This window comes from Strix aluco, chromosome 4 (assembly GCF_031877795.1).
Source record: "Strix aluco isolate bStrAlu1 chromosome 4, bStrAlu1.hap1, whole genome shotgun sequence".
Taxonomy (NCBI): domain Eukaryota; kingdom Metazoa; phylum Chordata; class Aves; order Strigiformes; family Strigidae; genus Strix; species Strix aluco.
In genome coordinates, this window is record NC_133934.1 from 68,395,436 (window position 1) to 68,683,793 (window position 288,358).

A 288,358-nucleotide genomic window follows, 5' to 3' on the forward strand; every position below is an offset into this window, starting at 1 on the left:
AGTGGGAGCCACAAAGGTGCCGGTGTAGAGTCACCTTCTGTTCCTCTAATGGACTCACTTTTGCACCGTTCCTTGCTCCATGTCCAGGATACCTCTCCCAGCACCAGGGATCCGCTTTGTCTCTCCAGCCTGCTATAACAGACCAAACACTGCATCGTGCTGATTTGTTACCAGCACCCATTCCTGCTACTGGGAACTTTGCACACTGATGAGAACACTTACCAACAGGAAGAGAGGGAGGAGATAGGGGGAAGGCGTAAAACAAAAAGACCATTTTGATGTACAAGATAATGACCCCTTCTGAGAGTCCAACAAGTCTGGAGCACTGCTTCAAGGGGGGAGGTTTAAAGCAGGGTGGTGATATAAAGGAATGTTTAGTTGAGAGGAAAAGCCCTGTTGCTTGGTGCTCTGTATAGGTGAAAATTGCAAGTCTGTCTGGAGTTAGAGGAATAAATGAGTTAAAGTTAGCTTATTTCCTTCTTTCGTGTTTGTGCGGACTCTTCCCCAGCACTAGTTTCTCATTGTTTTGGACCTGTGTTTGTACCATGGTAATTTCTGGAAAATGATTTTTTTCTGCTGGAAGTGAAGTTCTTTGTTCCTGTACTGTTTTCCCACTGAGGCAACAATACCTCTTCCCATGGAAAGCGCTTGAGGAGCACAAACTGTGTACAAGGGAGTTAGCGTACTGAGTTAAGACCACAAGACACTGATTTTCTTGAGCTCTGGTGTGACTTTTCCCTTTGTGCTGCCTTTCCATTTCCATTTCACAAAATGGAAACACAGTACTTTTGTATTCTGCCTGGGCTCAGTGGTGATGGATGTCCTCCAAAGCCTTGGGACTGGGTCTCCTGGCCTGGGGATGCAGCTGGGTGGTGATGGGCACTGCTCACCCTTGCACGCACTCCTGTGCTTCTCTCCAGGGGGTTGTTTTACCCTGAGTTTTGTGGGGGCAGCTTGAATAGCTGTAGAAATGCTGGGTTTAAACAGATTAGTATTAGTATCTAATGTTGTTTCCTCTGTGTTTAGGATGGAATTGCTGCCCTGGATAGTCATGGGGGCCCTGGTCCTGATATTTATTTTGAAACTATCCTCAGCATTTTTTTTGTGAATTTTATAACTCAACATATATTGTCTGGCCCAGAAGAACTGGATTTATCAAGGCCTTTGCTTCATCATCCAGTACATGCTAGTTTGTTGGTTTGCACCTGCTTGCAATTTATCAAAGCCTATTTTAAATGAAGAGGAAAGTGTGAAAGGCAGAAGCTGTTTAGCACCTTTGGGATAATCGGGGGGTGTGTCAGAAACCTAACTATAATGTATGCTTCCCATTGCTCAGTGCGATTTTCAGTGCAAACTAACAGTGCGAGGGCAATTTTCTAGAATGAGTTGAAAATGTGTGAAGTTGCTCAGTATTTTTTTCAGTCAGAGCAGCAAGTGCAATGGCTGGCACGAATCAGGTATGAGGCCTAAGAGCATTGCTGCCCCATGTTCTTGAATTTCCCCAAATCCAGGTCAGTAATGTTTATGCATGCTCATCCCTAGGTCTGTGACTCCACTGGGGAGCTTCCTGCCGGAGGTGGATGGGCCAGCACGGTGGCTGGGAGCATGGCCTGAAGATCGCTGCTGGGCTACAGAATGTTGTGCTATTTATAGTAAGAGGAAAGGGTGGAAATCCAGCAGTCTTCCATAATCTGAAATCTTGTAAGACCAGAAATGCACTTCTGAAGTTCATAGAATCACAGAATACCAGGTTGGAAGGGACCTCAGGGATCATCTGGTTCAACCTTTCTTGGTAGAAGCACGGTCTAGACAAGATGGCCCATCACTCTGTCCAGCTGAATCTTAAAAATGTCCCATGTTGGGTTCCCACCACTTCCCTGGGGAGATTATTCCAATGGCTGATTGTTCTTGTGAAAAATTTCCCCCTTGTGTCCAACTGGAATCTCCCCAGGAGTAACTTATACCCATTAACCCTCTTCTTTTCCATATGACTCCTTGTAAAAAGGGAGTCTCCATCTTCTTTGTAGCCACCTTTTAAATACTGGAACATGGTGATAATGTCTCCCCTAAGCCTTCTTTTCTCAAGGCTGAACAAACCTGATTCTCTTAGGCTTTCCTCATATGGCAGGCTTCCCAGTCCCTGCATCATCTTTGTGATGAAATTCAGAAATTCTACTTATTAGTGTGCTAAACATTTAATTTAAATACTTGTTTATTCTGCATATATGTGCTGTACATTAAAATTAATGGAAGCTACCAAGTCCAACATGAGATATTAATAAATTCAGCATTAAGATTGATTGAGCAATTATAGTTTGGTTTCCTTATTTTTATATATTAGGTTTCAATTATGTAATTAAAGATTTCATTGAGTGTGTTGTACCCTGGCTTACTCAGTGCTCAGAAGGAACAGAGGCCCATAAGTGACTGAGAATTTGCTAGAATTTGTGGCATATGTACTCAAACACATGACATTACCCCGCAGCGACTGAAGCATCACGACAGTATGTGAACTCCCTGTCGAGTGACACTCGCTGTATACACTGACTACTTTTGTTTGACAATGACTATTACTATTCATGATCAATTGATAAGAGTCAAAATGAGTTGATTCATTTTAAGTATTGAATAGGGATTTCATTTTTCAGAGAACTTTGCTTTGTGTAGCTCACAGCCCAAAATGCAGCCACAGATTGTGTGAGCAGGGACATCTACCCTTTTATCTGAATGAAGAATTGCAAAAGCCATGCATAGCTTTGGCATTGGGATGACTACAGCATTTTAGTTCAAACATCCCTCTTCCCCACTGCAAAAGTGTTTTGGAGAAACGTCTGTTGTAGAAAGTTTCTATTCCTAATGCTAAAGCCTGGCAAGATTGCAAGCAATTTTCTAAAGAGAAGTGCTGGGTAACCTCTACCATGTGTCAGGCTGCTGGCCCCAGCTGTAATAAGGAATATAGCTGATACTATTGCAGCTGATACTGACAGGGTAAGGAAGCATATCCTCACAGTAATAATGACTAAGTCAATGGGCGTTTCTGTCTTGATTATACCCATCCTGTAAAGCTGTTATTCACACTGTTGTCGGTGACATTTTGCAAAAATGTTGTATATATTAAAGATTTTAAGAATTCAGTCTTCTCATTAATAGAGTTATACTTCCTTGGGCAATGGAGTCTGTGATCCTGTTACTTTGGCCCCGTAAAACTCATATTGGAGACCACTTCTGTCCCCAGAAACCCTAGACCAATGTGCAATGAAGGGAAAGAGGAGGAAACTACGAAGTGACTTGGAAATCAATGCTGGGGCTGGTTTTCTTGTCTTCTTCACATCACCTGTTCACTAGACCAGACTACTTCTACAGGGTATCATGCTCTGCTTAACCTAATGGCCAGCAAAAAACCCTTTCCAACATCTTGGCTGCCTGTTGGCACTAAATTACATTAAGAATGGCCACAAACAACATTGCCACCAAGGGATGTGGCACTGATATCTGTGAAAAAAAAAAGTCAGGAGTGCCCACACCAGTGATCACACAGGTGTGCAGCCTATAGCATGAAGATCACTCTCTTGAAAAATGAAGCCTGAGTCTGGTATTCATCGGCTGTCCTATCGGTTTGTCCTCAATGTGGGGTGGCTGGGAAATCAACTTTAGAAATTACAGTGAAGGAAAGATTGAAGAAAATCAGGGAAGGATCAGGGGAGGAGCAAAGGGTAGGAAGAGAGAGAGGAAAGCTAGAAGGAGTAACATTATGTAAAAGTCTGTAATAAAACAGACAAAAATAATATGTTTTCCATGGATGCTGGAGAACAGTGAGGATTCATGAGCTTAATTTATTGAGAAATTGGAGAGGGTGGAGTGGAGGGCTAGCAGCCATGTAATCCCTCCTTGGAGGCCTTCAGGACAAGGGTGGGTAAAGCGGCAGCTGTCCCTGACTGCTGCCAGCGCTGGTCCTGCAGGGGCAGCTCCCCTGCAGCCCACTCTCCCATCACCCCACCAGTTTACCAGTGGGATCTCAGGGACAACTTGGTGGGGGTGTGTAATAAGACAGGAAACGGACTGCCTGAGGATGCTGCTAAACATCCTTTGCAGAGGACTTGCAAAAGTGGGGTTGGGCTGACATCTGCTAGTGAAAACCACCATGTAGCTGGTTGTGTCGCTGAGGCTGACTGGTGCTTGGCAAGCTGCGAGACCCCTTTCGGTGCTGGGTTTCTGATTCCTTGATTGCACATGAGGAGGCTTGGTGACATTTTAATATTTTTTTTTTGTTCTGCACTGGATATTGCTTCCACATTAAGCTATTTGTAATATTTGTGTTTTCCTTTGCACCACTATAAATGTGAGTGGTATTGTCTTTTGCATCTCTGTAGTGCCGAAAACCCGTGCTTGGCAATTCTGTATATGTTAATGTGTAAGAGCTGGAATGAAATTGTTACTCGGAGTCCCATATAAAATCAGGAAATTCAATGAATACAGTGAATGCTGCACTCAATAAATCCAGTAAGCTCTGCTGTGCTATTCCTACCCATAAATGCTATACTGAATATGTACTGGGAGCTCTCTTGAACTATACATCACTGATAGCCATGCTGCACGGACCTCTTCTCCGGTGCATCCCCTTGCAGGCACAGCTTTCCACTTCTGCACAAGTTGGACCCAAATCCTGTCTCCTTGTGCAACACATTGGAAAATTTTATTTTTTCTGTATTCTTTACAAGAATGAATAACAAAGCCTGACCAGTGATTACTTCAGTGCCTTGTGTTACTTTGCTGGGTTTTAATGTTAAACTAGTCTGTGCTTCCAGCTTCCCAGATTTGCATACTGATGATCTATAGCTGCATGGCAGTCGCTTTCAGGGAGGATGGCAGAGGAGGTTTTGGAGACTAGAGGGAGGTGAACTCTGTAGTGAAAGTTCATAAACCACCACATTTCATACCTGGAGAACACATGGAGCCTCCCTACAACAAGATTTTAAGTCATAAACTGTGCACATGGCTACTCTCCCCTACTCTCTTATAATATATAATATAAAAAGTATAAAAGTGCCATGTTCAGTAGTTCTCTGACAATCCCCTGGGTACTTTTTGCCCCCTCCTCTCACCTGTTAACACAGCTGACAAAACCTATGTGCTTATAACGGGAGAAAGCTAGCTGATAGCACCACCTGAAAGCTTTTATAATGCTGGAATACTACCCAGATAATTAATTCCCTGGGCTGAAAGGGGAATGTTTGTTGCCCGTACTAGGGCTGCTTGGTGGAAAAGTAAGTGTTGTTTGGGGATTTTTTTGGGGAAGGGGGTTTTGATTTCTTTATATGTATAGTATGGGGAGTAGAGTCCATGTGTAATATACAGCTCTTACTTGAAAGAGACGGCTGTTTCTGAAGGATGTGGTGGCTAGTTTAGGAAGGGCAAATCTCTTTTAGAAGTCAAGAGCCTGGATCTGCACACCCAAGGTGCTTATGGGGAAACTGAGGCAGGTTGCCCAGCAAAAAGTGTGGCAGGGATTTAACAAGAATAATAATAAGAGACTCATTAATAAGAGGGTGGTTTCATGTAAGTCTAGGTGCTTTATTGCTAGAAGTGAGGCTACTACCTGTGTGAACATGGCTCCTGGTGTGCTTGGGTGGTCTTCAGAATTACTGCTGATGGCTTTCCTGTGGTATAACCTGCTGCTGGAGGAAGAAGTAATCATTATCATCTCTAAGCGGGAATGAGAGCAGCAAAATGCATATGTGAATCTTGACCGTATGAATTAATTTAAATCTGAATACTGGTTTTAGGTTAAGCTGTCACTGCCAACAATTCTTCCCTCTTTGTGGTGAAGAGCTATGTGTACCCAGAAGCTATAATCGTACTAAGCTGTAGTCCCAGGGACCTGCCTGCTGTCTAGGGGAGGAAGGCTTCACATTTGTGCTTTGGTTAAACACCAGGATGCTTGATGAGACTGGAGGAAAATGATCCACTTCTCCAGTGCATCTGGCAGCTTCTTTTGCTGCTGCAAAATAAATGGTCAAGGTGGCACTATGGAGTTCTTACCCTGGATGCCTGATAGTGTTAGTGAGAGTAGAAGGTATATGTGGCTTTAGCTTGGCTTTTCTGTTTTACTTACTGTTACCTGTCGTATCTTACATGAAATATACCTAAAATACTCAGTTCATAATAAAAAAAAAAAAAGAAAAAAGAAGGAAATGCATTTGAAATGGAATAAATTCAGTTAGGAAAGAAGGCACAGTTCTTTGCTACTGAGAGTATTTAAGCTCTTAAAGGTGGAGACAGAAGTGTTAAGGCCCTTCTGTATGAGAAGATGTCTACCTCGTTAGCAAGCTAAACTAGCTTTACAAAGATTTAAGCCCAGGACAGGAGCGTGGAAGAAAAGTCTTCTTCTGAGGGTGTTTTTGCCCTCTGTTTTTCCTAGTAGTCATGGGTAAATTCCTGCTGGTTTCTCATTTCTAATGGGAAAGGGCTCTGGCCAACCCTGTTGGAGGAGCAGCATTAAATACCTGAATTCACAGAGGGTCCCTTCCTTTCTGTCCATGTCTGCATGTCTGTGCAGCCACAGGGTTTTCTCCCCATTTATTTTAATGGGGCTGCAGCAGGAGAGACTTCCACACCTCTATTATCCCTGTGGCTTTTCTGATGTATTGCAACAAATCTGTAGCTTCTATGGTTTGCTGTAGGCATCCTCTCTGATGATGAGTGTTTAGCTAACTGAATTGCCATCCTGTAGTTTTGAAAAGGAGCAAAGCTTTTCAATAAGCATTATGTTCAGAGTTGAATCACTTGCACCACGTGGGTAGGTATTTACCATTAGCATAATGATATTGCTCAGTAGAAGCAATACTCTGTGATGCATATATAGTGGATTTTCTTGGACCAGCGCATGCTGCACTGGTGTTGTGGTTGTGTCTTCTGGAGCACAGGAGATGAGTGTACCCATTTCCAAGTGTTTTGGTGTGAGCATAGTCTTGTATATTTTGAGGGGAAAAAGGAAGAAAATCCAGTGTACATCTACAGTTACAGATCAGCCAAGTACTTCAGTGCAAACCTATCAGTATTATTTTCTGTGGAGAAGAGCTTTTCCACAATTGGAGACAGACTATATCTCACGCTCCAAACAAAGCTTGCAAAAGAAAAATCTGTTCGATATTCAGTCAGCTAAAATGAGCCATAGTATTTATTCCCAGAGCTCTGTCTTCCCTAAATATCAGATCTCTGTAAGTATCAAAGGTGCTTCCAACCAAAGTATTGTGCCTTTGTCATCAATAAAAGACAGGCACCTACGGATAACTCTTCCAAAATGGTTTTATAGCTAGTTAATCAATATATCACAACGGACATATTGCCTTTTATTTTCTGTTTATACACCACCCAGGATCCTTCTATATAGTGTTGATGCCAGCACAAGGATACAAGAGCTTAGAGATCAATATGAAACACTTCTTCAGGTATATTGATTACCAGCTGCTAAGAAAGGAGTGACGATAAATTTTTGTATATTACTGTTCTGTCTGTGAACCTGTTAAAAGGAAAGAAATGTCCTGTTTTTCTTTTCTATTTCTCCCTTCTGAGAAGATGAAAAAAAGGTGGCAAGAGCTTGGGGATTTTGGGTCGTCTTTCATTTTTTCAGAGAGTGGGAGAATCTAATATATTTCATATTTGACTTTTTATCCTCTTTTTCTGTCTTGGGAGGAGAGAAAAATAGGATGACAACTAAAAGGGAAAGAATGCCAAAAGAGGGAAGAAAAAACCCCCAAACCTGAAGAGACGACTTCTGAAATTCTTTTATTAATCTAATCAATATTTGTTTTAGTATTGAATTATTGAAAAAATAAATTGAATTTCTTTTCATTGCTATGGAAAGTGGTGCTGTGTACCACAGACTTCTGTTGCTCCAGGATCTAACCTTATTTCTGCAAACACTTGAGACTTTTATTTGGTGCAATTTTTCCCACTCAAAATGCAGAGGCTCTTGGAGCACAGGCTCGCTGGGTGTGCTCAGCATATTGCAGAATTAGGCGAGCAGGAAGGCCACCCGCTCAAGGACACTCGTCTCCAGTTTGTCTCCTGAATTACTCTGCAGAAGCTTGAATTGTTTCCATCAGCAAGTGCCTCTTGTGTTTCAGAGAATCTCTGTGGTAAATGAAGGACACGAATGAATGAAGTGGGATATTCTGAGCTTGGTATCTTTAATAAAACTTAGTTATTAGAGTTAATTTCAGGGGGCGTGTGGCGGTGGGGTTGACACTGAAGCGTTGCATTGCTCTACACAAACACAGCATCCTGAAGTCTCAGTGCTGTTACCTTCTGAGTCAGCCACCAGCCACTTCTCCTTGCTCTTGGGTGAGATGTTCGTAGGGGAAAGCAGCGATCGGAGCAGTGTGCGAGTGTGGCATGAGGTCCTTAATGTCTGCTCTTTTTCAGAGAAGGGAAAGAAAACAAGTGAGCTTACTAAAGGACATCTATAAAACAAAGCTTGTTCTTCAGATATGCCCCTTGCTTGTCAGCAAACTACCATACAATCTTTCATGATTCAGAGCATGCCATAGCATCTTTTTATAAAACCAGATACAGTTGATGTTACCTCCATTTTCTGCTGTTCCAGTGCGTGTGTTGGAAAATAAAAATGATCTAATGATGCATATGTATATGGAGGTCATAATTTTGTAACATTTTCTTAGCTGTTTTGTTAAACTGAGCTTTTTTTGTTTGTTTTTGTTTTAAATAACTGCTTTGAAAGAAGAAAGAAAACCTTGACTTATCCTTTGAACCACCTCTACTGCCTGGGGTGGACAAGCAGCCTGGTCCACTCATCCCCAAATTAACAAACCAAGTTTCAAAAACCAGTCGCTCTTTGGAAAAGAGGCCATCTCTTGGATGTAAGTTTGGTCTTTGCCTATTAAAATGGAGTTCACGTCTGGGGATTGTAGCTCAGCAGCAATTCAAAACGTAAATCAAGTTAGAGAGGAGATGAAGCCTGGAGAAGTGAGTGACTTGCCTAGCTAGGTTTTAGGAAGGAAAGACCTGAAGCTTTATGCCCTGGTTCATGTGCCCATGAAGTATTGCCTGTCACCAAAAAGTTCCCAATGGAAACATGTATGGCTGTGTGGCTGTTCACTGAGTTATATCTGCTAAAGTTTTTGCCCCTATGGAGAAAATTATGCTCAGAAAAAATAGCTGTGTCTATGACAAGTTAGTGGGCTTCATGGCATCATCCCCTGGCAAGGGGAGATATCTGACCCAGCGTGTGTTTCTGGCTGGAGTGAGCCACATTAATCACCTAAGGAAGCAACAGTACATACAACACCTTTCAAGTGTGTTGGGGCAATGTCCTGAAAGTTCACTTTACAGTCCCATGCTTCTGGCTGGACCTGCTGCTGGCACTCAGTCAGAGCATCCCTGCATCCCTGCCCTTGCACCTTGGCCTTGTGTTGAACACCATCAACAGACTGGATGCTGTGGCCATGCTGCATGGCCTTGGACGAGGCTTCTGGGCAATGGAAGCCATCTGCACCCCAGTTTGGGGAGGGCGAGCTGCAGCCAAGTCTTGCCTGGCCACCCCATTCATAACGTAATTCATATTGCTCCTGTTGTTTGCTGATGATTAGTTAGGTACAAAAAAAAATGACCCTTGCTGAGCTGTGAATTCCTGCCAGAAGGGTGGCATGGGGCTAGAGGGTGTGAGTGGAAAGGCATCAGTAAAAGAAAAATCACATCTGCTGGGGAAAAAGAGATTGCTACATTTCCATAGGCTGCGAGTAGATGTTGCCAGCAGTGTTTTCTGTGAGTCTCTAATAACAAACCTGTCTATCAAGTGCGTGGTCTTCTAATACCTGGTGAAATTGCCTCATTTTGTTTTTTACATGCATACACTGAAAACAGTGAAGTGTTAGGAGGTATTTGGAAATCTGGGTGAATGAGAGACTGCTGATGAAGCTGAATGAATCACTTTCTTTGACTGAGTTGAACATTGGGATTAAAAGGAAAAAGCTAGAACCAGTCAGGGTTGAGGGAGTGTACTCCATCTGTCAAAGTCATCACCCTTGCAGAGGATAGTCTGCAATCAACCAAAACCTAAAAAGCCTTCCCCAAATCAGTTTTAACCTTCAAAACAGAGGTACTGATGAATCTGTTGTGTGGCATTTGTGAGCATGTGTACGTCTGTGGGTTATCACTTGGATAAAAACCCTTTCAGCATGTGCTCTGTGCAGTCTGCCTGGAGATTGTGTGTTTTTCTTGTATTCACTTTTAAAATATGCATTACTATCTCCTCTTATAAATATCATGTACTGTAATATTACCTTGAGTGATGCTAGTGACTGTCTCTGAAGTGAGCGGTTATGTGTGTGGCGAGGGAGGCAGAGGGGATGATGTGTTGGGGTACAGGGGGCTCAGCTGGCTTGGGGACCTCCCCTCTTCTGCAAATCCTGGAGAGGTCTGGTTGTGGGAGGAGGTTCGTGTTGCAGATAGGACTTGGGAAAAATCATGGTGCTCTTTTTGGATCCTATGGAAATTTCCTGAGAGGTTTCATGCCCCTGGGATATACCCATCCTCTGCTGGGGTGGCAGATAAGCTCTGAATAATGCTGTGTTCACTTTAATCCCCCCACCCTTCCTTTTTTTCATAGTATAAATACAAAATAAAAAGGATGTCTGCTTTTTCACACTGTAGGTGAGCTAGGATGAATCAGCACAGACTCTCAGGCTGTTTAGCTGGGGACAGTGAGCTCTGTGCCATGTCCCAGGCACTTGGCAATCAGCCCCATCAGCATACCCTGACTCCACGGGCAGGCATCCAATTCATCATAGTCTAATCACACCAGGACAAGGGTCTCACTGCTCAAATAACAGTGAGGCAATGCTGTGCTGGTGGTGTAAATTATGCAGTCCAATCTCAGGAAGGCTGCGGGAAAGACAGTCTATCAAAATGCCATTACACGGCGCGCACAGCTTGCTGCTGCTGGTGGCCAGGCAAGCAGGTAGCTTCAGACTCTGTTTAATGACAAATTTAATGATAGACTCCTGAAGAATTACTGTTGATTACTCTTCTCATATTTGTTTCAACCTTTTTCCTTGTGGACACAGACGGGCACACAGCAACCCTGTTTTAAATCACCCTGCAGCTCTGTATGAAACAACTCAGAGCCAGCTGGAAATAGTCAGGTGTGGCTTTAAAGAGGAAAAAAAAATAGAAAAAGTATGTATATTAAAGAGCCAGATCACCTCTCAGGGGAAGGGGATGCATGTAGGGAGTTAGAAGGCCTTCGGGATGCCTGACATGTGCAGAGGCAACAATGCCTTTGGGGTCTGGGGGGAAGGCGAGATGGTGCTGTGCCCGTGCCTGTCCTGCCTACTGGGAAACTCCTGCTCTCCGGGATGATAGCCTCAGTATGGGAGAGAGGCAGCACGAAGGAGCCAAATAAGTGATTTAAGACCATTCTGCCAAAAAAACCCCCAAAAAGCAAAAGCTCAGGCACAAAATGTATCTTCAAATTCATGAGTTTCCTATTACTTTAGGTCCCAAATTCTTCACTTCCCAGGCAGTCCCTCGTATCATCTTTGCAGAAACAGAACTCTTTGTTACACCGTCCCTGCCTAGGACTTCATCCAAGGCAGGGGAAAAGAAGGAGGGTGGGATCACTGGCTCAGGGGACTCTGGGCTACTTCATATGGTTTTGAAAATTCTTAATGGAAAAGCACATATATACACATATATATGATAATGATGCCCATAGCATTGTGACCGTGAGAGAAAAGGGTATTTGAGCCATTGCATTTTAAGCGACAACATGGCTATTAAAAATTAAAGCTTTGTTTAATCCTGTAGAATGACAAATATTTTTTCCCTCATGGGAGAATCCTCCTCGCGCATCTGAACGAAGTAACTCTCGTTTGCTTTGCACTCTGTGTAATGGACAGCTTTGGGTGGGACATGAACAGCAATCCAGTTTAAGCCTTAACCTCCCCTATTTCCCTTCAAAAAAGGATAAGAAATCTATAGAACTTCATTAAGATGGTTTGATCCCAACAGGACTCTGGTCTATGGAGCAGCCCACTTGAAATTGCACCATCTCCCATCATAGAGTTCCCTTGAAACTTTATCATCGCTGTTCCCAGTGTGAAGTGTTGTTCTTTCATGGCCCCTTTGTATTCTGCAATCTGATCACTTCAGCTACTAAGAATAAATAGTCTGTGTTATCAGGGAATAAAAGCAGCTGCAGTATCCTAGGAGCTGTTTCTACTCAGAAAAGCATAAAGTTAGAAACTACCTTTTTCAAGATATTCGTATCTTTGTTATGATCCATTTTGGACCACGTATTCATTAATTTCAACACCAGCTGCAAATCCTAAAAGCATGTGTATCAAGTCAAAGGCATGCAGGGCTGTAAGTGTTTTCATGGGAATGTCTGACCCTGGGTGCGATAGGGTAGAGTTGGACCAGAAGAGATGTTGAGGTGGGTGTGATCCTGTCTCAGTAAGATCCTACTGACTTGAAGTAAACTTTGGATGAAGTCCAGGAGCATGTATATCACTGAGTCCACCAGACCAATTTCTCAAGGTGACTATTAATTAGACATAGAAGTATTTAAGCAAAGTTATGCTACTTTCCTCTGATATCTAATACTGATACATTGCGATTATTATTAAGACACAATTAGGAACATAGATTTCAAAATAATATCATCATCAGTGCTGTCAGGGTTTTTTTGTGGGTCTTTTTTAATTTCTGGGTTTTTTTTTTTTTTGAGGAGGAGGATTTTGCTGTAATGTTTTATGGATTTTTTTTTCCTCATTTTTCCTTTTTTCTAAATGATTTATGAACATCTCTGTCATTGTTTCATTCCTTCTGAAAAAGCTTTGTGTTTTGAAGAATCTGCAGCATGTCAGATTAAAGTGCAAATACCCACTTCAAGGTTCTAACAAGTTCTGTGCCACTAAGAGCCTTTGATTTTTGCATTTAATTATGTCTCATTGGATTATAATAATCCTATTCCTCCTTGTTTCTCAAACTCAGTTTTGCATACTTGTCTTGCACTTAATTAAAAGTGCCTCCTTTGCTGCTAGGCTGGTAGTGAAATTAAGGCTGACACACAGGGGAACTTTGTATCTGGAGGAATCTTATTTTTAACCTCTAAGACTCAGCACCTACAGGGCTTCTGGCAGGTGAACTTTTATTCTAATATTGTGGAATCTGACAAAAAACCAGCCCCATCTGCATTGCCAAAAGGTTGGATAAAGTTCCCTGGAGACCTGTCCCAGATGGTGCCCACCTTTCAAAGTGATTCAAAATCCGCAGTGCTGTACATCATTCAACTGGGTTTTGATCTTTAGACTTGTAATTGCAGGTGCACCCCAGGGCTCAGAAAATAAGGGGGAGTTGACATCAACCTGTGAGACCCAGAGGCTGTCAGGGTGCTGGGGTAGCAGAGCCTGGAGCACCTGGTTACTGGTGCTGGGGAAGCTGGTGGTGATCTGGCAGTCTTTGCTGGTCACAGTCCTTGTTGTGGGGTGAGTGGCTGAGCCACGGCCAGACCGTGGGACCATAGCCGCTTCCACAGGGCTCTGTGCTGGCTGAGCACTCAAGTTTTCCTCTGGCAAATCCTTTTAAAATATAGCATATAGCCATCGTACTAATCTTAATCAAGTCTCATTTCCTCATTTTCTTTCTGTAAATGTAAATACCATCTATTTCATATTGCTTAGTATAATGGTATCAGCCAGTAATGGTATACAATAATATGACTGCTATCAAAACATCTTGAAAGTTGTCAACTAACAACACATGTCACAAGGAATAGATGATTTTCAGTTTTCTTTTCTCCCCCCCCCCCCCCCCCCCCGACTTGGTCTGCTTCAGACATGCCCCTCTCAAATGACAATGGTTGAAATTCTCAGATTTGACTAGCAAGTTTTTAGGTACCTCAAGGGAAGCCAACTTTTCAAAAGTTTGGCATGCCTGCAGCTGCTCACACACACACAAAAAGGGCCATCTTGTTTTTTGGCTCCACATTTTTGTCTTCTGGGAGCGAAAATATATATATTTTGTCCCAGTTTCCATTCTTCCCTGTGTAAAGAAATACTCATCACAAGTCTAAAAAAAGTGAAAGGTTATTCTGGAAATCTGCTGTTAAACATTTGCAAGGTATTTAGAGGTGCAAAGAAAGAAAAAGTTGAATGCCATGCTAATTTCTAGTTAAATTTGGTGAAATTCTAATGTCTTGGAAGAGCTTTCTGTACCTCCCCTTTTTATTTTAACAGTAGCATTTTATGATTAGTGATGAGTTTTGTTTTGACCTTTTTTTTCACTATGAAAGCAGCTTCCTTAACAGAGATGGAAGAAGCAGCCCCATTTGATCTTTTTCTGACAGCCAGGTGCCTGGGACAGGAGGGTAGATCTGCTGGACTCTACATAAAGTATAAAAATTGGTGTGGAGATAAGAGAAAAAAAAAAATAATCTTTGGTCAATGCAGTGTCCAAACCAATGCCGCATTATGGAGAGGTCTCTGTGCTGGGCTGGGAGGAACAGAAAGTGTTTGGTATTTCTGCTGAATGCAGGATGCCTCAGTGGACAAGAAAATCACAGTTTTGGAAACACTGGGCTAAATCAGTGTATTGTGCAGCTCTGTTACAGTCAAATAAAGTTACAACAAGGAAAAATTTTGCCTCGTGCCTATATTCAGTGCTCTATGGAAAATATTGATTACAACCCATCCTACATAATGCCTGCATGGTACTATGAAATACATGGCATCAAATGCAGACAAAGATGGTAAAGTTATCTGATTTGTGTGTCTTGTAGATGCACCATTTACAGTGGTTTTGTCCAGCCAATATTCAATGTATATGAATGCATGGGAAAGACCCCAAAGATTTGAGAGAGATTTTATTTAGCTATTTCACAAAATCATACTAAAATATTTAGAATGCTCTCTTCAGAAAAATAATAACTAATGCAGCATAATAAGTAGCTCAGGTCAAGTACTTTCAAACAATTTTTGTCAGAGCTATATGCTAGATAGTGTTCTAGTATGTTAATTATATGAATAAAATGTTCTTGCATTACCCACCAACACAAAAAGTTGAGAGGAGACAAAGTAAAGAAAATGTACCTTTGGCATTATATATATCATTATATTTTGAGTTGGCAACTGCTTTGAGGCACAATACCTGACTTTGAGGTCTGTGTTATTTGTATCATCTAACTTATCTGGTAACTTTCAGCTGGGGCAGTTGAGAAAACTCTTTAAAATTTTGCTAGTACATGCAGTTATTTTCAGTTCTAATCATCTTTTTTCAGTTTTATTTCATTCATCTCTATTCAGCAGAGTGGATTTTCCTACATGGTCTATGACTCAAGACTCTTGAGTCACCCTGGCTTCTTGGGATCAGCCAAAGGATTTTAGGGTGTTACGCTGCTTATTCCCAAAGTGGTGATTTGGGATTTTTGAGATTATAATGCGGCTTTTTCCTTTGAGTCCTATTTTTTCTTTCCCGTAGTGCTAGAAGTGCAGATCTAGATGTGGTCCTCCTCTGCCCCAGCTGTACCCGTGGCCGCATGGCTGGGTTTTGAGGCTCCTCCAAGTTTTCAGGAGGCTCCTCCAAAACATTTCCAGCCTGATCTGACTGCTGTGCTGCAGGGATCCGATTATTGTGCTGGCTGTCATCTTTGATCTGGCAGCTAAGGGAAAGCATTTAAACTCTACCACTGTAATAATATTACGCTTTTATACCCCAAATGATTCCATCTTCAGAGAAGCATTTTTGAAATCAGATTTGAATTCCGACAGATTTTGATTATTTTGAGAAGCTGGTGAGTGATGGTGGGATTCATTGAGCTAATTACAGCGAGGCATACATAGTGTAGGTCTCACATTGGAAGGAGTAGAGCTTGATGGTGAAAACCAGCTTTGGCTTTCCTAGGAAGTCTACAACTGAAACACCCCTCTTGCAAGCTATCAGATGGGTCAGGACCTCCAGGGTTCTCCCTTGTCTGCAGCTCTACGTGTGATGCATGTCGTGGATCCCAGGAGCTCCTGTATCAATGGAAATACCTGGTGAAACTGCCCAGCTGATTTTGCTTCTGGCAGGCTGGCTCATGTCTGAAACCAGCTCCCTCCTCCAACACTGCGAAAACATTTAATAATATGGAGTATTTAATCATGGCAGTTGCTCCTCTGATCTAGTCCCTGTAAAAGTACCTCTTAAGATAGGACATCTAATTTGTCTGCCACTAAATTCCCTTTGCTGAGGACTTGTACTTCATGCTGCCAATTTTTTCCTACTCTCACTTGCTAAAATAATACATTGCACTTGCCTCTTAAATTAGACACAAGCTTAACCTTCTAACAAAGTTCACGAAGCCTGTTTGCTGTGAGGATAGATTCAAATATGCTTTTTTATTTGGGAAATGCCACACGTATCAGGTCTGTCAGCTGGCTTTAACGTGACAATTAGGGGGCTTGGTTTTCCTGAGCCTGTTTCCTAGGACTCAAGACTTTTTCTTTACTGTAGACAAAATCGTCTCTCCAAGAAGTGCTTTCTGTTTCAGGATGTGTTAGTCATTTCCTTTTCATTATGGATTTCAAAAATTTCTTGCTGGTTTTATGGTCTCCTCTTCATTAACACATCTCTAACTATGGTACTGATTAATAGCAATGCAGCAAAGGAAGTGACTAGTCCAAACTGGATCTCCTAGCTTTCTGACTCAGGTGTGAGAAGATATTTTCTTGCAGTGCTCAGTCTCTGCAGGTCATGGGAAAGATTTCTGTAACCCAGACACCTGAAACTGTAGCATTTTTCTTTGCCCTTTTATTACACAGAAGAAGGATGGGTATCTGTCCCAGAATTCAACTTGTCTTTTATTGGTAAAACAACAAAGCTGTGAAGGAATACATTATTAATATAATTAATCAACAGGTGGCAAATGAAAATGGCAGCCAAAATGAAATGGAATTATCTGTGGACAAACGAGTCATTTTAAATTGGCTCTAATCTTTATAATTGAAGGTGCAAGAGTGCAAAACTTATTATTGGAAGAAAACCAGAAAATGGATGTACTTAAGGTTGGGCATTTATGAAAGTAGTTTTATTGCACATTACCAAATTTTATAGTGTCTTCATTGTGTCAGTTTTAAGTGTTCAAAATTCTTCTTGTTTAATGAGTAAAATAAAAATGGATTTAATGTGCAAGTATTAAATAGGTCCATGGGAAAGACAAGTCTGCAAAGGATATTTCTACTTTAGTATTCAGTATTTTGTCAAATGATGTCTTATAGAAGACTAGGAAATAGAGAGAAAAGAGTGGGCTTTTGGTAAATGCTTAATTCTCCTCAGAGCTTAATTTACAGAATCGTGGAATGGTTTGGGTTGGAAGGGGCCTTAAAGATCATCTAGTTCCAACCCCCCTGCCATAAGCAGAGACACGTTCCACTAGACCAGGTTGCTCAAAGCCCCGTCCAACCTGGCCTGGAACACTTCCAGGGAGGGGGCAGCTACAACCTCTCTGGCTAACCTGTTTCAGTGCCTTACCACCCTCACAGTAAAGAATCTCTTCCTTGTATCTAATCTAAATCTACCCTTTTTCAGTTTAAAACCATTACCTCTTGTTCTATCCCTGTACCCCCTGATAAAGAGTCCCTTCCCAGCTTTCCTGTAGCCCCCTTTAAGTACTGGAAGTCCACTCTAAAGTCTCCCTGAAGCCTTCTCTTCTCCAGGCTGAACAACCCCAACTCTCTCAGCCTGTCCTCATAAGGGAGGTGCTGCAGCCCCCCAATCATCTTCATGGCCTCCTCTGGACCTGTTCGAGCCGGTCCCCCTTGGGGGCTCCAGACCTGGACACCCCACTGCAGGTGGGGTCTCACAAGAGCAGAGTAGAGGGGGAGAATCCCCTCCCTTGACCTGTTGGCCACACTTCTCTTGGTGCAGCCCAGGATACAGTTGGCTTTCAGGGCTGCAAGTGCACATTGCTGGCTCATAGTCAGTTTTCCATCCACTAATACCCCCAAGTCCTTCTCTGCAGGGCTGCTCTTAATCCACCTGTTGCCCAGCCTGTATTTGTGCTTGGAATTGCCTCAACCCATGTGCAGGACCTTGCACTTGGCCTTGTTGAACTTCATGAGGTTTGTATGGGCCTGCCTCTCAAGCCTGTCAAGGTCCTTCTGGATGGCATCCCTTCCCTCCAGCGTGTCTCTGGAGGTGGTTAATTCTCTGGGGTGGCCTTTCTGAAGGAGGACAAAAATTAATTTCTCATTTACAAAGAAACAGTATAATGACTGCCATGAAAATAGCATCGACAGGTCTGTATGCAGCTGTATCAGCAACTGACTGCAGCGAGAAGGGTGATGAATTTCACAGCATGTAGTTTTCTGACAATTTCTAAAAGCTCTAGTTTTCAGACAAGTCAGAGCAGTAAAGCCAGTGAGGTCTTTGTGTAAATTTTATAAACACAGCTGAAATTTCCAAGAGGACACCCAATTATCTTCCTTAACGATATTCCTTTAAAATAAGCATTTTTTTCTGATTTACATAATCACCTTCAGATTATTTTTCTGGTTTCTTCTTCTGTTCTAAGCTCATTTATTGACTCAACATGCAATAATCTGCTGGAGCAGAGGACCAGCTACAGCAGCTCTGTGCCAGCCCAGGGCATGAGCACATTCATTTTGGGGTTCAAAGAGTGTGAGTAGCTTTCTCTTACTAGTTGCAGCAGGAGGGTGGGTTCAACTTTTTCCTGTGGGATCACTGCTTGGCCGCCACACACCCCTCTCCAACAGGACTGGAGTGGATGTGGTTACTTGTGTATGATTCTGTGATTTTGGATGTTTTGTCTCATTGAACAATTTACCTCACTGCCTGATTAGTGGTTGGCTCCATTACGTGAATGTGTTAAGACTTAAGCAGGAGTACTTGGGGTTTATGAAAATATAGAGCTATTCTAGAAAAAAAAATCTGCAGTACTACAGAAACAATGATTTAGGATCTGCACTAAAACCTTCAGCTGCCAAGCAGGCTCCTGTGGTCGTAAAAATTCTCCATTATACAGATGTTTCCCACGCCAGAGCAAAAACACTGTTGCAAGATGTCACCAATATAAAACATGTCTGTCAAAATTTTGTATCTCAGCTTGTCCCATGTGGGGGGAAAAAAATTTGCTTCCTGTGAAATGGGCTTTAGAAAGACCATGACAACATGGTCTGTGTTATAGCACTTACACTATAGCTTCCTACAGTGATCCAGGCAAGCCTTGAAATATTTCTTCTTCAGCCAGACCTTTTGACATGGAGCGAAAGAAAAGAGGTGTCTTCCTGGCTGTGCATCTGACCTCTGGAAAAATGAGTTTTAGTGTTGTGCTAAGGTGCTTGTCCATTCTGATTGTCCTGGCTTCTTTGGATCATCTCCCTGTATCTTCCTAAGCTGGCAATATTTTTATCTTGAGGTATTGGATTCTATCTTTTAAGAAGATTGAAGGGAATTAAGTCTCCAGGCTCAACTCTCTTCTCTTCCAAGCAACTGACAAATTTTAGTATGTTCTGTGTGGCAGTTACTGGAAATAGCTGAAGTCTTCAGAGGATGAACCGGGATCCATAAAAATGTCCTTCCTACTTAAGATGACAATTTATAATTTAGTGGCAGCTCCCAAATTAATGATGGCAGATTTACACATGGTGTCATCCAACTCTGCCTTGCTTTATAACAGAGTAGCTTCCCTGAATTGGTACTGGACATCTGAACAATGGAAAAAAAGTGGAAATAATGCAGAAAATCTAGCAACATCAAAGAAAACCTCACCACACTCCTAGTACACATTTTCTTAATTAACTAGGATATTTAAAAGTAATTAAAGTGAGTATGGTTTAGGAAATGAAAGATGATGCTTATTTGGGAGTTTTGCGGTTTTTTTCCTCTGTGAAAGCTAGGAGCAGAAGAAATTAATACAGAAAGAAATTCAGTTGGTATTGAAATTTACAGGTGAAATAGTAGGTCTTGATGATGAGAAGTAGCCCTAAGGAGGGTGGGTAGGTAAGAAGAAATGGAGGGGAAACAGTCTACAGTATAGCAAGGAAGAAGACCTTTTAGGAGGAGAGAAAATGACAAATATCTAAGACAGAAAACTTTCTCCTTAAATAAAAAATTCATGAGCCCTGTGTATCTGTATAATAAACAAATATAAGTGAAGACTATTTCAATACATGTTTTTATTTTCTGGTATAAAATGCCCTTGCTTCAGTTCATACTGTTTTTTATTGCCATGTGCAGTACAGAAATCTCATGTAACAGTAGACGTGATAACTCTCAGTGACTTGCTAGGCTTTTGATCTCCTTCCCAACTCTGTGGAGCAGATCAGAGGGCCCCCTCACAGAAAGGGATCCACCTTCAGTCCATGGAATTAGACATGAGCATTAAGTAACCGCTCTGGTGACTTTTACATCTGGATACTGTATGGGGGGGTAATCACTCAATAACAAAGATACAGGCTGCCAAACATAGCCAAGGCACTAAATGTGAGACCTCTTAAATCATGAATTTGTGGTGTGCTGTTTTAAATGTGCCTTGGGCTGCTGGTTCCCTGCCTACCAATGAACCTGAGCAATAGTAAGTTTGGCTTTGGATCTCAATCTGAACGTCTCTCCAGCTACGTAGTGCATGGGGAATTTCATATCAATAAAATCACTGTGTTACTTCATTCCCTAGTCATCATGGGGTACCTGAAAGGTGATTTTTGCCCCATTTTTTTTTTTAAACCCAGATTGCTTATGAAATTTTAAACACTTCATATTGCAGAACAATTTTTCTTTGCTTACTTGGTGTGATTACACAAAGCTCTGCAGGAAGATGTGCTGTAACTACAATGTCGTTAAATAACATTTTCTGTTGGTGGGTTTATTCTCTCCTTCATGAGAATATTTAATTGTCATTGATGCTAATGGGAATTGTGTGTCTTTGGAGGGCATGCAGATTAATACTGAGATGATCTCCTGGCCAAGGCAAACACAGTGAAACAAAAACATAATAAAGAAAAATTCTGTAAATAAGTATCTTCCTCAGAGTAAGTCCTGTAAAAACTCATTTCCTCATATATCCAGCTCTTTCTTGTAGTTCAGATCATACAATGAAGGGAAGTTAAATTACCCAATAGGGAATGTGTCTTACAGATAAGTTCTTGCAAGACGGCAGAGCATACACCAGTTAGAAAAGTAGCAAGTACAAAGTCAGTTGAATGGCATGCAGTTATCTTCCAATTTATAAAGCGCATTTTTCAACCCCCATAGCATTTTATGGAATTGCAAGTTATATTAAGGAATCCCACTCCACCCACTGCTGACCTTCCTCTGGCTGAAAATAACCTCTGAAAAGAATCAGGATGATTCTAGCTACCAGCTCATAAAGCTAGTTGACCTTCTGTGATGAAAACAGATTTATGTATTAACATGTCACATTCCTATTCCGAAAGAAATAGGAGTACTATAAAACTAGTTCATGTTTGCTTAGAGTTAGATGCATCAGGACAAACGGCTTTGTAAACCCGAAGTGGCAGATATGGGTTTATTTGGATATTTTAAATGTTTTTCTCCCCACTCAACAGCTGCAGCTAACTGAAATGCAAATATCAATCTGGTTTCCCTAGGATGTCTTTAACTCTTCATGAATGGAAGTATAAGTCACATGTAGAACTCATTTCTGTAATTCTATAAATCAATTTCTAACTGGAGTTTGGATATTTACGTGCATGAAAAAGTGGTCTTCCTCTAATAAACTGCATATAGAAAATGCCATTTTTACAAATGGATGAGCTCAGAAGTTTATTTAGTGCTTCCAGGTTTCCAGTGGTCTGGGAGGGAAGAGTCTGATTCCAGAAGCTAGAAGGGAAAATACAAACCTTAATGAATTTAATAGAAGTGGTAAATTTTTGGAGAACTCAGCTATATTTTTACTAAATAAGGCTCAGGCAGGAAACTCAACTGAGCCTGGAAAGATTTCTGGTTTAGGCAAATATCATTCAGGTTCACTGGCAGGTTTCAGCCTCAATTTCCACATGGTTTCCTTTCCCACCCAGGGAATACAAAGGAAATACAAGAGGTGGCCAAGAAAGGACAGGGATCTGTGAATGACAGGAAAAAACTGGCTATATAGATTTTTTTTTTTTCAGTAATGTCTTCATTTAGATGTATAAAGGCATTTGGGATCCAAAGCAGCAGACAGGCAAATGTCTGTGAGGGCTTTTAAAAGTGCCTAACTGTCTGACTCAATTGATAACAAATAATGATGATAGAAAGCTGATTGCATTTTAGTTTCAAAGGGCCTACAAATATTTTTTTTTAAAAAACACACTTAAAGTCCTAAAATATTTTGAAAATTTTACCTAATATATCTCCCTTATCTGAAAGCATCAAGCAGATCTGGAAAGAAGCCAAAACTGGTATTAAGATGTCTGTAATGTCATTTCTAATTTGCTTAACGATAAAAGCTCTAGTGAGGCGTAATTTGCTATTCTGTAAGGTTTGTACTAAGAATCCCTGACTTTGATATGATTTAACCTCATTCTGACATAGATCTGTAAGACAAATGAATATTTTATAATAAAAAGTAGAAGCATCATGATATTTTAGGGGGAAAAAAAATCAGTAGCTGGTAATTCTGAGCGCATGGTTTGAGCCATCTTCCAGGCAATTTGCATCAGCTGAAATCAGGTCCTTTTAAGATTCCTCAAACAGACCAGAGGAAAAAACCTGGTGTGATAATTAGAGAAAGAGCTTACATGGGACTGTCCAAATCCCCACACCTCTCATTGAGTGCAGGCAGGTAATGCTTTTGAAAGGCAGGCCCATAAATGCATGTTATGCCACATAACAAACCTATAGGTGTCAGACTTGCCTGAATTAATGTTCCCTGCCCAGGAGGTGGGGGAGAAGGGAGGCAGAGGATGAGGTCAATGGCACTCCCAGCACTGGTGCAGCTGGAGTGGTAGATCCTATGGCATCAGGGCAGTTGTGTCGAGGATGGTGGAAAGCCTCGAGGAGTTGCTGAGGCAGGAGAGGGTGAGTCAGTGCACGACTTGAAATACATGGCAGAGGTTATTGAAGAGCAGATTTTGGCTCCCTTTGGAAGGGGGATTTAAGGAAAGAAGAAAAGCACTCTCTATAATACATCATCAGAAGTGTTTATTCTGTGCAGTGAGAAGAACCAATAATAAGGTGTGTGCACATCAATTTTTTTAAAACAATTCCAGCAAATACAGACTTTGACCTCCCTCACCGCCCTCCCAACAAAATTACTTTGAGTGATCAAAATTTATTTTGATTCCTTTTTCTTCAACACCAAGTATTTGTTCAACTGGATTTGCTGTTGTCATGTAGGAGGGGAAAGAATGAAAAAAAAAAAATAAAATAAAAGAGCTTGGGCAAGACTGTGAAGTTTTTCCTCAGCTCTATAAAGAAGATGTTTTGTTCTGAAATACTACAGAAATGATAATAAGTCTTATAAAAGTTATCCAGTCACTGGAGCACTGAACACTTCAGAATCTGTGTCACTTGCAAATCCTTATTTATTTTTGGTAGCTTTTCTAGATAGGATAGTAGTGAAGGAATCGTATCCATAGACAGGTCCACACCTTTGCAGTCACACTAAAAGGATGAACTGGAAAGAAAAAAGAGAAAAGAAAGACAATGTAAGAAATGTTGTCTGACAGGGAAATTCCTATCCCAAGAACATATGCTTATATAAAAATAGTCTCTGAAGCAACAATTCCTGGCAGATATATGCAGAGATGTATGAACTAATATAGTGATGGACAGACTAACTGTTAAAGCTAAGTTTCATGATCTGATATTGATGAGGATACATACAGTGAGGTGTTCATATGAGATTTCAGCTCTTTAAGAAAGAGAGTATCTACTGGTAAGAGGGAGATGGCACTGCAGTCCGAGAGATAAAAGGGCAAAGTTAAATTGCATGTGCAAAGAGAGCTTCTCCTGACACTAGCGGCGAAATTAATCTTACTTAACTACAATAAAATTAGACAGTCTCTGCTGATTTATGTACCTACGTTGTACCTGTTTTACACAGCCGTCACATGCTCACACAGCTATTACAAACATCAATTTTAAACCTATTATAAGCATAATTTGCTACTGATGGAAACTAAATTACTAGTTTGGACTTGATGTCTAACTTTAAGGTGGTCCATCTTAAGGGAAATATGCACCCTGCACCCAGATTATTCTCGGCCAGTCATTCTGGAGATGAACGATGTTCCCCCATCTCACGGGCTCTGCCCATTGCGTGCTTTTCAGATGCACTATGCTGGCTCAAAATTTAACATGAATGGGAAGGGAAAGGATGAGGGGGAAGGAAGAGGAGGAAACGTTCAGCTTCTGCTTTTCTATTCAGGGCATGTCCCCACTGCCTTATTATCACATCAGAGAGTCTGGACCCATGAGCACTTTCATTACACAACATTTTCTTCCCCCAAGAATTTATAATTCCACCATCTTAATTTGTTTTGGGGACACTCAGCAGTCTGGTTCCCTATCAAAGAGAAAATTTGTTTTATTAGAAAACATCTATGAGCAGTTAATCTGGCAACTTTATTTTAGACCTTGAGACGTCAATGCATAATTTAGAAGGTTTTGGATTCCATTCTGATTGCTTCTCGCTCAAAGACAACCTCAGTTATACAAACTTAGTTTTCTGAGGGCTGAAGTCCTGCCTTAATCATCAAATGTGCTGCCATAGATGCCTATGTCTGGCCCATAGGGTTTTCTGTTTTTTCTAGCCAGTGAGGTGGGAGGTTGGAGCAGAGACCAGAAGCGGTACAGCTCCATGGGATGCTGGAGATGGGGGACAGCTTGTAGCTCCAACCATGGCAGAATACTGACTGAGAGAGGTGGGGGGAAGAAATCACCACTCGGTAACAGAAATCAAACTAGTGATGGATTTCCAGCAGTGATACAGCTATGTGATGCTTGAACCACACAGATTATGCCTTGTGAAACTGGCTCTTGGAGGCCAAATGGGTCTGTTGGAATTAATAGGAAGACTCCCACTGGTCTCCATGGGCAGTAGGTCAGGTCTTCAGTGTGGCAAGGCACCTTCAAACCGCTGCAGAAATCCATAGTTCCAGGGGAATGGGAGCAAACTGCAGCTGCAGCCCTCCAGTATGTAAAACTCCTATTGATTTATAGCCTGCACCATATGGAGGTATTGTGGAGATGTATCCTGTAGCTTATGAATAGCGAAGAAGGGCCAGCATTATCTTTCCCAGCTACAGCCCCCTTGCCATGAATAAATGTTTCATTTTTATTGCATTTGTTTTGCTGGTCTTTAAGAATCCAAACAATTACATGGTCAGCAATATGAAAGGCATAAAGGAAATTGAGATCATTTACAGCTAGTTCACAAAGGCTCCTCTATAATACGGTGGTCCAGAGAAATCCTGTGTTGATGGGTTGTATTACAAGTGGAAGGAATGAAACTTTGAAATACTGTTATTTCATCTTTATATGACACATAATGAAATCAATTCAAATGTCAGTTTTCAATAGAACATGAGATCTCTTGGAAATGCGATGCCCATTCAAACTTAAAAAATAACAAGAAGGTATAAAAATATTCAGTGTGTTTTAAGGACACAATGATATTACACAGCTGAGAGTTGGAAAGACTTAACTCTTTTTTCTTCTAAATGAAAAAATAAGAACAAGAAATAATTTTCCAGATTTTATGGTATTTGTCTCATTTCCTTGAAAAACTTCTGAAACCAAACTAATGTTTATTTAGCTTTTAATCAAGAACTTATGAAATCATCTTTTAATTAATGATGAGCCAATTCTAATGCATCTTAAGAGATAAAATTTTATCAGATATTTGACTTAGGTATTATTCTCTGACCAAGACTCGTTTATCAAAAAATCTCATCAGACTAGTCATCTTTGGCATTATCAGTGCTAAAAATTAAAAGAGTGTGAATTTGCAACAAAGTACATAACTGACTTCCTGCCCGCTCCCCCTCCAAAAAATCCCACATAAAATTCTTTGTCATTTAGTTTGCCCTAGCACATTTTGAAGAGTCCTCCTGGTTGAAATATAAGAACTAGAAAAATTACTTCAGCAAAACAAAACAAAATCAAAACCTTCCCTCAGACCCTTGCAGCTCCCTCTCATCTTCAACAATCTGAGCTGTAAGATAAAATACCATCTCCTTTTCAGCTCACCTAATTTTAGATCTATACAGCTGAGCTCTTCCTCTGAATGTGTTGTCTATTGTCCTTTTACAATCAATAGAGAGGAAGAGGCAAGATTAATCTCACTCATTTAAGAAGTCTGCTTTGTGAGGAGATGAATAGTGTCCTAGAAGCGCTATTTCCCTTCATTGCTATAAAATAAAGTAGATGTCTCACTTATGGGAGATGAATCCCATTTCAATATTTAAAAGCAAGCCTGAGACTGGGCAATACTTGTCTTTTGGGCTTTCCTGTATGTTCATGTACACCCTTGTGTGAATAGGCTGGTGCAGCACTGGTAGGGTTGGGCATGTCATAATACTGCAGCAGCCAGCAGTGTCTGGGCAGGGGGTACCTGCCCTTGTCCTATTCCCACCTTTGCTGTGGGTCGTCTTGAAGAAGGAGCAAGGGCTAACGTGAACAGTAGGAGCACAAGGGGCCATGCAGGGACTTGGTGCTGGTTGTACCTAGGCCTCTCCTCTGTGTAACCCTGTGGGTTGTGTGTGCTGGACCAAGGAGGGCAGTGCTGGATCCTAGCATGGATGACGGACCTGGACCAGAGCACTGCTGGGACTGAGAAAAGGGCTGGAACGGTGTGGAGAGAGGAAGCAGCCAGGCACGTTCAGATTGGCAGTGGTGGAGAAAAGTGATAGAGGCCTGGTGAGGGGAAACACTGTGGAGGGAGGTGGGTCCAGAGGATGCTCACTGGCAAGTGCCACCGTTGCTGAGCTGGGAGTAGGATGGGTGGCACCAGTATAGCTCTGGGAAGCACTGGGCTTGTCAATCCAAAATAAGCTGCTGTCATGGTCCTGGTGGACAGTGTCATGATTTAGGAGTTTCTAAGATAGATATCTACATGTATCAACTAGTTTGAAGCCTAAGATAATTTAAGAGCTCTTGAATACCACAGTCTACGATGTGCACTGATTTGTGCTCCCTGAGGCTAGTCTGTGCTCCCTGAGCTCCACTCTCACTAGTCTGAATTCATGGTGCAACCCCATCATCCAGTTCTGTCTCCTGAGCTAGGAGGTAATGATCAAACTCATGGGGAGGGGAAAGCACAAAGCCTCTGCAGCACCTGATATGGCTTGTGCCTAGGAAGTAACATGAGGAAGTTTGAAAGCTAAAATCTACTCCATTTTATGCTGCATAAAGAACATGTAGAAAATCTTTGCCGGTTATAATTTTCTTGAGAAAGTGTTACAAGGCTAAAATGCTTAAATGGTATTTGTGCCCTCAGCTTAAATTTCCCAGCGAGTTTCTGCCCAGTCTTGTCAACCTTGCCCACACAGACCTGAGAAGAACGCATGGTTCATAATATCATATTTTTGGTAAACCACCCTTTCATTTACCTATGGGCACAAAAAGCAGATATTTAAAACTAAGTGTATGACTGATCTAGATATACAGTAGGTAGATATGCAGGCATAAAAAAATATGCATCATATATGTAATATGTGATATATAGTGGATATGCTTGTCCTTTCAACTCCATTAATGTCTATTCTTCAACAGATTTATTCTTCAACAGATTGTAGGGTTTTTTTAAAAACCTTAACAAATACCTTTGGTCATTAAAGATTTTTTCTGTAATAGCTTGCAGACAGAGACCCTAAATGACTAATTCAATCTCTTACTTTGAAGGCTTCAGAGCAAAAACATTGTTTTCCAGATAGAAACAAAATCATGGATACTAGGTTATTGTCAGTATGCTTCTTGCATGGCCTGCTTAGATTTTAAAAGGTTTTGATAGTATTTTAAGGAGTCCTATGGCATTAAGACAAAATATTTGATATGATTTCACATCTCAGAGTTCTGTCCCAGCTAGTGTAGGAACCCAAGAGATGCAATGAAAAACCTTATCAGGGTAGCAGTGTAGCCATGTCCAAAAGACAGGCAATGGATTTCACTGAGATCTGGAAGGAGGAGGGCCACCTCGCTGCTTGCACCTCAACAGCCCACACAACTCCAGTAAATCAGGATATATCTTGTTGTGAAGGGAAAAAAAAACCACCAACAACAGAAGAAAGAACACAGGCTGTCATCAGTTATTACAAGAATCCCAGGGAAGCAGGTTAGGTGAGAATTTAGTTCACCTCTTTCTATGGAGAAAACAGTGATGGTGCATTAACACTACATATATCTTAACCATTAGGGATCTGACTGCAAAGTGCTGAATATTCCCCTATAAAATATTAGGAAAACTTGCAGAGTTGGGGGAAAAAACAGCAAAAACAAACTTGGAAAAACCCCGGTGGATGACCAACCTCACAGTCCAGCGAGAGATGTTCCCATCCTTGGCTCGTGTCCTGACAGACTGCAACTTGCCATGTACACTGAAGTCAATCCGTCTTACACACAGTTTCTGGTACTTCCTGGTGAACAGAGGAACTAGGCTATGCACAAATCCTGGTCTGGATAAAAAGTAATGCCGTGTAGCTCTGTTTTATTTCCTGGAAGCTGACAAAAGGGGTTGATGCTAAAAACTGTCAGCACGTGCATATAAACAGTTATCGGGATTGTTTTGGGTTTTTTTTATTCTTTTGTGGTTTTGGTTGGTTGGTTTTTTTTTTCAACAGAAAGAGCGTTATTCATGAGGTCCTCTACTGACGATCACAAGTGAGTCGGAGAAGCAAGGGGTTTGAAGGTGAAGGAAATTGTTCTTATTTGGGTCCCCCGCCCTTGCGTGCTACCTGACCTTCTGCAGCTCCTGTCTCAGCCAGGAGGGCAGGGGCTGTCCCAGCCTGTGCAGCAGCTTGGACAACTCCACGTTGTGGTCTCTGTAGTAGCTTGACAGAAACGCTCGAGACTGAGAAAGGGGAAAAAAACCACAACAACAGTCAAAAAAGTAAACCCATGTGACGGCAGATTTCAGCAGATGCTCCCGCCTGAGAGCTATGCACTGCTCCCAGAGAGGGGCTCTTAAGAGGGGGCAATTAATCTCCTGTCATTCAAAGCTCATTAAAAGTTTCTGATTTTTAAAAATATTAACCCAGTGAAAATTAAAAAAAAAAAAAAAAATCAGTGTGTTTATTTTACAAATCAAACACAGGGTCAATATGAAAAAATATTACCTTAAATCTCTACTTTACAAATCAAACACAGGGTCATTATTAAAAAATATGACCTTAAATCTCTGGAAAGTCCTTACCTCTTGGTCCATTGGTGGGTATTTTCGACCTTTGCTTTTTCCTAGGCACTTTGTTTTCCCTCCTTCCAATAACTGGCACCAAAAGCCTTTCTGAGGGTCAAACCTATAGAGGATTATATTTTTTGAAAAATCTCACTGCAGAAGAATCTCTCAGCTACTAAGACATCAGTGTTAGCCAACAATTACTGCTGCATACATTTCTCTAGATGACTGAAATACTGAGAACAGAGTGGGAAACAACTTTCCTCTCTTGTGAAAGCTCTGGGAATTTATTTTTTCCACAAACTTGCCTTGGGAGTGGCCCAAGGCGAGAAATTTTTCACATTGTGCTTTATCTACACTAGCTAATTTTTATTCTACTTGTCCAGCATGTAAGGTCCAAGTTTTAAACACTGATCTATAGGATGCCAGTCAAGGTCCTGAGCCTCAGCCTCAAGAATCTTACACAGCCCCATCCAGACTGTGACTCATATTTTATTGTCTCATATTGGTTTTGGTCAGAGATTTTGTTCATGTCATACTGCTCCATGTATCCCTGTGGGATGCTAAAGTTTTGATCAATTCACACTAGAACAAGGAACATTTTGTGGAAAAAATTACTGATCAACTCTTTTCCTGGAATTAGATGTGCTATATTCTCAAGGACATTATCAGCTGTGCTCAAGGAATGCTCTCCATGTGACCAGTTGGAGCTCTTGCTGTTGTAGGTCAGCACTGTCAAGGTGAGAGGGGATAAAAAAGGCAAGTGGATCTACCTGCTGACTTCAACAGGCATAGACTCAATCCCTAAATCCATTTATACAGACTTATTGCTTGACTATGAAACGATGAGAAATATAATATTGAAATGTTTTATGTTGATTTTTGAGTGAAATAAGTAGCATTCAGCTCTACTGAAAGAACTACTGGTTGGTTGTTGATAATTTAACTGTACCTGAGAAGCTGGTTGTTCCATATCATTAGATCTAAATACCATTTTCATTCCAAAAATGGCATTATAGCATAAACACTGTCTTAGCATTCTTATCTGAAATATGCAATTTGATTTTGATGTCTAAAATTTGAAGATATAGGAATTTTAGATTAAGGCTTTAAAACATGTACTCACTAAGGAATGAACAACATGCAGCGTTAAGTTTTGAATTTATTGCTATGGGACTTGCAGCATGCATAAAACATTGAAAAGGTTCACATTTCTGCTATTCAGCAGATGTTTGAAAAGGATGAAGTATAATTGGCTGGAACACAGAGTTAATTAGTTACAGACTACCTTTTTGCCCTGGGTCTATCTATATGACACAGGTGCACCTGCAATTTGCTTCTGTACATAAGTGAACTAATTTCTGGAGAAGGGTGAAGCTTCTTTGCATTTTTTTTTCCTTGCCCAGTCTTTTATTGCAGGTCTGACCCTTGTTTCCTGAATTGCCTCAGTAGCTGTACCAATTAAAAATAAATAAATCATTGATTAAATGGATATATCGATGATAGATTAATTCCTACTTTGGCCTTTTCCATCTGCTCATTGCATGGTGAAGTACTTCAGCTGGCTTGCACTAATTTCCCAAGAGAAGCAGCAATATAGTGTGCTGGGTAAAAAGAAACCCGAAAACAATATTTCTGCCTCAAAAGGAGCATATTGAACATTATTAAGAGAATGTGCAAATTTGGGTAGGGGAAAAGAGGGTAAGACAGCTCAGGCTGAATTCAACTCGTTGCGTTCAGGTATTACGAAACTCTCAGGACTCCTGAAAACGTAACTGGGCACAATGGAAGTAGCTATTTAAAAATAGTGATAGCCGTAAGGCTAAAGTTACAAGGGAGCTTTTTAAAGCACTCGGAAGAAACCTTTCCTCCAGGATGGGTTATCTTTTCTTCCTTTGCAGAGTAGGCCTGTGGGAGATGCAGGGTTGAACCTGGACACCTGTACACCCACCCCACCTCTCATGAAGTCTGTACCCTCTGCTAGATGTGGGGAGGGTGCCTGCAAGGGCAGGGCTAAACAATGCCACCACGAGGATCTTTCTCTTGCTCTCTGACAAAATGTAGCAGCACTCCAAGAGAAAACATTTACTTAAGCATGCTCCCCTAACCCTGTCTTTTCCTTTCCCTCCTGCTGTTCACATGAGGGAAAATGGGGGAAATCTGCCCTGGGAGGCTGGATGTGGAGCTGCCTCTCTAAGCAGAGCATGGTGTGATGAGCCGGGCTGGAGGTAGCGGCATTTTAGCTGCCCTTTGCCAAAGCCAAGCTCCGTTCTGGCTCTCTCCTTTGCTGTCTGCTGAAAAAACACAAAGGAAGAAATGAACCACTGGCCCACTCTACCCCAGACCTGAGTCATCTGAGGATGTTGGGCATGAAATGCATCTTCCTAGCAGTCAGTAGAGCTTCGGTAGGGCTATCCTGTGATTAAAAGGAAAAGTCTTCTATAACTTTAGTCCCTTGTGTCCTAGGTTTCTGTTCATTAAGTTCAGATACTTAAAAATTTTAGCCTCTCAGTCACTCCTTGTGAAAACTAGTGGGTGGAGGAGAGGTGGGACATATCTTTCCAGTGCCGTAGTGGGAATTCATGAAGACCACTGACTAGTTTCCCTCTCCTAGCACTTTGTGTGGGAATCCCAATGTCTTTCTATTGATGGCACTATGTGTAAAAGCTTTGCAACATTAGTTAATTTTCCCCTTTTGTTTTCACTACTCTAATAAAAAGTGCAGATCATAGAATCATAGAATCACAGAATAGTTTGGAGGAGAAGGGACAGTTAGAGGTCATCTAGTCCAACCCTGCTGCAATGAGCAGGGACATCTGCAACTGCTCAGAGCCCCATCCAACCTGGCCTTGAATGTTTCCAGGGAGGGGCATCTACCACTTCTCTGGGCAGCCTGGGCCAGTGCTTCACCACCCTCATGGTAAAAAAATTCTTCCTTATATCTAGTTTGAATCCAGGTTCTCTTTAGTAGTGTGTGCAAGAAGTGACAACCTAGTTGCCTGTCTCAGCTGTGGCTCTGTACTAACCTGGCATGATGTGCACTTCTCTCCAGATGCCCGAGCCCTGCCTCTGTCCCCCCTCTGCTCTCTTTCCATGGCTCTGATTAGTACCGTCCTGCCTGGGTTGATTTTACTCTCCTATAAGACATTCATGTAATTACTCAGGGTGATGAACCTGTTGCTCACTAGTGTTTGCAGGACTGAGTCCTTAGGCTGCTTTGTGACAACTTTAAAAATGTGTGCTATACAGTTATTAAGCAGTAATGACTAGGATCAATCCTATGCAATCTTTTTTACTTTGACAGTCCTACCATAAAGCAACTACATTGTTTAATGCATTTTTCTCTTCCATCCTAAATTTGTACAGAAGTGTGTACTTATACAGAACATTTGCATTCTTGATGCCTCTAAACAGTGATTGCATAATTTTATAGATCTGTTTACAATCCATTTTTCCTGTCCAAACAAATATGAGAGGCCAAATTTTTTCCTGGTGTATGACTCCACTGACTTTAATTTAGTTACAGAAAGGAAGATATATGTATGTGGGTGTGTATTTTTAAAAACCTAGCAGAAGGCACTGCAGATGTGCGGCAGAAGTTGTTCAAACATCAGTAGTTCAGCTGTGTATTCAAACTCCTCCTCTATTTCATCTGCTTTGGAAACCAATGACTTAAAAAATGACATTCTGAAATCCAAAATTTTTCATCTAGAAAAAGATGTTGGCAGAGCAGCATTCTTAAGATCCAAGGAGCAGCAAGCACTCAACTTTCACTTTATGCCTATTATATAAATAACCATAACCCTCCCAGCGGAGTAAACATAAAATAATAATCATAAGCAGAGAGGAGGCAGCATGGTGTAGATGGAAAGTCTGTGGTCTCATTTTCCCACAGATTTCCTGGTACCAGCCTGCAGGGAAGGTGAGATATGGGCTTTTCTACTTCCCACCCCATGTGCGGGCTTGTGCTCTCTGCTTGCATGTTTTCTTGGAAAAACCTCCGCTGCAGTGCCAGGCTTCTCGGCCCACGGATGTCCCAAGGCTTGCCCAGCCCAGAGCTTCTGGCTGTAATGAGATGGTGCTCCTCATACGGAGAGGCTCAGTGCAAAAGCTTCTTACAATTTTCTGCCGGACTAAGAGAAATTCAGCCCACTCCCGCCCCTGTAGATACTCTGCCTTCCTGCAGGGAATTGAGAAATGTCAAAGGGAGAGTGCCACACAGGCCAGTAATCCCCTTTTGTGGGGAAAGCTTCACCCTCTGGGTAGTGATGATGAGAAATGTGATCTGGGCTCACCACAGCTGCCTTTGCTAGATCCGAAACAAAGGCTGTGGGAAGTCAGTTCAAGGGCTTTCCCTAAGTTCACGGGACCTTGATTTGGGCTCCTGCAGAGCACCTGCAGTTTTGGTACTGAAACCCCAGGCTGCTCAGTCTGAGGATTTTGTGCTTCATATGCAAATATGAGTTTCTCCCCATGCTCCAGGTGCTGTGCTTAAGCCCAGCACTTCCAGGTTAGGAATCTGCTATTAGTAGCTGATGATTTTACCAAACTTTAAGTGTACAGACCAACTTTTTCTGTGCCATGTGTCTGGCTACTACCAGGTAAAAGGTCGGCAGAATTGTCTCAACCATATTTGAAAATGAGATTAGAGAATGATATATTTGGTCCACGTTAAAAGCAATCAAAGAAACCCTGCGACCAGATGAATCTTATCATACTGAGTGCAGTATCTAACCCAATCTCTGTCATTAGACTCCTATATGAAAGTGATAAAAACATTTAAGCCAAACTTTTCACACCTGCCACTAGTGGTCTTCAGCTTCTGGAGACTGTCATAAGGTTCAACAGTCTGATGTGCAAATGTGTGCTGAGCTCTTACATGCACAACTCACATCAACTGAATATACATTTTAAATAGTGCAGCAATGAAAGAAAAACTAGGTACTCCAAGAAAACAATTCCTGGGCATCTCTGATTGAACACTCAAACTTAGCAGACATTTTTTACACGAATCCGGGCCTTTGTTCTGCATCTCATACAAAATACTGAGCAGTCATTTGTTTTGTATGTTGTGCAAAGTAGTCTGCATGCAGAAATGTATGCCATCATGCAATTAAATTCTGCAATGTATTATATGTATGCAAGTTATCATTATCGTTGTATTGTGCTTTTTGTTTGTTTGCTTGTAATTAATGATCAAGTGATCTTGGTAAGAGGGGATGTACACTGTGATCCCATAGGGCACATAAAAAAGGAGAAGACTCACGTTAGAGCTTCGGAGTAATTATAATGAGGAGAGACTCCAAGAAACTTCTGCACTTCATCCATCACAGTAGCTGGGTCACTTCTTAGCTGCTGTCCATCAATAATAAGCAACTGTAGGGGTAAATATGCTAGCTATTTAGAAACAGGACTAAGATTAACGAAAGAATTATATTATTTCCCTTCTGTGACAACATGGATTTAAGTTAGCATGTGACTTTTTACAGTGCTAATAACAATCATATGGATGAATTTATTTTTAGATTTACATTTATTATGTTGAATTTGTATAGGTGAGCACCTTGTAACTTTGCATGTGCACATTGTTCAAATGCAAGAGTTAAATCTTACAAGCCAAACCCGAGCATCAGAACATTCTGAGAAAAAGAAAAGGAAGGAAAATAAAAATATTGTTGAGGTTTACAATGTGTCCATAGAAAATCTCGTATGGAATAAGAAAAATAACAAAAAGATCATATATATCTTAGAATTAAATGTTCAGAAACTAAACAATTACATGTTCAAAAGTGATATTGTGGCAATTTATTTGAAACTTACCACCAGCCTATCAACCGCATAGGCTTGCAAAATTGTCAGCAAAGGGGTTTTTTTGTTTTGTTTTTAATTAAAGATTGATGTGATGTAAAGGTACATTGACCTCCACAAGCAAATGTTAAGACAATGTATCAAAAGTCTACTGGAGTACCAAGCATATTACTAATAACTATTCTGGGCAGACGTGCTTTATATTTATTGTGAAGGCTTATTATGAATTATTAAGTTTTTGAGTGCACAGGCTGAGTGAATGCACATTACTGAGTGCCCATTAGTAAGCACTGTGAGTGCACTCTCTGTGTGCACCTTATTAAGAATGAGTGCATTTTGTTGTGTATCTTGTAAAATTAATCACTGTAACTATGAAACATGAGTGGTTACTGGTTTTACAAGAAATATGTCAATGTGCCCCTGAATGTTTAATAAGAGGGCTGCACTCACTTTCTGCTATGGCAGGAGGAGAGAAATCTCGCTGAGAGGGGGCAGCAGCCCTGGGTGAGGGCAGAGAAGGAGCACAGGTAAAGGGGCATGAAATGTTTGGCACCCTTTGCACGCTCCAAATTTGCCAGGATGGCCCCTTCTCCTTTGGAGAAATAAGTTGGGATGTGGTAGCCAATGAAGAGATGTGCCCTGTTTGCTCCTAGGGCAGTACTGCCTGGGGATGGCCCTTGCTGCAAGCTCAGCTGCTTTGTGCAGTATCCCTTCCCCATTTATGAAAGAGTAGAAAGGCCAGAGATGAAATCAGAAAGTAAATGACTAACTGAGACTTTCTTCTTTCTCCTGGAAATGGGTTTGACCTGCTTCTCCTCTTTGTAGTACAGCTAAGACTGTATAAAAAAGAAAAGTGAGGATTGCAAAAAGACAGAGCTTCTACTTCTTTTTGTTTTTTCAGGTCCCTGACTAAATAGACAACACTCAGTTCTACCTCCTTTCAGCAAAATTCTGTCCCATATAGAACAATCTCTGGAGATACTTGTTCATTATACTTGCTCATTAAATACACTTTTACAACTTTTTCTTACACTAGGTAGACATATGAACTGAGCTATGGACCACTGTGAAGAGTGCCCATGCATATATTTTGTAGTACTAAAAAGTTTACTTGAGGTTTATGTCTGTAAACAATTTTTGGGAATATTCTTTAGATCTATGTGTTTACATATATTTTTCATGGGAAAGATTATAAAAGACAATTCAATAAAACATCTGAAGGAAGATGGGGCAAAAGAAGGAATTTCTGCTCTAGCACTGAGAAAGACTAATTCCATATCAGGATCAAACAAATGTGAAATTTTCTATGAAAGGAAGTGAGTGGGAAGTGGAATGAAATTACTTTTTAGAAAAAGCCCTGGCATTTTCTAAATTAATTTGTCATACCTTCCCACAATGTCTCATGCTGCAGCTGCTTGTTTCTTGGGACCCAGAAGCTGAGTATGGACACAGTTCATAACATTTTCCTGTTGCATCTTTTCCATCAGAAGACAGAAAAATCAACATGCTTCTGCCAGATATCCTGCTCTTTTCAAATCTGCATTTCCTAACAGCTCAGAGTTGCAGTGGGAAATATACCATCACCTCTAATGATGAGGCCATACTCATTTTGAGACTTTCCAAGTTGATGAGCTTAGTGAAACAACAGACTGGAAATTACCTGTGAAGCAGGGTAATGAGATAACCATCTTTCAATATGGACAGCGTACCATCCAGGTGTCAGGCATCTCTTCTGGAGAGTCCTTATCTCCAAGGGCGCCCAATGGCTGGACGTAATGACTTCATAAAAGTTGAATTTCAGGGCAGCGGGGTCCTCATGGGATCGCTGATGCTACCGGGAGATATTTAGACACATATCACAAGGATGTTGAAGATTAAGCTGTAAGCCTCCTGAGGGCTGCCAGGAGGGCTGTGCTGGCACAGCCAGATTGGCTGTAGCCCACAGGAGTCCCTCAGCTCCCCACCAGTGCCACTTCTGCCAGGTAGGAGCAGGGCAGGTGGCAAGGAAGCAGGATGGGGGCACCATTCAGTCAAGGGCCCTCCTGGGACAGCCAAATTCTGCCAAAGTAGGCACAATTTTTTTTTACTGCTTTGCATCTCACATTGGCAGTTGTAAAGGTGCAAATGAGATATCAAAAATGGTGTAAACTGCAGCCCTGGACCATGTTTTATTCCTTGCAGAACTCATAATAACAGTACCAGAAATGCTGTATTTTATGCTTATTGCAACATTATTAATTTGTGTCTGTTTTAACACTGCTTTTAGTATTTCCTTTATCTGTAGGACTACACCATATTTTTACACGTATGCTTAAACATCTCTTTAAAAATAGGTGTTTTTAAATAGTGCAGACATTATGGAAAGGTGTGGGCTCAGTAAAAGGCAAGAAAGAGCATTCTAGTTTCCTCAGAAAAACAGCAGGCTTTCTTTTGTTTCCAAGGAGAGAAAAAAAAAAAACCAGCTCTCCAGACACAGCTTTTTTTAACTCCTTGGAAACTTTAAAAGATGCTGCATACATTTGTACACCACTGCATATTGCTCAGCTTACGTGTTGAAGGATGGGATGAGGTACCAGATTCTCAGCATCAAGAGCTCTGATTTTCTAGCTAGGCCATGCTCATTTTCCCCCGTGTATCTCTCTGGGCGAGGAGCACTGTTTTTCCTCTATGCAGTGTCAGCTGTAATTGAGATTAAACTGTTTGTTTACAGCTGGTGGCAGCTCTGTGCTGAGAAGTTTCATCATTTATGACACTGGTGTCACAGATGCCAACTGCAAAACCTGGCATTCAGCATCCTTCCACTTCTACATGGTGAAAATGCTTTGCAATAAATCCCATTTTTGCTCAAGGACACAAATTCCCACTGATGCTGGCCATCATCCCCTGCCATTGATTTCATTGGCTGTTTCTCAAAGGCAAGGTCCATACCTGGTACCAGGAATACGCCCGATCGGATGGGTCAATAAGGATGGTGATGATCTTGGCCTTGGGGATGAGGGAAGCAGCTCGTTTAGGGGCTTCCTCAGAATGGAAATAGTTGGCACTTTTCTCAAAGAGGAGGTCAGTGGTGATGTTGGAAGGAGTGGGGAAGAAATCCATGTACCTGTGAGGTGAAGAAACTTGTTAGAATTAACAGTATCACAAAAGGGTCATACCTCTGTGCTTCCCATTTCATGGTAGGTGAAAAGGTGACGTTTCAGACATAATTCTCAAGAAGCAAAATTGAATTTCTCAGCTCACTCCAGAACTGGAAAAGGGGAAACACATCTTGGCTCTTACATGGTACTGGTAATAGCTAAAGCCTCCATGAAGTCAGGTAATTAGGTTTTTCCTTTGATGGGTGGTATTTTTGCTAATAAGTTCAATGTCAAAAGGATATCTTTCACCACTTTGGAGTGACTTCAGTTTTAGCTGCAGAAAAAAAATGGGAAAACCTTCAAAATGTCAACTATTTAATTTTAATATTGTTGAAATATTTCATTTTGGAACTGACAAATCTTTTCTTTTAGATGTTTTCACAATGTAAGATTTGAATTTTGGTTTTGAATGGTCTTTTCCGCTTAAAACTGATTGGAAGTAAAAGTAAGTAAAACAGAAGGTTCAGCTGAAAGGGTGAAGAATTCAAATGAAGCAAATGATGAAATTGTTTTGGAGGCATTTTTTGGTCCCTTTAGTTTTGCTGAGTACTCCAGGAACTTTCAGTTTTGGTGGGACTAACTTTTTCTTGTGTTCTTTCTATGGAAAGGAAGTATGCGGGGCCTCATCCTGCACACAGGACCCTACTGACATTTGAACCTGCAGGCCAATTTTAGTGAAACATAGCAGAAATCATCTCTGAGAGGGCAGCCTCTTCCTCTACATGTTGTGCAAAGGGCTGCAGAGGAGAAACCCACCCCCATCACCGCTCCTTCTTCTCTGAGAGTATTACACCACATACTCTACAATAGCCACAGGTGACCTTGTTCTTTATGCAGTATGGAAAAACAAATGCCAATCATTTCTTTCCATTTATTTTTCATGACACCTTGAACTGAGAAGATCACCTCATAGTTGTGGGGACAACCTGCTTTTATCAGGCAGCCTTGTTTGCTCCGCACTCTCTCCATGCTGTACACAAGCAAAGAAAACCGCTAAAGATTAATGTGTTTCTGTGTAGTGTAATGTTTGTCTTATATTTCAGTTTTCACACAAGGATGAGAACTGCTGTTCCCTGTGGAAATTAAAGCCTTACAAAAATGCTTTTCTTAAGCAAAAATAGTAAAAGCAGTATTTAAAATTGTGATAGGAACACCAGCTGAAATGCTCTACAGTGTGTTTTTTTTCTCATGAAGAGACAAATTGAATCCTACTTCTTGAAAAGCTGCTTTTGAAGAAAAAGAGTATAATTCAGTATGGATGCAGTTATGAAAAGACATAGATGCTATTCAGCATGAAGACAGACATCATAAATGAGCTGGCTATTACATTCATTTGTGAAAAAAATAAGAAAATTGTTACTGTAATATCTAAACAAAATTAAGGACTTGATTAAATGTCCCATCATTACAAATTAGTTTCTCTTTCTGTCTGATAATGCCCAGCATAACAAATTTATCCAGTAATTATATCAATGTCATACATGCTTCTGTAATTGTTCCATTGTGATTTACCATGTATTAGTAATGAACACTTCTTTTTTGTTATTCTTCTTACCAGTCAATTCCCTTGTGATAGTTGTTTCCGTTGAAGAACTGAACTTCTTCAAAAGTTTTTGGACTTGGGAGATTACTGATAATGGAAGGATGCATCAGAAGAAATAAATAAAGCGCTGTTGTTCCTACAACAGCGAAAAGAGATGCCATTAGGAAACAGAAAAAAACCCCTTTGACTTCATTCAAGAAAGTACTTTAAATCAATGCACGCTGAGATATACAGGAAAATTAGATTACCTTTTATAAGAAAGTTGCCTATTGATGAAAGGCCTGTGTAAGCACAGGGGGCTTTCAGAGGGAGGGGGGAATACGTGCAGACTTCTCTGTTCATCAAAATTTTTCTCATTTCCAAACTCTGAAATCTGCTCTCTGATGCAAGCATGATATTATTGTCAATGACATTGCTTGCTTGACTCTGTTTTCAAACTATTGATGTTGCACAGAACTTTTCAAAAGCACTAATCGTGGAATTATACTTTTCTTGCTTCCAGAACTGCACTTTTGTCCTCTGTGTATTTTTCCTGGGGGTCTGCTATTGAGGAATAAATCATCTATTTCAATAAGTAACCTGTTTGTGGTAAGTATGCTTTAAAATACCAGTAACAGTATTTTCTTGTTATTTGTTTGGCAAAAACAACTGGAAATGATATACAGTGGTAAACTAAATTTTGGAAAATATATCTTTAAACTTGCTATTCAGTGATTTCATGCTATGCAAGCTATCATTGGATTATGAATCAAGACCTGCTGTCTCTGTCACTGTTGCAGAAATTCTATATGATCTTGGATTACTCATTTATTTCCCTGCCTCAGCATCCACTTTCTGTAATATGTCCACAACAGTAATAGCTATCTTGAGAGTGGGAATATATGGCTTCATTCAAATAATGCCCTGAGATCCTCAGAGGCCTGTAAGGTGGTAAATACATTTATTGTCAATTAGGGTCTCAAATGATGTTGAAATAATTTGTCAAAGAAAGTAATAACAATCTTAACACAGGGCAGCTTGACAGCATGTGGGTTTTTTTTATGGTGAATGAATGTGATTTTACTATACAAACAGTTGTCCTCTTCTGTTGACAGGGAAGGAGTTACTATCTGAATCCCATAGGGATTGGGAATGCACCATCCCTATAGCAGGGAGTTGGGTTCTGTTTACAGGACACAAATACACAGATACAAAACCAGGAGGCTAGCTTCTGTAACAAATTCATTACTTCTTACCTGTTTTCTGGGGTCCTATGACAAGAAATTTGGGTAGGTGGTCACAAGTTTTGCCTCTGGACCAAATATCCCTGTGTCGTTTATCATCACATGGATTCTGAAGAAGAAAAGGTGGTTGTGTACATTGTGCTGGGGGTATCCTAAATGTTTGCATGCATGTGAGTCTTTTCAGGATCTAATGCCAGAGCCTTACATTAAGTAGTAAAATCCTACATTTCCTCATAAGAGTTTACACTTGACAGATATTTAGCACTCTGGTATGGATCCTTGGAAGAATTTGGGTACACAGGAACCAAACTCCTGGGTGTCCTTCAGGATGAATCCTTTCAGGGGTTCCAGTTAAGTCAGTAACGCTACACAGCTGTGCAAATCCTGGAAGGATTGGTGTCAAAATCCACACCCTGTGAGACTACTGTATTTCCTTCTCTCTGTTAGTCAGGCTCATTTAATAAACTCAGAGTCCATAAGCACATAGTTAGGCATGTATTTGGTCCCTTTGACTAAAATTCAATATTTATATAATGGTTTTGCATGGGGATTAAGTTCAGTCATTAGAAAAAAAAAGAAAAGAAAAAGAAGAAAAAAAAGATTAAAACATTGATTTAATCAAGTTTCATATGAGGTTAAAATGGAAATCTCTGTTTGAATATCTTCAAGGCATTACTTTCTTAGGTGACAAAATGGTTTCAGATGCATAAGACTTAAGGCCAATTTTAATTTACATAAGAGCCCAAAAGGAAGGACAAAATAGAAATGTGGGATATTATTCATCTCCTGATCTTTCTACTACCTATGAATGCACAATAAAAACATGTGATCGGAAGACCCTGCAGAAAAGGTTAGGACTGAGGGTTCTTTAAAGCAGTTGTCATATAGATACTGCTTTTGCATAATATTGGCTGGTAATAGAAGATACAGTTTGCTAGTGAATAAAGTTAACAAAATATAATGGAGAAAATCATTAACTGGTGTGAATCACTGCAGCTCCACTAAACTCATTGAAATATTATAGATTTATACTTCTTCTGCATCTGGGCCAAAAATAATAGAGAAATTTTCTGCTCCTTTTTGCCCGTGTAAGCCCAAAATAACTGCACAGATCTCCATGGTGTCACTCTGGATTTATGCCTGCATAGCCAAAAGCACAGCGTGGCACATCATATTCTGAATAAGAGAAGAGCCAGATATCTGTAACAATGATTAGGAAATTACAGTGTAGAGATTACAGGCAGCACTGTTGTGCATTTGAAACAGAGATAGAAAATAGTCAGTCTGTGAAAAAACCCTTTTCCATTCTTAAAATAGCTGCCCGTTCTGTGTTTGCTGCAGTGACCCCTCCTGTCCTCCCTTTTCCTTGCTGTTTCATTGAAGGGGGTTCAGATGGTGGGAAATCCTCCTTGTAACTTCAGTGATCCAACATTAGTGATTCCCCATTAAGGGGTGCAATGAATCTGCATCATTTATTTTGAGAGAGCTCTCGCTACCAGCTGGCTGTGGGCATCTTACTGATAGTGCAGCACGATTAGTTAACACAACGTGATGCATCAGCAAAACTACAGGCAGGAGGGACAGGAAGGGAAGCTTTCTCTTGCATAAATAGCAATTAGGTGCTTTTACCATGCCTGATTTGGAGTGAGTGGAAGCTAATCCATTTCTAATCAAAAGTGGTGGTGTCTCAAGAAAATTTAAATAATCTAAGAAGGCATGCAGGAAGAAATAACATACCTGAATATGAAGTGGGATTTTTTTTTTTTTTTTAAACAGGAAAAGATTCTTATTTCAACAAGTGGATTGTAATTGGAGGAGGAAGAGGATGTGACATTACCTGCCAAAGAGGGTCCATCTGCTCCGGGAAGAGTTCAAAGTACTTCTGAGCCAGCTGAACTGGGGGCAGTGTCTGCAGTTTCAGGTTAGTCGAGCTCTTAACAAAGTTGGCCAGGTTGGCAAAGGTGTATAAGCCCAGGCGGTCGTTCCCATAATTAGACAAATGGGTCATGAAGATGCTGATCTGGGAGGCAAGAGAAACCTTTCAGTTGCCAGACATCAGGAGATAGCATCAGGAGATGGCTGGAAGGACAGGCACAGGGGCTCCCAGGAGCTTTGCCAAACCCTTTCTTCCTCACCCAAAACCAAAAGAAGATGATTAAAATGTTAAACTAGTTGCACTTCCTAGCCCCTCTGTGAGGGTCAAATCTCCAAACTTGTCACGTATGCGCCATTTCTTTAAAATCCCCCTTCTTATCTGAAGGGATGTATCACTCACAGGCTCCCCATGCACTGGCATTCAAGAGATGCTTTCAGAGATTTTTTTTAATCTTCTGGTTTGACTTTTTTTTACAAACAACATAAAATTTGTTTCTTGCATGACTCCTGTTTACTTCATTGTTCTTCATCCCTGGGCAGGTGTCTGGGAGGCACTGACAGATGTGACCCTTGATTAGGAGTCCCCAGCACCCTGACACCTCTGTGGGAGACAGCTTTCCGCTCCTTGGACATATAGGCAAAGCTTAATTTCAGGGCTGCTATTTATGGAATTAACACAAAAATCTGGCTAATATGCTGTCTCCTCCAAATGCAGGGTTGGCTAGTTTGTTTAAAGTGGCATGGCTGTTAAGTAGGTGAATAAATTCTGAAATACAAAAATTTCAAGCTTTGGTGAATGATGATATCTCAGCTAAATATCACTGACATTGTTTCCTCCTTAAAGCCGATATAAATTCTGCCTTTTTATCAGCCTTACTATGGTTCTCCTTTACATGGCCACTGCTTTGTAGATCTCGTAATTTCTTTCAGAGAGATAAAGAGAATTTGTAAGCATAATGTGAAGAATATATTTCCCAGTATTTTCTTTACATGAGGTGATTAAACTCAGTTTCATGGCTGCAAAGGCCTGGTTTATCTGTAGATTATCAATATTTAGTATTATGAAGATTCTGTCAAACTGAGTACTGGTACTTGACTGTTTTAGTACATTGTCCTAAGATAGGATGCACAATGACCGTGGAATTTAATTATACTATTATCAAGAAATAACATACTAATGGTAACTGAACAGTGTATATTTTTCTTCTTTTTCAGCACCATCTCTGAAGTTGACAATCAATAATATCCAGCAGATCCCAAAAAATACAAATTAACTGACACGACCATAGCAATTAAACAGAACAGCATGTCAGGCATTGCACTTCTTAATAATGATATCATGCTTCAAGGAGGCCTTGACGTAAAGTAAAAAATTAGAAGTATAAAGTTGGTTAGTTACAGTGAACTCCAGAATATGGTGGTGTGAAGTTTAGCAGTTTGCTGTCCTGCCTTAACGCAGGAAACTTCTGGAAAAGGAAAATAAAGCATTGGCTTTGTGAAGACCATGGACAATAATCCATTCACCTTCAGGTTGGACCAGGTTCAGAAAAAGAACATAGGCTCAGCACTCTATCTTCTAGCCTTTTTGTGCCTGGTTTCAGTTAGGCAGGTGGTTTGTAAAGCCTCAGGAGGGTTTGGTGCTTGAAGACTGGCATGAGCAATAGCCAGTCTGCTCAGCTACTTGTGTGCCTGCATTACCCTGCTTGGGCACGGGTCTGCAGGCAGGGGTGGGGGGTATAAGCAATGCATATTTTGGGGTCTGAAGCACCTGACTCTGAAGAGATTAGTCATTAGCAGTGAGGACACCTGATTCACAGGTAAATTGCTTGCTTTGCAGATACCTATATCCAGGTGAGTCTCTTTTTGGATGATTAGGAATGGGAACTGACAGAACAGTTCAGGTCATGTGCAGACAGGAGAGAGGAGACAGCATGTGCACCTTCCTCCTGAGAGTTATAGCAAGAAGCCTGTGTCTCCAGCACCTTGGGAGTGTGCTCAGGTCAGTAAGCTTTTTCTGCCCTGCCCCACGTGTCTCGAGGGAAGCTGGATGTAGTTTGAGTGATGCCTTGCACAACCCAGGGATAATGTTTAGGCTGCAGTCCTTCGAATCCTGAAGTATACATTGGAGATGTCAAGGTTTATGCTGTCCTTGCCAGGGGTAGGCTGTGGCTAGGAAACTAGGGGGGCTGTCCTGGCACTCTAGTCCCTGAGTTAGACCCCTGGAAACAAGTGTTTCATCTGGGTGGCAACCAGGCTTCCCAGCAGTTAAACTGATGGGAAGTGCTGAGTCTCAAAACTCAGGACCTTCAAAACTAAAATAGGTGCAAAATTCTCAGGTGTGTCTCAAGAAGGTTGTTATCACTGAGCCATGTGGCTTGATCCTGCTGACTGTGAAAAGCTTTCCAAAACAAACTGCTGCTACCACCTGAAGATGAAGTTTGTCCTTCAGTATGTTGCTGCTTTGCAGTCCCAGGCTTGAGGTCTAGCAGAAGAAGGTGCTGCTGACAAAAATACTGTGTATGTAGCATACCATACTGTCCTGACTTTCAAAATAACCTCAGAATAAAAAGCCACAAGCTTTCCCTTTTCACTGTCTTGCTCTGCCAACATGGTTCTTCTTTAAGCCTCAGCCCACAATGTTTAAAAACATATCCATTAGCTTATTAAATTATTGATAAGGCTTTTAGTGCTTCTATAAGGTGAAGATGGATGTAACTTAGGAGAAAGTGTCCCTTATGGCCCATGTGCAGTGTTTTTGCACTGTGCCCACTTTATTCCACAAAAGGTAATTTATTCTTCACTTTTATTCTGGTCTGAGCAGCAAAGATTGGAAACTGTACAAGAACTTTTTCGGTTGTCTTGACTTTGCAGACTTCAGTGCCTATACGTTTTATGACTGAAAGTGTATGAAATAACTGGAGTGAACACTAAAATTGTCCTGAACTTTGTGCATGTCTGTAGGTAGTACCCCAGAAACTTATAAGCAAGGTAATGAATCTTCTTCCCTGGGTTTCCAGTCTACTGACCTTCTTCCTCCTGCCCCTCCCCACCCCCCAATCCAACCAAACACATAACACAAACATATCCTTTCTACTTTAGAGTTCAAATTCTCAAAATATGACAAGTGTTTCCTGCAAACTATTTTGAAATGATGAAAAGGAATACACTTACAGGTAATGTTGATAGAGAATATCATCTTGTCTCTAAAGTGTTTTTTGATAAGTGCTAGAGGGTCTGTCAATGACATTTAATAATATTGCAGCGGTTTAATATTATTGCAGCAAATAAAGTATGCAAGTAAATCTACTTGCTTTTTTTGCTTTTTTTATACTTGAATTTGAATGAGATTTTTTTAATGTAAAATGATACTTATAGGAGATGGATATTAGCTTATTTTGAGAGTTTAATTAGGCTGTAGTCCAATCCAAAAGATCCAATTGATCACACTTTATGGAGTCAAAAGATCTTGGACATCTCTCGACTTCTTTTGTTCCATTGATCTTTTCTGAAGGGAAAGAGCCCCAAATATGATGCATTACACATGGGATAAAACCATATCTAATTATTTGTTGTCTACCTCCAAATCAGTTGAGACAAAGGGAGGTGGGTATTAACTGTTCATATGTACATCATGGATGGACACACAAGTTTGTTTCCATGCTGTTGCATCAATCCACAGAAAATGCAATAGTCTAGAAATGTGCTGAGCTAGCATAATGCTGCTGTGTGACTTGAGGCTGGTCCTGGGATACACAATTCTGTCTCACCGCTTTGCTGTGCTGTTTTTGTGGACCCAAAAATGCTTCAGAACCAGCTTTGAGGGCAGGAGTGAGGAAACTAGTGAAAATCAAGGACCATGGCCTCCTGCAGTGCTCTGAGCAAAATTGGTGAATAAAAGAGAAAGATAATAGTTTTCATACTCTGTATAACAAAAAATAAGCTGCAGCACACAGACTGATGCTAACCAGCAGGCAGCACTTCATCAAGGTAGGGAAAATGCTTTTAGGAGGGAGGCAGGATGCCACTCTGCCCAACGGTGCGATACAAAGGCAATAAATTGTTTCAAATTCCTGAAGCTGGGGAAAGGCTTCTGGCTACATTGCATCACTCTTAAGGTTAAACTAGCATAAGTGATGTGTGTTACACAAATGTGTAGGAGACACTGAGTAAAACCCATTGCTGTCACTATACAATCTGTAGCCAACACGCTATGGGAAATGAGGTTGGTTGTGTGTTACTTTGGCGCTGGTCATGTTCTGCCATTGGTGCCAGAACAGACACTTCACAGGACAGCAGTGTTCAAATGATGCTGTAGGTTGTACTGATGCAGTATCTTATTAGCTTTGGCAATTTATCTCTTCTTCTGTCCCTATTGCTGTGATCGCTCATATTTTGAAAAGCGCAAAGGGGAAAGAATGCTGAAGGAGTAGGTAGGAAAGCTTTCTTTTGCTTTCTTCTCTCTTTCTGCCATCCACCCTCTGATCCAGATCTCAGTCACTGTCTCCCTCTCACACCCCGTAATGTTTTTTGCAAAACCTCTTTCCCTTTTCTGCAGCCAGGTTCCTTTTGTTACAGAAACACTGGTTTTAATTATTTTTTTACCCCTCATTTTATTGTAAGAAATATCTACAGATTTTATCTATGACTTTCAAAGGCTTGCACAAAAAGAGAATTCAGAGATCTACATTTTGCTGGTGACAAAACTGAGGCACAGAGGAATGGTGTGATTTGTAAAGAATTAATCTCCCCAGCCTGCTGCTGGGCTGGTCTACTCTCTCTAGGGTGACCTATGCAGTGCTTCCAGGAGCATCTTATTTGTATCTATATTAAATGGGAATGAATGGACAGCTGTGGCCCACAGACTGTGGAAATTATGATTTTACTATTGTAATGGGCTTTTTCCTCCTGGTTTCTGTTGCCTGCTCTGTATTAACATTTCAGAGATGTCTACAATGGTCTGAAATTTCTCTTTTCAAAAGAAAGTGTGTGGGGAAAACAGTGGTCCTAAATTTCTCATACCACCTGTGCAGTTAATATGCCATTCTGATTGATAAATCATATTATGTCCATTAGGCTGGATGGGAAGGGAGAAAGAATCCAACAGAAGCTATATCCTGCATCCGACTATTTACCAACTCACAGAATCACAGAATCGTCTAGGTTGGAAAAGACCTTGAAGATCATCCAGTCCAACCATCAACCAACATTGACAGTTCCCAAATACACCATATTCCTCAGCGCTAAGTCAACCCTACTCTTAAACACCTCCAGGGATGGGGACTCCACCACCTCCCTGGGCAGCCCATTCCAATGCCTAACAACCCGTTCTGTAAAGAAATGCTTCCTAATATCTAGTCTAAACCTTCCCTGGCGTAACTGGAGGCCATTCCCTCTTGTCCTATCGCTTATTACTTGGTTAAAGAGACTCATCCCCAGTTCTCTGCAACGTCCTTTCAGGTAGTTGTAGAGGATGATGAGGTCTCTCCTCAGCCTCCTCTTCTCCAGACTAAACAACCCCAGTTCCCTCAGCCGCTCCTCGTACGACATGTGCTCCAGACCCTGCACCAGCTTCGTTGCCCTTCTTTGGACACGCTCGAGTAATTCAATGTCCTTTTTGTAGTGAGGGGCCCAAAACTGAACACAGGAATCGAGGTGCGGCCTCACCAGTGCCGAGTACAGGGGTAAGATCACTTCCCTGTCCCTGCTGGCCACGCTATTTCTGATGCAAGCCAGGATACCATTGGCCTTCTTGGCCACCTGGGCACACTGCTGGCTCATGTTCAGCTGGCTGTCAATCAACACCTGCAGGTCCCTCTCTGACTGGCAGCTCTCCAGCCACTCCTCCCCAAGCCTGTAGCGCTGCTGGGGGTTGTTGTGGCCCAAGTGCAGCACCCAGCATTTGGCCTTATTGAAGCTCCTACAGTTGGCCTTAGCCCATCGCTCCAGCCTGTCCAGGTCTCTCTGCAGAGCCTCCCTACCCTCGAGCAGATCAACACTCCCACCCAACTTGGTGTCATCTGCAAACTTACTGAGGGTGCACTCGATCCCCTCATCTAGATCATCAATAAAGACATTAAACAGGAGTGGCCCCAAAACCAAGCCCTGGAGGACACCACTCGTGACCAGCCGCCAACTGGATTTAACTCCATTCACCACAACTCTTTGGGCCCGGCCATCCAGCCAGTTTTTTACCCAGAAAAGTGTGTGCCCATCCAAGCCGTGAGCAGCCAGTTTCGCCAGGAGAATGCTGTGGGAAACGGTGTCAAAGGCCTTATTAAAGTCAACTCCTCTGCTCCTAAACCATAATATTTAGTTAGTGACTTATTAACAAACCTGAACTGATCACACCTATGATATGAGATTGTTTGTTTGCAAACTAATAACAGCATCACCACACCATTTTACTATGATTCTTGTTTCCAGGGCTTTTTAAAATCAGTTATATCCAGAAATTATAGATATACCGCATATTCTCTGTATGTAATGTTTGTATATATGTGCTTGTGTTGTATACATAAAATGAAATCTAGATTAACTAGTAGATAAAAATAAAAGGGCTTGTTTCAAAATTATTGGAATATGAACCATACTAGATCTGCCTGAAGTGCCCCAAAACTGTATTCTGTACTCAGAGTTAGTGCACTTTCTTGAGATGCACAGCACTATGTACCTATTAATGCAGAATATAGAGGTTTATTTTCTCTTGTAAGTGCCAAACTCAGTAGAGTTTTAACTAAAAGCACTCATTTTCGGATGAAGGTTAGCTACCTGTCTGTGGAGAGCACTAGGATGCTAGTCTACTCTAAGACTTGAAATCTTATTTGTCTTTTTTTTGGGAGGATCATCCCAGAGAACTGCAAACCGCTGTAGATTCTGCAGTGTGGACACAGATTTAAAGAGAAGTTTGCAAAAAGTGTTGAATTCTAGTGGGATTATCAGACTGGCTGGGTGACTCACATTGTGCTAGCAGTGGCCAGGTAGCTATGAAGATCCCATTAGCCAGTTAACTATGGTTTCAGAAGCTTAAATTCCTCACTATATGTAATCACCAGGAATGCAAATATCCTGAAGGTCAAAGGGTAAAGTGACTTCCAAAACCAGGACATATTTGCTTTTAAAATTCTATCCTTTGTGTGTGTGCATTTGTTTACTGCAGGATTTAGTTTATGCTATACATGCAGCTTTGAGTGCAGGAGTGTTTGATGCTTTACTTCAAATATATGCTTTTGGATGACTGAGAGTAAGTCCCACCCTCAGCTGGTGCGAATCCCTCCAGCCTGAGCAAAATCTGCAGTTGTGTTGATTTGTACAGAAGCTGATATTAAATAAGGCTGCTTTCTCTGTGTTCCCCAGGAGCCCATGCTTCATAGCCACCAATGCCACTGCCTTCTATCCCAGTGAATTAAAACAATTCTGAAATCAGCAAAAAGCTTCTGGTTTTTTCTTGAGAATAGCATATGCCTACATGTTAGAACAGAAATTCCTGGAAAAAGGACTGTTAGTGCTCCAGCTTCCAGTTGAAGTGTAACCCATCCAATCTCACTGGTGTACCTGGCCAGTGTCAAGGAGGGCTATCCAATACTGGGAATCAAATATTGGCTGATACCTTTGTGTTGATATTTGAAACTATGCTTATCCATCGATCTAGCACTTGCAATGAAAAAATGAATTACAAAACTTATGTATAAATGTGCTCCACCTCGTCCTCTCAGCCATTCCGTAATTAAATAGGATCAATATTCCCTTTTAGGTCCTTTCCTCCTGCTCATCATTTGTCCTGGCCCCATTGCTGGAAAGCTCAGGAACAGAGATAGGTCTTGTGTGTGAATCCTGCTCCTCTAAGAGGAACTTGTTGTTCACTGTTTTAACAACTTGTTTCCCAGCTTCTGCAGCTCTTAAATAAAATTTGCAAGAAGGGAGGAATTAATGCATGCAAAATAAACCAGGGGTATAGCTCAACCTTGTGCAAAACAAAGACGTGTTGGGAAATATATAGTGCAGGCATCCTGCTGTAGAAATGTGGTAGCATATTTACTGCTCTTCTCTGCTCCTCTCTTGCATGAATGTTTCCCAGAAAAAATGAATTTTGCTATTCCATTTTTTTCCATTGTGTTCAGAAAATGCTGTACAGTTGCTCCAAGAGCAAACTCTCATAATTGGATCTAGATGGCAGCATGTTGTATTTCTGAATGTGTAAATGGGATGTCATGGCTGAGAAATGCAAAACTGTCAAGTGTCCATTTACTAATACCAAGTAGCTCTATGCTAGGCTGACCACAGAAATACCTCTTTCAGTTTCAAGTGTTTAATATATTTCACATCCTGACAGCCTCCTATTATGGATTACAGACTTTTCTTGTACCTTATGAGCCAGAGCCCCATTCACTGATAATGAATCCCAGAACACTCGGGCCCTTAATGCAGCTGTTTGTGCAGCAGCACGAAAAGGAAGCTGGGAGTGAGATTTGTGTTGACAAAGCACTAATTTTAATAATGACAAATTGTTTCTCTAGAATTCAGCACTATTCGTATTCATGATCCTTCTGCTACTGAAGCAAAATCATTTATAGGCCTGAAAAAAGCTTTTTTTATTTTTACGCTATTTCCACTCTGCACATCTCTTTATATTTTAGCATTCTTGACAGGATAATCAAATATTTTCCAAACATGATATCTTTAAAGCAAGCAACAAAGGCAGTGTTTGGAAAGACACATTTTTTTCTTTGATTGAAGGGGAAACAAAAACATTGAATGGCGTTTTATTTCCCATGCTTATATTCATTACAGTGTCTGTATTCCACCCAAAGTGCTCCCAGAGATGGGAGGGGACGCTGCTGTTGATCAGTGGTGGTACATGGCCTTGGGACACCTATACAAATGCTGTGATGTATCTATGTTGTTTTAACATTTCCTATTCAAAGAGCAACCGTTTCTCATTTACCCAGAAACGCTTTTGACTTTTCCATTATTTAGTTGGTATGATTAAATGAATTCTTTATTATTGACAGGAAAATCCTGTATGTTGTTCCCTTCCCTATGAGAATAAAGTTGTTACTTTTGGTTTTTATTTTTATTTTCTAGTATCTACCTGTCTCACTTCTAAAATAAAGGCTAAATCATAACCACATTCCAACAAACAACTGTTTCCTATGTTATATATATATCTTTGATACTCCTGATGCATGGGGTCCTAGAAGAAGAAAACTAGTTAGAAGGTTCCACTCCATTAGTTATATATTTTATTTTTTTTTAAAGCCTGCAATTAAAAAAAGTGGGTTGTTTTTACTGTTAGGGCATGCTTTCAGAGCCTGTGGAAAAATAACTGTTGCTGTTGATGATTTTATGAAATCAATGCATAGCTGCATTAGGGTGGAAAAACTAAATGGATTTTTTAATGTCTGTTCATTTGTCACACTTGTATAAATGATCAACAGTACATCTAATTGTGGCCAAAGTTTAATGAATTCTGCACAAATGTGGTGCTACCAGTTACATCTGTGGGCCCCATGAAGTTTTTGCAGAAGTCTAGAGCAATTCAATCCTTCTGTTATAAGCAAATATTTGAATTTTTAAGTGAAATTCATGATATAGGAATTTGTTTTGGTGCCATCTCTGTTTTCGCATTGAAAAGACTTCCTTAGACTATAAACTTCATCTAAAAAAAATAATTATTTGGTTCAGACTCAAGAATAAACCCAATTTCAAATTACACAAATGAACCAGATGAAAATGGATTTGGGTACTGTTGTCTTTTCAGATTTGTACACCAACCATTTCTGACAGAATAATAAAGTATCATCAAAGAAACAGCTCTGAGAAGTCTCAGATGGTTTTGGTCTTCAGTTTTCAAAGATGATCAAAGAAGTTTGTATAAGGAGATAGCTATCAATGACCCATTTCCTTGACAGTATATGTTGCATGCTCTTTGTTAACTTCTGTCAAGTAATTACAAAATACTGGTTGAGGCTGTCAACCTCTTTAGTCGTAATCCTCTGTAGATATAAATCAGTTCAGCTTCAGTTATTTTGTGCCAATGAATAATTTGAGTATTCCTTGGCATTGGTTTATGATACCAAATTACATCCCACTCTGGCTGCATCTACAGAAAATTGTGAAGCGTTTTCTAATACTGCACTGAAATAATGATAGCTTTCCCTTACTGTTCTTAATATTGCAAATATTGTTCTGACAGTACTGCCATTGCAGCAAGGAGGGCTGGCTTGAGCTGGCAGGTGAATGACCACCACGAGTCAGTGTTAGTCCAAGGTCCTCTGCAGTGCCTTTGAGTGGTGCACCATAGGCAGTGCCTATGTAGTGCTGTCTTACAAGCCTTGTATTTATCACAGCATGTAAAAATGCAAAAATAATTCTAAATAATACCCTGTACCTCTCCTGTATACATGGGTAAAGTAAAATTTTTGCATTTGGGTCTGTGGGAGTGAAATAACAGCACTGATCATTTGGGCCCCTCACTACAAGAAGGACATTGAATTACTCAAGTGTGTCCAAAGAAAAGCAATGAAGCTGGTGAAGGGTCTAGAGCACAAGTCCTGTGAGAAGCAGCTGAGGGAACTGGGGTTGTTTAGTCTGGAGAAAAGCAGGCTGAGGGGAGACCTCATCGCCCTCTACAGCTACCTGAAAGGAGGTTGTATTGAGGTGAGTATCAGTCTCTTCTCCCAAGTGACAAGTGATAGGACAAGAGGAAATGGCCTCAAGTTGCACCAAGGGAGGTTTAGACTGGATATTAGGAAAAATTTCTTCACTGGAAGGGTTGTCATATACTGGAACAGGGTGCCCAGGGAAGCGACTGAGTCACCATCCCTGGAAGTATTTAAGACATGTAGATGTGGCGCTTAGGGACACGGTTTAGTGGTCAACTTGACAGTGTTAGGTTTATGGTTGGACTTGGTGATCTTAAAGGTCTTTTTCAACCTAAATGATTCTATGGAAATATGTTACTCTAAAATATAGTTTCTAAGATCCAAGAAGGAACAGATACACCACCTGGAAGAGAGGGGGGACACTGGGAACTTACAAGAAATATTATGGCTGTCTCCTCTTTAGGACCAGTATGTCCAGTGCAGCAGACTGTCTGATTCTTGGCACTGCATCTTTTTGCAGGTGAACACTGGATGTAAACCTCTCCATGGGGATCACAGAGGGATGGTGCTAGTTAGTGTTGCTGAGCAGCCACGAGGAGCGGGAGAAAAAGCCACAGGTCACCTCTGTTCTTCATGCAGGGGAGCAGACTCCCATGGGCTTGGGATGGAGGTCAGCCCCACATTTGAGGGTTGAATGTTGCAGCTTAAGAAAGAAACTGCCATCAGCTTATGTACCTTGATTTACCTTCAGCAGCCCCAGCCGAGTGTTGTTTGGGCAGGAGGTGGGGACAGCCCTACCTAGCCCTGTGGAGACAGGGGGGTGGGCAGTTCCTTGCCCCCAGCTATTGCCCACTTGTCTGCATGAAGTTGTCTCTGCAAAGGTAGGTAGCTGACTGCATCTGTGGAGTTCCCGCTTTTATTTCTTAGCTGGTGTTGCCCAGGTGAGAGGGACTGTGCACGGCCAGATATGTCACAAACTCTTCTCTGCAACATGAAGCAGGGCTATAGAAGACCAGGGACATCCAGGCAAGGGTTGTGAGTGACATTAAAACCCACTGGTTAAATAAAGTGCTGGACTGGATGTGGATGAAAATATTTTGCTCAGCATTGAACATACACATCCATATGGGGAGAAGACAGACGATATCTGAGTGTTCAGGCTGGAGCCATGACCATCAACCAGCCTGCAGGCTTTGCTGCTTCCATCCTCACCAAGTTTTCCCACTGCTTGATCTTATTTCTAGGGCAGGGTCAGCTTTGCTCCCTTATTTGTGCATGCTTATTCCTAAATGTCTGATATCTAATTAAATAATGACATGTTTTAGTAGCATGTAGATATCACAGATAATCCAGGAGGGATCACTTTTTAGTGTAGACAAAATATCTTTACAGAAAAACTAATTACTTTTCCAGAATTTCCAGATTATCTTATGGGGCCTCTTACTTGTGTGAGTGGGAAATAGAAAATTTCTTCCTGTTTGACTTTTGTTTTAATGGAAGTAAACAGCGCTCTCATTACTCTGAAGAAATCTAAATACAATGCTTATTTTTTAAGCAACATTAAACCTCAGTTATGTAGACTGCAGAGGATATGATGAGATAAAATTAAGAGAGGGTTTGCGCTACGCATGTAGTACCTGCATGGCTGTGATTCCTGGATGAGAGGAGACTCTGCCACTCAGGAATCTGTGCAAACAGCTAGACAGTATTCAACCAGGGCAGCCAGCAGTGGCCAGGCTGCCAAACGGCTAATAACAGTGGTCATGAATATTTATGAATGCTGTATTTGAGCCAAGCTGTGTGCTTGACTCGAGTCTCTGTGTACACACTGTGGGTCACCTGGGAATGCTCTGTCAAATTTCTCTTACCTGCAACGACCTGGGGTTAAATTTTGTCATCTCACAGCTTGGCGATGTCCCCTGGCTACTCTGGCAGATTCTAGGGAAGACAATCTTTCTAGGCAGGATGAAACTAGTCCTGAAGTAAACACGGGCTTTAAGGTTGGCAGACTGACCACCTTAAGAAATGAAGCATTTGCTTTAGCACTGCAGGTGTCTAACATATTGCTTGGGGGCCTGCCGGTGTTAATGCCCATAGAGGAAGCACCATATTTCACAGATCGTAGTTCAGTACAACAGGCAAAGATGGAAGCTGACCCATTCCCTTCAACAGGACTTCAGTAAGTTCAATAGTAGCCTGATCTAGTGACAGTGCTTTTTTTTTTTTTTTTGAAACTGGATCATCAGTCATTTTTCTCTCTATTTACCCTTCTAATCAATGAGTTTAAAAAATAATCCTCTGAGCCACCTGAACTTTGGGAGAAATGTGGCTAATGGCAAATAATGGTTAAAATGAGTATTAGTTTGGATAAGCATCCATAAATGACTGTTTCTCTGACATTTCTCTTTATAGATGTGCTTAAAGAAGATCTGGTTCTAACTGTGTTTTGAATGACGGAATGAATTATGTCTATTATCATTAACATGGCACTTCATAGTCTCCAGGTAGAGGAAAGTAAACTCTCTCAGAGCAATACTGACATTCCCTACGGAAATTACTGCCCAGGTCCTTGCACAGCACAGAGTTGTAGAACAACCGTAAATCATTCCGTTTAAAATGAGCCCTCTTATAAACACTGAATAAGAGTTTTCACCAGGATGTTTTCTTGCAAACTGCAAAGAAAGAAATGCCAAGCAAGTTGATATAGATTGGAGATGCAGGAAATTCATCATTCGTTTTTATAACTGTTCTACTGTCATGTTGCTATTTTAGCAGTTTTATGAAGAGCTGACTGCTCTGTGTTATAGGGTATTCATAAATGATGATTAATTAATCCATTTTGGTGGCCTACTCTGAACAAACAAACCTTAGAGTTAATTTAATTCTCCACTCTTGGTTTCAGAGGAAAAAAAATACACCATTTTCAGTTCACTAGAGGATATAATATTCTCAAATCAGCCACTTTCCAATTAATTTTGAATGGCGAACACAGCAAGGAAATTTTGTTCTTGTCCATTTACTTCCATTAAGGATTCATTTTCAATAATCAGAGAATTCTGAGTCAGCTCATTTTTACCTTAAAGGCTTGCTCCTGACACTTTAATAAATTATCGTATGGTGTGTGCTTGAAGGTAACAGATTCTTTTTCTCTTTACCCAATAACCCTCTTGTTGACACACAGCCATTTATTATTATTTCTGCCATCACCTAACTTGCTGGGAAGTAATTCTGATAAAGTACCACAACGCATGGTGTGGAGTATCAGCTTTCACAAAGAAGGAAAATGTCATGAAAGAAAGAAAGGAGATGTGTTATCCTTGAAATACTTTCTTCATGCTCTGAGATTCAAGCTAATTATTTTCTAAATATGCTGCTGAAGGCTTGAGTTTCCATGGGATAATATTTTCATATACCAGCTCTTTGCAGCTGGGGTAGCCATGTGGGATGAAGGAAAAAATAATGATTTACAAAGGGGAAAAAAAGATTCAAAAGTCTGAACAAGGTTGGAGTGGATTTAATCATATACCTGGAGTTGGAAGATAAAAGTGGATTCAACTTTTATGTTGGTGTTATAATAATTCTATCATGTTATCAGTGCTTACAGGACTTCTAGTTGCAAAAGGAAATATCTTTAGGGGAAGGGCCGATCGTGCTGTAGATACAGGCACTTTTGTAGTGTGCTATCTTTCAAAACAAATGTACACTGGTTGTATTGAACCTTAATACGTGCTGTGGCAGGAAGAAAACAGAAGTGTTTACGATGTTGAACGTGTATGGGATGTAAGTATTTTTCTGAATAAAGAAGAGATACTACCCTCTTCCTCAGGCAAAAGCTAATGACTACATCGTGTGGTTTTACTGCCTGCCCAGGCAGGTCTGGCTGGGGTGCCTCTGGGATGGCAACCCCATGGTCCTCTCTACAGGGACGAGCGGCTGGCCCCTCTCTTGTGCTTCACTGTAACATTCACTTAATGCAGTGAAATGGTTCTTAACATTGTCCTGGCAGGTTAATGGGCCCCTGTACTTAGAAGAATAGGCCCAAGTCTCTCTATTTTTCATTTGATTTGGTATGTTTGTGATCATTAAGACAAATTTTGATGTAGCTAGTTAATAACAAATCCCCTTTTAACAAACATATCCCTCTTGTCATGTTGGAGAGAGACACGCTTGTCCCTATGGACAGTAGCCTGCTGACTTGACTTATGGGTCAAGTATTGACATTTTTGTAGTTGGGTGGTTGCTTGCTTTCTTTTTCCTGTTCTTGAAATATGCAGAGATGCTCTATTCACAGGGCCCTTAGTAGAACTGCATTATGAATTACTTCTGAATTGCAGCGTATTTCCTACAATGCCCAAGGTTACTTTTATTCTTTGTACAGATATGCTCAGAGAAACAAAGCAAATAAAAAGAAAAACATTATTAACACTCCAGATGTTTCATAATAACACTTCCAAATCTCTTGTGGAAAGTATAAATTAACCCCTCTCTGCAATTACTTTTAATATTCAGAAACAATAACGTGTGATTCTCATCTGTTTTTATGATGAGTGAGAGCAGGAAACAAGAACAAAATGTTCGAAGTATGGCACATGCGAGACATGCAGAATCTAGATCTAAGAGATTGGAAATTAACAATAACCCTTTAGTTATGGTGAAAGTTTAAAAATGTAAATGCCTTTTAGTGGCCTTCAAAATTAAAAGCGTCCCATGACACTTAAAAAGAATTTACCTATCTCTGCGACATGGGATCACACCTTGTTCAAAGTTAGAATAATAATGCTCCTTATTATGAACTGTCTGTAGCTTCTCCTGAGTTGAGTTCAAAGTTACCTTTCAATCATGAGTCTGATTTCTCTCTTGACAACCAAATTCCTGCAAAAGAAGCTAATCTTCCTGAAATTCATATGCCACATTTCATGTCAGGTTAAAGCTTCTTAGGGATGTTTGATTGAAGCAGGAAGAGGAGTTTAAAAAAGTGTTTAACTTTTCCCTTTTTCTGTTACTTTTTCTTTTTTTTTAACTTTAGAAATGGCTTGATCTGTCACTTGCAAATATGTCTTATTTTGTTGGCTCTGCAGACAAAAAATACTTTGGACAGGGTATGCATGTGTCTCTAGATACTATGTGGTGATTCAGGTATAAATCTAGGGTAAAGATATATATATATAAACAAAAATGCAGGAATAGCCTATGCAAGTTCTTTATGGTGGAACTATGAAAAGGAGACAGTGAGAGACTGAATTAAAACACCCTGCAAGAAGAAGGGGAAAGGAAGAGTTAGCACAGCCAAGTTCATGTGTCTATCAAGGAGGAAAAGGAAGGAAAAATAGGAAAAGAGCCTCATCTTGTGCATTAAGATACTGGCTATAAGTAACAATTTGATCCTTGGTAGAGATCTTCAATTTAACCACGTCTCTAGGGATAGCTGACCTTCTTGGTTCAGGCTGCAAAATATCTTAATTCACTGTGTTCAGCTGTGACCAGGACAGAGATGGGAATGTCTTGAGATAGTGGGGGGTCTAATATTAGGTTTCATTTTCTGCAAGCTTTTCCACTGTTTGAATGTGGCCAAAGATTGGGTCATACTTCGTAAGAAATTTTGCCCTTGTGTACACAACAAGGTCTATAACTACTCTGGCTTCAGCATTCAGCTGTATCTCAGAAGGGGCTTGGTGGCTGCAGACCTGAAATGGGGCTAGAGCAGAGCAGAAAATAGGAAGGGCTCTGCAGGAAAGGGGGTGGCAGTATTAAGGGTTATCCATTAGCTTTTCAAGGTGAACAGATAATGAGAAAACCATACACCAGACTGGCAAGTAAATCCAATTAACTGGCTACTCAACTGAAGTGGGTCTTGCTGGTTCTTCTCAAAGCCTGGTGCACTTATTTTTGCTTTAGTGTTCTACTGAGGTGTCTTTTGTGCTGTCACTTGCTGGCTTAATAAAAAGCTTTCTGGTTTAAAGAGATTTTTTTTTTTGTAGGAGAAATGACTCTCTCGCTCTTGTTTGTAGGGGCGATAATATTTAGGGCTGTATTTATTAGCTTATCTTGGCTGTTAAACGTTTATGACTGTTCTTTATCGTCTGTGAAGCAGGGGAGTAAAGGAGACGAACTAGAAAACAGATACTGGAAGACCTTGCAGATGCTGAAGATGTGATATATAGAACAATTTGTAAAGGCATGCTTTAAATATGTCAGAGCATTTCTCAGGAGACTGAATGAAGGGCAACGGTCAGAGAACATGGACTGAACCCACTTAGTTTTGAGCCTGACATTTGGATGTGGAAAATCCTCCTTAAATTTGAACTCCCATGGAGTTCTCTAACTTTTCTTATGAGAAACCTGCTTTTTGCTGCTGAAAGTATTTTAGTTTGGGAACTGTACGATATGAATGTTCTTTTTAATTATAAATTTTCATGGTTTATGTTTTGAAGCAAAGCAAAGGATTTGCTCAGTTCATCCCATTTGCTCACTCCACTTCATGCTCCATGTTTGTTCATGAGAGCAGATGATGTGACCATGATTGTGCCTTAGAAAATATGTTGCTCTGATTGGCACATCACAGATTTCATACCAAAGCTCTGTTTCAAAAGAAAGAAGGTACCTTAATGCAGCTTGATTTTAATGCCAGTTAACTTGTCTTTCTCTACCAAGTACGTCAAAGACAGAAGTGCATGTAAAGTTGGTTAACGTTTGATGGGAAAGTATTTAAAAAATAAAACAAAAGGACAAAGAAAAGGGATATGGTGCTGCATTGGTGAAGTGAACAAAGAGGAAGGGGGATTTTACAAATATATTCTGGGACTGGATAAACTTATTCTGAAGGGCAGTTAAGCTGAGTAAATAATGAGAAGTGGAATTAAAAAAATGCTGAAAATAACTGAAAAGTCAAACTCCTTGAAATGCCTTAAATTTTTTTACAGTTGTGTAACCCAATGAAGCAAACATTAAAAAAAAAAAATCTTTCTAAGCATGTTAAAGCACGACAAAAGTTGTAAAGAATTGACAAGGTTTACGAAGAAAGAAAAGGAAATAATGATGTTTGAAAGAGTTTTAAAAGTAAATACATTTTAAAAATTCTTAAGTTGACTTTGTTTTTTCTGTTGAAGCAGTGGAATGCTGTACACCTGCAGAAAACCTGAATATTTTTCATGAGGGATTGGGTTGCTACAATGCTGGTCAGAGCCAGAGAATTTCCTATCACATTTATGTAGTTGCGTAAGGTTATACTCAGAATAAGGACATGGTATTCTTCTTGTCTGATGTTCTTTGGCATTAAATGTCTGGCTTTGAAGATATGTCTTGAGTAGTAAGGTACTTTCTTGTTTTAAGATCTAACTACAATTAATACAGACAGACGTGCTGTTGCAGCACAGTGGTAAGTCTTGTGAAAAGTTTTACTTTATTATCAATTAGATTTGTCACAAAATCAGTTTTGTAAACCTTTTTTACATTTTTGATCAGTTGAAGTTTTAGATGTCTTTTTCTTTTTTTCTCTTCCTTTATTTCTACTGATTGTGGTGGTTTTGCTGCTTTATTTTCACCACTGGTATGGAAGTTCTGATGCTACAACTTTTTGGAGTTCTGTCGTAATTAGGATTTAGTGAATAACTGATTTTTGATGTTGTTTGTCAAACCACAAAGTAAATAACCTTGATGATGATAATATAACACTGATTAAAGATCTAGCTTTGGTCTGGCAAGGGAGAAAAAAATATTTCAGTTGAATGTTTCATTGCTTTTATTGTATCAAATAGTAAAGAAAAACTCCAAGAGCACAGTAATATCTCATTTTCTGTCCCAAACTGTATGTGTATTTCTTATTTTTAAATACATCTGATGCTCCTTGTTGTTGTTCTAACCCTCCAAATGAATGAAATCCTTCAGAGAGGAGCTAGATGGATAGCTTTTGGAGTCGCACTATTTAGGTTTATTTCAAATGCAGTCTGATCGCTGAGACTTTTTCCTCTAACTTTAATGAGCTTTGCTTTGAAGTGTTTATGCAAAGAATAAGTACCCCAAACTCTAGACTGGAGCAGCCTTTTGCATTAGCTGGATCCTGGAAAGGTCTGGCTCGGATTCTTGTAACACTCATTAAAACTCAAAGGAAAGTTGGTTTGATTTCTGTCTGTCTTGGTGGAATTTATCCCTCCTCTGCATACTACTAAATCATCTCTGCCAGACATGACTCATCTTTAGGATTCATAAATTAGAAAGTGAAAATATCTCTCTGAGCCACAGAGTATTCAGTAGAAGCCATTTAAAAAAAAAAAAAATCCATTGGAAGATCCCCTTGACAATCTCTCTGCAAACTCTTTATCCTAATGCAATGTCACTTGAGCATTTTCTAATTTAACCATCTACGTGGTATTGTTTCATGAAAGTGAAACATTTTAGTATATGAGCTTAGTATTTATTTGTAATACATTTGCTGAAATTGCTAACTCCAAACTGAGTAATGGGTATGGTTTCTGTAAACCCCTTGCTTTTCAAGGCTGAGGAGGGGAAAAAAGAGAATTTGCCAGTAGCCTTCATTGGTGGCATTTTTTAAAGTTAGGAAAGGCTAGCAGATATTCAGTCCTTGTCTTTTTCAAGGTTTAGTAGCAGGTACCTTACCTCATGAAAAAACTTAATTATCTCCCACCTGCTCCCTGCTGAGGCCACTTTGTGAACTTCTCACATGTGAAGTATGTGGAATATATGCTCACAGATGAAATAGCATTGCAGTCAGTGTACTGCAATGTCAATGTTACTGCTCGCTGTTATCATTAAGAGTTGCAGTGTGACCCTAAATTAGTTATAAATAAATTCTTATTTGCTACATTATTCCTATTTAGTAAATTTGCTTCCCCACTTTTAATTATTCTTGAAATGTGCTTCAGTAATCAAACTAATTGAAAAAATGTTTAATCAAAAGTTGATTATTTAAGTTGTGTTCCTACTTGTGCTTGTTTAAGGGCATGGGATAAAAGATTATAAATGGATGTCATAACAGCCTAAGGAGACACAAACTTCTCTGTGCTATCTTTTACAACCCATCTTCACTGCTGAAATGCCATTAAAAACACAACTACAAATCAAGTCATTGCTTTGTGCCTGGAAACCCTGGTCTACATCACCCAGGCAAGACATTTTCTTCAACAAAGCAGGATCGTAGTGCAGATGCCATGTCCATGCAATGAAAAAATCATGATCTATTACTTGTTTTTTAACTCTGCTGAGGGCTGTTTCAGTTAGATGTGATAGACCTGTTCAATGTATCGATGTCAATGCAGAGAGAGCATTGGGTTGGTGGTTATAGGGTTGAAAAGCAGGCAGTAGTCCTCCTGGAAGTTGGCGTTGATATTGACTTTGGTTCTGTTATGCTTGGGCTGCTATTCACGCTAAAGTTTATTCATCCACTTGTGCATCTGCGTCTCTTCAGAACAGCTTGTGTCACCACTTGCAGACTTTCAGGTTTCTGTTTCTTTGCCCCTGACGTCTTAAGCTAGAAGGCCAGAAATAGCTGACTTTTAGTTTGTTTTTAGGCAGCTAAATAGCTGTAATTCACAGCAAAAGGTGGTGGTGTGCTGTGATTATTTCTAAAATTTGAAACAGTCTGAAAAACACTGTCTTAAAGTGTGTGTGTTGAAACCTATAATAATTCTATTTACCTGAGAGTAAAGCATGGCTTTTCACTTCTGGAAGACTTGCCTCAAAATAACTGTGGATATGAACTGAACTATTCTCAGCTGTACTCCTGTCTTCCCTAACTAGTGAATATATATGGTATGTAAAGGGGCAAGTGTTGGACTAGTAAGATGAAGCAAGGAAGCTGGTGAATTGAGCAAGGAAGCTGGTGCTGGATGGTGAAGGGAAAGAGGGGCCAAACTGTGCAGCATCTCTTTGTGCTTTTTTAGTTAATGTTGTTAGTCTACTTTTTAATAAGCAATAGATGCACCTACATGTCTCTTCAACAAGGCAAACTGAAAGTGAGAGAATTTTTTTGGTTTTAGTGCTCCAACAGCTTTGGTCATTTCCATACGGTGGTAGGAGATGCCTTACAGCAGCGATGCTTTGTCTGTAGGTGGAGGTATGAGATGTGAAGTGTGCTGTCCCTCTGTATCCACTCAGGGAGTAAGCTCATGCCTACATTGCTCCCACCACATAGCATTTCTGCACATATGGCTCAAAAATATAACAATTATTTTATACATCTGCTTTTTAAGTGTCTGAAATAATGCAAGAACTATGTTGTTGCTTTAGAGGGATGTTTTTATGCATGACACCAAATGTGTGTTGCACACTCAAGGACATGGAGCAAAAGAGTGGGAAGATGTGAGAGGATTGAAAGCCTGCTGGGAATGGTGTTGGGGGTCTGCAGAGAGCCAAAGCCAAAGCATCTCTCTCCGGACTGGCTTTTGGGAACAGTCCCTAAAGTAAACCATCCTCAAAACTCATGTCCAGGGTATTGATTTGGAGGAAACTAGTAGCTGCCTCCAAAAGAGAAGCCAGGAGCAAACATATTTGTGCAATGTGTGGGAGACTAGCCCTTACTGCAGCTGCTTTGGGAAGATGTCATTGAACTGCATAGCTCACTTTATTTTTGGTTTAAAAGTTATATTAGCAATTATTTATAGGTTAGTTTGGTTTTATAGGGAAAGCACCTAGATTTTTCAAGCATCTAAAGTCAGAAAATGTTGTTATATATCACATCTAACTTGGAATTGTTGCCCAACTCTTGTTAGGCTCATCTACAGAAACATACCAATGTAAAAACTGAGAAAGGGAACAAAAGAACCCCACAGAAATGAGACAGACAGGTAATGACCACAAACAAACTTGCTCAGAAACCCTCATCTAACTCCTAGCTTACTTGATGATCAAGAAGGGACGTCATAAAATGATAACAAAATTATCATCTGCTGTAGCTGTAGAAATGGCTCTGCAAAACCAGCTATTCCTTTGTTGTTGTTGTTGTTGTTGCCCCTGTGGTTTTTGAACCAGGTAAGGGTAGTGAATGACACTGTGCACCACAGCTAACTAGCTGCATAAGGAGATTTCTAACCCAATCTTGGACTCTGGAATATGATCTTTTATGGTAATAACACACATAATTAGTATGTAACTTCAGTTGTCATGGTAGCCTGGCAGTGTTGTGGGAGCACACATGCATTCGTTCTCTCTCTGCAAGCAGAAATAGTTTTAGACCATCTTCACCCTCCAGAAGAGTGCATTACCCATGTGGAGGGGTTCCCCTTTCCCCTGTATGCACATAACTCACACTAATGCTGGTGGTAATTGCACACACCTGCTTGAGACCTGAGCCTGCTAAGCAGGAGACTTGTGCAACTCCGTGACAATAGAATTAATCAGAGCTACTCTCTTTCTGTGAATCTCTTCCACACCAGGAAAGAGTCTGGCTGGTGTTTTTAAAGAGTAAATGAAAAATATTTTTAAGCAACATCAATAATGCAAAAATAAACAACGGTACAGGCAATCCCTTTCCTGCAAAACTTGAAGTAGGATAACTGCAACAATGTGTAAAGCAGCCTACGTGCTAGGTAGGTGGGGGCACAGTGCATTCTAGTTAAGATTTTATTTTATGGATATGGTTTCTACCCATGGACTACATTAGGTATCTCATTCAATATGATTCAACAACAAAATTTTAAATTATGGTTTTGGAAAAGCCGTTACATTCTCAGTTGTTCTTTTCCATAATCCATTTGGAGAGCACAAGCTGGTTTCTGCTCATGGTAAACCCCTGAACTGTGCTCTTGGTAAAACCCTGAACTGCACAGGTTGATATCCAAATACTAAGGAAGCTTATTAATGAGCGGAGGTGTGTGAAAATCTTCTAGGATATAAGATGGGAAGTCTCTTGTTGCTATTCCAGTATGCACTGCTGCCAGATTGGAGAATATATCACATTCAAAACCTGTTTTTTATTCAACTGAATTTGTGATTGGCCAGTGGAATAGGCACTCCATTGATCCTTTTCAGAAGACACAATACATTTTAGGTGCTAATCTGTAAACTTTTTCAAATCAACCACCAAAACACTACACCTTCTCTTACACTGAATAAAAGAAAGGTCTTACCATTTGTTCATTTGTGTGCTGTCCAAACTTGGTATTTAAAAAAAAAAAGAAAAAGGTTGTATGAATACAGGTGATTTTGTTTCCTACTCACATCAGTTTCCTTCTGAGATAATCTAGGATTTTGCTTTTACTGTTGTCAGTCAGTGCATATTTCATAGGGTAGTGTACCAACCTGACTTGAATGATGGTGGGTTTTGTGGTATATCTTACTTCAGCTCACACATGATTAAATTATATTTCTTCCTGTCTGAATAAGCACTTGTATTGGAACAGATTCATACTTAAGTCAGAGTTAGGGAAGTGCATGTCAATATTTCACTTGTGTCACAGCTCAGTAAAATATCAGTTTTGATGAGGTAAAAATAGAAAATCATAAAAGTGGGAGGGGGAAATCAAACATTAACAGTATAGAAAAGCTGTTCTTTTCAAATATCACACAATAATGTATAGGATTATTTGATTTCATTCAGAGTTCAATAGTAGCCTTTAAAATAATTTCCAGACTAACTGAAGAGCTACCCTTCCCCATAACCTCAGCCTGAAAGAACATTTGGATGCAATAGTTTAAAAGATCCAAAGGCTGAAATGTCTAATAAGCAACTGTGAGCTTGTGCCTTCCTGCTTATTTGCAGTCAGTAAGCAAGAAAAACCTGAAAATAGGGAAAAGGTGAGTTGCAGAGGAGGAAGTTGGGGTGGCCTGACTGTGAGCAGGTGGCCTGCTCACAGGCTCAGACTTGGTGATTGACTGAGGAATTGGGACACTGCCTAAAGCTGAGGAAATCTTCAGATAAGTGAATGATGCACATGTATTGATCAAAGCATGATAAAGCTAAGGATAAATTCCAGCAGCATCTCAAGACAGTGATGAGCCAAGTTACACTTAAGGAAACTATGGGAAGAAAAGCCAGGCTGAGGGAACTGCAGGTAATGGAGAGACAGGAAAAGAACAGGGATATTTTTTATTCTCAAATTAGCTGTAACTTGTATGGTACAGAAAAATTCCTAATAGAAATGTCCCATTTCTTTAAGCCCACTGAATCTTCGACTCAGATGCCAACTTAGCTTCCCAGCCAAAATTTTCACCTAATTGTATAATACTGCAATCTATATTTAGGTCTCTAAATAAAAGTGACCTGGATTTGAGAGTTAGCTCCCCCTGAAGTTTCTTTAACTCTGCAGAGAAGTCAATGAGTACTGCAATTTAAAACCACTGAAAATTAGGCCACCTGGCAAGACACGAGACATTTATCTTGTGAGTGGCATAACTTGTTTGGGTGGAACAGAAAGAAGGGAGGACAATGGCAAAAAAATAATTGGTATATGATTTGTTTTGCTCTTGTCCTTCCTCCTTCCACCTCTAGGCTGCTGTCTTAAATGGCACCAGACTGTTCACAGGCAAGAGAACTGTGACTTCAAAACATAGCATTTGCAGTCAGGTAGCTTTCCTCCTTGATCCTTGGCCATCCCAATCACATCTATGCACCCACCTACGTCGTGTTGTCATGTGTTTGTGACTATGTGTATTAGCACAACGCAGTTCAGATTGCTTTGTTAGTTGAGAGACTAAATTGCATGAGACCTCTACAAAGCATCCTTAAAGTCTGTGGCATTTTTCATTAAACCATACATATGTGTGTGTTTATACATATGTAGGTTGTTTATATGCACACACATACATATATGTATAGTTTATGATTCATGTAATGTTGACAGAGAAAAGAAATGCAGCACCGAGCAAAGCAAAAATGTTCATTAGAAGGATATGTCCTGCTTGGGGTATTAGCTGCACAAAGCCTACTTTTAAGAGCCAGTGGGGGGGGAATAATATCAGGCCTAAGCCCTTTGGTTTCCATCGAGCTATATCAGGAGTGCCTGAGGAGCTGATCTTATGGAAAAAAAAGAAAAGTGGAATAAGATCACACAGTTTTCTCTACCCTCAGTGGTTTCTTTCAGTCTCAGTTAGACAAGTCAGTGTGCTCTTCTCTCACAGGGACCTGGCTTCAGGTTGGGAAACAGTCTGGAGCTGAAATTAATGCATTTTCCAGTAACTTGTTGCATATAGTTATAGTTAGAAATTAGCAGAAGACATTTTGCTCCTTTCCTCTTAAACTGCTTGTTACCTCTGAGCAAGTGGTCTTGATTTTTATTTCCCAAACAAGATCAAAGGAAACTGATGTCCTTCCCTTCCTCCCTCTCTCCTCCCCGTTAGTCAGTGTGTCCAAAAAATAGCAAAAGAAGGTACCTACGGGATTCAGGAGAATGGTGAGAAAGAGTTCACCTCCTCGGATACTTTTGTCCAGCTCCTGAGGACCCCCAGGATATTCCTTGTAAAAAATAGTATGAGTGAAAAGGCCACAGGTCTGTCGAGGGAGCACCTGAGAACAAAATAACAGTGCCATTGTGACATTAACTTCTTTCTGCAAACCTACCCTGGCACAGCCACCCGAATCCCTCCAGCAACTGAAAGAAACAAAACTGCAATCCTTTCTGCCTCTGCACTCTGGCGTGTTTATTTATGGGCTCCTTTGTGCCTTCTGTACTCTCATGGTAAACAAGTGCAGTCCTGCAGATGTGGAGATTTCCAGATGCCAGCTCTGGAAAGCTGACACATATGCGCTGAGCTTTCATGCAGACCATTTTATTCATCTCATACACTCATAATAAGTGTTTGTTTCCTGGCACTTGGAAGAGGAAGAAAACAAAAAGCCAAACCTCTCTTCCCTTAGCAAGGTTAGTTTATTAGCAGATAAATAGTGCTTCCTGGCTGCCTTTGCTATCTCAGGCAATTAATCTTACTGTTCTTGAGACACTGAACTGAATTTGTATTCAAGGCTACGGACCACAAAAGACCTGTTGCTTCATACTTTCCTCAGTCCTGAAAATCATGCTGAGCCCCTCGTTCCTGTTTGTGAAACATGTATGGGACTGGTGGGATGCTCGCATGAGACCAGCCTGAGGTCAGCTCCTCGTCCTCTTATAAATTAAGAGGTTGCATGTCAGAAACAGGCCAGCTAGCAGGCTTGGGAAAACAAACTCATCTTGGAGAACTAGATAGTTTAGTTACGTTATTAGCTAGGTACTATCAAAAGGCTCTGGTAAAATAAACACAAGTGTCAGGGTTTATAGGTATTGCCTAATCCATGCAGAGACATAATTCACCTGGGAAAGGCCTTTGTTTCCCTCCAGTCAGTGTTTTTGCTTCTCTACCCAGTTAAAACAACAAATAAAACCTACATTCAGCAGAGAATTTTAATACACCTGTAAATGCACTGCTGAATTTGAGTTTATTCCAATAGTAATTGGACTCTGTGCAGTAACTTCTTGGTTTTAAGATGTTCCTTTTGTCTTGTTTAGGGGATCACAATTTTGACTTTATGTGCATAGGCAATATTCAAGTCAGCTGGGTCTTTAAAGCAATACAGGATCTGCCCTTGAAATATTTCTAACTTCACTTATGCATATTTAGTTTTTGTGTTTTACCTACCTATAGGATTGCAGCTGGCTGGTAAGACAGGCCAAATAATTTTATACATTTTCCTGCCCTTCATGTAGTGGAAGTATGTATGTGAGGAACCTTCTCCCTCCTTGCACAAATGCATGGTCTGGAAGAGTCGGGCACGTGTCCAGTCCTCAGCTCTGGGAGTTTCAGAAGCAAAGTTCGGAATGAAACCTTGGCCTCAGAGAAGTGTCATACTTGCTGGAGGAGATTACTTACACCTGCTCACCTTCCCAGGTGGCAGATTTCTAATCCTTTCATGCATAAAGATGTACCAGAGCTTGAAACATAGGTCTTAGGCAGTTTAATGAATTTCAAAGTACGCATGCATAACTTGGTTGATAGTTGATGGGACTACAAGTACATTTAGTTTCTGAGGATTACATTTCAGTTGTCTGAGTTTGTGTGACTTTTTTTTTTTTTTTTTTTAAACTGGCTGCATAACAAATGCACTATTTTGGCATCCTTACAAATCCTCGATCACAGAGAATTTTAATGATTGCTGTAAAACTTGAAGCATTTGGTAAAAATAGCATACTTTTGAATCACTTAAAGTACTATTGCTATGAAGCATGGAAATGCAGTGTACCATGATGCCATTGTGGATGAAGCCCCGTCTGTACCGTGCAGGCTTCAGGTGTGGATATTCTTCTGTGCTGGTCACTCGGATGTGCCAGACCTTCTTCCAGGCCTCATACAGCTGGATGTGAACCGGGTAGACCCCAGAGTGGTGCGGAGCCACTGCGTACCCCATGCCAGTCGGTATGCCATGCTCCTGCAACACAGCAGAGGGAGGAATATATTTAGGAACAGAAAAAGATCATGTAATTATTCAAAGCTTATTTTTCCTGCAGACAGCAGCTTTGGAGAAGCTGTTGTCCTTGGACAGTCTTGTATCTATTTGTATGTAGCACAAGCTAAAAATGGGGAGAGATGAGGGGAACTGGAATTACAGTTTGATAACTGCAGAGTGATAAATAATCCTTTTGGATTATGCTGTGTTACAGTTACATGGAATAGATTTGCCTGCCAGTTTGTTACATACTGAGTGTATTTTAATATGCATCCTACCTGTTTGGTTCTTTTTAAAGGTAAGCAGATGCTACTTATTTACGAAGCTATAAAACAGCATTAAAGCAGTAAACAGATGGAAAAAAATTGTTTCAGCAACATATGTGGGATTTTTGTTTCCTATTTCTGGAATAAGAGCAAGATTCCTTCCTGATTTAAAAAATAAAAAAATAAATATCCCCCATAGCTTCTGAATCTGCTTATATTTTCCATGGTATTAAGGTAGTAGCAAAAAAAGCTGGACTTTGACAGACAGCTTTTTCGTTTCATAAATATTTATTCAGCTCCGTCTCTATGAGGAAATACATGCATTTTTGTGAATATAATCTATAGGTTATCTTGAAAATGTCTTCCAGTAGCACAATGAGTTAGTTAATGTGCAGGCAGAAGGAATTAAGGAAGAAGCTTAACTGCGAGCGTGCTGGGCACGTTCCCTTCACTCCTTGATGCTCTCCTGTCTTTGTTCTGCTCCCCATCCCTCCCGCTCCTGACTTAGCGTGGGCTGTCTGAAAACCCCATCTGATGATGAGGGCTGATAACCACATCTATAGACTAGGATATATTTAAAAGAGAGAAAATTATTGGACGTGTAAGCTATACATGTGAAAATGAGGTAATTAGTTTCATTGGTCTGAGTGACTATTCAGACATGCATCCAGCATTTATCATCAGCTACTGGCAGAAAGAAAGGCTGTGCTCTGCCTCCTCTCCTGGCGAGGCTCATTTCTATCAGGTCCAGAAAAAGCCCTTTTCAACTCCTCTGCAGCATCTCCAGGTTTCAGGGTGTCCTACCACTGTGGCTCTCACCGGATCCCTTCCCACGCTCTGGGTGTTTACTGAATTCATTTTACTCCTGGTACTACAGGATACATTAGCTGTTTTCTGGTGATATAAAATTGATGTTCAGAGGGAAATGACTAAAATGTGAGATGATGATTTTTTATGGTTTTTTGTGCTTCCTCTTCCCTACATTATCTGAGAACTGTTGATTACTTTAATTCCAGGAATAGCAGGTTCTGCTGGGCATCTTCAAGTACTTTGCTAAGAAACGTTTTTGGTTCATTGACAGAAATTAAGTTAAATCTGTAGGGAACACTTGTTCGTACATCACATAATGTGACCACTTAAAATTATCCATTCCTTATTAGTAAAGATATTAGGTTACTGGCTGATCTTGAAAAAAAGAAAGCCAAACTCACTATTTCATGATTTACTGAGAGCAAAATGTAATTTCTGCTTATTAATGTTGTTACCTACCTGAAAGGCATGAGTCAGTTTAAAGGTGAAATGAAAAATAGCTCTATAATGAGAAGTGTTAAATCACACTTTTCTCTATTTTTTTGCCATGAACACGTATAAAGGAAAAAGCTATATCTAAAAGTTTCTGAAAAATCTGGCCATTTATTACTCTGTTAACTTAAATGTACTGTATCAACTTGAATCTACAAACCTTCACCAAACCTGTGTTAGGGAGTATAGATACACATAAATGTAAGGCAAATGTGTCCTGAGCTAGATAATGAACACTGCTCTGAATGGTATGTCCAAAAGTAAGTATCTGGATGAATACATATAAAATCCTATTTATCTACTTACTATTTGCTGCTGGTATTACCATAGCAACCAAATGGTGAAATGGTAATATGCCATTCACAAATAAGGCAGTTTTTCGTAAGTTCTCGGTATAAAAAGCTAATTAGACTCTGAATAAAACCTGCACACTACGTAGTTCATCACACAAATACATCAGTCACTCAGATACCCAATGACTTTAAGAAGAAACAACTAACAAATAATCAGATTTTCTTTGATCAGTTTCATGTTCGGTTTACTTGGGTAAATTAAATATTGTACGTCCTCTTTTAGTGATTTTTGTTACTCTGCTTCCTTTTTTCCTCTCATTTTGTTATCAAATTTTGTTTGGGATTGAGAACTAATGCGTTAAAGGAGGAGTATATATTTGAATGCAAGCTATTGGGCAAAATGGGAGATGCCTGTAGTGACTATATTTTCCTACATATTCTAAGGAACAATTTCTTACAAGATTTTATTAGGTTATTTTTACATTCAATACTTGCATTGATTTTTTAATTTCAAAATTTGTTCAAAAATTTTGTGCATGTTTTTGTCTGGTTTTCAAAATTTTGGCCCTTTCTGGCACTGCGAACAGCAGCATTACATTCCTTTGCACGCTTAAGCTGGGACCCCAGAGCCATTATTTTGGACAGGTTAAATTTGTATTCCTATTTTACTTGTGCATTGGGAGATTTTCAATTCTAATTCAAATGACAGCATAAGCTCAAGCTGCAGTGGTGGGTGAGTCCAATATTAAGGGAGAACCACTTTTAGAACCTGTGAAGTGGGGGGAAGATGATTAAAACAGTTGTTGCATTTTTGGCAGAAAATTCCCTGAATTGTCGCTACATCCCATACATTGGTTTGCATCATGGAGCGGTCTGGGACCACGCGACCTGCCCGGTTATAAGGGCTCAACCAGACTAGCGGATGCTCTCCAGGAGCACACCTTGTGTCCTTCTGGCACCAGTGAACATGTGGTATTCAGATCAGACTACCACCAGCTCAAAATAACCCTTCCTCTGATGCCTGCATGTGGCCAGTGCATCTGGCCAGCAGCAGCCACTTCATGTGGCAGAGCCCAGAGAGTCACTGTCTCATGCTCATGCTGATACACCCAAGCCAGAGCAATGGGAATTGGAAACTCATAGTTCTGCCAATGCAGCCTGTCTCATCTTTGCACCCTCCAAAGTTACCTTGCCCAGAGCCCACACGTAGGACAGATACTTTTACCAGTGATCTGAAAGTCTGAAGCAATCTGCCAAGGCTGTTTATCTCTCTCAATTATCAGCTTCGTTCAAGCAAGTGCCAATTTCCTTGAAACTCCTAACCTCTTTTGACCTTCCCATTTGTACAGAAATGAGCTGTGTTTGCCATGAGTCAGCATGTTCTGGGTGTACTTATTCTGCATTTGCAAAAAAACCTATATATTGAAAAAAAACCTGCTATAGGAAGGGCAGGTAATGCCAGTAAGCACTCTCTCCAGAAGGAGGTATATTCTCAGCAAGTAAGTTTGCATTCCTATAGCAGATTTTCTATGAGCAGATGTTGAAAATTTCAATAAAAAACATTGTATGGAAGATTGACTATTTATATTAGCAGGATATTGTCTGGCAGAAAAAAAAACCAGTTTTTGATTTTTTGATTGCAGCAAATATTACATGTCCTTGTTAAAATGCAGTAAGAAACAAAACCTGAAACTGTTATAACACAACTGTCATTCTGGTTCTTAAAAATCACTGGTGATTTGTTTTACAGAAACATCTAGTATTGGCTATTGTCAGAGAAAGAATAAAAAGGCAACCTTTTATTTTAATTTGTTAAATCTTATGTCTATGAAAAGGTCTTTTCACACAGTCAGTTGAACTGCAGGATTCCCTTTGGTGTAAAGACTTTTCTTAGATAAAAAGTTAACAATACAACTTCAGATAAGTTTAATAAACCTTTTAACTTTGTCCAACTGTAGGTGACAGAGTAAATGCAGTACTTTTTAAGATGTTACCTTTCAAAGTTAAAAGATTTATATAAGCTTTGCATATTTTTAGTACTGGGATGTATTTCTAATATTGCTGAACATGTGTGAGATTTCCTATAAAAAATTATGTATTACTATGTCAGTTTAAAATACTTAGTAAACTTTCTCTTATTTGGTAAATGAATTTGCTACTTTCTTGCTTCTCAGCACTCACAAAAATGTTATGCTGTATTTTACGCTTTACAGACATGTGAATTTTGTTCTCAAGGGTTACATTTATTCCATAAAAATTAGCAAGAGATATTTCAGCCTTCAATTACTTTTAGTTCAATTCTAAACTTTAAAAATCTGTTTAAAAGCTCTCTAGCTAGACAAGATGGCTCAGCAAATGAGAGGTGATGGTTGTTGAGACATAGAGGCTCTGTGTGTTGGTATTTGCTTTCACCGTCATTTTTTCATGTCCGTGGTGTGCCTCCTTGCACAGGTGCTTCCTTGCACCCCTTGTACAAGAGGGCTTAATGAAGCAGGTTTTCTGGTGTTGGTGTCAGATCCAGGATTGGCAGGGACAGGGGAAAAGCCAGCTTTCAACCAGACTTACATAGCAGCCTCCCAGATATCACCACGACTCCTGTCCTAGGCATGCTTCGCACTGTAGCAGACTACTAAGAGGCAGAGAAGATGTTGGGATTTAAGATCTTAGGTTTCTGAGGATATGAAACAAAGAAAGGCAGTCCAACACTGAGGAAGATGTACATGACTAGGAAACGTGTAGACTCTGCATATGTGTGGTACCAAATAAAGCTGAGAAAGTAGAGGCAGTCTTAGAGATGTGCTGTCAAAGCATGCTCCTGATACGGACAAAAGCCCTGATGAAGATAGACTGTTTCAGAAGGACCTTAAGGTCAGGCAGATTAAATCATCCTGTCTGCACAGGACAATGTTATCCTATATATGCAGACCATTTACAGAACATTTTTAGAGGCAATCTCTAGTGGGCATCTCTCCTACCCCACATTAACTACAGATATTAGTAATGGGACGTATTAAACTCTTTTCACAACATGCAGATACTTTGCCTTTGATATGTGGTCACTGGTCTTCACATTCTTGGTATTTAATCGGTATATTAAAAGCCCATGATTTCTTTGTGGTTTGGGCAGCTCAAAAGTTTTAGGCAGAGGAAGTGCTAATGTGCATCTGTAGTTGGATTATAAACAGGAGACTGAAGCCAAGGAGTGTTACTAGACAGCCTCTGAATAGATTTACTTGTTTTGTATATGTGTATCTCTGAATTGATTTGTTTGTTTTGTATACGTCTCTCACTTCTTCATATCAGATCACAGCTACCTTTTTACAGTCGATGATTGTTTCTGCCCTATCTCTACCGTGCTTTTGGCACATGTGCTCGCAAATGAGCACTGAAGATAATCACTGAGCAAACAAATTGTGGGACAAAATAAAGAGCTACAGGCTTTGGATTAAATATATCCTACTTGTTTTTATCAGATAAGGATGTACAAAATGGGGGAGGAAGGATGTCTTGTGATTAAAGAATGGCAATGAAAACTTGGTTTATTTTATTTTTGGAATATGTACTTTCAGAGATTTCTGCTTGTGCAATTTGTTTACCTCTTTGTGTATCAATTGCATTGCCTATAAACAAGAAGAATAATACTTGAGATACTATCAGTTTGCAAAATTTAATCTAGGTCTTAATAAATTAGTGTCTTTAAAGGATTTGGGGATGTTCTGATAAAAAAACCCCACAAAATATGATTAAGTGAAACCCAGCTGATAATCAAAATAAATGCCATTTGCCATTTCCTTAGCCAGGCTCTGAAGCATATCATCCGTATTTATGTAAACAAGATGACACTGGGATAGCAAAGTTCTGGGTAATCTGCAACTTACTTTACCAATGTTAATATCTCTGGCTTTTGTTCTTCTGATGCTGAGGATACTGTGAGTGCTTGAGAAGAGATTTAGCAACGAGGGCTGTGGGGATGGGGCTATGGATGGGGGCAGCTGTGGGGCCCATCACTCAGACATTCATGGGCAAGGATTTTGCCAGGCAAGACTTCCCATATTGACTGCTGGATCCAGAGCAGTGGGGCAATAACATTTACGAAAGACATAAGAAAGTCTCTTCCTCTCACCAACTAGTCATGAAACAGTAGAAATTATAAATATCTCAGTGACACATAAAATATAATAATTTGGAGGACTTGTTAAAGGAAGTCTCCTGATTCACAAGCAATTCATGTGTGAGGGAATCCTTTGAAGACTGTTGATTCTACTAAGGCCTGGATACAGGGGTATATGTCTGCACTGAACTCAAGGCAATTAGATACCTAATTAGCAATAGTTGTATGTGTACAAAACCATATAGATATCCAATGTCTACATGTATTTTGTGATACAGCTGTTTGAGGCAGGCTGCAGTTGTAAGCCCCCATTTTATAGAGCATCATTATGAGGTATGGATATATCTGTGTAAAACTGAACAAGGTCTTTTATCTAGTTGCCAGCTGTAATACCTGTATTTCTCGCCTGTGTTCAGCAGACTGTATGTATACTTGAGCTCCTGCAAACCAAAGATTATGCATACAGTGTAAATACAAGAGCCAATAAAAATTATGTTTATGTACTTTTTTAGCTCCATGTGATAATATCCATGAAATACTGTTTCAGTTGCACTGCCTTGTGTTTATTAAGCTTGACTTTATTCCACAGTACTCAAGAGAAGAACATTCCTTTCATGAAACCTTTACCCCCAGTGAACAGCATCAATCCCAAGCCTGATACTCTCTTGCATGGAGAAACTGATGACTGTGATGGGATTTGAGTGCAGGTTTCTGGACAGTGTGATCTGTTTTGTCTTTCTTCTAAAAGAAAACTAACAGGTCTTAATGAACAGATTTTTTGTTGTGGTATTTGGGGTCTTAGAGCAACCTTGACTGTTCTTCTCAGGTATAACGATGTGCTCTCCCATCCTGAAGACCCTGTTACCTTCTTACCCATATTTGAAAAAATGAATGAAGAAGTACCACATTAGGTGAAGAATAAATGTGATCATACTTCCAAGTAATTATTGAGGCTTTTCTTGCAGAAACTGACACAAAGTGTCATTTCTACTTGCAGCTTAAAATGGGAAACGCAAGAGAAAATGTCATCAGCATCAAGCTGTGTTCCCCTGAGTATAATACTAAAGTTATCATGTATACTTATATATATAAATAAAACATGTGTAACATCAAGCAGATTTTCTATGTATTGTTCTAGACATCTAAATTTGGATCTACACTGTGAAGTCAAGGAGTAATGAAAAACGATTTTCTTTAACTTTAGAGGACTTATAGAAGTGCAGCTGTGAAACAGGGAGTTCCTTTCTGAAATAAGACATGATGTTGAGGATGGGAAAGCAGGGGAAGATACAAAACTGCTCTGAAGTCATGGCTGGGACCTCTCTGATAGCTATCAGGAAGGCTGTGTCATATCAGGAAGATAAATTTCTCCCACAGAGAGAATTTCACAGGAAGCCTTTTGAAAAGAAATGTTCTCATAAGTAAATTGTACAGCTCATATAGATTCAAGGTTAAGAGGTTGGTACAACCCCTGTCCAAATGTTAGCAGGAAATAAAACTGTAATAACAGCAGCCTTTCACTGACATCAGCTCCTTATTTATAGGCACCCTAAGGAGTCTCTACCCTTCAGTGATGATAGGGACATGGGCTTTATCTTTCTGTAGTTGAAGTTACAAACAGATTGTATTACAAGCCCTGTTTTCAGGCTATGCTATAGATTTTACTCCTAAAGGTGGCTTGACCTAGAGGACTTCATGTTTACTGAAAATACTAGGAGAATTTCCCAATAGGTTTAAAGATGAACAGACCATGTATTTTTGAGATACAGATTATTTAAAAAATTACTCTTGTATTTAAAATCTCAACTATAATTGGGTCTCTGGGCCAGGCTACACAGAAGGCATGAAACGCTGTGCCAGGAATGAAGGCTGACAGTAAAGCAAAACTGTAGAAAGGAAAAGAAATCACCCAAAATACCTCTGTACTAACACCCTGCCAGCGGGAGATGGGAAGGGGGGAAGTCTGGCAAGAAGAGTAAACAGTTAAGCCATTTTTAATGAATATTTTTTAAAGGTTGTTAGGAAAATATTTTTGTAAACAAGGGAATAAATTGCTTCCAATGGCTTGTTTGGGCATCTGCCTCTGCTGGTTTCCTGATGTGCCTTGGCTGATGTGAGGGATGGGAGGAAGGGGCAGCTGCTGGCTGGCCTTTCTGAGCAGCGAAGGGCTGTGATTTGTGTTCCCAGAGCAGCAGAGAAAGCCCCACTGTGTCACTCTGCTCTTTTGAGTGGCTCTGGTTGCTTGGCATTTCTACACTTTGTCAAAGAACACACAGTGTCTTTTCCAAAGCAAGCATTTATAGATTTCAGGTTTTCTTTGTCATGCTCAATAAGCAAGTAGAATTACCCTGAAAGGACTCTAAATGGTTTCCACCTAACCTGAGTACAAGTACTCTGAGCTCTGGGCAATGCTAGGGGGATAGCTCTTGTAAGTTAACAACACAAATGAACAAAAATGAAACATCATTATCTATAAATATTAGCAACAGGTTAGCTATGTAAAAAACATATTTTCAAGCAGGTCATCTAAAAAAAGCACAGTGAAATCCAGCAGCTTCACTTATTTGCTTCATTAGCTGCAAGATTTCTCACAAATCATACACAACATTTAGGGTTCACAGCACCTTTCTCCCTCCCTTACTGAGGATGTTTGCACCAGGCTTCAGGAAGCTGATAACCTGTGTATAAACCCCTTCCTAAAGCTTAAAAAGACAGCTGATATCTGCTGACATTTCTCTGCTTCTGGTCCCTGCGGTCTCACAAGTTTGCTTGGGTGAAGGGCTGCTACCTCTCCAAGGAAGCCCATGTCAGTGAAAAAGGCTAAGGCAAAATTCAGCCCAAGCTTGAGTCACAGAAAGGCTTTTTTTGGGGCTTGGTTTCCAATCTTGCTACCTTATTTGCATACAAATGTGAATATATATACGTATAATATAGATAAACATGAAACCAGCTTGGAAAGCTTAGCTATAATATGCAAAGGGATCATACTGAAGCTTTTGGTAACTTTTACTCACTATTGCAAATTCTTTGTTGAGGATCATCTGCTCCACCAGTGATGACTCATTGTGGAAGAGATGAGGCTGCATGTGACTCCACATATGGGGAAACCACCAAAACTCATCCACAGATCTCAACAGCAGGTCATCACCTTCATCTTCCTCTTCAGTCCCTGTAAAAGAAAGAAAGAAAAAAAGAAGGGTAATAGAAAAGCAACAGCAGAAAGTGCCCATAATTGTTTTCTAGACACAGAAGAGGCTGCCATAAAACCTAATGTCTTTGGACTGGATATCTCACTGTGCTGCAGACAGGCTCTATCATGTCACAAAATGAGTGAGGTCAATTACCATGGACGGTAGCTATCCCTTTCTATTCCTAGCATGGTGTTAACTGACAGTAATACTAACAAGAATTAGTTTTCAAGGGCTGATTTCTGTGCTATGTAATGCACTAGGAGTATTTAGAAGTTCAGGCTCCCCATGGCAGTGGAGACTGGATTGACTTGTACCCACCTGCTTGGTCCTGCCAGACACTACACAATTGTAGCTGGCCACAGTGGCATCACAGAGAGCTGTGTGCCAGAGTCTTGCCACAGATACCCCCCTGACTCATATCTATTTCATTATTAGCCTTGGTAAACTGAAATCTGATAATTTCTGGTAAAATGTGAAACAAGTTTGCAATAGGTTCAAAATATAATTAGGTGGAAAATATAAAGCTGTAATGGCAGGGGTATTCTAAATGTTGTTTCCAGTGATTTGGTATTCAATTTTTGCCAGATTTAATCTTGAAGTAAAACCAATAAAAACTCCTGTGTTAGTGAAGAGTATCTGCTGCAGGCAGAAGCAAGCATGTGTGGTTATAACAAAGGAAACCTTCCATTTGAGAAATGATACAATGCTGCTTCCACTATGTGCAGACATATGTCTGCAGTGCTCTTCCGAATTGGAAAGGCAAAGTTACATTTTAGTAACTTCACCCTCAAATTACTCAATAATATTCAGTTTATTAGCAGTGTTCCTCCTTGTTCCTTTAGCATTTAAGTGCTTTTATTTAACTTCAGTGAAAGAAATAATTGTCAAAATCAATCTGCTGATGCAAACATAGATATCTTCTTACAAGCCTTTCTATGTTTTGCAAAACTCATTGGAAGAAAATGCTCCATGGATGTCACTGTTTACTTTTGTGGCATGAGGCAGGAACATACAGAGATGGCTGTTTAGTGCATGCACTTCAGCTCTTTATTTTTATTTTTCACTTCTGCAGTGTTTTTTGAAGAACGCTACTACACAAGGAGAACATTACTTTGAAACTTTCTCCTCATGTCACTGAATCACTTCACTCCCCTCTTTGCAGTGCTCTGCAAGTTCTAAGAAAGTTGCTCCCGCTGATGGGAGTGCTGCTGGAGAAAGAAAACAACCTTGTTTCCTAGGTAATTCCTTATTGAAAAGAAAGGACTGATGGTTGCTCCTTCTGTGAATGTCTGCTCCTTTGTGCAAAACTTCTGTATACTGCATCTGTTGAATGACCGTTCTCTTGTTTTTTGGGGTATGTGGTTCACTTGCAGTCACCCAGGCACATGGAAGGGAAATGTGACTGGAGGAAGAAACTTAACATAGGCTTACAAAATAGGACAGAAGAGAAAGGGGTAGAAGTTTGTGAAGCCATTGAAGATCTCTTTGGTAACCCAAAGGTAGAAAACTGAAGGTAGAGATGAAGTGGAAAAAAGTGGATATTTGACATATATAAAGAACGACAATAATTCAACATAAGATTTAGGTAAAAGTATAATTTAGAGCCTTATTAACATTTGAAATAGAGTATAGTTCTTGAAATAATGTTATTATTACAAACTATATTTTAAAATCCTATGATTTTTTTTATCCAGTTTAGTACTACTTTTTCCTACTAATTTCTTTGTAAATTTAGATACAACTAATTTTTTACCATAACAAAAATCAAACAAGATAAAGCATAACACTTTCCACTTTAAACAAAACCAACCCCACCTTGTAATGGCAGAGCTGAAACAGGAAGGTTGGAAGTTTAACATTTGGTGGTGGTGGTGCTTATGAGGATAATTTTCTTTACAAACTTTTAAAAAGAGTGTTATTTGATTTTATTATTCTTAAGTAGTGTTATTTCCAAAAAATCTTATGCAATGGTTTAATGGAGCACTTGATGAGTGTTTATATTGTTTAAACATTTTTGTCCAAGTCCTTATTCAGAGTACTGGAGGCAAAACAAGGGATTTTGAGGTTTTCATTTATTGTACAATCAACGTTCTTTATGTAACTTTCTATCTTCATTTTAATGTGAAATCTGAAAAATGCACTAGACCTACAATCAAGGAGGTGAACATATATATCTGCTCTGAGATGCAATATGCACTTTACACAGGTGGGTAATCAAAGTTTGTTTGTGTATAATAAATAATCTCATAGTTTAAAACTACAATGATAATTTAGGGGTCTCTCTTGAGCTTAAAATTTAAACAAAGTTTGAAGTGGCCATCAATAATCTCATAAATCTTAAATGCAAATCCTGAGAACATCTTAATTTCTATTGCCACAACATGAACAAGTAGAAAGTGTTTGCTAAAACTGCATAACTAATATGGATCTACTCAGGTTTTTGCTAACAATCTGTCTACAGTACATAGTTTACCAGTGCCACAGAAGGGAATGGTGGTGGCGGTGATGGTGAGATGATGAGCAGTGAGGCCGTGTTGTACTATTGTACTTGTGTGCAGGCATACCAACTAGAATTGGCATTTGTAGTACAGATGTCGGCAACATCTTTTGATGAAAATTTATAACCATTTAATCTGCCAACACATTCCCACGCTCATCTCCCTCCTGTAGTTTTAAAATGATCCAAGTTTTGTAAAGGAGAGCAAAATCACACATTAGGGAAGTCAACAAGGCACAGCACAGTGCGCTAAAAACCCATGTTGAATATCTGATACTAAAAGCCTGTCGTGGTAAACAAGCCATATTTACAGTAATTAAAGAATGTATTTCCATGTTTTATTTATAGTGAGTCAATAAAGTGTATATTGCATGGAGAATATCTGAAACCCTTCCACTAAGCTGATATGACAGAACGTCACCACCAACCTGTAAATGAAATGTTCACTTAAAAACTCAGATACATCACTGAGTACAGGCAGCAGCAAGTCCCTTAATGGAGGCAATGATATCCTTCAACTCATTAAGTAGTTCTGTGCTATTTTTGTAAGCCTTTAGACCCTTAGAAGAACAGGCACACATGGACATTCTCCTATTTTTCTCTCTCTACAGCAGTAGCAAATCTGAAATTGCTCAGCATTATATCAGCTGGGCAAGAAAACTTGTGACAGCAATGGAGGTCGTTGCGATGAACGAAGAAGAAATGTATTGGCACGTCAGGGGTTTGATTTTGTAGAAAGGCTGCATGTTTTATGCCAGCCACTGTTCAGTACGTCATAGTATTTATAATAAATTATCTCTTTCTCCACCTCCTCCCCTCCTTGAATTCCGTTTCTCTGCAGTGGACACTGTAATGACTGTACCAGCTTTACTCTGTAGATGGCCACAACCAAGCAGCATCCTACCTTAGAGCAGCTCAGAGCCTTGGGCGAGTTTTCTTTATTTTGCTGTATTACGTGTGTGTCCAATTAATCTCCAGAAGGAATAACGACACAGGCAGGTCAAGATGAAGTGAGGAGAATACTGAAGTTCTGTCTCCAAAGTTGCTCTCTAATCACAGGTCTGCCACTGGCTTGTTATATGACTCCAGGCAAGTAATTCCATCTCTCTCTACCTCTCATTTTTCTCAAGCTCTCCAGCCTGTATCTTTAGTCTGTAAGGTTTCCTGGGCAGCAGTTGCTTAGCATTATGTGCTAGCGTAAAGGGAAAATAGCCTGGACTTTGAAAGTGACAGTGATACAAATACATAATTTGGGTTTCCTTCTCTCTACTCATCCCTCAAATGCTTCCTCATGTCCCCTTCTCCCAGGGACCTCTGTACTCTCCTAACGAGAGGTGAAACAGAGACATAAGAGCTGGGTAAGCTCATCTGTTTGGTGTTCAAATACTGTCAATGAAAAGGGGAGTAGTGCTACACCTACACTTGAAGGGGTGACCTGACTTACTCCACAGCTACCTCATGGCCCGTGACAGCTGGGACTGCATCTTTCCTAGCTTTTAAACTTACCCTCTTGCTGCTGCAATGCCTCCTCCTATGCTCCAGATAAGCTTCTCAGCTTTCCCTGGCATCACTCAGTGATTGTCACCAGGTGTGGCCGAATAGGTTGACAGCTGAGGATTTTGGAGCTGGTCTTCAAAGGTGGGAACGTTATGGAGTTTGGAAAGGAGAAGGACAGGAGTTGTCTCCTTTGAAGTGGGTTGCTGAATGTGTCTTTTTTTGCCTTAGCAGTACTAGGGAGCAGCATGGCTCAGTGGCAGCAGAGGGAAGCCTGAGTGGAGGTGCAACAAAGTGTTAAGGAGAAGACAAAGGAGGAGGGAGGAAAAAAAAAAGAGGGGGGGGGGAGGCATTGTTCTGTGGAGAAATGGAGCAGAAGAGAGAAAGGAGTCATGAGGAGGAGATGTAAAAGTCCCTAATCTTCCACAGAAACACGGTGCAAGTGTGCAACTTGTTACCGCATAGAGTGTGAAAGGAGCAGGGTTTCAATACAAATTTCTTTTCATCTTGTTTTCCTTTTATTATCCCTCCTGATTTGCAGACCACTGAGATAGATAGTCGTAAGAAAATCTCGTGCATCCCATTCAATCAATTCTGTCTCTTCAGTGGTTACAAGACATGATTTTTCCAATCTTTTATATTTCATCATACCTATCATGCTGGAAAAACGTTAGTATGCCTTTTGTGGAATTATAGAGATGTTAGCAGCTGCTTTGCCTCCTTTATAACCCTAAGATTCACTACCACAGATCTTTCAGAAAAGCACCAAGGGCATCTACGTGTTCCTGAGAAGCTCATCAATGGTGTACCTTTGCCTCTTTGGACACTGAATTAGACACTGGATCCTAAAACGGTGGAGCATGTATTTCCCACTGTTTCACTGAGTCCACGTGTTATTTTAAAAGGGCATGTTTAAAGCTAGCTTTAAAATCCTGTCACCTATTTAACTGCAGCTACCTGAGAGCATGAAGTTCCTTCTTACCTGTGTGGTAAAATTTTCCTGAAAATCCAAGGTTGAAGGTAAAATTTGCAACCTGAGTGCGCAGTAAATTTTGAGTCTCTAGTAAAGCCTGAAATAAATAAGAAATTAACATGCATTTAGAAAAATGAATATTAATTTTTGGAATGCCTCATTTTAAATGTTGTGTCCAACTGAGGAGATACAAAAAAAAAAAAAAAGATCCTGTTAAATGTTTCACATTTTATTTTGGGCTCATTCTTTTTTGTAGGACTATTACAGTGAGCTTAATTTGTTCCATCAGAGTTTGATGGTCTAGCAATGCTAGTGATAAGTGACTAAGTACCAAAGTAGGTTATGGTTCTGTAACTTGGACCAAGATACTATACATTGTTTGTGGTGATCTATGGCAGGACTTGAATCCAGCCATTCAGAGGCAGCAATATACTAAATCACTACGACACCCATGCTTTGGGTTATTAACGAAGCTTGATAAAATGTGTTTAAAACCCAACATAATATTAGCAACACTACTTGCCATCCAGATGTGGAGGTGTTGGGATTTACTTACCTGCAGAAACGTTTTTGATTGTGTCTGAATATCAAATTCAAGCTTAAGTGTGAGTGAGCTAAACTCCAGTTTTGACCTATGGTGGAAGTAGTGTCCATGTCAGAAATTAAATCCCTGTTTATTTTCATTCTCTCCTCCAAGCAAAAGATAAGACCAATCTAAATGAAATAGAGGAAAAGAGTATTGCTTATAGAAGAAATAAGTGTAGTCTTGGTCACCTATCAATTATTTCTTGTACATATTTCCAGCCACTAGAGAAAGAGAAAAGATGGTTCAGACTATGTGAGCTATCTACATTTACTGTTAGTTGTCAGCTCTGCACTGCTTCTAAAGATAGTCCTTGCTGCACAGATATCTGTCCGCTTTCAATCACCAGCCCACATAATTTGGACGTGCTACATATGTGAGATGGATAGTGCATTTATCTCCCTATTGGTCTTGCCAATGTTGAATGGGTTATAAGCTCTATTTTCATCAATTTTCCGTGTCTCCATTATGTGGCTCTTGAGAACTTTTCCCATTATCTATTAATAACATTTCTATTGATTGAATGTTCATATTCTTGCACAGTTCAAAGACAAAATGAATGCAGTAGTTTACACACAGTCCGAGTCCAGCTAATGTTTCCTTTCATTTGAAAAAATTACATTTTGTATGGTCATTAGTAATTTCACTTAACATTACAGGAAAATAGTTTTACCTTTTTGCTCAACCCACTGGTCTAATTTAAATGACAACAACAACAACAAACTCTACTTGTGACCATAAACCAAAAGTATTGTCAGTCCACTGTAGATGAAACTGGGGTTTAAGCAGCTGAGATGGAGATTGATGGCCCGTGCAATCCTAGTCCAGAGCAAAGCTGAACTAAGCAGGACAGGTTTCTGTGGTCTCATGATTTATCATATTTCCTTTGCACTGCAATCGGTTGGGATGTGCTGTCAGCTACTGTCAGCATTTGCTGTAGGACATCAACTTCTTAAAGTTACTGACTCCCTCCTAATTATGCAGATATTTGGGCACCATGCATGTTGGAGAACAAGCCTCTTCTAAAGCATCATTTGCTAACAGCCGCCTTCTAAAGAGGCATCATTTGGGTGCCAAGCAGCTTGGGAGTGTAATACAAAAGATTGTCAGACAGTGTGCATCTGCCTTCATTTTTAAATAGAAACATTTATTGGGTGTTAAGGAAGATGTAAAACAAAGATAGTGGTTATCAGCTACAACAGTCACCAAGCAAATTCCTCTCCTTGCTAAAGGAAATAAAGTAATGACAGTAAATCTTGTGCTTTAGCATTAAATATTAAGACAGCAGTATGGTTTCCAGCCTATCTTGCCAGACATTTAATAAGTTGATTATTCCAATCCTGAGACAATTTCACATGTGGGACTATATTTACATAATAATAATAATTTAAATGTTCACAAAAGTATAAAACATTAGAGATCAACACCACTGTTAGCTAAGACATTGAGGAAAATCCTCAGTTGGTAAGATCTGGCACTAAAATGAAACCATTAAAATTACAAGCATAGAATCTGAGGCATTATATTTTAGAACATAATTTTCCGAGCTATCTAGAGCATTTTATATATGTTGAGAAAGACTGATGGGCTGAGCAAAATCAATTCAATTTTCCTTTGAGGAAAGAACATCTTGAGAAATTTTCATCACTTGAATATAGTATAAGAAGGTACATGAAACAAACATCATTATATCACTTCGTTTTTTCTCTCTGATTTCCCTCATACTCCCATCTCAGTAAGATGACAGAACTGTGGGATAGGCAGAAGCCTTCCAGCCCAGTAAGGTCTCATTAAAAACAGAGTGAGGATTAAGATGTAAATCCTGTAACCTGCAGTGTGTCAAGCATTTTTCTCTGTCTAAAGGGCAAATCTGTCACTCAAACTGGATTTGGCTTGGTCTTAAAGATTTTTTTATTGCAATTTCCATATATGCATATTAATTTATGGAATATGCAGTTAAACTTCATTTTCATGACCTCACCTAATTTTAATACTAAGAAGATACTGTCAGCTAAGTCAGTCCAAACTTATTTTGTCACTACTTGCCCATTTGTAGAGCAGAGGTTAATGTCTTCCACACCCTTAATATAAAAAAAACAATCTTTGTTTAGGTGATTTAGGGTCTGCCTTCCTTATTTTTAAAACATATATATTCAAACAAAATTGCTAATGACTCATACTGCCTTCACTGGTAATTTTGCACAGTAAATAGTGAGAACTTTTATCTCCTCTAGGCAGAGACTTTAATGGCATGCAGCATAGAAAAGTGCCATGTCAGGAGAAGAGCAGACAACTTTCTTGCATCCCCCTTCTCTCACTTTCCCAGGTGGGTGTATACCTGCTTGTTTGCCTGTTTATGAGGCGAGCTGCAACCACTGCTGCTCCATCAGTCCTCCAGCTCCTGGGTGGTGCAGGATAGAAGAGCTACCCATCCCTGGCAACCAGTGTCAGAAATGTTTCTGGGACTTGTGCAGCCTTCACGTGAGGCAGAAGGTATTTATTTGATCCTGAAGGGTTTTGCAGGGTGGAGAAGGGCTACTGAATTTTAACAGCTGGAAATCCTGCCCAACACCAGGTGCAAACACAGCTCTTCACACTCTGCCAGGTGGTGCTGTGCTGTCCCCAGCTCCCCTTGGCAGCCCTCTTTCCCTGGGGGCTCTCCCATTCCTGTCCCATCCCCATTGAGTGCTGGCCTCAGGACTTTGCTGTCTTCACTGAGGCAGAAATGGTAGGTGCTGCCCCCAACTTCAGCAGAAGGGAAATTCATGTGGAGGAATGTGGATTTTAAAAACAGAAAAGCATGACAAATCTTGTTTTGAGGAGAAGATTTTTGTTTTGGATCTTTCATCTGACTACAATATTTGAGTTCTATCTGCTAGTGTGTGTCTTTTCCTCACAGTCAGTGGGATTACTTTTTTTTCTCTGAGTACTGGGGCTTAAAAGAGCTGTAAGTGAGGGAAAGCTACTTGCATGTGGAAAAACAGTTAGCATTCCCCATTGAACTCATGAGGGTGTGTTAAAGCAACAGCCGGAACTCACTGTTGTTTTAGTTTTGGACAGTTAAATCATGCTAAATAATTGTCCTTCTCCAAGGAAAGAACCATGGAGCACACCTGCACATGGACAAACAAGCATGTCTTGGTGTCGGGCTAAGTAAAGTGAGGGTTTTTTTAAGGTAGCCCAGGCTGTTCTTTCAAATACAAAACCTTAATTGCCTGGAATCTCTCAAAACTCATAGGTTTCAGTGTATTAATTGATTCTTTGCTTTGTCAATGTGGCTTCTCTCTGTGACATCCACAAGATATGGTTTCTTCTTTATATTGCATTTACATTCAGCAGTCTTTTTACATTAATCCATATAATTACCTTTTGTAGATTTGAAGTTGCTGTGTCTTTATTCTTTATAATTGGTGCATCTATTAAGAAGTGGTGATATTTTCCCACTATGTCCTTGTTAATTATAACTCTATCCTTCATTTACATAATAAACTTTTTTTGGCAATTTCTGCAGTAACATTTCATGCCTAATAGGAAGCAATTTGCTTTCCTTTATTAAGTACATTAAAACTTCATGCCCCAGACATCATTGACTGTAAACATTTGATTCTGCTTAAATTTAATGCACCAAGGCATTTTGCTCTGCCATATTAGGTTTATTTATGTGCTATGTTCTGGATTGTTAGCTGCTAATGAGACTTCGGCTCTTATTGCTCTAAGGCCTGAACACTAACCTCATTTTAATGAGTTCATTATTTGCTGCCTTCTGAATGGAAGACAACAAATTTTCCTTTTAATTAAAGGTCAAAACACCTCTGGCTAAGGAAAGTGTAGAGGTTATCAAATCCTTAGAGAAGGTAAAAGAATGACTTTTTCTGATTTTGATGCCAAGCATGGGCAGGCCAGGCTGAGGTAGAAGGTGTTCCTCTGGGGACCAAAACTCCAAATCTAAGCTAAGTGATAACAACACTAAAACGTGGTACTAGTCTTCCCAAGACATTGTAAAAAAAAAAAAAAAACAACCAACCAAACCCTGAAAGTCAGCCAAAGTAATTAAAGAGGCTTTACTCCTAACCCAAAGGTCTAGGTGGATCAATACTACTGCTAAAGCATGAGCCCTTCTTTGCATGTGCAATGATTCATAGGGTACAGAGGACAGATTAATTGAACCAACAAAAACAAATCTCATATTTCTTATAGGGGAAAGTGAGGCAAATGTGATCAATATTGGGGGTTGTTTGTAGTGAGACAGAGGTATATGTCTCAACTGTGTGTTTGTGTATGTGCAAATGCATATAAAGGGGATTGGTGATTCCTTTCTTTGAAAATTCAGAGTGGAAATTTTAGTCAAACCAAAAAAGGATTAATTACAGGAATTAATACATAGATCCTTGTCCTTTGTCTAGCATTTTATACCTTGTCACCATCTTAAAGGCAGGCTAACAAACATTGGTTCATGTGCCTCTCATTTGAGAAGCTGCTCACATGGCAGACAATAGTGGTAGAGACAGGAAGGATATTTGGGAAAGAAGGGACCAGTGCCTGTGAGAACAGTTGGTGAAAACTTAAAATCTGTTTTTGGAGGCAAATCCTAACAGTTTGTGAAAAATAGACATTGTTGAGCATGAAAAATGAAATTGTCAAAATGTCCTTGTAACAGCTCTAAACTTTATTTCTGCAAAACTGAACTAAATTCCTGACTCCTGCAGGTGTTTCAGGGACCTTCCCAGAAGTCACTGAACATGTCTGAGAGCATCAGGAGAAGCCTAGGAGAGACCCAAGACTTGCAGGACTCAACACTACCCCATTGTGGAGCAGGAATCCCAACGTTTTCTTTGGGCTCCTGGTCATACATGTGGCTTTCCAGAGGCAGTATTGTGAATGTGAATTCTGGAACCAACAAAAGTTCAAGACCTTGGAGGCTGCTGTTTCTGTGGCATGGATCTCTGTGATCATGGTGCCCAGGGTCCCCTGCCTTTGTGGGACTGCACTAGGTAGAGCTGCCCAAGGAAACCTGATCCCAATTTACTACCTAGCCTGTTCATGTGGAGGGCAGATGAGAAAGGATATGGTTCTTCATGCAGTTTGGAAGGAGATCAAGGGAAGGAGGGGAAGTTAGATATTTCTGATTTTCAGTGTATCTATAATTTTCTGTCATCATGAATTATTCTATTTCCACAGGTTCATTCTAGGAAGCGCTTCTGTGTGGAAGGATGTGCCAGCATCTGGCATCCCAGGGTTACATAGCCAAGGTTACGCTGCCCCTTCACCATCTGAGGGATATGACTGAGAATCTTGTCAAAAATGGGCTAACTTGCCATTACTCAAAGTCATCATTCATTTGGGAATAGATCCTAGTGCTGGGTAGTGATTTCACTGCTACAGTTTCTTTCTTTCTTTCTTTCTTTCTTTCTTTCTTTCTTTCTTTCTTTCTTTCTTTCTTTCTTTCTTTCTTTCTTTCTTTCTTTCTTTCTTTCTTTCTTTCTTTCTTTCTTTCTTTCTTTCTTTCTTTCTTCTCTCTCTTTCTCTCTCTCTCTGTGCTTAAAAAAATATAGATATATGCACTATATGCACATTACTATTTATTTATATGTACTGTAGCTATAAAATACATGCAAATATATAAATGTAGATATTTTTTCCAGTAAATCTTTTTATACATGATGTTTATATACAGTGCTTAGTAAACAGGATTTTTGCCTGGGACAGGTTGTGCAGACAGCCTGGAGAATCTTCTGTCTTTTGGGATATGATCTGGTCTAACTCTGAAGTTGTATGCTTTGAGCAGGGGCTTAGACTATATCACCTCCAGAAATCCCTTCCAACCAAAATTATTTTAAGATTTGATGAAAATTTTCCCTGTATTTTTCACTTCAAGACACTTTTCTCAGGCTTCTATGCTACATGCTTGTTATTAATACCAAGAAGCCTTTTAATGCATTTATTCATTTTTGTTTCTAACATCTGTCCTTAATGTTTTTGCAGTTATGTAGCCCTGAGGTTCATTCCCAAGCTGTTCTGTGCAGCAATTTGCTGGTGGTCTGTGGAAAGTTGGAGTTTTGCTCTTGATTTCCTGCTGAAAATTTGCAGAGAAAAAAAGCAAAGAATACTTTCAGCAATGTTTCTTTCCACTGTAAGCAGCTGCTGCCAGGGTGTGATTTTTGATTGCCTCTTCCTGCTCTTGCTCCCTCCCTGAAATCTATGCTAGGAAAAAAATCTGACAATGCCTGATGTGGTCTTGACAATCTTCAAAGCCAATGCAATCTTCATAGGACTACCATGAAATAGTAATAATCACAGTAACCATCATGAAGATGGTGTGAAATAGCTAGTCACTGTTTTTCTGATAGGAAAACTGAATTAAATGAGAAAAAAAAAAAAAAGTGGTGTCTAGCCTGACATCACTGACAGGGTCACTGCAAAAGCAGGACTCCAGGTTCCTTAGTTTCAGCACAAATTTCTTTCATAAGTGGGTCAATCAAACCAGCTGTATCTGCACTTCTTAAAACACAAACCAGTGAGGAATTTATAAACCCAATGAAGCTGAGTCATTGATTTCTGTGTGGTGAGGATTTCAGCCCACTTCACATGCTTATAATGGAATTTTAATAGAAAACTCTTTAATACTGTAATGTAGGAATTATAAAGACTTCACATTATTGACTTACTGGCTAGATTTTGAAAGGAGTTTAGGGGTTAAAGTTAGACAAATCCTTAATGGGATTTTGAGATCATTCGTACTATTTACCCTATGCCAAAACTGACTTGAATAGCAGTTAACCAGGCCTGGGATCAATGGGCAACTGTCAGCCTTCACAGATTTACATTCCCTCTTAAGATACTTTTCACCTAGGACATTATACAAATGGTATAATTCCCAGTGTAGTCCACTGGCCGTACCCAGTGAGGCGAGCAGGGCTTTGGCCATTGCCCTGCCTTCCTGAGATATGGGATTTCACTTCTTTTTGTATTTATTTCTGTGAAGTACTATGCTAATCTATAGTGCCATATAAATAATTAATAGGAAGGTCTCTGATGGTGCCGAACACAGCCAGCTCTGTCTGAAGATCTATTTTTTATTACACAGCTATTACTTGAGTCTGTTCAGCATATCCCTTGAGTAGCTTAGTGTGAGGTCTGAGAGGATATGTGGGTTTATTTGAAGCAAGAAAAAAGTCATGTTTTGAGCTTATATGCAATATGTTTATTGCAAACAGAAGAATTATTCTTCCTTTATGAGTGGAATACCCAATTTATCAGATCTACTTCTGCTGCTATTTTGTAACTCCATCCTAAAGTCGGAAAACTGTGAGGGATCTAATTACATTTAATTCAGCACAGAGGAATGCATCTTCCAGTAAAAGTACAGCTAGTTTTAGCTGAATGAGATGAACAGGATGATACTGCACCAAAGTTACTAGCTACTAATGACTAACTGGCTAATAACATTGTTGAGAACTCAGAAGGTGGCGTTTGGGTAAATATTATAGGAGAGATGATGCTACAACAGTGACAGAGATACCACAGCAGTAAGGGAGCACCCTGGCCAGCTGCACATGTGTGAGTGCAGGCAAGTAAATAGCCATGGCAATTTTTCAGTCTCTCTCTTGGAAAAGGAATTCATAGCCAAACATCTTGTACTTGTTAGAAAATCTAGCAGCAAAAAGCTCAAATTAAGTGCAAGGGGACAGTCTAACAAGGCAAAAAGTATAAATTAAAAATAAAAAGCATTAATAGAAAGCAGAGTTTATTTTAACCAGGGCCACATAGATGAGTAAATGCAATTGCTTCCAATTCTCCAGCAGTATCTGGCTGGGGAAGATCAAAGGCATTAGGCATGGCGGTGAACAGCCACGGGACCTGCTGCTGATACCATGGGAGCAGTGTATGGCTGTGGTGGTCACCTGCTAACAGTGATTGCTGTTCTGTGTCAGCGTTATCCACTGAAAAGATTTACAGCCTATTTGGGAAATCACTGAGGCTCTTTAATATAAATCACTACTTATTCTGAAGGATTTTTTAGGAATACTAACCAAATCTGCTGACAAATCCTGGAAGGGGAAAAACCAGCACATGCCCAAACAGCAGGGACAGGAGCCGGTGGCACTTTCAGCAGGGCAGTGAAGGGGCTTAGAGCTTATTTCTTATCAATTCTGATTTTTCAAAAGCTTAAGCATTTTCAGCAAAATAAATCTCTTGAAGAAAGGCTATTCAGCCTTGGGAATCAGGAGAAGGTAATCTGCCAGCTGTAGGTGAAGGATTTTTGGTCCAGTTTTTAAAACAAACAAGAAGATCAGGAATTTATAGTCTAATTTAAATAGCTCTCCCATCTTCTCCCAGGCCACCTGCCCACTCAACTGTGGTAAGTATTTTGCTCTCTGAATGAGATCACAAGCCAGGTACAGGGTCCTTGCAAGGGCATGGCCCCTTCTTCCTTGTTTGTAATGTGACAGCAACATCAACATTAACAACGTTGCAACTGTTTACCATTTGAGCCAGAATTTCATAGCTGTAGTAATAGCTCAGCTTTCTGGGAAGGAACGGAAGAATCTATGTGACGTCTATCAACCTTTCCTCCTGTTGTTGTTGCAGACCACGGTGGAAAATATGCTCAAATGTGAAATTTCACCACTATCTTTCTCTTTTAATCTGTTCAGCTGCAATGGTTTGGTTGCCGCCAAGCAATTCAGTAAGGGCAGCCCTTCATTAAGAGTTGCTTGTCTGAAAAACAGGTCAAGTCTGCAACTTATTCTGCTGGATCCTTCTCCTTTTGGACATAAGGGTCTATTTGCCTTGTGCCTGGATCGACCTCTGGACTGAGCTCCCATACTTTCCCACCTTAGACTTTGAGTTCATGGCAGATCTCAGCGGCAGGATGCTGCCCCGTTGCTAAGCTGGTTTCTCCTGCCTGTAGCCTGCACCCAATGCAGGCTTAGAATGAGATTTTGGAGGAGGAACTGGTCCCCAGTGTGGAGGCAGCCAACCCCACTGCATGGTGTGCAGTGACAGCCTTTCCCCTGCCCAGATTAATGTCCCAACCCTTCATGGAAATGAAGGCTGTTTCTTTTTGCAGTCTGATAATTTTGCTGCCTGGGGAGGACTGAGTACAGCCTTACACTGTTTTCTGCTGTTTTCTACCCATTTCAGAGGCTGTGTGGTCTATAAAGAGCAAAAAGCCCCAGCTCCCGTGCTCCCTACAGCTGCAGTTCTCCTTGGCCAGTACAAGGAAAGAAGAGATGCTTCTTACATCTTGTCCTGTATCCACATCTACAGGAGGCAGTTGGGGTTTGTCTGTCTGTCATTCAGTTGGAGTGCTAGCATGAAAGAGGCCAGAAAGGCAGAGGCAGAACCATCATCTAGCTCTGATCAATCACAAAAAAAACCCCTTAAAATAGGTATTGAATGGGAAAACCATCCCAAGGCTTTAAAGGGACAACATCAAGATTTAAAATAGTATGTTATTAAAACTATCATGTTCAGCGATAATGATCCTGTTGCACCAAACTGTATTGGTGTCAGTCATTGTGTTGCATGTCACTAATAGTAAAACACAGATATTAATATTTCCAGTTCCTCTCAAGTAATGTTTGCGCTGTGCCAAAAAAAGATCAGGGTCTCCCCTTCTTTGGTGTAATACAAATGCATAGTGAAGGATGAGTAATAACTGCATTTTATTTTAGTTGTATATGCTATCTTTCTTGTTTCTTGGTTGTTCAGAATTGCTTCTTTAAGAAAACAAAACCCCCCCAAAAAAACCCCAACCTGTTATAGGTGGGCACTCAGTTGTTATAAATTATTTAAAGGCTGGACTAATGAAGGTTACCTTATTTATCTTCTTTAATCTATGGATTTGGATGTACTAAGGTTTAATCAGAGCGGTTTTCTGCTCCTTTACTGCCCTTGAAAATCATTTACTTGGGTAACCTTGTCATAAAAATAAAAATTCCTTAAAATTCTCATCATGGACATTTATCTCAAAATTCTCAACTCCTACCAGCATTCTCAAATTTCTACTTTAAATTTACTGCTTAAAAACTAACTGATGTATATGCTTTGTGGTGGAATTAAGATTTTTTTTTTTTAAACACACATTCAATCATAAAGGAGAGATTGCAACAGAAGTGATATATTCAAAATTCAGGTCTGTCCTTCAGTTGTCAGAATGGGCGTGTTTGCGTGATGATAGATATAACTAGTGGCTTTAAGAGGATACTTCCATATGTTTAAATGAAGAGCTTTTAAACCTTGTGGACTGGGAGGGGGAACAAGGAAACCACAGCAGTTGCTAATTCTCTGTTCCTGTTCCTGCTGTCAGTGGTAAAAAATGGGAATGTCCAAAATATCCAAATGCAGAAGGACAGAGCAGAAACATGTCTCTCCTCGGCAGTTTTTTATCTGTGAGCAGATATTTTTAAACTCATGCTCAGTGTGCAGACTTTTCCAGTTTCGTTGTCTTTCTTATCATTAACTGCTATTTTTCCTTAAAGCCCCTTCTAAAGTATGGAATGGGAATCTCAAATCATTCACTCAAATTGTTTATATATACCTTTCACATCACCTCTAGCACCTATGCACCAGCTGTGTCTGTGGTCTGTTATTTTTTTCCCCTTTGTAAGTCTGCCCATTTCCAACCCTCTCTGTAAAAATCAGAAATCAGTGAGTCTAAGTTGATGGGATACTGAGGAGTACCATAGAATCATAGAATTTTTTAGGTTGGAAAAGACCCTTAAGATCATCAAGTCCAGCCATTCACCCAACACCGCCAAGTCCACCACTAAACCATGTCCCCAAGTGCCCTAAGTGCCACGTCTACATGTCTTTTAAATACCTTCAGGGATGGTGACTCAACCACTTCCCTGGGCAGTGCAGAGCAGATGCTGGGGCAGGCCCAGCACTTCTGCCAGCAGCTACAAAAACCCAAGCCCCTGTGGACCCCATAAACACTGATGGTTGTGCTGAGGTGCTCCCACAAACTTTGGAGATGGGTGAGAGCAAGAAGACAGGCAGGCAGCAGTTGTTGTCCTTTTCCAGTCTAGCCTTGCCCATCTATTTCACTGTTCTGTACGAGGGGGAGAGGAAGGTAGATCCTGAATATGTAGAAAAAGTCACACTTGGTTGCACTGTAAGTGAGAGCATACCTTGCAGCAAATTTATAAAACCATTTTCTGGTATTCTTTCTGGGCAAAGTAAATGCCTTAAGATTGAGAAAGGGCTGTCTTTTAAATTATTGTGGAATATTTCTTGACCAAGTTACAAGTAAAATGTCTGTATCACACAGTCTCCTTTGTGTTTACTTCCAATGATCTAGGAATGCTTCTATTTTACAGAAAAACCAAATTCTAGTTCATCAATCTGTTAGATTTATAGGTCCTCTTTTATCCTCAATGTATTACAATTAGAAATCTAACTGCAGTCTGTTAAAAGTGTAACTGTACTAGAACTGGAGTCCCTAAAATTGAGTAACTCACAAAAATCTGTGTCAAAATTACAATTTTCTTTGTTCTAGAACAAAAAGATGCCTCACTAGAAAACTCCTATCACCTAGCTTTCCCTGGTAGTGTTGTGGAGAGTTCCATGTTTTCATCAGTTATTCTGAAAACTGGAGTTTGCAAAATCTTGACAGGCAAAGATGTGCTTTAAAAATTGCTAGGATTAAGTGTTGCTTTTTAATATTTTAGAGATGTTTGATACTTCTCTAGCAGAGCTTAACTTTTTTGACCCTTATTCCTTCTTTGTGATGCTGTCTTGCATTATCTAGGGAGCTCACTTCAGTGTTTTGATCATGTTTGTTAATTGGAATTGGAAATTTCTGTAAAATGAAAAGGGACTTGAAAGGCAAATGTTCTTGCTTTACACCATGCTCATCTCTTTTTACCAGAGATCAAACTGCTTCTGTCACCCCACGTCCTTCAAGTTTAGAGTAGAGGGAGATAAGGCCTGTTTTGTCCTCAAGGAATACTTCAAAATCCCTCCATCCCAGAAAATCCTCCTGCTTATCACTGCTTTATTATCTTTCCCAGTACCTGAAGACAGCATAGTAAGTTGTCCAGAGAAGGAAGCTGGAAGATCCAAAGCAAATGGCAACGCCCATGGTAAGTTTCTATTCAATGCTCTTGAATAGAAACATCAAAGGCCAGTATGTTCTTCAATAAAATCAAGCCAGATCACCAAATGAGGCTGACAAATTTGAAATTGACCATTTCAGAAGTTTCAGTAGGTTACTTTTTCATAAAACTAAGTAATTTTAGGTAAAGTTGAGAACAAATCTCTCTAAGAGCCAGAGGAAATGCTACAGGTCATAGATGTATAATTAAAAAGTATCACCCTACCTTTCCAAAAAGGGGGAAAATTATACTCAGAGCAAAACTGAAGTACTGTCCTTCTTCAGATCACTCTAGATTAGAGACTTGAAAAAAACTCAAACCTGTACCCTTGAGAAATTCAAGTGGTATAATGTAATTGTTGAAAATATGAAGAAGTCTTTCAGCCCTTCCAGTGACTTCCTAGGAAGGAAACTTTTGATAACAGGGAGTCCTTCTACCTGGCACCACAACACAAGGCAGATCCAGGGGCAGCAGATAAGTCCAGGCTTCTGCTGGTTGTGACAGATGAAGCTGGATGCCCAGATTGTTGTATGAGTTTCTGCACCCTGTGTTATTTAGGATGTCACACCAAATTAACCCAATGGTCCCTTCTGGCCTTCCCAGCTTAACCTTGTGTAGGTGCTTGTGGCAAGCCAACCCGTCCCAAGCCCCCTGTGTGGGGAATAGGACTGACTGGCTCCCTGGGCTCTGGAAAAGACCCTGAGCAAGGAGAGTAGCTGCTTCCTCACCCCATCAGTGGAAGGTCTGGCAGGGAATTTCAGCCACCAGAGAGAAAAAGAGCTTTCGGGTAAATTTCCTACCGTCTGATGGAGCTCATCCCTTTCTAGATACTGCTAAATCATTCTTGACAGGAATGACTTATCCCCAGGGCTTCTAAAACTGCTTCTAACAAACAACCTTTTTTGGTATTGGAATGCAATGAATTTCCCCAAGCATTGTGCACCTACAGAGTATTTTGTGTTAGAAAGGTATGCTTGTGCTCTCTTTAAGCTCCCTATCCCTGATTTTCTAAATTACACAGGATGAATTCCGTGCTATGGCGTAAATACACAAAGTGAACTATTTGGAAGGGAGAGTAAACATTTCTAGCAAACATTTTTTAATCGGAGATTGTTTACTGATGTCTTTTATGACATGTTTTCTTGGCTGCTTGGGAGAGAATGGGAACATAATTTCAAAGTTCCTTATTTTTTTCCTCAAATTATCAGTTGCATGAGAACACATTCCCATAGTATATAGAGCCTTCCACATGGAATAGTTTTTGATGAAAGATTCAGCCCACACTCTAGAAAGAGGGTATGTCTTCCAAATGTAATAATGTCTGATGACAATAACAATACCACAGTGAAAATCAGTGTTTCTAATGATCCTTTTGTAAGTCTCACAATACTTGAAATTTTTGTTCTTTCTCTGTACTCACAGATATGAAAATACCAGCTGTCAATCTTTATAGTAAATAAGTTTCTAGCACTGAGGAACAGTGAAGAAATCTAAGCTGACCAGCACATTAAATGCTTGCATAGTATTATCCCAGAAAACAAAAGACGCACAGGAAAGCTGGGGAGGGGGGAAATCGGTTTTTGTTTAAAAAGTTTTCCTGTTTCAAAGCCTTCACATGCACTTTGGTGGCAGGCAGAAAGCGACATTACTGAGCCAGTTAACTTTTAATCCAGTTGCTTTTGATCTTAGTCATTATAGGTGGTATTTTTCTCTCTAAATATTCTCATTGAAAACTGTGTAGCTACTTGCAGTGTAAAACATGAATCCATGTAACTTAGGATCATTAAACTCAGAAAAATATATTCAGCACAGTATCAACCTTTTAATTATAGGTGTTACACTAAATTTCCACTCACTTCTGAAGTGAGAGGTTCTATTACTCTCCTAGCTGTGGGGGAGTGCCATAATTTTATTTTATATGGAATAGCTGTTTAAAAATCATAACTACTGGGTTGTTCTGATAGGTTTTGCTTGGCTAATGCTCCGCTACCCAAATGGGATTGTTTGACCAGGTGTACATTCAACTCCTGAAGAGTTTGCAACTGTAAGATGAGAAACAGCTAAAATATAGTTGGTATTTTTCCATTGTGGAAAATCCTCCTGATTCCTCAAGCTCTTCTACAGGCTCTGCATTCTCCCTTCTTTGCCCCCTCTCTCCTCTGCTGGGTTTAGCATACCTCAAGCCTTTGCTGTCTGAAGCTATAGCACCATCAAGCAGCCACTGAAATTACTAAATTCAGAATATTTCTATATGATGAATATCAGCTGGGTTTGGTCAGTTTAATGGCTGAAGAATATTAGAAGACCGATTTTAACTGTCCTACAGTGAGCTTTTCCAGCCTTTTGCATACATGTACATCTACTGGCATATACCTGTGTCTATATATGTTACGATGAACTGTATCTTTTCACATTTACAAGCTCATCCTCTTACACTGGCATAGCACAGAATATTGCCCAGTATAGCAACAGGAGAAAGCGAGGACAAGTGCTTATGAAATTACATGATTCAGCCAAAATTTTTCACCCAACACATTTAGTCAGTTAAACAGTTTCATGTGATTTTGCTCTAGCCTGGAGAGTACTCAAAGGGTATTCAACCAGCACCACGCTGTCCTGTTGTACCCTTGTGTCAATGGATGGACTTGCATTGCCTTCAGAGAATGCCCAGTGCAATATACAGGGGCCTGTTGGCCGTGCCCCCAATGTAAACCATAACAATGGCAAAAGAGTATAAATTCGCTTTTCTAAAGACAGTTTCTTTTCCCCTATGGCTTAGTCCACTGTAGTATCGGCTGTTAACACACGAGAGAAGAGAGGGGAGTTTCCTTCATGAAATCTTGGAATGAGAGACAAAGAGTAAATTGAGTGTAGGTAATTCTGCATCCAAATCTCAGCTGAGATCCTAATCATTGGAAATTTCTCCTTTCAGCGTCATCCTAAACTCCTGAAATCAATGTGTGTATCATAAACTCAAAATGTTTCCTTATATTAAGCACACAAATGACAAGGTGTCACTAGTCCGAGGCTTTGCCTCTTGTAGCTGAGCTTTGAAATGTACTTGCTGCTGAGAGTAAATCCCCTCTGGTCTTTAACACAGAGCTGCTCTGTAACACCCACCTTGCAATATTTACAGCAGTGATGGGTAGCTTTTATTTCCTGATAATGTACTGGCAGCATGTTCCCAGTTACAACTGAAATAATAGTGAAAGCATATGGGAAACCTTATTCCCTTTCCTAATAACAAATACAGTGGAATTACACTTTATAATACCACAGACATATTTGTTTATGATGCACATAAATCTTGGGATATGTTACTAGGAAGACACATGCAGAGCTTTTTTATTAAAGAACTCACACTCTGCAGCTGAACCTGTTTTTTTTAAAAAGAAATGCGTTGTTATTATTAACCATGCAGAGCGTAGCCTCAGCAGTTCACACTTATGCCTGGAGCTCCATTAAAGATTTCCTAAATTAATAAGATTATAGAGTATTTAGTCTCTATTAATTATGGATACATATAGATTAATGCTTATTTTTCCATGTATATTCAATTAATTTCCAAACATTTGTGCTAATTTGTTGAAAAATCTGTAGTAAATATTATTACAGAGGAGGTCTTCAGTCTTTATAGCCCTTAGGGATTAAGTATTACTAGAAAATGGAGAAAACATAGCCGTGATCCAGGGTTAGCTTTGATCCTCATCCATTGAACCTCTCTCCCATGTCCTTCTGCTGTTCAACACACTGGTTTTCCCTGGTCCAACCTGCTGCTCATGGCATCTTACAGCCCCTGTTCCACCTAGGATTCCTGCTTTTCTTTTCTCCTCGCACATTCGCAGCAATAAACCAGGCAGAGGTAGCGTGTCTGGCCTGTCTTCTTTGCTTATAGCTATTTTATCTGTGCCTGTAAGAGAGAGGGTGGGGGGAGCACCCAGGCACCCAAGAGGTGGCCAGCTGTGGCCTCCCTCCTCTCTGAAGTCCAGAGATCACAGTCAGAGCTGCTCTTGCAGAGTATTTTTGAGGCCAAACTCCCTTGATATTAAAATCAATATCAAAACTTCTATTAACTAAAGTGATCCTGATCTACACTGTTAATGAACAGGCTAATGTACAGACCTACAGACTTCTGGGGAGTTTAAAAACCTGGGGAATGGAAAATTATACTGAGATTTATGCTGTTAAAACAATTGGACCTCAACCAAAAAAGCACTTGTGCTTTCAAGAATCACTGACAGTTTTAAGAGCCAATATTTTGTGAGTTTTGGGGAAGGCAAGCAAATATGGTATGCTGTCAAAAATGTGAATTCAAACATTCTTTATACAGCCTTTACTTGAAGGTCTAATGTTTTGGGGTGAAAAACACAAGTCCTTGAAGACCATGACTTTAACTCAATCTGATTCAGTTGAGGCAGTTCAAGTATAATAGTGAGACAACTTTTAGAAATCGCTTAAGTGTTGATATTTTGGATTTAATATGTAATGTAAAAGTTACATTAATAATTCTGGCTTTTACATAAAATGAAGAGGCAGTAAAAACTTGAAATCCCTATTTCCTGGGATATTCTCATATTAAAAAAGTCTCTCTGCAGAGTGTGAATTATTTGCATTTTTTAATTTATGGAAGGTCAGCAATTCCAATGTTACCTTTAATTATGATCTTTTGGAATTTTTTTTTAATGTTCTTCAAAGTGCCCACTTTTCCTTCAGCCTGCCAGAGCAGACGAGCTGGCAGAATATAATATAGTTTAAATCACATTCCAGTAGAACATTCTGCATTTAGTAAATCAACATTTTTCCATGGGAAACTGTTTCACTGGAGCAGTCCAAGTTGATTGAGTAACAAGAAGATAAACTTAATTTTCCCCTGCCTTAACCCTTTGCCATTTTGGAAGGATTTTTCACCCATTTAGTCCAAGGATAAATAGCTAAAGAAGTTGGAAGGAAGGAAAACTAAAATCCTAATCTATAAATCTTTGAATAGTCAAAAAGTAAGAGGTAAGAGTTTTAATATATTTAATTTGTGATTTTTTTAAAAATAAATGCAAAAATGCCAATTAAATGACTACATCAATTAAAAAAATTAAACTCTCTCAGATAACTAATTCAGCCTTCTCCAATCAGAAGTATTAAAAATAGCGTGGGTGTTGTGCTAGAGAAGCTGAGTGTATATCACACCATAGATCCCACTTCTGTTTGGGTGTTGTCTGGATGAAAACGTGAACAGCAGATTAAAAGAGTGCTGGTAATATGAAGAAAGAATGAAAACATAGAAAAAGAGTAAGGTTTACAGATATTTAGAGAAACTCCCATGGCTTGCTAAATGGTATTTATAATTTGTGCTACTGAAGGGGAAAAAAAATAATTATCTGTGTCTTTATTTCTTCAAGAAAGCATTTTATCAGAGATTAATACTGAGGTGCTCTTTTGCTAATAGAATATGTTTGGGGATGGGGAGGCATTATTTTGTTTCAGGTGAAAGTTAAAACAGCTGATCACTGGTTCTGCTTTTCTAAAATGAGCCAGAGGTGGGATAAGGGCTTTACTGCTCAAATTTAATGGCCTCAGAAAGGATCAGGCTATTCTAACCTTCACTAGCTTGTTGTAAATCTTACTGCTAATTAAACAAAAAAGGATTTATTTTTTTTTTAAAGGAATCCAGGATTTATCAGACCCTGTCTCACAAAAAACAAATTAAGAAAAAAAATGAAAGTTTTGCTCAACTTCAGGAATTTCAACTTGTTGAAACTACTTTTCTTCCAAAACTGTATCCATGTATACTTTAACCTATCTGCAGAAACCACTTGTGAGATCTATGGACTTGGACGACAGACCTGAGTAAGGCAAACTCTGGACTCTCAACAGGCAAATTTGCTCTTAATGAAGCTCCCATATTTGAAGGACACCATGTTGCCCTATGTTGCACCATGTTGCCTTTCTGTGCCAACCTTAACTGGAAATACAAGAGCTTTTTATTGTATGCTATAATAATCAATGCTAAATACTGGAGTTTTAAATCAGAAAACTTTAATACATGCAATGTGTTGCAATAAATCAAATCCTAATGAACAAAAACACTGTTCAGAAAGCTTCGGAGTGTTTTTACTAATACACTGATTTGCAGGAAATTATCAATAACTTATCCTTTAATTTTCTTGTTCATTCTGAAAATGAAATTCTATTAAGGTTAAAAAAAAAGTTTTGTTCTCATCCTGGCATTTCTTGAAATAATTTCTTAACTTTTATAAAATATTCTGTATAAAATATTGGAACCATTATAATGATAATTTATCAAATTTAATACTTCCATTACAAACTTAGAAATTTTGTCCACATGAAATGACATTTAAATCACTAAACAGTCTTATATTATTATAATTGCCCATGAGACTGAAAAATTCTTCTGTAGTTTTTTTAAATGAATTAGTATCATTCAAATATAATTTTTATGTAAGTATTGTAGAACTAGAGAGGTTTTTTACAATGTCATATTCAATAGTAAAAACAAGAATGTAAAAGAAATATTATTTTAATAAATGAAAATACTCTTATACTGTAAGGTGCTATGCAGATGAATCTGATAAACGGTTAGAAATCTTGATTTTAGGACCACTGCATATTCTGGCACAGATAGAGACTAATTGTAAGAAGTATTACTTTATTAGCACAATGTTTCCAGAATAAAAGGTTGCCATCAAAATAAAAATTTAAGGTGTGACTTCCTCTCTGTGGGTGACGATACTCTATTGGCAGTAGTCCTCTAATTACTTTTGCTTCTTATCTCTAAGAAAATCTCTGTAGAAACATTGCCTTGTGCATTTGGCCCACAAAGAACAAAGTTTTATTGCCCTCATGTCCTGTATTTATGTAGTAATTATTTGCTGCCAGCAGAAAATGAGTACAGTTGGGTACAAAGCTATGCTACATCCATGTACATCACTTGGAAATGGTGCCACTGTGCATTCAGAACAGGCACTGTGAAAGGGATGTGTAGATAGCAGTGCTAATAAAGGTATGGATAAGACATTAAAGGCCATGAAATGCAAATGAAGGTAAACGAAAACTGATGTTGACATCCCGCTACCAAACTGAGAATAGGCTGGCAATGAAGAAGCATGGGGATTTACTGGAGAATCTTGTTGCTGCTGGCATGTGTGCATCAGTAAATAAATGGGAGCTCTCCCAATCTGGCAAATGAGTAATCTGTACCAGTAGCAAAAACACATTAAAGAAGTGAGAGTGTCTCTGTGAGGGGTTTCAAAGTAGCAGGGTAGCAGTTATCTCTGCAAACGGAGTTAGGGTGGGCTGTATAACAAAGTGGAGGGTTGCATTTGAGACTTGTTGACATCTAATCCCTAGCAGGTTCTTCCAGGCATGCATGCAACACACAACAAAAAAAGTGATCTCATAAAATTCCTAAGCAAGGGGGGGTCTTGGAGTCTATGGAAGGGGAAGATTTTTCAGGATCATCCCAGCACTACGATGTTCACATTTTCACTGTTTAGTAAGTCATGTGAGCATGGGTGAAGTTTCATGCATTCTGAAAACTTCTAGCCCCAGATAACATCAGCACTGTAGTGTGTCTTAGTACAGATATTCCAAATCAACCCTAGTATGGAAACAACTGAGGTAATTGAAAGCTTTATACTTATGGCTGTGAGCACTGCCCTGCTGTCTGAGCACAGAGAACAGGCTGCCTCTACTCCTGGGACAGTGGCAGTGTCATGCACCTGTAGTATAGGCCATGGTAATAGAGAAAAAGGCAATCTCCCGCCTACTTCTGGTTCAGCCTGCTAGATATCTTAGCAATGACAAAAACCCCAAAAAACTAGAAACAGCTGAAACTATAAAGTGTACTGAAACCTGACAATGCAGATGGACGGATCAGCATTCAGTACTGCTGGTCCCGTGCTAACCTGGTGTGCACAGATTCATCTTATTCAGGAGGCTGGCATCTAGAGAGTCAACCATCTGCAGTTTCTTACCATCAACCTTTGAAAGCCCTAACTATGTTGCATTGCCACAGGGTCTGGTATAAAGCGAGAGACTGATAGATACTGTTTGGTGCCCAAGACTCACAAATGTGTACCTGTTCACAGAACCTGGCATTACGGCTATGATAGGTGTACCTAGCAGACCTTTCTGAGAGATCCATTAAACGCTAGCAAATCATGAAGGGCTTACCCATCACTTGCTGTTGGTGTTCATGGTTTTAAGCTGGAGAGCCTTGATTTGTGTCTCCACAAAGAGTTGGAGAGTTGCCATGTCAATGGTCATAGGTCAAAAACTGACCATCAGGTCTAACCAGACAGCATCTAATGGAAAACCACAAGGCATCGTCCAGTGTTTTATTACAGCTTGTGCTTTCACAGCAAACCCTGAATGCTTTGTACGATTTTATCTTCTTTTGCTTGGCCAGTCACCAGAATATTATCTGGTGACATAAACATAAAAGACAGCATGATTGTCTCATTAAATTTGATTCTTTGTGGGTGTGCTTATGATCATTGCAAAAATACCCAAGAAACTCTGATGCACAGACATCCCCTTCAGCAGTGAAATAACTATATCAAACTGTCACAATTTGAAATGTTCAATGAAATCATTCATTTTTTTGTTTATTTATTAAAGTAGCTGCACACAGACCACATGAAAATTCCTAAATAAAATAATTTCTTCTGATGTGAGTTTCTCCAGATGAATTGATGTGTTTGTATGCAAAGCACTATTCTCCGACAAACTCTGCTGAAAGCGATATATGACTCATTCTAACTATTCCAAGATATGCATGACTCATGTTGAATGATGGAGTCAGAAGGTCATTTGTTCTTATATCTCTGTGAAAGTATCTGGACTCTGTATATGTCCAGAGGAAAAGGAAACCCTTATGAAAATTGTCCAGCCCTTTGGGGAAAGCCTACATCTTCCTGTAGATAAATGCACAGCTCACTAGGCACAATGGTCGCATCCTAGATTTTAACCAAAGATATTTTTTTCTGAAATGAAGCAGGAGGTTTAGCTTGAAGGTTATCCTATTATCTGGTTTTGTAATCTGCTTATGATTTACCAGTTTTGAAGTTCCACATGCTGGCATGTGATATTTACCTTCAGGAATGATAATTAATAGATAGTATCCATCTACTGTAAAGTAATTTTGCACTTTAGAGGGACACCAAGCTCAGTATCTGAGCTGCAGCTCTTGTTAGACTCTTATTCTGCCCTCTGTGTAAACTGGAATTTGGTAACTTTTACCTAAAAGCCATCACAGTATTCTGCCTGTATGGAAAGAAGACAGGTGGATACATAAAATGTTAGAAATAAAAGTATTAATTGAAGGAGTCTGTGGACACATTCATAGAAGAGACAAAGAAGATCATAAGTTTTAATTTGTGTAAGTGTATGCGTATACAGGTACATTTTAATATACATAGATAGATATATCTAAGAATTTGAAACCAGGCGTAGACAAAGATTTGTTTTCATACTACATTATGATACAGAGGTGGGCAGAAAATGCCTAGTTAATTATTGATAAATTTTTAATTTTCAAAGTTCTTTTCTCTTTGAGATTTTCTCTGTTATTTCATCTGTTTGTCCATCCTTCCATCTATTTACCCTTTTTCTGAGCATTGCCATTTTCAAATCATTTGAATAATGCCAATGATACCAAATTGAGCTTTTTCACCAAGTGTTGTCTCTTCTGCTCACATTTGGATGACAAAGACATATTTAAAGTTATTCAAGTAACACTGCTACTAAAGTAACTGCATTATACATGGGACTCATGGTAATGTGTTTATTGCTACATCAAATGTTTTTAAGGCAATAATTATGACTGCTCTTTAAGTCTACATTGACTAGCCTTTCTATAAAGCTATTTGAGCATTTCATAGAGTGTTATTTTGCTATACAGGAAGCAATTGTTATTGCTCCTTTTTAACTAATATGCATTGTTTCAAAACTCAGGTTAATGCAGGCTTCTTGAGAGGTTGATATAAAGCAGCCATGTTTTTTGGCTCCTATGGATTCCCTAAATGTTATGAAAATGATTTAAATTAAAATAAATGAAGCTAAATTAAATAGACTACCACATATATCCTGGAAATATACTCCAGTATGATACAACCTATGACTTTAGAATAATTTTGGAGAAGGGAATCAAGAAATCAGTACAAATCCAGGAAATTAATGGAAGCATAGACAAAGGAATGTGTCACAAGACAGTGATGCTGAGCACAGGCTGTGAGCACTAGATACTTCTGAATTCAACCAATAACTAAAAAACACCGCCTTTTTTATATTTTAAAAGGTATTGTGATGTTTTTTAAAATTTCAGAATTGCTATTCTTTTCAAAAACTAAGTTCTATTGAGTACTTACAGCTAGTTAAAAAGCTGGAAGAATGAAGGATGATTTTTCTGGTTTTTTAATTCATTTGCTTGCTTTGTGAAAGATAATTTTTTTTTCCTTGGGAAAAAAAAAAAAAAAGAATCATATTTGTGATAATTCCGTGGTGCTTGTACGAACAGTATCAAATTGTACTGCTCGGAGCCTTGTAACCCTGCAGACATAAAACCAGTGTGCCCTTTGAGACAGGAGAACACTGAGTGAGTTTTCAAACATTTGGGAAAACCTTGCTTAGACCACGTGATAGAGGCACCCTTATAATGTATGGGGCACATGGAAGGAACATAATAGTCTAAACTAATGAAATGAAAGAGTTAGAAAATTAGAGCCACCAGAATCTGTTTTCTGGCAAGACTGTATAAAACACTGTCAAGACCTACCATATCTTCAGCGGGAAACCTGGCAGATGAGAGAACCCCAAGTCTATTATAATTCAGGCAGGGTACTCAGATAGACAGTCAATCTGCCAGGCTGCCAAGAAGAAAAATAAATGTTTTGCTGATGGCAGAGGAATTGTGGTTTTTTAACCACATCAGTACTGAAATTCTGAATGAAAGAGCAGGCTTTATTGAAACAAAAGTATGAAACTTTTTGTGTGATGTATCTTGACAAGGCACTTGAGCTGTATTCAACACTCAAATTATTGCAGAAAGAATTGGGTGATTCAAGAGACCTGAACAAGGAAAATATTGAATGAACTGTCATCTCTGCTGAAGCAGAATGCAGTAGACACTCCCATTTTTAAAAAGATTGTCTGATTATTAAATTTTTCTTATAACACCTTCTCAGCTGCTTTTAAAATTAATTTTAAAAGTCTTTAAGACCATTGAAAAGTGGGAACTCCAGAATTTCACTTCATTGTGTTCTTCACTGCCACTCTCAAGTACTTTAAAAGGCGACATAAGAGCAACACAGCCTATAATGACTAATGCTTGGCTGTCTCCTCTAGCTTCCTATGCTCACACATCTTCTGGTTTTAGTTTCTCCCTGTATTGTCCATTGGTGTGGTTACTTTACTGGCAGGAGTTTATTACTATAAAAAGGCTACAGGGATGACTATTGTATCTCACATTATCACCAAGGAAGCAAATACTGTTTGCAGCTTCTGATGAAGGAAGAAGCTGCAGATGAATGAACAATAAAAAAATATTTGTTTCTAGTGCCTATTTATAGTACCAGAAGTTTCAAATTTTGCTCTAGCACTGGGGATTTCGGGTATTGATATTGGATGCATTTGGAAGTAACTGGATGCAGATTGAGATACTGGGCTACTGTAACTTCCCCACAGTTGGGTGCGAGTGTAGGACAGGTACAAGAGAGTAGAGCATCCAGAGAAAGTCTTCAGAAACCTGAGTTAAAAATCCAAGTACCCATTATAATCTTCCCTGACTCTTAATTCTGGTCTTGACCACTGCTGGCAAATTTCTACAGAAAGCTGGGCATATTCCATTACCCTAGATGCCAAATTCTGCAAAGGGATGCAGAAATGCATTCTTGTCTGTTGTTAAATAGAGCTTCCTCATCCACATGCCTGGGTTGGGTCTGTACCACCAACCCCAGAGAGAATGAGAGGCAAGGTACCCCAACAGAACTGAATTAGGAACGAGCATTGGTCTACAAGAGTTTATTAAATTCCTTCTTTAGACTTTGCATAGACAGGAAGAAGGATTTGCAAACAGCAGCACAGAGAGTGTTACCCACCCCATGCCCACCTGCAGCTTTGTGCTGACTATCATTCAGCCATGGCTGGTGATGTAGCCCAGACATTTCTCATTATCCTACCTGAAAGCAATTGTCCTCGCAGAAAGATCAGAAAAAGCATATACTGGAGAGATTCAGTTATTGTGCTCAGACTCCTGCTGAGCCAGTTCCCTTTAATTTGGAATTATCAGAAAAGATGCAAGTCCAGCATGAATTTTTGTCTTTAAAATACTAAAATGAGCAAGAAATCACAGCCTTTAAGTGTTCATGGCATTTTAATGATGGTGAAGGTCAAAGACAAAGTGCAGACTTGTGGAAGTGACGAGGTGTCAGAGACTAATGTAATTCTTATTTCCACTGAAGTAAGTGGACTGAAGTTTAGAGTGGAAGAAGGGGGGAGAATGCAGATGGGTTATTTGGTGCTGCAAGGAGAAGGAGAGACTGCAGTCAACAGCAACACAAAGAACATTCCCAAGCATTGCTCGATCATTTTATAGTACCTCAGAAAGCACAAACATACTCCTGCCCTTATGGCAGCAATGAGAGGGAATGCAGAAAAGGGAAGTGTAGCTTTTAGAGAAAGGGGCTTTGTGATATGATGATGCTGGGATGAGCAATTTCTCTTTGATTAAGGGCTCCAGCTGGGAGAGTGGGGGAAGAGAGGGAAGCAGGTGGCTCCTGAGAGAGTCCACCTGGAACAAGACTATAGAAGGGAAGCTGTGCTACAGTTGCAAGCCCTAGAGTCAGAAGGAGTGTAGAAAGTGAAAGGCTAATGCTTTTTGTTATGTTTTATTTTTTTATTTATTAAAGAATAAGAGCTTTAGCTTGTATTGTCATCTTGCAGGTTTTTTTGAGTTAACAATAACAAGTGTGTTTGTGAAAGTTGTTGAAAAAGTCCTGGTTGCTGCATTGAGCTCTTCCCAAGTGAGTAAATGTTGTACTAGTGCATACTATAGCAACAAAAAAAAAAAAAAAAAGAAAGACTTTAGTAAGTTCTTACTACCTGTTTGGGTAATGCAGGTCTGTTTGTGTTCAGTTAAAAGGAAACTTTAAAGATAAAATTTCTATATTCTTCCTGTATGGCAATCCCAGACGTGACATAATCAGCCATTTCTAGGTTTGTTTTGCTAAACCACTGATGCTGGTGATCCTGGATTTGTTGTGTGGCTGGGAACCAATATAATTTGCAAGTACACAAATTCAATAATTTGCAAATTAACTGATGAATTCTTCAGTCTTTTTTGTTTTCTAAAATCAAGTAGTGAGATAATATTTTGGCAGGAGGGAAAGGGAGAAATTCATTTGCAGAGGCTTGCTAGGCTCAAGATAGATCTCTGCAAAGCTTGGGAAAATAGCTCTCTGTGGCTCTGCTGAGTTCCTGTTTAATTACTTAGCCAGATATGACCTTGCACAAGTTCTATAATATAAGGGACCAGGAGATCTTTTGTGGTAAACAGAGCCCATAATAACTCTGTTCTCTAATCTCTGTTTCTCTAGCTGATGCCACCCTTTATAAAACTATATATATTCTTGAAGCACCTAATTGAGAAATGGCTTTGTAAGGGGATAAAAACATTTGAGTTGCAGGAAGTAATTACACAGGAACAGTATTACTTGTCTTTTTATTGTTACATAAAAATACTGTTATCAGAAGATTTATTTCTAGTTGTATGTCCTTTGAGTTGGCAGTTATTGTATGTTTGGTCACCAGAAGGAAATGCCTAAGAGGTTGAACAGAGTAATGTTATTTAGTTGTATTTTTTGTACAGTTTAGGAAGTGTGTAATGGTTCATTTGCAGTTTCTTGCATGCACCTGGGAATCTGCTGTGTATGAAAGCATTCCCAAGGGACTTGGGTGTGCATGGCACCTTAGGAGAGCCTAACAGAAAGTCTGTATAACTCTGCAAAGTGAACCTACGCTGTTTGCAGTAACAAATGCTAAGAACTAAAGGAATTGGAGAAGTAGTGATGTGGCGTAATGCAGTGGATTGTACTGTGTTGAGAAATTGTTTCATTACAAACACTGCTTTATATGGTTCTCTTGTTTTTGAAAACGCTGTATAAATATTTTCTATTATATTAGAGATGCTTATGTTTTAAACTTGCACTGAGGGGACAGGATGAAATGAGTTTTGAAGTGCATGACATTTTAGATGTGGACTGTGGGGTTTTTGTTGTTGTTGTTGGGGTGTTTTGTGGGGTTTTTGGTGCTAAGTATACCTGTAATATGCAGTTCAGGGAAGAAAGGAGATGATTCCAATTCTGCCACATTCTTAAACAACATACGGAGCCTGTGCTAATCCCTATAGCTATCATAGCCATTTACAGGACAAGCACAACCTGCCCCTAAATCTCATGGTGCTTCTGTATGTCAGAAACAGCCTCTCACCCGCCATGAAAGCACAACCCTCTCTGAGTAGCTGGCTGCAGCCGCTGCTTCAAAATGCATGGCAATATTTTGACATCGCTTAAATATCAGCCTCGTAAATATTGCCTCCCTTTGCTACTTTTGCTTTTCAAGCAAAGAATTTGCTCTGCCTTAAGGGGTAAAGGCAGGCCCGCTTGTTCTTAATTGCCTCCTTCCCCAAGTGACTTGGGAGATTGTTCTCTAACTGACTGTAATTATCCTTTACTGTAAACTAACCAAAGTACACTCTGATTTGGGTGTTACGTTCATTAGCAAGCATCCAGTTTTGAATGTTAATGTATTCTGGGAATATCCGGTCTATAAGAATGGACTGATCTGTGTAGCAAGTGTTTGTGAAATACCCTGAGGAACAAATCTGTATTGGGTAACTGATTTGAAATGAAACCCATGATGTTAAGGACAGAATATCAATGGATGGTCAAGATGCAGAGTGGTTTTACGTGCAAATGTCTAAAAGGGAGATAAAATTTTTATTGTCCCCAGAAGGGTGCTTGATGGGAATGTTGGTTCTGAGCATGTGCCTGCAAAAGATTTCTCTCCACGGTTGGTGTTTGTCGCATGATTTCTTGTTTGAGGTGAAGAGGGGATTTATCCCATGAGTGGCACTATTGGTGGTTTTGTGATGGAAGCGGGCTGTTAAATTAGCACTGGAGAAATGTGGGAAGAATGAAAGCTTCCTGTCATACCTTGACCCAAACATAATCCATAAAAAGAAGACTAACCACATGTTCCTTTAAAAAAATAATTTTTAAAAATGTCTGAATTCCTAGCAGATGCTTTCTCTTGTTATATTCAAGATATTCAGCAGTGTGGACTGCTCGGTTTTCAGATGGGTAAATGTGCACAGCATATAAAAGTGATGCTGAATGCTTTTAACAGCTACAGTTCTGCCATCCAGCTCCTACTCAAGCCCCCGGATCTGGAGTTTTCTGCTGTGTCTCCTATAATGAGCTATGAAACATGGTTGCTCTGCCAAACCCAGGTGTAAAGGTTTGCCTAGTTAATGTTGATTGCTGGATAAAACGGAGGTGACTTGGGTTTTTTCTGTCTAGTGAGAATATTTATGATTTGAATTTCTAAGTGACTCTGGACACTCTTCTTATAGTAATAGAGGCTCTTCATCCAATGTAGAATAATAGACTTGCTTAGTGGAGCCAACCACATCAGAAAAAGACACACTTAAAAATGTGCAGGCGGTAAGCTATTGCTGAAAAACTTGTTCCACAATTGCCTTTTCAGTTAATTTCCTCTTGTATACAAACTCCTTCTCAGAGCATTTTACCATATATTTCCGGAGAGAGAGCACTTGATCACTGAGCTTGTGCACAATGCTCAGATCTCAAGACACCAGGCACTTGGAGTGCCTGATGCTAGAAATCAGCCCTGATGAGCATTTATACGCCTGGTTTGGCTAACAGAATTACCCAAACTGTTCTGATGTGCAAAATTGTTTTAATTGTATATGAGACTACTGCTTTTGCTGGGTATTTCAATACCTCTCCTAATGATCTGGATGAGGAGGCAGATGAATATAGAAGTTGTAGAAATGGAAATAAGAATTAAGAAACAAAATAGAAATTCATGTTTAAAAACAAAAGGATTGCTTATTTGTCATGAAAGCACTGGGATATTTACAGGAAAAAAAGCTCTAGAATAAAGGCTTGAGAATGTGATGATGTATGCTTAGTAACTTCAATTAATCTCTGAATATGATGATTCCCACATGTGGAAAATTGCAAGGAAATAACTGTCATGCTATTGAGTTCTGTGTATTTTTTTCCAAGTTGCATGCATCTTTGAAAATTACTCTGAACAAATCTAATGGTGTCCCTGGATACTACAGACTACAAAAATAAGAATAAAAGAGACCCCAAATAATAGTCTGTGGGCTTTTCACCATATCAGATGGTTATGTCATTTGCTAAAGTGTAGGCTATGCTTCCATCCTGTCCCTGGTAACTTTAAATGCCTGCCTGATAATGAAAACTACCCTGCCAACTCTTGTAAGTAAAAATGGGACTTTTTAAATATAGTGATAGTTACATGAGATTTAAAAAGGCAACCATCTTCTATTGTTCTGTCTACTTTTCAGAAACAGTGAAAGAAAGATACAAAAAATTCCTATAAATTGTCTTATATATTTATAAGACAGACATATATACATGTGTATGTCTGTATGCCCATAGGGAAAAAAAACTTAATGCAGTGTAAAACATGTGTTGTTATCAAAAAATTAGATATCTTAGCAGCGAACTTGCTCCAGAAACAGAAATCCTTTTATCTAAAGAAAGATCTCTGTAATGTGAGGTATAAAAAGTCTCCTTTGTTACCTGGGTGCTCTGGGTGAAGCCCTTGAGCAGAACCTATATAAGCAAGAGGCAGCCAGTACAGTCGCTATATGCATTACTGTATGAGGCCATCTATATGTATCAACATACCTGAATGCATCTCTGTGTATGTATGTGGGTAAACAGACTTTTAAAGTAATTTCAGGATACAGCTTCTGTATCTGTTAGCTACACTTGTGTACTTTCAGCCTTTACTAGGAAATGGAGCTTGCCAGCTTTTACAAGCTTTGTCTCTTTTTAATACATTTTGATACATCCGCACATACATGTATTTGGGATGGTATCCCCCAATCCTTGCCTTACCTTCACATCTTTGATATTCATCCTCGTTCCTTCCTTCCCAACAAAGATGTCATCTATGTCAACCAGAATGTACCTATCCAAAGACAGTGTGAGCTTTTTCCCCGACAGGAAAGAGATAGCATCAATAAAGATCAGTTTGTGCAACCAGAAGGTCAGGTTGTTTCCAAAAAGGACTCTTTGAATCCCATCATGAAGCCCTAAGTCTTGGATGACAGTTGCATACAGAGCAGCCTTTGGCAATGCCACGGGGGGTGGTCTGGAGGTCTGCAGTTCAGTTAAAAGCACAGGTTGATAGGTGGAATGGTTAAACTGGAAAACTGACCAGTCTTCACCAGGCAGTGGACCTTTCTCAACCCTTGGTGCTTTTGTAATGCGCAGCAGGGGAGACTGAGGGTTTACTACACAGTCTTTGAGGGCTACATTATTGTAAAGATGTAATGGTAAACCTTTCAGTTTTGTACTTGGGGAACTGTTCTCGTTGGCTTTATGAAAACCAATTATGCTAACACTGTATTCCACACAGTATTTTTCCAGAAGCTCTCTATTCCATGAGTCCATGGATACATACTTTAAAATATTCTCATATATAACAACCGTGTATTTTCCTCTTCCATTGTCTGTGAGAGGGGGAATATCCCCCTTAGCTGGCGCGATGACCATGTGGTACTGAAATCTGCTGGACTCAAGGATGGCTATGATGTCTTGCCCCAGCTGGGAGTACTGGCTTTCCACAAACAGGAGGACAGTGGGATCAGTTTTAGATGGATCAATGGGCTTAGCCGTTTTCAGCTCCACGGACCTGTATGGTAGAATCTTCAGGTCTTCACACTCCGCTTCTCCGGTGGTTTCCACGAGGGCCATTTCCTGCTTGTACCCAGTGTAGAGGTAATAGGCAGAAATGATGATACTCGCCAAGCAGAAGGTTGCCAGGAGAATGACCAGTGTTCTGAAACTTCTGCGGAGCTTCACGATTAGATTCATCTTTCGCAGGACTTCCAAATTCTGTTGGACTTGCTGCTTTTTGGTTCCCTCTTCCTAGAGTGCCATAGGAATGAGGAGATGCAGAGGTGCCGATTCCCCTCCCAAGATGTTCATGTGACCATTGCAGTGCATTTATGAAGCTGTTAGGGAGGTTATAAAGTTGTTGGAGTGGGAAGTCAAAGGATCTGGAAAGCTAAATTGAAAGAGGTTTTCTCAGAATGCAGCAGCTGCCAATAATCAATGAAGAGGACTCTTAACATTATCTGCAACAAGAAGTAAAAGAAGAGTAAATAAACTAAAATCCATAAAGCAATTAAAAACACATGTTAATAAAGACAGTGATTGATACTGGTAATCTGAGTTAAGAGGGAAGTTTATGAACAGTTCAAGGAGCACTCAGTGTCACTTGCTTTCTTGATGTATTAAGATAAGCTGCATTAAACAGCTCTCCCATATTCTTAGAGTATAAAAATAAAATCTAAACATAAATTTTTGAGGACGTGTATCTCTTATGGACATTTATTATCTAAAATGGTTCACTGCTATTACAGATGAGAACGACTGAAGACTGTAGGACAAAATTAGGACAAAGTAAAAGTTTGTTAAATATTCAGCCATGGTCCATGTTACCCCTTTCAAAATACTTATGTAGCTTCAGGTTGACAAATTCTGTGTTGGACTGGGAAACTAATGGAACCAAAGTGAAAGACATGAGAGAACTTTTAGGAAAGACTTTTCTTTCCAGTTTCCATTCTGTACTTGAAGTCATCAGTACTTTACAGTCTGTTTAAGGACTGTCTGGAATGATGAAGATTGTGCGTGGATTTTCCAAGTGAATGAGTAGGCTACTAAAACTGCAGGGTACAGATGTGCATACCTCTACCACCATCAGGCATGAAAGGGAGGTGGTATGTAACATGGAAAGTACCATGAAGGAGTTGTTCGGTGAGTGTTGGGTGGGCATGTAGGCGTGTGCCCTGGGCCATGACACCTCCAGCTAAAGGACTGGGCCTTCAGTCTGTCCCTGCTGTGCTGTATGGCTGAAGTACAAGGTCCTTAAACCTGACTGCCAGGCCAGCTCTGAAGCACTTGTGCAATTCCTGGTAGTTCTACCTAAATTAATGAAAAATTACCATTGGTAACAATAAACCATGTAACTCAGAGGCAGTTAAAACTAACTAAATAAATAGCCCATGCTGCTCTATGGATTTAAATAAGAATTGACATATTTGTGAACTATTTATATAGTTAACCTATTGGAATAATGAGACTGTAAACAATGGATAATTTTTGAGCTACAAGGAAGAAACACTCATTTCAGGCAGATACTTGTCAGTTGATGTGTCCTCCTCCATTAACTCAGATTACACTTTTCAGTTTCATTCCAAAAACTATTTCTTCATCTTAAGCTTTATAACTAAAACTGGAAAATGCTTGTAAGAAAGGTACTGAAGAAATTTGTCTAGCAGTATATTTTATAACTCTGGCATGAAGTTCTAAGGAACCTTTTGATTGTCTCAGTTCAGGAGCTTAAAAATGAAAGTTAAAAGTTTTAATTTTGCTTTAAATGGCTCATATACCACTCTAATATTAGAGTACTTGACTGCTTTTGGGAGCTTACCAAGAAATGAAGAGAATGTTGAAGTAATGGTGAATTAATAGTCTACTTGCTCATGAGAGGCTTGTTGCTGCTCTCACAGTTTAGAGAGAGGGAGTTGTTGCTGAGACCATTTGTGACTTTGTCAGGTTCAGGTTTTTTATCTGCTTTACCCTTTTCAGCTAGAAGCTTGCTAGGAGATTCGTACCCCTGTATTGTGGGCTACTCCATCAGCGACCCTACTGCATGTCACGCAGCAATTGGCCAAAAGGGGAGCAAGGTGGGTAGTTTATCCACGGACAGAAGTGAACAGAAATGAGAAAAATGTTTTGTATTTAGTATTGTCTTATGTATGAGAGAAGAAATACAAAAGAAATCACAGCTATCACTTGGAAATTAAAATAATCCTGATAATTGTAAGAGTATTTACCCCCCTTCTGGTGCTTCCCTTGTTCTGCAGTTCTGTTTGCTTGCCAGGATCTTGCTTCTTATTACACCTCCAATTAAGATTTTATCAAAAGATAAAACTGGATCAAGTGAAGCATCCTCTGGGAGGCTGTATTCCAGTTTTGGTGACGTTGATGAGTTGCTCAGCCTGACTCTGAGGGTTGATCGGATGAGGAGAATTGCTCTCCGTGGGAACAGCAGTCTCGCTGGGTGCATAGTCTGCCCACAAAACAGCTAATTGCAACAAGCCTTAGTTTTGTTAGCATGAGACAGACGGGTACCTTGAAAACAATAATTTAAAACCCCTCTTGGACTCTGCATCCTCTGCTTGCTTTCAGCACTAGAGGGCAATATCTTCTTGCTTTTTAGCAGACAGTACCTGCTCTCACCTCGACTCAGAGCAGACAACCCTGCCTGCAGGCAGGCTCTTTCCAGAAGGGTCTTGGAAATCCTCAGGGCAGGTAAAAGATCTTAATTAAGACTCTTCTGTTCAAAAATAAATACAAAACACGACTTCTGCTCTAAAAAATCTGCCACTAAATCACACTGAATACTTATCAAATGTCTCAGCCTACACCTAGAGCACAAGGGAATAGCATGCAAGGAGACCTAAAATTACACATTTTTTCCTCACTGCCTGTTCTGCTGGATCTCCCAAGTACTGGTACTGCAATAAGCCAGATCTTTGCTGCTACTATTGCTTGTATTACTACAAATATGAGAAGCCCCTGACTTTATACTAGCCAAAACAAAAATATGGTCTTCATCCCAAATTATTTGATCCACATGACATCGGTAAAATCTCTTCAAGTTAAAATATTAGCAATCAGATTTAATATAAACTAGTACATCTGTTGTATGCAGATGTTATAACAAGTAAAAGTATTCACACTTGTCTAGATGTCTAAATATTAGAATTAATAAGGAATTTAAACTTGCATATGGAAACCTGGCATTGGAGCAGATCTTTCTAGTTTGCGCGTTGTGTCTGAAGTTCTCTATTGAACTGATGATACTGTTCAGTAAAAAAAATAGTGTGAAGTAATTAAAGTTTATGAAAATAAATCAGCTATATTAGCCATTAGTGGGACATTTTCCAAGGCATAATTGGAAGTTAAGTGCCATTTGTGCCTTTGAAACTTCCCCCTTAAAGTTCAACAGCTTTTTATTTGCTCAGAAATTCAAACATCTTTGGAGTATTTCTCTGCTATATTAATTTGAAAAACATGAAAATAGGCCATATTTCATAATTAGCATTACTAATGCAGTTTCATTTTAGAAACTGGTGTTTGAGGTCCTGTGTTCCTATGGTCACTAGTCAGCATTCATTGATTCTTCAGGAGTAAAGCCCAAAACTGGGTACATTGGATCAGATTACATTCATCCATAGTTGGTTCTTCAGTAGCTCTTCAATCGTGCATTCAGCTGACTTCCTAGACATGAGGCCTCTTCCCAGAAAGTGCAGAACTCTGCAATATAACTCTGTTGTGATGCCATAGCTGTCTGCAGGAACTGTAATTTTTCTTTAATTCAGGCAGGCAAAGAAAAACAGAGCTTTAAAAATTGTTGCCTCCCTGCTAAACAATACTTCCTGCTTCCCCATAAAAATGCATTTGATTGATGATTAAAGCATACTGATTTTGAAGATGATTGATTGGGAGATTAGGACTCAACTATTTAAAACCGATAGCACAATACTGAAGAGAAACAGCCTCTTATTAAGACCATGTGTTAACATTGCATCAGGAATTAAAGCTGATTCTCTCATGGTCCAGTTACTATATGTAGACCTTCTCGCAGAGCTTAGTGATTTAACAAGCATCTTGACCAAATTAGGCACATCTAATCAGCGGGGGGAATACAGACATTGCAGAAGGTAGTTACATATTGCAAAGGTAGCTGTTAATTGCTAATGAGGGATAGCAGAAATAATTAAGTTATTGCCTGGGTAAATAGAGAAAACCCCATTAAGAGTGAGAGTTGCTGCCTTCCATCATCCATGAGGAGGAATAAGTGGTAAGTGAGCAGCCTGTCCTTGCCTTGGAGGAGGCCTGTGGCAAGTGTTTGACCCAAGGGCTAGGTGAACCCTCCCTCACAGGTCTGCTTTAAGCTCTACTCCTTTCCTTGCCTCGCCTTGTAGGTAGGCGAAGCACCTCTGATCTAGCTCAGTCTGTGGAAAGCAGAGATAGTGATGTTAAGCAAACAGTTGTGTTTATCCACCTTATGGATGGAGCTAACAGATGTCCCACCCGCAGCAGGTTAAGAGTGTGTCACTGGTCACAGCGCTGAGTAGAGGAGCAGGACACTGGTTGTATCACTGCAATATGATCATTTCTAGTCTCCTGTCTGTACCAGAGTGCAAGACTGTATGGAAAGATCTACAGGTAATTCATCTGGAGGCAGGCCAGAGGTTTCCTCTCATCTTATTCCAGCATAAATGAGAAGTCAGAATGGCTTTATTTTCTATATGTAAAAGTTCCCTTTAGGCTAAAAAATTAATGTAAACTCTTTCCTCTTTTTCCTTCTTTTCTAAGCTTGTAGGACTTCTGTCATTTATTAGCAGCCCAATGATCCATGATGCCTACTTTCTACTCCTTCCATATGACTGCTCATTCAATACAGAAACAAGAAAACTGATTTGAGTGAAAAATTACTCCTGTTGACCATTAGCAAAAGTTCAGGGTTTCTATTCACTGCAGAGGAAAAAACAGCTTTTTTTTTTTTCCCCAGAAGTTTCCAAGAGACTTTTTTACTAAACTCATGAAACTTGTGTGCTTCTTGAAAGTAACTTTCTTCTTTTTCAAGCTTAAAGTTGCAATGTGTTTTGTGTTTATAAATGTTGCCTTGCTCATGAGGGGTGTTGATGCCAGCTGCTCATAGCTTACCATAAGGTTTTAGAAAATCCCTTTACCTAGGATAAGGACAGCTTCTGAGCTGGTAAAAGCTGTTGCAGGTCTTCTAACTTCGTTCTAACTCTCTCATATTTTGAGTGGAGAAGCTGCTCATCCCTTTTACATCTTTTGTTTGTTTCCAGTGCATAATCATCTGTAAGTTAAAACACCAATCTTTCAGTATTTTCAGCAATTTGATCAGTCTGTAGTGCACGTATAATCTTGTGTGATTCCAGAAAGCTAAATGATGCCAGAAGTCGAAGTTGATAATCAATGAATATAAAGCAAAGTATTTGAAATGCCTCAACTTGTGTGCTCAATGAAAGCTGGCATGATCTTATGAATGAAACAATACTTGGAAGCTAGCGATTTGACCCTTTGGACTTCTAGCTTTCTTTGGCTTTAAACTTTTCCAGATGATTTCAGAACTTGGAGCTTTGAAGAAAAAAGGCCTCCTGGTGGAAAGGTGGCTAAAGGCATAATTGGAGATAGGTTTTACACATAAACATATTCTCACACGTGTATGCATATGCACACACCCCCACCTCTTACTATGTATATAAGATAGTTGGGGACCATGGTTTAAAGGTACTTAGGAAATCTAAACTCTTCACTCTTGATAAACTGATAACATCTGAATGCTGCAGACAATTAATGCAAGGCTAATGGTTTGTCTCACTCCAGGACCACCAAAGTTGATCTGTTTTTATCATGGGTACTATTGTCAAGTGTGATTTGAGGCATACTAATGGGGTGGTTTTCCTTATTTTCAGTATTTTACGCATCTTTTGACTAAAGGGATTGTGATTAGAGAAAACCTTGTAATAATTATTATGTATTCCATTAATACTTCCAAAGGTGTGCAGATAGCCACCACTGACTGCCACAAACCCCACTTTCTTGAACACATATGATAGATCTACTGTCATAACAGCATGTAAGCAGACATTTTGTTCTCATTAATTAATGTGATCTCAAGTTGCTGACTCACCAAGTGTTTTTTTTCCTTATTGATGCTTTTACACAGGTAACTATAACCTCTCCTAATGAGACCCCCCACAAAGATATTCTATGTGAATCAGTGGGATGCTTTTACAAATGTGAACTAATGAGACTATAAGGAAGGTATTGTTCTTTCTTACGAATCCTCCCTCACAGAATTGTTGCTGCCTTTGATTCTCCAGCCCATATGTAACATTGCACGTTGCTTAACTTCCAGCAGAAATTTATTCCAAGACTTAACCAGACCACACTTCTGGTGAATGCTGCCTGATGTTCAGCCCCAACACTTTTGATCCATTAACTTCTAACAATCCCACAGTCATTTTAACCACCCAGAAATACACACAAATATCCCATCCATTATGTTTCGGTGACATTTCCTCCAATTGTCACAATTTATCAGTCTCTAACACGTCAGAGGTTTTGAATATAAGTAGTAGTACTTCCTCAGAAATCACTGACTGCTGATTTTTTTCGAGTGTTAGGTGTGGAAACTCCTAGAAATCAGTAATAATTTAAGAATAGTCTCAGGAGGACCATGCATGATGAGAGAACCCATATATATATATATATTTCTTGTTTCTTGGCAGGGTAGTTCTAGTCACCATTGCAATGGGTAGGTGTTAATTACCACATACGCCTTCTGCGCAGCTCCATATGTGGCAAAAATGTTGTGTAGTGATATCAAAATACATCACTTTTCAATATATACGTAATATTTTGATGTCATCAGGCAAAACATGGTAACTTTGTGGCGAGACTTAAAATTTGAAAAAAAAAAAAAAAAAAATCTTCTCAATACTATTTCCGATGTGTCCATCTTGCCTGAGTGATGGTAATAGGATCTATGGCTTTTCACCAGTAAGTCACCAATAATTCAAAAAAGCTAAACTGCATTATTTCGGAGTACAGGCCTGACTTTTCCAAGGTCATGTGGCAGACCCACGGCTGAGGTGGAAGCAGTAGCCACTTGCTCTTGCCCTTCAACAGATAGGTATTTTTACAACTTTCATGACATCTGTAGAAAAGTAACTGAACTACCGAGGGTGAAAAGAACATTTTTGAGAGGTGATCTGAATGTTGGAAGCTTACATGATGACAGAGCCAAAATATCATGGCAGAAATATCATGTGGCTAAAACCAGCAGAGTTTCCCATGGTACAAAGTTGTGTGAACTACAGGATCGAGTCCTTGGAGTTGATGCTTGGCTTTCCCAGTGGGATTAATGGAGAGTGGAGGTGTAATGAACATCCTAGGATTGCCCCAGTTTTTTTCAGTAAAACCAGTGAATAAAAGCAGGCTTCACATGTTTTCCTGAGGCAGCCTGCAAAACATTCCCTCTGACCTGATGCAACAAATCTCTGATCTTGCTTGGTTAATGGCTCTTCATCACTTTTCAATTGATAGTTTAATGCTTCAATGGAAGCCAATATGAATTCATTTAACTTTTCAAATAAAACTTTTGGGAGATGCTATATCAGATGTTTTATTACAGTCCATCTATTCTGTTACTGTTTTCTGCTTTTATAAGGCTGTCAATTAGCTATCCAGTTTCGATAGAATGATTTGTGTTGTGAATTCAGTTGAGATTCAACATTTGTGCAATATAATGGGTGCCTAACTAGAATGGCTTAAAGTCAATCAATGCAATAGTCAAACTCTGTATACCCTGTTTGGTCGTATAAAAAAAGCTAAGACAAAAAAAAAATCTTTTTATAGTTCTATTGGTATCTACATAACTGCATATTTTCTGTCTCTATTTTGAAAATTTACCAAGGATTACAGGTTTTCTGGATAGCTATTGAAACTTCACTTTTTGGAGGTTTCTTACACAGAACGGTTTAAAAGCTCCTTTTATAATGAAGAGGCCCTTTACCTACAAGACATAGTCACAGGCTCTGGTATAGCTTATTAGAAGCTAAACTCTTTGGACTTTATACTTTTTTTAGTAGTCAACAGTTTCCTGTGCTTTCTGTTTTCTTATTGCTTTTATGGGACCTAAATGTTTGCCACCATGCAAGGTAATGTATCAACCTTTATATCAATGACAATATATTTCCCAAGATAACATGTTTCGTGGTGTCTGTATCTTGTCATAGGGACTAGTTGTGAGAAAGTCTGATGTGGTCACATCTGTGCTAGGAATTAAAAGAAGGCCACTAACTTATTTCAGAGAGACTACTGCTGTCACATAGTAATGATCTATTACTACTGCAAAGGAAGTCTATTTAAACCCAGACAACAAAGACTTTGGGCCTAAATCCTTAAAGCAGCATGTTTACCACATGAAATTTAAACAGAGGTTTATTCTGAGTTTACTCAAGCCAGGTTCCAGACAGCCAGAGACTGTTTTCAAGCTCTGCGTACATTAAGTCTCATTATACTACCTTCCCTATATTCTTTAAGTAAATTCTACTGGAGTCCCCTCTCCCCATCTTCATTCTTGTTGGCCGAAGGGTTTTGTTGTTATTGTGAGGATTTGGTAGAAAAATGGGTAGAATACATCGTGAGTGAGTGTGGTCCCAGCAACCTCTGATCAGAGCAGGTGTGTGGACTAGAGCATCACCTAAGCCATCAGCACTGGTGACAACCTGGCAGGTCTTGGCCAGCAAATAGTGGTAATGGCTTTCAAGCAAAGTAGGGCAAGCAAAGTCAATGAAGACAGGGTGACTCTCCACATGTCTCTTCTTTTTTTTGTTGGGTACGTGTGCTTCTTGGACTTCCAAACAGCAGTGTTCTGAAGGGGAAAATTCAAACAGTCACTTCTCCCTTGCTTATAAAATACTTGCATTTATCCCAGCTTTATTACATGACAGTTTGGGGGCAGGAAGTCAAGTTTATCATATTTCTCCTGTCTTTTTCATATATATTTAAATTGCTTAAGATAGAGTCTTAGTCCTAGACCAGGTTCCAGGCAGTTCTTCAGAAGATTCTGGGTCTTATTACCAGTTCTTTAAAACTGGGCAGATTAGTATTTTGTGGGAACCAGTTACGGCTGCACATATTACCATTGTCAGTAAAATTAATCTAGACAGAGAAACTTCATTATGTACTAAAAATACTACAATACCCAACAGATTATATCTTACTTGAATGTATTTAAGTATTTCAGACACTGCCAAGCAGACCAGATAGTCCGAGGAAATTTTATGGAAGATGTATTAATACAAATTCAACTTCTTTTTTTTTTTTCTTGAAATTATTGGATGGGTATTGTTTGCCTATCTAGACGAAAAATGCCTAGGGGTGAGAAGATAAGGCAGGGAGTTGAAACTTTGAGTTCTGTCTCTTGCTGTCACCAACACTCATGTATTGTTCTCTGGAGACCACTGATTTTTTTTTTTTTCAGTACTTCAGTTTTTCCTCTCTGTGTTGTGGGAACAACAGAGACCCTTTTCTACCTTTACAGGGGCATTAGCTGTAAAACATTCTAAGAGGATTCATGTTTGATTCAAATGTATATAGCATAGATATTGCAAATGGTGCATTTAAGAAAGCCAGTGCAAAATTCATACTTTCATGTGCAGTCAAATGTATTTGCAGTGCTTGATTCTTTTTTTCTTATTCTTCATACAGTGCTTACATTTTTTTGTGTTTGTCTGCTACTGTTTTATGGGGTTTCTCTGAGAGAAGCCACTTTGTCAGTCAAGTGAAAGATCTCTTTTGAGATTTCTGGTGTGTCATCTGTGACCTATAGATACTGTTTTTCATTTGGTTCAAAATATAAACAAATGTTTCCTTTCAAAAGATCTATTATTTGTTTTGTTTAGATAAAGTTCAATTTAGAAATGCCATGAGTAGGATAAGGGTCCTACTTGGGAATTCAAGGGATTTTTTTTTGTTGAGTCACGCTAAGCTCAGAGACTGGAACTAGAACTAATACCATTAGAGCTATGTGATAGAATAGCAAGGCTTTGATTAACCTGTTGTTTTAATGAAAAAATCTCTGCTTATTGAACTATTGAGGCATTAATTGATTTTTGAAAGGGGAGTGTGGAATAAAAAAATATCCAACTGGTTGTCAAAATCTTTCTGAACATACTGCCCCTGCACCAGGCTGGAATTATTTTTCTTTACATTCCTATTCTCTCCTGTGGACTGGGTGCACAACTATACTCCGTTTTCCAATATGCATCTCTCAGTTTTCTCTTGGAAGAGGAAATCCAGCCTGGCTTTCTGGTTTATGGAGGGGCTTACAAGCCAAAAAATCATGTCTCATTAGTTGACACAATGTAATTGATAAAGTTCTGTTTTAGACAATATATACATAGATATTTAATTTTCTGCCTGAATGTAAATATTCTTCATGTAGGAGAAAGACTTTTCAGAGGTACTTCAGTTAAAAAAATCTGAATATGCAAAATGACTTCCACTAATTCATGATGGCATGTTGAGCTTACTTCAAAGCTGATGAAGCTAATTTTAAGGGAGTCTGAGAGTGTCAAGTGTTTTGAGGCATGCACTGCTTGCTTTGCTTGTCATGCAGACAGTATATATCACAGAGATCTCCTGATCTTAACTGTGATTTTTCAGTTACAAATGACAGTAACATGCACTCCTACAGGTAATTTAGAAATAGTAAATTATAAGGAAACAAAACTCAGTTGAAGTTGTGTTAGAAGATGAATTTATCATAGAATCCTAGAATGGTTTGGGTTGGAAGGGACCATAAAGATCATCTGGTTCCAACCCCCCTGCCATGGGCAGGGACACCTTCCACTAGACCAGGGTGCTCAAAGTCCCGTCCAACCTGACCTGGAACACTTCCAAGGGGGGTGGCAGCCACAACTTCTCTGAGCAACCTGTGCCAGTGTCTCACCACCTTCACAGTAAAGAATTTATTCCTTATTGCTAATCTAAATCTACCATCTTTCAGTTTAAAACGGTTACCCCTTGTCCCATCCCTACACTCTCTGATAAAATGACCCTCCCCAGCTTTCCTGTAGCCCCCTTTAAGTACTGGAAGGCCACTATAAGATGCCCCTGGAGCCTTCTCTTCTTCAGGCTGAACAACCCCAACTCTCTCAGCCTGTCCTCATAAGCGAGGTGCTCCAGCCCCCTGATCATCTTCGTGGCCTCCTCTGGATCCGCTCGAGCATGTCCATGTCCTCCTTACATTGGGGACCCCAGAGCTGGACACACCACTGCACATGGGGTTGCACGAGAGCTGAGTAGGGGTGGAGAATCCCCTCCCTCGACCTGCTGGCCACACTTCTCTTGATGCAGCCCAGGATACAGTTGGCTTTCAGGGCTGCGAGTGCACATTGCTGGGTCATGTTGAGCTTGTCATCAAGCAACACCCCCAAGTCCTTCTCTGCAGGGCTGCTCTCAATCTACTCATTGCCCAGTCCATATTTGTTCCAGAATTGCTGCTTTTCTGTTACTAATGAGATAGAGCAACCATCCCACCTTCTTAAGGTCTATCAATTCAAAACAAACCTGGACCCTCAGCTGCTAACAGTAGTTACTAATTTGTACAGTGCCCTGTGCTGGAAGGGACTGCACACTATGTGTGTCTGCATGGTTCCACCCTTAACAGTGCAATTGTATGGGGGTAGAACAGTGAAACCATTTAAAATGGCACAACAAATACAGTCTACAGACTAGCAATGAATAAAAATGCCCTAGTCTATTATATCAGCTATTTAGGTAGAGTGCAGGTAGTCTGGCAAAAGTATCAAGGCAGATGGCCCTGCTTTTCTTTAAACTAAAAAAAAAGCTATGAGAGCTTTAAAATCAAGAGTGACCAGTAAGTGTAATTTCTGTATCTTACCCAGAAGCCTAGATGCTACTGCATTTTCCTCTCTTTTCCAAAAATTTCTCTGTGAATCATTGACCACCTGCCCTCCCCCCTGGTGGTTTAGGGGGTGATAAATATCCTGGTGAGACAGAATAAATTCCAGAGCCTCAGGGTATTCTTTGAACTCGAGCTCTGGCCTTCTCCTTGCAAAATATGGTCCCATGCAAAAGGAAAGGATGTTGGATAAAACATCCCCTGAAACTAGAACACAGAGGTGGGTGCATATTTCATGACAGACTGTTTTAACTTTCCAAACAGTCGCCTCTTTTATGGCCAGCAGCTAGTATTAATTATTTATCAGAACACTTATTTATACACTAAAAGCTAAATGCAATCCTTTCAGTGGAAGCCTGGCAGAGTGTGGGTTGAAATAAGTAGCTGTGGATAGTCCTTCAGGAGGATAAGTTTTGCGCACAGCTCTGCTCAGGGAAGAGCCCGTTCACATTACTCTGTCTGCTGCGTGTCTCTGATAATGATATATATGTATGGGAGATTAAGACTTAGCCATTAGTAAAACTATAGCTGTAGATGCATCAGCGCAGAGCATTAGCTATGTGTGCATTTTTCAGTGCTCTTGTGGTCTGTGACAGGACAGCAGATGCTCCTCTCATCCCGTGGCTGCACAAGGACTAACTCTGAAGTTTCAAGATTGTTCTAGCCAGAATTCTGCAACAGCAGCCTTGGGTGCCAAAGCATGCACCCTGTAACTGTAGCTATACTGTGGTCTGGGACAAACGCATCAGCAGATATACGTGCACAGATTTTAAATTGCCATCTGCATTATACTGTCTGTTTTGGGGATGTGCTATAGAATATCTTGTCTTAGCATGTAGCCTCTATGTGACATGAAGCAGGGAAAACAAAGACTTCCCTAGGTTGTGAAAAGCAACCCAGAGATTCAGCAGGTTTTTTCCTTGGCCAAGCTAAGTAAGCCAAATACAATTCTTATTTCATCAGCTTCCAAGGAAGAAGAGAGAACCCCTTTCTTTTTGCTGCTTTTCTCCTGAAAGAAGCCCACCTTGCCCTGGCTTCTACTTTTGTATTTGTTCTGGCTCTGCAAAACCCATACTTGCAGCAGAGGAGTGAGGATTAATTTGCTCCACTTGCCTGCACTTGGGAAAAGCAGTTGTGACCCTTCCTGTAGCCAGAGGGAAGGAAAAAAGGTTTAAATACTTCTCTGCTCTTTTCAGAATTGAGTCTAAATCATCTCATCACAATACATGACTTCTGGTACCAATGTGTTTTCTTCATCAAATACTGACATGGTTTCTACACTGTTGTGCTGTTGCCATGTGATTCTGGTGGCATTACTGTTTAGATAAAATATCATTAGTTTTCTATAGCAACTGTTAATTTCAGAAGAATCTCTGATTTCATTGTAATTATTACTGACACTAGATGTAATAAACGTTTTGGATTGACGTGCATGGTTTTCATTTTCTTCCAGCACATGATTTTTTTCATAGCTCAAACAATTTTTCTAATTTAAATGTTGATACAGATGGAAAATAAATTCTGTATTTGTATCTAGTGATCTTTTGGGTGGCTTACACTTCATGAGGGGCATTGCTTTAACATCTCAATAGGAGAAGTAGACTTGTTGCTGTGATATGGGCATTCTTCAGCCTTTCTCAAAATGTGAGACAGGACACTTTAACTTAGTGCTCCACGCAATTTCCAGCACAGAGACCCTCCTTCTCCCATAGTCTAGTCCCTCAACCTGCTCTAATGGTCCTCAACTCCATCTCAGGCCTGAGAATAAGGGATCTGCTACACTGCACTCCTTAATCTTTGTAAATGGTTTAAAACCTAGGCTCCACTCACCTTGGAAAGTGTGGAGAGCCCTTGGCTCATCTTAAGCTCAATGCCCTGTTCCTGAAATGATGCCACAGGCTGGGGAAATTGCAGCTTTCTGCACAATTCCGAGTTATCTTTTCCTTCAGCCACCTAGGCCTCAGCTTGAAATGCTTTGCTGCTCTTAGCCCAGGGTTTGCTTTGTTCAGAAAAGCCCATTTTGCAGGTATGGAAAGCAGTTTCCTCAATGCACCTAAGACGCTGAAGCATTATGAAAGCTTTGCAAAGCAAACACTTGATGGAAGCAAACAGTGTATACACACAGCTGAAGCTCAGCCAGCCCTATGGTCACAGAGGCAGTCAAATCAAAATTGTTTGTGAGTTAAACCAGATTTGGAACAGAAATTATCTTTTTTTTTTTTTTTTGGTAAGAGATCATGATACTCTTTCCCTTATTGCTTGTAGAAAAATAAAATGAGAAACAAATCTTTTTCTGGTAACATTATGGTTAAATATAATTTTTTATTCATCTAACTGAAAACTCAGTCACAACTACTAGTAACTCATCAGCATTTTCTTTGATCAGTGTTGCCCTGGGTTTGCAATATGGGGTCCTGTTTTCCTTAAAGTATCTCATTATACCTCCAAGATAATTCCTGTACTGTAAACCTTAAAAAAAAAATATATATATCTTTAGTATTAGCATATTTTTCTCTCACTCCTCCTGAATGATAGTTGAACTCTAGAGAAGCTCATGATTCCTTGCATGCTGCCACATCAGCTGAGTTTGATCAGTGCCATTACAAAGAGCAATATAACAGATATCACAACCTCTAAACATCCATAAAGTTTTAATAGGACTTCCAGAACTTAATAATATGAGTTAACAGGGTGTTCAGACTGAAATGTGTGTAAGTCATCAGTCACTCAAGCATCCTGCTCTGTGCTTAAACCTAACCCTTTGGATTTGATTTACTCCAATAAAATGAAAGTTAGAGGAGCATTTTTCCAGCCTCACAGAAAAGTGGTGTCAACAAGACATTAAGATACTCCTGCTTTGATTTCTGACGTTAAGCATTTATTATGAATCAAAAAAATGGTCATGTTCTGAGGAAATGGCACAAAACCAATACACAAACTTCTGCACAGAGCAATGCCATTAGGAACATCTAATCTAATTGAGCAGATCTTATTATTTGAATTGATAAGGTTCAGAAGAAAACTGGAAGCCAAGGATTTCCTTAGTTAAATGCGACTTGGCATTTCCTCCCTCCCTTTAGAGCAGCATTTCAGAAAGCAAGTCAGACAGTGCAGCTTGTCTGATGGTAAAATGTGCATGATGAAAGTACACAGACATGATGGGGCAAGACAGGGAAGCACCTGGCAGCATTGCAAACTATTCAAACTTTATGAACAAGGAGATTCTCCTATTATTCCACAAGTTGAACATCTTAGAGCAGGAGGATCATAATTAAAAACTACTGAAGAAACATGGTGAAAATGACTTATTTTTATCTTTTGTTCTGATAACATTGAGAGGTAGAAAATACAGAATAACCTGGTACATGGGGTAGGCTGGATTCTGCAGCATTTATTCACAGGAAAGGAAGGTCCAATCAACGTGATTAAGAGCTGCAGAAGTTAGTGAAAAATGGTATGGTAAATTTCCTGGGGAAAAGGAAACTTTAATGAGTGTGTGTTTTGTATGTATGTGTGGTTACATTAGTGTAGTGCTTGTAGGAAGAGACTTATTCACCTCTAAACATTTTTGCTTTGAGTGTTTATTCCCAGCAGCAGTGACTTGGAGCCAGGGTGTTAGCTGTAAGATAAAAACACTGAGCTGCTGCTGTGCTCTGACTCTGTAGTGATCTGAAGAGCAAACGCTGATTTCTTCAGTTTGCTTCTTACTACCTGAAATGATCTTTGTTTCCACACTATGAATGATCATGCTGTTTTAAAAAAAAATGTTGCTGACGGATGTTGTTTTGATATCAAACTGCTGGAAAAAATCAGATCTGCAGATCTTGGCTTCCTCACAGGGCAATTACTCTTACTTTAAATAGTGCATGTTTACTATACATCCATGGAAAGCTTTCACGTTGTCATTTTAATACACTAGTTTTGCTTAACTTTATTAGATGGTAGCAAATCAAAGCAAAGTACATAGAGTAGACTAAAGAAGAATTGCAACCTTTATTCTCTTTTTTTTTCTTACATAACTTTCCATGCTCTAACTTCTGCAATCTTTCATATATTTAGTCAGACAACTGGTTCCCCTTGGAGGGTGTGGATCCGTTTACATTGAGGGCACCTGCATGCAAACATGGCAAAGACTATCTCAAACTTTCAAATAATTCTTTGAATGCCAGGCTCTAGGCAGCTTTCTGAAGTACTTACTGTACATAATTAGGTTCTAGCCAAACCATTTTACACACCGTGTGGATATTTATACCTGCTCAGGAACTGTTTTCTTGTTTCTGAGTACAGGCACTGTCTATATAGTCATACAAATATATACCCAGAAGTATAGGTTAACACAGCAATATGTGCAGAAGCTGAACAATAGCTTACCTAGAGAAGAATTTCTCTTCCTAGTGTGCAGGAAAGAGACATCTGCTATTCAAATCTCTTCACATGGCTCCAGGTAAACTAGGGAGAGTTTTCAATTGACAGCAGTTGTCTGAGCAGCATCCCGGGAAGGTTCCTCTTGCTCCAGCCCCAGTAACTGAACTCTACCGGCACAGTCACATCTCATTTATACACAGACTGTCCTTTTCAAAACAAGCAGCCAGCTGGAATGAATCAAACCTCTGTTCAGCACACTGTTAAAAATGCAGCTTCCTTCTTGGACATGGGGATTACACCGGGGAGCAGCCAGGCTACAGCAAAAAGGCTGCGAGAACTATTTAATCACCCGAATACCAGCTGCTCCCGTTACTACTGCCGGTGCTGCTGCTGTGCCTCCTGTTTGCTGTAGTCAGCCTCCCTCTCCCTCATATCTACAAGAGTATTGAGGCGGCTTTGCAGGGTGGTGATTGGCAGAGGCGGCCAATTCCTCCAGCTAATCAACCCCCAGACTTTCAAGGACTCGAAGCTGCTCTGATGTCATTCCAACCGAGGGGGGATGCTTCACGCGAGGACGTGGCGACAGAGGCTAATTCGGAGATGAGCTGCATTCCTCTCCCACTGCTGTGATTGATTAGATGCTCCAGGAGGATTTGCATAATCTGTCATTGTGCAGTTGGACCACCTCCCCTCCTGCCCGCCCGCCCAAAATGCGGGAGGAAAATGCCACTTTCAGCTTCTGATTTTACACCTGGAGCCTGCAACTGAAAGCCTGGGAAAAAGGAAAAGTTGAAAGAGTCGTTTTCCAGCAGGAAAATGCTTAAGCCCCTGCTCTCCTCACCATACTCAAATGCTAAAGGAGTCTCAAGAAAATCCCAATACTGGAAGACTTTTTGGTTCCTACTCTTGTTAGGTCACTGATAAGATCACCTGGTACAACAAAAGGTGGTTTTTTTTTTTAATGTATGACTAAAATTAAGCAGAGACTGCCCAGCAATTTGGTTACAAATGATCTCCCTGACACCACCTCTGGGTGGATAGCACCAAACATGCGGTGCTCAGAGGTGCAAAGCATTTTTCCACTGTATGCAACACATTCTACCTATTTGTTGCATAATTTCTTATTAAAATCCTTTATCTCATCCAGCTAGAGATGAAAACTACCTCCATAGCCAAGAAACATGTTTGCTATACGTCTTTAAATTATATTACAGAGGAAAAAGTAAACACTTTCTATATTAAAAAAAATTAGATTTTATACCAATCTAATTTTCAATTTTTGCCAGCTTGACACCTTTCACTCCAAAACTGTTCTTTGTACGATACACCTTGGAATTGAAATTCAGCCAATTCTGTGCAGCAAATGTGAGGAGAAAATAGTTTTGTTCAAGGAGACTGGAACAAACCCATTCTGAGATGATGAATGACGCTGTAAACTCAGATTTGAATCATAGGAGGGTCAGCTCAACCTTTCGTGTTTCCAAAATAGTGTAAATAAATGGTGTTCCATGCAGTTTACCATTTCCATCCTTCAGCTGGGACCTTCTACATGAAGAGCTATTTGCTCTCTGTGAATATCCAAGTTTCAAAGATGGTAGATATTCCTAACTGGGGACTAATTTATTCCTTCTGGCTAAATTAGAAACTGAGGGAAAATTAAAATTCAGAGTAAGTCTTTGTCATTTCCAGCAATTTCTAATTACAAAGCACTCACTGGGGGTCTTTTAAAAATGCCTTACACCTATGGCTGGCTCTGGATTTGGGTTTTGTTTTCCAAAGACTATTGTGAAGGTTGGGTGTGGGGTGCCCACTCTAACTGGGTGCTGAGTGGGTGCCTCCTTGCATCCTGTGTGAACATCAGAACTTAAGTCAGGCTGTAAACTAAAACCTCCAAATCAAGTGAGAGAGTCTCTTCCCAACATAAGGAAGACTTCTATGCAATTGATCCAAAACCACAAAAAATGCGAGAGCTTCCTATTAGTAATCTGGTGGTGTAAAAAGAAAAGGCCCCGTTGTTTTGTTCCTCTTTCTATTCATATACTTGAGTCCTAGCTGTACTTCAAGTACTGGAGACATCCCTGTGAATGGAATGGTTTGGCTGCAGGGTGTGGGTGTGCTGCAGGATGGCTCTTGGCTGCCTCCAGATGTGGTGGGAGCAGCGGTCTGCCCCTTTGAAGCTGCTGCTGCAGATGTTCCTGGGGCGGGCCAGCGGCCAAGTGGTTACACATACTGTTGAGAGTGTATGTTAATTCAAATGCTAAAGGCACTCTTTGAACTTAAATCCTTGGTTTATGAGCGTGCCATGCTAGATGAATTCAACATGAAAAAGCATGGCTGTTGATTCATGCTGCCTCAATATCTGTTTGCTTTGTTAGCAATTCATTTTAAGTAGAGGATCAGGTGACTTACTATGCCAGGGTCTGCCCGTATTAGAAATGCGTGGAAATCAGTTGGCAGAATTGCTCCAACTCTCTTTATGTAACAAAAAGAGCACACCAACCCTTGGGAAAAAGACAGTACATTTCTCTCTCATTTGGGTAGTAGCAAGAACTGAACTCTTCTTGCCTGGACACAAATGCACTTGAGTTATCATGATTGGAAGGGCATTCTAGGTATTATTCTCATGCTCTGCTTTAGGGAAAAACATACAAGAAAGAAAATAGGACAAACAAATGAAGTATGGATGAAGAGAAACAGTAAAAGAAAGGAAAATCTAATAATAAAACACCATATTAATGAAGTACCACATTTATGCTGAAATCCTTGCCACAGGATGTGTGTTTTTCTGGATCTTACCTGCAGCAGATTTTGCATTAGCTGGTGGAAATTCTATATTAGTTAATACTTGGGTGATTTATTTCCCCCCTGTATAGGTAGGCAATTGCAACTGCCTAGCTGTCCTATCTCAGGAGTTCAAAAGTTATAGATGAAACCTACCAGCACTTTGCCCAAAACTAGTATTACCTTTCTGGAATGTGACTTTTTTGTTTTATAACTGTGAGTTTGTGCACTGTGTAAGTTAACACGGCTTTGAATCAGATTTTTTTTTTTTTTAAAGGGGCACCTGCATTTACATTAAAGGCAACTGCTGAAAATTCAGCATCCTTCTATCTAGATGCTTAAATCCAGAATCTAATGCTCATAGTTATCTATTCTAAGTACTATACTATCACTACAATGTCTGCATATGTATTTTTAATATATTTATCTTCACAGCACATTGAGGTAGAAAACCACAATTCCTGCAGTTCTGTTTTTAGAAACATGATACAGAGCAAGCAAAACCAGAGCATACCAAAATTAGTATGTAAAAGATATGGTATCTTCCTGGTTCACTCTTCTAGACAATGAAAACTTTCACTGAAATATTTGGATTGATGTTCTGTTGTTGTTATGTCGAGCTTTCTTTTCTCTGACTGCCCTCAGTTTTCTCACCTGTTATTACAGTGCTCTAATGACACTTTAATAGGTATTCCCTACCTCTCCTCTTGAAACCTACGTTGCAGCATGAAGGCCATGCTTCAAAATTAAGTTGACTACAATACATATAACACTCTCTTTCAGCTAAAGACACCTTTAAGGTCTTTATTGAAAGAAAGGTGGCTTTTGACACTTCAGTTTATAATGTTTAAAAGAACAAATAATGACTATTGCTGAAAATACCACCTTTTCCTTAAGCTGGGAAGACTTCTTATGAACTTCCCTGTAATTAAACAACAGTGTGTTTTTTATTAAACACACAGAACAGTTCCTCAGCTGGTGTAAACTGTCAAATTCAGAGGAACTATGACAACTTGTAAGAGTTATAGATTAGTCTCTAATTCTCTAGAAGCTCCTCGGGATATGCAGAACTTAATTACACCCATATCAAAAAAAGTGCAAGAAACATATAGGCATAGCAGAATGTACTTTTGTTTTGGAGTATTCAAACATTTATTCCATTAAGAAAAGTCTGGGGTTTTTTTGATGTATCAATAAGTTGTTAGTTTTTTTAATCTGAGTATTTTGGCTCTGACTCAAAATGTGTTAGTTTATATACTAAGAAATGTAGGGATGAAATATAGATACACTTGGAGCCGAGTTTCATGCATCACAACTCAGTTAAGGCATTCATGTCTTCTACTGAAAATGCCTGCCTTGTCAAAGGTTACTCCTATTTCCCAGACGACAGTGGAGAATACGCTGCGTCCACTTAAGCGTGAAGCACTGATTTGAAACAACAACAGCAAAAATGATGCAAAGATCCTACAAGCAAAACAAAAAAAATTTGCAAAAGATATGAATTAGATTCCCTGAGCTCTGACTGTCTTCAGCTACAGTTTCTATTCAGCTTCTATCATCCTCCCCTGTTTATAGTTGGACACATTTGTGCAAATGATAAAGGCAAATCAGTGCATACCAGTTCTGTAATGACCTTTATCTTGAACTTTTATTCCTTTGTGAAATACCTTTGATATCCTAGTGTGTTTTTGTTCCTGTAAAGCTTCAGATTTATTAGTTTCAGAGAGTCTGTTGATATAAACTAATGTTGAAATATCTGTTAAACCAACATACATTCATTAACATCCAGCATTAGAGCTGCTCCACATCTCTCTAATTACATTACTATTTTATGTCTTAAGTGCTTACTCAACTATAAAAATATAAAGTTTGGTCTTTTAAGTACTGTTATCAAGATACTCTCGAAGCAAAAAAAGAGTTTCTTCTGCTTAATCCAGAGTCTGATCTGTGTCACCTCTTCCTGAGTTATCAGCTCACTCTGACACTGAGATAAGGGTTCATGTTGTGTGAGAGAGAAGCACATCTTCGTGTTATCCATAAAGCCTTTTGGGCTCTTTCCCACCATTTTCCTTGCAGAATCCTTCCTGGGTTCAGCTTTGGCCTGAAGTCAGGAGAAAGCTCCTGGGAAGTAAATAGGGGTAGGACTGGAGCTTAGAAAGAGAAGAGCTTTTTCCCAGGCCACACTTTAATGCAGCAGAAGGGACTGAAGCATCAGAGGAGGTTTATGTTGTGTTTAGTCCCCTTGTGATTTGTGATTGCACCTGTAATGCCTTTGCAATGTATGGGAGCTGTTTCTCATTTGGCCTGTTTTCATGAACGCTGTTCTTGGACCTCCCTGCTGATAAGCAAGTCAATCTATATTTGTAAATCCTCACAGAAACTAGACTAAAAGCAGGTCAAATTCATCCAACTGCCTTGCTCAGTAAAGCTTGTTGCTATCTTCACTGCATTGCAAACTGTTGCAAATATGGACGTTTGCTGATCTAGAAAGTCTGGTAGTGCTCACATTTCCTTTCCCCTTTCGGTGGAAGTATGAAGAATCGTTTCCTGTGTTTCTTTCTCCTGTGTGGCTCGCGAAGGTTATCCTTCATCAGAGATCATCATATATTTTTTCTCATCCCCAGTACTGCAGACAGCAGAAATGCTGTCATCCCACTATGCATCAGATATGGTGGTGTTCTCTGGTGCCTGCTCACAACCCCAGTTCAGGCTGGGGAAGTGACTTAATTTAATAGGTAACACATTTTGTACAGCAGTGACTTACAGAAGCTTGAGGAACTCCTTACAAGAAGGCTGTGTACTACTCTTCTCTGACATAAACTTTAGCAGAACTGTGTACCAGCTCCTGATGATCTCTGGACAACCCACCATGATTTGTGCTGATTTATGATTTCCATAAAAAGGAAATAATCCCCCTTGACTTGAAGAGTATGTGCTGCAATGAGGAACAGGCAAAAAATGCCCAATTCCACTTTGCTTCCAGTGAGGGAAGAAGCCAGCCCAAGAGATTAGGCAACACTTCTGGTGTGGAGGGACTGGGCCCTGCTGCTTCACTCTTCTGCTGAGGTCCTCTAAGCCTTTCTGCTTTCTCCCAGTCCAAACTTAGTGAGGCTATTTTTGGAAAAAATAGAACTAAGGGAGGAAACCAAAATGTGTTCAAAGGAAAGGCCTGTAAGTTGGCGGTTGGGGAGTAATATATATATGCTTCTTTCCTCTGCCCTTGCATTTTAAGGAGCAATTATCTAACAAATTATGGTATTATTTTGGGAAAGAAAGAGGTAATTAATTCTTGCTGCTCTATCACAACACTTGGGACCATGAGAACAATTATCTCTGTATAGTATCAACATTCGGTTGTCACGTGCCAGACGCATATTTGAGCCTTGGTGGCTTTCTAAGTAAAGAGAGAGTAATGGGGTTGTATCACTGCAGTATGTTGTTTTTCTGATGGATAAATCAGCAAGTCAGTACTTCAGATAAATTCCTTGAGGATTCAATGGTTAACAGCTCATGTGAAAGAATAAACAGTATAAAAAGTGAAGTGTAGCAGGGCTGGTAATATGCCTAGAGGAAGGTGGAATTCTAATAAAGAGGAAGCCAACCCAACTGTTGCAAAGCCATTATCACAAAGAACATCATCCATAAAACTAAGTGATAGCATCCAGATCTTAAAACTAAGCATTTCTTCCTTGATTATTAAAAATTAAGAAGCTTGAATTCTTGGTTTAAAGAATTAAGTGATTTTATTTTAAAACTATTTTTTCAAGTTATTCAAACTGTGGAACCATTCATAAAGTGGCTTAATTAGACCATAGCTCCAATGGGAGTCCCCTTTAACATGCCTACAGAGGCTCTTTAAATACTCTAATCCACTTCTGAATAAAAGGTGAAACCAGGAATGATATTTTCAAAGGAGAAACTACAAAGAGCATTTATCTTTCTCTTTTTACTTTTCTGTCCTTGCGATCTAGATATCAAGCTTCCATTACCTTCGAAGGATGACTTTTTTCTAGGTTAGCTATCACAAGCATAGCTTTTTATATACCCTAATTCAAAACTTAAAAAAACCCCTCAAAGTGAAAAATCCATTACTAAACCACTTTCAAACTGGTATTCTAGTATTACTGTAACAAATGGATTGTGTTCTACAGTGTTTCATTTCACCTCTTAGCAAATTTCTTTTTAGATAATCTCATTATTATTTGTTTTCTGCTTCATCTAGTCCTATAGGAGGAGGCCTCATGCTTATGAGCTACTTCTGCTAATGCTCCAGCTAGCATGGGAAATACTGATGTTGAATGAAGCTTTTGTAAATCTGTTCTCTTCTGTGCCCTTCTCCTTTGCAAATTGCCACTGCTCTGAAGCAGGTCCGTACTTGGAGGGACTTAGTCTTCCCTCTTTTAAGAAAATTTATTTCCTCCTGTTGGTTATTGGATGCATGAATGTTCTGCACTTGAAAGATCTCCAGAATGTGTTGTACAGCCTTTTGTTTTAATGAATTGTGTTTGTCTTTAGGGTATGAACATGTTTGTTTCCCTAAGGTGAGTACCTCTGTTAATTTCAGTGGGATTAATTGTGTAAGTAAAATAAGTACTCTGGGTCCAATGTTTTTATGTTGCAATAAAGGCTAGCTGTTCATTATGGGAACACTTTCAGTATCATAACTTTCAAAACTGTGCTGGGATTTTGGCATCCTCTCCAGTCTGGCAGAAGCTCTAGCTTATGCTGGTAAGCATTTGGAGTGCTCTCTTCATTTCTCTCATGGGCCACAGCATGCTACGCTGAACTGCACCACTTTACAAAAGCCACCCCAAACCATGAAACATGACACATCCCATTAAAATGGGAAGATGTAAGTATTCTCTCCTAGGTCTATTTTTAGACTGATGCAACTATGCTGTGTCTCAACATTTAAAAAAAAAAAACAAAACACAAACCTGGGTTCAACAAAAGGGAGGCTAACATACTTCAAGAAATTGTAGTCTGGCAAAGGAAATCAAGATCATGATTTTATATTTACATTTCACTGACTTTCTTTAGGAATGTGAAACCTCTCTGCAATGTCTGTAAGGAGAACAGAGTTAATAAGCTAAAGAAATGCTTTTAATGCCTAACTGCTATTGATTCATTTTTCTTGAGGTACGAATTACTTACAGACTTTCAGCACTGCTTTCAAAAAATCAGAAGGGCAGCAGAAGGAATAGGTTTTTTTGGAAGACACAGTACAGTTCTGTGTGAACAATGCACAGTGATCATCGTTTTTCAAACAATCATCTTTGCATTCAGATTCCTTTTAAAAATATATTTTTCTCATAGGAAGAAAATAAAGGTGGCTTAATTGAAATGATCAAAGAAAAACATGATGGATTAATCAAGAGTGAGAGCACTCCAAGTGAATAAGCTCTTGATAATTGACTTAACCATTATACTACTTTATCATGCTCATTCCTTCTCATGCCACTCATACTCACCGGGTTACATTTGAAAGTATCCGTTTCTATAATGACGTTTTGAAGTTGCCTCTTTGTTCTCTGAAGACTTCTGGGCACTTTAGAAATAATATTTAAAATGTTGTTTGCCTATTTATACCACTGATGTGACTACTGGGTTGTGTGAATTTTGGTTTAAGTGTTTGATTGTTAAGTTTTCTTTTAAAAGTAAGAAAGGCATACACACTTTGAGCAGTGACTCCGTGAACTGAAATTATCATATAAAAGCTAAACAGCAGTAATACATATATTTGTTACAATATGAAATGTAGGCTCAAAAGAAATAGATTAAATGATGAGAGGGTGATAGGTTGATTTTCCTGATGGCATAAAGCTTTTCTGTTAAAAAGAACACTGTTTTAAGAAAGTAGATATACTAAAAAAAATAAGAGAAAAGAACAGCAGCATGCTTATTTCAAATCTGTTATATCTTGTGCTCCCATAGAGGGCAATATTGTATAAAAGATAGGTTTAAACCATGTATTAGGGATCTGCTAATTCATCTGTGTTAATATACTTTAAGGAAAATTGCTATTACAATAAATTTGATGCTGCATTTCCCTTCAGTCAGGCTATGACTAATACACACAATAATGCACACCAAACTACATAACAGAACCTCGTTAAAGGTGAAAGAAATTAATTTTGTAGATTACCTAATTGTAGGTTGTAATGGAAAAACTGTCGCATTTTGGCTCACAATTTTCTGTTCAGTAACTGAGTCACAGTGAGTGCTCTCTTTTACTAAAGTTGGTTGAACAAACCCATAAGAAAAAGGACAGAGGTTTGTCCTATCAGTCCTGGGAATAGGATTTGTGGAGATGTGTCTTGGGTACAGTGAAATCACCTGCATTTCTGTGTTTTATCTGGTATTTTTTTTCCTATGGAATGCATGGGTGAACTTATCATAATGTTTTAATTAATTTTGTGCTTCTCTGATTTTGATGCATTTTCAGCACAAGGCCCTGGACTTCAAACTTTCTAAGCTTCCTGGGCAGTTGAAGCATGGAAAGGTCCATGCCCCTTTAAAATAACCTCATATATTACATTTCTCTCTTATCCTTATTTGCCTGCTTCACAAACACTACTGTGGAGTTGTGTCTCAATAAGTTGTTCACATTGCATACGCTGGACATAAGTGAGGGTGTGTGTGTCTAAGTTCATGTATAGTGATTGGAGAGAGGTGAATTACCCTTTCTGGGGAGTAAGAACCTCATAGTTAAAGTGACCCTCCTGTTTCAAGTAATATTGTTTCAGGCAATGACAATAAAATTCATATGAAGAAAAATCCTTTACAAATGCCCTTAAAGGATTCAGTCAGATTGGAGATGACTCTGGTTAAGTCTTAAGAAGTGATAAATTCACAGATTTTGACTGAAATCAGATTGGTTGATGTATTGATGAAGGCATCCTGAATTAAACAGTAATAATTATTGCTTTGAATAGTATACTGTTTACCTTCAAACCTCCATTAAAAATTAAGTTTGTTTAATGAGAAATATTTGCTTAAGACTTAGGGGATCTAGTCTTTCAATTCACTGCACTTGACAGACTTTAGGCAGAAAATGAGATGTTGTCTTTGAAATGTTCATAGGTCACTTAGGGCCAGGATTCTGTATTTTTATTAATGTTAGCATGTAGCTCCTTCTAAGAGTAAAACCCCTGACTGAGTCTAACTCCTGACGTGAGTATACCTCACCTCAAGGTCCTTTCATCATCTGGATAGAAAGGCCTATTGGAGTTTGCTGGGTTGCTTCGCCATCTCTGCTCACGAGTTGGCTTGCAGTTGAGCTCACAGCATGTGTGTGTCTATGGGGGGGAAGGTGGTCCCTTGAGTCTTGACTTGGTATGATGCAGCTGAGCTGCAAGGTAGGAAATGTATCCTGTGGTCCTAGTACGGATGTGACCACAAAGAGCCTTTCCAGAAAAAAGATACTTCTTAGATGTAAACACAGGTATCAGAATTTGGGACTACTGTAAATTGTCTTAGCTAAATGTGAAAAAATATGTGTATTCTCCCCCACATTGTCTCACCTAAGTTGTGTAAGTACAGTGATGGTTACATTCTTTTTTTTAATCTATGTTCCAGTAGGGATTCTAATGACAAACCCTGCTGTAAATGGTATATATAGTTCAGTCAGTGAGGCTTAGGTCCCTGGCACTACTTGTGTCACTGTTTACCAACATAACTGGTCCTGGGAGGCTTACAGTGGTTTCTCCTTGCTGTCATCTTGGAAATCTTCAAGGACTAAGAAAGAAAAGCAACCAATAGGAAAAGAATCAAAAGTAGTTCTGCCCATTGCATATGTTTCACTGCCCCTATAGGGATGTGAAGTCTCTTCCATCTGCCAAAGAACTGCAGCAAAGCAAAGGAGAACAGAAAGTGTATTTGGGGCATCTATGGTATGATCTTACTGGATGCTACAGCTCATTGAAGGTAGACTGAATACAGAACACTGGGGATGGTGTGGCCTTCAGGTAGGACACTCCACATGCTGTCAGGCTACAGATGTGCTGTCAGGGGCAAGAGCAGTCTACTGATAAATACAGAGAGAGCAGCAAGTCCAATGTAACTTTCACCAGAAAAGGGACAAAATCTCATAACTAGTTCAAGGAAAAGTTATAATGGGGACTCTATTCAATAAATACTAATGGTGTTTAGTGTCAGTAGTGCTAACACACTGAATAAAACAGATTCTAAGATGTCTACTAATTATAAAGAGTATTTCTTCTCTTTTTTTTTCTTAGTCTTATTTCTTTTTTCTTATTCTTTCTTTATTTTCATATAACAGCTCTAAAATCCAAGAGGACCTGTTCTTCTATGATGAGAAATGCCAAGATTAATCCTATTCCAAATAGTGGGCTTGGAGACACCCCAGAGATACAATCAGGAGTGAAAAAAAAAATCTTTGTCCAGAATTTGAATCTGGGTTATCAAATATTTTGGCATATAAATGCATTTACATATTATTTTTTTACTCTGAATTAAATTTTCCATACAGATCTTGTATCTGCAGCCTGGTCTCCAGCTGGGGGTCCAGATGCAGCTCTAGGGGCTCTCCCCTTACTGCCATGGAAGTGTGCGCTGGCAACCTCCCCTCTGGAGCCATATGCCTCATTTTTATGTCCTACACCACTTTGGGAATCTGGAAAGAGTGAGAAAGAGCAGGTTGTGGCTGTCTGTACTAGTCAGGCTCCAAAAACAGGTAGATTCAGTGAAAGAGAAGAATTATAGGAAACCTGAAGTTAATATAAGGTTCTATGCTCTGTAAATGACAATTTTCAGCTCTTAACTAATTCAATATTTGTAGATTGTGTTTTTCTGCACTTTTGTGGAGTTCCTGTCTCATTAATTTTCATGTTCAGTGATAATTTAAAAGTGAGTTAATGACACTTTGTTGCATTTGTGTCCATCAATCTATATTATCCTTATTTAATACAGTATAGCGGCAGAGTATTTCTGTACAATCACATATTGGAATTGAATATCCGTATGTTCTCAATAGACATATTAATACTAGTTAAATAATTTCAATGTTTTCAACTTTTTATAAATACAATAAAGAAAAGAAGTATTTCCAAACACCCCTTCATATTGGGAAATATATTCATACATACATTAGATCAAAAATAACAATTAAAAAATTAACTCCAATAAATTTATTTGAGGATTTCTAGAATGACATGTTTTTATAGTCACAAACACTACTTAAAGGGAGGATGAGAAAGAAAGAAGCTTAATATTTGCTTTGCAAGTATAATTTCTGTTCTATTTAGGGCTAAATTCAGGCCTGACATTTCAAATGTAGTGCCACTAATGGAATTGCATCTGACTGCACTGGATTCAAACATGGTGTTGATATACACATTGCCATTGAGCAACAACAGGTAGCTCTAGCATTTAGTCATGGGAAAGAGAAAGAATGAAGAGCTTCCTGATGTACAAAAACCTCTCAATTTCCTTTTTCCTTATTTCTTTACTCCTCATTTGCTAAATAAGACAAGAATCAAAGAGGATCTGCTGGGTTTTTTTGTCTCAGATTCTACTTTAATGGACTCTAGTCAACCTTTCCCTTCCTACTTTAGGCTGGCCTATAGTCATTTTCTGATACTCTTTCCTTTCTCCCTCTTCCAAGTGTTATCTGGAAAATGTAATGGTCTACGAGAAAATCTCAAAGACTATATAAATATATGAAACTGTTCTCTTTTTTGACACAAAGCAGATTTTAGTAAATTCCAGCTAATCGAAGCATACACTTTTCCAAGATAAATTTAATTTGAAAAATAACGAAATAACTATTCTAATAGGAATCTCCAGCTTTAACTATAGAACAACTACTGGCTCTATCTAATACACTTGTGAAAAAACATGAACATTTCACATTTTTTAACAACATATTATTCAATAATCAATAATTCTCCAACACTGTTCTTTTTATTGTTGTTATTTTACTGCTAGTAAGTCATCAGTAATGACATTCTATGGAACATATGGAAAATGAAGATGTGTCAATAGCATGTATAGAAAAATTATGTAAGTCATAAATAAGAGCACTAATTATGGCAGTGGATCTATCTTCTGCTAGATATGAATGAGGTGTGAAGTAAGGATATTAGTATTTTCTTCAGAGCTCTGCTCTGCATAACTGTAGCAAATTTGCATAACCTCTGGGCTTTGGATAATCCCACTGTAACATGGACATAAGAATTTTAGGTCCATTATAAAGCTCGATAATTTTAAAGGCTTTGCACAGCTTGGTATGAAGTATTATAGCACTACTTCTACAACAACTAAAATGCTGCCAACAGAATTATAGCTAGAAGAGGAAAACTTAGAGTTTGGTTAGTAATGGAAAACTACATAGTATAGTCATGCAAAAGATTCACTGAAGTTTTGGGTTTGTTTTTTTTAAGTCATAGCAGATTTCTGCTTCACAATGACAGGGTAAAAATCTCGTTAAGAACTTCTTGTTTTGACTTGCTTTTCATGGAAAATCAGGGCTGAAAAAATTGAAGAGAAAGTGTAATATTTGTATTTATGGTATAAGAATAGGGAATTATTTTCATTCTGCACAAGTCTGGAGGCATTTCAGAAGCTCTCTGTCCTGCCTTGTGACCCTGCCAGAAGAATAAAACCACCTGTCTCCCCACCCTTGTGTTGCAGCTCTGGCCCTGCTGGCACAGGGAACATCACGATGAGATTGCCCTGGGGGGGCCCTGAGCACCTTCTTTCCAGCTGGGACCCTGCAGGTGGTAAGGAAATTGCGTGGGGTCAAGTGCTGCAAGCTGTCAGCTCTTCAACCTCTCATCCAAAATGCTGGTGGTTGGAAGCCCTCCAGGTCATAGACAACAGAAGCCATCATGTTAACAACGAGGAGGTCTGTTCAGTCATTTCCTGCCTTTTTATCCGAATCTTTGCTTTTCATAGGCACTGAAATATGTCTGAGGGAGATCCAGCTTCCATGAACATGTCTCTCCTGCCTCAAAATTTCCCATGTTAACAAGGAGCACAGAGACAGCCGAAAGTCACATAGTTTGAACACAGATATATCAGAATACTTTAAATGTACTGGAAACAATGGCATATTTGGAACTATTTTATTCTAGTATATGTTTAGAGGCCGCCTAGTGTATGTTTGGGAGGCTGACAGCTTAGAAGGGAGAATGAATAAAAATGTAGATAAACCTGACCAAAAGATCGCTTGTCATTAACTGCAGTGTAGGAATAGTGAGATTCCAGTTTGGTAGAAATCGTTTCATTTCAGGATAAACCATAGTTTGAGGGTGTACCTGGTGTAGCATGCTTTCTACAATTCAAAGATCTTTGTGTCTGTTGCAATTAAAATATCAGCAGGAAAAAATACCCTAATTAAGAATATAATAGAGAATGCGAAAGGATTCAAGATTAACTAAACAAATTTTAAAAAGAAACAGTTTAAAAGTCTTCATCAGTTGTTCTCCACTGTTTTTCTTGTTATGTGGCTACACAGGTGTGCAGAGGAGATGTTACTAGCAGGAGATACTAAGACACCAAGGACATGTAAAACAAAGATGTAAATCTGAGATGAGTCACAGCCTTAAATTCAGTTTAGGTAAATGGGCAAAAGTCAGCAACATGCCAAAACACTGAAGTCTCAATCCCTCAGCTGTCCAGACAGAGTTCGCATTATTGTGCAGACAGGGCACGTAGCCTTAAAACAGATTTAAAAAATCACAGTAGTTATTGCTTGGATTTATTTGATGCGATCACTAACAGTTTCCTGAGTCAGCAGCCAAAAGTAGGTTTATTCTTGTGCCCATTGTGGGAACAAATTCCATTTCATAACAAAACCCACTTCCATTTGAAGGAAATGCTAATTTAATTTAAAAACTAAATTAATTCCTCACCATTCAAAATTCTGCTTGCTGTTTGTTAATGTCCAGACAATATTCACAGAAAACAGGTTTACTTAATTGTAATTCAGGACTGCCACACAGTTTTCTGTACTGAAAGAATGAAGCAAACAAAGTCAGCTGAAATAGAAACAGGTGTTTCAAACCCAGCGAGAAGATATGAACATGAAAGCCTTGCTATTAGAAAGCAAAAAGCTCATTTTCTCAGTGTTTAAACTTACTTTTTTTGTGGTTGCTATGCTACCATCTCTGCACCTACTTTACGGTGCTTTGAACCATAGCAAAAAAAGATTTCTTTGAAAAAAACAGGCCTGAACTAAACTGAAAACCAATGTGAGACCATCTTGTAAAGTTTTTATAGTGAGTAAAAATTGTTATTCAGCAATATTTAAATCAATCAGTCTGAGGAATCAACTAGTCATTTCCTCCCAGCCCACTGGACCATTTTTGTTTTTCCAACACTTTTTCTGTATGATATCTTCTACTAAGCTTATACCACCAGTGTTAACATTATTTGTTTCAGGGTATAAGCAACTTGCAGCTACTGATAACAGTAATAGCTGTTATACCCTTTAATATACATGAAAACAGATCAAAATCTCAGTGTGAAAAATACTTGCATAATAGGAAGAAATAGCCTGCATTCAGATGATATTTCACAAGAGCATGAGGCATGTACTCTGGTATTCAGAAATGAGAAAGTCAATACTAGGCAAATGGTCTAAAGATATTCAAAAGCTTTAATAAGCATATTGGTGAGATAAATATGGGAAAGAAAGATCACCCTTTGGAAAACCAGGAAATGCAGTCAGTTACAGGCATAAAATTGTCTTTATAGATTCCTTTCAATGACACATTTCCAATAACCCTTTTAGGAAAAATAAAGGTAACATTAAAACAGAAAAAAGGAGAGTCACATAGTAAAGGATGAATTCCATGAAAGGGGAAATGGTGGTAAAAGGCTTGAGCACTGGAACTGAAGAAGATTTAGAGGGAGAACACTTGCACATCTCTGGTCCTGGTTCAGCCTGGTAAGGAAGCATGGTATCTCTCCTCGGTCATGACAGCACTTTGCTGGCTCATGTTGACCTGCTCTCCTAGAGCCCTGGGACTTAACTGTGGGCTCAGGCTCTAACGCAGACAAGCAAGGAAATCCTATTGTTTAAGGTCTGCGCAGCTAAATGCAGAAAACATGAAGCATTATTATGCAATGCCTAATGGCAAAGAGGTGAACAGAATCACCTCATATGTCTTATTTCATCTCCAGATTGATTGTTTCTGTGAAGTGAAAAGAAATAAAATTGCATACTGATAGATCCATCTCGCTGCTCTCAAAACACCTTAAAAGAATCATTCCTTGTGGAGGAATATTAGTCATGCTGAAAATCTTTTCTTTTTCTTTCCTCTTTTACACACCTTTGTGCATACACACATGCTTGCATTCAGGATTGTTAATTCCTCTTTATGCCTTTGAAAGTCTTCTCCCATGTGGTTCCTCAGTTTATCAAGTAGATTTGCTATTTATCATATAGCTGACACTTCCATGCCTCCATATTAAAGCAATAAGGAAGGGATGTACTTGTCTATAAATATCTAACTATAGTGACAATAAAGATGGTGAGGAATTATTGAGTACTTAAAAGATGTAATGGACTGAAACTAGAGAAAAGAAAATTCCTTTTATGCATTAGGAGAAAAAGGCATTCTTAAGGGAAGGTCAGTCTTACAATGGAATAACTTATCTAGAGGAAGTTCACCATCACTGCAGAGGTGATGATGTGAATATTAGGTACGGTATGTGAGAAAATAGAAAGGTGTAGAAAAATAAAGCTGTAGTAAATATTTTGTAGAAAACGTTAATGTACTGATGAGCAGCCAGAGGGGAGAGCCCAGTATTTCTTTGCCATGCTTTTACTATTTAAGATTCTGCTCTTGTGACACTAGCAGTTGTTAATAGCAATGGGAAGGGAGGCAGAACAAGATGATCTAGGAGGTCCCTTTCAGCTTTAACATCTACAGGATTCATTCGGCTCCCTCTTGGCACAGGAGTGAACTCAGCCTACTCTGATTTATATATCCAAAGTTTTTATTTTAGTACTCTTGCATGAAGGGAAAAATATTACAGCCTGACAGGAACTTTAAAAAGTTACTTGCCATGTGAAGAAGTGCATTCTTGCTGTTGTCACCGGGTATTGCTTATTTTCTGCCCACTGGCCACAAGTGCATTAAACACTCGGTAATGGTAACACCAGTAATAAATAATTATCATAAGCTGCAATATATGCTGTGCAAAGACTTTTAGCCATCATAAAGATTACTTTCTGTACTGTCAGATTTCTGTACTGTGGAATTACAAGGATTTATTTTACTGAAAAGAAAAAGCTGTCTGCTGATAAGATCACATATCAAAAATATGCAAAAATGTTCCCTTTACATTTGGCTAAGGCAGAGACTGCATTCTTCTTCTGCATCCTAATTTGGTGACCCAAAAAGTATAGCAGTGCTAATGTAGAGAGTACCTCACCAACCTGCTTTCCTTGCTTTCAATCACACTGGGCCATCATCTACTTCTTCCACTCATAAAGTGCAAGGAGAAGGGGAGTAATTTTTATATAGGACCAGAGTGTGCTTTAAACTAAGACCGGTGTGCAATCCTGGGAATTTGCTCATCTCTGGAAAACTGTAAAAGTCAGGCAGGAATGAAACCTTCACTCTCTCTTTTAGTCCTAATATGCTGAAGAAGTGAGTGGGAGGTGGAAGAAAGGCAGTGTGTCCCCTCTGCCTTTTCTTGAACAGATTTGTGGAGCACACACACTTCCCAAGGGTGAATCCCTTACCAAGATATTAACAGAAGCTATTTTTCTGAGGGGTAAGAAGTATCTGTTCTAACTCAGATTTCATCAGTATAAATGGAATAAATGGAATGGACAATTTTCCTGCTCTTCTATTTTTAAGATTGCCATATCTGGGAAACGTAGAGGTTTGGTTACTAAGGGAGGCATATCATCAGGTGTTCTAAGTGATCATAGTTTCGCTGACTATACTTTATGAAAAAGAAGGATATGCTTCAGGGATTTTGATCTCCGTGTGCTTTCTAGACTCTCCCCTAGGATGTTAAACAGCAATTACTTGCCCAGTGCAGATAGACGCATCCAAGATGTTCAATTTCCAGTAACTGCAAGGCAGCAGGTGTGGATAAATGTTATTTCCTGTTTATTTCTTGATTTCAGTCTTTATTTTTCCCAGAAGAACTTTCTTTTGTGCTTGGTTTTCCTCAGTGATATACAACATTTTGTAAGCTTTATTTGCAGAAAAAAGTCCAGATTCTGTTTCATTTTGTAGCATCAATATACTTCTCTCTCCTTTCAAAATTTTGGTAGTTAAGAATGCATACAATACAGAATTTGTGAGGTCCTTGCATAGTGACCTTTATACCTTATCTCTTCATCCACCCCTCTGTAGTCCTTAGACACTACTGTCTTGTTACTTTATTACACGTTCCGTTCAAGTTTATGCAGGTTTCTCAGATTTCTTCCCAAGCACCCCGTAGCAAAGCCCAGACAAATACTCCCCAGTCTTAATTTTTTTTAATATTTTCTTTTTCCCCTGTTTTTGATCCTAGGTTGTAGGGCTGCTGTATTTCAGGTGACCCGATTGTTTTATGAACTCTCAGTCCTCATATTCCAACTTCCCCTCTTCTGAAGCCCTTAATATCGATGCATTCAGACAGGTGATCTCATGACACCCTCTGTATATAATTTTACCTAGAGGTTTCTCTGGAAACAAAACTACTATTTGTTTGCTGCTCTTAAGACACCTTCCTGCCTAGAGCAATGTATAGGTAATTAATTAGCAGCAATATGTTGCCAGAGGGAGGGATGCTGCTGTGCTTGCCTGAGGAGGCTATGTACAAGTAAATTCCTGCTTCCTGGAAGCCAGGCTCCTCTTGTTTGGAGACACCAGTGTTTAAGATTTAAGAAATTTTAAGAACTGGTCAGGAGAAACTGTGAAATAGTGGCATACAAATGAGGGATGAATAAAGCAGGTGCTGGGTCTGCACTGCAACAGGATGTGTAAGCAGAGACATTGTTGAGCCTTTTCAGTGAGATACGCATTTAAAGGCATAGCAGATTCAGTAAATTGCTTTCGTAATCTGTAATTTTACAAGGTTTTAAAAGTCTCATTTTCTGAACTAGTAAAATTTCAACTGGAATATCAACACTTCCATTTCACTGCTTTTCCTATGATTTTGTTTTGAGACCATAAGCTTTTCTCTCCCCATTGACTATTGTTAGGTACTTCACAAGAACTATCAACACAGTATCTCTGTGACAAAACAACCATGCCACCGGCTAAAACATTACTACAGCCAGCTGCACTATATGTGATGCTACCACACCACATTAAGTGGCAGCTGCCACTCCAAGCCCGTTTCTGAGCAGGGCCTGAGGAATGTTGTTCTCCCTCCATAGCACAACAGCTGCCAGTGTAGCTGCACAGACAGCAAATTCCTCCCCACTCCGAACTACCGTCATGCTCTATAGCTGATTGAGACTTCTGTATTTGTGTCAGAGAAGGGTCTGGACTTAGACACAGGCTGGATCCAAGTTTGGCAGCTACTTCCTCTCTTAAATCCTAGATCAGAGAGAACAAAAACCAAAGGGAGATGAGAACGCAAAGATATGCTCTTGCCAGTTGTTCCCACTGTCATCCTTTTCCCAGAAATGAAGAGTGGCCTGGGAAAACTGTGTTGTTCTCTTCTTTGCAGAGAGACTGAGTGCCGCTGAGACCTTGTTGCTCTTCCCCTCGTCCTCTGCTGACGGGTTGCTCTTCCCTGGGCTGAAAAGTCTGGCTCAGATGCCAGCACGTACGACAGCTGAAGGCAGCCTACTCGTTCAGACTATGTGCAGGTCAGAAAACTTGCCAAAATGTCCGCATCAACATTATGAGGGAGTTGAAGGGAGCAGATATGACAGCTTATATGTACGTGTTCCTTAACTATAGTCACTGTAAGTAGGTGGAAATTGCCTACATTTTAAGAACACTTTCTTGTTTTCATTGACATGCCAGTGAATTTCTGGCAGATTTATTAAACATGATAATTTTGAAAAAAAAAAAAAAAAGCCCTTCAAGGGAACTCACACATCAAATGCAGCTTAATGTAGTGTTTAAAAATCCATTTGGCCTTTATCATTCTTTTTGTTCTGTGCCACAGTGTGTGTCCTGAAAGCAACGGCCAAATTAATTGAGCAGCATTCCTGGTAAATGTAACTAATGCCTGATTTAGTGATGTTATACATTGTCATCCTCTTTAATTTTATATCACACTCCTCTAGTCTGAAATCCAGCACCTTGTTTGCGAGTTTGTATTTGATTCTGAAATGAGCTTATGGTTCTTTAAGATTTTTCTTTCATCACTTCTTAAAAGTCTTCCTCTGTCAGCCTGTCTTTAACAGTAACATGTATGAATGACAAGGTTTTGATTTTTCATTCCTAGGCCCTACCTTATTTTTTTCCACTTTGCATGATAAGATCCCAGGCCTGGCCCGGCCCGGCCCATAGAGTTATAAAAATCCTTCTGAATCTCAGGGGTTTGTTCCTATTTTTCTTTGTAGTATCTTTCACTCAGTTGCACCAAAATTATCGAACGAAGTCAAAATCTTGTCTTCATTACAATGATCTCAGCAAGCCACAGCAAACAAAGAATGAAAAATCTCCAGGACTGTGGAGGCATCCTGCACAAACTGAAGTCCAAGCATCTATCCTTTTATAAATACTGTGAGGGTGTGAAGTGCTAATGATACATTGGACACAGAAAACAGACACCAGCAGGGGAATTTTTTACCTGCATTATTCCAACAGAGCTTTTGAAAATAATTATGCCTTTTTTATACTACTTCAATAGATACTCACGCCTACTTTATTACAACTGTGCAATTCCAAGTATGAAATCACTAATTAAAATGTATTCACAGCAAGGTTATTTATTGAAATGAAATAGTTGGGGTGGACACAAAACACTCTTGAGACTAAATTAGCCTTTCACCTATCAATAAAGCACAATGGAGAGAGAGGAAAAAAGTAACAAAGAGAAAGGAACTGATTCCAAATTATTCTACTTTACTTGCATGTTTGAAGAGTTATGGGTGAGACAATTGTGGTTTATTGCCATACAGCAAAACTATTTAATAATATTTCACCTTTTCACCAGGTACCCAGAGTCATGTTCATACTGGAAGTCTCAAAATGGAAGGAAAGGTAGAAGGAAAAAGGTAGAAACAGTGTTGAAAAACATTAAGCTGAGAAGCTGCTGCTGTCCCAGATGTGAGCAGGAGCAGTTGCACTGAAAGCTGCCAGAGGACACATCAGTTGTGTATGTTCCTTGTCTGAGTAAAGCCTGCACTCACAAGTGGGAAACAGGATAAACAGGAAAGTGGAGGGAGTACAGTTACAAGTGAATCTCCTTTCAGAGATTAATCTGTCCTTGGAGCTGTTGGATGTGATTTCCTGTGGTAGCCCTGGTGAATATGACCCTTGGACTTTTACTTTTATTGTAGAAACCTGTCATCAAAATTGATGGAGGGTATTTTATGTCCCTCACCCTCCATCACTGAGTTCTTTATCTTCTTTATCTCTTCGTCTTGTGGGATTATGAGCTAGGCAACGAGCATTAGTCAAAACAGAGCATTTAAACAAACAATTGAAGAACAGTTAGAGCAATTAAATTTGGAATTGTGAACGCAAACGTCAGGACTCTGGTTTTCTAAGACCTTGTATACAATCAGGAAGCAACCTGTATTGAGAGGGCCAAATGTTCGATCAAAATGTTCTTCGTGTTGAATATTGGTTGCTCATGAATAATCTGAAGCCAGGGAGTGAAACATTTCATCCACAAATAAGACTGAATACCAAATATCTAACTTCATATTGAGCTCCTTGGTATCTCCTGCAAAGAGCCTGGAAATATTACAGAGCCATGCTGTGTTTGCTCAGTTGTGTACTTCACCGCTCTACTTGGTACAGTTTACACATGGAGTAAATCAAGGTTGGTTGTTTTGCTAATTTCTGTGTTCCACAGGCTCTCCAGAGCCAGGCTTAGCATAAAAAAAAGTTTGCTGCCAATATAGCTGCAAAAAGTATGTACTTGTAAAGATTGGAAAAACTTTATCTTTGGCATTCCTCATTAGAAACTAAATAAAGTGTAGCTACCTCAAGTTTTAAGACACTTGTTGTTTTGGCTCCTGAACTTAAAGCATTTTCAAAGTAGCTGGTTTCCAGGAAATGGACACTCAGCACTTTTGAAAGGCCTCTACAACATCTCACAAATTGGGCATCAAAACTTCTGGGACTCAGAATTGTCACTTCCTGCAGACAATCTCAGTTCTTGTAAAATGAATGTGAACTTATCAGTACGGTGTGGAAAATGCTGAGTGTCAGTAAGGAGGGTTGTATTTTCATTATAAGGGTCTCTTCTGTTTGGTTTGGCATTCCTTGGGAAGCTAATTACTGGACTGTTTAGCTAGAATAGTATGCAGTAAGGTCTATTACTCTGCTCAATCTACAGATGTCATTGCCCTAAAGGGAATTTATTCATCATTTTTTCTAGGAGAAAATGGGGCTAAAGTAAAACTACTTCTGTGTAGGAGGACCTCTAGCTTTAATTCCAGCTAAGGATACAGCTCCAATTCAACCAATTTTGTTGTTTAAGCTGCAGCAGTATTTTAAAGCAACCTTAGACATGGACAACTAGGTGGAAGGGTTTTCTGATAGCTCACACCTGTAGCATTTAGATAAACTGCTAATCCAAACCTTTAGTGTTTTTTCAGGGCACATTTTAATACCTTTTACAGCGTGCTGTCCTTTGCATGCGTGTTTTCTGGTGGCAGTGCCTTCCATAATTACTCTTATATATAGGTCCCTAAAAATGGATAAAAATTACCCTGGTCATATTCATAATCTCTCATACATCATCCACTAAGTATTGACCTTTCATTTCATCTTGTTATAGTTAATAAATTCGTGATTGTCACTATGAAATTGTTTTGGAGACTTCAAAAGCATTTCACATAAGAATGTTTTTACAGTGCCTGTTGTTTGACTTTGTTGAGTATGAACAGGGAGCCACTGTTTCTACATTATATAAGATTCTTTGCTTTTAGGTATTTTCCCAGGCACTTAAATTTTAACAAAATGCTGGTTTCCACCTCTAAATCTCATGTGAAACAAAGACTGAGCTGAAATCCCCTGGATTACATGGGTGTCTAAAATATGGTATGTCATATTTTTGAACAGACTAAGAAAAGAAATCAAATAGGATCAAATGGGGTTGTTCTTTATTTCCTGAGAAGTGGATACCATATACTTTCATCACATTTCTATATTTCCATTAATCAAATATTAATAACCACATGATTCAGCAGTCTCATCCCATGTTAGCAAATCAACATACCTGAATAGAAATATCTGTGTACATGAATAAAACTTCAGAGTAAGTGTTCTCAAAGATAATGAAAAGACTACTTTCTTTCATTGGAATTACTTAAAAATAGCTGTGTTGTTTACAATGATTAAGATGTATTGGAAATGTACAGTAATTTGTTTCACACTAGACATTTTGATTCTTGACCTTACAGCCGGAAAATTATAGTCAGTCTCCTGGATCTGTTCAGCCTCCTCAGTGCAACCAGGCTTCTGCCCAGCCACACTGTGCTTTTATAAAACGTCACCTAAAATGACAGCTAAAAAGCTGCTCCTGGAGGATTTGTATCTACACTTAGGACTGCACATGTCCATTTAGTGGGTAAACAGGCATTTCCAGGGATACTTTAATACCCTATTATTCTGCAAAAACAGATACAACAGCACTTTTATGGGAGAAGCTCAGAGGGGTTGCTTAATTTTTTTCCTAGATGCTTACATAAAATTTTCTAAACTTCAAGAAATATAGATATAATGTTCAATCATGTGACAGCAATACTGGTGCAATGCTTACAGAAAAGGCTATAGGTATACATCTGAGAATGTAATTTTCAGTTTACCTTCATTTGCTGGCACATAGCAAGCTCTCTTTTTTTTCTCTCCCTTTCCTTTTCTCCCTCCTGTTTTTGTTTCTTTTTTTATGGGTATTAATTTGTTCTCTGGTGCTTGAACACTTTCTCTGTGTCCACCCATCCACTATTCTTGCTGTGAATATGTTCTTAATTAATGTTCTAAAATACGGGTTTATAATTATGACATAGTAGGCGGAGAGGACTGAGGAAAAACAGTACTAAAAGGGCATAATTATATTCAAAGAAAACAAAAGATTGCCTTCCATTAGGTTTTAACATTGATTTCTGCATTAGCTCATTCACAGTGATTTTGAGTTTAAAGTTAAATTATGTTGTCCATTATAGGTAGGGAGCTTCAGACCTCAGCTCAGCCAAACAAGTCTACTTAAATGTTTAAAGTTAAGCACGTGCGTAATTTTGCCTTGCAACTAGAATTTTAACAGGGTTTTAGAGTTTCACAAGAACAGAATTTACACCTTACTTTCAATCCTGTCATGGCTTTGCCTGGCCTGAATCAAAGAGTTTTGACAGTGTCATGTCTTATAAAAAACTAGAAAGAATACACAAACAAACCATATGAAGCAATATTTTCCTTTTGGAGTTGATTTGGGAGTCTTTATATAATTGTGGTTAATGATTGTGGTTATATCAGATAAATGAGCTAACTTTGCTTAAGGTGAAGAACAAATGGCATCTGCAATGAAACAGAAATCTTGAATACAGAACAATTAAAAATTGGTAATGGCTTATTATGAAATGCAAAAAATACACCTCAGACTGCTGTATTCATGTATATGGTATATATTTGCTTCCTAAAGCCCAAAAAGCAGGGTCTGAACATAACTAGTTACCTAGAAAAAGAGGAAATCTGATCCCCTGGTGTTCTTTAATAAAGGGCCCAAAGCCAAAGCAAAAATTATGCCTAAAATCTGGAGCTGACAAAACTCAAATGCAAATATACTTTTAAGACTCCAAGTAATTTTATTTTTTTACTCACTTGCAGAATGATAAAGTAACTTCCCTGTTGCTTAATGTCTCTAAATCAGATTATTTTTGCAAAGGTGCACTTTACTGAATCTATTGATCTCAGTGTCAAATTAATGTGTTCTACAGGAGTTAATACAATTTTGTCGTAATGGTTCCTGTTGCTTGTAGATCCATAAACACAATTGTACTCTAAAGAAAGATATACAGTATTTTTCAAAGTGATTAGATGACATTGTTTCAGTGTCACTCTGTTTCAGAAGAAACTATGAGTATTTGCCAGAAGAAAACAAAGTACCCTACCAAAATGCTGTTTGAGTTAGTTTTGTGATGTTTGTGTTCTAGTTGTAATAATGAAAGATAAGAAAAATAAAAGCAGTCAGACCTTCTGAGTAAAATTAGAAACAAGAATCATTCTGAAACGTATGAATAACTTAAAAATATAAAAATCTGCATTTCTGGAAGCGTGGTCACTGACTTCACTCTAATCTAGAAGGGGAAGAATGTGGCACCCAGATAGACAGAGTTCCTCTTCAGTTTCCTCACCACCAAGAACAGGGCAGTACTGAAAATTTATTGATGAGGAATTTTCTTGTAAAGTTTCTGTCTAGATTTACGTAGAAATGAAGACCACATATTTTCTGAAGCAGATCTATATTTTTGAATACTTTTCTGCACAGACCACAGGACTATGTCTAAACTGTTCTTTCTGGTTTGTAGAACTGACAGTATCCAGGATCACTCACAGAGGTCTGAGAGGCAGAGATCAAACAGGGACCAGTGTCTCTTCCATGAGGTCCTCCGCCCATAAAGCCAGTTTATTTTTACCTAGAATGAGGCAATAAATCAGAACAGAGACTGTATGGACATCAGGAAATTTAACCCTCAGCTGGAATTCTAGTCCTAAACTCTCCAGTCAATACATAGGAAAATCCCAGAAGACCCTGCTGAAATTCATGTATCCATTTCTAAATTTCACAGGACACAGTGCAGAAGGGTGCCGTACCACTACGGCATTCTAAACTTGTAAAACAAGGGAAAATAAATGAAGCTTAAAGCACAGAATGTACCAAAATCTGATTTGGATTATGGGAATCTGCTCTAACACTACAAAAAACCAGAAAGATAGAAGCAAAAGAGGAAAGTGTCTGTGGTTTACTGTCTGTTCTGCCTAAATATAAACTTCAGTTAATTTTTAATTTGATATTTGGAACACAAATATTCTGAGCATTTCACTAAGTAAACCTTACAGGAATCCAGGTGGTAGCTGGATTTCAATCTGGATGTGATGAAAGATATAAATTTAGATGTCCAGAGTAGGCTGGAATGTGATTTCTCCCATAAAGAAACATATTTAATGTGGGTGCTGACAGAAACATTAATACAATTGATGCTGCCAACTTACCACCCAACAAAAGCAGAAAAAACACAGGGAACAAACCTGCTGCTTTGATTCATTTGAGAGAATGAATCTTATTATTACCCAGATACTAAGTCTAAGAAGAAAAAAATAACAGGTGTGTTTTATTTTGATTTTATCTGTCTGGGTCTAAAGCTGTTGTTTGAACAATATAACCTTTCACACAGTATGTTTGAGAAAGGAATGTATGGTTATTTAGTCTCTTGCTTAGAAACATGCACAATGTAGAAAGTTTCCTTATGTCTAGATGAAAGTGTTGAGTTACATTCACTTTAGAAGCACAGATGAACCCTGGTTTAAAATTCATAAACAAGGCATAGTAACAGAGTTATGCTGAGCTGGAAAGAATTATTATCTAGCATTTTTCATAAAGATTAGTCTATACCATGTTCTCATCTAATAGGTTTGGTAATTTATAGATCTACAGCATTTAAGGTTGCTGACTCAACCCTTCCCTGGTTTCTTGGTTCAAATACTTTACTTGCCCTCAGAATTAAAAGTTCTGCCAAGTTTACATAGAAATGACTTGCTATAATGCTTAATTAGAAAACTTAATCTAATTTTCAAATGTAACCAGGGACTTTATCAGGCTGGAGAATCTACCTGTCAGGTAGATTCTTTCAGAGGTTTAAAGCTGGTCTAGTTTATCTGTGGAAATAACATAGTTTTCCTAAGTGAGCTCAAAAGCAGCTGAAATACCTTCTAGTGGTCTTTTGATTCCTGTACCAATCGGAAGTGTAATCTTATTGCCTAGACTACTGCCACACCAATTTGACTTTCAGAAGCTGACTTTTGCTTACCCCAGGGCATATATTTTGGCTTGAAATTTAACACAACAGCACTTCAGTTTGAAAATCTTTCTTTCTGGAGAATTTTTGCTTGGTTAGCTATTTATTTACTTATTTATTTAAATCAGAATCACGCTTGATTTGTGTAATTAACATGTTTCAGGAAAAAGGGTGTATACGCCAACTAATTTTGTAAACCCCTAAAAGTTATGGTCAAGCTTTATAAAACCTCAGACTACACACTGCTTATTCACTACTTAGTTGGATGTCCTTTGGAATGGCATCTACACATCAGGATGCTTGTACATTTGCTGAATTAATTATTCAAAATGTAAAGTTTTTTCTAGGCATCAGTACATTTTTCTCCGAGCTATTTCTGTGTCAGGGCCTGGAGCACTTGTCCCTGTGCTGGTGGGTTGGCTGCAGGGTTTGTGGCCAGCTTGGTGCTCTGGGTGGTCAGTCCCACAGGTGTGCGCATGGGGAGAGACTCCCCAAAAGTGGCATGGATGAGAGGAGGTGTCATAGCAGGCTGGTAGCCTCTGTTACCTTGATAACCAGCCACCCCCACATCGTTGCCAGGAAGAAGTCATTGACTGGACAATGCGGGCTATTTAAACTCAAAACCTTGGTCCTTATAACTTTTGAACTTTTTAGAGCAGCACTATCTTTGTTCATGAAGAGATGGGGCGACACAATACAATTCACTGGTGATTTTCTTTTCAGTTATAGAAATGAGTCACAATCACAAAAATTAGATCACGGCATCAACTTTAGAAGTTGAATGCAGCTACAGGTGAGAAATAATATATCAAATTCTGTAGTACACAGATTCTTTATGAGAGCAAATTTAAAGACAAAACTAAGGCAAAGGAAGATCTAGTGCAAATCTGTGGACTTTAACTTCTCAGAAGGCTTCAGAACTCATCTCCCTAGTCGTGTACATGATGACAGTATTGTGTGGATGTAATGGAAGGTAGATCTGATTTAAAGTGACTAAAATTGCATTGTTTAGAGAAGGTCAGATTTTTTTCCCCTCATAATTTTATATTTCAATTGTTGACCAAGAAAACAGAACTTGTTGCAAAAACCTAAATGCTTTTAGGTCCTAAAGAGTATTAAAACAACTCCACCTCACCCCAAATCTTTAACTAATTGTAAATAGCATGCAAAGAATTTTAAGCATATCTGATCTTTCCTAACATTTTAAAGACACATTTAATGTTCAACTGCAAGAACACAAACACAGAAATTAGAGTGTAGGTTTACACTGCATTAGGTACTGCCTGTGTGAACACGCTTGCTCAGTGGTAAATGTGAAGTTGTGTATATCATTTTGGAGAACCTTATTGCTTGTGAGATCAAAACAAAGGAGGGTCTGATCCAAGAATTCTTATATAAAAACAAAATTATAAAATAAATACAAAAATTTTGTTAAAAACAGAACTTAAACCACCATATTTCCAACTGCTGTAATTTCTTAATGGGAATTCATGAGAAACAGATCAAGAATAGTTTCTGCCTCTCCATGTATACTATGTAAAACTTAGAGCCTTTCTTCCTTGGAGCCAAAGAAGGGGAAGATCTGATACAATATTTAGAAGGATGGCTTTGCAGGAGACTCTGAAGTGACCTCTGTATTGCAGTGGAGTCATACCTACACACTAACAAAAAGGTGCCACCACCACAGATTAGCTTCACGCTCTTGTCTGCAGAAATTATGTCCTTAATACTAAAAGGAAACACAAAGAGGGGAGAGCTGATTTAAAGGAACAGATCAAGGACAGGAAAATAAGAGTCTTCATAAGAGTCTTATGAAGAACACTCTTCAACTTTTTTGTTTTTCTTATCTAGATAGGTTGGCTCCAGATATGGACAACTGGAAACAAACATCCTGTTGTTCAGGAAAATGTAGAATTGATATTGTTATAATTGGCAAGAATTATAGGTTTTCTTACCTAGAACTATTACATCTTTGGGATCTGACTTGAAGGAAAAAGCTTCGAGATGCTCCAGATGAAAGTTGTCTTTAGCGCTGTATAAAGTAAAAGAAAGAGAAATAGTCTGATTACTGGAAGCAACATTCTTCATATGGACAATTTGCTGCCTCAGCCCCTCAGGAAGATCAGAGAATCACAGAATAGTTTGGGTTGGAATGGACCATTAAAGGTCATCTAGTCCAACCCCCCTGCAGTGAGCGGGGACATCTTCTACTAGATCTGATACCTCAGAGTCCTGTCTAACCTAGCCTTGAATGTTTCCAGGAATGGGGCATCTACCACCTCTCTGGGCAACCTGTGCTAGCATTTCACCACCCTCATTGTGAAAAATTTCTTCACTGGATCTAGTCTGAATCTTTTAGTTTAAAACCATTACCCCTTGTCCTATCGCTACAGGCCCTCCTAAAAAGTCTGTCCCTATCTTTCTTATAAGCCCCCTCTAAGTATTGAAAGGCTGCAAATAGGTGGTTTTAAGCCTAAAGTAAAAAGGCCAGATGTAATTCAAGTCAGCTTTTGATTCAGAAAATCATGTACTTTACTGTGAGTATATGGAAAGTTTCGTGTCTTCAACAGTATGAAGGTGAAGGAGACAGTTTGGCAGGTCACTAACTTTCTCTTAGTTTGGACATTCTGGACTATTCATGAAACCCTCTGACATCAGATAAATTGCATCCTTCCACAGCAATGTAGAATAAAACTGTTCTTGCTGCTGAAGCCTACTGGTCAAGCTGAAGTTAAGCAAAGTGCATGGGGTGTATTAATTTGATGCACTGACGGGAGTATATCCTTGCAAAACTCAGGCACTACAGTTGCAAGAAAGCTGCTACTGTCCTCATATATGCTACTAATTGTCTACAAACTGTTGGAGAAAAATAATATTCTGAGTACATGGACAAGGCATGACATTTGGAAGTGTATCAGAAAATATTTTTTCCCTTTGATAATCATGGAAATAGTTCTGTGTCTAGAGCTAGAGTCCTTTAAAGGGATGCACAAAGTTGGAATCAGGAATTAATGTGTCCTTTTTGGCATCCCAGGCCTCCTCTGAATGTTGGTATGCAGGGAGGTTTCATTTCCTACTTCTGTTTTGGGCAATTTTCTTTCTGTGTAGACTCCCCAGGAAGGGCTGTGACAGAAGCTAACCTTTGAGGAAATTAATGAAGAAAAAAGATCAATGTTTCTCCCTTCTTTGTCCTAGTAAGTGCCCCAATCAGGCAAAAAGTGACCTCAAGGAATTCGGAAAGAAATTGTGTCTTAGCAAGATGATATTTATGCATGAATAGTTCCCAGTCCTGCATTGTGTTCTGTCCTTTTGCTGTGGACAGAAGCATATGCAGTCATGACTTATCATTCTCCTTCTCCTGACTGTTGTTCTGGAGACAGGCAAGTACTATCAGGTCCCTGGTCAGGAAGAGTAGCTGTGTTTCTCAAGGTCTTCCGCAGTGCACAAAGGCCATGAGCAATTCATTCCTAAGACTGGGAAGCAAAATGTGTAAATTTTGAGGCTTTTTTTTTTTTTTTTTAGCTCCTTCTGACTACTTTTTATATCATGTTATTCAGTAATAATTAAATAGAGGTCCTGCTGTTGACTTCTGTATACAGTATAGATTCAGAGTCTAAAGCTGATGTGGATAATTACATTTTGGTAGGAAATGGCCATTATCTGATGCTCTAGAGAATAGAAATCTTTGTACACACTTTTTCACTACTGAGGATTATGTATATCAGGTTTCCTGGGAAAAGATGCTAGAGATGAGGTTGCCCAGATTCTACTAAATTTTAAAGTAGTCTTTGGTTGTTAGAAATGTGTTAGGCAGCCTCTCAGTCAGATAGGACAAGGGGAGAGCAGGTCTATTTGTTTTAATAATCAATAGATCCAAAACTGACTTACATAAAATTTGTAGCTATTGTAGGGAACTTCGGTCTGTGCTTTGGCTGACATATGGCTCTTTTTATCATTCCTATCAGAAAAAGAACTTTGGGGATGTTGATTTTCTGCAGACTGTTATTTATTTTCAGGAACATCTCACATGTCCCTGAATGATTAGCTGTGAGAAGTGTGTGGATATAGGACAAGTTTGAACAAAGTACAGTATTTGTTATCTTTGGCATCAAAGTAGGGGGGTTCTTTGCTGGATAAATTTGTGAGGTTATGCAATGCTCAAAATAAACTCTTCCTACAGGATTAAATATAACTTTTAATTGTTATGTAGCTGATATAATATCCTAATCAACATCTTATCCTCGGTTTATAGAAATGTTATTATAAACACACAGCTTTAACCTTCATTGATTTCAAGGACTCTGTCATTATCCCATTTTCCAGGGTGAGATGATTTCTAATTACTGAGCATTCTGGTGCTTAATTTCATGTGATAAGCCTGAAACTAATAGATAAATGGTCTCACTTCATTCTGAGGACAAAATCATTTGTAGAAAATAGAAAAGGTGGAGAAAAGACATTTGAAAGAAAAATCTACAGGCAGTACCTAGAAACATACATTTCACATAGCAAGATATTATTTAAACAAGGCTTGTCTCCAATTTACTATGAGGCCACTAAGAAGTTTCTTCTGTGTGATTTTTTTTTAGCGCTGTGCTAAAAAAGCTCTACCAAAGGAGGTGGTCATTTCATCTTCTTAACCAAACTTCTAAACACAAGGAACGCTGCACTAATAGGGGGTTCGTTATTCATTGGGGTGTTTCTTTGTACCCTTGACTATATTTGCTTTGAAGAAGTCAAGTGGGTTATAATTTCAAAATGTCTTTTCTTTCTCTGTTATAGTACTGTACCTGTTAATGTAAGCTACTCACATAGTCCCACATTTCACATAGCAAAATATCATTTAAACAAGGCTTGCCTCCAATTTACTATTAGGTCACCAAGAAGTTTCTTCTGTGTGATTTTTTTTTTTTTAGCACTGTGCTTTTTTGCAACTGATGTCAAACTTCTTTACTACCCTTTTTATTGCAATATTTTGCTAGGGTGTTTTAAGTACATGCTAAGTGGCTTACCTACCCTGAAAAGACTAGGCAGGGGTAAAGGTACCTAAAGATACCTATTACTGGGCTGTCAGTGGTGAGGTGGGTGAGACCTTTGAAGTAAGCCTTCGTCTTACTGAAAACACATCCAAACTCTCATTTTTTTCTATAACTAAGAAGATCTTTTGAAGATTTATTTTTTGCAAGGTGCATTTTGCAGCACATACATAGCCAAAAATGGACTCTGTCAAAACAGGGTTTGTGTAACCCAAGTCTATCTAATTCTCATCCACTATTGCCATTACAAAGGCAGCCATGTACTTAGTTTGTGCAATACTTGTTACTCCCAAATACAGATTTTCATCAGTAAAAATGAAGCCAGATGAACAACAATCAAGGCTTTTTGTGGCAGTTAAAAAACTCCCCCTTTTTCTTTACCCTCTGCCCATGAGCAGCTATGTTTGAAACAGCTGGTCAGCCTCAGCTTAAAGAGTCTTGGGGACTATTTATGTCATTGCTTTTCATTTTGACCATTCAGCAATAGGACTAAATTGCAAAGTTGGGAATGCCAAATTAAAAGTAAATTCCTGTTCTGACGTGATATCTCTGCAGATGTCAGCTCTTACCCGATCCACTCCTTAAGTTCCTTGTAATCAAGAGAGTGTCATTGATGCCTGTCCCACCTCAACACCTACTGTATGACATTGAAGAATCTATTGTGCCATGGCTCAATGGGGGTCAAAAGGACAGAGACACACATAAGAAAAGATGAAACCAATAATTTTGACCTAGATATTATACACTCTGGTGTACATTAAGTTAACATAAATATAATAGTCTTACAGGAAAATCCTCTGACAAGGCATCAGACTGAAAAATCTCTGCCTAGAAGTATCTCCTTACACAGCACTCTGGTTTTGTGAGTCAGGTTTTACTATGTATTTATCTGGTGACTCTCTTAACAGCATCTTTATGAGGATGGTTCCATACTATGTTGCAATGGAATTCCGTAGGTACCTTAGAATTAGTGGAACATCAGCAAGGAGTCTCTTCTAGTATGTATAAAAGAAACTCTAATTGAAGACACAGCAGTTTAGTGTTTAGGAACTCCTGGACCAACATTTTACCAGCTGATAAAAATATACCAGCTGGAAAAAGTCCATAGGTTTGGTAGGTGTACATATATCCTTGAACTATCCAGATTAATCGAAAACACTTTGAATTCCTTTAGTAAGGACAATAATGCACCCTTTCTGAAAAGACAAATCCTCTGATACAAATACTTTAATCCTTTCTCTTGTGTTGTTGCATCATAGGAAGAGGGAACAGAAACTGAAGGCACAGTTCTTAAATACCACAAAGACATCTGATTATTTTTCTTCCCAGCTATCAAGTATTTCCTGGATTTTCTATTAGTGGTGTAGGGCATGGACTTTGTGATTGAGATCAGATGTTTTGCTTCAGAAAGGGGCTTGCATTTTTCTGACAGCTAGCAGGGTTACTGTTGTAGCTTGAGGGGCTGAGAGACAGATTCATTCCTGTGTCTATCCCATGATATTTCAGGTATCCATACAGGGTCCTGCACTTCATTACAGAAAAAAACCCACCGTGGAACTCAAAGTGTTGTGAGTCCTAAATGCTCAAAAATAACTTGTCTAGCAAATTATATAAAGCTAACAGTGTGTTGATAATAGTCTCCCACTGATGTCTAACCTGTGCCAAGAAAGAACAGGAATGCTAGCAATTGGTAGTTATGTGAGCTGGTCCTTTAGCTCAGATGTTGATGGCTGAAAGTCAAATAGGTGATTCCCGCTGAGCCTCATACAAGTATGCATACAGCCAGCACCTGCTCACTGTACTAGACTTAGACACATTTTTACGTGCTGTACTGTTTGCATATATGCAATTAATGTTACAGAAATGTAGACCCCTCTCAGCAGCAGGCAAGACCCTTTCCTACACTGGGGCCATGCTCAGTACAGGAGTGTGTGGGGTGTACGTGCATCAGCAGAATCTCGAGCATGACTTGGATTTGCTATTAATCATTCATCTTTGCATTGAATCTTAAAAAGGACTTAGACTCTACATGCCTTGTGTTTGGGTAGTGGGCCCTTGCATTAGCATTCAGAGCTTATGTAGGTTGTCTAGGCTTTCTAGACAGTGCAAGGTTACAGCAAAGATATGCCCATGCTATGTATCTCAGAGAGATGTGAGCATGAGCCGAGTACTACAGTAACATGGCATTTGTCCAACTGCCTAAAGGAATTCAACACAGCAAACATACTAAAGAAGTCCCCTGAAATAAGACTGACCAGTGCACAGCTACTGAGAGCTATCCAAAGTCCAGGAGATAGTAAGTTCTGTCATGTAGAAGCTACTCCTCAAAGTGCCCCCTTCCATTGATGAACCTGGAGGTCATCTCCAGAGGGCTGAGATTATTTCACTCATTTCTTTGTAAAGCATAGCTGCCAAAGGGCGAGGACACATTAGGGAACTATCCCTCCCCTACTCACCTCTCTAGGGTATCTCAATAAATAAATCACTCAGACACAGAAAACATAGAATCATTTTAATTTTCTGCTTTAGGTTTTTAAAACTTTTGTTGTTCCCCACACTTTAAACACAAGGGGCTAGGGTCAGTGTGGAAAAAAATTACCAAATAACCACTCCCGCCCCCTGAGTTTTACTTCAAAATTACTAGTCAAATAAATGGACCAGAGGGACACTACAGGCAAAGTAGTTTTTAGTGGTTCTGGTAGAATTATCGATGGATTACACAGTAGTTGGATGAGAGCTCTTCTTATTGACTCTGTGTTGTAATAAGGAGCCATAGATTCAGTAGCACATCTATCCTTTTAAATAAAAACCCGCATTACTTCTGAAAATATGTTATTCTCTGTCTCCATATGTATAGGAAGCAAGTTCTCTATCTGCATTTCAGGTGTGATTGAAGTGATTCCTCTGTATACTTTTAACATGCACATATCAGCATGCACAACTATGTGCAGACAGACAGTGACGTGTTTCAGGACGTTTTGAAAGAAGAGGCATGTTACTAATGTATTGCTAGTAAAGAATTTGTCACCTAATGTCATTTGTACAATGCTCATATTTAAGCCATGCCTTTAGTTTTCTGTTGTGATTAAACTAGGTGGCTATATAACTACAAAATGGCACAGTGTTAATGCTCAGCACTATTTGTTATCAAAACATGCATATGCATGTGTAGCTCTAAGTGCTGAAGTACTGCATTTAATTCTTGTAATGTGCAACCCAGAGTTTGATCAGAGCTAAAATCTCGAATGCGGACTCTGATTTTGATTAGTGGCACTTACACACTGAGGCAGAGACATTTCATATTACACGATCTACATTTTAACTCCATTTGGCATAAAGGTAGAATCTTTTTTCCTTGCATAAAAAAACTGTAAATCAGATAAGAATTGATTATATTTGCTGGTTTAATGAAGTAAGATAGTGGATTTCTGACTAATGCATTGGAAAGTATTTATATAATAGAGAGTCCTGCCATCATAAATCACTTTGTGGTGAATGCAACAATTTTTTATTGGAGGTCACCAGAGTTAGCAGCAAAATCAATTCAAATCAAATTACACAGCTGCTGTACACATCAGAAGATTGCAAAGGAATTAATACACTTACATATTTGCTCACCACGCATGCCTAAATTAAATATTAACTGTTTGCATGAAAATGAAGATGTCTTGTATTACAGCCAGTTAATATGCTTTTATGTTAGGCAGTCCAGGTACCTGTTCAATAGAGACTGGCTGGAGTTTACATTTAAAAAAGCAAACTGTGTCCTCTTGGCTAAAGAATATATTGATAGTGTTTTCCACTATAGGGACCAGGATCCAGTTTTGAAACTGTGATGAATTGCTCTCACAGTTAAATTACTTCTTTTGGCAAGAAAATTTCAGTTCTGAACTTTTAAACATTTTTTCGTGTTGTCTACATTAATACCCATGGAGCAAAATTGCTGCAGTGGGTGTTGTTGAAGCCATTTCTGCTTCCTCTATAGCTCAAGTTCAGAGTCTGCTATCTCGTAATTATGTTTAACGAGCAAATTCTAAAACACAAGAATATTTTCCTCCTTTTGTTTTGACAGAACCTGGCACAAGGATACATTGCTCAGAGATGTAGAATGATGGGTCTTAAACCTTTTTTTCAATAAAAACAGTAGCAGTTCTCTGAAACTGAAAACTGCTATGTAGTTATGAGGCAAAACTAAAAAAAAACCCTGTTTGTTCTGATATCCTTTTTTCTTTTGGGAAAAATAAATGGACATTTACTATTGAATCCATCCAAGGAAAAGGATCATCATGTATGTTTGCCTTTTCTTCCCTCCTTTATCTTTTAGGTGGTGGTAATTGATGTAGATTCTCAAAGAAGTAGGTTTCTTGGAAGATTTTAGTGCTTCTTGTTTGAAATAACTTGAAGTTTCTTGTGCCCACCTGGACTCAGTACTCCAGAAGAGATGATCCCGATAGAAAAGCGGAAGACCTGGGGGACTGATTTATATCTTCCAGGATCTTATGGTTAGTTCATACACCAACGTATTGGTGAATGACAAAGGACATAGGACACAGAATGGGAAACCACTGAGCAAAACATCAATAAAAAAGGTAAAAGCATAATCTCTTCAGCAGCAGAAATACCGCTTAGTGTGATACTCTAATGGAGAAGACTTCCTCAAATATTTATGAGCATCTGTTATGCAGAGGATGCCCCTAGGTTCCTAGATGTGCAAGAGGAAGTCAATTTATGCTGCATGTCCTATTTACTACCATGACACAGTTTATTGGTGTTAAGGGTGAAAACTCCATCTCGGCTGTGCTGAGTTCAACAATGAATGTGGCTGCATTATCTGTATTGACAAACATGGGAACAAGATTAAAACCCTGACCATTCCCATGCTGTTTTTCATAAACTTGTTGGAAACATACGTAAAGGGGTATTGTTACAAAGGCTACATACTGAAAGCAACCTAATATGTAATGCATTATTTGACTGAGAGAAACCTTATCAAGCTGCTTCATATTAAACCTTCAGTGTCTTCAGGAACATGCAAGTGGTTTGTGGCTTTGCAGTCCCACAGATTATAGTCTGGCATGCTTCTGCTGCCACTGCTGAAGAGAAGTCAGTGGCTTCCAGTACGTATATTGTCAGTACTTAATTGCTGGTTTGTATATCAGTAATATTGTAGACCTTCTAAACTATATACTTAGTTAACAAAAATGTCTCTGAACAGGTATCATTCTGAAGTGCTCTGTTCAAAGTATAAGCTGTAAACTAAATGACAGGAATAATTATAAGGTCAAATAGATTAACAGTCAGTCAGTTCCTGGCCATAGAACTACAGGATGTATTTAACAAGTTGGTGAGCTAAATTTAAGAGCACAAACTCCAGTCAAATGGACTAAATTTAAGTCTTTTCCCAGGTTCTGCAATTATATAAATGTAATTAAACAAGAGAATAGTCACTTGGGGAAGTAATAAGGCAAAAACACAGTCCACTTTTTTCCTACTCTTATTTATGAGTTAAGCTTCAAGTCATGTACAAGGGACATTGGAAACAAAATCCACCCTTTATTTACACCTGTGTAGCTCCATTTGGCCCTAAGCCTGAAATGCCATGAACAAAACAGAACCACTTTTCATTGGGCTGCAGCCCCTTGAGCACAGTAATACAATAAAATGGGAAGAAGCAACATAAAATTAGATGAAGAAAATCTTAAACCTATTCCTGAGACCTATAGACTTGCATGAATTAAAATCACTTTCATCTGTGCTAGATCCTTCCTTATATTTCATATCACTGGAGATACATACTGCCATCTACTAATACCATAAATAATTTGAGTCAAAATAAAACAGGTTAATTTTCACATTTCTGAGGTACCTAGTAATAATGTAAATTAACTCTTCCGTTTAGAAGCTAAAAATGTATTATATATATGTTATATGTATATATGTTATATATGTTATTAATTATAACTTTATTTTATATATTTTTATATATAAATTGTAAATTATTTATATATTATAATTGTATGTTATAAATTGTATAATGAGGCACCTAAATAAGGTTTCAGCACCAATGTATGACATATGTCGATTTGTTTCACCTTAAGCAATTACAATGGGTGTACCTTTTCCTCCAATTATTGTTAACCCCTAAGCTTCTGTTTTGCTTGCATACTGTGATGTTCCAAAGGCTGAGAGAAAACTGTACTTAGAAATGTGCTGTTAAAAATACTATAACACAGGAATAAGCAAGAGGCCTACCGGGAGCTGACTAATGGAGTGTTTTCTTGCATATATGAATAGCCAATGTGGTGCAGGCTGAAATCTAACTATTGTACATCATACCAATAAAAAGCTAGTTCTTAATGCTAGAATTAACTTGACTTATGTGAAACATTCATAACTTGCAATCTTCTTTTTCGTGTTTTGCTGGAAAAGCCATGCCTGATGTTTTCTGCTGTAACACATCAAATTTAATGTAACTGAACTTGATTCTGCAAAGTGGGTAGGCAGTATTTCCTGTGTTAAATTTACCTCTAACAGAGAGGTTACTCAGACTCAACCGATATAACTCATCATATGATGTATTATTCACAGTAGTGGATTTGTTTGTAATCCCATCAGCTTTATCTCCAAAGAAATGGGATGGTCCTTTTGCGGAAAACTAATCTTAAAGATGTTCATAAAAACTATGCTAGTAATTGCCGTGAAAAGCATTGATTGAAAGTTTGGTAAATCTTTGCTTCAGAACTGGGTTTAATTTTTCTCACCTTCACATAACACAGTTCTCTTGGGTTTATTTTGGCCTATTTAATCCTGTTTAGTCTTTCTATTACCGATTTTCAAGATGGAATTTATGGAAACAGGTAATAACTTTGCTTCTCCTCAATGTGCAAAGCACTGCAAAACACAAAGTACAAAACATGCCAAGATTTTCAGGGGGCAAAACACTATTAAATCTCGCAATCTTTCTCTATTAAAGCTATGAGACTTTTTGCTGCAGGAAGACTTTTTGGTTTTCTCAGTGTGGATTATCAATCCTTTTTGCAATCAAGCACCACTTACCACACTTTAATTAGAGATGATTGTTAGTTCCAGGTTATATGGGTAAGGTTACAGGTGGTAAGATACAAAATACTGTTATTACTAATGACGTTATGATATAACGATCTAGGAAATATGATTTTAAATATATAGTTGTGGTTTAATAAAGCTGAAGCAGTTTGAAAGCTGATACTGCCTATGATATAGAATTAAGATCTCAAAGACTCAGACAGTGCCAGTGTGCCCACCACACCAGAAAATTCACAAAGACAGAATGCTTGGAAAAAAATTTGAATTCCAGATAGGGTAAATTCATAAATACCCTAGATACAAGGGAAGTTACAGAAAAAAACAGCCACTGTCATCAATAAAGGGAAACTGCGGGCTGGCATGGGGCACCTTTCTGGCAAATTTGTTCCCTCAGCTTGAGCTGCCAGGCCCCAAGAGCCGAGTCATTCTGGGGTTTTGTCAAAATGGATCCTGCTCTCAAGTTCTGCTCAGTTCAGGATCTTTGCACAAGTCCATAATGATGCTTGTGGTGTTTGTTGACTGATCAAAGTCAGGTACCCAAGTATGTACCATACTCTGACAAATTCAAGACTGAAGGTTGGTATGATCAACAAAGGCAATATAGAAATGCCTGGTTTTCAGAGGCTGGGTATTGGCATGGAATTATGACAAAGTTTTAGGAGTGATAGAAAACCTGCTTACAAAAAAATTTAGTGTGACCTGGAAAATTATGCTTCTAGAATAAAACATTCCAGACATAGGTATCAGTGGAAAAGTTAGATAAAAAAATCTGTCCTATTGGAGGAGAAAGTGTACTACTTCATATATAATCATAAAATGAGCAAATCTGAACTTTTCATAAAGGAACTAGGGAATGGTGAAAGTCACTTCAGTCTTCTGAGGACAACAGTAAATGTAAATTCTAATTCCACTTTTCCGAATAAGCAGTGTATTAAGAGTTGGGTGTAGATAGCCAAGATTTTGCAGAATAAAAGCAGGTAATGGCAAACAAGTACAGGTCATCAGGATTTTGATTCAGATACCAGAAAACAAGAGATCAGATAAACAATTCCCCCAAGGTAGTCAGTGTCCCTATTATTGCTATTGGTTTTGGTTTATAATTTTTATCCTTTCAAAAATAAGTCTCGTTAATTTTTGATCTATCCCCATGTTGCTTCTTTTAGTATGTCATTGTCCTTTTTAGTTTTGTAACATTTAAGTAAGTGGGCCACACTGCTGTAGATTTAGAAGTAATCACTGAAGCTTTGTCTTTTCAGGCTCAAAATGTTTTGCCTATCTTTACAGCTGTAGCATGATTCATTGCCAAGGTGAGCAGCTCCGGTGCCAGTGCAACCAGGATGGGGGGAGTTGCTAATTGTAGTAGGTTGAGGAGTATCAGGGAGTGGGAGAGAGAGAGAAGTCACTGGAGCCACACCCCACCTTCCCTGGGACAGGCCCAACAGGCAGACAGGACACATGGTATGGAGGGTTCCTTATCCTCTCCCCACCCAACAGAATGCCACAATTTAAGGGACAGAGGGAAATGGCGACAAGATCCTGCCTGGCACAGCAGGCATGTCTTCTCTGTGACTCCCCCGCCTTCCCAGGTGCCCCTACATAGTAGCTACAAAGCTCTGCAAGTGGGACTGAACAACAACAAGGACAATGGTTCATCTAGCCTGGAGGTGTCTCTAAGGTTAAGTCGGCCTATGCCCTGTGTCAAAGCCACTTGCATAAAGAAAAAAAGACAAGTTATTGTCATAGGAGACTCCCTTCTGTTTTGATCTCCCAAGTCAGTTCCTTTTCATGCTGATGGATAGTCAATGACAGCATCAGTGTGACACCATCGAGTGCAGTCTTAGTTAGTATTACAGAAGTTATACGTGTTCACAGAGAGAATATTATCCCCTTGTGACACAAAGATTTAGATGCAAGTCCTTGAATAGTGTAAGAGGCACAATGACTAGGCCATTCCTGTTAATATTTTATTAGACTATTCTGCTGGTGCAACTTACATGTTTTGTGGTAAAGTCATGTACCCTGATCTGTATAGACAGGCGGAGAGCTGGGCTGTCCACTTGCTGGACAAACCCCATCAAAGATGGTTTCTGTTGTATGCAGACCAGCTGAATGGACTTAGTGCTGGTAACTCTCACAAGCGCTGCTACTCCCTGCAAAACAGTCCTGAAGGACAGGCATGCTGCAGCATTTATTGACATGAAACACATTGTAAAGATCCTACACATTTGCAGAAGACTTTGCACATCAACTGTTCCAGATGAAGTCATTTTGGAAGTAGAGAGCCTTAAGGTATAGTTTGAAATGCAAATAATGCAGCTCTCATCACATGGTGGTTTTGTTCTCCCCTCTCTATAGCAAGGAGGACCAGCAGTCTGGACAAAGTCTGCTGAGGAGCCTGACTATTAACTGCCCCAGCTGTGCAAGATCAAGCAATTAGGAGTGGCTCTTACAAAAGGGCTGGGGAGCAGAGGGAGTAGCTTTCTTAGAGGGAACATGTGGGAGTTAGTTAGAGGAGAGACAAGGATGAACAGGATCTTTTGTGATGATACAAGGAAATGATCACCTGCTTTGCAACTTACTTACTTATAGCAACTTATAATGATTTCTGAATATTGCTTTAATAATCCTGCTTGCCCTGACTGTTCTGTGGAAACATACCAAGGGCTACTGTGTTCATTAAAACAAAGCAGTTTTCTGTGGAAACTTACCAAGAACTACTATGTTTGGCAAAAATGAGAGACGTGTTCTTGGAAAGCAGATGTGTTCTAACAAGTTTAGTCTTTGTGTGAATAGATAGCCATATAGGGCCAGTAGAAACTAATATACTGGTGCTTTTAGATAAGATAGAGGTGGTAAACCAGCTGGAACCACTCTTGTTGTTCAAGAAATTGGCTAAGAGAATCTGCGCATGCTCCGAGGAAAAGTACAAGGTGAGAAAGACTGTGAGCCTTCCTCCAAAAGACCCCCGAAGACGACCACCGGGAGGCAATGTGCAGGCGCAAAGATTACATAAACTGCTGACACCAGGCTTTTGAACTAACCCAGCCTTCCTTATGCATATGTATATTTGTATTATGTAATCCAATGAATATGTATATACACACTCTATAAGTTTCTGGTAAAATGTGCTGTGGGTGTGCCAGCTTTGTGGAGAAATCCCCTTGCACCCTGGCGCCGGAGTAAACATACCTGCTTTATAACTCTGAGTTGTAGAGTCTGTTTCAGTAAATCAGTGATGCTGAAGGTATGTGTGTTTTATTGGCCTGGTAGGTGAGGTTTTTTGATGCTCATGGAAAGAGGTGTTATGGGTTGCTATGGGGTTGTAAGGGTTGCTCTCTGTTGTGGGTACTGGAGGCTCTCCAGTGAGCTGTGCTGGGTACAGCCCTGCGGTACCACAGTGCAGGGGCTTTCAGAGCTACCAGGTAGCCTGGGCTGTGGGGACAGCAAGTCAGAGTCTCTTGGGGATGTCTGTGTTGGTATGATCTCACCTCTATGTTGTGGTGTCAGTTTCCCTGTGGGCCAAAGCAGGATTTTTGGTTTACACTGAAGCTGTGGGCTCCTTCTTTCTCGGTCTAACATATCTCTTAGTAGCACATAGCTATGTCAGAAATATAGTTGTCCATGTATGAGGTATCAAATCTATTGAGAAGATTACATTAATTTGCATGTTTATATATCTATATATATATCTTCTAGTAATGGGGCAGCCTGCCATCTTTTTTTCCAAAATACCTGTGGTCCCTGAAGTACATACTCAGTATATGTGTTAAATACATTTGAAGGAAGTGACTGAAAGAACTTTCCCTTTCCCTTTCCCTTTCCCTTTCCCTTTCCCTTTCCCTTTCCCTTTCCCTTTCCCTTTCCCTTTCCCTTTCCCTTTCCCTTTCCCTTTCCCTTTCCCTTTCCCTTTCCCTTTCCCTTTCCCTTTCCCTTTCCCTTTCCCTTTCCCTTTCCCTTTCCCTTTCCCTTTCCCTTTCCCTCTGCAGTGCTACATGATATACAACAATATTTTGTATCTGCCTAAGTTGGGTTTCGCACCTTCAACTTTAATACTGGAATGCTTGGACCGCTGTGAAGGCAAGAGATGAAATGCTTACGACTGCCAGCCAGGTCTTCCAGATGAACCCGACATAAAAGCAGTGCCATACATCTCCAGACTGACCTTCCCTGCTGTAGGGGCACAGGGCTCTGGGCTACTTCAAGAATTACTTTATCCTGGATTCTTTATTAGTGTCATCCCAGTTCCCATCATGTAAACTTGCAGTTATACTGTCATATTTTCTTAGACTTTGATACCTAGACAAAATATTGTTCTTGAGAAAATATAAGGCTTATGATGTTAAATAACTATTGATCTCTTAGATACATTGCTTTTAAGCCCTTCTCACTATTTTAGATAACTCTGAAGCAGCTTTGTGCTGTCCTGATTACTTTGCAGCTGACTTCTGAATTACTCTTTATAAAATGCATGTTTGTTTTACCAGCATAAAACCATAAAATTGCATCTATCTCAACTGTGTAACATCATATCTGCTTTTTTTCTGTCCCTTCCTTGTAGGTACATATCTATCTTTAATTAAGGGCAATATTTGTAAGTTATTTGTGGGAGGTTCTATGTTTCCTGCAAACTGGCACACAAATGTCTGCTTAGGAATACTTTTTTTTTTAACGCTGCCTCAAGCCAGTGTGATAAGAATTAGGTCAAATGCCATAACTACAAACAGTGAGGAAAAAAGGAAATGAAAACTAGCCTCTGTAAGCATGGACAAAATGAGATTTTGGTATCGGTAATGAGGAAGACATAATATTTTGTATAACGGTTGTGAAAATATTTTTCTTTCCAAAAAAGCTGATGTTACAATATTTAAAGTACAATGCAACTGTAGCAGGCTGAGTCACTGAAGTGTGTATGGTGAGGGGGGAGGAATTAATGCAAAATTTTACATCAGGCTTTTAGTACAAGAAACTTCCTTTTATGTCAATAAACCACTATCTTGGAGCCTTGAAGTGTTTGGGCTCTGGGTTTTGTAATGCTGTTTCACATCCCATAAAGGCTTACTACCTTCTTTATAAATACATGTCAGGGAATTTTCAAGTCAGGCTTGTAAATCAGTTCAAAAGATGTTGGGGAGGACCCTTTAAGATTTGGGCTGCTCAGGCTCACAGCCTCTCAAATTTAACAGGTCTCATTGAAAGCAGCTGGCTTTCCCCATGGTCAGATCCTATTACAAACTCATCTTTGTGTTCAGTCTCAGATCTATGCACAATTGGGATGAGGCCTTGGGTTTGATACAGCAAAAAAAATCTTTATCTAAAGAAAACATATTTCTCCCTTTTGGATACAATTCTCAGAGCCAGAATATAAACTACTGACTGAACTGAACCAATTATGGGTGGTGATAAAATGTTCCAAATCCCTGTCTGGGAAAGCTCCTAGAAACTTTTCTGTCTCCTCACCCCTCCCTTCTTTCTCCTGGTCAGAGGAGATGGCTCAAGTAGACTGCAGCAGGCTGTTTTTCTCTGGAAAGGATATACTCTACTGATAGAAACTGACAGCTCTTTGACCACATTGCCTAAATAATACCTGTAACAGAGAAAGGCATCTTGTATAACTTTGAGTGTTTCCCATCTTAAATAAAGTTGAACCTAAAGATTGTCCTTAATTGCCCCAGTTGAACCGAAAATGACTGTTGTTTCTATTGTGCATGGAGGTATACTTCATTGTCAGCTTGAGAATTTGGCTAGAAACTCATGCATTGGTGATTGTCAGTGTCTTAACATAAAAAATAAATGCACACAGTGCCATACAGAATGTCTATCATGAATGCTGTCCTGTTACATGCAGTCTAAAAGCTATAGTAACTGAAAATTTAATGTCCATTACAGTCTAGAAGACTCACTTTCAATTAAACTAGATATAGCACTTAATGAAAAGTTTAAAGAAGAACAGTTTTCTTCATGACTTTTCTGCAAATGTGTATGGACTATTTTGCAGCCCTATTAGTGGGAACTGGTAGAGGCTTATGTTTCTTCCAAAATCATCTTTTCCAAGCATGTTTGATTCACACTTTTTTCTTTCAGTTGTTTCAGCTTCAGGAAGAAAATTCTGATCAATGATGGGATCATTTGCACTGTCTGCAACCTCAGCTGTTCTAAAAATATTTGTGCTACGAGTTCCTCATTTACATTAAAGCTTGCCCAATACAGGTTGTTTTTTTTTTTTTTGTATTTTTCAAATACCACAAGAGGAAGTAATTATTAAAGAAGGGGAAACACATTTTTAAATGTCTAAGATGTCTGAAAAATGGAGTATGTTACACGCTGTGAAAGGGTGCACTGTGTTGTCTGATACTCCTAGGCTGGAGTCAGTACCTTTGCTTAAATGATCTAATAATAAAGATGCTAGTTCTGTAAATATTGCACTTCAAAATGAAAGAGGGAGGCTATACAATGAGCTTCTAGAAGAGGCAGTACTGAGCCTAGTATACCATGTAGAGAGTCAGAAGTATTTTTTGGTCTCTGGCATGCATCCTTCTCAGTTCTGGCCAGCTTCAGAGTCCCTAGCTGCAGCTCAGAGAGGCAGGTAAAGCAAGCAAGGTTTCAAGTACACCATGTAGTTTATTCTTGTGTGCAAGAATAGGGTGCAGGAAGGTGCAGCTCTACCACCTTTCAGTCTTTTATTCACTTCAAAGCTGTCCTCAGTGAACTGTCCCATAAGGGAAACCCTTCCAGAAAGGAATCATGGGCTTCTCTTTCAAGGCCATGTATCTGATGCAGAAGAGCTGGCAGGACTTAAGGGCTTGCTACTCTGATGAAACTGATTATGTACCTGTGCCAGTGTTTGCAATAAACAAGGATAACCTAGAGATCATTCTAAAAAAGTGTTCCTGATTTAATTTGGATTGTAATGTACAAAATGGGTCCCTCCAGCTTATTGTGTCTACAGAAAGGCTGGAGTAACACTAGAGTAAATGCATATTAAAAAATCTAAAGTATGTATAGTATAGTCACTGAATCTTGAACACTATCTCTTTTTTTACCCTACAGAACTGCTTCTAGCTAATGTAGCTGTAGTCAGAATCCTCAGCAGGAATAGATTTTGTTGTCTTTTCCTTGATGACAGGATAGTAGCTAACTCCTGTGCTGCTTGGTCTCAGGTGAGGTCACCTGCCAGCCCCTGCATGGAAGTTTTTATCAAATGAAGACAGGAGCTTGCTTTAATTTTAAGGGGGACCTGGTATCTTGTTTGTTATCAGTTAGATAAGAGATAACATAGTTTCCAATAAGGTTGGCTGCATTAAATTATGAATGAAAGCTGTTCCGGGCACAAATGCATAGCCATAGGAAGAGTCCTTAAAGATAACTGTAAGCCTGTAATATATGCATGGGATTTTAAAAATCAGCAAAGATGGAAAAAAACCATCGGTTTGAGCCTTCTTTCTGAACACTTTTCTCTCCTGTTGTGTTTTGTCAGACATCTGACAAATATATGCCACAAATGAGAAATTTAGCACTTAATTTTTTGGTTGAATATTAAATGCCAGTTGTTTTTTCCCTTATGCCAATGTCTAAATGAAATTCTGCAGTCACTGTCCTCTCAGTTGGTCTGAGAAATCTTCATGAAAATCAGAAATCTTTCTGATAATTAATGCAGGAGTGGACTACAGAAGAGCCTTTTTTTACAAGGAAAGTGTCTGCTTTAGAGGATAGGTGTGGAAGCATTCAAAAACCACTGCAGTGAGGGAACTTCTACATGGACTGAACATAAATCCAACCCAGAAAACTGGGTTGCTGGCTGTTTGATTTCTGACCTAGATTTCAACTTCTTTAACTTTAGTTTCCCTTAATTTCAGAGATATTTTCCATATATTGTTCCAAACACCAAATTAATTCCTGATTCTTTTTTTATAATTTTTTTTTTTAGGTAGCTCTGGTTAGTTAGGTTTTATCTTCCTACTCTTGCTGTATTCCCAAACTTCAGCACAAACTCAAAAAAAAAAAATCCACAGTAAGGAATAAGCATGTGAAATTTCTAAAGAAACTGAAAACACATTATTCTAATTTTCAAGTTTATTCTCAGTTACTTATCTGGACTGAATATTTTCTCTCTCTAAGTTACAAGTTAAAACAAGAGCTGTCTACCTACCTGGCAAGGAGTGGAAAGCATCTTGTACTTTGTTTTACCCTGAGCAATGTTCTACCTTGTAAAACTTCGGTCAAATGTAGCAAAAGATCTTTTGGTTTCAAAGTGATCCTATGATTTGTCTTGAGTTCCAATGCTTTTTAAAATACTGTTTCCTCTGATTTTTCCAAAAATGGCAAGAAACACATTGAGCCTGTATACTGAGTCACCATAGTCCTCGTCAAGAATTAACAGGTGTTGCTTTTCCTGTACTTGGATACAGTGTGGGAGGGTGAAATGAGTGGAGGTGTGAGGAACGTAAAGGGAGAAAGAAACAAGAGAAAAGGGCAGCGGTGAACTGTAAACATCCATTAGTTTGCAGCATTTCTCAGACTGCATTCCACACATTGAATTTTTTCAGGACACAAGAAGTCAGTTAAACAGATGTTGAACTGTAGGTGAAGTGGATTGTTCACCTCTTTAAAACATTGACATTCATATCTACCTGGGAAATATCAACTAGTTATGTTACCTGTGCAACTTAAATGCAACTCTGCCTAATGATGCTGATCATAAACAACTTTTTCCTATAAGACCCTTCCTCTTTTTCCTGGGAGAATCAATTGCAAATAATGTTGATTAACCTTGGGATGTCTTATGTCCAGTGCACATTAATTTTTTAAAAAATTATAGTGCTTTGGGACATCAGTGGAAGTAGGCTTAAAGCTTCTAATCAAGCAAATAAAAAAGAAAATCTTTTCCAAGTTTAGTGAATGCTTGTAGACATGAAAACTAGTTTAATCTGTATCCAGATGACCTTTACCATACACCATCATAGTCCCTTGTGCATGTGTCTGGAAATCTGATAACAGCTGAATAAAAATAGCTATATTTCAGTATGGATGAAACAAAATCTTCTAGGGTGGGGGAGAAAAGGAAAGAAGGTGAAGAGAAAAATATAATCTTTCTTGAAAATGACAGGCTGCTCTAGCTGGAACTTCCAGCTGAAATACTGGCCCGAGGTGCTTGTCGAGCATGGACTATTACACTCCAATCAGTTTAGCTTTTGCAAAACTATCATCAACAACAAACACTGAGAAGTGTCAGTCAGTATTAGGCACAGATAGTAGTAAGTGCTCCAGCTAAAACATTTGCACTTGGTAAATGAAACATTTCTCTTGGAGGAAAACAGTACCCTACAAGGGGAGGGGGAAGAGGTGGAAATAGGCAAACTACTTAGCAGCCCCAAAGTCTGGGGTGATCAAATAAATGCATTGGGTTGTTTTTTATTTTTAATTGCCTATTTTGCTACCTTGCCTGTAAGGTTTGTTCTGGTTTTGTTATTGATGTCCACAGTTACATTTCAGCATAGCATTTAGTATGAGATTAAATGAGGAACACAGGATTACCTTATCCCTTGTGCAAGACTGAGAAACTACTACTGATTCAGTGTATAGAGTCTGGTGGTTGACATGTATTCAAATTTACATGTATATCATGTATTTGAAGAACAGAAATGCCGTGTTCTGTCTTTGCAGTGAAAAAGTGAAATTCTTTAAACATATAGCTAAAGACACCATCATGGGCATCTGTTAGAAGCACCCGAACCATTTTCTATTGCTTGGAAATTACCCTATATCTGCTTCATAAATGCTTGCTCACCAGACTTTAAGCATCTGAGCTTGAATTCAGACTTGCTTATCTCATTCTAAACTTTCTAACTCGTTCTTCTTTGAAGGACCTTCCCAAAATAAAAAAAAAAAAACAAAAAAAACCAGATTGCTATAGAAACATGTTTTTCCTGATGATAGAATAAAGGTAAAGGGGCGGGTTGGAATCCTGGAATATTTTTTCATGCTAATGCTCCAAAAGGTGAGTTTTGCGCATTGAAGACTATCAGAATTTTTTTCAATAATCTGAACAGCATTTTAATGTTTATTTGCACTTGGCTTAGCAGGGAAAAAAAAAAAAAAAGAGCATTGTATCAGCTTTGACCATGTTCTAACCTACAGAATTTTTAATAAAATATTATTCAGGGCAAACAAAATTCTGTACAATTGTACAAAAGCTTCCATACCTAAGAAATGTGCAGGAGTCTCTCATGATTTCAGAGCTTCTATTGTAGCATTTGGAAAATGTGAAGACAGTCTGGTTCCGTGGATAGAACAAATCGGGAAATGTGAGAAAGGAGAACCTAGAAAATTTGGAACAAGTAAGCCAAAACTGGAGTGGCAGAAGCAAACACCCACCTCACTCCCAACCCCCTAAAAATACCCAAACCCACAAGCAAACAAAAAAGCCCCTAAGCCCATCCCGTCCCCCAAACTCAAATGCTTGAACAGAATTAGAGAGCAGTGTACAAGCAGATCGTTTGTAGAGATGGTAGGTCAAAGGACTGAAGAATGAACAAGAACAAAAAAGAAAATGTTTTAAACTTGAAGAAGCATTTTTTTCAGAAACCCGTTTGACTCGCTGAGCATGTTTCTCCACCACTGCAGAACCAGCAAGCATCTTCAGGCAGAACACTTACTCTTATGGCAAATACACATGCAGCGCTCTCTGATATAGGGAAAATGGAGTATATAGAGTACTAAGATGTTTAACACAACAATTTCCATGGATTTATATAGCATTTATTCTTTTATAAGCCAACACACTGACAAAACTATTTCTAACAACAGTGCTTAATATACATTGCTAACTCTTGGTGATATGATTGCAAGGGTCCAATCCTGCTTATTCTGGGAAAAAAAGTGTTTTACTTGGAGGGAATAGGATTACATTTTAACAGAAGAAAGAATAGCTGTTATGTACCAAGGGAATCTGCAGTGCAGCATAAATATGAAAGAAAATAGTTCATAGAACATCAAATTCTAAGTAAAGTTATTCTTCAAATTTTATTTGCTCTTAAATCAGTTTTCAGTAGAATGATTTTCACTTCTATCTGCTCTTAATGTACTGTTAACTTGTTCCAAATCTTTCAAGTTATAAAAAGCTTTTGCCTTGAAAGTTCTTTGCAAAGAAAATTTTCATCCTGACTTAAGGCCTAATGTTATCAGGTGAGGAACAGCCTCCAATTTTTTAAAGGTAAGACTATGCCTGCTATGGCTTACAGTAGCCTTCAAGCTAAAACCTGTAGTGCTTGATATCTTGCTGCTATTAACGCTGAATAAAAACTGAAGTCCAAAATGGACCCATAAATATATTTGAAAGTATCAAAGTGTTGGTATTGGTAACAAAGGCAGAGAACTAGAGTCAATGTTTTTTGACTGGATGATGCTGTAACAGTAGTACCTGTCTGCAGTAGAACTAAGAGGTAACCAAAGGATGAATTAGAAGTTCAATGGGTTATGTGGGTAGGACTTTATTCCGTAGTAGTTTAAGGGATCTCATTTTTTAATTGTAGAGAAGCTTTGCTCATAGCTGAACAGAAACCAAAAGCAACAGGAAGTCTTTACCTGCAGTGCTGCCCAGCCACTTCCTTCTCTCTGACATGCATGCTCTCCCTTCCTCTCGCCTTCTGTAAGCTCTTTCTAACAGTTATTCTTCTGTTGTCCCCTACAGCCTCCTGTCAGGAATACTTTTCTTCTACTGACACCTGTCCCCTGTATTTCCATGCTTTTATTCTTATCTATTCATTTATCTCTTCCACTGAGATGATCAAGGAAGCAGAGCAAGAGTTGCTGTTACACGCAACTTCCCTGTGCACTAGGTGAGCTGCCCTGTCTGCAGGGGCTGGAAAAGGGTTACATGGTGTTCCATCAGTAGATCTGCCATGGCAAGTGTAGAAGAGGCAGAGCATGAGGAAGGCTTATGGAGGTAGAGTTCAAGTGAAGAAAAAAATAGTTTAGTGTTGTACACTACAGGAAAGGATCTTCCCTGACAACTTCAGTCACTGCTCAGTTGTGCAAGCAGCAGCTTCAGTATGATAGAGATGGGCTTCTATGATTCTATAGGAAAAACGTTGAGAAACTATTTTGGAGTCAGCAGGATCTTTCTATGCCCAGCCCAGAAAATGGTTCAGCAGCCAGAATAACACTGGTTGCAATGTAATTTGGTTCCAGAGCACAAGTAACCTTGGAGGTTTATGACAAAGCTAAAGGAGCTGCTGTAATAAAAGGGACCTTCAAGGTCAGTGTTTTTTCCTTTGTTTCTTTCAGAAGAAAAAAGTGTGAACAATTCCTTTCCTCAAGTTATACTAGTGGAAAATGTTGCTGTTTTAAAAAAAAAGTTCATCAGACTTGTTTATGCAGATATCAATGGATATTTTGCTATAGAATTATTTTCCTTAGTAATGAGGGAAAGTTATTTAGGCATTATCAGTAAATAGTGCATTTTAGGAAACTTGATGCTTCTTTTGACATTTTAATCTCTTTCTATATCCTAGAAAGCAAATAGCATCATGATTTTTCTCCAAGTATTAGTGAAATTTATTTTAAACCCCCACAACCAAGCCAGGCAAGTCCTTTAGTGATGGCTCAACTGTTACAGAGCTCTGAAGTAATGTTAATTTTTTTCTGTCAGAATGCTTTTAATCTTATACTAGGATTATCTGAGTTTCTATGCCTCACATAAGATTAAATTTTTAACTGTCAAAAAGTTTTTGACAGAAATGAGTTGCACTTTTTGTAATCAGTCTATATGCAACTGGTTCATGAGGTAAAGATATCTCACTAACACCTGGATGGTGCATATCACTTCATTTTTAACTGAAGATTTTGAAGTTGTTGACTGCTTGAGACAGTCTCTGAAGGCATGAAAATATTGAATAACTTTGGTCTGTTTTCTTCATTTCAGTGACTGTTTGTTCTATAAAATTGCTATGTGTGACTTAAAATATGAAAAAGAGGAAATTTAACAGCTTTTGCAGTTAGTCAAATGATAGAAAAGTAGCAGTTCCAATGAAAATGTTAAATATTTTCTATGTTATCATAGACTGGAAAGACTGATTGTTTTTTGCTGCCTTGTGTAATAACAATAGGCATCTGTATGCTGCTGCTTCTCAGATTCAGACCCTGTACAGTCTCTCTGCTAGCTGTATTTCATTAACTTTTATAAACCTCTTGCCTTCAATAACAGCAAATGAAACTCTGGCACAATGTCTCCCTCTAGGCCACAGATAACTCCAACTTCCAATTATTCAGTGTTGGAGTTGAATAAAAGACAAATTATTCTGTCATGTGTCAGTAGCTACAATACATCAACCAGTAATACAAGGTACTTACTGTGAAAGAAGCAGGGATATTTTCAATTACTGCCACCTACTTAATTATCCATGGTGCAGGGGTGTGTGAAGCTGTGCAGCTCTTTGTGCTCTACAAAGCACCACTTCCTGTTTGGCTCCAAACCCTGGGTTTCCTGTGCTCGGGGACATGGGACCAGAAACAAAACTTGAGGTTTCAGTGGGTTTTTTTACATTAGTTTAAAAAGTACAAAATGTGATAAACTTAGCTCGGTAAAAAAGGTTATACCGAAGGGTGTAAAAAAAAAAAAAGGTATACCTTCTGTATATCATGCATTTGTGTACAGCGGAGCTGAAGCTGAGTGGAGGAGTACAGCAACCACATGCACACTAGAACTTTTGCTTTCTTATGAGCAGACTTTATATGATCTTGCTCAAAGCAAAACAACATGTGACCCTTCCAGGCAGCTTGATATAGTAGCTCACTGATATTCTCCAGCCTTCATTTATTCTCATCCTAACGGTCTAATGTATAGGTCTTGCATGTAGAGCATCTGTAATGGTTGAGAAGTGATTCTGGTGACCGTGTTGAAGAGTCACTCTCCTGATTAACCCTGCTTTAAGGATTGACAGAAATAGTGTTCCGGTAGTGTCCTTGCCAGACAGATATATCTTCTTTTACCCTCTTGAACTATTGCAGCTTTTGTTCCCTAGAAAATGTTGTGCAGTGGGGGGGGGGGGGGGGTTTGTGGTTTGTTTTTTTGTTTGTTTTTAACTTTTTAAGACTCCAACACCTCACTACTACTTCAGTTTGGCAAATAATTTGATGATGAAAGGCAACCTACTAAAAAGTCATCTGTAAGTTACAGAAAGCAAGCAGTGGTTTTATGTACTCTTTTTTTTTTAAAAAAAAAAAAAGCTGTAGAAAATATTGAGTTACTGCCTTGCAGAATTCTGCACAATAAGAATTTAAATTCAGGTTTCTAAAATGGGTTTTTATCTTCCTGTAGGCTTAGATAAGAATCCTGACTCAAAGTATTTTTTATAGACATAGGATATTTTCAGGTTGGTACCCCAAAGACTTGTAGAAGACCACCACTGCTAATGCACATATATCAAAGAAATAGGTCAAAAATCATGCTCTTGTTAGTTCATATTTTTTTTTCCTATTTGCTCTTACACCTTTGTCTTTCAGAATTAAAAATAAGACGTTCCTTCAGTAAGGCAGGACTCACTTTTAGGAGGAGGCTGAACCTGAGTGACAGAGACCAGCCATCATGTGCACTAGGTCTGTCCCTGCCAGGGGAAGGTAGTGTCACAGATACTCGCTGGTGGAAATAATTACCCAAGAAACCACCCTGTTTGGACTTTTGACTGTTTATGAAGCAGTGGCTAAACAAATTTCATAGACTAGATTCAACCCCTTCCTGGGAATGTCTTCTACAGAGCTCCTCTTAATTTAGAAAATTACTTCCCTTATGGGCAATAAAAGAATTCTGGCAAACTTTTTTGCTGCAGCTTCTGCTCCCCTCATCTTTCTATGTCACTTTCAGTGAACAATATCTGGTTTTGCTTTTGCAATTAAATTCCTGACAAATATTAAGTTAGGAGCAGTTTCATTTGTCCAAATACTTCAAAATACTTATGACCTCAATCAGTACAAGTTTTCCCTCTATTTAATAACTAGGCAGTGAAAAGAAAGGTGTTCTTCCTTTTTCAAGTCTTTGAGTACATGTCCATGAATGACTGTCATCTTGAGATCTGACTTCAAATAGAAGGTCTCTTATTGATGAGCTTTTTACATAGCAGACAACGTTTTGGAAAAAGCAATGTAAATCACGTTTTCTTTTTCAGACTACAAAGCATTGTTTCTCCCCTGCCAAAAAAACCCCAAAAGTCTGGCACTGTAGGCACTTTGACATGTAGGTATTGTGTGACCTTAGTGTGAGTGTATCAGTATATAAGGGTTCAGTCAAACTTCTTGAGTAAATGAGAGGTTGATTTTCTTGAGACTGCCTCTCTTGTTCTGGGAGGTCTTCACTTATTCAGATTTTGGGACTGAAAACACCTTGGTTGATAGGTGTTGCCATCAGACGTGTGTGTGGAGTTGTACTGATTTTGGCTGGGATAGAGTTAATTTTCTTCACAGTAACCTGTATGGTGCTGTGTTTTGGATTTGTGACCAGAAACGTGTTGATAACACAGCAGTCCTTTAACTATTGCTGAACAGTGCTTACAAGCATCGAGGTGGACAAGAGGCTGGGAGAGGACAGAGCCAGGAGAGCTGACCCAAGATGTCCCAAGGGATATGCCATACAATATCACATCAGCAGTAAGACTGGGGCAGTAAAACTGGGATTGGGGTGGGGAGTTTGACAGGGTTTGCTGTTGTTTGGGGACTGGCTGGGCAGCAGTTAGTTGGTGGTGAGTGATTGCTTTTTACATCACTTGCTTTTCTTTAGTTTTGTCCTCTTTTTCTCTTATCAGGCTGTTTTTATCTCAACCTAAGAGTTTTCTCACTTAGGCCCTCCTAATTTTCTCTCCCCTCCTGCTGTGTAGGGGAAGTGAGGGAGCAGCTGTGTAGCATTTAGCTGCCTACTATGGTTAACCCACACAGGGTCATGGCCAGTTCAGAAAAATTGCATGGATACTGCAAGCTAGAAATTACCTGATTTAATGTTGTCAGTCCTTAATTTCTAGTTTGCAGAATTATACAAATGACTTCTGTGATTTATTGTGCAGCTGGTTAGCAGGAAAGGACAAATATATTTCATTTTTGCTAAGTAATGTATGCATACATGCATACAACAAGCTACTTTGTCAATGTCACATTAATTATCCAATAATATTGAACTTAATTCTTGCTGTAAACTTAGATGTGTATTTCCTTGCATGGTAGTAAATTATGTACTAAACTATACCTGTTACTGCAAAAATATTTCTGGTAAAGCTTATTCCTGCCAATTAGCTTAAAAATGAATAACAAGAGATTTCCCCTGTCCTCTATTTATTACTTCAGGTATTATAAATGTTCTTCAGTTTGTATAGACAGACTTTGCTATTTAATAAGTGTCATCATATGGTGGTTATGTTGCAGAAAAGCAGTCAAATTAGTAGATTCAAATTTTCTTTTCCTGGCCTGGATTTCAGTCAAGAACTGTAATCATCGTATCCAGTTTTCCTGGTCTTATCCTCTGTAAAGATAAATATTTCAATTCTTTATAATCTTTCATCAGGATTCTCTGCAGATGACCTTACAATAACTGTTTTAATTTTGAAAACATCTTTGCTCAAATGAATCCTTCCGATTATATTTCTTAAGAAACCCCAGACAACAACAAAAAACCCCAAATCCTGTATTCTGTGTATTTAAGAAGTCAGACAAAGCATCATGACTTGCTATTCCTCTGTTGGAAGGAATGGTGAATATTATCTTCATCTAGTTTTGGTCTTTGTTTTATGTTTGACAAATAGAAGAAATAGAACAAAAAGAGACCAGCTATAAGAAATGTTGAGTGGGTTTGGGGTTTTTTTTTGCTCTTGTAAACTAGCAAGCATAGTTACTGGCTGACTATCAAAAACATTTAGATCTTCAAAATATTATAGTACAAAGTAAGATGGACAAACCATTGCATTTGATGAACAGGAGCATGGAAAGGAAAATCAGGTTAGAGAAACATAAAAAAAGAAAAGAACAATACTTTGTTTCCTGGCAGCTTCCTAACAATATAGCACAATCCAGAAATGCTTCCCTATAAATTCATTCCATATGACAGTGATGTGAAATCTTACAGCTTGTATTGTAAGCTATCCTTTTTGTTCAGACAACAGAAAGCTCTGCTCTTGACAGCACCAAAAAGAAACCCAGAAGGTGATAGGAGTCACTTCTAATGGGAAATTTTGGATTTGATGCTGGTGTTAGTGATGAATAACCCAAAACTATCATTAAAGATGCTGGGACAGTTTCTCTGCTGCACTGGGTTTCTACTTTATTCAGTAGATATAGAGGGACCATCAGGGCATAATTTTTAGTTCTCAGTCTGTCTAGCTACACAATTGTTTAAAACATAATTTCAATATAATAATAATTTCCTAGCATTGGCAGGTAACTTAAGATAGCTAGGACCAGTGGGCAGTGCCTTCTATGCCTGTGGCATTAGATGCAATATCTTGGGAGTCAGGGAAGCCACAATTCATGTTTTTTTTCAGGAGGGAAGACCTTCACTAAGCACAGACTGCTTTCTCTTCCTATTTTTAGCTGCTTGGTTTAGTGAGATCCTTGCCCTATTTATTCAGACCTTGTTGTTTGCTCTCTTACTGAGAGATCGTACTGATAATACAGGAAACAAACACATGCCTATTGCTTTCAAATGTTTGTTACCTGAGTATCTGAACAAATCTGCACACTTCTCAAGAAATTAATTTGTGTTATATACACAAGTATACATCTTACTTGTGTTATATACACAAGTAAGATGTAAGTAAACTCAGGAGCCCTGTTCAGAGCTAAAGTCAGTGTAATTCTGCTATTATTAAAAACAAACAAACAAAACAATGAAAAAGACTGCACCCAAAAATTAGGCAAAGATGCTTTTAAAGTACTTTGTGTTCACTGCAGATTACCTATTTTTGAAAATATTTTCTTGTGACCTTTAGACTTCAGCTCTCTGTACAGAAAAACATGCTGAGAGTAACTGGTTGCACACACTTATTCTCCTTTACAAAGGAAAACTTACTTCTCGGAATAATCCCTTTTTTCAGAAAGTTCTTGAGCAGTGATGCCAAGATGTCCTGTCTCCAGCTACTCTTTCCTAAGTAAGCCCACATAATAGGTGGGGTATGTTGTGTCCTGACAGAAGTCCTGTTCACAAAGATCATGGAAAATGGTTAATCAGGTTGAGGCAAGACTTTCTATGCTTTCTATGGATTTATCTGTGGTGTGAAGGTTATGACATACTATGCCCCATGGACCAGTTCTGTGGGAGCTGGCTACATCTTATATACATCTTCCCTTCACCTGGGCAAATCCACACAACTGAAGAATTCAGATTATTTGATCCTATGTGTGGGTTAGCATCATGTGCTTCTTCATAATGGCACTTGCACAGAGTAAGGCAGGATCTGATTAATAAGAAGACAGATTTTTTTTAAGAATAGCTGAGATCCTTCATGTCCCGCAGTTAGAGTACAAGGAAATCATCACAGCAGATATGGCAGGACATGCTTCATTCATCTCTTAAGGTTTATTATCTGAATAAGCTTACAGAAACATGTCAATGAATGCCTTAAGACTATGACAGCTCATTAATCATATAGTCCCACCTTAAAAATAGACATAAAATGCATTAATTCCTTCTCAAACAGTTACGTTTGTTGGGATTTTTTCTTAGCTAATGTTGAATGATAGCTAACTTTCCATAAATAACACTCACTTTGCTTCATTTTTTTCTAAATAATCATTAAAGTTTTAGCAGAATAACATCTTAAATAACAATATGTGTAAATATATATTAATGAGCTTGAAATTCTAAGTCCAATTCCATGCTGAAATATTTATTCCCTTAAAATGGAGCTAATGAAAGGTTATTTTCCTGCAGTTTTATTGCATGATATCACTTTTACAACTAAAGAAAAGTCATATAGAATAAAAGATACATAGTTTAGAAGATGAGAGATGGAGAATGAGGAGTATATACTAGGTCAATGTTTCTCCTTTTGAATCATCTTTAAAAAAAATAATCTTTCAATCTTCTCCTTTGATGCCAGTTTACTTGTAGTATCTCACCCAGGAGGTTTATGAAATGTAGTAATGGGGGCTTGTGCCCTTAAAGCACTGTGCATTTATTTCCCCTTTTCAATCTATAAGAATTATAACCAAACAAAAGTTAGTATCCTTCCTTGAAAATGCAGCCTTTTAAGATCATAAATCGGTAGACTGCACTAGTAGCCAACAGATAAGTTTAAAAGCCCAATATGTAGAGGAAAGAATATGCTGTGAACCGGTAAGTCGTCAGAAATGAACAAGTTTGCTTAAATGCTTGAGGGATTTTGGTTTATCAGTGGAGGCAAAGCTTGGTGTTACTTCTATGTAGATTTTATTTTTTAGCTAAATGTTAAAAAGTTGAAGAAAAGAAAAATTAAATCTGTGTAGATGATGTATAGAATGAATATAGACAAAAGTAAAATTATTACTAAATGCAAAAGTGTTTTATAAGCATTGGCTTGAAGACATTAGACAATCATTAGAAGGTCTATCAAATACAAATTCTCTGCCCAGGTCTTAACTGTAATTTCTACTCTGTGCAGACCTCACCCCAATGAAGTCTCTAATCCTTTTGCCTGTGGCTTAAATAAAATGCAGGATTCTTTCTTTTGGCTTTTTACTGTCTTTATGGGATTTCTTTCAGTAGCATATTCTACCTTTGATGGGGCTCTGAGGTGAGAAATTTAAAGTGAAACCCTGTTTTCATGCAAATGAATAGTAAATGTCCAAGACTGCCACGAATTTAACATTTATCAGAACCAGTCTGGAACTGGAGAACAGAACAGTGATTTAGGCACAGGTTTGGTTTGAAGCATGTAGATGATTCTGTTGGCACCTCACTCTATGAAAATGCTGGAGTCATCAGTGACATTGAAGCCTGAAGTCTAGCTTAGCAATCAACTTGGCATTGCTTGCAAAGAAAGATATCATTCAGTGTGAAGAAGCAAACTATATATTAACCACTAAAAATGAGGAAGAGTACATGCACTTTCATCATAGTGAAATAAGGACTAATAAAATACTGGCAAAATGCTGCAACTCAGTTATAATGAAATTGATACAAACTTTCCCATTTATATTTTTTCTTATGAACCTAGAGAAACATTTCCCTTCATTTGCTGCTTTTGATGATTTATCAGTTCTGTTTTTGAATACAGGTGTTCTGATAATATTTACCAAACTCTGAAATAGGTGATACTGGCTCCTGCCTGATAAGAGAAGCTGTTTGTTGGTCTGCAGTACAAATATGTATGAGTTTAGTGACAGAAAAACAAAGGAAAATGTGAATGCATTGATGTTTCCCTTTGGCTTTTTCTCCCATATTCTTTGAAAATAATATCTTTCAGTGCCAGAACTGTGGAGGGGTCAAAAGGACTGAGGGAGTATCAACTATGAGAGTAAAAAATAAAGAAATGAAAATGAACTGAAGTGATTGAAAGACTAATCGGATTATTTTTTTGAAAATCATCCAACCTTGATGCTCTAAGATGAAAAGCTCGACAGAAAAAATAGAAGCAAGAGTAATGGATAGACCATAGCACCAGAAATTAGCCAATGCATTTATTTCTAGTGGAATGTGTGTGTAAATCTAGGTCAGGTATCCCTGCCTAGATTGTGGTCTCTCACGTCCACCACCGATTCCTGCTGAGAATGAACAGGAGTTGTGCTCTATCCCTCTGAATAACTGTCATGGGCCCTTTGGATATCTCAAATTTACAGGCCAATGTACTATGTAAATTAAAGTTCATTTTATTTTATGAGCTTATTAAAAAATATAACAAACAAGGGTTCAGTTCCCTTTGCACATACTGTAGTCTATCACATCAGTTCACTTACTGACCATTCAAGTCATGAGGTTTCATAACTTATAACTGGTAACTTTTAACTTGTGCACCTATGAGCAAAAGTAGTTATCCAGCCAATGGTGAGAGTGTTCATCCTTTCTCTTCTCTCACTATGCGGGCGTTCCCTGTATCACACCAGGAAGCCTTGGCAGTCCAGCTGCTGTTAGATCTGCTTCAAAAGCTTTTTGGGTAAACTGATGTTTCTATACTTTCCAGCAAGGAAATTTGGTCTATACTGTTTCCATGAGCTGGCCGATTCTGACAAAACTGCTAGACACTCAGTATGCAAAGATGGTGGCTGCATGAGGCAGCAATCTGCAAGTGATAATGGCTATATAATGGCCTTTGAGCTCTTGCTGGCCACCTGTCCTGCCTTGCTTTGGTCTTGCTTTGACCTAGTGGTGCTGCTCCATTAGGTTAGCATACATCAGGCTTTAGCATGAGCTGTGGTAGCCAAAATTTGAGCAAGAGGTGAGTGAACAGTCACAACATCCAGGGAGGTTAATTTAGGCACTTTGATACTAAGTCATGTCTTGGGATAACTCTAGGGACTGCAGCTAGGTTGCCTGGGCTGGGAGTACTTTTGGGAGACCACCCCAGTCTCAACATGTGCAGAGGAAACCTGAGCACCTGGAGCCTGCAGAGGAGCCTGGACTCATTGCTGTACCAAATTTTTTGGAAGTGAAAGTAGTTTAAAGGGCTTGTCTTTTCTCTCTCCAGCACCCTCCAAATGCCAGTCACTAATCTTATGCAAATCTTGCATGTGTATAGCAATGGCTCCATACAGTATTGTTGCTGTGATGTTACTCATTTCTTTATGCAGCAGGACATAATCAATTCAGACATACAAAAATGACTATGTATTAATGCCACTAGGAACAAATTTAGATACTTCATGGAACTTCTGTTAAATCAGTATAAACTGGAGATGTATTCTCATCATACTGCCTTTATCAAATTCCTTTGTAATAACATCCAGATTTTTAGATTCAGGTACTGTTGAACTTGATCCAATTTTACTACATAATTTTTCCTGTTTCACAATAGAAGGCTGGTGATTTGACAGGAACTTCCTCTCCATTCTGAAATAGTGTCCTAATTTTTTATGATTGTATACTGTAAAATGCTGTATATTCCTCAGAAGTGACTGTAGATAGCATTTTTCAATCTGAATCAAAAGTCCTGGAGACTACAAGTAAGGAATGTGTATGTGTTATAAGGTAGTTATAAACTCTGGCCTATTGTAAGGCGCTAACTCTGTGTTGCTACTTTCAAGCTTAGGTGAAAGTTTTCTGCACTTTGATGTGATTAATACTTAATTTTCATAGACTCTGAATTCATAGTAATTTCATTTTTTAAATAGGCATCATGCAAGTTGAAGGAGCCTGATTTATTTCTTTTATTATTTTTTTCCTTGTGTAAAATGCAAAGAATTCTGAAAAGTAGAGATAATCACTGTACATTTGTATGTTAATGTTGCCAGGTAATCATCTTGAAAGACTGAATATGATTAACACCTTGAATCATAAACTAGAGAAAATGTACAACACTTGACAGGGAGTGAAACATCTAATACAATGTGAAAACATCTGGCCAGGAAATTGTTTTCCAAACACTGAAAATTATAAGCAATTATCAAGTATTTTACCTGACTATACTCATAACTCTGTTTTAGTGACACTTTAACTGATATTATACTTCATTTCTCAGCAGCCTGATTTTTGGATAATCACCCTGGCTCTATGATTTACACTCTTTCATCTTCCTGCTTATTGTGCATAGCAAATATTTCTGTGGTGTATTTTAAGGGGGCAATCAAGGCTGGAGATGAAATAAGGCACTCTTGTGACAATTGAAGGGAAGAGCTTAATTTGGCAATTCTCATCAGTGAGGGATCTGACAGGAAATCCACGTGGCTCTAAATCAGCTTCAGCTAAACTTCTAGGGAAGTGAGCCTGCATATGCCAATTTTCTTGGCATAACCTAGGTGTTATTTTCAAGACCTTTTCTTGAGGTGGATGTATGTACACGCAACTTTGGGATTAGGCAAATTGCCGGAATATGGTGGCAGATGTATTGGCTCATAATAACTTAGGATGACACTTATCTATGACGTAGATACCCATCTGTAAACTCTTTATGAAAAGAAAGGGCAATTCCATCCTTTGCATACCCATTTACACTCAAATACGCATTTTTTTCTATTACATATTTTCCCAGAACAGAAGGTAGAGTAATAGGGACAGAATCAAAGGATGCTAGGTTTCTTTTGACTTCAAGAACATTTGTAGCTCATAAATCTGGATGCTGTTTCTGACTTCAGAATATGGTTGTGAACCATTCATGATTTTTATTGTGCTAATAACCCTTTTCCTGTAGCTAGCCTTGTCCATTAAGTAGAAACTGCCTTTTCATCTCTGAAATGGAGCTTCCTATCTCAAATCATTCTAGGACATGCTGTCAAACTGGCATCCCTTGTGGTCATTTCCTCATCTCTTAGATGAAAGTTGTAGTAAGAAAAAATGGCACTCAGTCCCTCAATGAGAAAGTTCAGAGTAGGTCAGATCCTGACATTCTTATGGAGCTCTAGCAAAAAAGAAAAAAAAGTAAATCAGGTTGGTTTGTTAAGGAAAATAATGTGACTTTTCATCTCAGGTGGTGGTAGCACTTCACTGTCATATGGTCTATAAGCTATGCAAGGTCAAACTGTTACATTCCATAACATAGCTACTCCCAGTACTACATTAAGCAATGTTTTGTGTGTGAGCCTCTTAATGTAACATGATGGGCCATTTGATACCGAAGACAACATATGAATGCAAAGTGTTATTTGCTTTCATTTTAACTTCATTATATGTTCCCAATCTAGTATTTTTCATCATGCCAGAAAACCATATAGGTTCTATTTTGAAATCGTTTTTTCCTACACCGATTTTTTATTTAATATTTGCAGGTTGAGAAAAATGTTCTTGGTTTTTCCTCAATGATAATCTTCTTATTTTAAGAACTGGAAAAATAAAAGGGGAATTTTCAAGCAATTAAGTGTTTTCAGTGTGAAGTATCAAAATATTTCAAGGAAAGGCTAAGATAATGAAATGAACTTTGGAAAATACTATTTTTCACTGCAATTGAATAATTCATACCAATGCATACATTAGAATTAAAGATAAATGGAACAAGGGAATTTGAAGTGAGAAAAAGGACTTAAAATGGGATAGTAAAAACAATCTGAGTTCTGCATCTTGAATTTTCCTTTTTTTTTTTTTTTTTAGCAATTAGTTGCAATCAACATATTCTGCAACTATTCTGGTACTAACATAACAGCATTTTCTGTAGATGACTTGCTGGAAATTTTGTTAACAATGCTATGAAAAACTTGAAATACATAATTTCCTTCTGGAATTCTGTTGTATTTTTTGATAGCTGCTTCCAGACCTTATTTGCCTTACATGATCCACATTTGCTCTAAGGCTTGCTTCTTTTAAACTGTTTCAGAAGAAGGAGTTCGAAGATCTCCAAGTCATATGTGAATGCATTTTAACCCCCTCATATGTCTCTTTAGGTGACAATTATTTGGGGAGAGAAAGCACAAAGTGAGATTCATAATGGAGGTGGACTTTAAGAGTATTGGAACTATACAGAAGGGTTTACGTAATGGTCCCGTATAAGTTGTTTCAGTCTGGAGGTTTTCCCATCAGTGCTGGCATATCTGAGAGGTGACCTGCTCTCCAGCATGCTGGCCCTGCAATTGTTCTCAGGAAAAGCTTTTATTTCACTGTAGGAGCTGAAGTTCTCTCTAGGCTTGGAGTCAGCAAGTGTTTTAGTGCTGGACAGTGGCCAACATGCTCAGTTTCTGGGAGAGATGCGTTTTGTCGTGTAGTGTAAATTCCATGCTGTTGAAGTTCTGATACAGGTATAAAAGTTGAAAACAAACTAGGAAGAGTTTGAGTGGAATGTTTTAGACCATGCACCAAAACAAATGAGTCCTGAATCTGGAGGGAGAAAAATGCTTGTTTATTTAGCAATTTCAGTTTAAGAAATTACTATGATATGTTTTGGGGTTCTTTTTCCCCTCACATTCGTGAACTGTTAAATTTATAAAGGAAGCTTTAGCCAAGATAATTCATTAACAATTCTGCATCGAAAGAAAAAAGTGCTAATTTAATTAAAATTTTGCAAATGAGAAGGCTAGTTTTAAATTCAAGCAGTGAAAGAACATTGAACGCTCTAAGGACCTGGCCTGCCTTATACTTATAAGTGGCATTTTCAGTCAAATTTGAAGAGGGTCAAGGTAAGTGCAGGAAACTGGAAAGGTATATGTGCTTCTGAATATTCAAAGCAAGCAAAAAACAGGAGTAATATAGAAGGCTGATTAGTATTTGAAATGAAGTGAAATATTTTCAAGATGTATTTAAGAGTATGCATCATTGTGCCTTACTGAGTTACAAATCTAGTATCTTTAGCTAAGTCTATGCCTAACTCTGCACACAAAAATTCACCTATAATTTTTCTACCTATAAGAGCTTAAAATCACTGTTTCATATTACATGCTCAAAATGTTTTTAGGTATTCCATTTATCTCATATGCTCCATTTAATCTGAAAATTACATGAGTCAAAGATGACTGCTTTAATTTCTTTAAATCCACAGACATACTTCCACAGAATCACAGAATTACAGAATCATCAAGTTTGGAAAAGACCTTGAAGATCATCCAGTCCAACCATTGACCTAACACTGACAGTTCCCAACTACATCATATCCCTAAGCACTTTGTCAACCTGACTCTTAAACACCTCCAGGGATGGGGACTCCACCACCTCCCTGGGCAGCCCATTCCAATGCCTAACAACCCGTTCTGGAAAGAAATACTTCCTAATATCCAGTCTAAACCTTCCCTGGTGCAACTTGAGGCCATTCCCTCTTGTCCTATCACTTGTTAGTTGGTTAAAGAGACTCATCCCCAGCTCTCTGCAACCTCCTTTCAGGTAGTTGTAGAGGATGATGGGGTCTCCCCTCAGCCTCCTCTTCTCCAGACTAAACAACCCCAGTTCCCTCAGCTGCTCCTCAGAAGACATGTGCTCCACACCCTTCACCAGCTTCGTTGCCCTTTCTGGACACACTCGAGTAATTCAATGTCATTTTTGTAGTGAGGGGCCCAAAACTGAACACAGGAATCGAGGTGCGGCCTCACCAGTGCCGAGTACAGGGGTAAGATCACTTCCCTGTCCCTGCTGGCCACCCTATTTGTGATACAAGCCAGGATACCATTGGCCTTCTTGGCCACCTGGGCACACTGCTGGCTCATGTTCAGCTGGCTGTCAATCAACACCTGCAGGTCCCTCTCTGACTGGCAGCTCTCCAGCCACTCCTCCCCAAGCCTGTAGCGCTGCTGGGGGTTGTTGTGGCCCAAGTGCAGCACCCGGCATTTGGCCTTATTGAAGCTCCTACAGTTGGCCTTAGCCCATCGCTCCAGCCTGTCCAGGTCTCTCTGCAGAGCCTCCCTACCCTCGAGCAGATCAACACTCCCACCCAACTTGGTGTCATCTGCAAACTTACTGAGGGTGCACTCGATCCCCTCATCCAGATCATCAATAAAGATGTTAAACAGGAGAGGCCCCAAAACCAAGCCCTGGGGGACACCACTCGTGACCGGCCACCAACCAGATTTAACTCCATTCACCACAACTCTTTGGGCCCAGCCATCCAGCCAGTTTTTTACCCAGCAAAGCGTGTGCCCATCCAAGCCATGAGCAGCCAGTTTTGCCAGGAGAATGCTGTGGGAAATGGTGTCAAAGGCCTAAGTCAAGGTAGACAACATCCACAACCTTTCCCTCATCCAATAAGCGGGTCAAATATACTTTAGGTATATCTGATGTATGAAAAAGGTTGCAAGCAAAGCAGTCCACTGGACCTCTGGAGAGCCAACTTTGGTTTTGTCTACCACTGACTAGGTGGCTCTGGAGAAGCCACATCACTCTTCTACATCCTTGGTTTGTCTTTCAGGAGGAAAAAGATAATATCACTGACCTTTATAAAGCATTTGAGATCTAATTATTTATAGATTAGGTAACATTACAGGAGAGGTGATATAAGTACTAGCTGATTAACAATTATTTAAGAGAATACTGCTAGCAGAATAAGTGGGAAAGGTGTTAATAACAGCCTCATATTTAACAAGAGGACCCATAAATACATGGGCTTCAGCTCTTAAATATTAACAGAATTTTTCTGGATTCTTCAGTTTCTCACTAAAGCTATGACAGGCATTATTACTCTATTATTACTCTCTATGATTATTATAGAATAGAGAGGTTAAAAAACCCCCAGTAAGGACTGTAACTAGACCAGCAGGGAGGTGGAGGGGATGGGGGAAATCCTGGCCCTTTGGGAACCAGTTCTCTTTTGTTGACCAGGGAGTTGAGTTCAAGCATATTCATTGCAGAATTTATGCACTAAGAGAAAACTATGTACTTTTTTTTTTCCTCAGCTCAAAGAATCAGTTTGCATAGGGTAGGGCTAAATTTGTCAATCATCTCAAGAAATGGTGGCCCATATTCTCCACTGTGTTATACTGAGTGAATCTGAGAGTAATGTATTAGAGAATCAACATTTAACTCAGAAGAATGGTGTGTTATTTGTGCCAAGGTTTGGGGTCCTTGATTTCCAAGCTAAGTTTCAACAATGACATTTATAAGATCAAATATAGTGTGTATGTAAAAACTGGCTTATTTTTTGATTGTGAAGAGAGCATTTTTTCCTCTCAACTATTTATAGACGAAATCACCTCTTAGCCAGCGATCAGTCAAAATCATGTAGCAGTTTGAAGAGGAGGTTGAAGGCAAAAGATGGCTTTGGCCACTGAAAAAATATATTTAATTTACAATAGAGTTAAACACCATTACATTTATTATTACATTTAATGATCTAATAATCATGGCAAGATAAAGTCTGTTTTATTGGGTTTTCATTGAATGACTTTGTAAAAAGTATCTTTAAAGGCTTTTCATTGTAATTTGATCCAACTGAATGTCTTGTACTCACATTGTACCTTCTCAAATTCTTTTAATAGGGAGATTTCAGGAGTTTTGACATATTTATAGTACTGAACACTCTGAAAAGATCAGTAGGTTATATGATTTCTCTTTTTTAATAAGTTACGGTAAGCAGCATCCGTATTTTTGTACAGCACAGCTCTACTGCTCTTTTAAACAGTGTGCTGACAAAACAATTTCAATATAATGAAATGGCTCACTGCGACTTCTCTGGAGAAAATAAAACCGAATTTGATGGCCTGGTTGTTACTGACAAGACATTTTATCACGAATACTGTTAAAGTTCCACTTTTCTCATTAGACGAGGTTAGAAACAGCAAAATATCTAATATTTGAGTTGTCTTGCTTGTTCTTAGTGTGAACTTTGTGTTGCATAGTGAATATTGATGTAAATAACAGAAATCTACAGAACTCCAGAGCATTGGTTTTAATGATAATCTTTGTCCATAAAATTAGTACTAGTTTAGCCTTTCTAGTCAGTTGCCTGCAAGGTTGATTATATGCTGTAAAAACCTTTCTACATAAGAACATAATGGAAAGCAAAATATTTGATCAGTGTGGGTTATATCCAGCCAACCAAAGTATCTCTTTAAGTTAGTAGTATAACTGATTATGAAATTATGAAAAACAAAAATGCAGCAAAATAGAATCATTCTGGTTATTACCTTGTACTATTGAAAGTTGTCCTGGTTTAACCAGGATAGGGTTAAGTTTCCCCAGCAGTGGGGGGGAGCTCTAGCCGGGTTATTCAGATACCATGTGGAGGACACATCCTGGCAGGTCACATTTTTCCTGGCGAGGGAGCGCGGTGCACTCGTGGTTTTGTACATCGTGCTTCTCACTGCTGTATTTGGTAGCTATTTTGCTCTGTTCATTGCTATCACTATTACTGTTACTGTTGTTGTTTGTTGTGTTGCTATTGCACTGTTGTATTAAACCTCTCCTTATTTCAGTCTTGGGACTTTGTATTTCACTCCCTTTGTGGGGGAGGGGCAGCGGCCACGTGGTCTCAGACCTCGGCAGGGGCTAAACCACCACAAAAGTCCAGCTCAGTTATCCACGGTTCAATGATTCAGCGTGGATAAAGTCTGGTAGAGGAACCAACTTAGTCTCTGTGGACTTGCTTATGTTGAGTGTTTGTGTAGAAAACACACTTAGGAAATCATGTCTGTGTGTTCAGCTAAAACACTTACCTTATGGAAACATGAATTTAGGTGTTTATTTATCTAAGTAAATTACTTTGACTTTAAAAATTCCAATAACTCTGCTTGAAATTTCCTAAAAATCAGTACCTCCAACATGTGAGTTTAAACAATTGGATTTAAAAAAACAAACCAACAAAAAAAGCATCACTCTGCCCTGCTCCCCACCCCAAGCTAATCCCCAAACTAAACAAACATTGTAAGAATTATGCTTGATTGCTCCTTCAGCTATAGAGTTTGAGTACTTGTCTGCTTGATCCTTTTGCAGAGATCAGTCTTCTGTAATCCTGTTGTCATTCAGTGACAAAACTGGAGGAAAACAAAAGGGTAAAAGGATGCTTTCATCTCTTGTGGGAACAAAATCTGCTAAGAAAGAATTCATGGGTGTTCTTAAGGACAAAATAGACCTAAATGTTGTGATTTAGTTTGCTTTTTTTTTTTTAAAACTTTGACCCTGTGCTGTGATTTGGTTTGCTTTTTTTAAACTTTGACCCTGGTAAATACTAGAAGGGAATTTTATTCATGTGGCTTATGGTAGTTTCTGCATGTGTGGTATGCTGTGCCTTGTTATGATGAGAGTGTGTGGTTTTCTAGTGCTTCTGTAGAGCAATGACATAACTGAGATACTTGTCTTTTATATATTTGGAAATAGACTCAAACAGAACATTCAATTGGCTTCATGCTTTGCCTAACATATTCATGGGTCTTCAGAGTTAAAACCCAAACAAGTTCAGGCTTACAGGTAAGGTTTGTGCAATGGTTTCAGACTACAGGAAATGAAATAAGAAAACAGACATCACCCTAATCAACGCTGTGGTTATCAGGAAGGTTTGAGCTCTTGAAAATACATCCTTGAGAATCTTTAGTAACTTGCTGAGTGAAGAGTATTTGTTCTGTTTTGACATCCATATGAAAACACAGTTTCTGAGGTCAACTGACAGCTTTAAAAACTCATGCAAAATGTAGTCTTTCAGATGAAACGGTGTACTGCAGTCTGCAGAATGCTTGGCATCTACTGAATTTGAACAATAAGAAAAAAGATCTGGTGCCATTGCGCACTGTAGCTCTGGGGAGCGTATTTGATGCAGAGGGCCTAGAAATAAAGTATCTGTGCCCTTGCTTGCTTATTTCTGTCATAGCCAGAGGGGTATATGAGGGAGAGAGCCTTCTGGGAAGGAAATACAGAAATTCAGTTTCTCCAAATAAGATGGTTTGTAGGTAGGTGTAGCTGCCCATGAAAGGAGCTGTAATTACAGCTCTGGGAAACCCTTAAAGAATTGCTATGAATGTGTTCACATAATTTCCTTCATGCCAACACCCCTTAGATGTAGCTGTCTTTCAGAATTGTTTTCTTTCTGAACTAACATCTCGATTTATTTATCCCACTATCCATCTCTTTGCCATTAGATCAAGCTCAGAATGACTAAAACTGGTTACTCTGTGTCTGGTCTTTTCTCCAAGGGAAATTGACACTTGCTCCCTTCTCTCATGAACTGACTGTGATTCGAGCACATATAACTTCAGTTATCAGGTTTTCTTATGTTGTTTTAACTTAGTCTTTTCAGGTGCCTCTAACCATTACAGATTCTTTCTCCAAAGCATCTTTAAGATGTGTGCTCTGCACTATTGCTCCCTGAACAGGCTTTCAAAGCTTAATGTCCCAATTTTTGTAACAAATTCATAGATGATTTGAAAATACTGCCAAAAGATTGTATACTGCTGGTGGCTTTGACTTTTTTTAACTGCTCTTTGTATTCCTCTGCAGGCCCCCAATTTTCTTTCACAACAAACATTTTAACCTCACCTTCAGAGGACCTTGCTTCCCTTTCCACTTTTCACATTGTCATTTACCCATAGGTTGAATTCTGTCTAAGTCCGTTCTCTTCACATAGATTCTTCTGTATACTTTTTTTTCCCATCTTGACCACACATTAGATGTGACAAAATTTCTAGAAACATCTGTAGGCCTCATTCTTTTGAACATCTTATTTAAGCTCTACAAATCCCAACAGTGACTCTTCTGCGTACATGTCAACTGTCTATCATGATGATCTGTGTGCTCCTTTATTTTCCAGTGCTGCTTGAGTTGGTCCCTATTGATCAGCTCTATCTGGTTTTACTTTTCAATAATGGCTTTTCTGCAATGAGTTTATAACATATGGTTTGCTTGTAAAGTGCTGCTGCAGTGAAATTCTCCACAATGCTTTTTGATGTGTTGAAAGGGTTTGAGATTAGGGGGTTTCTGTCCAACTCCTGTCAGTTAGCCTTTTATTTTAAATGCTGGCTGCTCAAAGTGAAAAATTTACTAGTAGACCATAATCATTGCCTGTAAGTGTTGCTCTAAAATTTATTCTGTACCTTTTGTTCAGGACAACACAGGGGCAATTCACAAAAAAATTTTCTGTCCAAAAAGGGGTTAAGCTAACAGTTCATGATGGTTCATTCTCCATTAGCATTTGTTCAGAATGGCTTAAGTAGTTTGAGAACAGAATTTCATCTGGATAGTTAAACTGCACTTAAAATGCTTGGCTGATGTTTCAATATTTAATTTACATAGAATGCATAGAATGTTGGATTTGTTTGTACTTCATCCTGATTTTACACCATAATAATTTAGACAAGGATGTGATGCTTCCTTGACATTTCTATCACTGATTTAATAAAAATTGTTGGTACATGGCATTAGATGAATTGAACACACTCTACACACTCTGAGGGGTAGAACTACTGTGTTGCACAGATATTTTTCTGTCTTGGTAAAATATAGATGGAAAAAAATTTCCTGACGATTTAAATGTTCAAAACCTAATTTTGTGCTCTGCTATGTTTGTGTACATTTTAGCAAAACGTCTTACTGGATTGCTAAAAATTAAATGTATAATCCACAGAAGTTGATAGGCACTGATTCTCTTGCAGTGCTTTGAGACTGGGCCTAGATTATATTGCTTCAATTTCATCTCTTATTTTTGCTGCTTATTTTTCTGCTTTTATTTTTTAAGTGCTCTTCCATCATTAGATTTTTGTGTCCTTTAACAAATGTTATAGGCTCTAAACAACAAGGGCGTTCTTTCAGATTTTTATCCCAAGTCTTCAATTCTAGCCTTAATTAATTTATCTATTGTGGACTGTATTTCAATGCATTAAGCGATCCCTGTACACAAAGTCAGTCAAACATTTTAAGTTCTTCTGGGATAAAAATGATGGATGATATATATTGCAGTTGGACTAGATGATTGTTGTAGGTTCCTTTCAACTGAAATTTCTATTCTATGTTATTGCCAAGTCTTGCAGACAGCGATGTTCGGACCATTGTGCACTATTAAATATACAGAGGTACTTGAAAGTTGTATGAAGCAAACTCGAAAGAGAAATGATCATATGACTCTTTATTGAATGAATCCTTTCAAGAATAAATACCCTCCTGGCAAAGTCCACGAAAAGCAGAAATAAAACATATGTCCAGCATATGAATCTGTTTGACATAACTGTTCCCCCTTGGGCAGGAATCTAGATGACTTGGATGTTTCAGTAGCACAATGACAACGTTGGACCACAGCACCTCTCCTTAATCCAGGAAGCAGGTGCTCACTGTTCTGTCTGCTGGAGTCCCAGAGCTCTGGTTACCCACTGGGTGTTGTGGTTTTCTTTTCACTGGAAATCAGGGTGTGTGAGGAGATGAATACCCACATCTCAGCAGGAAAACGGTCCTGGCTTTGCAGCTTTGGACATAGGTGCTGTTGCCTGTATTGTGTGGCATGCATGGGAGAGGTAAAAAAAATAAGTTTGTGTAGTACTTTAAAGAAGCAAGATGCTTTGGAAACATTTTACCAGTCTTGCAAGCACTTTGGATTATCAAACGGTTTACATTTTGTCAGTGCCATTAATATATTTTTTATGAATAATCACCTATTTGGATGCATGTGTTACTTTCCCTGCAACATAAATTTTAATAACCCCTAACCTGATCAATTTTTTTTTTTCAAATCCATTTTCAACAGTAGGCTTTTAAATTTCTCCTGATATTCTATGGTAGTGAGGATAAATTTAACTGTTTCCAATACTCTGAGAAAAGACAAGCCAAAAAAGAGGTATCATCATCTTACAAAATGTATCAAGAATGTTAATTCAAGTAACTTGTTTTTCTACAACAGAAAAGTTGAAGACAAACTACAACTAGAGCTTTCCAAAATGTTTTAATCACCCTTATAGTATGCTAGTGGGGTATAAGAAATGTTACTTTTTAATTTAAAATAAATCCAACTTCTGCCTAATGTGTGTGGTGGGCAATTTGCAATTATGATCTTCATGATGAGATTCCTCCATGAAATGAGAGGTATATTATAATTTAAATAGAGTTGTAGATCTGGTTGATTTTAATTTGTGACCCAGGGGTCAGTAGTTATTTGGTGTAATAACCCTGCAGTAATGTGACTCTTCAAGGCACATTTGTATAATGAGAAATCATAACTAGTTATAGGAAGCATGATGATTTTTTTTGCCTTTCCAATTCAAATATACTGCTCTATCAGTCTCCATTTTATACGGTTAAAATTCCAGCAACATGTTTTTTTGCTATAAAAAGCTCTGAAGCTGTTAGCAGCATCTGATTTACAGAAGTTTACACACTTCTATTGTTTTCAGCATGCAGCCATAGTCCATTGTTTACTCTTTCCTGAAAATTCAGCCTCTTTTGTCAGTGGTATTGCTAGTAGTTGTGATTTTGGTGCGCTTCAGCTTTTTGCCACTGTTCCCAATTCTTGTGACTTGGGTGACTAGTTGATGACAGTTTTATTAACTGAAATGAAATTGCAACATATATGTAAATAGTTTTAACTACCAGGAGACAGTCCAAACCTGTAAGAGATAAAGAACTAGTTGGTCTTTTCACCTACACATTTCAGTGTGTCTTGTGCTAAGGCATTGTAGCTAATTTAATTTTTTCCTGTTGAATACTCATGCATCTGTCAGGGATAAGAGGAATGACAGCACTACCTTCAGGTGCTCACATGTATCTGAGGAAATGCTCTGGTCTTCATTTCAGCAATAATAACACTCTAGCAAGACTTTATTCTTTGTTTCTCTTTGGTTTTACTTGTGCTGGTTCCCCAGTACTGTTTCTGTAGACAGCTGGAGCTTTCTGCAGGATCAGAAGTTGGGTTCAAGCTGAAGGGAGACATATCCTGCAGCAGACTCAGCCCGGGTCTTGTTAGAGCCCATCATAGAATGGTTTGGGTTGGAAGGGACTTTAAAGGTTACCTAGTTCCAGACTCCCTGCCATGGGCAGGGACACCTTCCACTAGACCAAGTTGCTCAAAGCCCCATCCAACCTGGCCTGGAACACTTCCAGGGAGGGGGCAGCCACAGCTGCTCTGGGCAACCTGTGCCACTGTCTCACCACCCTCACATTTAAAGAATTTCTTCCTTGTATCTGACCTAAGTCTACCCTCTTTCAAGTCCCAACTCCCACACTTTTTCCCCAAAGGAAACCTGAAAGTGAGAACTGTGCCTTGTTTCAGGCTACATGTGAAGCTAGGCCACCGAAGAGTGTCTGCTCTCTCTGCTCAGGTGTCAAGCTGCACCCTGCTATCTGCACCCAGGTTTCTCTGAGAGGGGAACAGTATCCAGGCAGTCTCTCGCTGCTCGATATAAGCTTGCTTGCACTACAGGCTGCTTGGTAATGTCAAAGCTACTGTTAGAGCAGTGCTGAGTCTAAATGGTAAGCTGGTATGAGCATGGTGCGTTAGCATGTTCTCACTGTAATATTGACTGGAGTTACTCAGCTTTCAATGAGCTTGAAATGAGGCCAGGTCTTGCTCATGCCTGTCCATATACACCTGTGAACACAGACCGAGCTTGAGATGTAGCCAGAGATCAAGTGCTCCCAGTGTGGCTGGAAGTTTGCAATAGATCTTGCTGTTCTTGTTGGAAATGGATATCGATTGCCTTTGGAAATAGGCATGGGATGAGTAACAGAATGTCGCATATGTTCCAATTAAGAAACACATCAGGGATTGTTAATCACTGTCCCAGCCAGCTTTTCAGAAATGCTGTTGACAAACAAGGTGTTGTAATAGTCCACGCAGAAAGTGTCGAGGGAAAAAAATAACAGCAACAGTTTCTATGAAAGAAAGGAGAAAGTACTCTTTCTTTACCACCTGATACCCTTATTGCCACAGGCAATCCAGTGAGATCTCGGTCAGATGAGTTTATAACAGGGCTTTCAAACCTCTGTACTTCACCCATGCGTGCTGCATGCCACTTTGATGGAAGTGGCCACAGGACTATTTTAAAGTAATTTCTGTGCAGTATCTATTGCTTTATTCATAACATTTTTGAGAGACAAAATCTAACAGTGTTCTCAGGCTTTGGACTGAGTCTAGTATGTACACATTGCCTTTCAGAGTGTGAATTTCTTCAAACCTTGATAAAGAATGCCCTGATGTTGCTATCCTTTAGCTTGATAAAATAAGTAGTACCTGTTGAAAAATTAATGAGCTGACTTCATTAGCATTAATAGTGGAGACAGAAGTGATTATCAAATGAAAGTTTTGAATTAGAAGATGCTTCACAGATGACATGAAGCTCACAACTTAAGAATGATAAGTTCAAAGTAGGCAAAGGATGCATTTAGTCAAGCCTACTACAATGAAGAGGTATTCATGGAGTGAATGAAGAATGAATTTAATGAAGAAGCGTTCATGGAGTTGGCTTTTATAGTAGTGTTACTTCTCATTTTACCTTAATTTATCAATAGTTATTATCAACAAGCTTTCTTAAGGAGTTTACAGACCAAATTCTTAATTTCTGCCTTCAGTTGCACTCAGCAGAGGTAGAAATAAAAATAACTCCCACTTGTGTATAAGAAAATATTTTACTGCTGCAGAAACAAAGCAACTTTACTGAGAAGATTATTTAAAACAGAAAATGAAACCCAGAGGTGACATTTGCTATTCAAGTCAGGTTTATCTTCTCTGAAAAGAAGTAATCTCAATACTCTCTCCTTGTGATTGACTTACTTTTGAATCCCATGGATTTTTTTAACTCTGTAGGAAAGGTGTATTGGCTACATGCCACTCATCAAAACTGTATTTATTATTTATATTAATGTATCGGGACTCTCATTGAAAAAAATGCTATACAAACACCAAAAATGGTGATTCTCCTTGCAAGCTTTATAATGCAAGGCCAATTGGCTGTTGTATGTTAAGTTTGCAGATAGAATGAGATAATGCTCTAATGAGTTCTAAAATTAATTTCTGTTTGCACAACTTTCAGCTCAAGTCAGCAGCCACTCTCAAATCTAAATTCACATTGGAAATTCAGTTCATATGCCATTTGCATCTCAAACATTTACTTGGGGTCTTGCATGGGATTTTTATTCAGAAACTACCCTGGTGGAAATAAGTAGTTCAAACACACCTCTTCATGTCCTGCTTCTTGGTGAATTATGTAAGATCTGAATGCTGGAATCACAGTGCCTTCTCCTGACAGGGTTTTTACTTGTTAAATTCTTAGTTACACTAATGACAGCATTTTGTACAGAACATAAATGGACGTGACACTGGTGAAACATGACTTTTCCAAAGAATATCTATCAAACATTTTTGTTGCTGTTCAAAAATCCAGGCTACAGTCCTTTTATCTTGAGTTTTGTCATAAGTTAACAAGAAGCCTCTGCAAACAAATCAAACATGAAATAATTTAGATATACTAAAGCAGGTAGAATATGATTCTGATCTCAGCAGATTAAAGGAGATCAATGGAGCAAATTCAGAAATAATGGCTGATCATCAGTCATATCAAGTAAACTAAAACAAAACTAGCATAAAGCCCAGTATAAGTTATAGTCAGTTAATAAACAACTCCTTAAACCACCAAAGATGCATGAATCATTTTAATGTGGGATATAAATCTAATTAAATTTTCTTCTTGCTGAATGACACTATACACTATAGTTTCAGATTAGGAATGAGGGTTGGTTGTGTGTCGGCTACTCCAGCCCACACTGGTCACACTGGGTTTGTGGGTCCCTGCAAGGGATGCACCGTGTCTCCCACGTCCTCCACTAAATTGTCTCAGGCAACTGGGCTGTGGTGGAAGGCAAGAGCCTTTGGTGTTGCCCACTGCAGTGGGGGTGATGAGCAGTGTGGGCTCTCATGTGGGGACTGGGAGCATTTCCCAGTCCCCAGGGATAACTTGCCTCACCTGTGACAGCCACAGTCTGGCACAGAAATGTGTATGCACGAAGACAGCAATGGGTGAAGGGAGAGGAAGGCGCTGGGGCAGAGACTGGGAGGAGGATAGGAGCTATGGGGAGGACCGCTCCTGTCTGATGCAGTAGAAATGGTCCTGCATCCTGTTATGCAAGTCTGTTTTCTCTGTCAGCTGCTGACTAAAAATCAACTTATACGTGTAAAACATTCTCCATTTGCCAACTTAATTTGACAAAAACCATGTCCTATTTCCTGTGCTGAAGTTTGCTGGCTGTGTGTAGCAGCCCCTCCTATTCTCTGCCTGCTCTCTCTTCCAAGTTCATTAAATATTTAGCATCACTCCCTGCTGAGTAGCTCCAGGGGCCATCTCTGATGTTCTCCCATACTTTGACAAAAAACCTTTTTTTTTTTTCCCCCACAGTCTTGTAAGGAACAAAAATGTACTGTTTGACCCTTTTTTGACTCCAAATGACAAAGTAGCTGTCTGCTGGAGTAGTCCTACAGTGACTTCTACAGGCAATTGGGGTTAGTGTTGAATAGGAGAAAAAAATGAGATTAAAGTTGTCGTTTTTCTTTCCTCAATTTTTGTTCAAATATCTCTTATCCCTTTGCTCTCTGAATACTCTCACTTTTTCTCCTTTACAGTGCTTTATCTTGATTAGCTTTTCTTTTCAATTATATTAATATTTTAAAATTATACTGCAAGGAGTTTTTCTTCTGTCACTGTTCTTTCCCTGGTACTTTTAGTCTTTCATTCTGATTTCTGATAACTGGCTACTGAAGGTGATTTTATTTCTCCACTGAAAATCTAAAGCATGCTCCTTGAAACATTTCTCTTTACAATATGAATCTGAGACAATATGCTAGAACTAAGATTAGTGAGGGGAGGACACAGAAGGTAGTTTGGAGACACAGAATATCGAACTAATAAGAATATTGTCATAAATGTTGCAGAGGAATTACCATATTGTAATCAATAAAAAGACAAATAAATAATGAGTTAAGAAAATGTATTTCAGTTACATGTTTTCTTATTTCAATACAAGAAAAGAAATGTTTAATGTACAGCAGACTATTTTTCTATCACAATACCAAAAAAATTTTAACAAGTAACTGTAACTGAAATTTAAACACTTTACCTGTTCCATATAATAATTTTAGCTGAACATATTTCAAGGGCCCAAATTTTATCAGGCCAACACTTGTGTGATGTTGCATCATGTTGTTGCAACACTTGCATCATGTTGCACTGACGGTGCAATTCTTACCCCTCCTTGCTGGGCTGCTTGGTGCTAGGTGTGATTTCACCCACCTCCCCCGAGCTATACACCAATCTGTGGAGATAAGGACTGCTAAGGGCAGTGCACCTTTAACTAGCCTGGCTCCTCCCCTCCCATTAGCTGGGAAATGGTTATAACAGCCCATCATCTCCTAACGACTTGGCACACCTGTGCCTGGGATGTGGTCAAATGGGAACAATAACGGGGTTGCACATTCATGAAGTTCTTGTGCTACTGCTGGAAGACATCAAGCTGTGCGTGTGCAAAAGGTATCTGACAAAAGTCAGTTATCTTGGACCCTATAAATTGTGACCTCAAGAGACCCTCTGAGCTTTCCTGGGTTGCAGCGAGCCTGTGACCACCATCTCCCCTGAGCTGGGATGCCTCTCAGGTATCAAAACCTTTAAGGTATTGTCTGCTGCCAGAGATGACAGAAGGCCAGGGTGAAGTCAACTGCTCGAGTCTCAATTATTGCCCGTTGAGGAATGCCAAGGCATTGTGAGCATTTACTCTAAACTTGAGAGGAGGGAAATTTTACTTTGAGCTAGCTTCTCTTTCACCCACTTGTTCTCTGCGTACCGTTGTGTGTGGGTACATATTTCATTCTACTGCATCCAAATACTTTTGTTTCTCTGTGCGTGTTTGTACGTTTTGTGTTTGTGTATGCGCATGTACATATGTATAGATTCAAGATACCATAAAGTAAGTTAGTGTGAATCTTGTCATCTTAGAATCTGTAGATAAGTCGCTATTTTTATTTTTATAACATTTTCTGAATTATTTCGTAATTATCAAGTGCTGTTAGTTATTAATAAATCTAGATTTCCTGTTAAATCATTACCATGTTAATACTTTCATCCATGGCACTGACCTCATATTTTATTTCCTTGCTTAAAGCTAATGCACCCCAGAAAAAACTTGGGTTTTATTTGCCAAGAGTATATGGATTTTACGCTGCGTAATTTCTCCAAATTTTCAAGCTGCCTATGAAAATGTGTGCGTCAACGTACTTGTTTGTTTGCTAGTATCTTAAGGTGCTGTTTTGAGTGATGGCTAAGTACATGTCTCCATGCCTAGGCTGTCGCTTCTTTACCTTGTCTAGGTTAGCTGTATATTTAAATAGGAATGCCAGTTTTACTGCTCTCATTCATATGGCCCATGAGAACTGCTGCATCAAGTTTCTTTATTTCTGTAATCCGGAAAATAAGTTTTCTCTTGTTCAGCCTTAGTCCACAGCTTTTTTTTTTTTTTCTCTGAACAATGACTTTGTGCCTTGGGTTTAAATGCTAAGCATGACATGATATGAATTCCTACACAATACAATGCTGTTTTTCACTGGGAAGTTTCCTAAAGACACGGTTCCCTGCCTCTTCTTCCCAAGGCCAAACACAACAGCAAAACGTTAACATCTCAACATTTAAAAAATATATAAGCAGCATACAGAATAACAATGCTCTAGTAATTTCTGAGGGTATACGGTGTGATGTATGGGTGCTAAGTGACAAGGCTGTTCAGTACATAGCGGCTACTTCTGCACATTCTCCTGAGACTTCAGCGTCACCGTTGTCAGGCAGCAATAAGATGATTAGTGTAGTTTTGATCACGACAGGGCTGTAAATCAGTGCCCTCTCTGTTTCCATCGCTCCTCATTCTTTTGTTAGTTCTCCTGGGAGTTTTGAGGTGATGTCAGTTTGCTGTTCACAGTGTTTGACTGCTTGGGAGATGGTTTTGCAGAGCTGTGACTGTCATGGTGACAATCTTCACAAACAGTCCTGGTGTCATAAGGGCAAAGATGCACCCTGTTTTGTTTTTTTTTTTTTTCTGAAGTAGTGGCACTCCCTGGATTTCACGCCAAGTGTCTTATTTTGCTGTGAATGTTCTCTTTACATTTGCAAGCCTTCGGCGCTTGCTTCTCCAGTAGTTAGCACCTAAGTCTGGTTTACACGAGCTGCAAGGATTGTGTGCGAGTGCTGTTCCTTGTGCTGGCTTGGCTGAACTCAGGTCTTGCCTTCCCGTGCTGGGTGTCTCTTGTACTATGTGCAATTCTCAGTCCTGTTCATGAGTCTTAAAGCATTTTTTACTGACTTCATTTGGTAGAGAGTTAGTTACACTTCATGTCAAATTCTGGTGGGGTCTTTTAGTGACTGGTCAAGGTATTCAAGTGCAAACTCTTTTCCAATCACAAACATGATTTAGTGCTCTAAATGGTAAGATTCATATATCACAAACTCTAGTTCTTTATCTTCTTACATTCACAATGGAACCTTCACTTTCAGATCATTCTTTTTAGATTAGTATGTCTTCATATTGCTTACTGTAGTTATTTTGTAACAGAGGTAATGAAAAATTAGCAAACATGTCACAAACATAAAAACTGTTTTCAAGGAAAAATCTGTACCTTTCTTGAAGCATCTGGTGTTCTATACAAAGAACAAAAAATGGTTTCTACACTGAAGTTACTACAGTGTACATAAAAAAGGAGGCACAAGGAATAAAATACCATTGATTAGCAGGTTAGGAAATGAGCTCTGCATGCCATCTAACTATTTTAGGGAGCTGGCAGGCAGCATCACAACAAAGAATAAATTTAAGGAGGAGTCCTAAGGAATGATGTAGTCCTGAAGAAAGCTGCCATGAAGTTTGATTACAGTGCTTGCAGTGCAGGGTACGGCAGGAGCACAGAACCAGGAGAGTGATTCACAGGAGCTATTGCTGCTGTAGGTCTCCCAGGTGTGCTCTCTCCAGCTGCTAAGTTTGTATGTAGAAAAGGGAAGACTTGATGGGTAGAAGTCACTGCAGCTGAAATTGCAGGTTTGAGATTCAAATAAATTTCAGAATAAGAATTATGCCATGTGAAGTTTGACAAGACTTCAGAAGAAACCTATTAATTTCCCCCAACCTCCCACAATGTACAGCTTTCAGCAAGATCAGATATTTGCCTGTGACTGAGGCTCCTAACAGAGACTCGACTGACCTCTTGGGTGATCCTTTCCAGTGTCAAACTCCTGAAATTTCTTTGTTGCAGGTATGCTTCCTTCAAATCTTCAACCTAGCTAAAACTGTTACGCAAGTGTGGTGGTGTGCTCCCTCCCCGCTCCTCAACCTGACCTGTATTTCCTGTAACCCTATTCAAGTGATAACCACCAGTGGTGATCATAATGGATGCGTCTGATTGTGATGGCTGCATCCTACTCAAACTGGATTTGAGGGAAATGGATAATGATACAATAGGCAAGGGCTAATTAGAAAAACACACCCACCTAAACATGGTGCTGGTCAATGTCTGACTCAAGCCAAGTTTGGAAGACACTAACTTCTGTAGTTGGTATGCAAATATGACTAGGAGTCAGTTATCTTACTCCATAAATAGTGGACAGCTCATGGCCTGTTGAGCTCTGCTTCACAGCAGCAGGCACCAGGATCTCCCCTTGAGTAGGTTACTCCTTGAGGTTGAGAGATTCCTTGCTGCAACAGATTCTTAGTAAGTGATTAATAGCATGCTAAAACTTTGAAATCTTAGTTAAGTGATATAAAATATTGATTGCACACATATAATCCTTTAGACATAAATCATTGACCAAGTCTGGGACTAGGATTGGATCCAGCCACACCTAGACTCCTTTCTGAGGAGATTAGAAAACAAGGGGGTCCATTCAGAACCTCATGACTCAATGGGAGTGTCTCCCTGACAGTTTTGTCTAACCCCATTATCTGTGCAGTAAATACCAAGTGAATTTTGCCATCAAATCTTGTTAAAACACTATTGCATTTACTATCAAACTTTGTGAAATCACTGTTTTATATCAATAAACATATTTCTGCTTCTTTCTTATGAGTGAATTGCATCATTCCATCTGCAACACTAACTTCTTAGCGTTCTCACAGCATGGTATGGCAATTTTTTTATATCCTTGAGAAATTAGAAATCTTTAAAGTGGAGAAAAAAACCCAACCAAAACAAACCTATCAACAAACCCTCAGAAAAGACAGGACTGCACTACACATCTGTTGTAAGCTATAACTGAGGCTTTCTGGTATACTCCAGTAGCAGATCAGAGCTACTCTGCTAGGCTGGATTGGTGGATGGGAAGGATAAACCAGTACAGACCTATCCCATGTATTTTTGTGACCTAATGTTGTATATTATATACAATATATTGTATATTATATATTGTGTATATCACCTGTGGACCAGGAAATGCAATTCAGCTGTAGTGAGTGTTGTTTATAGAGCAAATATATGAAGGGTTAATTTAAGTGACCTTGATGCTTAATATGTCCTCTGACTGATCTTTCATAGTTTCTTCCACAATATTTTGTTTGCACAGATCCTCCATAGCTTACTATATTAGCTGCTTCTTTTAGCTAGTTCTCCTTTTTCCTCTCTTTTTGTCTGCAATAGTTGGGGATGTACCTCCACGTACTTGAGGGCTTTAATTTCCAAGAGCTTTCACAGAATTATAGGTTATTTGAGCTGCAGGTTATACTCATAAAACTCCAGTATTTTCTCTAATATAAAAGCAAAATAATGTGCAAGTATACTACAGTGGAGGAGCTGCCTTTTCTTATTTTCTACCCACTTGAGGGTTAAGGAAGAAATCACTAGTTTTGTGCAAACTACTACTTATACAGAGAAGTCAGACTACGAAGGAGGATGGTCTTCTGACCAGAAACTTTAAATAAGGCAAAATCTGGATTTCATGTTTCAAATCAATGTGCCATTAAGGAAAATAGCCAGAATGAATAAACAATACAGTTTAACAAGTGGGAAAAGAATCCCCCATCTTTCACAACAGAAGGGTGAAAACAGTGACAGAAAGGTGACATGCAATAAATCTGTACAATTTTGACCTTGAAGTTTATAGCTGACTGAGAACTGTGTGTAACTGTATTACCTGATTTCCCTCTGGATCAAAACCAAAAAGATGTATAAATGGCTTGCAGAAGTTGTCAGAAAATAGAACCTTCAGAAAATGGGTACAATTATATAAAATCTTTTTCAGAGTTTTACACTGAAATAAATGAAAAAGTAATGTTGTTGAAAGACCTCAACTAATTATATAGGGTATGCTGGGCTACCACAGCACAGTACTGTGGAAGAACAGAGCATTTTCCTACAAAGCTGTGCTAGGGGGATTAAAAATTTTCACCAACATTTTAGTCAACTGTATTGAACCAGTACAAATAAATTGCTTCAAAAGATTGAAATATAAGTTCTTCAAAACGGCTATGCTCTACAGTGCTTGGAAATACTGCCTATTCTGATAAACTTCAGCTTTTCAAACATTTTCCCATTCTGCATTGGGGAAGAAAACCCAAAACAAACCTTATTAATCAAATAATCTTAAAAGAACAAAAACCATCGAAAGCCAGATGAGTGAAAATGAGTTTTTATAGCCTGTAGTGAAGAAAAGTAGAACAGGAGCTTAAACGTGGATTTCCTGTACTCTTTCTCCATAAACCTGATGTTACAGATCTAGTTTTGAAGTGGTTTAGAAACAATATTCTTACTGGTCGGGGTGTTGTTCCCAGGAAGCTGCTGAGGGTTTTCTTGTTGCAGATAATTTCATAGCCACTTGGGTAATTTAGTGCTCTCTTGCAACATCAGTATGAGGTCAGAGTCCCAGCCTCTACTGTGCAGGCAAAGAGCTCTGATACACCATGCTCCTGGTTTGAGGAAGCCTGAAGCTGAGTCAGAGCTTGAACTCGATATTAAAAAAAAAAAAAAAAAAAAAAAAAATATCTAAATCCAGTACCTCATTCAGTAACACGTCCATCCTACTTTTCTGAGTGTTCATATTAGATAAGTGCAAGGCAGGCATAAAGACAAAATCTGAGTAGAAACTGCAGACTCTTTTGGGAACCAGATATGATGTACTACTGCCCCAAAGATAAATGTTCTGGAAAGTAAGAAGCCGATGAAAAAGTGCATTAAAATAAAATCAGTGCTAGCTAGTGCTTCCCGTTATCTCCTACAACACAAAAAAATAGCAAGAAACTTTCAGTTGAGACAAGGTAATGGGAAACAGGACAAGTTTTCCAATTTAATACTTATTTTTAGAAGGATTGAAAAAATATTCTGCAATCCACTGATTACTTTCAATTACTACTATTTCCTGGTCTGTTTTACAAACTGTAGCAGGCGGCCAGATACCTCTCATGTTGATCGCTGTTCAGAAATGTCTCTTCTTCCTTTAACATTGTTATTGCTTGTAAAGCTGACGTTTGGATCTTACACTTAAAATGAACATCACAGCTCAAGAAACTGTGACATAATGAATACTTGTATTAATAGATGAACATCCAGCACAGAGACAGGGTGATGTTATTGGAAAATAAAGCTCTAGGAGACAATGGTTTGAGCCTGTAAGAACACATGATCTGGGATTGTTCTCCAAAAGCCATTGGAAAAGAAGCTCAATTATGTATGACAATACTCATGTCCTTCATGCATATCTTCAGAACTTAAGATTTTATTTTTTTTTTAATTCTTAAGTTGCTTTGACTTTGTTTTAAGTCCTAGCTTTAGGAGCTGAAGACCAAGAGAATGACTGTAGCTTCCATTACAAAACCCATTTCAGTTCTCATGGCCACATGCAAGAAGTTTGCCATTGTGTGTGCCTCTTCAACAGATTTTTTTTAAAAAAACAACAAAAACCCAACCCCCCCCAAACATGCATCCAGCTGGAAGTGAATAAATCCACACTGTTATTTTAGAACCTTGTGATTTTTAAGGTCTGTGCAGTGGTTTTAAATCCTTGTCAGTGTTATTCCTGTGTTCAATTACTGTACAGTTAAGTTCCTCCTTTACATTTAGGCCTTCATACAGTCAGAAAATAGAGGTCAGTAGTCCCCCTAGGCTCCAGAGTGACTGTTGGTCAGGAAAATCTCTAGCCATAAAAGCTAACCTGGGTGTTAAGACACCTCCAATGGTAGCAAAATGTATGGCTTTTAAGAAATGGTTTCAATTTTGACAGGATACTTCAGATTTTATGCCAATGTCTCAAACCAGCTTTTTGATCTAGTTAAGCTAATAAAATTTGTGATGAAACTCACAGAAGAGAAAATACTGAGTAGGACTTGTATGAGTAAAATCTAAGTGATTAAATAAAGTATGATTTTTTTTCTTCTTTAGATGTTTGTATTCTCCATGTCATTTATGTCTGTCACTTAAAAAAATAACAATCTCTGTGAATCTTTCAGGCAGTGTTAAGCATCCTTTTAAAAATTAATAATTTACATAAGCTATCTTTCACTTTATTATTAGTTGTCTTTGGTACCTTTGGAGAGGATAAGTAAGCAGTTTAATTCCTGTTGTTGCTTTTTTCCTGCTCCTGAAAAAATATTTCATATCGGTATATGAACTTTTCCTCTGTATATTCTGGTAATTAACTTTGTTTTAAAAGCATCTATCTATTCATACCAACATTTAGTCAAAGAAGGGCTGAAGGAGAGAATTGTCCCAGCCCACAGCTGTGCTGGAGTTTCCTGGTCAGACACTTCATTCGGGCTGTAAGGACCTGAAGGAAGAAATGCCTCAAACATTCATCGACACAGAAAACCTCAAGGACAATCTGTGGCCTTTGGATTAGTCTATGGAAGGTCACCCAAGCAAGCAGATGTGTATTGAAGGATGCACCCCCCACTCCTTTGCAGTTGCTTGTCAAACTCCTTAGACAATCCTCAAAGGGACAGACATGAACTAAGCAGAAACCAAATGTTTATCAGTGGCCTCATCGTGTAGCCATTTGTGACTCTATCTTGCAAGCCAAACACCATGCTTGCCTTGCCTAATGACTTGCTAATGATTGCCATTGAAGTGGTAAGAAGAACTAATAAGAGGAGCTCATTTCTGGAATGACTGATAAGATCTCTGGGAACAGAGGAAAAACCAAAGCTGGGCAAAGCCCACCGACTCAACTGGAATCCCTGCTCCACCTTTTTCCTCATCTCTCATGGAAATAAATTTGTGGAATACCTGCCCCTCCTCGTCTAGTGTGCTAATCAGCTAATAAAATGAACTTAAACGGGCAACCGAAACTTTGCTGTGTGTACACCCACCACCCGGGATCACCGGACCTGAGACAACGCTGGATCCAGGGGTCATGATCCGGATTTCTTTGACTCTTTCTCTCCTTTCTTTTTCTTTCCTTTACTTTCTTTCCTTTCTTATAGATTTATATGAGACCACATTGCTTATTATCCTTTTCCAAGGTTAAATTGTTCTCTACTGCAAGTAAAGCATTTTAACCCGTCGTTTGGTGTCGTTTCACCTTAATTTAACCCGAGGGGATCACAGAACTCTTGTGATTCTCTGGGCTTCCAGTCCGGGTCGTGACACGGGTGCACCAAGAACTCACCTCTATCTGCTTCCCAGGGAGCATCCTACCTGCTCATTTCGGCAGTGTTGAATGCTTACTCCCTTATCTGACACAGTCAATGTCAAATTGTTTCTGGCTAAAGCGTTGTTAAATGAGTGCAAAAGCAAGCCCAGCCTCCCTTTCATACTGTGTCTGCAGAGAGTGAGAGGCAAACTGAAATTTCCTCAAAGAGGAGAAATACAAACGTACACTTTATGAATGGATGGTTTTGCCTGTATACTGTTGTACTGGGTGTAGAGAAGAATGGAGGCTGATGGCAGAGAAAAAAAAAAAACAACCCAAAACCTTCCACTTTGATTTGTAGTGGCTTAATAGGACATGCGTCTGGAGGCCAAGGACAGGCAGAAAAGGAGTAAGAAAGGAAGATAGTCCTGGGTTTAGAGCATGACTGCAGAAATGTAAGTCTTGGTAAGCCTTGGGAACTTACTGAAAAACATGTGCTGAAGAACTTCAGAAAGTAGCAGGGGAGAGACCAGCTTGGAAGGTCTAGTTTTTGAAATTGGGCACCTATGGTAATAACTAAATGGCAGTAAAATAGTTCTGCTTGTACCTCTCTTCCCTCATTCTAATTCTGGAGTGTTCACTGCGCTAACACAAATGATTTGTATTCTTTAAATTTGAATGTCGTGTTGCAAGTATCCATTCTCAGAATGTGCAAAACAGAAATGTAATAACTGAGCTCACAAGGCCAGTATTTTTTCATCTCAATTCTTTGTCCTCCTGTGTGAACGTCTGCACTTCTCTCCCAATAACAGGCACCTTGTTTTCCAGTGTCAGAGAAGCACTTTTCAATGAGTTCTTGGATCATCCATAAATAATGTCTGCCTAAAGACTGTTCAGAGCTTAGGGAGTCCAAACCTCACAGAGGAGTTCTAAATCTGTGCCGATATTTGGTTGTGAAAGAAGTGCCAAAGGTTTGCTTTGATTAATTTGGAATAAAAAAAATACTTGAGAGAGCTAAACAAATGCAACAACTAACCAGGATATTTCTTGAAGTAACATTGCATTTTGTACTCTGTTACACAGTTATATTTCAATGCAAATCAATCTTAAAGTGAGTAAGAAATATGTATTTATATACCCCCAAAATCAACAGTACAAGCAGTATGCATTTCCCTGGGATTACCACATGTTTATATTAGAAATGTATATAAATACACATTTATATTTGAAAAAGTGTTGCCAATCTGCTCGGTATTGACACTTAAGCTTTTTTTAACCATTCTTTCTCTCATAAACAGAATCTCTAGGTTATGAAATACAAGCAGAATTTTTATATATGGAAAAATCTTCTCAGTTAAATTTCTGGATTAATTTATTTCTTACTGTGTTAGGAGTTATTTACTTGCATTTTCTGTAATTGAAGTTGTTAGCTAAATCTCTTGGTTTAATGTAACTGTGAGGTGTGGAGCCTTTTTAGACCAAGGCAGTGGTAGAATGGTCATGGTAATTCCTTTAGAGAACGATTGATAAGCAGACTCTTCAGCTCAGAGTAGGAAAGGGAGTCATTTGAAGGGGCTGCTTTAATAATATATATTTCAAATGTATATTGCATTGCATACCTGGAAAAGACATATGGTGGAAGAGTCTTTAGGAATCACTCTGGGATCAGGTACTTGGGAGATCTGCTTAATTCAGTGTTTGTTCCAACTGTCTCTGAATCGTGTAAAGTTAGTCTCAAATGTACAGTTTTCCAGTCAAATTCTGCCATAATAACAGTGAATAAATGACATTATATAACACAATTTAGAATATTTATAACCACTACCTGAGCTTGCTGACAACATTCAGTCCCTCAGACAGCTCAGACTCCCTTGCATTATCAGTGGTTGCTTGGAGGTATTGCATCTCGCTCCGCTCGGAGACACATGCTCTGGGACTCGTCTGTTTTATCCAGCTGTGACTGTACACCACTTGTCTGCGGGCCCTCCTTAGCATGCCTTCGAGCCTCCCACCTGGAAACAGGAGGAGCTGTTTTCTGCTCCTCCATATGCTTATACCTCACTGGAGTGTGAACAGTCCCCTCTGGGTACCACAGATATTTGTAATAAGTAACTCACCTTAGAAACCACGATATTGACACTCTGGGGAATGGACAGTATCTTAAAGCAGACTGTATTTGTCTTCTGTTTTTTTTGTCTTTAACAAATTTCATACCTTCACCATCACTTTCAACTACTGTGAACATGTCTGCTCTGATTTTTCTGTTAAGTGCAGGATCAGCAGTTTTAAAAAGTTGTTCTTTGCTAGTGTAACTTTCTAATTTCAAAACTAAATACAAATCATATTTTTTCTATTATTTGTTTAGTATTTTGAGGCCTCATGACCATGCATTTAGACTGGTTACTCTCTCTGTTAATACAAGTATCTTTTCAGTTAAATGTAGCCAAGACCGGTATCACTTTCTTCTTGACTCATTTTAAAAAAAAGTTGTACCATAACCTGAAAGGTTTTTCTTTGTTACTTGTGTGGATTCTTTCTTGACAACCTGTTTTCCAGCAATCAATAGCAGATATCTATTGTCCTTCTTGAAAATGTGAGCTCTAAATGATACTGAAGTAGTTACATTTTTCTGTGATGCATTCAGTATCCTGATGCATTTTGGGTCTGAGAGCTGCATTGATTTCAGAGTTGAAATGTTTTTGTGGCTATCTTCTGCTCAAGCTGACCCTCTATGAAATTCTGTTGTCACTCATATTTGAGATCAGTCAATATGTTTTAAAATTTTGAGGCGTTCTGTTGTGTATTGTTTCAAGCTCTGAATGTTACTCTGCAGCTGCTATGTTTCTCTAACAGATAATAAGCTTAGCATGGAGTCCACTTGTCTCTGGTGACTGTGTTGCCCATTACTTTGATCACGACTCAGTTTAAGCTGAAGTACTTTTTTTGTCCACAGATATGCACTGTGGTGCTCAGGATAATCTTGAAAGTGATATAATCTATAGCACTTTTCCCCTCTCTTCTGTCTTAAAACTTATACTATGCTTGTCTTGGCTTCTGTCAGTTGTAATGGTTCATCAAGAGATTAATTCTGTTGTTTAACTCATGGCTGATCTCTGCGTGCTTTTCTAAAGTTAATGTCCTGACTGCATGTTTTCAATTCCCAGCTATGGCCCTTAAGCTTTGCTTTGGGTCCAGTGCATCCTGCTGCCATGTCACTAGTGAGCTTCAGATCACCTTGTAATCGTCATCTGAAGCTTGTTTAAAATCAGATCCCAGATCTGATTCAGTTTCCATTCAGAGGTTATTCTTACCCCTTTCCCATACTTTTTTTTTATTCTCACTTTAGTCATATGTTCTCTTCCTGTGGTTTCTCTCTTCATTTTTTGGTCTTTTACGTCTTTAGATACTCTGTTTTTAGGTCACATGCAGGATTTCTCAGTTTTTACTTATATTAAAATTTAATAATTTAAAATGCATATGCAGCCTTGATGTGAATGGTAAAACACAACTTCTAGTCTATAATGGGCCATAAAATGAGGTCAGCTTTCTTACACTTTTTCATAAGGAGAAAGCTTCTCATCAAGCATTGGACCACAGGACACAAGATTTTGCTCTTCTGTCCATGATACATACTCTTTGAGCTCTGGGTGGACTCAGGAGGAAGAGACCCTCACGCTCCCAGGCTGTTTTGTAGCATTTATCAGTACTTCCAATGGTTGGACTGGATGATCTTCAAGGTCTTTTCCAACCTAGACGATTCTGTGATTCTGTGATTCCAGTAGCTAATTTTGGAGAAGCTATAGAGAAAAGGCACTATCTAGAGGAAGGTGGGCAGTGTATGAGTTGCTGGGATGAGTTACTTTACAGGAAACATGGACTAAAGAAGATCCTCTCTCTCCCATGCTTCTACCACTACTAGAGCTTTCAGGCTTTCTCTTCCACTTAATGCTTACTATTTATTTCTGTTAACTCAGGGTAATACGAATAACTGAAGAATCTTTTCTCTTATTGCTCATATTCATTAGATCAGAAATATGTTAACACAGAGAGGTACAGAAAGGTACACAAGTTATATCAATCGTGTCAAGAAATAGTTAATTCCAAAGATCCGAATCTTTGAATCCTGGGGAAAAAAGTTTTAAATGCAGGTAAAAGATTTCTCTCATTGCTTAAAGATAATAATAAAAGCTGTACCTTTTCATTGTTACACCTACATATTTTTATTTAATGTGTAATATGCCATATGCCTTTTTGAAAAACAGAAACCAAAATGTGTTAAATGGGAAATGTACCTCTAGCACATACAAGATGTAGAATTTTTAAATGTGATGATATGTATACTATCTGCAATGAGGAGATGGGAAGCAGTAGATACCTCCAGATTGTACATATGTCTTGGGCAAGGTGAAGATTAAGGCATGGAAAGAGTAGAGTAGGAAGAAAAATGGTACAAATTTAACACTGTTTTAAAAGAAGTCTGATCTGAATTTGCTCTAGAACGTAGTGTAGACGTTGAAGTAAGTGTGTTTAAGTCTCAGATAGGGACTTCAAAGTTGTTCTTGGTGAGAGAAGCTTAAGAAGATATTTTGGTTCATAAAAGAAAGGAAAAATTAGGCTCTTGATGCAGATTTTTCTAGGTACGTTCATCTGAAAAAGATACTGGTTCAGTGTATTTTAAAATATTAAGAAACAGCTGAAACAGCAAAATGGTTTACAGTAACGTTTAATGGGGCCTGCAGTTTAAGAAGATGAGCTCTGAGTACTGGCAGCATTTTAATGCAACTCACCTCTCCTGCAACAGTGCAATGTCTTTCATGACAGTGAAGAAGTAAAGATTTAATTGTGTAATGTGTTCACAGGTTTTGATCTTGATGCTTCAGACTTGCTGGACAGGCTTTTATGAAAAGCAGTGCATGTGTAGCTAGAAATTCAGCTGAGCACCTTGTATTGCTTTTAGTCACTGAAAAGTCAAATGGTGACATGAACAGTGCTTGAAACTAATTTTAATCTGATTTTTGCATTATGTACCTTGAGCAGTAGCATCTGTATCTTTCAGCTTTTGGTCATGACACATGTGACCAAGTACAGACAGACATCAGCACAAGTCTACATAATCCTGTTTTCAGTGAGCTGGTTTGGGTGTCAGATGCCTGGGTGTAGAGAGGTTGTAGGTATTTTAGGTTTTGTTATGTCCTATTGATCTCTTGTTACTAAGGTCAAACACTTATTGAAGCTAGTAGGACCTTGGCTCAGATGAAAGCCCAACTTAATGGGCAAGACAAAAAAGAATAGAAGAGGAAAAAAACCCCCATAATACAGATATTTCTTAGGCTTTCACATTCTCCTTTGACCAGGAACACTTAACTATGTAACATTTATTTTATCTGTCTGTATTGGGTAATGAACAGCAATATACAGAAGTAATATTACTGTAACTTGAAAATGTGGATTTATCTCATTGCCCCTAAAAAGGTTCATAGAGTAGTCTTAATGTATTTCTGATGTCTTAGTCCTGTTTTGATCATAAAGCTGGGTTTTTCTGGGTTGTTTGGGTTTTTTTAAGAACCACAAACACTGTTAACAGTAAAATTTCTGCCAGTTGAGTATATGGTGTTTTTAAGAGGACTGGTTGGTGGCCTAGTATAAATAAGTATTATTGTTTCTCATCTGAAAGGAAAAAGTTAGAGACATTAAAAGTGCTTGCATAGCTACAAAATTTGTTCACCTTAGTGTTGTCATGTCCCCCCCCCCCCCGTCCCCCCCCCAAAAAAAAAAAAAAAAATGTTTCCTGAAAGACTGGGATAATCTCTGGGGATATGCTTGTCTTCTTGTTCTATGAAATTACTCCTGTCAAGTTTATGGGAAATGCTGAGAAGCTTGTCATTTTACTGTGTTTGGTGCTGCAACATGATGTTATCTTCAGTATGCATCACCATCCTAGTTACCGATAATACAAAATGAAGATTACTTTTTCCATTGCAGTGAGCTTGACTTGACCAAGAAAAACAATGACATGATCCAAATTATTTTTTTTTCCTCACCGTTGATTTAATTGTAAATATGCAAACTCTACTAGGGTAGTGCTTTCTGCAGTCCCTAAAGAGCTCCCCTGAGAGCACAAGGCTCCAAGTACGGACAGATTTCTGCAGCTGAGCGGATCAGTAGGTTCTCTTTTACCAAGTGAGAATAGGAATGTGTCCTAAGATAAATGGACCTTCTGCTTCCATGGAATTAAAGCTGAAGAAGTTACTTAAAACTTTCTTAAAATGCAATGACGGGGAAATTATGCCTCTAAAAAAGTACTTCTTTTTTTCATGATATATTATTCCTTGATTAAGAGAAGAAAGCCTGAGCAATGAGTCTTAAATTAGATATCTATTATGCTCCAGGCAAGGAGGCTTCCTAAGCAGAAGAAACTATTGATCCCACGTCTGACTTTATAGCACATGAATACAGAGTGCAATCCATTATAAAGTGAAAGCAAAACCATTAGCCCCCTCAAGCATTCAATTAGACTATTACTTTATTTACCTTAATTGATGCTGCTAATGCTATCATATTTAATTGTTTCATGTAGGTAGAAAACATGCTTGTTAGTGAGTCTCAGCTAATTCACAGAATGACATTTAAGCAATAGCAGTGGAGCTCTAGATGGGTTCCTGCTCAACATGTGACATATCACCTTAGGCTTTCACTGTGGTGGTCTAAAATGGTTTCTGTTTGTTTCAGATGAATTCAGTATATGGCAGTGTCATGTCCCGCTCAGAAGAGGGAGACAAGTGACTCAGATTTGTAAATCCCCAACGGAGTAGAAAACATTGAGACAAGTCTCAAAGTCCAGACATTTATTAACTTCCCACGATGTACTAATTGGATACACGATAATTGGCTAGGTATATAACGAGTTGTGGCAAGCAATACAGTATGCCTTGCATTTCTTAATGGTAGTGAAGGAAAAGGGGAAAAAGGAAAGGAGGGAGATGGAGGGAAGAGAAGAATAGACATCACTGGTCTGGGTTCCTGCGTCGATCCCACCAGCGAGGGTTCCAGGAGGCATCCGTCTTCTTCGCTTCACTTCACTCTCCAGGCCCCCCAACCCACCTTGCCCCCCCTTGATTTGTACACACTTTGCTTGGGTCCGTCTCCTAGGTCAACGCACATACCTACATATCCCATGTATGGGGAGTGGTAAGGTGTTTCATGGGATGATGTAATTAGCATGATCTTGTTAGTCTTCGTTAGCATATTCAGGGCTGTTAACTTTAATATGCATTTTGTCAATAATGAAGCAACGATCGTTCACTGGACAGATGGCCCTTGAAATTTGACCAGGTGCACCAGAGCTGTCTCCACAGGGCTCCCCCCTCCAGCTGCATCCTGTGTTATTCAGGCAGCTTTATCAGCTTAGACCTCCACACTATCCACCCCATGACTATAGCTTCATTACTTGTGAGTGTTTGAGACATTCCTTAGCTCGGAGGGCCTCCACTCCCCCCGCTAATCCTTTATCTCTTTCTCAGGCTGTTTTTCTCAGTCTTTGTCTCTCGCAGGCCTGTTTCTTTCAAGACCTATTTTTACAAGTCGTCTCTCAGAGGCAGCTTACATACAGAGCACTGAAAGTTCACTTTCAAAGGGACAGTGCTTTATCAAATAGTATCACTTTAATTGTGGTAATTATTGAATAACTGCTAATGCTTTTTCCTCACGTCTCACAATCTCTTCTCAAATGATTTGATAATAAATTATTTTAGCTATGAATCAAGTGAATTTTTCTCCTCAGCAGATATATGCACATGTATATTTGTAATAATATATTAAGTATATATTTTTGTATATACGAATACATGCATGCATTTGTACATATGTAATATACATGTATCTATATATATTTGTATCATGGATAGGAGGAGATCTGTGCCTCAGATCCAGAAATACTACATTTGCAATAAAATATCTTCTTCCACCAATCTAACTAACCTTATACATCTTCAAGGATGTAGCTAACAAATTAAAACTGAGTCAAAGTAGGGTAACAAAAGCTTCCTGAAATTTGATTGACCTAAAAAGAAGTCAGTGAAGGCACATGACAAAAAAATATGCAATGTGACAGTAATTGCAAACTCTTCTATCCATTCTGTGTAAACATTTGGTTCGTCTCTACTAGCAGCCTGTTCTTCATCTCCATAAATATTTGCAGATTTTTTTTTCCTGAATCCATGTGTTCTGACACTGTGCTTAGGACTTTGCATTTTCCTTTCAACTGATAAAGTTTCCAGTCTTCACTGAAGAAATTAAGTTGTACAATAACTTCTAGGTTGCATAGGATGATGTACAATCATCTTTTTAGTATTTAAAACCTGTATTTTCTTAACGTTTTCTTGTACCTGGAATCTCCTTTAAAAACTTGTAAAGACTTTGTCAACTTCAAAGATAAATAGAAGTTCCAGTTCATCTTTCTTGAGTAGCTGTTTTGCGGAAGCTTTACAACACAGCTCAGGTCTGGGTTACTTAAGACTCTTACTCTTTCAGAAACATCTTACTGATATTAGAAATAGGTTTTTATTTTTTGGACAGGAAAGACTGACTGGCTCCCTGGGCTTTCTTCTAACAGTGGGCTGATAGTCTTCACAGTCAGGCTTGTACTGTGCTTTGATTGTGGGTATGCGGGCTCTGCCTTCTTTCCTTGCAATAATGAAAATCCCATGAAGAATCCCACCCAGCTGCTCCCTGGTTGTTGAGAACTGCAGCATCCCAGTGATCCCATATATCTCACTGCGTTGTGAATATGCTAAAGGATTGACATAAAAATCTGTTGCTGATCAACTTAATATACAAGGGTAAGCTTGAAATGGCTGAGGAATTGAGTACATAGGTAGTGAAAGACCCAGAACACTTTAAACAGTATTTTTCTAGTGCCAGGGTACCATGTGTCTCATGAACTTGTATGTTGTACCAACCTTCATTTTAGTCTCTGGGAAGCTGACATGATTAGATTACACTGTAAGTGAGAATGTTTTGATCCTTGTATCAGAACAGTAGCTAAAATTTAAAGTTTTACTTACCTTTTTACAACTTTTTAAGTAACTGGATAGCTGATGAGAGAAGACATTTCTTCTAGTTATAGGACGGAGTGTCTCTACAGTTTGGAGGAGAGTCATTATTTAAAATTAATTTGATAACATAATTGTATAGAATAACTTTACAGATGGTTTTCTTTTAAAAAACCCCAACAAACAATGTCATCCTACTATTTGATGGTTGTTTGGAAAGTTAAAAACAAAGAATATGTAAAGGTCCTTGTTAAAATGATTCTGCTGATGTTTAGAGAACATCAGCTATTTTTCACAAGCGTTCTGTGTGAGAATGAAACAAAAACGTTTATATATTTTTGTGAAATGAAGTTGCCGAAATATCTATTCCTAGTCTGATAGGTCAAGGTTTCAATTTGAGTCTCTCTAGTCAGGAGTAACCACGGAATGTTCACCTTGGACCTTAGACATCTTCATGTTCAAAGTTATGTCAAAATTGATGCATCTCTGCAATGTTCTGCTTTTGAAACAAAACATTTCAACAAAGATTGATCTTGCACTGCTTGGAGCTGTTATATTTTTCTGTTAGTTTATCAAAATTGTATGCAAAGGACAAATAAAATTTAAAACTATTTACAATATGTTAATCATTTCATCATATGCTAACTACATATGAGTGATATGCAGTATCAGTTTTATTCATATTTGCAATAAGTAAAGGAGAAAATGAAGTAATAAATTTCCTTTTTCTTTATGGGGATAATTGTTTTAACATGTCGACTTCTTTTTTTTTGTGTATGCTATTTATTTCTCCACTTAAACCAATAACATTTTTTATAGTACACAAACATATATATAACAATATATAACAATATATAACAATATGGTTGTGACATAAAAAGCAGTTATAGGAAAATATTACAATAATACATATGAAGTTATGTAACTTACATTTAAAAAATTGTCAAATCACCTTTCTTTCAGGTGTCCACATATTTTATCAAAAATTACTGTCAAGTTGTACTCCTGGAAACTTGTGAACATTCAACTGCATTTTACTGACTATAAGTTTTAAAGCAGGATTATATTACTGGACTGGAAAATAACTGAAGAACAAATTGAAAAATAAAACTCTCTCTATTTTCCAGCTCAATAAGATCTTTAACTGTTACATAAATTCTAAACTATACAGCATGTAATATTTGAAAAGCGCTTTTGACTTGAACACAAGATAAGTGTTTTTGTTCTTCTATTGCATCAGTTTTGAAAGTCTAAAGGACATTTCAAATAATCAAATGGCAGCACTAAACCATGAGAATGTAATTATCTTTCTACAGCTATTCTTAGCTTCACTTTGAAGTTTGATAATTGAATAAGTCTCTTACCAGTTTTAAGTCAGATTCACAGTCTACATCACTGTGTAATGGCGTTTATAATTTTTTTCTCTGAGTTATTTTGTTTAGCATCTGGGTTTTTTTCTTGCCTATATTCTTTCATACCAATATAAAATATAAAGCAATCCTCCAGTGATTGATTTAATTCCATTACACTGCTTATTTTCTTACATAGTTATAATTGCTAGGTGAACTAGCATCACAACAGCTTCTAATGACATAACATTTGAATAACAGAAATTTTGTGGTTGGATATCTGGCTTCTATTTCACCACTATAAAATTTTTGCAGAAGGAAAGTTCTAAGATCAAAGGACATAATAGTGATATAGTCTGGTTTAGATCTGAATAATTGTGTATTGATTTTATTGTTAATACTATTGTTGAGGTTTGAACTCAGCTGGCAGCCAGAGGTCACGTGGCCAGCTGTTCACCTCCCCCCTTCCCGGTGAAATATGGGAGGGACAAAAAGAATAGAATTCATAGGTTGAATAAAAAGAAAGAATTTACTAAATATAACAAGAGAACAACAGTAACAATAGTGAGTCCAAAAAGAAACGGGTAAAATGCAGCAGTGGCTTACCGAGCGTGGCGACCGCCCCCACAGCAACACACGACCAGACCGGAACCCAAAAACGGCACGCGCCCGAGAGAGCCCGCATACACCTGTATCCCTGGGCATGACATCACATGGGATGAAATACTCCAGTGACTGATCAGGACCAGCTCTCTAGCTGTGCTTCCTCTCAACCCAGGGAAAGTTAACTCCATCCTGGTTGAAACCAGGACAACTGTATAAGCTTCAAAAGAAATTTACTAAGCTTTTAATTTTAATGAATTCTGCTAACAGGTTGCTCTTGTCATTTATTGCTGTTATTACAGTAAGGTAATTAACAATTTGTATAGCCCTCTCTAACAATGGTGCAAAAGTACATTTCCTCAACCGGTGGGCATATCTTCTAGATATATTAATCATCTGCTATCTGTAAATGATTGACTCATTTGTTTTTACAGCAATGTACTGGTTTTTCATCACAGCAGTCAAGATAGGTATAGGAGAGTGAAGAGTAACTGCAAATAGTCCGCCATTTCGATTTGTAAAAAAAAAATTAAATTGACTAGGCTTATTTCCATGTTTTTGTGTTATTGGCCCCAAACAGAGATGGTTGAAAACAGCATGGTTCACACGGCAAGTCAGCCAACCTTTTATGTCATAAGCTTACCTAAGGGGCATCATTTGTTGTTTCAGGTGTCTGGGTGAAGCACTTGATGTTTTCTGCAGTGGAAGGTTTGCTCCTAAGTGTGCTATTTGTAACAGGATAATATTCTATTTATGAGATGTCTTGTAAGGTAGGAATATTGCTTGTATTTTACACAGTAGTTAAAATCATATTGGGGATATTGGACTTCTCAGATGATGAACAGGCATCCTGTAAAGTATATAGTGAATGACTTGACCTGTTGTGATAGTAAATGGTTAGCGTTTGACATGTGCCTGTCACAGCACTACAGACTTATGTTGTTCATGGTGTGGCCTGTGCCTAATTTATGTGTATTAAAACATTTTTTAAATTGGAAATTGTGTTCATACCTGATGAATCCTCCACTGAAGTCAGAAGCAGCCTTGACAATGGACTTGCCAGCTCATGGGGCCCAGGTTGCACTCAGCAATAGTTTTACACCTTGTAGGGTCATGTTCTGGTTGACAGGGGAACTGTACCTATCTCTAGCAATTTGGATCACTTTTCTCATGTGTATTTTCAAGTTAGCCAGTTTGGTTGAGCTCTTAGCTTTCAGTTACTGTTGCTCTGTTACAGTGAATGTGGTTATGCCAGTTGGTGTGTTAGCCGAGTATTGTCTCAAATATTTCTTGAAGTCTTCCCTTAATTTTCTTTATTATTGTATCTATACCTAGAAATCTGTTAGTTGCATAAAATGTTTCAGTTGTGTGGAAATAATTGATCTTTAATCTACAAATAGCCATCATAGATAAAATACCAAAAGCAGCAGAGTCCTGTAGAAGTCTTATCCCCATTGACTTTCCTGGAGATACAATATTTATTCCCTTTTTCAATTTGTTACCATGTGTGTATCTAAGGAGAAACTTCTTATTTCCAGGAGAAAAAGATTTATTCAGCCTGCCTACTGGCTTAAATCTCTTGTGTAAGGAGAAATTGTGCTTTGAGCTTTCAGTCATATCTTGAGCATTTTCTGATGCCTTCATCATTGTTTTGCAACTCTTGCCCTTGTTTTCAAAGTGAGGGTGAACTTAATTAGAACATTCTTCCTACCACACTGGCCTCTGAAGATGTGAAGGTAATATTGCAAGTAGTGCTCTGCACAGACTACATTCTAACAGAAACTATCAGTGATGGTAATTATGTGCTACCTAGTTTACACCAACATGAAGGGCATAATATCAAATGGAAAAACAATTGCAAGTGTGTAGAAGTATTGTGATATTTTGTCAATGATCCCATTTTAAAATATGCTTCATCTTGCATATCTTGTGTGCGTAGTTGTTAATTTGTACATACATGTTTACAGATACCTCTTGCTTTAAAAAACTGCTACTTTTATCATCTTAGAATTTATTGACAATGGCTTTGCTTGTCTAAAATATTATCACAGACTGAATGATGACTGATGTAGTAAAAGTAAAGTTCATTGGGAATCTTTCAGCTGTATGAATCAGATGTTGTTTTCTAAGCTAATATTTAATTTAAAGTTTCCACATAATAATATTTAGAGAAAGATTTTCAGCATCCAAGGTCAAATTTCACAGGTAGTGATTGTTCCTTCTTGTTCAAATACCAACAATTTTTTCTGTTCACCCTGCCTACTTGTCCCATATGTACCTTTCCATCTTTCTTCGGTGATGTTGCTCCTGTCTGGAACACTTGTATAGCTTAACTGTCACCAATACATAGGATTTTTCTAATTCTCCTTTTCAAAATCACCTTTTTTTGACTCTCTTGAAAAACTAAACCATGATGATGGTCACCTGAGCAGTTCTATACATACCTTGTTTAAATCGTGTTAAAGCTGATCTGTGTAACATTTGGATGGAAGTGTTCTACAACCCTTTCCTTTCTCTCCCTTTCCCTGACACCATTCCTGGCTGTTTTCATTAACTACATTACAGTTTAGATAAGTAATTGTTATTTCTGTCAGAAACAAATGTTTTATATCTGTACAGATCAGGCATAATAAAGTATATGCCACTCTTTCACATGTGAAGTGTAGCATGGATTTTATGAAAATTATGATAAATCTTTCTGTTCCCTTCCTTGGATTTCTGACAGATTAAGTGAGAACTTAGAAGTAACAAATGCTACCTACCTTTTACTCCATTAGTTAAACTGCACTCTACTTAACTGCCATTAGTGGAATGTCTTACACCAAAATGTAATGAACATCTTGCTAAATATTTTTTAAATTTCATGCTTTATGTATCCAGATTTGTAATGTGGTTATCACTTTGGCTTAACAATATTAAAACATCTGAGACAGCTTCATTTAAAAAAAAAATCTCAACTATGTTATCATTACCTAGGGGGGAATTGAGTGGTATTCTTTTAATTTATAGTTTTAGTTTAATACAAATATTGTTCAAATATTACGGTAATGGGGCCTATTAGAAAAGCTTTAATAGATTGTAAATTAGCTCATGTAGGATTAGATTGAGAGTATTTTTGGCACACATTCTCCTCACTGGAAAAATGCTGTCCTGAAGCTTTTTCTGAATCTGCAAACCAGGCAAATAATTGCTGAGCTGTGTAAGACAAGAAGAGGATCTTCATTCAAGAAAGGGATAGATTGGTTCACTCCTTTATCCAGGCTATGGAAATGCATTTCTCCATCTTCCAGTTGCAAGTGTTTGAAGCAATATATGTAACCTAATGAGAGACCCTAACACAAAGGCTGACAGTACCTTGTACAAACATTCCCAATAGTTCCTCTTGTTGATAATTCATTTTATACAAAATAAGCACTCTTTGGGAATCAGGTGCTTCCAAAGGATTGCATATGATCGTTATTGCTATGTTGTCCTTTCTCCCTTTTACTCAATTACAACATGTCTGTTCTGTTCCACTTTCCATAAAGACTCAACTGAGAAAGTTACATCAACATTATTTAGTAATGTTCCGCATTTTTTTTTTTTGTATTTTATACGTTTATTTCACTTGTAACTCAAAATTTAGGTTAAACTGTCCTTATTGGTCTTATTTGTCATGTTTTGTTTGTTTTGTCAGTGTATGTGGACTGTGTCTGTTGAAACACACATGTTTTGCTGTTGTTTCACAGTTTGCCTGTGTTCTACTGACGACATGTGGCCATGGAATACAGTCTGAGAAACAGTACTCAAATCTGAAGCCCTAGTTTCTGAAACATTTAGTAAGAGGTTTTTTAGCAATGTATTTTAGTGAAATGTGCGTTTAGTAGTGAGGAAGAAGTTTTATTAGTAAATACCATCTTTCCTTGTCACAGTATGAGATCTCCTTTAGTCATCTTTTCTAAAAGCACTCACTTTCTCTGTCCTCCTTAATGTAGAAATGTCCTGATGCAACATACAAGTATGACAGTTCTTGTCATCAACTGCATGCCACGCAGTGGAATCCTACTTGGAAGCGAAGAATAATTCTCTTATTGGCATCATAATAAAGCATGAAATCTTCAAGGGCAGATTGAAGTCAGATACTTGATTAGTTTAGTCCAGAATATGACTGATTGCCCTGTTGAAAGAGGGGGTGGAAAAACAACTTCAGCCTTTTACAGATGTGTGGAAGACTTTGGCGTCTGGACATTTGTTACTTCATAATTTTTGACAGATTTCTAAATGACTGTTTGGGAGAGATATGTATATAGGTACTAAATAAAATAACAGATCACTGGCCTGTGGGGTTTTTTTTTGTTTATGTCTAGTTTATGTTATTTTCACATCCAAGGAAAGAAAGAGGAAAATTCTTCCATGTTAATGTCTGTTAATATTGTTAGGCAGTAACAAAAGGTAATGGAAGGCTTGAGTTTGGGGTTACTGGGAGAGGGGAGGCCCACTTATGCACCATGCTGGAGAGGGCTCCTGCACCTGCCTGGGCTCACGGTTGATGTGGTCAGGCCTCTCTTCTTTCATAGTTGAACAGATATTGCTTAGACAAGTGAGTAATTTTTAATGATGGTGCAGCACTAACTGGAGAAAAGAAAGAAAGGAGAGCATGGCTATAAAACTCTTCCCTGTTTGTTGTAAGTAAAGAGTTGAATCTGCTATACCTGTCAGCAAAGCCATAAAAAAAAAAAAGATGGACTATCTTATTATAGATTATATAGCTCTCTGAGTTTCTATGCTTTCACTGACAGCCAAACACCAAATGAAGACTTTTTTTTCCTCTCTTCCAATGTACATGAGGTGTTTTATAGTCTTAACTTTCTTTTTTTTTCCCCCTTATGCTTTTATCTCTCTGTACTTGATGGCTGTTTCCCCCAAAGCTCTCCCTATTCCCCTTCTGCTTCCATGTAAATGAGTCACCAACATTTTCTGCTGATTATTCTAAGACTTTGACTTCTTTTTTTTTTTTTTTTTAAAAAAAAAAGCTGTCTTGAAGTAGATATATGTAGTCTGGTGAGGGGTTTGAGGCCATACTGTATATTTGTATAGCAACAGTTTTAGCTGCTACCACAGCATGCTCAGGTAATCATTGCAATAATTCTCTGATTTTTTGAGATATTGTTATGGGATCAGACTAGTAAATAAGAATGTGTGACACACCTGCAGTCAGTCACGGTGGTTCACACTTAAGTTTAAAACAGAGTTTCAGCAAAGTTTACTTTGTTCTCCATATCCACAGCTATGAATCCTATACTTGGGAACATCTAGAGCTGATTTATATGTGTTGGTACACATATCCTTTCGCTGTTTCTTCAGTGCAAGCTTCTGATATTAATTAATTGAGCTTTTTAAAACACTTATTAAGTAGGTATAGAATTTATAATGGCATACCTGGGGAAAAAAACAAAACAAAACTGAGTGAAGTTGAAACCTTAGAAATACGAATGCTAAAGAGGACTCATGTAGGAGACTAATTTGAAATTTTATTCTCACTGTTTCCCCCCTTGTCATTATCTTATGCCTGGAAAATAATTTTTGCCTCTTTTGAGTTAGGAATAAGGAGCAAAAATGCAAAAAGTCATTGAAACATCAGTTTTTCTAAATAAAAACTTATTAAAAGTTGCTCTAATAAGACTTGGAATTATACAGCTGATCAAACTCTTCAGCAAAAGCAGTAATAAGCCTATGTGAGGGTTTGTTCAATTTTTAAAATATTAATTCACTCAATATGTTTGCTTAATATGAGAGCAAGTTTTCTTATTGTGATCCAACAGTTCTGTTTTTGTCTCGGGCTAGAAACTAAGGATAAGTAAAATGACTTAGTACATTTTTTTTTTTAAATTAAGCTCTTAGGAATGTAAATAAATCTTCAGTTTGTTTCACTTCTGGTATTGAATAAAGTTTTTATGTTTGTTAAATCATGGTATGTCACAATCAAAATTTTCAAAACAGTCTGGCAAAAAAATGGTGTGAGGAGCGCAATTCAGTCACTGGAAAGACAGATAAAATGAAAGCACAAACCAAAGAAAACTTCAGAAAATTCCTTACATTTTCTTTTAAACTCTTGCGCATAGAAGTAGAGAATTGCTTTCTGAATTCCAGATATATACTCCTTTGAAAGGTCTTTTCTTAAAACTGATTTCAGTTCTTCCTGAGATAAATGTCCAGGAGGGATAGAATTGTTCAAAATGCTCTGTATTAACGTAGTGATTCTCATAGAAGCACTTGGTAAAACTCTTACTGCTATTAAGGTGACCTGAGGTGAATTTATCGTTAGGTATTCCAAAAATCTGCATTCCATGTCTCACAGTGGTTTTGCCCTGGCAAATGGATAATTGGGGTCACTGTGCCCCACGTGCTCTTAGCCATAATTTCACCTTCACTTCAAATGAGAGCCAGCAAAATGATCTGCAGTGCCATTCCTATCTGCCTATTGGGCACCGGTTGGACTTGTCATCCAAAACCCAGTCCTTAAATCAGGATTGCAGGTTTGTGTCCAGTATCCTGGCAGAAGAATCTCATTGAATTTGGCATGTTTCCATTACATCTTAAAAGCTAGTAGATAAATAGAAATCATTGGTTTTTTGCTGCCACTAATCATGGTGCCTCATCTATGTAATCTTGCAATGGATGAACTCTTTTGTAATAAATATATCACTTTGACAAGGTCACCTCACCTTAATGGGAACATTTTGCAGCTAACCAGCAAAAAGACAAAAGAAGTGAAGAGACTGACCCTGTCAACACTTTTGCATCCTGCTGCCTTCCCCAGATTTAATTGACAATTTCCACATGCACTTACAACTAGAGCTTGTGGGATGCTCATTTTCACATGGTTGAATGTAGTTACCTGCCTTCCACGTAGACCTTGTTGGTGACTAGGGGTAAGTCACTTTATCCAAGACAGACAATTTTTGATACTGCCAGGAGTATGGCATTTCATCGACAGTCATAACCCTTCCCTTGTTCTTGTCATATGCTATTCATTCTTCACCCTCTTACAACTGCATGCTGATTGTCCCATAGCATAAGTGTCAACAGAGGATCCTCAGCTGTGGTGTGATATTGGCAACTAGCCACTTAGAGACATGTGTCCTGGAACAGAGACAGGAATTGCCAGTAATTACACCCATTGACATCTGTACCACTGATTGTGATACACAGCAAAAAATGGAGCTTGAGAAATGCCACTCAAAATTCAGGGCCAGCTGTTGAGCTCAGCTGATGACCCTTTCTGAGGGTATTCTACTGGAATGGACAGGAGTGCTTGTCTTTTGATTTCAGATAGGAATTTTAAAGCTATCTAAATTAAAAATAACTATCTTAAAAATAAAAAAAAAAACACTAAATAGTTGAATATTAGAAAGTGTGATTCTAAAGGTTATGTATGAAACTCTAGGACTGTCCTTTAGATGATGTATTGCATCACTTCTTATGTTCAGAGGATGTGTGTCTCAGCTAGTGTAGGGGATCTATTATCAGACAGGAGTAAGGTCCATGGGTATTCTCAAATCTAGTTACCTTCTTTATTTCCTTCAGTCCACAATTACAAAACATGATGTTAAATCTACTTCTTGTAAGTTTTTTCTTTATTTAGCTGTAACATTATTTTATGTAATAAATCTGTTCTTAAAAAACAAACCCAAAAAACTCCATTGCAATTCATGTCTTTTGGAAGAGATATTTAGAAACTGTCTTCAGACCTTGATCATGTATATCTTTGATACCCATATATCTTTGATACCCCACATTTTCCACAAAAGATCATGTCGCTATTAATCTAGTCAAAAAATCAGCTCTGGAAGTATGTAACAGGGTAGAAGGAAGCAAATATAAAAACCTCTCAGTCATGACATATGGGACAATCTTTTCACAAAATTTTGTTAGTAGTATCATAAAGGAGCTCTCTTCTAGCAACATGCCTTATGGTAGATTTATTACTTCAAGATAATTTCTGAATATAAGCAAATATCATGGGTAATGTTCAGGACTACCTGTAAGTGGTTTAATACAACTAAATTTGAAATATACTGTAAATATTAATGTATTGGAATCTGGGGCTTGCGTGCCTGAAGTCTGAGATTCACTGAGTCACCTAAAGCAAAGTTCTTCAGACTTAGCCACCCAGATCTGGAGAGTTAATGCTTTTCAAAAAACATACATGAGTACTTTTATCGCATGGGAACCTTTCTACATTTTTGATATTAATGTGTAATGAGCTCAAGGAACTTGAAGGTTTTGGACTAATTTTAAAAAAAGAAAAAGCTGTAGTACATAAATACAGGGCATTGAGAAATAGCAGCGAAACTGCTTTCAGCCTGCTGCGTGAGGTATCCGGATATAGATGACTTTCAGAAACATAGGGGAATATTATGCTTTGATTTATGTCAACAGATAGCATTACATTTATGGAAATTTTAATAGCAATCTCTTTCAGAAATGTACATTGAAAGTTTTTTCATTAGCATTCATATCTTACAGATTTTTATTTTATGTTTCCTGTTTTCCTCTGTTCACCACTCCAACTCTCTACTCTCTTTCAATACATCAGCAGCAGTCGGGCTGCAGAGGTTACAATTAATTTTATAAATTCTAGCATTTTTCTCCTCTATCAGTCCAACACAGAGTGTGAATCTGTGACAGACTGACCAGCTGGTAAAGGTGATAAAATATCAGGTTACAATTTAACAAATAATATTAAAATATATATATCATGTTCTGACAGATAAGTTGAACCCATTCGTAAGTAGCGGTCCATCAACTTTCCAAGATGGAAAAAGATGATGTATCTATTCTTGAGCCTCTGTTTCAATGACATTTGTCACAGTTTAAAACAAATGCAGCTTGTGGTGTTTTGGGGTGAGACAATAAAGCACGCTGCAAGGTGTGGGCTAGAAAATATCTCCAGGTTTGTTCAAGGGGGTCATGGTTAAAAGAATAGTTTTTAAAATTTGATTCCTTGCCAGTTAGCTCCTGAGCAGGCAGTGTTACCACACCTTCATTGCCCAAAACATGCCACTGCATGGCACTTTCCAAAACATTCCCCCAACACCCCGCTTCAAAGCAAGGAGTGTACTTCAAGTTTCAGATATTCCCAGTTGCAGCTTTTAACTATGATGCCAGGTCCCTTCCTTTTGATTTTTCTTTGATAATGTTGCTGTCCCTGGCTGTAGCGCAGCCTTCCTGGAAAAACAGGTTTTTGCGTGTTGTTTTGAAACAAAGGGTTGACTGTTAGGAACTTGTGCCCAAATGATGAGACACTTTTAGTAGCTGAATGAACTGCTTGGGAAGGACACCAACTTTTTATTGCTGCCCTAATTAAAACTGTCTGAGCTCCATACCGGCAAATTCCACTCATATCCTTCTGTGTTGATCACTCTCACATCATACATAGTAACATACCTCTTCTTTTGGTGTACTTGTAGATGTCAATCAGTTTACAAGTTACAGATTCAGCTGCAAAGGAACACTGACCTCTTTTTCTACATTGCAAAATACAAAAATTAGTTTTGGGTAGGATCATTCAGCTCTAAAACCAGTGGCAAAGAAATTTAAGGGAAGAAAATATCATCCAGTTAAAACCTGTTGCATTTTTTTGGTGTGTTTTTCTTTTTTTTTTCCTTGTATGAACTGTTAAAATAATAATCCTGTTGAGTAATTATGCTTGCAGTTTGGGACAGAGTGACCAAAGATCAAGCATAATTTTTTCATTCACTTTGTTTTATTTTAACCTATTATGTCATATAAATTTAATTGGTTTTTTTGAGGTTCAAGAGACACATGTACTAATCCTCTGTTAAAAGAATGTTTTCACTTGGTCATCATGGCTTGTATAGTTTTCATTCATCATCTTATTATTCCTTCTCAGAAAATTGCTGGGGCTTTTTTTCCTCTGTTTTATTTTATGTTTTTTTTTGCCATTTACTTTGCAAATCTCAAAACATATCTGCCACAGTCTGCCCCAACTGAGTAATGGGCTTTTTCTGCTGTTCTTGGTGTTAGTGTCATAGCTCTATTCAAATTAAGAAATATATTGAATTGCATCCTTTAAGGGATGGACATAATGCTCCTCTGCTCTAATGTATCAAGTCAGTTTTGAGTGTATATTTATAATTAAAGATGTCTATATTTTGCTCTAACTCTCAGGCATTTTTTTCAGATAATTTAATACATTTTGCTTTAAAGTAATGAGTAACTTAATTCCTATGCATAAAGATCATCCTTTCAGACTGGTATGTAATCCATGTGGATGATGGAGTATTTGGCAATACAAGAAACTACTATCCAGCTGATCTGCCACATTATAATCAGCCTAATATGGGAGTATGTTAGACTTTTTATTTTTTTCTTTCACTTTTCTTTCCAACACCACAGCAGGATTGTTGAGAACCAGCCTGGCAAAGTATATTTAGTGACAAACCAATGCATCAGTTGCATCTTATTTTCAGTCCATCTCTATCTAGGATTATGTGTTATTCAAAAGAGTTGTGTGCGCAAATTAGAATTATTTGTTCACTTTACTAATCAAATGCTAATTAAAAGACAAAAATATTATTAGTACTAGCAAACAGTTCTTGGGATAAAACAGCCTTTTGGTCGTGGAAAGGACCAGGACTATTAAGAATAACCTTAACTTTTTTTAAACTAAAAAATATGTATTAAGCATAAAAATAAACAAGTTTTGAATGCTAAGTAATGTTGATAGGTAGCTGCAATGCTCTCTCTACACCTGTAGTTGTTAGAATTAGTACCTGTTCTGCATCAAACTGTAAACCTTTATGTTTCACTTATCAAAATATCTGTCTCTCATCTATATTTCTGAAGTTCCTTGTACAATAGCTACAACAGATACAGGTGCATATGTTCATCTTATGCACTGTGGTCAATCATTTAATTTGTCTTTTTCTGCCTTTTTTTATCATTCTGTTTGTAGTAGAATCAGCCTTCTGCTCCTGGAACTTGGGGTCATAGCAATTTCTTAATATTGTGTATTAGATTGTTCCAGCTCTGATTCTGAACTTGCAGTTTTATCTTCTCTCTTATCTTCACTTCCCTTTCTACTGAGTTCACTGTATCTGAACACTGAGCTCCTTGGGTGGTTTCACACTCTAATGTTCACCTTCACCTCACATGTTTTAGAAACCAGCTCTGGCAGGACTGCCTTGGTGGGGTGTCCTGAAAATCCATCATGGGCTTTATGGGAAGTACCTGCAATGTGCAAGACTGAAAACAGAAGTGCAAATCAAGATTAGCACCAAAGAAATAAAAGCTCATGGGTTTATTTAAATAATTAAAACATGTATTCAGCATTAATGAGCATGCTATCTTGTCTGTGCTGTGCAGCAAGTGCATCTCTGCCACAGACTGAAGGGACTGAAATCTCCTTAGCCTTTCGCCTCTTGCTGAGAATACTGCTTAGTGCTTGTTGGTGTCGTGGCTTCTTTACAGCTTGGATTCTTGCCAGCTGGAAATTTCCTGGGACCACAAATCCATTTTGCTTAAGCCAGTGTACATCCATCAAATGCTAACAATATGTGCTATACGCTCTCATTTGTTTCATCCAGTTGCTGTTTGTGGAGACATTTGGATGGAGAAGGGCATGGGTCTGAAGAGGCTCTACCATTCTTTATAACAAACAACCTAAAAAAAAAAAAAAAAGTATTGCATCTAATAACCTCTCCCTCAGGCAAAATTGTTGTCAGACAGTAGAGTTGAATTGTTATGAGTATTCATGCATATCAGAAGTCTTCAGTAAATGTCTAGTATGTGGTTTATTGAAACTGCTGTTAACTTAAGGGCAAGGCTCTATTTTTTATTCTTCAGGAGCTGCAAATTTCTGCTAGTGGGGAAGTAGTTATTGATATCCTCTTCTCACCCCTCTATTTATCAGGTCCCCATGACTAGAGTACTTTATGGACTTGATAATAAAAATACAGATTTCCCACTTACAAAAACAGAAAGGAGGGAGGAGAGGAAGCCAACATAAGGGAGAATAGATCATCATTTTAAACATACCTTAAGAGGCAGATGAATATCAGATAGTATTTCCCAAAATCCCTATATGAAGCCATTGCTGATTTTCAGTAAACTTCAGATTTTTATGGAATTGAACTCTGATCTACAGATTGCATGTCTGCCAGACTCTTCATCATCCACACTTTTGCTTTCAGACCCTGAACTTTGTCCAGGAGAAGATATTCAGAGATGTTCAAGTACAGGGTTTCTATCAGAATTATTTCTACTTAAGAAGCAATACTATTTTTTTATATAGTTAATATGAAAAAAACTTGACTAAGTGTTGTGGTGGCAAAATTGCCTGTTTAACTTACTGTGCTGGGTATCAGAGACATAACAGATTCACAGGAATTCAGCGCTGTATCTGCTTTTAAATTGTTAACCTCCGAATGTTTCCTCTTACTGATGGCATGAATATACAGGTCTTGTTGCTGTGGGTTTTTATTTGTTTTGGGGTTTTTTAATTATTTATTTTATTTTTATTTAATGACTCATTTTCTGGACATCAGTGTGCAGCTTCACAGCTCTTATCGATCACTCTGCAAAACAATGTGCAGTGCAGTAATTCTGAACTCAAGTGCTGTCCTTGAAGTGCTACAGCCTACTCCTATCACTAATCAAATGTTCTAAATTCCCCCAAAGTAGCAGTGTCTGATGTACTGATCCACAGAGGATCTGTGCAGTCAGGAGAGAATTGTGTGTGGTGTCCTCCCCTTCCACTTAAAAGAATATGGCTAAAGAGGCTAAATCCTGCTCCCTTGCTCATGCAAAACCAGTTGTTGACTTCACTTGGTACCACTTGCATAAACAATTAGGGTTTTGCATAAACATCTTTAGGACAGTTTGCAGATTTCTATCTGTGAACTGAAATCCCACCAACTAATCTGGATTTCTGATTACTGGAAATGCACAACACCCTTTGTTCAGTGGTGATCTGTGAAAACTTAGCTCTTCAGCTCAGTATGAAATTTTTCCTGAGAAAGCTTAAAAGAAGTTAAGGCAAATGCAAACTCTCTTAGCAGTTGTTGTATTTGGATTTAATTCGAAGTCTTATGTTTTACTGACTAGCCAGGGAAGATTACACCACAGGTCTTTTGCAAGATGAAACAAGATGAATAGATGAGAGGTCCTCAGAGTTCCATCACCTGCAATCGTCTGCCTTGGTGCAGTTATAAGTAAGTGTCTGCTGAAAGACAGCAGTGCAGATCTTGAGTGGGGATATTATTCAAGCAAACAACATTTCAATACCTCAAATTGAAACTTCGGGCCACAGAAAATTTTTCTACTTCATAATATGTTACTATGTGTAAAAATCTTTAGTTATAAGCTCTCCAAGGCAGAGGGAAGAATAAAAATAAGGAACGTTGCTTTTTAGACTTGCGTTATAACAGCCTTAGCTTGGCCCGAGTGCAGCTCACAGAACTGCTGGCTGTATCCATGATACGTGTTTTACAATATTAATAGTATCTCATACTTCTTGCTTCAACCACATCTTTTGGGTTACGGATTTTAAGTAAATTCCATATGCACAGTTTTGTACAATAGTTCATCCAGATGTAGTTGCAGAAATTTTTGTGGGGTTACATTGAATAATAGTAATAAAATTAATAAAATGAAAGAAATTCCCACTTTTTGATATGTTCTTCTCTAATAACTTCATCTGATATCTGAAACGAAGAAATTCACTCAACAGTCAGAATCCAATATAACTGTTAAGCAGGTATTCTTTATTAGCAGCACTGGTTTATTAGCAGCGCTGGGGTCGCCCTGGGGATTCTCCACCATAAGGGCTCCCATGAACTAGCAAGGGACATCAGTTTACATACACACAAATCATACATATTCATTAGATTTCCTGGAAAGGGGTGTCTTATGATAATGAGTTCCTGGAATTCATTTACATAGTCCGAGCATGCGTAGTAAAAATAGAGTGAGGGTCTTCGGTGGTCAAGGGAAGAAGTACGTGGTCTTCTTCATGGTGTCTGCTCTTTCCGGAGCATGGCTATGAGGTAAGGTAAAGTCCAGGTGTGTTCTTCCTAAATCGGCGAGATCATCCTCCCTAGGTTGTATCTCTTGAGTCCTTTTGTTCAAGTTGTCCCTTATCTTAGTTTGCCCAAGTGCCCATTGAAGGCTGTTATCAGTGACTTATATAGGGAGCGTTTTAATTTGTCTAGACAAAGAGGCCTGGGGAAAACAGTTGAGGAGTCCTTGGGAAACAAACACAAGCAAAACTTCCATGCATCACAGTTTAGCCTTAATCAGAAATTCACTGGTTTGAACCCTTTCAATCTGTAAATAATGCAAGAAGACAGAGCATTTTCTGCAGGAAAAACTGAATTTTTTTAAAGATCTTTCAATGTTACATTTCTGACAAGGTGTTAATGCAAATTTTCAGGAAGACAGTAGGACTTGTAAATACGGCTGACAAGTATTTTTTCCAGTTTGTTCCCACCTTTGTCATTTTCTGTATGACACAGTTCTGTGTATTTCTGCAAGTTTTTACAAATGTGAATTAAGTTGCAGAAAATCCTGGCAAACAAAGTGATATCCATGTCCCTTGTTTTTGAAACAATTTAAAACCAAAACAAAACCTCACTTTTATACTGACTCTTTTAAAAATGAGAAAAGAGCAATTTTTCCCCAATACGAAAAATGTATTAAATTATTTGAAAATATTTAACCTCAGACAGAGAACAATACAGAAAATTGTGGTGGAGTGAGAGATTCAGACAGTTTTAATCAAACGAATAAAGATGGTTTATAATGAGTCAATCTCAACAAAAACTGTCACTACATCTCACCTATAATAACTTGCCATTTAGAGAGCTGTCAATATCAATCTAGTTTAATAACATCCTCCTACCAAGCAAGAAATGTTTATACTGAGTATGTTAGCATAGACCAGCTAAGTGGTGTTGCGATGTTAAGTGGAAATTAGTGTATTTTCATTAATAACTTAGATTTCTCTTCAGGTCAGTGTGTCTACCTGTCTCTGGTGTACTTTCATCACTTAAGAAAGGAGGATTTTAAAGTGAGAATTTAATTGTCATTTAAATGACTTAAATGATTTTGTTTCTCTTCCTGTACTATGTATTTGTACAAAGCTAGAGTCTTATACGCTGGTATGCCATGTGTTGTTTCTGTAGCAGAAATTTTACTGGGACATGGCTATTTGTTATTAAATTGGTTCTCAAAAAAGGTTCCTTTTAAACTATATTCAATTTCTTTAATGTGATTTCTTTTATGTCTGGGTGAAATATATCCAAAGGGAAACATAATTGGTATCATTCAGTCCAAACAGAAACTGTTTTACACAGTAAACTTTCTAAGTGATATCTCAATATTTTGACTTACTACAAAATACATATATTAAGTAATAAACGTATACTATAGAAACATAAATTTTAGTTATGATTTTTCATTTTCCTTGTAAATGTAATTTGTACTCTTTATTTGGGGCTCAAATTATGTGCCTGAGCACTCTCGTAATTACTGTAGTTGACAAATCCCATTTAGGTAACTCTTCTCTTTCTCCTCCTCCTGTTTCAGAAGTTTATCTGCTGTTGCAGAAAAAGGAAAAATAAAATGTATTTCCTCTTCATAATCTTCTGCCATAAAGATTATTTATTATGTAAGTGGTGAATGGAAAACTTAAGACTTTGTCAGGGTTGAAATTACACCCAGTGTACAAAAAAAAATATGATTAGGCCTGTGTTATCAAGTGCTAGTAGGAAATAAAATTGAATTTTGGGTTTAATTTTCCAAGTGTGAATGGTACTCATTTTTATTACTGTTAGTAGTGAATCCCATATTTATTCCAAGATCTTGTGGATGTTTTCTCTCTTGAACATTTAATTTTTTTTATTAACAATTTTGTTTTCTAATAGCATAAATTCATCATTACTGTGAAGAAAAGTTCTTTCAGGTGGCCCGAGTGAAAGTGATGCTGGGTAGATATGTATTTTTGCTGAGTGCCAACCATATTTTTATCTTGGATATTCAGTTTTAAGAATAAACATATGGAAATAGAATTCAAGGGTAAAAAAAAAATCATATTAAAATGAACCAAATCAATGAGACTGATAAAGATGTAGGTTTTTTTTCAAAGAAAAGGTTATGGAAATGTTAATTAACACCAACCAAACATTGGTGAAAAAATAGAAATTTTTTTTTTTTTTGCTTTTAAGTAAGAAGGCAGGAATTTTTTTGCTATGAAACTTCAGCACTTTTAATGGAGTAGGTGCATTAATTACTCTCATCCAGTTAATAGTCCTTTTTAGACAGTCATTAAGGTTAAACTGTCACTTTATACAATTGCAAGCCTGCTGGTCTGAAGTGCAGGGCAGATGAACTCCAGTGGAAGAGATGCTAGCCAGAGTAGGAACTGTGAAGTCATCTGCTGCAGAATAGAGAGATTTACCTGGAAATGGTTGAGAGTACATAAAATGGCAGATGTGGGCAGTCACCTTAATGCAATGTGAAAATGAGTTCAAAATACCTTTAATGCAGACAGGGTTTTTGTTTGTTTTAAAGGGAAAAGGCTTATTCAGGTTACATGTCTTCTGTGTAGACCTGCATGTTGCTGAAAATTTTTTAACGCAAGTGTTTTAATAATAGCTGGGGTGCTTGAGGTGAAAGAGTATGGGAGGGGGTGTACCAAAAAGGAGAACTGGGCAGAATGAGATGTCTAAGTTTGGACTGCAGATGCAGCCAGTGCATTGCCCTGTGTGACTAGCACAGATATTAAAAGTTACTGGATAACCCAAACAGCAGGAAGAATATGCAAGAAATTTTCTTAATAGAAGTAGCTAATAGCAAACCTAGTTAGTGTGAATAAAGAGAGACAAATACTGTAAGTAGCTAATGGTAAAATGAGTTAGTGAATACTACCAGCTGATCAGCAGTGACTGGGGACGCTGAAAGGACACAGAACTCCTGAACCTGGGGTGGCCTCAAGAAACGCAGATATAGAGTAATTCAGCAGCTGTCAGTCAAAATAAAGTGGGGTACATGCAAGAACATTTGCTTGTATGTTCCTGGAGAGGTGGCAAAGTGGCTCATCTCTTCAGGGAGGTTTCTGGTTTCACAAATTGAATTGTTACTGTGTTTTCCTTTTCTCCCAGTTCCAGTGAAGTTTTGCTAAATCAAGACCATTTTATGATTCATTGGCTGTGAGCTGGGTCATTAGAAAATGTAATTTACTTTGTCAGGTTTCTAAGAATGGGCTCAAGGTGGTGGTCTTTAGATGTTTTAAATAGGATGTTCTAGAAAGTCAGAGCACGTAGTTACACAGTAAAGACAATCGTCCTGAAACATACACCCCTGCACAAAAGCAATGATGCAGAGTGATTTGCAATTTTACACCCCCCCCCCCCCAATATTTCACTGAAATTTTGACTTAAGGTGGCAGTTATTTGTTACTCTGCATACAGAAATCTGTCAAAAGGGGACTGATTGTCCCAACTTTTGTTAAATATTAGGCTTTCCTTGGAGTAATTGATGAAATAGTTTCATAAAATAATCTTAGTTTGCCAAATAATCATAAGTAATTTTTAGGTAAGAAGTAGGTAGACATTGATTCTCAGGCTCAATTGACTTTGCCCAAAAGGTTCTATTTATAAAAAAACAAATTATTAATCAAACAGTATGATTTGAAGGATAGGGCCATATGGTGTTTCTATAATCAGTTTTAACTGGGACTTTGGATATAGCTAAAGGACTTTCCACCAATTTATCACTACTAACAACAGCCATGCCCTTGTGTCATACCATTGACAAATGATTTTGTTTCAACAGTGGTATTGGCATTTTGGCAATCCTTCAAATATGCTTCAGTACTGCTCTCATTAGTTTAATGAGAAATACATTTACATTTTTTCCTCAAAAAGAGAACTAGCTGAGAGCATTGTTTATGTAACATTAGACTGCTCAAGTATTTTAAAAATATGAGCAGATGCAATAAGGTATTTGGTCAAGCTGAAAACACTGTATTGTTCAGTGTGTGTCCTAATGAATTTCAGGTGTTACAGCTAAATGTGCCTGTGGTACTAATAGTTTAAAAATGTGTACCTGCTGTATTTTAATATGGCTAGCAATTTTTTTTATTAAAAGTAAATATTTAAATTGTTCTCAAGCACCTTGAGTAATAATAAATGGAGAAGATACTTTTCAGACAAACAGCCCTTATTTTAAAGAACTTTTTGCAGCACGTATAAAGTGAATAGAGCCTTTTCCATAAAATGATGTGGCTGAACTTGTGGCTTTTGATAATTGGGGAACAAATCCAGTGCTTGTTATAGTTAAGTGAGTCTTCTACTGACATCAGTGGTGATTACCTAAGGCTGAAGATAATAGGAAAAAATTAACCAGAAATAAATAGGAAGTGTATCTCTCAGCTAGCTGTACCATTAAAAATCTGTGTTATAAGTAAGAATAAAGAAGAAAATAGAAGAAACAAGGTCTAAGGCTTTCCTTATGTATCAGTAATGTAATGAGCTTAACGAGTGTTAGGAATTAATACAACATCCTTTTAATCGAGTCTTTATATTGATTTTAGAATGTTTAGAGAAACACTGCAAGTTTAGGAATAAAGATCAGTAGTTACTCTTTCCAGGATTGAGACAGTAATTTCAGAAATCTAGAGCAAACTACTGTACTGAAAAACAAAGAAAATCTTGTAAGTAACCTAACAGATATATCGTATTTCAGAAACAACATACAGTGCATCATACATCACAAACTATTTCCAAGCAGTGATTCAAACTGATAAAGCAGACCAAAGAGATTTTGGTGAGAGTGAATTCAGCAGCCTGAAGCATAAGTGGTAAAGTAATAAAATACGTTTTTGTGCTGCAGTACTTTAAAGTAGACTGTAACGTAAACTGGACAATACTAGAACCACACCACTGGAAACACAAAAATATCATAGGTTTGTATTTATTTTTCAGATTTATATCTCATTAAATTTGTCAAACTTTCTACTTTTCACCAAGAACTATACAAATCTCTTGTTCTTTAATTTGTAAGTGTAGTCATTTAACAATGCAGTGTTTAAGAACTTAAAATTCTATCAAAATCAGTGGAACACTTAGATGTGATAATTTTGTGAATTAAATACAACTTCTGTGCCTGCCTCATCATGTTAGTATTAATAAAAAGATAAGATCCATCATTCCTCAGAGCTCTATAAATTTGAAGGGCTTTTCTCAGGCTTGAAATGATAAATGATACTGGAAAATTTTAATATCTTGGAAACTAGAACAAAATTTTGTCAGAAGTATCTCCTCAACCAGTGAAGTGGAGAGTGGGGATCAGAACAAATTGTCACAGTTTTACAAGTGAAGAAATGTATAGAAAACTGCTGAATCTTCAAGTGATGTTGGGAATTGGTAGAGTTACATAGGGTCACTTTTGACCAAATACGTTTTCCATTTAAGAAAATATTAGTAGAACTTATTATAGTACCAATATTGCTGTAAAGTGGTCAAACCAATCTACGAGAACGGTTAACAAAACATAAAGGTCAAAGTAATTTCTGTGGAAAAAAGGTATCAGTATTTCTCTTTGTGAAATAGTTTACATCACAGCCTCAAGAGGCTGTTACATATTCTGCCCAAAACGGTCTCAAGGCGGGGAGCTGAGATGGCTGCTTTGATATAGATGCCCAACTGCTAACCTTCCCTGAAGAGCCATCAGGGACGTTTCTTACCTCTGTACCCTAATCCTCTGCTCTGAGGAGCTCTTCCCTAATTCTCTTCTGAGCAATTTGGAAAGGGAGAGAACAAGACTTTTCTTTGCTTTATTTTTACACTTCTCTTGGCCTTTGTCTCATGGTCATATATATCTTTCTGAGCATATGTCAAACTGCCAGAGGCTCCTAATAGCTGCTTCACTCAAAGAGATTCAGCTTGTGCTCTGCCAGCGTTCAGTGCTCTGCTAAGCAGGACCGACAGAAATGTGGGCATGCTGCTGACTGAGCAAATAATTCTCATTTAAGGCTTTCAGGTTTTGACACGGTAGAGGCTTTAATTCTAAACTTCTTATTCTCTGAATTTATTGTGAAGTTTTACACATTCAAATACCTTTTCGTAGCTAGAAAATTAAATTAAAGAAATGGAATTATTATTACAGTTCTGTACAGGAGTGCTAATAATATCAAATATATAATTCTTAGGGGGAAAATTCAAATATAGTAGGTGATTAGGGTGGTATTACTGGCTGGCAGTTGGAAAATTACTGTAAGCTGAACAGCTGGATATAAGGATATTGTGGTGAATTATAAAAACATTTGGCACATTGCTAGAGTTTCTCTCTATGGTACTGTGTTATCTCATTTCAAATATTGTAATTAAAATTGGACAAACTTTGAATTAATGTAGCTGAGACTTATCTTCCCAGTTGTATTCTAAAATTTTCCTCTGTCCTTATTTTGCTTAAGAGAGACTGAGAATAGAGAATTGTCATAAGGTCCTGGAATTTCATTTTTAGTTTACTACACTGCAAGCTGAGTTAGAAATCAGTGTTATTGCTTAGACCTTTCAGAAGCATGATGTTTATTGAACATAATGGGGCTGGGAAAAAGATTTTAATTCAGTAGTTTTGACTCTTTCAAAATGGATATGAAATATACTTATTGCAAAAGCCTAGGTGGAGAACTGTAAAGGAATAGCATATACTTTATACCTTTTCAGTAAAGGAAGGAAAACCATGTTTGTAATATGGTTTGATCAGTAATAGCAGCATGTTTTAAATCTTGGAAGAGGTGATGGCAACGGATGTAAATGAAGAAAGGTTACATTTGTATTTTACTAGTTAGTTATAATTTCTGAAATATGACAAATTTACAAGAGACTTTTAGATCAGTTAGGAAAGAAAAAAAAAAGAGAAGGAAATAAAAAAAGGACAACAGGTGGTATTCAAAAGGATCAGGAAACTCAGCTTTGCTGTGATTTATGTGCAGTTTTTCCACAGCGTGTTGGGATGATGCTGGGGCAACCTGGTTCCCCCTGGAAAACTCCTGCTGCCATGCTCAGACCCACTGTGTGGGTACAGCTGCTTTGCGAGGTTGAGACTGGAGAGAAGTTGATCCAGGAGGGATTCTGACAGAAATTGGCTGGAAAAAAATTAGCCGACTTAGAAACCTGTTTTGTAAAAGAAGAAACTACAAAACCAAATACAGTAAAGGGTTTATAAGAAAGCTACTTGCTAAACCTTTTAAGAATGGTATGGAGCTGAGGTACTTTCTAATGATTATGTTTTAGTCTGTGCTCATACTGAGAAAATACACCTTGCATCAAAATTTAGATAATGTAGCATAACACAAACACCATTCCCCAAATGGCTAACACAATCTCTGCCTTCACAGTATTGAAATCTGTGGTTCCTGGACATGTGAGCACTGGCTTGTCATATGTTATGCCGGGCAGATATGGAGAATAAAAATACTTACAGTATCAAAACATTCTATTTGAAATGTGTAGAATATGATTGTTTTGGTAATCACCACCAAGTCTTTTCCATGTTGTGTATTCTCTACCTTTCACAGCTGTCATATTATAGTAATAATATAAATAGTATCTGTAAAGCGATATAATTTATACCTGACAACTTTTTCTGCCTAACTTTTTTTTTCTGCCTTTCTTTCACATAACCACATACAGGTAAGAGAAACCTTGCAAAAAAGTCTACTGTTTTTCTGCTATAGAAAAGCTATGGCCTTTGATAAGATATGAGCATCTTATCTTTTTGCCAGTTTCTCATTTTCTTTGCTCGTGGTACCTATTCAATACAAAATATATCCATCCAACTTACCAGAGCTAGTTATTTTTCATTTTTAAGTCCTAAGTGGGCAACTAGAACCGTAAAAGTGTAAGAGAAATAAGGAGAACTTCCTGGAAACTGACTTGTTCAGTATATTATTGCTATGGAAGGCTTATATGGGAAAACTCAATTTGTCATTCTTTGAAGATGATAAAGAAATGCTATTCATATAATGAGTCTCCAAAGTGTCTGAAAATCAGAACCAGCATGCCATTTCTTCAAAAGCTTCTCTTCCTATTTTATTAGATTTTTTTCATCCTATGCAAGATCTGCAAAGTCAGTCATGAAGCCAGCTCTTTCTGCAGTGCCTTCCATAGAGCTAACTTTCTTTTTTTTTTAAAGGCACTGCTTGAGTAACTGCTAGTGAAAGCATGGACCCTTGGTAGCAGTAAGCAAATGATTAATTCTGCTTCCCTGACAGTTTAAAGAGTAGATGATGATTTTAGCTTCTCTAACTGTACGATGATCAAATGGAGTTCCCAAACTGTCCAGTATTGACTGACAAAAAGTTGATTTCCCCAAGGCTGCTTTGACTAAATTTATAGCATACCTCTGACAGAGAAGACTTTATATTTAGATTTAATTTATGTTTGTGTTAGTTTCCCTTTTTCTGTTGTCTTGTGACTGACCAAAACAGTGATTATTTTTAACAGGGCCAGTGGAGGTTTTTCCCATCTGCTGCTTTTCTTTTGTATGTATCGATCCTCTTGAGTAAGGACAAAGTCTTGAGTAAACTAAGGAGGGAGGTTACACTGCTAAGCGTACCATTTTGTTGATACTTCCTTAATACTGGATCTTAGTTTCAATAGTAAGATTATTCATTTGTAGCCTTAAGAATGTGATTTCATCTGGAAAAATGAGCATCCTTCAGACCAGCTGAAGATAATTATAGGACCTCTACAAATTCATTAATGCATATGAATAGACTATTACTAATATAGTTATTTGAATTTTTTAACACTTAGAAGCACATCAATACACTAGACAGCAAAAGTGAGAACAAAAGGACTTCTTGCTCAGTTCTGCCTCAAAGAATTTTGTATCAAAGCTTCGTACTTATTTCAGGTTGTATCTTTATAGCCTAAAATAAAGTTTTCCCACAGAACAATGGTTTCTTCATTCCTGATGAATAATTTTGACTAGCAGAAGTTCTTCATGTCTTTCCTAGTTCTCATTTAAATTTTTAGCAAGGAATTGGTATTCTTTTATGCTGAAATTCAAACAGCAAAGCACATGATATTTTTCTCGAAGGTGTATTTTCAGAAGCATTGTTCTTGAGATCTGAGTGAATTATATATGAGCATTTTATTGTTATCTGTTTTTCACAGTTTTTCCTGTAGTACTTTCCTTTTTTTGTGTGTGTGTGAAATATCACTATCCTGGATAACTTAATTTGTAGTAAATAGCAGTAGAGTTAATGTTCATACATTCTTTAAAAAATGCATTTTTTTGGTTATAGAGTACCATTATATGTTTAAGACATTTTCTTGTTAAACAGGAATTACTAAAATGTTGAGTTACAAAGTTATCACAACTGATATGTTTTCTCTTGAACTACCTAAATTAATTGCAATTGGTAACTACTGGCAACCTCTGGAAAGGTATCAGATCTTTTTTTAAGTTGTCATATAAACTCATTATTTGCATCACTTCATAGCAGCTGTCTGGCTCTAAAAGATTGGGCTTTCACTGCAGTTATGGAAGGTCAGCAGTTATATATGGAGTTTGAACCAGAAGAAGTTCAGATCAACTTTTGCAATGCTAATTGGGAAGCTGTTCCAAAAAATCTTCCACTTCATCCCTCACAATCATCTATTTTCACTTTTTCTCACATTCCCTCGTGCTATCCTTTCAATTTTTCTCCCTCTAAAGAATCCGCTGAGAGTCACCTCCCTTGATTTGTGAATACACATCTCAGTTGAGTTCAAAACATATACAGATAAATCATACATAATGTGACATTTATCAACATAGCACTGTTCATTATGCTTTTACAGACACCTTTCTTTCCTGTTTATTCAGGCTGGAAGCTGCTCAAGGAAGGAAATGGTACATATGTGCCTTTATTGTGCCAGACAAAGGACGCTTAATGTTTAGTTTTGCCTCTAGTACTTTCAACAGCAGTCTAGCATGAATCTGGGTTAGAATTGGTATTATCCACTGTCCTGTACCACAGAGCCATTAGGTTATTGTGTCATAGAGGATGTTAGAAACTTGTTTTTTCTCACATCATTAGAAAGCATATGTTCAAAGTCATAAGAAGGAACTATAATCTTCGATTTAAGGCATGAACAAATATGACAAACTCCCAGAAGAGATTTTATTGAATGCCGCAGTGTCTTCCTGATTTCTGCTTGTTGCTCCTTCCCCTCCTAGACTCTCAGGTATCAACTCTCCACCTAATCACGCAGTCTCGAAGGGACCACACGCTGCTACTGTCTTATCTTGCTGGAGACCTGGGCACTTGCTATGGTATTGCAGTGTCCTGATTTATAGATGCAGCATGTCTTTCAGTGTGATAAATTCTGCTATCAATTTATATTGTAATTGCTCATAAGTCAAGCTATATTGTAATGCAAATGAAGGTGTTTATTTACTGCTTCCAAAATAGTCAACATTATTACAGATTTTTCTAGAAGACATGTGAAGAAAGGAAAGAACAACCTCATTTAATCAGCTTAGACAAAGATTAGACTGGAGAGGTTGTGCTATCACTTGTAACTTGCTGACATGTGTCTTCTGAGACGCTCTATTTTTTTGCATGCTGTATGCCAACGGTCGCACACACCAGAGACCATCCCTTTCATAGCTAATCTCCTTTTAGAAATCCTCCTGTAGGCAGAAGCGGACTTAATGTTTTTCTTCCAAACTTGTTTTTCTTATTCAGAAGATAGTCTTGTCAGTTGTCTTTCCTTAAACTCCCTTTTCCTCTTCCCTGGAGATGCAGATGTATCTTGATTAGATCAGATGCCATCTCCTGTCCTTGAAAAAACAATTACCTCCCCATAGTTGACTCAGCATGAATCTGAATCTTTCAGTACCAGAGTTTCCTCTGCTGAACTTTATAGTGTTTCAGTTTGTATGTTTGTAAACATGTCTGATATGTACCACTAAATGGTGTAATTACCTGTAGTTTATTAATATCTTGTAAGATCAAGCACAACAATAATAAAAAAACCCCTCTGAGTGGGTAGCATGGCTGACATGATTTGTTCCCATCTTCTTTATCCTAAAATACTGTCAATAGATATAATTAGGAAATTTGAACCTCTGTTCCATTATCTACCAGGTGTTTCCAATTAAATAATCATTTAGCCTTTCCATCCTTATGCTTAAATATCTTTAACACAGGAGGACTGTTGTGTTAATAATATACAACACTCAGGATCTATATTAGTTTTTAAAATCAAAATTCAGCTGAAAATATAGGTAATGCAGAACAACAAGCATTTGAAAAAATATCACTAAGGTTCTGATTGCATCATTCAGAATAAAGTTGCAACTATTTCACAACACATGATCATGCATAAAGGCCCTTTTCTATAGAGAAGATCGTTACTGAGGTGCATGGAATTGATTCCTCCTTCAGCGGTTCTGTTGTGGGCAGAGTGCCTAGACTAAATGAGCTTTTAAGGCCTCTCACTTAAAGTGATGCATTTTGTCCTCTTTTTTTTTTGAAAAAAAGATGCTTTGATTGATTTGATTATATTTATCAGATTAACAGAAATTGATTAGTAGCCCTCCATTTCAGAGAACTGCCAGAAAATAGCTACATTAGTGGAGAGGAAGAATTCTTAGTTGTCTGTCAGATATAAATGACTTCGTAATCACAAAGAGAGAAAGGGAGGGGGGAGGAAGTCTGAGCTTGTTTTCATATTCATATTAGTTGCAATATATGCAGATAATAAACTTGCTGAACTACAAAACTACAAAAAATATTAGTGAAATTTACCTAAGGACAAATTGATCCGGCCACTGCACGTACTCAGAAATATTTAAAAAACCCCTCTTTTTACACTCTATGAATTAAAATAAAATAGTGACAGGTACAGGCAGAGGGTGGAAGGTTTGAACTGCACAGGCTCTCAAGACATATATCTGAGCTCTGTCATCTTTCTGAGTTTGGATAATAGCCTTTTCCTAGTTACAGAAGGTGGGTAAAAGCAAGGGTAAAAGGCAACCTTACAAGTACAGGCTGTTCCAGTGTTTTGTGGACCAGTCTCTAAACCAAACTGTACAAAAAGAAAGGGGATAAAAGACTGTTTGGCATTTCACGTCGTTCAATAACAATATGCTTGAGTTTACTTTAAATTGAATTGAATTATTCCTGTGGTTTTTTTCAGCTTGATCGTTAATGAAGAGCATTCTGCTTTTGTTCATTGCCATTCATATAAAACTCATTTGGAATGCTTTGTGTTTAATAAGCATTAATTTAATCTCATTGTATACTTATAAGGTGATAGCTATCATTCATAATTTCTCCTCGAAGACTATAAATGAAAGAGGCAGTGACCCCTTGGAAAGTGGTAATAAAACTGGTCATTTAGGCCACACATTCAGGTTTAAAACAGTTGATTTTACATTACTGCAGTGGTAGTGTTTTATAGTGAGTATGAGCCCATATGTAATGTTGTTGGTGATATAACTACATGAACACAGTGAAGATACCCAAATCATGTGTTTCCTGAAAGAAAATAATTAATATAACTGCCAATAGAAAGCAATTCATTTCACACATATAAATTACTATGCTTTAAAATTAAACATCTGAAAACAAGGAAGAAAATAGTTTAAAATATTTGCTATGCCATTTCCATAAACCAAAAGAAAATACTTAAAGTTGAAATAATATACATGACTGTTTTATAATTCCTCGGAACTGTCTGGATTAAGTACATTCTAGATGTAGCCTGACAGACCTGAAGTATAAGACGTTTCATTCAGGCTTGTCTCATCTCCCACTAGAATTATGAAGAACAGAATATTTATTTCCTGAGACTGAAAACTGTCCATATTCAGATATACAATTTAATGAAATACTGCAGGATTTCAGAAAGAATAATGCTCATAACATCTAGAGGATTCATCTATAATATCTTTTGAATACTTGGTTGTAAACTTGATACTAGTGACTTATAAGGTATTACTTTCAGTGTTAGGGTGTTTTGTTATGTTTTCCTTGCTATAGCTGCTATACATTAGGCTTCAGCATTTGAAAAGTTAGTGACAAGAAGCAATGGAATGATTTTTAATGTTACATCAGGAGCACTGAAAAGTGTGGGTTAAAAGAAGTACTGAGTCTTTTTAATATAATTGGGTGAAATAGAAGTTTTGCAGTCTGTGTTGCAAGAAACTTAATTTGTCTTAGTTCTATGAATGAAATGAGTATTAGGGCAGCTTGGAAAGAGACAGCAATCACCTGAAACAGGATCCTTGCTTCAGCTGACCATCCTCATTCATTCAGATGAGACTTCTAGGAAAAAAAAAATAAACACTTGATTTTAGAGTTCTTGAGAATACCAAGAGCTGGCAGGATGCCACTTTTTCCATGTGCATGAAAAAACAATGTAGGGCTGACTATAGTTGGCAGTCTTGGGAGTGTGCAGTGGGATGCCTAAGGGTGACTTGATCTCAGGTGGACCATCTGGAGATGAACAAGGGTCCCTCTCTCTGGGGAGCCAGAGGCACTTGACAGTAAAGCACAGGAAGTGTTTTCTTGGAGGGCCGCCAAATGCCATCTAGGGAACCACGTTACTCTGGATGCCTCACACTGAAGGATGTCTGGGATGACTCAACAGACCTGGCTGTCACAAATGAAGTAGAACAATTTAATTTGGCATTGTGATCTTTCACTTTAGGCAAACTTGTTTTGCAGCAGCTGATGCAGGGAAGGGACTGTTGCCCCTGAATACAGGCAGCCAATCTGTGGAGTCTACATGAGATCACAGGGGGCTGAGAAACCTCATGAATGCCAGATGTCCACCATCAGAGGAAACAGTTCGAAAGAAACAGTGTTGTCTAAAGGCAAAAGCAAGACTGTAGCTTGCCCAGAGCACCTTTCTGTTCATGATAAACTGGTTGGTTTCAAGGAGCTTGGTGCAGTTTGTGATGCTGGGACCCTTATCCTAGTCATAAGATTAGTGAATAATGAGGGCATGAAAAATAGCAAGGTTGGTAAAATTCTGTGTATAGAATGTAATGGAAATAGGTATCCATTTTCAGATATCCTCCAGAGAGTACTGCAGCAGAAAGACCTGCAGGATGTAATTTTCCTGTCCTTGCTGGAAAAGGACATGGTAATAGGAAGAAGAAAATTGTGTGGTAGTCTGCAGAACAAGCTCTAGGACTTTTCACTATTGAAACAAACTGTTCTCCCCATATTTCTTCAATAGACCTTTGGTGTCAAAATTCAAAGACAAAAGCATAAAAACCATTAAGTAATTACTCTGCATAACTGCCAATGTACTGTGCATTTGTTTTTAGATGGTTAATTGTACTTAGAATATAAAGTCACGTAGTAATAATCTGGTTGTACTATTATCCAGGAACTCTTTCTGGACTGAATTCCTTATGAAAACAATTTCTGATTTAGGTCATTGGGAAAAGCTTCCGTCTTTATCTCCTAAATAGATTGTTGAATTTATTAGGCATCTTCCACAGAATCAACTCTTTTGCTGCTGGACTTTGTAACACTCACTTTCACACCTCATTCCTTTCATGCACATTTTGATAACTCTGAACTGTTAGATGTCTGTGATGTGTTAGCATTAGAGTCTTCTCCATTGGTTTAAAATACTAAATCACACCAAGCCTACCAAAACTGTTAAGGGGCAATTGAATTTGGCCCACTACTCCTAATTTGTTTGATTCTTATCTGGCTACCAAATTGATAAAGCATATATAAACTGCTGGATTTAGTAAAATATTAGCAAATGTGGCTAAAAATACCCCAGGAAAAAAGCCATAGGAAGGTAACCACCCACAGAGTCATTTATGAGTTGCTGTAATCCTGTCTCACGGACTAAGAGTATAGTAGCATGTTTTACGGGTTTTTGGGGCTTTGAGTCAGTGTGAAGGAAAATCAGGTCAGAAGCAACTGTTCCTTGAAAAGACGGGGTAGAGCTGTTGGGCACAAGCATCCTGTCAAAGGTGAAGAATATCTCTGCACTGCAGTCTCTAGACAAAATTATATATACAGAGGATTTGTGAAGTCAGATGTGACTACTATCTATATAAGCCAAAGGACTTTCTTGAATTCATCCATCTGTATTAGACACCAGGATTCCTGAATGTTTATAACATCTCTTGTACTGTTTGCAATACCTTGACTGAAATATTGTTCTCTCTGTAAGAGCCCAAGTATGTCGTGTACTTTTTTTCTGCAAGCAACTTTAAGGAAACTAATTTGGCCCCTTCAAGATTTCCAATTAAAGTTTTGACTTGGTCTCAAAGAGAGTCTCTGAGCTGTCCTAAAGTTTACAAGAGTCCTGGCATCTATTCAACTGGCCTGGCACTTACTGCCTCCTTTATTCCTCGAATTAAGTACACATATAAGAAAACGACACCTTTTTTTTTTTTTTTTTAAAGATAGTCATCATCAAACTACAAATGAATCCCTTTATTTTTTATCTAATCTTCTCTTTATTAGTGTTTGATTTCCAGTTATAGAGAACAAGGCAGAAAAAGATTGACCAGAAACTTTCAGAAAACATATAAAGCAATCTGTTGGGATATTAGAGCTCTTCCGCGTAGTGGCTTTAGTTTTTTAAACTTGCTTATTTCTATGCTACCAAAAGAAACTATGTGCTTAAACTCCAGATAAACCTATAAATGGATCATATTTTTTCTGTCATTCTGTAAAAATAGCTGACAATTCAGATAAATGGCAATGAAAGAGCGTAGCAGTAGCACTTCGATTAAAAATAGTGATGCACTAAGAGTTTCTTGCATTTAATTTTTTTATTGTATTTTGAGATCAATAATGTGATTATTGATAATTATTGTCAAAATTAACATTTGACCCTAATTTTTATTGATCTCTTTTCTGAATATTGAAAGCTGGTATGTAAAAATAATTTGACTCAGGATAGACAGGGGAATTACGAAGTTCTTGCTCGATGCTTAACTCATTCCACTGAGTTATGTTTTGTCCTTTTATACTCATGAGTGGCCATTTATTGACACAAATGGATGCCTTTGTGTGTGTTTCTGAAAGCAGGATTTAGCTTTTTGTATGTGAAGATTATATAGCATTAGGGAATAAAAGCAGTTTTTTTTTTCTCTCTCATAGTGCGCAAATGACTGCTTCCTCCTATAATGTGGCTGGGCTGCAGAAGGAGAAAAGCAAGTGGAAGATTTCAGGGCAAAGTATGCTCCCTGTATGTCTATTAACTAGTCAAGTTAATGGGAGCACTGCTATATGGACACCGCATGGATCCTTAAGGAGGTGGGAGGACCTCTCTCTCAAGTACAAAACATTTCTGTTCCATTTATCTTCTTCTGAGGACACAATATCTGGGATTTTGCCTGCTCCTTGGTTCAGGTCAGAAGAACCTAACACATTTCATAATCGTCAAAGGTATGATGGGCTACTCATTGCTAAGCTTTATTTTAAACATTTTGAAAAGCAGATGAATATTTAGGTCTTTCATATGGTATAAAGGCAGAAAATTTGATGAAAATATTTATTCTGTGTAGTTGCAATCCTAAATGCATGTTTCGAAAGGAATGTTTTACAAAACTTAGAGAAGTCTGGAAAATATATCTCATTTCTAATTTTTTTTGTTGTGGCTTTTTTTGTTTGGTTGCTTTTTTTGAGGAAATGTGCTCTGAAGATCTGGAACGTGATCCATACCCACTCCAACTCAGGCCTTTACAATAGACTCTAAATCGTATTTAGAGTGGAATTACTGTCAATATAATTAATATTTTTTCCATACAACTAACATGGTTTTGAATTAATTTAGATGTAAATAGCAGGCCAAAGTCCAAGTTCTTGCCAATAAACTGCAGTCACATATCCCTAGAATGGTTACTGTATCAGTCAAAATGTCTGAGACAGTGCAGTTAACATCAGAAGAGGTGCTGTGTGAAGCAACCAAAATTAGCATAAAAAAATTGAAATGTATGAGACTGCAATTACCATAACATCATAACACAGAGACATTGCAATTGATATTGTAATGGCTTAGATGTCAATGGAATAAGTCAGTGAAACAACTTCAAATAAATGAATAAAGAATTTTAATGGCATCATATTGGTTGGCTCAAGAATTATAATATTTTAGTGGTACTGAATCTACAGTTAGCTATTACAAATGCTATAAAGTATGAATGTTGTGCAGAGCTGCTCTTTCTGTGTTTAGTGTTCTGGATGTCATCAGCCTTTTTTTTTTGAGAGAGAGTTTTAACAAAAGAAAACTCTTTTAAGGATAAGCATGTAATGTTTTCTTTTATTCAAGTTCTTTACTGTGAAATGTTTTGACTAACTAAAACTAAAAGTGTAAAAAAAGATATTATTAAAATAATCTCATCCACCAATTTAGATCTCCCCAAAATTAATCAAGTCCAAGAAAGTCAAACATGTCCAGAAGAACAACCTAATGTCACCACCACCCCACCCACCTCTGGGTTTCACAATAAGAATGTCAGAAAGATGACTTTGGGAGACAGAGGGAAAATTCTTACACAGCACTAGGGTATTCAGTATTTTTCAATGGCTGCTAGCACAGTGGTTTCAGAAAGGGTTGTTTTTTCAAACTTGCCCAGGCTTGTTGTTGTGAGAGAAAAAAGATTAATAAGAAATGAAAGATAGAGATATTCAAAGGGTTGTATGTAAATGTATTCAAAAAGGAGGAGGAGTATGTACTTGTATTGCATCAAGGTGCTGCTATACTTTCCACCCCAAAGGAGTTATGTTTCACATGCTTAAATTAATAGAGTTCATCCTAGACTTCTAAAAAGCAAACTGAAGAAAATCTCAATCAGTGACATTAATTTTTAATGTAAGTTGTAACAAAGTAAAAACTTAGAAACTGCAGAAAGACGGGAGTAAGTAGGATGAAAACAGTTACTTATAGATTGGTTATCTCTGTTAAACAGAAGAGTAAAAAACCTCATGAAGAATTCAATTTAAAAAGACCTAAGGATAGTCAATGTAATTAATAACAGGAAATCTCTGAAATGGTTCTGTATTTGCTCAATAAAGTTACCTGCATGAAATAAGAAAAATAGATTTCATAAAGGTATCGGCAGTACCACATGGCATTTTGCTAATAACATAGTACAAAACAATATAATTAAAACTTATGTTAAATGTATTGAGAATTAGCTGTTTGACAGACTTCATAAAGTCCACATTAATGGCAAAACAGAGTTCCAAAGGGAGAGATATTATCCCTAGTGCTGCTCAACATTTCCATCATTCATGTCAAAGTACACTGTATAATCTCTGATAATTTAGTCTATACCTGTGGAGCAAAAGATAGTGTCTTGAAAAAGCAAACTAGCTCTGGAAGAAATCTGAAACACCAACTCGGCATGACCACCAAAAGGTCAAAACTAGGGAGTGGTTGGAGAAAGGTGATAATTTTATCATTGCATTTAAGTACAGCATTGCTGATATTAATGTAGCAATGCTGTGTTTCTCCCTTTCAGGACACTACGTTTTAAAATGATTTTTCAAAAACTGAAGACAATTCAGAAAGAAACCATAGCGAAGGAAAAAGGCCTCAGACTAAGCAGTTTAACTCGATTTCTTTAATTGCAAGATTAGTAAATGAAAGATGACTTCCTCAGTGTGTCAAAGAAAAATAATAGCAGGCAGTAAAGAGCTCTTTAGTTGTTATAACCTAAGAATCAATATTTAGAAGTTAAAGTATACCTGTTTCAGCTGGAGAAACACAACTTTTTAAGACTGCTCAACTTCTTAAATCTGAAATCATGGTGGAGGGAAAGAAAAACTACCTGAAAAAACAGAAGAGTTCTGTCTTTTCTGTCTAGGCAAGGCTTGGATTCCTTTCTGAAACATTAATTCTATTTAAATAGAAGTTATTGTATTTAATTAAATTTACTTGTGATATTTAAGATACTGTCATCTATAGGAGATCAGACCACAAATAATCCAAAGATGCTGTCCGCTCTGAAAGTCTCTGAAACTCTGAAAGTTCTGGTGGTTATTGCACCCTTTCAATCACACCTGCTGATTAATTTCAGGTGTATGCTTGGTCTATCTGAAAAAGTGAGAAAGTACTAGCAGTATCTTCAGTAGGTGCAAATTCCACCTTCCCCTGCTGTGATACTTGCCTCATTTTTTTCTCAAACCTCTGCTAAGGAGTTGGAATATACTGATTCTTTATTTTGCTTTGTCAGTTGCTGCACAATAATGTATAAGTGATTTAATTTGAAGCAAATACTCTTCTGTCTGAAAGTTGTCCACATTATTTATTGCTTGCCTGGATCAAGGCATAAATTTTCTCCAAAAGAAAATAATTTGTATTTATTCCTTAGTAATTATGCCCCAGATTCTTATACATCTGCAGTTATGTAGCTGCCAGGGAAATCAACATGAGTTGAGTGCCTAAGTGATCCTGACAAATGTGCTAGTGAGGATCTTCTTCAAGACACATTAAAAGAAAGTGGAGCCTTTCTATTGATTCAGGCGGAAATTGAATTGGAGCCCTACAGTGAATGACTACCTTAAATGTAAGAAGAAGAAACCAGAATTTAAACACGTGAAATTTATATATGTATTTTCTTCTGTACTTGTGATTACCTGAAGCCTCTTTTTAGCACGTATATAATTAGTGAAGTTTTTATAATATGGAGAACACTTGGTACAAACTAATCCAAATTCTGCCTTGTTACCCTTTCATTTCAATAGAAGTGAGGTAATGGGTGGGTAAAGGGTGAAATTTTGCCCACAATAATGTAATGCATTCCTATGGCAGCTTGTGAATTGGAAAGGGCAAATGTCCTTAGTGCTGTATCACAGAAGGAGACAGAGGGCAGTTCAGTGAAAATCAGGAGTATAGGACACATTCTGGTGTACCTTGGTGTAGCTATTCACTCTTCCTGGAATTCAGCTTGATTCAGACATTTCTAATAGCCATCCTTTTCCTTATCTGCCTCAGACCTTACCTAAATCAAAGCAAAACAAAGGGAATAGCCTGATGGCTGCTTAATTATGTTCATGCTGTTGCACTTTGATACAGTTCAGCACAGCACAGTGCTGGGTAATATAGAGCCGGACAACTGACCTTTCTTTCCAGAAAAGACTTCAGCAGGACAGAATCAGAAGTCTTCAACTTTCTGTGATAACTCCAGGCTTCTATCTAAATCTCAAGCCAAAAGTTTTGTTATAATAGAAATATCATACAAACTTTGAAAGCTTTGATTTTTTTTTTTTTTTAATCCTGATTTTTCAGCATAATATAAAGGATAAATAATATGTGTGGAAGGAAAAAAATTTACTTTTGAAAACCGAATAGAATTTTCTAAGGAAAATTAACATTTATTTGAATGACATTGAATGTGAGTGGATCAACATCATTATATTTTCAACCATTCTATTTTGGAACTCCTCACTCATTTGCAATTGCTTAGCAATTATAATGATTTACAGTTCTGAGCTTTCAGTGACAAGCCTGAAACTGTGCATGTAACATAACCATAAAATTATGACCCACTGATATTTTAATACTCTGATATCAAATGGATGGATTTTAAAAAACTTTTTCTATGCTAAAGGATATTCAGAGAAGACTGAGAGAAATCAGATGAAGATTAAATTTATTGCAATGAGAGCAGAGCGTTCATACTTCAGTAATGAACAAATGCACAAAAAACATTGGCTTAAGATTTTAATGACATCTTCAGCCAAGGAATTGTCTGTAAATAATTAAACCACTTTAAACTGCTCCTACTGAGTCTGTGGCAAAGTGTCTCTGAGTTTAATAAAGTGGGAATGAGCCTGATGTATCAACACCTTATCTAGTAACATGCTACACCTTTTTGACTTTTATGATATGGTACAGGGATCAAAGCCAAGTAGTCAATGCTGAATTAAGCCATGTCTATCTTCTATTTTTCTCAATACTGCTAAACTAGTTTTCACATGGAGCCACTTAAATTGTATTTTTCTTAGGTATGAAACAAGTATTGAGACAGACTGTAGGAAGTCACCTCAGCTTCTCCTGGTCCTGTTTTTCTTTAAGAGGCAAGGAACAAAAGCAAATGGATGGAAAGTGCTAAACAGGTGTTAGTTCAACCAATGAATTGAGTATGAAGCTATGACTTCACATACTAACTGTAAACCCCACTACTATGAGCATTGAAGCAGCTCTGAAGTCCTTGCTCTATTTCCCATGTCTGCTGTAGATCATTGGTTGGCAAATGGGGCAGAAGCAGCTTTTAATTAAACTCATATGTGATGCCTCTGCTTTAAATTAGTGCCAATGGGCTGGGCTCAAGGTGTTGTGTAAATTTCTTAAGCACATCTACCTCTCTTCCTCAAGTTAAACTAAGGGCAGAGAAACATTAATATCAATAAATATTGTATGCACCTTTTGTACAAATGACAACTGATACTGAAGATAGAAATTCTCAACAAAGGCTTTTCTTCATGGTCTGACAAAGAATTTCTAATATCCAGGACATGAGTGTGTGCTAGTGATACTTCTGCTTAGAAAATTACTAAGTATATGAATATATTTTGCTCTTTCCTTCCTCCCTTATGACAATGATCAATCAGCAATTTCAGCTCTACAAATTTGTATTAAATTGCACATGAATTTAAGCTCAAATTTTAAACTCACTGCTACAAATTTATTTGCCAGCCTTTCAAAGTAAATTATTCTTGATTTGACCTTTTTTCCTTTCTAATTTGTTACATGCTGAATGAAAGAATAAAGTTTTCATTTTCTGCAAATTGCAAGTGGTGTTAAGTGCAAGAGCAGAAATAATTTGTCCCACGTCTAATAGCTAGACTGTATTACTGTCTTCACAGTGCCTCTAGTTCTGTAGTCCTTCAAAGAACAAAGAAAAAAAACTCACCACAAACCATGGTATAATACCTTGACTAGAGAAATATTCCAAGGCTAGGAAAAAAAACCCACAACAGACTGTTGAGTATCATGTATATAAGATCATTTAATATTTTTAAATCATGCAAAATTTGAAATTGGAAACAGGAATTTTACAGTTTAAAAAAGGTTCTACCATTGTAATTTGAAAATACAGATTTAAATTACATTCTGAAATAACTAGCAGAAAGTAACCATACATTTTAATCTCTCTACTAACATTTGTGCTGTTGGTTGTAATAAGTCATGTAATGTTGAATAGTTTTTTCTTTAGGTAGCATACCAGATAACTGATGATCTGAAATTGAAATTGCCACTTCAATGCAGAATTTCTATTTTGAAAATATTTAAAGCTTTTTTTTAGTAAAAATTGTGATTATTTATATAAGGTTTTTTTCAGTATTTAGTTAATCTAGAAACAAGCTTTTTTCCTCCTTTCTCTAAAACTCCCCCTGTGTATTAAGTGATCTTTCCTATGTCATCTCCTTCCCTTCAAATACATCATCCCTGCAGCTTTGATTCTTCCCATATAGCTTCATCCTGAAAGAAAAAAGAGAACTAGAACAGTTTTAACAACTAACTTATACTCTTCATTTTTGCAGTAAGGTTCAGAGATCTTTCCCTATATCTGCTAGGCTCTTTGTATTGGTTGTGCTACTGCAGAGTGACAGCAGCATAGGTAAAAGCGCAGCTGAACATCCTACCCAGGAGAGTGGATCAAGGGTTCAGTTTACTCTATGACTACTTGAGAAAAGAAGTGAGTTGAGATTGCCAAGGAACAGTCAAAATATAAGGAAATAGATGAAATGTAAGAATCATACAGTGGATGTGTTTCATTTTTTTTCATATGACATGATATTTACACCAGGGGGAAAAAAAAAAATCAAAGTCAACATGTTTTAAGTATTACCTGTGTTACGAGTTCTTTGGTATCATTGCTGGGGAAATTTTTAAACAGGCATAAAAATGTATTTTAAGTATCTTTATAGCAAATAATCTTGTCTGTAACTTTTTTCTCTTCCTCTGAAAGTTGAGCATAAAACTACTTTTTTTTGTGTATTTCATAGAACAAAACTATGATTTTAAACTACAGAGTTTAAAATAGATGGTGTTTGGCATCTTGAGGTGAACACATCTGTGCTTTTGGTAGATTTGACGAGGTAATAAGCTTGTCTCAGGCTTTCAAAAGACTAAAGTTGCGGTAGTCTGAGCCCGTAAGCCCTCGCTTGTGTGACAAATGTCCAAAGTCCAGAGCTAAAGGAACTACTCCTGTAATGTGTACAGAAACAAGGATTTTTAGTGTTTTTGGGGTTTTTTTTTCAGTGGGTCTTCAGCAAGTATTTTTCAAAGAAACACTTATGTAACACAAATCAGTGTGTTACATGAGAACAACGCTGAACAAATAACACGCTTTCTGGTTAAGTTAAAGGAATGAGACTGTGTTGAGGAAAAAGTCTAAATGTTAATGCCATTATGCAAAAAGAATAAAACAAAATAAAACAAAAAAATCCATTAATTTTACTTAGGGTCAAAACGCTTCATACTGTTCAAAAATGATCTTTTAAACTTTTTTACCTATTTTTAAATAATTTTCCTTTTTAAGTTAGGACTGTTTTCAATGACAAAATGTTGGTTTGAAACAGGACTCAAGATTTTAATAATAAACTTCTTAAATGCAGCATTTTGTCACTTTCAGATGAAGCATCTCCCTTTAGAAAAATATCTAAATAAATTGCTTTTGACATTTCTAAAATGTTCTCCTCTCCACCATTTTCTCTAACATTAACAAAGCATATACCTAAAACACTGTGCCCTTTTCCTCTGAAGGCCTGTGACAACAGCTTCAGAAGTCAAAGTAGCATTATAGACAAAGGAAAAAAAACATTTGGGAAATCAATCACAACACCAGAGAGTTTTATGCTCTTATTTCCTCCTTGAGGCTTATCCATCACTCAGTATGGTCCAGCATGGGTGTTCTCTTCAGGTCAGGGAAAGCCAGTTGTCCAAGCATCTCTCTCACTGTAGGCTTCAGTGGTTATGGGGACGAATTTCACTCTTCACTTGCTGTTTCACAGCATTTTAAAGGTATAGTAGAGGATTCTTTCTCAACCCAATTTTTCTTCTGTATGAATGTGTCATACCACAACAGCTGAGGTGGGGAAAAGAAGGGAAATTCTCCACATCAGAAACATCCGTCTCCAAGAAGCCTTGTGTCATCACTGTTTTCATTGTTTGCTCCTTTGTGTATTGCTTTGTTTGATATTCATGCAGATCAGCATCAAAAAGTCTCCTTTTATATATTAAAAATAGGAACTGAAGTTTTAAGGAACCTCCTCGTTCTTTATGTAATAGACTATATCTTTTCTGTATAAGTATCTCATTAGAGAATACATGCTGTAGAGATTCTAGCTGACAGTATAGACGGTTTTCAGCTGATTGCATTATACTAATTTCTAACAATGTGGCTGTATTTTGATTCTGCCTATCTAATCAGGGACAAAGGTTTTCAGTGAAAATAACTGCTAAGAAGACTTAGATCTATACATAGAAGTTACCAAAAGCTATGAAATAAAAGTGATTGAAAAATGTTGACAGACATTTTCTTTTGGGAAATGCAAATGTTGTCAAAACTGGAACATTTCATGAAATTGTTTTCTCTTGGAAATATCCACTTTAAAATGAAAAAATGTTAAAAAACCCCTATACTAATCCTATTCAGCTGTTTTATTTCAGCGATTCAGAGGACTGATGGATTTTTTGCTTAGGAGTAGCTTCAGAGTTCACTTTTTTCGACATCTCTTGAAATGAGACCTGTTGGTTTATAGTAAATTTTGAATTCATTCTAGAATGAAAGACAGTTGATATATGATACATTTGTTCCAGATGATTAAAGCATTAACATATTGAAAGGGACTGACCTTAATTGTGAGCTCCACTGTTACAACCAAGGATGGAGACTGCTTTAAAGAGGCTGATCTTGCAAATGTCCCAGGTCAAAAATTACATGATTTAGGTTTGGTCATTGGATGTGGTTGGTCATCACTCCCACCATGCAGCTCCCTGATGTGTCCCCCAGGTTAAAATTCCCTTTGCTAAAACTGTGAATACGCACTATCCAGAAAAATAGTTTTGGCAACAGTACTGTCATTAACTCATATCTTGCAATTCTGCTGAAGCTGATGAAATCTTGGCAGCTATATTTCAGTGATGCGGTCAACAAACTTTACTGAAAGAGTAGTGCTTTAGCTGCAGTTAAAAGTGTGAGGAATGCAATAGTGATTCGTGCTGTGAAATAGAGTGACCTTTAGCGTAGGCATGCAGGAAACAAATGTGCTGCAAGCATTTTGCAATGTATATACGTTAAAAGGGAAGTGGCCGTGGTTTTGCTGTTAAATCGGTTGGAAGTTTTTTTTGTAACCACAGACTATGTTATGAGGACTGTTATTGCACATGGGCAAAAGGAGAGTGGAAAATACCAGAAAGACCCCTGTATTGAATCCCCCGACCACACCAGAAGATTCGAGAAGATTCGAGAAGCTCTACTACTCCTGCACAGCCTGGAGGTGGAAACTTCTTGGAAGAAGTACGCCCATTTTATGAATATGTATTAAGCTAGACTATAAAAGAAGTTGTATTACCTTGCATAGTGTGCGTTGGTTGTGGAGCGGAGACTCCCCGGCGTACCCAGCGCTGTTTTGCTTGTTCTTATTCCAATAAAATTACAAAACTATATTCTGGTTTTGCTTCTAAATTTATAACAAAAGCTTGAGTGTTCTTATTATTTCCAGACTCTTTGCAAGACACTCCTTCTTAAATGCAGAAGTGTTTTTTGACTGCAGCAGCCATATTTTATGTTAACCCCAGGTGCTGTAGGGAATTTTTTTGTTCTAAGCATTGTATCAACACAGTATGAAAAATCTGAAGTCCGTGTAAAATATTTTCCATGTAATTCAACAGCAGTAAGACAGTATCAATACTGAGAGACAGTGATGCAAAGCACTTTCAATCTAAATAGACTGGGGTTGGAGAAGAAAAGGATTAACCAATTTGCACAGACTTGCATGGCACACTAGTGACAGAGCTAGGTTTTGTGACCTAGTTCTTTCAGTTTTCAAGACAGAGGCCCTCATTACTAGACCATAAAGCCTTCCACTACTAGTAAAATGGTCAGAAAAGATGAAACAGTGAATTTCGGTCAACTTTGATTGATGTCGCAGTTCTGCCCTATCATGCTTCACAATCATCTGTTGCAATGAGTAAATGAATCTGTAATTCTGCAGAACTCATAACTCCATCAGAAAGGATGCAGAAAATGCTGCTGCTGAAAGTGACGGCATGTTGCAGTGGCATAAGAGATTCTTCTGATAAGAACATACAAGAGTCAACTTTTTGTTGTCAGTTAAAACATACAGAGAGAATGAAAAAAAATGTAAAATGCACAATGAGTTCAATTATTTTGCACAAGGGCATATTGCATAATATTTCAACATGAAAAAACCTTTGGGAATCATTTTTATGCAACTTTTTAGTTCCATTTTGTGCCGTGTTAATTACAGTAAGTAAGAACAGACAAATGCAAACCCTTTCACAATTCATAATGTTATCATCATATGTATTATACCAGTGTTGATAAAATTTGTTATATTCTGAATATAGTTCTACTGCAGCTGCTGGAGTTTTTTGGGAATGTTGTGGGGTGAAGCTGGAGAGTATGCTGTTGCAGTGTTCCTAGTCAAACAGGGCCAACTTTCAACAGCTGTTCATTTAAAAATGATTCACAGCCAAATTTCAGTTATGGCCTCTTTGTAGTTAGTTACTAGTATGTCATTAGAATACAACCTTTATGTGTAACTGAAAGACCGAAAGTCTGTTTTCACTTGTGACCTCTCTCTAGTTTAATACAAAATTTCACATACTATAGAGAATCTTATCGCTAAGATATCTAAATACCTATGTGAATGTAGTTTTTGTTATTTATTCCTTGGTGTGACAGTTATTTATATTACAGTGATTGAAAAGAAAACTTGATTCCCTGACAGGAGAGGGCATTTTGACTGATGGATTTTGTGGCATAAGTCAATCAGTCAGTTAATTTTTTTTTCTTATGAAATTTCTACAAATTTCTTATGAAGAAGTGCACTATATGAAAAGGTGATATGGAATATCAATTTAAAATTGAATTAATTTTTAATTGAACCAAAATATGTAAATTCTAGCAAAGCAGAATTTTTTTTTCAGGCTTGTTTTGGGGTGGGTTTTGCTCTGCACGATTTTGAGCTAGAAGAAATTAAAAGTAGCAGTTATAATTATCTGGGAAACCAGAAGCATCTTTGAATTAAGATTTATATTTTCTTCCTAGGTTTGATATGTTTTAAATTTTTTTTTTCTGAACTAGCTTTTGATGGCAGTATCCTTTTTTTCTACTGTTGTAACTCAAATGTCATTTACTATAATTTTTGAATTACTACAAAACCCATTTGTTTTATGACAGAAAGGAAGAAAAATAATCCATAAATATTATCTGTCTTTTTCATGACAGTTGTGGACAGCATAAAAGTTTGGTGTAGATGATGACTGGAAACAGAATTATCACCCAGGTGGATGAATGCCAAATTTGCTAACTCTGGTATTTAGAAACAGTGAAAGCAACAAATTCCATTTAGTTAAGATTTATTACAGCACATACAGAAATAAATTTGAGGGAAATTCCAAGTGAAATTGGTTTAAATAAAAAATGTAGGTAACAAAAATACTGGTACAGGGTAGACTTTATTTAAGAGGAATATGTTACATGAATAGGAAGCCTAATAGCTGTGAAAGGTAGAAGAAGTTGAAAAGAAAATATAATGTTTGAGAAAAACAATTAAAATGGGGAAATAAATATCAGTTAGTATGAATTAGATTTATTGGTATTCAGAACACTGGTAAGGTTAAAAAGCCAAGGGAAAACCTCATCTTTGGTAATATTGTTTCTATCGCTGATTATAATTAATAGCAGCATAGTTAAGTATTACTGTGTGTAACTGTAGTAGCATATATTGTACAAATTCTCTGCTGCTGCTTGAAATGGAATTAGTGGTTCTACAATACCAAAGAATGTCATCTGTTTTTCTGTAATTATCTGTTTACTTTTTTTTCAGAAAATTTTATAAATTGGATTAATTTCTCAGAGACATTAATAGAACTCTCATATTTTCAGTTTCAGTAATAAGGTTCAGTGGTTATCTACGAAGTAATATTTAAAAAATAATGTGGTTTAGTCAAACATTTTTATCAGGTTTTGGGGAAAAAAAATGGACATGTATTCCTATTTACTGCCTTCTATCTGCTAAACTGCTGTCTAAACTTGAAATTACTAAACTGTATTTGCTGACATTGAACTAGTTAATATGAATTGTAAATGATGAACATATTTCAGGCCTGGATTCCCGTTCCTTGGCAAACTTGAGTTTATTCCTATTTTTTCTCTAAATACTTAGAAATGCTTGCTCAGAAATCTGCCATATAAAACATTTCCAAGAGCCTTTTACATTCTGGTTGAGCAAAAGCTCCTGATTTCCAGTCATCTAAATCAATTACATTTTTTCCTTAAATGATTTAGTTTTCATCAACCTTCTTAGACATAAACCATTATTTGTGAGAGAGATCTAGGATAACCATAAATATCATTTTAGAAGATCAGATTTTGATTGGTGTGTTCATATAGAGTTTTTCATAGTCAGATTCACACAACCTTTTAGATATTATCTCAGTTTTAGATACCTACTCTTCGTAACAGAAGTCACTGTATAGTGTTGGTGTTCTAGGCTCCTTTCCAGCAGGTGAAAAGACTGAATACCTCCAAGTAGAATTAAAAATAAAAATGAAAAAAAGGTGAACTGGGAGCTATGACATTAGGAAAAAAAAATGCTGATGGTAGTTTTGTGTGTCTCAAATGACACACTTTCTTGAAGTTTACGTAATTCACATGGCACTGTTGTGTCATTTCTTAGTTCAAGTTCTGAATCATCCCGTGGTAAATCTCCAAGTCTTCTGCTTTAATAAAAAGAGGAGGGATCACACTTTGTTTCTATTTACTAAAATGTAAGAAAAAAAAAAAGAAAAATGGTTGTTGCCTTTATTATAGTAGGTTATTAGTTGGAATATGTTCTTGGGGTACATGCACAGAATCCTGTTAGAGGAACAAATTAAATCCAGGTCTTCTGCACTCTGGGAGAACAGTTAATAGCAGAGCCTACATAGAGGAATGACTGAGTTATCTCTCCACCTTCCCAGGCTTTGCTTGGACAGTTGCATTGAAGCAGTAGTCAAGACTCTTGCAGAACTTCACTGTTAAAAGCGGTTACCAAAATACCTTTAGAACCCTAAGCATCAGATGAATTTACTAGGATGTTTTTGAAGATAAGACTTCTACATATCTTTACATTAAAAACATATATTTTGTTATTTTATCATTATGTGAACAATTAGCATTCCCAGAAGAATTTCTTCAACAGAGTTTGTAATGTTAGCTGGTTTTAGCTGTTGAAATACGTTTTGCAGATGTACTTCTACGCAAGATAATGATCCTTACTTATTGTAGAGTGCTAAAAGATTGATGAACACGCTAATCTCAAGCATCAAAATGTGGATTTGAAGTTGAGTCTTTTGCTGCCACCTTCTGGTATAAATTCTTTTGTAGGTACAGACTGTAGTAAAGGTTTCTACTAACAGATGCGTTAGGTGGCTGTGTCTTCAAGATCTCATGTATTCAGCAGCGCCATAGGTCAGAGTTGAAGGGACAGATAAGGTTGTGAATCATAGTAAATGGTTGCCAAAATTATACTTACGTTAAGCCAACAATCTTACCTCATAGAGGGGAAAGGGTTCTTTTTGGGCTGCAGCCAAAAACAAATGGACATGTAATAAAATTATGCTAGATATTATTACTGACTGTGATTTTCCAATGCCTTTATATATCTCTTACGTATCTTACATGTAAACATAGAACATAAAAGAAACTTTTTATTTCAGCAGTTTGTCTTGTTTGGTTCATAAGCACCATCACAATAATCCTGCCCTGTGCTTTTTTCAACCCGTTCAAACAGCCAGTTTGTTCTTCAGTGGTTTTGTTGGCTTTTTTTTTTTTGTGGGGTGTGTGTTTTGGGGCTTTTTTTTTTTTTTTTTTAATTGTTCCAAGTACAAATAAGATGTTATGGACAAAATCTGGATCCCACTGAAGTTACTGACAAATTGCCGTTAACTTGAGTGGGGTGGTAGTCGCTGCTTTTCCTGCAGTTTTTGCATAGGCAGAAATTATCTTGTAATTGATATACACTTTTTGCTGAGGCATCTAGATGCCACTTGTTTTTATTCTTGCTTTTTGATGAAACAACAAAATGGGAAGTTCATGGGCAACAGATATCCTATGAGATAATCCATGCCCTTGATATCAAGTGGCAAATAGATGAATTGGTTTGCCCAGGTGAGGCTGCAGGTGTTCCAAGCTCTTTGGTGGGAAAAAGCAGACATGGCAGAGAGCTTCATATCCAGTTCTTTCCCAGAGAACAGATGGTGTATCACCTTGCCTTGTTTACCCTCTCCATCACTTTCTGAATCACCATGTCACAGTTTCTGGATCTAGTTTAGCTGTACAGAGAATCTTATATTCCTTCCAAAAGGTACAACACACAATTTGAGGTAAGGAAGACAGCAGGATGGATCAGTGACTGATGTAACTTCAGAAACTGTCACTGAGACCTGCATTAATTTATACCAGCAGAAAATATTGCCTAGCATTAGGACAGACTTTGAATCAGGCTTTGATTTCCTGCTAGTATCAGGGCTAACTTTTTCAGAGGTAAGAAATGGGATGAAAATTTTCATCATTCTTGCTAGTGTAGGGTTAGAGGATCTCAGTGATCTCTGAAGGCATCAGTTCTTGCCAGTAGGGCTTTAAATATGAACTTAAACCAACATCTATGCAGCAAACTTTTTTTGGAACATGTAGTATAAACTTGAGATGTAAATCTGTCATCCTACCTTAGTATTTTATAGTCTACTAATTGCTAATTTGTCAGTGGTTGGCTTCAAGCTTAGAAATATAAATGTTTATATTTAAGTAGTTTAGTAACTGATTCTGAATTTTTCATTACAAAATGCAAAGAAATGTAACAATATTATCATGAAGCATAAATCCAATATTGGGTCAGGTATTTTTGGGAGGGTTTTGTTTTTTTTTTTGCTACTAAAAATACAGTAAGCATGCATTACTGCCTTCTCGTGGAAGCTGACATTGGCTGGGAGGAAAGGTTATCATTTTGGGCTTGGCAGGGCACAGGTTGCTGTGTTGTGGTTTCTGATCAATACTATGAGCTGATCAATCAGCAGCTGTGCAGAGCACAGCTAGAACAATCATGTGTCTGTTCGCAGAAGGCGGTGCAGACAGTCTTACAGGGTATATAAAATGAGTAAGTTAGTATCTTTTCCTTATCTATTAACCTCTTTGATGGGGAAAAGGATTGTGAAGAGATGAAAACTCTGCATTTTGAACTCTCCATATGGAAAGAATATGCAGTTGTCCTAGTATTATATAAATTTCACTACTTCAGAGCAGAAAAGGCAATTGTCTGTCTGTATGCTACCTTACACATTCAGCTTCCTCCGGGAGTTGGAGCACTCATGATTTTTCTGATCTGAAAAAACCCAACCTGTTTAAAAGACACATCGTCACACAAAACTGCCTGACAAGCAAGCAGCATCTGTGCATTGTTCTACAGCAAATCACAATCACTAAAGAAATTTCTTAATTCTTTGAAGTAAAGGCCATACCAAAATACTTATAAATTAAGCTTCTGTAATTTTAAGTTTGAATACACTAGGGAAAACTTGTATTTCAAGCCAGCATTTGGTTTAATTCAGGGCTAACACTTGCTGGTCTGCTATTGATGTGATTAAATTAAGTGGTTTATAAAATATCTTAAGGCTGTCTAATTAAGCCAGTTCTGTGTTCAGAGAAAAGTATCTTTTTTTCCATGACTGTGCCTCCCTTTTAATGTTAACTTTTGGATTGTCCCAGCAATGAGAGCGAGCTGCAGCATTCTGATGACTGCGCAGAAAGAGCTGTAGGTATGGCGTGTAAATGTTAGCCTTCCCCAGCCTCTGCATGGGGTTGTGTGGTTGAATATTGTCATTTCTGACATAGAGGAGGTATGTCAAAGGCATGTTTTACTTGGCATTCTTGAGATGTTCAACAATGAAACATCTAACTTCATTAAAAAAAAAGTATGTTGCTGGCATGGAAGCAAATAGTTTTTATGCTCTTCCTCAGTATGTTGCAACAAGAAGGACAGAGGGAGATAATTCCAAATGTCTTTGGATCCTGCTCCCCAAAATTAAGCTTCTGATATTTTTCAGAGGAATGCATTTTCCTCACAAGTAGTCAGAAGGTCTCTATATATGCTTTTAAACTGTAGAACACTTTTAGTTTCATAGCTGCATGGTTTGGACTTCTTTGAAACCACGATGTCTCACTGAAGATGTAAATGTTCTGATGCCATGTCTCGTTTTTTCTTTGGCATTGTTCTTTGTCACCTGTTGTGTGACAAGTATGGAAAATAAGATTTATTTTGATTCTGCATCATGATTCCAGAATTAATCTTTAGATTTTTGACTGTATTTATATGACTCTAATGAAATAAGATATTTTCTAGCATTATCTTAATGATTAATGCTTATTGTTGAGAAAACAGATGCAACTTAATATTAAAAGTGCAGGTAGTTTCCAGACTGCAATTGTAATGAATAGTTTGACCATTAATATCTTCCAAATTGAATCATACTGTATATGAGGTCACTGGTATTTGCTGCAATTAATATCTGCCCATAGATGTCTGTCATATTTTAACCTACTTGTTGTGTGCAAAGACGTAATTGATTTTGCAAAACAAGGTTTATTATACTTTAGTAACTATTATTAATTATTTGGGATATTTGCATTATAATAACATCCAGCCGCCTGTACTGAAAACTGGAAACAGTTATAAAAGGCATTATATGCACAGGGAGAAAGTAGTACTACTCCTTGCTTTTCTTCAGTGGTGAAATTATTAAGACTATACCTTGCAACTATTTTTTCAAGTATGGTATGGACATTGGAGAGAAGTTTTGCCAGCTCTGTAGTTTTGAACCACACTTGAGCAGACACTCCTGTTAATACTCTTCCCAGGTGTCTTGCTAATAGACTTTAACTGACAGCAGTGAATGCTCCTGGTTGGATGTATGATTAACAGTACTGTGAGCGCTGCGCTGAAACTAATTGCAATGGTTTTCTTCTGTCCAGCCTTGTGGATGCCTGAATACTCCATCACTGTGTTTTTAGCTGTTCAGGAACCAAGCAGTTCAGACCCAGGTTTTTGCAGTTCCCTTCATGGTAGTGAATACTGTCGCTTCTTTCCTAAAATAATTTTGGTCATTCTTTTGAATACACCTTAAAAGCTTATTATGTGATGCAAGCAAATACAAACAAAACCATAGCAGATAAATAAATTCCATTGGTTCTTTTTATCTCAATTTTTATTATTTCTGCTAATTACAAAGTACTTCAGGCAGGAAATTCCGTGTATTTTAACCTAATGACATATTTCAGCCAAGTAGGCATATTCTATTGAAAATATTCTCACTAAATGAAATGTGTTGATTAAAAAAAATATGTAATTTGTTACAGTTGATAGCATTTCAAACTTTCAAATTTAAGCAATTTTGGAATAATGACAATAATGGTATTAGCTTATAAAACTTCTGGCTTGTAGAATAGTTTAAGGTATTTTTAGAAAGTGAAGACTCCAACTTAAATCTCACATTGAAAAATAGGTATAGGAAGTAGGAATAAATTAAAACTTTATGTTTTTTAATATTTTTGTGGTTATTTTATGAATATATTCTTGCAGAGCTATGTCAGAGCTGTGCATCCCATGGGAACAATTCATGAATTCATGTCTCTAGGCCTGTTTTTTGTCCTCCTTTAAGATGAGAAGCAATGAGTAGTCTTAACCCCCACATAATTAGTTTTGTATTTTTAGACAGAAACAATTACACCATTTTTCATTAACATTTATATAAAACAATTGGGAAAATAAGCATCTGCTTTACTTAGAACAGCTGAAAGTTCTGTAAAGTTGTGAGTGAATACAAACATATAAAGGCCTTGTCAGGGTGATGCATTAATGTGTTCAGAAGAAAGAAAACGGCTAGAAATTTGCTTAAGTACTTCAATGTGCGTATTCAGAAAGGTGGTATTTACACAAGGAATCCCATTTTCCAAAACAAGCCCCACTGATTTCATGAATCTGTTTTCTGTGAATAAGGTTTGTCTGATCATCTCTTAAGAGAAACTTTCACCAATGGATAGCAGAAAAAAAAAGTCCAATTTAAATGAAGAAATTATATTTTGTAGATATTCTCTTTCTAATTTCCACTGTGTGCCTTTTAATTTTTACTCTATAGCTTTGAAAGGCAAGGCTCATGACTTCTTATCCTTCCTAAAATATCTCAGGGCAGCAGACTAGAATAAAATATATCTTCCTGTATATATGTGCACTCAGTCTCAAAGACCAAAGTTGTATTTAGGGTCATGTAAATATTTATAAGGTCTGAATGGTAAAGAAGGGATTAATGTGAATCCATTCAACAATTAAGGAACAGCTGGAAAGGAACATGCCTGTTTAGAGCATGAAAAGACATGAGGGAGCAAAGGACTGCCCAGAACATGATGATGATAAAGAGCATCCAAGGCCTGGTGGAAATGAAGTTATCAATGACTTGGCAGGACCTATGAATTTCATCAGTCTGTGACTTTGATTTGTGGATGTACTCTTAAGAAGTGATGAGAGCTTGCGTATATGGGTTATTCTTCAAATAGATGACCTATTCATGGTTAGGATAATAGAGCTGAGGGTGCTTGAGAAGGCAAAATATGATTCTAATAGAAGCTCACACTGCAGTGGGAACCAGGGGCTCAATCTCTCCCTCAGCTGTAGGTCTCTCATAACCGTGGGTAAATCCCTTAATGGAATTTATGATGTACTGATCCAGCCATGAAGCAGATGTTTTAATTCCCCACTTCACAGAACGTTATAAAGATGGAAACATCTGATCAGTTAAGGATGGTATGGTGATAAAGGCTACATAAATTCTGGAGGTAAAGATGTGTCAGGTGGGACTCCAGCTTTGCTGAATCCAAGGTACTAGAACCTGAAGGTACAACAGGATTTCACTTGATGGTCATGAACTGCATATGTCTGTGGAATATTTGAAGAGGAAATTTTGAATGAATGGAAATTGGGAAATAAGCTATTTCGTGTTCTAAGATATCATTAGTCTTAAGGAAGGTATTAATTAAAAGTGCTGATTTCTCAAAATGAGGGCATGTGGTGCTTGATCACCTGACACAGTCAGTGCCTAAGGGATGAAGCTGTTCTAGGTTTTCTAAATCACCATTCACAAAATAAGATCCAGATCTGATAATGGAATGGAAAAAATCAATAATCTCAGTCCTGAAAGACAGATTCTCGAAGTACATTATATATTTGCTATTGCAACACAACATATGGCTATACCTGGCACCATTTCCTCAAAGACATCCTGTATGCTTGCAGTCTGCAAATTGTTTGCAAAAAGCTTTATTGATTAATCCCAAATATGTAATTAGATGGGAAAATAATAAATAAGTGATCTAAGTTCTAAGAGGTTAGTTTTTTATTTCTGTATACTGAACTTCATAAAGTCAAAGTAAGATTTTTCTAACAGGTGAGAAAGCAATCATGGTAAGTACCTGGATGTCACAGCCAGGCAAATAACAAAATTAGTTATCTGTCAAATTTTACTTCAGAAATTATGATGCTTATTGGAAAAAGAATTAAGCAGATACAGATATTTTTTATATGTTGAAAGATATTTCTCAGACATAATTCACAGTTTTTTGAATCTCCCCAATGAATGGACTTTTCTTGATGTTTTCCCTTACTTAGGAAGAGGGATATAGGAGGAATGGGTTCCTATTTTAACAGTCACTGCTGGAATCTGATGATAGTAACCTAGACTTTCTCACATTATATGTGACAAGATATATCTGTGACAAGGTGAAAGGAGGGAAGTTCTGCCTACACTGGAAAATAGTTAAAAAAAAAAGGTTAGAAAACTACTGGGCTTTTAGAACCAGCACAAGTCCAGAGGTAAGACCTTGACACAAATGCTCTTGTCTTTTCACAGGCACATCAAATTATTTTGCTGTCTTGAGATTCTGGTGGAACCGAAGACAGGATCCATGGTGAAACTTTACAAGGGAATGTTCTCAGGAAATCTGTCTTGGGAGGGAATGGAATTGAATAGATCCAAGAGATCAGCTGCAGACAATCTGTAGGTTTTTATTGTCTCATCATGAACATACAATGCACTAAGGTGATGCAGGATGAGGATAATTATGAAAAAGAGTATTTGGAAATCCTGATTTAGTCTCAAGTATTTTCTTGCAGTGGGGATTAGTTAGAAAATAAAATCATATTATTATTACATAGAAAATGACACGCTAACTCTTTAGTTAGCTTACTCATTACCAGCAAGGTATTTCCTCTTCCTGTTGATGACAAACGTGACTTTAAAAAAAAAAAAAAAAAAAGTAAATTATGAGGCAAACTCTCTTCTAAAACTTTCCTTTCTTACTAATAATTTGTGTTCCTGGGGATGAGAAAGCCTTTTCCAGTACAAGATCAGACTCTGATAGGATTTGAAATGTTGCTAAAACAGTGCTTCCTGCAAGAAGAGAGCCTTTGGCCACTGTGAGTAAGATTTTGGTTGCTGCAAGGCCCTCTGGAAGGGTCTGGCACTCAGTCCAGTTTCAATACCACCACAGAGTTTGGTTCCCACTTACCATAGTTCATACATTGCTGTAACTTAGATATAGATATTAATTCAAATACACGAGCATCTTGGGAGCCCATCAGAGGCTTTTGCTCCTCAGCTGTCAGAATGAGAAATTTCTTTTGCTGGGAATATAGCATTTTTCAGGTTGCATATATGTGGACAGTTAAATCACAGCAAAGACACTATAGTAAATGTGCATCTGTGTAATACTGAAGATTGCAAGGATAAGCAGAAAAGGTTTTAATCATGTTACAAACCAAAGGAGTCAAGGTTTTTCTTTTTTTCACATGAGCTAAGTGATGCACAGACTGAATCCATGCTAACGTGGGGTATTTAAAATGTTCCTTCAAAAATGATATTGAATGCCTAACAGTGTAAAGATTCTAGTAAATATTAATGGTAGCAAAATCAGGAGCACACAAAGAAGAAATATTTGAACTCCTTAATGTGGTGACAGGAATGTGCATTGCTGATCTGGCATTAACTCTTCTTTGAAGCTTAGGAAACCTGGGTTTTGACAGAGTTCTCAACAATTTAAAGCATAGTCTAAAATGTCTGTCTCAAGACAGGAGATAACAGTGTTTCTGCTCACATGCTGGCTGTCCTTTCTATGTGGAATATTGCATGATTTCATGTTCAGAGAACATTTCACTTTCAGAGATTGCAATATTTGCAATGATTTGATTGCATCAAAAGTGATTAGGGACCCACTTTACTGGGTAGGAGGGAAATATGTTTTGGGATTCATACCTGACCCTGGGTGTGACTAGGTCAAAACCAAAAGGAATTAGAACAATGTATTATAAAATGAAATAAGTATTTTGGTATAAGAATGAAAGAAATAGTGAGACATGATCAGAAAAGGTTATAAAGCTATTCACTGTCAGCCCCAACATCAGCTGAAATGGCAAAATAATGATGGATGGCATTTCCTTTAACCCAAATTTTGTTGAACCATAGATAGGTTTTGGTTAAATTGTAAGCAAGGGATCACAAACAAATAAGTTTAGTTTATACTTCTGCATGCTTGAAATGTCAAGGGAAAACCTGATTTCCAAAAGAATTAGACATGTGAGCCTCAGCTGATGGTTTCAGTGGAGGATGTGTATTCACAGCAGTTTTGGTCCTGAAGTTTCTAAAGCTGACCTCTGAACACCCAGAGATAGAACAAAATGTGGAGGAGATCTGCTCAGAACCACTCTGAATATGTTCTGCTTCAGCCTGTGAATACACACAGCTGGCAGCTGCAACACTTGCACAACTCTTTGGCATATTTTCAATTTAACTGAGCTAACATGCATATTAATGTTCATTCTTTTTCATCGTTGCCTTACAAATCCAATGATTTCCTCTGTCTTAGAGGAAGTGTGCTTTGGGACGAACTGAGTAATTATTTTCTTACCAGACATTAAAAAAATAAAATAAATCCTTTTCTAGTCTTTTCTGTCCATTCTGTCACCTTTGGACATTTGGACACTTACATACTCAATTTCCCGTTTAATCAGGCAGTCTCACTTCCTTTAATCTTGCTTGTTCTTTAGCTAAACGGACTTTTTCTCTCTGTGTCTGCCGCATCATGAGCAGACTGCTGAAGCACCCGTACTGTTTGTTACAAGTTTCTCTAAAAGTTGTGATAATTCAGTTATGTGCCAACATGCATGGTTTTATATACAAAAAACCATGTGTTCTTTACCATAGTCTTGTTATTTTTAAGGGCTTCTACCTACTATTTTTTGTAGTGGAATCTGACCATCTGTCTGATGCTATTGTGTGTAAGAAGTTCAGTAACATAGTGCTGAATTCTGGCCCTAAAGTGAATAGAAAGGAAAAGACAAGTCCTGAGCAAGGATGCGTGAAGTGTTTGTAAAGGGACTTTCGGTTGAAAAAGCAAATTATGTGCTTCAGAACAAGTTATTAGAAATGTGCAAATACGTTGGAAATGTGACTATGGATAATATGGATATGTTTGAATAAAAATATTCTCTTTTGAATAATAACTTCCTTTATGGAAGACAGCAAGTAGGCGCAGCTGCCCTGATGGTGTTCTTGCACTGAAGTTCTTTTGGAGACGTAGAAAATTATGTATCTGCATGACATGATTAGAATTGTGTTCACAAAACATGACATCTGACCTTACAAAAAAGAAAATCAATGCAGAACAAGTCTTGATTAGATTTTTTTGCCAGCATGGCACTTTTAAAACTAAAATGGATGTGCAAGGTGAAGCACAGTGTGTAAGCTACAGGCTTATAATTTTGCTCTGAGAGGATGAACAAAGAAAGAATTTGCAATTCATTTTATCTTGCAAAGTCACATTTTTACCACAACTCATGTAAATAGATTGTATTTATTTTGTTATTGCTTGGAAGAGAGTTTTGTCAAGTTTAAATATCTAGAAGAAAGGTTTAGATCCACATTTTTAAAAGTTCATGGACGAGGCAATAAATTCTTATTCTATTCCAAGGAAGAACATAGATCACCCTTTCCTGTTTACAAATATAGGTGCTCTGCCTTTTGGAAGCAGAATGTGAATGACTTGTTACTGAAAGACATTTAGTTTCCTTGTTTTCCTGTCTGAAACAAAAAGTAAATTATTTATTTGCAAATTTTTTTTTTTCAGTTTGTTTTAAAGAACGTGGCTTGTTCCAAAAAGGATATAAAGTGATGCACATGCTAGAAATTCAGAACTTCTCAGAAAATTTGTCTTGGGTATCTCAAACCTGCTTTAATGCTCCTAAACACATTTAAGTGTTTAGTGGCTAGTTTCTGCTGAGATCCAAAACTAGATCGTGCTTATTTTACCAGAACCGTGAGCTGTTCCTGTGGTGCATCCCCACCACCATCTGTCACAGAGAGTGCATAAGGTATGCTCAGTGAATCAGCGGAGAGACTGAAGAAATGATATTGTAATTGTAATGACATTAATTGAAGAGTGAGGAAACATTGGAGCTGATCAGTTTAGCTAGCCACTGTCTGCAACCAGTATCATTTCTTATACGATGATGTATAATTTAATGTTTGATAAATGTGCAGCCTTTCTAAATTCAGAGGACAGTTATAATTAGTATAGCAATTATAGCCTGGTGCATTTAACTCTTGTAAACAGCTTTACGTGTCTATGCAGTTACATGAGAATGAAAAAATAGGAAAGTAAAGTACAGGTATTTTGTGGAAGCAATGAAGTTTCACAAAATGTTCCTTTCAGCTTTTCAGGATGCTAGTAGTGAATGATGTAGCTTTAAGTTTTCCTCTAGAAATGAGCAAGCAAATGTGTAAAACCACCCATTCCCTGACTGTAATGGATATTTTGTAACCATGTACTGTAGAATAAGACTTATCGTTACAGGAGTACTAATCGTTGTCAATCAGTAATACTAATCAGTAATGACTTTCCATAAATCTCACCAAGAGCAATTGTACCTCTCTAGCTTGGGACCTGTTATAAAAAATTGCCTGGGCTATCTAATCTCTCTGCTAGACAGAGCTGAAAATGCTGGCTCAAATTAGTTTGTGATAGAAGCAGATATCTCCATTTTGACACGCCTGAGCTTGAAAAGATCTCCTTTAGCAGAAAATTGGGTAAAAGCTTAGTATGTCTTAATCCCAAATTTGAGATTTCATTTAAAAGTTTATAAGGACAATTTCTGAATTTATATTTAATTTTATCTAAAGCTGCAGGAACTCTAGCACCAGGGAGCTGAGCTTTACCCTTCTCCCTCCCTATTCTTCTGCTAAGAAGCATCTCAAACTTGACCCCCCCCAAAAAAAAGAAAAAAAAAAGGCCAGGCTGGGCACTTTCCTTTTATCTCCTGTGTTGGTTTTTGCTGAAAAACCCTGAATGGAAAGAAGTCCATCAAGTCATTTGCTGAGTATCAGTCTTTGCCACTGATTCTTCCAGCAGTATATGCTCATATGCTTTCTCCATACAATTTTTAAGTGATTGAAGTGACAAAGCTTTCACGTTTTCCTTTGGGAAACTCTTTTATGCAGTTTTTCCTGATACTGTGCTTAAATTTTTCTTTAACCTGTCTTCATGCCATTGCCATAGTGTCTAACCCTTGTTTCCCATGGCAATTTCTGTCTTGTTTTTCTCTTTATATGCTTCAAATCCTTCTGAACAGCATTACTATTCTCACTCTTTATTGTCTTTATTAATCCTATGTGCATTTCTCCAATGTGGCGTTTGTTTTTATTTCTTTGAATCCTTCCAAGCCAGCTGATATCTTTCCAGAACTGGGATGTTGAGAACAGTATGTGAAGTGGCTTTTCAACGACGCTCCTGGAATTATATTATCCCCAGCTACTATAAGATGACTATAGCTATGCATATAACATCCATTCCATATAAAATTTCTTACTGCTTCTTGGCTTCTGTCTGTAGTGACCAAACTTTTGGAGGCTGCCTAATGTTGCATTGATACTTGATCTATCATTTGTAGATCTAGGAGTTTTCTTAGCTCTGAGCTGTTTCGAGGAGGTATTTGTTCCCTGTAAACGTGTCTTCTGGATTTTGATTTTATTGGGACATCTCTGAATATCCATTTGTATTTTTAGTATAGGATCTTTAAAAAGGTGAGTGCTGAAGATATGTTTAATCAGATTTCTCTTAGTTGGGTCTTCCAGTATCTTCAGAACGACTATATATCTTTTGGTGAGGGTGGGATAAGGGAAGAAAATAGGCTAGAGGGCATATTTTCTCAGCAGGCTCTATTTTTGTAACATTAATTTTAAAACCTACACTTTCTAAAACTTCCAGGGATTGATAATTTGAAAGACCATGAATATTCATCTAAGATGAAATGGTTCTGCTTTCACCTGTTTGTTTAAATTCATTCTCAGATGGCTTTTTTTTTGGTGTACAGAGAGCTTTGGTAACACCATCACTCTGAAGCAGCATCACAGAGTTCAGTAATTCCAAACCAGACTTTGATACAAGAATCAAACTTAATAGAGTTCAAATGCGCTTACCAAAGCTACATCTTAAAGAAAGAGCAAACCATTGTACACTACCCTCATTTAAATGTCTTGTAGTCATTAGCATTTCTATATTTATAATGATTGAAACATCTACTGGATCTCAAATTGAAATATTTTATTTTACCTCTTTTTTAATGCTTTTTAAGCAACGTATTGCAATTTGACTTCAGATTCAATTGTAGTAACCAACTTTAATCTAGTTTTGAGCACCTTTTTTTTCCAAGTTTGAGCTATCTGTTTAATTTTCTTTTCTCCATACAAAGGCATTATTAAAGTCTTTATTTTTCTTTTCTCCTCCAGACTTAATACTGATTTTTACTGAGCTTTGGGGAAAAATATATGATATGTTAAAATCTTAACAATGGAAAATTATGATTGTTTATATTTATTTTCTGTTCTGTATTCAGTAAGTATCCTTTCCCATGTTCTGGCTTCCTAACCTTTTTTCTGTGAGTGTTCTAAGAAAATTTTGGGGCCTCTTCAGTGTTAATATACAAAGACTTACCTACCTTTATAAAGTGCCTTCAAGCATTTGTCTTCCATTTTGTGTAATTCCAATTTATAATAAAATATTTAATATCACTGCATTGTAACTAGAGCTGGTTGAGAGCTTTGTAACTGAGTTGATAAAAGGGTTTTTTTATGTGTTCGTTCCTATTGAAACTATTCATTGAAATCTGTTGATATGAATACTTTTCATGAAAGCCAGAAAAGCGGAGGAGCTACTTTCCCTGTACATGTGTACATACAGCTTGATTACCTGTAATTCACATTGTATGAGTCTTTAATGTCAGGTGACTTCTTAACACTAGATTATTTAAAAAGAGCATATTTACTATACAATGTCAATCCATTTCTGCCTGATTATTTTCAAAATATCAATGAAACTTCAAGAATATTTAAAATATAGAGTATATCGCCATCAAATGTTTGAACTTTAATAATATATCTTCATTGGCCTCCAAAGTTAACATTTTTTAACATTTTAAGATATTAAATTCAGTTTGGGAGACAAATTGTGTAGAACTTAATCTGTATAATATCTAAAAGTCTGCTACAGACAAATTGTAGCTTTCAAAAACTCTTACTTACCAAAAGAGTAAAGTTATGGATGTTTATTTGTCAGCCTTGAGTACAGGGAGATTATTGAGAGATACACGAGAAAATATATTATCTGTATATTCTGTAATAGGATGAACATTAAAAAATTAAATTGTTAGAAATTATATTTACACATTAAGGATTGCATTATTGCAATTTTTTATTTTGTGTTGGGATCATAAGGATGTGGATAGTACAAAGATACTTCCAGTAACTGGATATTATCTATTTTTATTTCAAATGGCACCAGAACAAAGATGTATTAAAATTCTTAAGATTCATGTCATTTTTAAATAATAGGTTGGAATTTGATAGTTGAATTACTTTATTTACAGAAAATAAGCAAACTCACTTTAAAGGAAGAAAATACATGATTTGTTAGAAGAAATGTTTTCTGAAAATGTCCCTTACTCTAGAGAATGCTCCTCATGCATCTGTCACACTTCAGTCCAAGAAATGTGATCCCCTTATTTTTACCAGGCTCTCTTACAACACTGTGGAGTACCCACAATTCCAGCCTGCTCTGCAGGTATGGAGCTTTCCTTGTCTCCTTACAGAATCACAGAATCATTCAGGTTGGAAAAGACCCTTGGGATCATCGAGTCCAACCATCAGCCCTACCCTACAAAGTTCTCCCCTACACCATATCCCCCAACATCTCATCTAAATGACCCTTAAACACATCCAGGGATGGTGACTCCACCACCTCCCTGGGCAGCCTATTCCACTGTCTGACCACTCTTTCTGTGAAAATTTTTTTCCTAATGTCCAGTCTGAACCTCCCCTGTGGCAGTTTAAAGCCATTCCCTCTTGTTCTGTCACTAATGACCTGTGAGAAGAGACCAGCACCAACCTCTCCACAATGTCCTTTCAGGTAGTTGTAGAGAGTGATGAGGTCTCCCCTCAGTCTTCTCTTCCTCAAACTAAACAGTCCCAGCTCCTTCAATCGCTCCTCATAGGATTTGTTCTCCAGGCCCTTCACCAGCTTCGTTGCCCTCCTCTGCACTCACTCCAGCACCTCGATATCTCTCTTGCATTGAGCTGCCCAAAACTGGACACAATACTCAAGGTGTGGCCTCACCAGTGCAGAGTACAGGGGGACTATCACCTCCCTACTTCTGCTGGTCACACTATTTCTAATACAAGCCAGGATGCCGTTGGCTTTCTTGGCCACCTGGGCACACTGCTGCTCATGTTCAGCTGCTTGTCAATTAGAACCCCCAGATCCTTCTCTTCCAGACAGCTCTCCAGCCACACCTCCCCAAGCCTGTAGCGATGCATGGGGTTGTTGTGGCCCAAGTGCAGGACCTGGCACTTGGCCTTGTTGAAGCCCATCCCGTTAACGTTGGCCCACTGATCCAATCTATCCAAGGCTCTCTGTAGAGACTCCCTATTCTCATGCAGATCGACACTCCCACTTAACTTGGTGTCATCTGCAAACTTACTGATGATACACTCTATGTCCTTATCAAGATCATCAATAAAGATGTTGAACAGAAATGGTCCCAACACCAAGCCCTGAGGAACACCACTTGTGATTGGCCGCCAGCTGGATTTAGCTCCGTTGACCACCATGCTCTGGGACCGTCCATCCAGCCAGTGCTTGACCCAGCAGACTGTATGCTTATCCAGGCCATGGGCAGCCCTCTGAACAGTAAGAAACACTTATTTTTTACTGTGAGGGTGGCCAAGCACTGGCACAGGTTGCCCAGGGAGGTGGTGGAGTCTCTGTCTTTGGAGGTGTTAAAAAAATTGTCTGGACATGATCCTGGGCAATAGGCTTTTAGTGGCCTTGCTTGAGTAGCATGATTGGACAGGATGACCTCCAGAGGTCCCTTCCAACTTCACCCATTCTGTAATTTTTCTTGAGAACAGTTTTATTTTGTACTGCTTTAACTAGATGAGCAAGGAAAAGTTAGAAGTGACTTCATTGGCCTGTGGTTTAGGTATCCAATAGAACTTTTCTGTATGTCTGTCTGTCAGGCATCATCATCTATGTGTCTGATCACTTATTCTCTTGTTGGTCTGTGATTTCACCACTGCTGCTTTGCCTTGAGGCCCACAGTTAAGCAGTCAGGGTAATTTATATCACCACAGACTTCTGGTAAGACCAACTTGTCATCTCTGTAATAGCTAACTGCATTTTGTAGATTTAGTTAGAATAGTTTAGTTAGTTAGAATAAACTGTTTTATACCAGCTAGCTGTTCCACCCAGCTAATTAAAGCAGTTGATATAGGAAACAGGAAATAAGACATTGTTCCTTGCCTGTTCCTCCTTCAATTTTCTACCAAAATAAGCTTCAGCTAATGTCACCTATATAATATGGCACATCTATTACTATTTCTCTTTCTAAATCGAGGCTATTTACTAGGTTTAAATGTCAGTGGTTTCTAGTCTCAGAAGAATAATGTTTCCCTATAAACTAAGGTAATGGACATTTTCTCTTTGCTGACATTATGATAGCAATATTGATTCATGTCACACCAAGAAAGAAACCCTAAATGTAGGCAATTAACAATGGATTTCAGGGCCCTGCTCTGTGAGCAGTGTTAAAAGTATAAATGAACAGTTGCAAAAAGTAAACGTAATCTAATATACCTAGTGGATTAGTGCCTCAGGCCTACGGTGAATTTTCAGAGCAATACAATCATGGGTTTTATGACACTATACTTCATAGCAAGATTAGAAATAGACTATTTGTTGCTGTCCAGAAATTGAGAAAGGTTGGCAAGATCAGTGTGGAGTTAACTTCATATATTTAGGAACCCAACCTATAGAAAACTTGGTATTTTTGACAGAAGAATACTGAATACCTAGATTTGATTTATATGTAGTTTGTTTATTGAGAAGTTACAATTACTGAGAAAGTATTGTTAACACATGTAGTGATACAATAGTAGTGTTGCTCTAGGCTTTGTTTTCTGAACCTGTAATGGGGGAAATTTGTAGATAGAGGTATAATCTTTTATTAGGTAAACTGGCAAGGCTGGAGACAAGCTTTGGGGTTTGGGGCCTTTCATCTGGTTTAACAGTAAGCAAGTAAACAATAGAAACTAAAGTAGACAGTGCATTTAAAATTCATTATGCAAAACAGACCCCCTGAAAGAAAATACTTTATGGATTCTGTGGATCTAAGTTAACAAATAGCTATGAGTTCAGCAAAAGGGAGAATGGGCTATGATGCAGTCATTTGAATAGATATGCAAGCATGTGGTTATCAAGGTCTAGCAATCGTGAAAAAATGCGTATTTTGTTGCTGATAAAATGTGAAAATGACTGATGGCTAGCCATCATATATAACTTAACAATACCTTTTAAAGCTATACAATATTTTCTTTTTATAGGTTTCTCCCTCCTGGCAGGTAAAAGGGAATTATTTAAATTTGTTTCATTTGTGTCTCCTAGTAGCTTCCTTATCTGTCCTACGGACTTGCTTTTGAATTCTGTTAAATCTCTTAA

General features: G+C 38.2%; 1 protein-coding gene across 1 annotated transcript; it reads right to left on the minus strand.

The window, feature by feature from the left end:
• Positions 1–23,143: 23,143 nt before the first annotated feature.
• NDST4 (N-deacetylase and N-sulfotransferase 4) lies at positions 23,144–131,583 on the minus strand. The gene is made up of 16 exons (XM_074823553.1): positions 130,993–131,583; positions 113,910–115,153; positions 84,046–84,133; positions 78,896–79,050; positions 69,706–69,891; positions 67,867–67,995; positions 42,902–43,084; positions 41,077–41,173; positions 39,854–39,977; positions 38,090–38,264; positions 36,822–36,992; positions 34,620–34,729; positions 29,372–29,474; positions 28,919–29,029; positions 28,488–28,634; positions 23,144–23,635 (listed from the first exon to the last, which is right to left on the minus strand). Exons 2-15 carry the CDS (start codon positions 114,888–114,890, stop codon positions 28,617–28,619), a joined length of 2,631 nt encoding a protein of 876 aa, XP_074679654.1. The 5' UTR covers positions 114,891–115,153; positions 130,993–131,583; the 3' UTR covers positions 23,144–23,635; positions 28,488–28,616.
• Positions 131,584–288,358: the final 156,775 nt, after the last annotated feature.

Coding starts and splice junctions, on each gene's coding strand:
- NDST4 (XM_074823553.1), bottom strand. CDS start 114,890: ATGAATCTAATCGTGAAGCTCCGCAGAAGTTTCAGAACACTGGTCATT. Junction 79,051..84,045: donor AGGAAAATTTTACCACACAG/GTAAGAAGGAAC, acceptor TTTCTTTTACAG/GGACTGAAGAGGAAGATGAA. Junction 29,030..29,371: donor ACCCACCAATGGACCAAGAG/GTAAGGACTTTC, acceptor CCCCTTTCTCAG/TCTCGAGCGTTTCTGTCAAG.